This window comes from Tyto alba, unplaced genomic scaffold (assembly GCF_018691265.1).
Source record: "Tyto alba isolate M040663 unplaced genomic scaffold, T.alba_DEE_v4.0 Super-Scaffold_22, whole genome shotgun sequence".
Lineage (NCBI taxonomy): Eukaryota > Metazoa > Chordata > Aves > Strigiformes > Tytonidae > Tyto > Tyto alba.
The window spans coordinates 23337305-23598886 of NW_024881296.1; the positions used below are offsets into that span (position 1 = coordinate 23337305).

Below are 261582 nucleotides of genomic sequence, written 5' to 3' on the forward strand. Positions count from 1 at the left end.
TATCCAAGATAAATAGTAAACAGTAATTTTGCGTCATGGAGCTTTGTAAAGCTGTGCAACTGATTTATTTCCAAAAGAGGTATTGTAGTGGTATGTCTTTGTTGCTTTCTCAGTGGAGGTTTCCACTGAACAAAACTCAAGAGGCTATGAAAGACTTCCATTAAGCCTAAATTGAACAATATTCCAGTAGAGCACATACTTAATAAAAGTAGCTTTATGGATGTAAAATCAGTTGTCAGCAAGACTATATTCTCACTTGAAGTCTTTTCCCCATAACACTTTAATTTTTGAAGTGCATACGATACTTCATTTTAAAAGATATTTACTACTATTATCTGCTTTATTTGAACAAGACTGTATGGCAAAATATTTCAGTTGTTATTCTCATGTGTGTTAGGCAAACTGGGCTAGAATAAATTATTATTATGTGAGTTCATAAATGATTTGGAAACCATGAGCAGAGAGTAGTTCTCAATGATACACCATTAAGTGCACAAGTGTTTTCCGTTGTTCTGGTGCTATTTGGTATACTGACAGCTTGGATGAACAGTTAGAAAGTACGCTTAATAAATTCATAGAGTAGAACAAGCTTGTTGGAAGCAAGACAATCGAAAATGACCATGATAAAGTAGCGGAATAGCCTAGAAAATACCAGCTTTCCAGCAGTTAAATTAGAGCAAAGGCAGAACTGAACATATAGCTTGACATAATCAGCTGCACATAAATACAGATGGGAAACAACTGGCCAAGTAGCATTTCTGCAGAAAAGATCCGGTGTCATGGTGATCCCAAGCTGAACATGCACCAGTGATGCTGTGCTACTGCAAACAAGGCCAGCACTACTGTTGGCTATAGGAGGGGAAGTAATAAAGAATAAAATGTAAATATTTTGCTCTACTCAGCACTGATAAGGCCTCAGTGAAAGAGCTTTACCCACTTGTGGGACTGCAGCTCAGGTAGGATCCAACAAGAGAGCAAACTGGGCTCAAAGATCTAAAACATATGGGCCTTCAAGGAAAAGTTGAAGGGTTGTTTAGTCTAGAGATGAGAGGAGGAAAGGAAGACATGATAGCAGCCTTCATATAGCAGTGCGTGACTCTAAAGAGGAAGGGATTTAGCTGCCGTGTATGCTGTCTGTACAGGAAAGCAATAATAGGCTTAGATCTCAACAAGGATGATTTAATATAAGCATCGGGCAAAAAATATAAGTGGCAAGGAAAAATGGAGCCCTGGAATAGGTTGTTTAGGTGGAATTAATGGAAATTTCAGCCTTGCCGTTAAAAATACATTAGACAAACACCAGCAGGCATGGCACAGGTCAGGGGTGGGTGCAGTGATCTCTCACATTACCTGCTAGCCCTATTCCTTTACTGATTTCTATCTGTGTGATAGTGATAAGAATAATAATTATACATGCAAAGAGTACTTTGGATATGTCCACAAAGTTTCAGACTATGTAACAAAAACCTTAATAACAGTTCTGGAATTTAATGCATGACTTCTGTATTTACATTAGATGGAAGGAATTATACTTTTTCTAATTTTGCCCATATCAGTATTGATTGAAAATTACTAGGGCCTGATGGCTTTGTGAATTGTCTTTGTGAAATAAATAAGTGAATATAGTCAGATACCTGTGGTAGAATACAGAGCACTCAATTCTAGCCATAAGGAAGTTTGGTCTTTAGTCTACTTATAGACCATGGAAAAAAAGATGGATGCTTTTAGAGATTACCAAAGGAGTGGGTGAATCACCCTCCAGAGGTACCTCAGCCTCTCCATCTACCTATTCTGCAGCAAACATATATTGGAGGCATATTCTTGGTCTTTCCTTTTCTCAGTCTGTGATACTAAAAGTTTAGTTTTCTGAGAACCAAAGTGCCTGGACTTCACAGAGGACTATCTGGAAAAACTAAAATTGGCAGGAAATCAGAGTAGACAATCTAGTGGTCTTTTCTGGCCCTCATTTCTGTGAACCCATTCAATGAGTCATTTATGAAGGATTTATAGCTGTTATGATTAATAGTTGTTATCAATACATAATGGACATGACCAATATGTGTTAGAGATAGTTCTACACCAAATCTACATAATCCTTTTACTAATCTGTTGGATTCTTGCTCATTAATTGTTTCTTAATTCTCTAAATTGCTTACACTATATCTTGTGTACAATGTATGTGAGAGACAACACAGCAATTTTAGCTAGAAAATCTGCTATTAAAAAATAATTTTTTACGAAGATAATATTTTAATGATGATTTTAAAGTACTAAGCTACTGGACACTGAAAGGGAAAATTAATAATATTTTTTAAATAACAGTATGTTCAGTCCTGGATAATATTTTAGGAACCATGCAGTATGAGGCACCTTTCTCCCTCATAAGCATCCTGTAGCTAACAGAGAGACTGTAAACTTTATCCCAAATCTGTTATTTATGAAACATTTGCTATTGCCAGGTGAAAAAAAAAAAAAAAAGTCTAATCGATAGGGCTTTTTAAAAATTGGAATTACTCTCCAGCAACCAGTGATGACTAGTTATTGTTCCTTTTGTCAACAGGCAAGATGAAGGAGGTTCTGGCAGCTTACCATGTCCCAGGCTCTGCAGAGTTAAGCGAGAAGTGCGCCCATGTTCTAGCGTGCATCACATCGCATCTTGGGTCTGAAGTGCCAGAAGGATCCCAGCGCTGCAGACTGAGACGGCTCTGAGCACCTCAGTACCCCGTTTCTGACAGAACCCAGGGATGGCAAACTTACATACCAGTATTACCTGTCTGGGGCAGGTTTAATTTTATAAATTAAAACCATAAACTCTATGAGTTTCTAGACCATATTTGTGCTGTTGAGGATGATCTGCTCAGATGAACAGTTTTGCATCCATCGGAGAGACAGGTTCTTCTGCTGGACCAGAAGATGACAGTGGACTGTATATTGTAACTAATACCATTTGTAGCATCTCCTAGTGCAAATAAATGAAGAACAGGTTGCAAGAAAATCCTGTAGGGAAAAAGACATGCTATGTTTTGACCTACAAATTTTAAAAAATGTTTCATTTTTTTAAAGAAAACCACTTTTACATAACACTATGTGTGCAGTCTATGTGCAACGCTTCACTATGGCTATGTATATTCCAGAGATGATGAATTCCTTGTGAGACACCTGAACCTTTTTAGATTTGTGATGAATCCTTAAATTATGAGAGTACCATGAAAAACTAGAAGGGAAAAGTTACAGAGCTTTTATTTGACTAGGTGTCTCCAATTACTTCCTGTTAGTGTCCTGAAAGGAGGAGGAAAGGGCAGGAAGTAGAAATGAAATACAAAACAATACATTGCATTTCTCTTTTGGGATATGCACCTATCTGAATGTGTGTTTGATCTAATAGCCAAGGGGAGAGAGCTAAGTTAGCTGAGCCCTCACATGAAAGGTCTGCATTTTCAGGCAGTATTTACTAATTTTGTCTCTTGAATAGCTATAGAAAAGAAGGAATATGTATATGCCCCACCATATGTGAAAAGGACATACTTGCCATTTCTTTATTTATTTTTGCTCTTTCAAAAATTAAAGTGCCAGTTATTTGGAATGCTATAGTCTGTGGTCTCTTTACATTTGTTTAGTGAGATCCTTTCAGCAAGTTCATTCCCATTACAGTGTAACTGCATGGTGACCACAGCTTTGGGCCTGTATAATAAAGATCTAAATTCAAAATTTTGTTTCTCAGAATTTTCTCTACTTTTATGTTGTATCTGAAAGACTTTGATTGGAATCCTGCTTATTGCTGATCACTTTTTGGAAAAAAAAATTGGCAAAAATGTTAGAGAGGAAGGTATTTGTATGGTTGGACCTTGTTGTCCTTTGTATCATTATTTACAACAGGTTAAAGGGCAGAAGGGTACAAAATGTTAGCAAATCAATAGTGGTGCATAAATTCAATTTGCACTCAAGGCCCCAGGGCAATAAGGAGATCAGGCTTTTCACATCCCAGATTTAAGGCCATAGTAAAGTATTTGGCATCTGGTCTCTATTAATTAGTAATCCTGGAAAGGTATGGAAGGAAAAAGCTGCAGAAAAGCTGAGTCGAAGCTGGCTTTGATTTGATGTGTGTGTGATATATTGTGCTCAACATATGTACATCATAGTTTAAAAGCCAATTAGACTCTTTTTCCTCTCTCTTTATTATTTTATTCTCTGAAGACAAAATTTTATACTATAAAAATCTTCACATAGCAATTAAGTCTGTGTGAGCAAAGACTGCACATTGCATTTCAAAAATTAATGTGGTCCTAACAAGGCTACCCTAGCCATGCTGCATTATAGTCAGGGTTTTGTCTCGCTAACACTATGGCTAACTTATAACAAACATCTGAGTTCATGTCAACAGAACATCCCTGACCTTTGAAATCCCTCAGTCAGGCATCACTGCTACCCTGCATCCTGTGTAGTTGCACATGGATGGCAGAGTGCTGCCCGCTGTGAAGTCCATACCAGCACATTTCAGCACGAGCAGGGTCAGACAACAGCATCTTAGTGCAGTTCCCTGATCAGTTTAAGCTAATCTAAGGTTGTGCTGCTGCTCAAGAGGGGCAGTGCTGGCTTTCCCCTTCCACATCACTCACACCTTCCCACTACCTCCCTCAAAGAGCTGCACACCTGTGGGGCTTCCTCCTCTGACTGAAATACATCTCTGCAACAGTTTTGCTCTTGTGCCGGCTCTGACACCAGGAAGAGGGTGAGAACAAACAACTTTTTATCAGCAGTTTAGTTCTAGTTTGGCTCATGTTGATGGAGGAACCATGCCTTCAGGTCCCTCTAACTGTCAATTAACTAATCTTATTAACTAAACTTTCTACTAAGTGCCTTGCTTTCTTATGGCTAAAAAGTATTCCTTGATTCAGTAACACTGCAAAGAAAATAAAGCACTGGAAATGAGTTAAATCCATACAAAAAAATAATAATACCATGTTTAAAATTACCTGTGCAGTGGCAGTATTTAAGGTACAAGAAAAATACACTGCTGTGAAAGGAATACAGTCTTGCCATTCAAATTACTCTGAAGAACAAAACTTTTTCAGAAAAACAGAAGCGAAAGCTGTGTGCCATAGCAGTACCAGGGCAGTGTAAGTCTCCTGTGCTAGCAAACCTTTAGCTATTAATGAGGTATATGCTCAGTATGTGGCCAGCTGAACCCACCAGAGCTGTAGATGCTTGAGCTTGACCGTGGCACCATTTGAATGTCAGAATGAATTGCCCCAAGAGCAGGGCCTGTTTTAGGGAAATGGCTTTTTGTCTGTGCTGTACTGGGAGCTGCTGGAAACTTGACTGTCCTTTTGGGTGAACTTTTCTGACAAGATGTGTGACGAGTTGCCCATCTGTTGAAAGAGTGATTAAAAAACAAAACACAACAAAATAGGCAAACCTCCCTGCACTCTGGTTAGGGCAGAGGTTGGAGCTTTTTGTTCTTTGGATGAATCCCCCCTTTGAGGAGCCTCCCCGTGCTTTCCCTCGGCATCTGGACAAGCCCTTCTTTGTGAAGGGACATGAATATGGAGAGACCTGCAGTGCACCCGTCTCTTCAGTCAGCTTCAAAGGAAAGTTTCAAAAGTGATTATTTTCTAGCAACTTTAAACATCTGAACTGGGGCAGTGCTGGCTTTACAAACTTAATGACTTAGAGCAATTCAGTATTTGCACAATTAGAACAAATACTTAATGTTTGACTATGTGGCTTAGCAGGCAAGAGTGTTGGTTTTGCTGACTGAATGTAATATGTGAATATGTAGTTCACATTCAAGTAAGATGGTCTTAAGTCATTTCCTTAGCAGACAATAATCCATTCCAAGAATAAGAACATCTGTTCAGGGCCCAGACCTGAAATAAATAGTATGTTTAGAGACAGGTCTTTTGTCCAGTGTTGTTTAGTTATTAGACATCTAAGAAATAGTTGACTCTTCAGGTCACAGCTGGGATTTTGGGGACAAAGTATGAGCCTGTCTGCTGCAGCTGACCACACCAAATCTTACCTGCAGCTGCAGTTCTGTTCTTATTGCCAGTCTGCACTGCTGTGATAGTACAGGCTTTTACAAATACCAGCTTGCTTTAGCTTGACTACAGTTACATTCCATTGTTTTTGAACTGTGTGTGTACATGCTGCTGTTGATTCATCCTATTCATACAAGGGAAACCCCAACAGTTGGCTATCAAATTGTCATTTATTTGTTAGTTATTACTCAAAAAAGCCCAGGTTTTTGAGAAAGAGTGACCATATTTCATAAGCAATTACCTATCTTACTTTTTAAATTCTCTGTTGCAACCTTCATCTAGAAATCTCCAAATACTTGTCAAATACTAAATAAGGGAACCTCACAGAAGTTTCCAGGCAGCATACATTTTATTCTAATGTGTAAGTAGATAAGGCAAATCACTGCTAAGTAACAAGAAGTTGCTGCACTCCAATCAACGATAAATAAAACTAATGATAGCTTTGTAAGGAAGACAGCATCTTAAAAAGTTGTTAGAATGATTTTCCTCACTCCCTGTTTTGTTTGCCTTCTATGCAAAGAGAGCTTCTCTGCTAGCAGCTTCACTTCACCTCAGCTTCTTCAAGACCTCTGTACCTGTCCCCTCTCCATCTTGCAAGAAACAATTAGTCTGTATTACTCCATATGATAACCCTAACTGCCTCCCGGGAATTGCTGTGACGGGTCATCTTCGTACTTTGTGTTGGGTCAGTTCTTGGCCAATTTCAAGACTCTCATCTTCTCTGGCTTGGCTGGCACCTTTCCCTCCTAAGGATAAATGATGTTCTTGAAGTCATGTCTGGTTTTGAATTTAGTCTTTGCTGGTGAAGTCAGAGGGAGAGAGCACACTCCTGGCTATGTTATAAAGAAGGAGAGTTTCTGTGGTGTGTCACTGGGCTGCACAAGACCCTCCATAGGTGGTGATGTGCAGCTGCCCCAGGTGTCGGTTACAAGTTGCAGACTTAATGAAATACTCACAGTAAGTTATTAGTTTATTTCCCAGATGCTGTCACTGTTTTCTTAATCCCCAGGGCAGAGCTGGAAGTTGAAGCCATGGGCAGAATAAACAGCACTCATAAAGGCCAATAATGAACTTGACTGGGAAAACTCTGTTGGTACAAAGAACTTCCCATGTGATTACATTGATTAAAAGAGGAAAGGTAGCCAGGTACTCTCTCACAAACAAACTTACATAATGAACTGTCAAAGTCAGAAAATTGCAAAGCAGCACTGAAAATGGAGAATGTGCTGTTCACATCAGTTCTGCTTTTTACCAAGTCTCCCTATTGCCAGCACAGAGTTTTAAAAGCCTTTCTACCGTTTTGTTACTACCACCAAGTATAAGCAGAAAACAGTCTGATCAACTTTAAAAGAAAAAACAGTGTAAAAATAGTACCACCCTAGAGCTTACAGGAAAACAGGTAGATTCAGTATTAACTCAAACAGCCGAATTAAGTGTTGCTGAGTTGAGAAGCAGGAGGCAGCAGTTGCCGCTGGCTGCGGGAGCCGTGCCCTGCCCACCAGTCCTGCGGGGAGCTGCGGCCAGAGCGGCTGCCAGGCAGAAGGCACTGCCCACCCAGGGCCCCACAAGGCACATTTTGTGGCAGATGAGCTTTGGCAGGAGAGGGAAAGCCTTTCCTAGCTCGTCATTTCTCCTGGGGACAGCACAGACATCGTAGTGATAGCAGGCAATGAATGGGCACTGACCTGAAGCTAGATGTACTGGCGATATGCTGACATTTAAAAAGCGATAAATAATTCTTGTACTGAATTCCCAAGGAGCGTGGTGGATTCACTGTCGGTGGGAATACTTCAGTCAGGCTTCGTAACCACTCAAAGGGTGCCAATATCCCAGTGCAGGCAGAAGTGTTGTGCTTGACATGGGGGCTGTTGCTGGGACGTGCTCTGTGGAGGATCAGAAAGACCTCAGACCTAGTGATCAAAATGACCCTGAACTGCCTGTTATCTAATCCCAGATACCTTTCACAGCTACCGCCCTCATTTTACTCCACTATTCACTTAGTGTGTATGCACTAGAGAGTTCATGCTCCATTTCCATGTGAATCTGGAAGAGTGGAGCTCTAACCAACAGCGGATGTCAGAAAAATAGCAATGTCAGTTGCACTTGTGGTATCCAGCCAAACAAGGATGCTTTCCTTAAAACCCCAAATATATAAGTTCAGACTGAACAACATAAAGCCCGTGACTTTTATTTAGGCACAAGGCTTCCTATTAAATCCAGTTAAACTGGAAAATTAGAAACTAAATATTCAAAACTGTGTTACCTATTGCCTTCAGGAAAATTCTGGAAGCTAGCCAAAACCAGAAGAGTGTTTGTTTGTGTACAAGATGTTTTGTTTTGAAAAATAGCCAAAAATGTATGTGAGATCCAGGTTAGATTATGATCACAGAAAGTGTTGTAAAACATTTCTGTTAGTCTTGCTTTTGCTAAAACATTGAAGTGTCCTGTGTGGTAGAGATTTGGACGGTTTCAGGAATTCTGCTCCCAACAGCCTTATTTATAGCAGATTTCATCAGGTGGATTTAGAACAAACGAGGCCCAGACTAGGATCTGCTGTTTGGTTTATTTTGGTTTTGGTATTAGTGTTCATTAACAAAAGAACTGCAAAACAAGTCATAACATAAAAGTGAGTCCATGTAAGCTGAGGCAGAGACCTTCATGGTTTCCCCCTGGGACAGGCACCCTGGCTGATGCCACACGTACGTCCCCGCTCCCCAGCAGTGGGATTAGTGCTGTTCTGTGGTTTCTCTGATGAAAGCCTTGCCCTGCACAGAATCATGGTGGGTGCTACGTGGCTGATGTGAGGTGCTAAGCACCTTGGCTTTCTTTGGCTTGGGTAAGAACTGAAGCACTTGCAGACCTGGAGGAGCAGAGTCTCTGAAGAAGTCGAGCCACAAGTTGGCAGAGATGGGACCTGTCATTTATGTTTGCTCAAAGATCTCCTTTGCACAGCAGGGGAAGCGAGAACGGCCTCTTGCATAAGTAAAATTATGCCCACAGAGCTTGAACAACTATTGTCATCTGTATCCAGAAGACACACAAAGGAAATAAAACTTCAGGGGTTTTTTTGTTTTTTATGTTTTAGAGTGCATATTCTGTACATCAGCCAGTGCTTTCTTGATGGGCATTCTCACAGCCTCCCTGTGTTTACTACAGTAACAGAGTAAGAGAAAGAGTTGGTAGCATAGCTTTGAAATTTTCATCATTTCTTCACTCAGTATTGCAACTGAACGTCACATAACAGATTTCAAGTACTGTTACAATAAAAAGAGCATGAAATTTACTTAGCTGTTAAGGTAATCTCCAAAGAGAAGGATATTCATTCCTATTCCAGCTCCAATTCTCCAGCAGTTTTACAATCAACTTCAGCAGGGAATACCGGAGCAGTGATTCATTGTTAAGGGCAGTCCATCCCATCCCATCTCCAGGCCAGAACATTAGACTTCACAAGTGTCACAGTTTATAAAATATAGTCAGTGACAGGGCTTCATTTTTTGTCCTGTCATTGTTCTTTTCTGTGTTTGTTTTTAAGATTTTCCAACCCAGAGACAGTGATTTTTTTTTTTTTTCTCTTTATTCATAGACATAAATTCAGGAGCTCCAGGAGCACTAAGCAACATATATTAGCTGCTGAATCAAAGCAGTCTTGGAAAGCATCATATGCCATGGCAGAGGCAATCAACAGGAGAACCTATAGATAGCAAATTAGTTCTGTAATTAATTGCTGTCCAGGTCCTGGGCCCTTCTTGTATGTAATCACCTTATTATCTCTTCCCCTAACAGTACAGAGTAAGTGCCTACACTGTTTGTAGGATATATTTGTGCTAAGAATTACAGACTGAATCCCTGTAATTCAATTCCCTCTTGAAGTCCATGGCAAAACTTGCACAAACTTCTGTGGAACCAAGGCTTGGTTCAGGATGGTAAATATGCATCAGTGCACAGCAGAGACACAAACTGCTATGCAGAAAATTGCAGTTCTCTGCCACATATGGAAGCTCTTGTCTACATCATGATGACATCCCTGTGTAACTGAATTTGCTGTGAGCCAGTGTAGACATAGAAATTCAAGGGAGAAGAGAGTGTCCTGGATGACGAAGATATCCACATCATGTGAGCCTGTTCAGTAACATAGCAGGTTCTTTCCCCAGTTAAGTCAATGGGATTTAATTAGTCCTAAATATTCAAGGCTAGCAACAACTGAACCCAAAAGAAACAAGAAGCAAGCATATAAATACAGAACGGTACAATGCATTTTTCTGAAATAATTGTATTTCTAATCTTTAAAAAACCCCAAAGGAAAATTCAGTTACCATCTTAAATCCAGGGGCACACTAGACCAAACAAGAGCTCTCTTGTCCCTAAGATTCCTGGTTGTTAGTCAAGAACAATGAAAAAGATGTTAGGAACACATGAAGATCAGTTAAAAGATGAAGCCTCTTCAGCAGCAGTAGCACTTCAAATGATAAATGCTGCCATTCGGGTATGGAAAGTCAACATCAAAATTCAGTGACATGTTTACCTGGCTTGGTCCCCTGTAGGTCCTTCCTCCCCTCCTTGCTGTGTTTCTATTTGTGCACAGGAAAGGTAAAACCATGCTCTGAGTCATGGGCATGCAATGAAGTTGCAGTCAATTACCAGTTTTGCTTCATTAAAGCTATAATGAGTGTTGTTGATCCTGGAAACGTTGGTCACTGCTTTGTGGCAAAGCTGCGTACATCCTTTCAGGGCAGTTGGCCACAGCAGAGCCAGCATGAGTGTGTGGCCATCTTTGATCTTCTGATGCACACTCCTAGCAAAACAGCTGCCATGTTCCAGGGTAAATCAAGGAGGAACATCTGAGGTCAGAGCTCCAGCAGCACAGCAAAGAGTTCTGATGTAGACATCTGGGAAGTGTGGGTCATACAACTCTCAGATGCAGATTAATAGGGTCTTGTAATAAAGCTTAACTTCAGTCTTAGGCTTTTCAGATTATTAAACTGTATAAAAAATACAGATTCTTTGTCCTTTCCTTCGCTACCGTGTGTCCAGTTACAGATAATTACAGGCAGCCTAGCTCCTTCATCCGTCATCTTAAAAGCCAGGTTGTTAGGACCCATTCCATATTTATTTCAGAACATCTTTTTAATTATCACACATGCTTTGAGTATGCTTTTGAATGGCAGCTTTATGTTCTTATGGGTGAGGACTGTCACTTGGGTGGGTTTAGGAGCAGTACTCTGCCACGTCTGGCATTTTGCACCCGCAAAATCTTTCCTGGGCAGCTTGTGCCCCCCGGCCAGGGGCCGGGTGGTGGAGGGCATCTTCCTTTCCCAGCCGCAGCACTTGCCACCCTTCCCGCTGCGCCCGTGGGCCCTGGGCAGGTCACCCCAGCGGGCTGGGGGCCGGCGGCACGTCCCGGTGGGCTTGCCAAGAGTTAAAGGGCTGAAGCAGAACCCGGGGGCTGGGTTGTTGCCACCGCAGACTCCAGACGGGAGGGATCTTTGGCAGCGTTCCCCGCGTCTCTGCATGAAGGCGAAGCGAGCCAATTACTGGCTAAATGAAATTATATATTCACTCGAAGTTTAGACAAGACAGAGTAACTGATTGCATTCCTTGGGAGACTTGAATAAAAACACCTCTCAAAGGAGCTCTTACTCAGAAGCAAGGGCTGTCTGCCCAAGTACATTTTCCTTCTGGCCGATGTAAATCTAGTGCATTTCCACACACACACACCCCCTCCCACCCCCCGCCGTGCGCACTGTTAAATCTTTTCATCCTTTCGGAATCAAAGTGACTCCAGACTTGTTTGCTTTCCCTTTACTTATTTCCCTGGCTCGCTTTCCCGTATTTGCAGAGTGGCCCAGGGTGTCCCAGCGCCACTCACGAGTGGGTCGTTTCCCCAGGCGAGCCCCGAGAGCTGCGCTGCCCCGGCCCCTGCCGCAGACGGCCCACGCACGGCGGGGCACCGGGCTGGGGAAACATTCCGGCGACCGCCCGCAGTTTTTCCACGCAGCTACCACGGGAGGGAGCCCTTGGCCAGCCCGGGGCCGGGGTCGGGGCCGCCTCCGCCCGGGTAACCGGGGGCTGCCCGGCAGGGACTGGCGGTCTGAAGCGGTTCTTCTCGGTTACTTGTGTCCGTCCTCGCAGAGATGTGCTTTCCCACTCCAAACTGTTTCAAATAAAAGAGGAAAATACAGTCGGGAGGCGTGGGGCGCGGGGGATGGGGGGTTTCTGACCATTTTTGCACTTCAGAGGGCTGGGGTGGACACAGATGGGTTTACTGCTTTCATGCTCCTGACCCATCACTCCTTTCCCCTGTTATTTGAGGAAGCCTTTCACACAACAACAGGGAGGAAAAAAAAAATGTTGAAGAAATAAACAGAAAAATGTCATTTTGAGTCTGGCCCTGTATTTTACAGCCCATTCTATCATTACTTCCATGGGAAATGATATATTCTCCTGCAATGACCATTATCAGTTTTATTGCAGAAATGTTCTACATTCCTCAGGATTCAGCTGCAGCTGAGCCCATCTGCAGGCTGCCCACCGGAAAGCAAACACCCGCACATGTCTCTGCACACTGAAACTGGGTCTGGGGATTAGCAGCTCACTAAGAGATTATCTTTTATGTCTGGGCGCTGGGGCATTCACAGCACTTGCTACTTGAACCAGCCGCTGTGGCTGGCCATGGGGGAATGGCTCAAAGCAGAAGCCAAGCCAAAAAGCAGGTAAACTAGCCCCCAGCTTTCTGTAGCCATACCTGGGAGCCCTGTCAGATAGCTTCAAGCTCTGTCTTGACTTTAGCAGTCAAACCTGGCATGGGAGCTTGCTGGTGTGAGCAGAACAAGGAAGGTGCTTTCCAGCAGGACACCTTGGCCCAAGCAGAGCTGTGCACCAACACGGCTGCTACTGCTTCTGTTGCCTCTGAGCAGCATGGTCAGCACCGACTTGGCATCGGGCTGTGCAGATGTAGCTTGACCACAGATTCCATTTTGACCAGGGCTCTTCTTATGGCAAGAAAGTGAAATGTAGCTGGCCAGTAAAGAGTTGAAATGACCTTTGGGGTGGTTTGTAAAGGAAGCCTGAGAAGGGATGCGAAGACAAATCCTTCACCCGTCAGCTCTCTGAGATGCCAGAAAATGATGCAGTGGTTGCAGAGCACACGAACACTTATGGAGCACTTGAGCATGAGAAGAGCCACTCCTTGAAATGAGGGCTATGCATGTGTGTAGAGAATTTTTATTGTCTCCTTACTGTCAGTGTGAGGCGTTGGAGGTGAGGAACTGGGAGGGAAGTTACTGTGCACAGCTGTTTGCACTGGAAAAGGGAAAAGCAACTGGCCCAAAAGAGAAATGGCATCTCATCTTCACACAGCCTGAGGACTTTCATGCTTGGAGAAGTAGAAGTCAGTGTGAATATTCAAACTGGGCAGGCTGTAATGTGAGCAGTGAAAGAAAGTGCTGCAGTCAGGCAGAGACAGGAATGTAGGTCCCTGGCATACTGGTTAGCAACTGTCTGTGTTTTCAGGCAAGATTCAATCCAAAGATGGATTGAAATAACAGACCATCCAATTTGATTGTAGCAGGAGATGAGAGACACACAGAAAAGCAGACGAGGCAGTCTATTATAACAGTCAGACTAGAAGGGAATACTGAGACCTCCATCATCAAGTGGGGTGTTTCTTGTCCCACACAGAAAGCCTCCACCTTTGGCACTAAACTTGAAAGACCCAGAAACATCAAGCTGCTGAAGCCAAAGCAGCTAAGCCTAGGTTAAACAGCTAGCAGAAATGCCTAGTTGGAGCAGAGGTGGCAGCCAGGGTAGTAATACTCATTCTCTTGGACAGATTTGTCTTTTCTTCCATTTAATCAGTGGCTCTGTCTGCTTTGCTTTATGTTCCTCGGCAGCTGTAGCACTCACTTTCCACACTGGGGAGCCAGGGACAGGCTGAGGAGCAAGAAATACAGTGGTCTCCTTCGTGCCATAGGAAGAGCAAGACCTGATCTGTCTCATGTTCCTTCCTCTCTGCTCTCTTCAACACACTTCTTCTCTTTCCAGCCTATTGTACCATCTTCTTCTGCCCTGCTCCTGCTCCTCTATTTTATACCTGATCCCTACATTTAAAACACTTTGCATGTAATTTGGCCTTCCCTTCTCTTCAGAAACAGCTTTTCTCAGTCTTCTCATTGGACTCTCTTGGGTCAGCTCCAAGAAGGACTCAGAGGTATGAACTCTTTGGTTGCTTTCCGTGGCTCCTGTACAACAAGATGGCTTTCGCTATACACGTATATTGTGCTCGGTGTAAAAAACTCATCTCTTTCATCAGTGAAAACACAGCCTCTGTGCCTGCCACGCCAGCTCTGTGGCTTTTATTACATGTCATAGCAGAGGGATGGCTGCAAGCAGATAGGCATGAAGGCAGGTTCAATGGATTTTCAGCTGTGAAAACATATCAGTGGTCTCCCTCAGACCCAGGAAGATTTGAGGACAGCCACAGAGCAAGTTCTCTTCACGTGGGTGAAAACCCTCGAGTTGCCTAGAGCTCAGCCTGGCAGTGGGCCCTAGGGGTAGGGGTTTCCTTTTACCTGGTCCACATCTACTTTTGCAGGCCCACCACTTCTCTGAAGCTGGTGGCTCCAGCACGGCAGTGCCTTACCAAGCCCCTCATCGACTTTCTAGAAGGCTTTGTGTCACCAGAAGGTGCCTGCAGCCCCCTTCCAGGCAGAAGGAAAAGATTACATGCGTCATTAACAGGCCATGTTTACACAGAAAAAATAAAACTCCTCAAAGAACGTGACGTATGCACACAGGGAGGCCAGTTGCCTTTTTTAAAACACAGTGACACACTTGAAGGGTGCCAGATTCTGCAGCTCTTACATGGTATGCGGACAGTGAATTTTTTCTTACTATTCAACATTTGCCTGGGTCTGATTTTAATTAAAAACAGATTGAGAAGCTGGGGGGGGGGGAATAAAAAAAGTAACCAGAATTAGGAAATACAAAGCCAAACACAAACTCTCTGATAACTGTCGCTGCTTAGGGTTACAACATATGCAGAAGATGGCAAAACCACTGTCAGTGAATCACCATGGAATGCGTCAATTTGTTTAACTCCTTGGGAGTCGTGACATGACTCATTCCCAACCTGGAGACCAAAGGGAGGTTTTAAAGGGAAAATGTCGGATAAAGCAGCCTCTTTGCAAAAGAACGAGGACAGTTTTAATTCTAGCCTTTGAGATCTGAGTCATTAATGCTCTGCAACATGATTGCAAAACATGTCCATTCCCATTTGGTAATATTGGGTGCTCCTGTTTAATGGCACAAATTGGCTACATGTGGGCTGGACAATGCTGAGCTGGACCTTATTTCTGTCACTAAGTGCTTTCTAATATTTTGATATACTTTTTCATACAGTTTTGAAAACCCAGTTTTGAAATCAGTGTGACTAATTTACAGACAGAGTCCTAAAGCTGCTAGGTGCTGTAAAAAAATATTACCCAAAAGAGAGCATCCTTCTTTTCCAGTGGAGATTTGTCAAGCATCACATCTGATTCACATGGGAAAAGAAATTTTGATCATATGAGTCACCTCAGTCTTTGGATACTTAACAAAAAGTGCGGTGTGATTTGATGCATGACTAATGTGTTTGTGTACTTAAGAGTCTGGGGATGCTAATGGAAGTTACAGAGCCATATCTAGAGAAGAAGACACTTCAGAGTATACCGGTTTATTAACTTTCATCTATACATAATCAGCTGCTGTTTTGTAGTTCTAAAAAATTCCTTAATGCTCTGGACGTTTTAGGACTGCATTTTAAAAGTCCCTTACAGCAGGTCTTTGTTTAAACATCCCACTCATCTACCACTAACCATCTCATTGTATTTTATTTCAGTTCATTTGCAAAGCCTGCGCTCTATCTAATTAACACAAATTTTGTTGCTTGCTGGGAGCTTCCCTCCTCCAACCTGACACTCCCAAATACGTCCAGGAGAAATTACAGCCTCCCTTTGTTAATAGCATTTGTGAAGTGACCTTTATTCTCTCTGGACACCTTCATTATTCACAGGTAGTTACTAAGTAACCCGTACCAACGCTGCAGGCAATGCATCTCTTATTAAGAGTTGGGCTCTCTGTTGCTCAGCATTGGTGTGTGGGACTGAGGGCCCGAACCCTCCCGTACTGCTTCTGCCCTTCCTTTGAAAAGGATGCTTGTGAACCAAACTTCTTGAAACTTTATAATTAACAGGGATTTTCTAATGATAAACTGGGCTTGCAATAGCAAGAAAAAATGTAGTGAAAAGTCCTTACATTCATCATTCTCTTTAACCGTTTGCAAGAAATAACTGAAATATATTTCTCGATTAAGGTTTTTTTATTTTTCCCAAATTAGCATATTATGTATATTTCTACTATTTTTCCTTTCTAATGGAAGAAATTAATAAAAAATTCTTTAGAAAAAGAGGTGAACTTTTTTTTAAACTTCAGGTAAATCTGAAACTGAAGTTTTTAATCATTAAAACAAAATAGTTAGTTGTGTTTTTAATTAATACAACCATGAAAATTAGTATTAAATAATTTCAATCCACCCTAACTGTGGATTTCCGTTGTAAGAATTCATACTAAGAATTGCTCATGTTCAATTTAGTGAAACTTTGTGAATATTTTCATTTACAACAGGTGGCAGGATAAAACACATTGCTATTGAAATTTCTTATTCTTTGAATAAGTGTTTATTGCCACTATTTAAGACTGGTTTTATATACATATTTTTTCATCTCTCTGATGTATATTCTTTTGACTCCTTTCCTTTTCTGCTTTTGGCTGTGTTTTGCACAGGCACTGTCATGATGTTTGAACACCCATCACATTGCTTTGGCACTGCAATGTAATAAGGTACACATGCAGAATGGGACAGAAATTAATTTTGAGCTCTGGGTTCAAGTCCACCTCAGTTGACTTAGGTGACTATCTTTGTCTCATCCTTCTGCTGTTAGCACTGAGCAGAGTTGTCACAGCATGAAGGAGCCAGGAGAACCAAAAATACCTTCTGACTCTCTCTCAGGTCAAATATAGTGTCACCCCAGTCCTGTGCTGAATTTAAAGCAGCCCCAGTAGTGGTGCCAGGCAGTGACTCCAGTACCTAATTCTGCACCTAACAGAGAAATGGTGTAACAGAAAAGGAAAAAGAAACTTTCAGCCAGTCTGCCCCAGGTCTGTAAGACCAGAAAGCTTTTTCAGTGATCCAACCCGAAAGAAAGGAAGAACGAGGGAGGACTCTTTGTCAAGTCTGTGGTGCTATGTCCTTGGCATGCCAAAGTCCCCACCGTTTAGGTGGTCAGCATTAACCCATCAGCAGAAGGATTTGCCAGCCACTGTTACTCAAGCCAGTTAAAAACTTTTGCTTGTGGATCTGTCTGCCTTTAAAAAAGAACAGAGGCCAAATGCATGTAGCAAAGGAGACACTGAGCCCATCACCTTCTGAAAGCACGTGTGCTATGAACACACACCTTGCATCAGCTCACAGCACTGTCTTAGCACTAAACTCTCCTTGGTAACATTGCAAAAAACCTGTTCCTTTCACATTTTATTCGTCATGGCTATTATAATTATTGCTCCACGGAGTAGCACTGGAACACTGCCCTTCCTTTCCCAGAAACAGTACAGATCTGTATGTTGGTGTTGCAACTGCATCAGTCATAAATTGGCTGCTAGGCAGTGTTACAAATGCCAGGTGTATTGTAGTATTTTTCGCCTACAAGGCAGTGCAATTATCAAGCACCAATTTGGGATTATTCTCTTTCCCCATGAGAGATGACATTCGTGCTATTCGGCACTCGTCAGGATTTCGACATGACCTTGGCTTTTGCCGGCAGCCACCCGGTGCCGTGCCTTGCAACGCTGCTGACTCCTGCAGTGGGCAGGGGAGGGCTGACGGTGGCTGCAGGTCCTGCTGGGATCAAGCTCTGTAACAGCGATGTCAAACTGCTGAACCTAATTGAAGGGGAAGACGTGTTGATTTAGAAACAGGGCAGGCAGTGTTGCATTTTCAAGGAGCTCTTAAGCGCCTAGTCCTTCGGGAGCCAGCTGTGGAGCTGTGGTCTGGATGCAGGCCCTGGCACACTGCAGATACTGAATAAGATTAGGTTTACTTCACGCTAATATCTCTTTACCCCTGGTAAAAAGTTCCGGCAGATTTTTATTTCTTGTTTATTTTGTTGCAAATGTCTTTTGGGAAAGCAAATTTATTCATGTATCCATGCTCTGGCTTTGCTTGACATCTTGATGGGTGGTTTTCATTTTCCTTAAGCTGCCCCCACCTACTGTACTGCTTGAAATAAATAGACAAAAATAGGCAGAAGCATGTGCCGAGAAAAGAGGGGAGAGACTGTGGTTGGATTGGTGAGGTGGCAAAGCCTGTCTGAGACAAAGGGAACCTCTTACTGCTGCGCCAGTTCTGCTGGGAAGACGCAATAGCAGTTGATATCGAGAAGCCTTGTGTGCAAATTTGAGCTATCAGCCTACAGACTTTCTGGGAACAGGGTTTTTGTTTTTTCCTGAAGGCAGTCTGGTGTCTGATATCTGCAGCCGGCTGCTGTGACAGTACTCTGTCTTGTTCCTGATTTTAAAATATACCACTTGCCACCCTGTGGATTGGGGGCAGGAGCTGAAGATGCCCACAGCATATCTCGCTATTGGACTGGACAGTCACCCCAGGTGCTCAGGGGACACTTCTGTTTCCGTGAACATTAATTTCTTTGCAGTGGTCAGGACTGCTAGGTAGCAGGTTAGAGGGGAATGCCATTGCGATAGGCCATTTGCAGGATTCCTCTGGGCTGTTTTTCACCTTGGTCAAAAAGAAGGTTGATATTTTGTTAAATGACACAACTGCATTTCACACCAGACATCTGAGTAACTATAGCAGAGTGACACGTGGTGACCAGATTTAATGTCCAGACAGGAGATCATAGTGATGAGCTTTCCGTCTTGCAGAAGAAACCTCACTGGGCTTTCCTGTCACCATAGGCTGACCAGTTGTCACAACAGCTCTTTTCTTCTCAGGCAAAAGTATTTAAGAAAATCTGATGTCCTTACTGTGGACTGATACAGAAGCATGAGTACATCCCTTGTATGTAATCCTAAAGTTTGTCACTGTGTGATGCAGAGCCACCCCATTAGTCACTTTGTGAATCTTGCAAAATTTTGGACTTTTGGTGTATAAGCTATTCATCATACCTCTAAGTCTGTTCTAGCACAGGCAGAGGGTATGTGAGAGGCTAATGGAAAACCAGAGCTTTTAATTGTCAAGGTTTAAAATGCAGAGTCAAAAGGTGCTGTCAATGGTGAAAGACTGCATTTGTGTCATCATGCCAGTATGCTGATCCATCAGTGCTGGAGCATGTGGGATACCTGTGTGACAGCTTTCACAAAGTCATACATCAAGTTATGGGCACATGCAAGTGCCTTTGGAAAAATGGATTTTGAAAAATTCATTTTCCCCTGGCTACACATTCAAATTTGGTGAATGGATCACTGTAGGTAAAAAACACATAAAGAAAATAGGGTGGAGTAGTGTAAAATTGGAAAAAGTACTGCATAGCACAGTCAGGGTGATGGTTTATAGTGCAGCAGGTAGACAAACACCTCTCTCCTATCTCCTCCTTATCCATTCACCATTACAGTGCTGTGGCATGGTAAGAAGCTGGAACAACCTGATAATTTCTAAAATTTTTTCAAAATAATACAACTGTGCTTGTCAATAAAAGCAGCGTTCATTTTTGCTTCCTTCCCCTTTTGACCCAAAGGGAAGTTGCAGAGCATGGATAACTGTGTAGGTCCCAGGGCAGCCCACCCAAGGGGATCTCATTAGCTCCTGTTCAGTAGATATAAACAGCCAAGGCAGAGGACGAGCGTATGAACGTCACACCTGTAAAGTCCATGAAAACAATGCCAGAAGGACCTGAGGTCATTCTGGAGAGTTTGATGTTTACTTGCTTCTAGCTCCTGTTTTAAATGATGTTACTGAGAACATGGATTTAAAGTGTGTTCCAAAACCAAGGGAGACAAGCAGTAAAAAAATTACATATAGCCAGTGCAATGTGAGAAGTCCAGTGACTAAGTAGTGACATTGTCTCACCACCAAACCAAAGCCAGCACCTTGAGCCTTGCTAGCCGCATGTGAAAGGTTTCCCCAGCGGGCCCCTACATGACTATCTGGGCCACCAGTGGTAGCCAGATACAATGCTTTGGCAGTACCAGTTTCTTACGCTTTATGAGCTACAAAAACTGTTCCTCGACAACGAGGGCCTGGAAAGCAGATAGGTGAAGGCAGGCATGTGTTTCTTACAGCGTGTAAAATGTGCCTGTGTAAAGCTTACAGCCTCTATTTGTTCTGCCATGACACTCCGGGAGGTTTGGAATCCCCGGTTTGCATATGCACTTCTGATACCGTGACTCCCAATGCGCATCTGCTCCTGGTATAAATACAGTGAGTATAGAACTGATCATTGTTCTCACACCAAAAACTGCAAGGTCAGTGCCTGCGAATGGGTCCATTTTCTTGCATGTCCTGTAGCAACAGCCAGACTGTCCCAGTGATCCAGACTGATGGAGGAGCATTAATTTGCACTTCCTGAGGATGCAGCCCACCAAATGATAGGAATGTCAGCAACTGCAGAATTTTTATCAATTCAATATATAACAGCAACAGATAATTGTTTCAGATAACACATAACTACAGGCTAAAATAGTTGTATGCTTGGTCTGTTACTGCACCTTATAGACTTTTCCTCATAATTTACATGTGTTGAAAGCTTGAGTTATCAACAACAACAAATGGTCTTCAGACTTTAGATGATAGTATTTGGTAAAGACTATGTATCGGTGAAGGGCTACTAAATTGCAGAATCGTAACAATTTATATCTCTCACCTTCTCTTGACTCTTCTCTACCATTTGCTGATCCCTCACTACTCTTTACATCCTAGTCCTTTCTGTTGTTGCAAATGATCCCTGTCTAAAAATGTACGAAGAAGCAAAGTTAATGTGTTCCTTCATTTGATTGCTACTCTTCTGAATGTGATTTTTCTCTTTCAGTGAGTGGTTCTGTAACGCCAAATGTGCATACACATAACATCCTGATCTCTTTCCTGGTGGTAAGACCCAGAGACCTAAGAGGGATATGGGGCCTTTCATATTTAGGTCACCAGTGTGCAAATAAGTAGGTCAGTAAGGAGTGGAAGTAGGTTATCCAATTGCTATGTGGGGTGAGGGGTGCCAATCCACTTCTCGGGTACATTTCCAGAGCGCAGCAAAATAGCATCCCAACTGACATTGACATTGACTGGCGTGTCCCCCCGGCGATCTTCACAAAAATGCCATGAAATAAATGGACAAGGAAACAAAACTACCCTGTCACATGGGAGAGGGCAGACTCGGGTCTCAGTGCAGGCATATTGGGAGAGGAGCATGCAGCCTGGCTGGTGAAGCTTTTGCTTATCCATCCATTCTGTACCTGACTAATGGACAGAAAGAGGACTTCACCTTCCAGGGCTTTATTCTGACACATTTCATCAGCACTATCACTTGATAATACATACAAGACAAATAGTTTTATCCTATTATGTCAGAACAAATTGCAGCCTGCAGGTCTGATTCTCTGCTCCATTATGCCGGTTTTACAGTGGTACAATTTTACCGAGCACTGATGAACTCTACCAGACTAAAACCAACATGACAGAGTGAAGATGCATGGTCTTCATCTTCCGGAGGGTGGAAAATAAAGCTCCAAGGCCCTGCTGCATTAATAGCAGTGCTCCTAAGTACAGCCTTGATGAAAAGTATAGCCAGATACTACACTTTGAAGCCAGGTCATTTCCACAGCAAGGAATAGTAAGATGCGGTCATGGTATTTGTGCAGTAGTTGTGTTACAGCAAGACCTGGTTTGGCTCTGTCAGGTTTCTGTGGCATCGTCCTGGGAGGCACAGGTTGCGAGGGGGACCAGTGACTTGCTCCCTCAGCGATATTGGGCTGATGGCAATTTAGAGCAATGTACCCCCTCAGCTCTTTGTTTACCTCTCAGCCTCTGATAAAAGCATTTCACAAAGTGTTTGGGAGAAGGTACTTCTGCAGTATCCATTCTATGGTTTCCTTGTAAAGAAACAGCTGCTCAGAGTGAGGGGGAGGGGAAGCAAGAGAATGCAAAGCAGATGCTGTGTGGTGCTTTGTAAGAGAAAAGACTCTTGCAAACTACCACCAGTTGTTTTTTTATTAGGGTCCTCAGAAGCACCTGAGAATAAGCAATGTCTGGATTTGCAAATCTGGTCCCCAATTTGTCCTGGTTTCCTAAGTTCCTCCAGTCTGGCCCCATGCAGCCAGTGAGCTTGAAGAAGGAGGAGGAAATGGTCAGACCATCTTGCACCTGCCTGGCTAATGTAGTTTCTCTGCTCATCTTCCAGTGTGCTATCTCCTCATCCAGGCTGATTTGGATATAAAATCAAATTGAAACAGGAGGGAAGGGAGTGAAGCCATACCTTAATCCAAATAAATCAGACAAATTATGTATGTTCCCTTTGCCTCTCTCTGAGAATAAAGTTTGTGTTTATATTCCAGCTTTTAACTTAATTATTTTTAAGTACAAATGCATGTGACCTGTAAGCCTTTCAATACCTGCGATGAGCCCCAGTTCACCCATAAAGTCTTCTGTGACAGTTTGACAAAAGGAGTGATGGAGCAACGGGGAATGTCAGGTGCCATGTTAAGCAAAGACAAAATAGGAATGACTACAGTGGTCTCAGCTATTTAAAAAAATATGCTGAAAAGAAACTAGAGTGCTTTTAAGTATTTTTTAATAGGTATCTCTTTAGTACTCACCCCTGTAATATCTGATTACTCCATTGCTCTCTCTGCTTTGTCCCGGCCCTATTTTAGGACTGCAGAGCTCTTATAAACATCAGGAGCACTACTATTATCTGCAGTTTCCTGGGTGCAGTGTAACGTGATCCAAGAACATCCTTCCTCCCTACTTCCCATCTCCCTAGATAACAGCGCTCTGCAGAATTCACATCAGTTACTGTTCAGTGCTTCTAAAAACCCTGCTTTTCCATTTGATGGGAGCTGGAGAATGCTGATATGTATAACTAAGTGTGATTCCCTTAGATTTTATGAATTACCTGTTGGCTTTGTTGTGTGCAGTTCTTGCATGGTAGGAAAAAAAAAAAAAAACCTCACCCAAATGTATGATAAGAGAGTAATTGAGCACGGCTGGATGGAAATGGCTTGGTTTTTATCGGGGAAATACTCATTCTCAGAAATCTTAGTTAAGCATGTGTCAGTCCTTTTAACGCTTTTCCATAGGAATAGATACTATATTATATAATATATGTATATAAAATAGATTTGGAGGACACATAGTTGCTATTTAGTTCCAGACAGAAAATTTCAGAGCACTTCAGAGATTTTACAAGATCTGTACACTGCAGATCTTGGTGTCTACTCAGAGCCAGGAAAGCAGACCTTAGGAAAAGACAGTGAGCCAAAATATGGTGCCACATAACCTAACAAGATGCATGTATGTGGCTTTAGCTATAAGTCAGATTACTCTTGCACTTAAGCAGCTAAATTCACCATCACTAATGTATAAAAAGAGCATTGTGTTGACACATTTGCAGGAAAAGTCTAAGTGTGACTGTGAGTAACATTTCATTTATACTTGCATTTCTGTATAGCTCTATCACAGTGCTCCTGCTCTCAGCAGATCTTCCTATGGTTAGTCATCCAATTCAAACTAATTTTCATGGCAAAAGAAGTTTCCTGAGTGCCTGCAGAGAAAGCAATGACTTTTCATGTGCTGTTTGCTGTCGTGACATTTCAGGAGAGCACAAAACATATGGAAAAGAGGCAAAAAAGATATGTTCCACAAAACATATGGAAAAGAGGCAAAAGGGACAGACTGTAAGGAAACAAAACTAGGGGAATATTTTTATTGCAGAGGAAGTTGCCTAGTCAGTGGGTCCTTATTTCTGTACGATACTGTTTATTTTCCAGTTAATTTGGGATATTGGATATTGGATAGAAAGACAATTGTGAAGAAGGCTTCCTAGCAGACAGGATTGGGTTTATGGCCCATTAAGCTGCTGCAGAATAACCATAAAGAGTGCATTAAATCAGTATCTTCAACAACGCTCTGAAAGGCAGAGTTGCATCCTTGCATGTATGTGTTTCACACAATTACACCCTGCCCTTTTGCATTAAAGGCATTTGTGCATGTGATTTCCTTGTACTGAAGAAAGAGTGTACATTAAACATGCACTGAGCCAAGGGAAGGGTGTCAGAATTGCAAGTCAGCACAAGGGAACCTGAGTAGGCAAGGGAGATTTTGAACTTCCAGTAGCCATTTTGAGTCAGAATTATGAAAAAAAAACCCAAAACCAAACCAAACAACTTTGGACACCCCTTTTGCAATTTTACAAGATGAGAGAATGAGCAAGGTATCCGATACACACACAATCATACTTATGTATTCTTCTACAGCCATGCAATAGTTCATTGGAAATCCACAGATTTTTTTTTTTTTTTTTTTAATTGCTGGTACCCTCATAGGTTCTATCAGTATTAAGAATTGACCAAGAATAATGATGCTACTGAACTAGGATGTGCATATCAGAACAACAGAAAAAATCCTAGCTAAGCAAAGAAAACTTTTGATTATGCTTTCATTACAGTCAGTTTTTCTACATCCTTCTGGTGGGCTATTGCTTGGACAAAGAAAGAAACTGATTCCAACCCCCTGAGGTCAGTAATGCTAGATATCAGTTTCTCTTCACACCATTTCTAAGTTAGCACCATCTCTGTCCAATCGTATATTGGCATGATTTTTTAATACCAGTTACGGGGCTAAATTATACATTTGGACCTTCTCTGTTATTGATGTGGCAAAAACCTTTCTCAGAAATCTATTGTGTGGTCACAAATTCCACACAGATCTTGGAGGTCTTTATTTGTAAGTAGTCTGGAGCTTAGATAACACTTTGCAATGTCTTCTTGAGGCTTGGAAAAATCCCAATCAGTCTCAGTAACTGCATTTGTAAAGAAAGGTTGATTGTATTCACCTAGTAGCTTCAAGAGTGTCGTGACAACTGGTTATTCAGTGTTTGCAAAAGGATCTGATAATGAAGTATGCTTCAGGCTGCTTGTATCCTGTGTATAAAGCATTAGATTGTCTTAATACAGAATTAAAAGGCTGACTATCTCCAGGGTCTGTTCCCCATAGATGTAATGCACACCTGTCAAATGCATGCCCAGAAAGCACAATTAGACTCCGTGGATTTTATAACTGCCTCAAAAGCACGTGGTATCCCCACCAGTGAGAAAATGCAAAGGCACTCAGTAGGCAGAAATAGGTAGGGTGTCATATATCTGTTTCCTACTCCTTGGCATCTCCTACAATTTGTGTTTTATCTCCAGAAATACTCAGAGGCTGTGGCTGGGGTCTTCTGGAAACAAAACTCACCAGCCTTTGATGTTCTCAGTTCAGAGACTGTACCCTTGAGGACGCCAGTGCTGACACACTTGGCATTTCAATCACTGCTTCAAGATGTCCCATGTCAAACCAAACTTCAGTCGTGCAGAAAATGTGTTCAAACCAGTTAATTCCCCCTGAAACCATTCAGAACCATGCAGAGAGTGATTATTGGAAAAAAAAAACACAACCCAACACCCAGCATAACTTAATATTTTTATATATCTCTCTCTTAGTATTTGTATATCTTAATATTTATATATTTATATGTGTATGTATGTATTAACAATCCTCTTGAGAACTGAACAGAAGGAAATCCTAACTTTTATAATGAAGTGAGTAATGTACACTCATGTGACAGATAGTTTATTTTCACTTTGTGTGTCTGAGAGAGGGGGGGGAAAAGGCAAAAACTCCAAGGGGCCTAAACTGCTCCTGGGTTTTGAACTCAAGCCAATGTACAATAATTAAGTCTGGTGCTTTTCAAGAGCTTCCAAAGCGCATACAAGATGGGAAATGAAATATGCAGTCACATCTTGACAGGTTTTTTCAACAAATGCAGTTACTAGCTGCAGTGATGAAGTTGTGGTCCATAGCAAGGAGGATTTTGCTGGAATTTTGCAAGGGAATGAGTCTGAAGCAGCTGAAGGAGAAAAGTCATCTATTCTAGTGGATTATTTTCTCGGTCTCTTCTGTACCCTCCCTATAAACTTCTGTCATATTTTCCTAGATTTGCTCCCATTTCTCAAAACAGTATGAGCAGCTCCTTTTTGTGTCCCCATCACCTCCATATTCCTGTATTACTAACAGCTCCCTCAGGCCAGTCCTTCACTATCTCCAGCTCCTCCACAGGTCTTCTACCTTTATTTATCCCAGCAGCTGAGCAGAAAACAGTGTGTTTTGTGGCTTTTTCAGGAACCATACAGAAGTTGCTGTTTAGGCATCCACCTAACGTGGTGCTAATTGGCCAACTGTTTCTTCTAAATCCCTTCAGAGCAAACAAACCAAATGGCAATGACTGCCTTTCCATCGTTAGCAGCATTAATGTGGCCACTTCTCTATCTCCTGAACAGATTAACGCTAAATGTGGGCAACTTTCAGATCCCAAACAAACTACATTTCTTTGAAACTGGTTAAAGTTCAGAAGGTATTGCAGGTAGCAGCGATGATGATGAGGAAAACTGATGGACAGGCAGATAGACAGCAGTTCACATAAGTCTTGTTTCCTTATGAACCAGACAGAGAGAAAATTAGAATGTTAAAACCCCCACCTTATTGCTTGTGCTTTGTTGTTAGCAGATCTGGTTTTTATGCTGCTGTTGCTATGGGTTCATTGTTATTGTGTACTTCAAAATATAATAGTACCAAAGAGGGTTAGTGCCAAGAGATAAGACATAGGTCTGTTGTCACATCAACTTCCATGCAGTCCAAGGGATATGATGCTGTGCTCTAATTAATACTGACTTCAAACCCCTCATTCTCAAATTAACATGTTCAACCAACTTGTGGTTAAGAGAAAGACAAGGAATGTTTTCTGGTCAGCCCTGGGCTGTGAGAAGCACCAACAGGATCCAGTCCTGATAAATCCACAAATTTTTTTACTCAGCATCATCTTGCCACAGCCAATTCTTACTCCCTGTTCCAAAAAGGAACAAAAAAGAGGCCAAATTCTCTCATTCACGCAGTCCAGAATCATCAGTAAAACACACCCCACATAGACTTGTCCTTGCTTTGTCTTCTGTCTCCAGAAACTGTGTATGCTTGTCTTCAGCCTTCCTTTGCTCAGGCCAGACATTGTACTTATCTCCTGTCCCTCTGGGCGTGCTTGCTGCTCACCAAGCCCTGGGTGGAGCAGAGCAGCAGAGACCTGCCTCCTCACTGGGAAGCCCTCAAAGTGGCCTGAAATGCTTGCTCAGCCTTGGGGTAGCTCTGCTGGAATGTCAAAGACATAGTAGCAATGCTCATTTCTACTATGTCAGGAGGACAAGCAAGATGCACATTCACAGCCGTGTCAATCTTTTCAGAAAGGGGAGAAAAACTCTCTTCTCCCAAAGGAAATTATTTCAAATCCTTCTCTCTGAGGAGGGGTATGTTTGCTGTCTGTGAATATGTGAGAAGGAAAACACCAAAAAATAAACTTAATCTAGACTACATTACTTAGTCAAGAAGAAATAAATATGAACTGATAATGAATGCCTGTAACCTGGTTATTCAAAGGTTCTAATTGACAGAGGAATGAGGTAACGAATGATTAGGACAGCCAAGGAGACAAAAACCTGGTAAATTAAGCTCAGTGAACATAAGGGAAAGACAGAAGGCAGTTGCCTACCAAAGGTGTCTGCTGACCTAGCAGTACCTTCCCTCCTAAACTTTTGGGGACTGCTCTCATACCAACCCCTCCTGACTCAAATGCTGAAGGTGCAATTAGCTGGTAAGCATGGGCTGTGAGTCATTCCATGTAAAACTACCCCTTTCATGTGGAGACTGATGTGCAAAAAGGATCACAATGTCACCTAATGCAAGTGGTCAGTGCCATGAAATGTCTTCTCTGCCATGTTCATAAGGCCTTCATTTGTGGTCCCAAGTGTGATCCACTGCTGCTGCTCAGGATGTGCTCTAATTACAGCATTGGCTGCAGCTTCCAGTTCGCCCCTAGTTTCCTACCAAACACTCCTCTTTGAACCTACTGTCAGACCTCGTCTCCCGCCAGCTCCTTTCTCTAGGAAGTCTGTGTGGTGGCGAGGACTCTGTCAAACTTTCCACCAGAATTATCCACATGCCTGCCTCTTCCTCTGAAAAACAAAAAGGAAATAAGCACTCAGATTTCACGGTGATGAAAACCCCTATAAAACCCCTAAGAAGGAAGGGAAACAACTAAAACAGGCATTCTGCCTTTGCCAGCCCTCAAAAGACCTAAAATGACATTTACAGTATGAACCTAAAATGGAGGACCAGGAAAACTGGGTCTCTGCCTTAATTCTGGATCACCTGGTGTAGACCATTGAAAGCCAGATTCATGGATCACACACAACTAGACCCTTGTTCTCATGCTCCATGAGTGTCTGTTTGTCCTGCAAAGCAACAGCACAGACTAGCACAACCCTTTTAATGGCTCTGTTCCTCATCAGGATTTAATTATGAAAAATCTGCCCGCTGCAGAAACTTGTGGTCTGGGATTCAGTGGTACAGGCTTATTATGTAAAAGGATACCAGCCTGCCTCTCAGACACGTAATGCTGACCCTTTTCTCGGCTCAAGCACTCTTCTGGAGCAGCTGCTGGCAAACAGAAGAAATAAGTCACTGCCGGGCAGCTCTGTAAGTCCAAATGCTACAGTACATAGGAAAGAGCAATAGCATAATTTTCCTGTTCCAGGAAGTTCAGTCATATATACTAGGTTAAGCTAGGACACATGTCATATCTAGAAGTCTTTTAATATGTGCAGTCCTCTATCTCTCAACCCACGTCTGGCCTGGGTGGGGTTTTATTTTTTTGACTTTCCTAAGTAACCATTATCTTTTGAGATAGATGAACACAGCCTTCTTACTTCACATGTACAATGGTCAGTTTGCATCACACTTTTCCTACATTTTTCATTTCACATGCTAATAAGGTTCAGAGACAGTTAATGCTTGGATAAGAGGCCTTCAAAGAAATTTGGTGTGTGCGCATCAAGGTTTATCGTGTCAGTTTAGGGCTGCATTCTGGATGACATCTTTGTTCAGGACAACAAGTAGGCACATGTTGTGGTCTATTAAAACCTGGAACCTAATTAGAACACACCCTTTTTTTTTGAGACAGCAGTGAATCAGTGTAAAAACCAAGTCACAACTGCCTGGCTCTGCTATGACTGTGAATGATGGGACAGACAGGAAAGAGGGATGAAAATCATGGAAATGAGTGATAATACCGTACATTTTTATTGTGCCTCAAAGTTCATGCCAAAAATCTGGGCCAAGTGGTGTTGACAGTATAGAAGTGAGACTTTGTTCTAGTCAGTTTACAAAGCCATGTCTCTATGAAGAAAGATATTTTTAAGAAAGTACTGATTATGCATTTTAAACTAATATGTTAAACATGATTTGTCACCTATTGAGGACTCAAAGGAAAACTAATCTGAAAGATTGGTCATATGATTGCTTATATGCTTTCTTTACAGACAATAAATACAGCTCTGAAACTACAAAGCATAAAGTACAAATGCAAAAGTTCCTTTAAACAGCATGCTTGTTTTATAAAGTTAACGTATAAAAAAATATAATTTTACAGTACAATAAATCTGCCCCCTTGTTCTGTTTGGAGTCATGTCTGCTGCTGCCAAGGGCGAAAGGGGAGATTACCATTTTCTTTTTCCTAGCAGTGAGGGGCAAATGAATTCACAGGAGAACTCAATTTATATACGGCCCACTGTAACAACAGGAATCAATAGAAGAAGAAAAGACCAGAATCAGCACAGGAACTAAGTGCTGACACCTAAATGAAGTGATGGAGAGCACAGTCCCTTTTAGGAGCCGTCTTGCAGGTTGGCATGTGCTAATACAATAAGGCAAGAGGAGAGTCTGTAAACACCCTGCCGTGGAAGATAAGATATGTTGTGACTGTGGTATCTTTTGTACCAGTGATGGTATCAGTGTCAGCAGAAGTGTTGGTTAGGAGAGAAGGGTTTTGTCAGCAGTCCTGGCAGTTATGCCACTTCTGACTTGAAAAATGATAATATCCAAACCTAATAAAAGCTTGAGAAAGACATTGATATGGACTCCCACCAGTCATCTCCCCATCAATGTTTTGAGAATGTAAGTATGTGCTAAAACCCAAAGTTTTAGTATCTCAAAGTGAAATTGGTATCTCTAAGTGAAATTAGCATCTCGAAGGAGGTGAGGGCCCCGCCTTTGCCTCCCACACAGGGAGCTTTTAGGTAGAGCTTTTGGAAACTGTGAAATCAGGCTTGGCTTTGTGTTTTCCGGAGGCTTTTTTTTCCTTATCTTCCCCCCTCCCTTGGTGCCTAACAGGGCAAACAGTCTTCACCAGAAGGCTGTTACTCACGTAACGGTCATTTTTGAAAAGAAAATGTTCCTCACTGAGCTTAAGATGAATCGGATTTAATTCAATATAAAACTGCATTGGCTTTACAGGCTTCAGACAAGGGCTTCTGAGGGTGATTTGACATGCAAGAAAAATGCTAGCATCGCAGATTGGCCTTGGAGCGCTGGTTTGTTGAAGACTTTGGCCAGGCAATGTCTTTCTGTGCAGGCAATGGGGGTTTGAGAGGAGGAGGGCCTGCCAGGCGTGGCGAGCCTCTCCCACCCGAGGGGGGGCTGGAGGGAGGGCACATCGGCTTGGGGGCGTCATGCTGGGGGCTCCCTGAGGGTCTCCACACACGCTTCACTCTGCTCTGCTCCCTGACTGCCCTGGCTGGTGCAATGGCTAAGGGACAGAGAAAACACTGTTGTTCTTGCATTGTGTGCATGCATTAACAGCCAGGGGCTCTGAAATAATACAGGACTGGTGGTAAGCTAAGCCACGCACGCAGAAGGGTGAGTGCAGGGGAGGAGGGGTCGTGCTTGGAGGACCTGCGAGGGTCTTCAGATGAAGTTCAGCAGAAATTAGCCTGTGTATTGATTATTTTAAGGGGTACAATGTCATTGCTTTCATTTGCACTGTCAATGCAAAGAAGTGGCTTTGTCCTGCAGAGATATAGTCCCAGATACCTAGTCACATGGAAAATACTCACTGAGAATAATGCCACAGCCATGAGCCTTGTCTGAGGTCAGTCTTGCACGGGGGCATGAACAAAAGGGGTTTAGGGAGCTTGGATCTTTGCTGATAATTTTCTCTTTGAGCTCATCATCTTCTTTCCATTCTAGCTCTTTCTGATATTTTTAAAGTGATAAAGCTGCAGAACAGATCCATATTTTTATATCTTTTTAAAGACAGATAACTTTAATTTTTTACATGTAACATCTTGAATTAAATTGCACTTCAGCTACTTGAACAATATATGACTTTTCTTTTAGTAATTAATAAAAACTACTTTGTGAGTGGGACAGTCTACTTTTTTTCCTCTCACATTGTCCCTACTTGACTTCTTGTAGCTTAGAAGATCTGCTGCTGTTACCCCAGTCCTCTCTGCCCTGCAGCTAGGTCAGCTCCAGTCCCTTTCCACACCTACACTGGAACTGGTGGGTCCTCTGGGGCTCAGATGTGCTATGAATGGCTTTGCCCTTCTGTTGAAAGCTTCTGGCTGGTAAAGCCCAGTCCCACTGGTGTCAATGAGACCAGTGCAGGTTTCAATGTAGGTCTTCCAGACGCTGAGCATGGCTCTTAACGGAACTGTGATCTCAGTTTTAGGTCTTTGTCTGTTTTCCTCTCTATATATTTATGCTGGTATCAAATATTTAATTTTATCTTTCTGCATGTTTTCACAATTTAATTTTGAAAATGCATTTTTCTGAGAAGTTTCAATGCATAAACTCAAAGTATTGTCATGTGTATATTTGTATCTATATAGTATACAGATACAGAGAGTGATAAATAAGTTTTCATAATTTGTTTTTGATGGGAAAAATACAAAAAGGAAGAAGTTTTTACATCAATGAACTGGAAATTACAAAGGAGTTAATATACCATCTCTTCCATACACACCTGTGTTTTGAAGATGCTCCTTTTATTAGGAATTTTTACGATGCTCTGTTAGCTTTGGGTATCTCTTGACACTTAAAAATATTTTGAGTTTGAATATATGTTTTGAGCAAATAATTCTGAAATTACAATTCTGCAGGATTGGTAAAGTTCCTTATCCTTTGTTGTAGTTTTATTAGTGTGACTAATTTTGTTAATGTGTCAGCATCGTCAATAATTCCAAACCAACTTTTTAAAGTATCTTTGTAAATAGAGATGCATAAAGACCAGACAGTAGAGGGGGCAGAGAAGTCAAAACTCTGGTTTGGTATGTATCAGAGATAGACGTTTTTCCCTACGTGTGTTTGTGCGTGTGTGTGCATGCAAAAAGTAGAAGAGAAACATTTTCATATTCTTTCATTCACCTTTACCAATTTACCCTCAGTGAAAACGTGTTCTGTCTTAATTACAGATAAATACTCTTAGAGACTGTGTTTCATTAAATATGTTGAAAGAAAGTATTTGCAGAGGATATATAGCATTTGCCATCTGGTGATTTGCATCATGTATATATTTTTCCAATAACAGAGCCACAAATTGTCTGTGTGCTTCCATATGGTATTGACGAGAAGAGCAGAAGGGATCCCAAATATTTAAGGTGTCCCAGGCTCCAGACTGTCAGAATACCATGAGTTTATGAGTTGAAATTTAGGGAATGGCCAGCTCCAGAGTCTGTACCCCTGGAGCTGGGGAGGTGGGGGTCCCAGAAGCCCCACAGGAACAGGCAGAGGTTGACCAAACGATGGCCAGCCACCATGGCCGAATGGAACATAGACAGCTGCGGGAGGACAGAGAACAAAAGTAAAGCAGATGCCCAGAAGCCAGACGTGCAGGGAGGTCAGGAGAGGACAGATAAAGGATTTCACTACTTAAAAGGGAGAGAGAGAGAGGCACTTGGAGGACAAGCAGGAACACCAACCACTGAGAGAAAATCCACGCAAGCACTGACTCAGTCACACATGCTGCTCCACAGCAAACCAAAGGGAAGAGGATTAAAGTGGTTAAGATCGAAGAAACATCTAACACAATGGTTTCTTGAGAGGGAAACTCAAGAAATACAGGGGGCAAGGGGGCAACTCAATATTCTTACAAAAATACCACTGTACTGTGTATCTTGGGAACCTGGTGTGCACAAGGAACAGCCACAGATGGTGTTTGCTAAAGCCTACTTAGCCAGGACACTGCCGGGTGAAGGCCCATCGGAAGTCCTTTGGTAATCTCACATGAGAATTAAGGTCTGAACAGAAAACTTTGGGTCCACACAGGGAACCAAACTGTCTTAAAAGACCACAGTGTTTCTATCTCTATCTTGATTTTAGCCCATCTCTAACTTTTTTCCTATCGAATTCCCATTTACTTCAATAAATGTTTTGCTTGAGTGAGTCGTGAGGTAAGGACTGGGCCTGAGACTGAAAAACATCATGTTATGTAAGTCTGCAAGAGACATACTATTTCATGATGTTTTCAATGATGTTAATGGTGGTTTTAAGTGTGAATTTACAGTATGTAGCATATGATGGTGATACTAGCTTTAAATATTCGTGACAGCAATGAAGGTTTCTGGTTGACTCACTACTGTGTCTGTTTTGATAATGTAAAGACAATGACTTTGCAAATGAAAAGATTTTCCTCCCTGGAATACACTACAGACTGGATTTTCTACTAATATTAGCTTACTATGAACATAATCTATTACAGCAGAACAAAGGTGTAGGGCTTAGTGGGGCATTAATGCCTCCATCCCCACTTTTGCAGTGCTACCAACACCACAGATACAAGGATTTTTAATGATATTCAGTTTGGTTTTAAATCCGTGGTTCCAGAGGTCATTTGAATATGAGACAATTTCAAGCTTCCATTTCTTTTTAAGAATAAGTAGTTAGCTCTCAGGCCTGTGGAAAACAAATTGGAAACACAAGGCTGGCATGATCCTGAAAAGTTCAGGAGCTAGCTACTGAAGAACAAATAGTTTTTAAGGGCTTCCATATGACTTTTTGTATGACTTTTTCATACGCCATATTAGCAGTACTGCCACTGATTGTTTCCAACAGCTCCCCATGGGTCTGCTCTGCTCCATCCCCTGCTTGGCCCATAGACCTGACACCATGGACACCAGCTGAACGTCTGTCCCTAGAGTCTTTACTGAGGTGTGTTGCATGTAGGCAAAGCGTATGAAGGAGAAAAGCCACCCCCAGGGAGGAGAACGTGATCTGGAACAGGGTGAACACCCCAGTCCCAAATTAAGTGTCCTAACTATGTAACAGAGATCCCTGTCCAAGGAGACATTGGTTAAACCAGAACATGGTGCAGATAGCTCTTTTGCATAACCTTCAGCAGACTCTTTCCAGCCTGTGTTGGAAAGTCCACTCCTTTTTTTCTGAATGATTAGCTTAAAGACAGTGAAAGAGCCTGAGTTTTGAATGATACTTGCCTGATACTTTTTTTTTTTTTTTTCCCCACAGAATAAAAATGCTTACAATTTAATAGTTCTGTAATGTTCCTCTGCTTCCTTCCATCAGTAATGATGACCAAGTATACTCCTAGTTCTCTAGACAGTACATCTTGCTTAAATGGTCTCTGCAAGATCAGTAGGAGAAACCATACCAGTGGGAGATGCCACTCATTTTAGTCTTAAATCTATTTAGTGCTTTATATTTAAAGAGTTCATAGTCACTGTACAGATTTCTTCATTGAAATGTCATAATTGCGATTGGCTAAGCTAGTTTGTCAGGCAGCGGTGCTGTCAGTGTCCCTCACTGACAATACACTCAGGTGTCCCACTATACACAGGTAGTTTTTTCTGACAGAAAGCATTTGTTGGCCAGAGGAGTCTGTGACTCTGATGACTCCATCAGATTATAGACTCCACAGATTATAGACATGAAATTGCAGGCATGAAGACAGCAAAAAACTCCAGATAACATAGTATATTGTCTAAGAAGCTAAGCCTGCCATGAACATATGTCCTCTGCTTCTCACTTCAGCCTCCCGTAGAGATTAACTTCTACTCGGTTTTGCCACCCTGTTGCAATGGACCTCTCTGCAGATGGGGTATAGCCTGCCAGGGGAGGAGACAAAATCTTAAGGGCTGGCTGTGGCATGAACTAGCTGAGGAACAAAGGACCACCACAGCGTTTACCACGCTGCTCTCCATTGCAAAGAACATTTTTTGATCTAGTCTTTTGATGAGAAATGCATTGTTCCTTTACATTCTTGTACTTCTCCTATTATGTATGCTGGGTGAGCAATCTGGAGCGGGGCAAATGCAGTCAGGTCTCGTTGCAGGATTAGAACTCACAGCTGCACAGTAGAGCAGATAAGTATGACTTTTAGTAGTTATTTTTTAAAAACTGCAGATTAGTAAACAAACCCAAATCAAACCAAACAAAAATTGTCAGGGGGGAAAAAACCTGACTATCCCAAAATAAAGCCCTTCTCCCCAGGCTCGCAACGGCTCTGGGCAGAGAATGGCAGAGCTACCAACATAACAAAGGTTAATTATGTAATAGAACACGCAAGTGAACTGTGCTTGTACAGTGCAATGCTAATAAATGCATCAGAAGAATGAAACATAGCAGGCAATTGCAGATAGCGTGTCTGCTCTTAGGACCCGGCTGCGCAGGGGCAGAGAGAAGTCAGCTTTCCCAGGTGCTTTCTCTCCCATTAAACACCTGCGTGGGGAAAAACGCGGGAGGTGGGAGGTTCCTCCTGGGTTCCGTTTCTCCTGCTGCTCTATTAACCGGGCAGGTAACTCGCAGAAAGTTTGTAAATAAACGCAAACTAAACCAGACGAGGCCTTACTCAGGCAAAGGGCGGAGGATGGGGTCGGCAACGCCTGGATCCTGCTCCCTTTGCCCGCCCTTGCCGGGACCCGGCGGGCAGAGGTGAGCGCCCCCGGCCCCTCCCGGGGCGGGCAGAGCTGCCCAACCGCCCGCCCTCCCCACCGCCCCCCGGGGCCCGACCTGCGGGCTGCTCCGCTCCGTTCCGCCCCGGGGTGCGGCCGCTCCGCGGAGCCCGGCCCGGCCCTGCCCGGCCCGGGGGGGCGGGGTCAGACCGCGCTCCGGGCCGCCGCCCCCGCCCCCGCCGGGAGGAGGGACGGACGGACGGACGGACGGACGGAGGGGAGCGCCGCGGTCGGTGCGAGGAGCGAAGTAGGGGCAGAAACTTCGCCGCCGGGAGCAGGGAGCGCCGCGGAGACAAAGTCCTCGGGGCTGCGGCGCTCCGCACCCGCGGCCAGGTAAGGCGGGGGGGCGGCGGGCCGCCGGCCCTCGGCGGGAGCTGCCGTGCGTCTGTCCGCCGGCGGTGAAACCTGTCCGCCGCTGTTCATCACTGCGGCCGGGAGCGGACGGCTCCGCGGCCGCGGGACGGGGTCTGGCCGGCGCCCGGCTCCGCGGGCTCCTGGCGCCCGGTCCCGCCGCCGGCGCCCCTCGGGGCTGCGCCGCGTCCTGCCCGGCTCCGCGGGGCGCGGCCGCTCCGGCCCCTGGCGCCGCCGAACAAAGAGGCGCGGGCGCGCACGGCTCCGCGCCCCGCGCAGGGCTGAGCCGGGGAAGCGGAGGGGGGGGGAGAAGCCTGCTCCGGGCCGCCGAGGGAGGCGCAGCTGGGGCGGCCCGCCGGGGCCCGGCTGCCGGCGGGGGGGTGCCCGGCCCCGCTGCCGCGGCCCCTCGGCGGCGGGCGGGAGGCCGGGGCTGCCGCGGAGCCCCCGCGGAGGGTCTGGCCGCTGCCGCGGGCGTATGCGCGGGCCCGGCTCCTGGTGAGGGTTCCCCGGGGATCCCGACTCCGGCGGAGGCGGTGGTTGCAACACGGGGCTCCGCGGTTTGAGAGAGCACGGGTGAGAATTTTAGCGGAATGAAGAGATCTGCCGTCGCTGATGTTTGGTTTAACGCCGACCGGAGGGGTGAGCTTTCACAGCGAGAGGTAGAAAGGGAAATAGTGTAGTGAGCAATGACGGTTTCAGAAGGTCAGGTTTGTGGGAATAGTTTGAAGTCTGGTGAAGATGGCTTGGTGATTTTTGTACCGAGTTTTAATAACGTGGAGTAAATTTTGCCTTTTTATGTGTCCGCAGGGCTCTTGTCATTTCCCAAGAGGGATGCGTGTATGAATCCAGGGGTGCTGTGCCGGGTTCCCTACACATCCATAACTCCCACTGAAATTAATTTAACATTTCGTTTTAACAGTGGGATTAACGATCATTTTCTTCAATCAGCTTTCAGTAAAGCTATACAATAAAATCCCACTGGAACTGTTGGGATCTTTGTGTATGCAAAGAATGTGAAAGGAAACCAGTACTTTGTATGACCTTTTTTTATCTAACTTAACTTACAATAATGTGCTTTTATGTTTTTGGCATGAGTGAAATTTACAATCCTGCAAATACTTCTCTATGTCCAAGGGTTTACTTCTGTGACTGGGCCCTGTGGGAGGCATCAACTGGTGCCTCTGAAGCTGGGGGAAATACAGACATCTTGGCTGGATGCTTTTGCACTAGGATGAGCTGCCGTGGTCCCATTGCACCCTCTGTCTTACGGCAGTTTGTCTGACTCTGTGGAGAGCCACCGTAGTGAAAACCTAACCCAGCCCCAGATTTTTTTTGCAGCTTTGGCTTCCCAGAGTAGAGTCTGGGAGAACTGCTGAGCCCCAGTGCCATGGGGAGAGGGCAGGGAGATGTGGGGAGGGACCACCCTTAGTGCTCCACTGTCAGTGATGGTCAGATGAGTGTGGCTGGGCTGAAACTACAGTGTTGGGATGTGACTGTACTTTGGATGGTTTAAACTGACATAACCTGATGTCTCCCTGGCAGCCCCTGCCTACCTCTGCCTTTTTTCCTCCATACCAGCATGAATGCTTATGCTGCTCTGTGGTGAACTGGATCCAGGCACTGAGCAAAAGCCAGATTTAATTTTGACCTGGATCATTTCCATGATTTGGTTCACTGGGGAGTAAGAGAAGAGGGAAGAGGGTGTGGAGAAGGCAGAGCTGCTTTTTTTTTAAGCTGGCAAAACTTGATATTACTGCCAAAACTGCTTGTGGAGCTGCAGTGTGACTGTAGGTGCTCCCAGCTGCATTTCCCCCCTCGATGGGAGCCTGTCCAGGGATTCTGTATGTAGCCCCGGGGGCCTTCCCTCTCTGGGTAAAAATGAGTCTTTGCAAATAATCCATTAAACGTAATGGAGTAGTTTGTAACAGAAAAATTAAGCAAGCGCCCAAGTGTTTGCATAATTGTTGCTTTGGACAACAGTAAACACTGTGGATAGCACAGCACAGTGTGCAAGCGCTTTATAAAAAGTGTTTGAGTTTGTAAGCTCTTGCTGGCTTTGCTGTTCTTCTCAGTGTGTCTGCCTAGCACTTAGTGCAGAGGGTGGGCTAGAAGTTTTGCAGGCTGTCATGACACTTGTAGTAATAAGTAATTATCACATGGGCTTGTGACAGGAATGGGTGCCGATCCACTGGGTGAAACAAGCTGCCCGTGTTTCTCGGTCCTGGAGCTGGTTGAAAAATAGAAGCTGGTTCCCAGTGTAAGGCAGCAAAGTTCTTGCAGCAGCAGCAGATGGGGAATCTGTCCTTTCCCTTCGTGGTTATACCATCCCAACTCTCGGGTCACTGAAAGCTAATGCTCACAATTGAAAAAAATATCAATGTATTGACTGAATTGCTCCTGTTCTAACACTTGTAACAGTGTGGCCTAAAGACAGGAGGTGGAAATCCATGGCCAGAGATGGAGGATGCTGTGAGACAACCCTGTTCCCCCTGCTTTCAGTGGCAGTGTAGTTGCTCCTTGCAGTCCCTTGAAAAGCTGTCAAAAGATACTCATTTGGTGCTCAGGTCCTGAGGAGCACTCACTGTCTCATGTTACATCCCTACTGTAAGTATTCTGACTGTGTGGAAGTAATAACTGTTACTGCAAGTGCAAATGACAATTAGTTCTTATTACTTGTTACCTACAAAAGAGAGCTAGGCCATTTGTTTGCACGCAGAGCTTGCCGATACTGATTTATGGCGTTTGGGCACTCATCCCCTCGGTGCAGCATGTCATGGGGCTGACTGTGAGTTGGTTGAAGGACTGTTTTTTTGTTTTGTTTTTAATAGCAGATGTGCTTCCAAAACCTGCATTTGTTAGCCAGATCTGAGCTCTTCCATGCTCAGCTGATGGCGTTACCACCAAGCACTGCTGAAGACCTCACTGAGTCCCCTTCAGTGAGATGCCTCCCGAGGGTGGTGTGGGCGCCCTGCCCGCTGCGCTGCCCGCTCGCGTGTGCACCGGCAAATTCAACTCGGACCTTACCTTGACTGTACATAGGCACATTAATAAGGATCCTTCATGCTGCTGTGGAACACCCTTATAGATTGTCAGGGCTGCCGTACAGTTTAGAGCCAAAGGTGAGATTCTGATGCTGCCAAAGTAAAGTGCATTGCCTCTGAAAATGGAAGAATAATAATAACAACAGTATAGTAATAATGGAAAAGTTGCAACTGTTTCTGTATATACTCTCAAATTCTCTGTGGGATTTTTTTTTTTTTTTCTTTCCCCTCTATAAAATAAATGGCAGCGACACGAAGTAATGCACTGGAAAAGTTTGGACAAATGCTACCAATGAGATTATATAATACAATAGTGGAGGAATTTATTAAGAAGCCTGTTCTCAATTCAAAGACGAAAGATTTTCCCTGGTGGATTGTGGATAGTTTATAGTTTCCTCTCCCCTCCCCAAAGTTTATGTGTCATGTTGTGTAACTGCAGAAGTATATGCTTACTCCACTTAGCAAATGGTTTGTGAGGCCTTTAATAGCAGTTGTAAGACTTCTAGTTCGTTGCTTGGGATAGCATAACTGAAAATAGGTTTTACTGTTGGTGGCAGTTAAAACATGAGCACTTTTCTGGGCTTTGTTTCTATTTCTTGTGAACCATGATTAAATGTCAGTGTCTAGATTTAGAAGTGCTTCTACTGTCTGGATATGTTAAGTTAATGGTTTCCTAGGCGATCTCACTGTCTCCTTTCTCTCTTTAGAACTATCTATTTCTTTATTTTAAAATCAATTATTTGGAAAAGTAATAAAGTAAGAGTAATAAATAGGTTGCGTGTGGTTTTGTTTTATCACATTTGCCACTAAATCAAATATGCTGTGATATGCAGCTGGCAAAGCGAATAGGTGATATTGAGAAGCCTTAAAAGTTTTGAGGTCATGGGGAAGATCACAGCAAAGGAAGCAAGTTTGCTTTGCTTCAGATGTAATTCTTATCACTCATCTTTAATTTTTCATTCCTTTCATGGTTTGTCGAGTTTGTTTTTCCTTTCTTTAGTATAAGGTTTCTTATTTCTAGGATGTATGTGCTTATGTCCCAAACAGCAGGGAAGCGTGTTTTTCTGCAAACAGAAGCGATACCATTCCAAGGGATGAAGGATGAGAATAAAACCCTCACCAGGTGCTCACCTGCTGAGTAAACAGTGTCTTCTCTGTTGTGGGCACTTGGTACCTTGCTGTGGGGATGGGGTCAGCCGGTGCCTGGGCACAGCAGCGTGGAATCGCGGGCTGGGTCCCCCCCCCGGCTCACCGGGGAGCTCCTGTTCGATGCTGCGCCCGTGTCAGTGCCCACCGGGGAGCTCCTGTTCGATGCTGCGCCCATGTCGGTGCCGCCTGGTGTGCCTGCAGTCCGCCAAACCGGGCGGTGAGGAAGGAGCGCCGCTGCGACGTGCCAGCGTGCCGACGAGCAGAAGAGAGTCGTGGTTTTTGAAGGAAGGCACCTGAATGCCCCTTGGCTGCCTTGTCGCCTGGTTGTGCTGCGTCGGTTGCTAATGTGGTTTCCTACTTGCTGGCCTGCAGTTTAATGGAGTTCTTCAACCACGCTAACTGATTGTGATAACTTTTGCCTGTCTAGACAGGGCCTTACTGCGTCTGATTAGATCCCAGCCTTGTGGCGTGCATCGCTGCCTGTTTCTTATAAAGGGCAAAAAAAAAAAAAAGTGCATGTTAATAGTGCTTAGTCTGTTTTTTTGTTTTGCAGTGTTAGTATAAAATGTTTATGGATGTTTACTTTTCGCCTGAAGGAAAATAGTTTTAATCAGATGTCTCTAGGATGCAATTTAGAAGTGAACTTCTTATCTCCAGTTAGGAAGGAGAAGACAAATGTTCTCTTTGAGGATATTAATTGGGGCTTCACTGAAGTCAGTTCCAGAAGTTTGTTGCTAACTCAAGTCAGCAACTGTTTGTCCTATGTGTAAAGAAATTAATTTCTCTGAATAAATAATAAAAATTAAAAGCAGGAGAACTGTTATTCCTGCTTATTTTTCTTCCTTACTTCTTTTTGGAAGTGAAATTTTGAAAGTTGAATTTAACTTTGTCACCCTCAATATTTAAGCACTGTAGAGGAAAGGTTGTATAAAGTAGTTTTCTACTGTAATAAAAAAAAAATATTACTGGTACTGCATTTTAGAGAAACCAATCCTTACAAAGATAGGGTTTGAGTTAACTTTGGGGTGGTAGTAGGGTCTGTCTTGTCTTTTTCTTCCATGCCTTCCATAGAAAAAGGGAGATTCAGGTGTTAAATTCTCTTAATTAAAAAAGAAAAAACATCTTGGGAGAAGAAATTAACTTCTTGTTTTGATTTGACAAGTGGATCAGAAGGTAGTACAAATGTGCATGCTTTCCAGTAGCTCTTATTAGTGTTTTAAACTCTGTATCACAGTAACAACTGCTTCTGTTTTCCTTGTACTGTTAGGATGGATTTAGACTTAGAGAAGAAAGGAAACGCATCAAAGAAGTTAGCAGACCCTTCTGGTGTCTCACAGAAATGGGAAGTAAGACTACATTTTTTGGAGCTGGGAAAAGCAGTCACAGCTTGGCTTGTGTGCGGTGCCTGCCCAGAGGAAATTCCTGCTTTATAGCGAGACAGTGGCCAAGGACTAGAGCATATTATTCTAATTAAATCATTTTGATTGCATCATCATCATTTGAAAAGCTCTGTGCATCTTCTCTGAATATAAAAATTAGACTTATAGATGTAGTCTGCAGAGACACTGTGTTACATGCCAAAATGTCTTCTTCAGTTGATGCTGTAAAGTTTCAATTGCTGATTTGTTTTAGTATTAGTCACTTAAAAATCCTCTTAAAAACTATATCTCTTCAGACCTGAGGCACGTTTATGCGCTTTAACCGTATGTGGAATTAGCTTCCTTTTGTGAAGCGCCACAATATTAATAAAATAGTTTTTTAAAGGAAACCCTAAATGCAGCTCTATAGAAATAGGACATCCACCTCTCATTCTAGTTCAAGAAACCAGTTTACTGCAGAAAGACTGAGCCCTGGCTCTGGAGCTGGCATTGGTGTAGCTGTGCTCCTGCTGCAAAACATCCCTTTAGGCGGGTTGGGGCAGATTTTATCTTGACTGCACATGGATGCAACCTGCCCATAGAAACAGAGAGATCACATTTTAACGTGGTAGTGGTACCAATAATTAGTGTATAATTGTCATGATTTCTAATAGAACTATATCACAATTTGTGTGAGATATTTGGCAGTGTTAACTCACTTTAATTAGCTTGTGTGATCATCATATATACAACAGCAGAAAGAAGAGTAACTCGAACTGTTAAGATACCATTGTTTGGAATACAAAGATTGTTAAGCAATTATGAACTTTCAAGCTTTACCAACTGACTGCAAGGCATCTTGTTTGAAAAAAGAAACTGTTAAAATAATTTACTTTTTTTCTTCCTGTGGTTTTAAACCAACAGGAATGTTTTATTTGAACTAAAATATTTCGTATATATATTCCCCTTGATCAGCTCTTGAGGGGGAAAATATTTGCTTAAAGATCTTCAAGTTTTCAGATGAGTTAACATATTGCTTAGTTTCAGGCACTTCAGTCTAAACTAATGAAGCTGAAATCATCAGTGAATACGTGCCTGTGTTGGGTTTGACTTGGTCTGAATGAGCATTCTAAAATCATTCTCATTGTGTTACAAGGGATCTTATTAATTTGATCCTCGTGCATCCCCCATACAAGATGCATGCAGGCTGGTGTTCACCTCCACCCGGTACTCACCAGGAGACATCTTTGGATCCAGTTCGAAGGGATTCCCCTTCCATGAGCTTTCATTTCCTGTTGCCAAACAAATGCAGTGTCTTACTCTGTAGTCCCCTCTAGTTGGTTATTTTATTCAGCTGCCTGGTGGAAAAGTAGGGTATATGGGAAATGCCTGCCTTTGCTTTTTGTTCTCCATGTCATCTCCACATCAGCTTTTGGGGAAAGTGGTAAAAAAGGGAAGGAAACTCCTAGCCTGCTGTATACATACAAGCAAGAGGACATATTGTCATTGGAAGTCTAGTGAGTTTTTCTAACGCTTTGAGTCTCAAAAATGACAGCAGTTAGTTATTTCTGTAGGAGGAGTACAGTTGCTCATTTAACTGCATCACACTTTTTGCTTGCAAGCTTTGAAGTTTCAGTTGGGATAGTACTGGTGCTAAAGCCAGAAACCAGTGGTGAAACAGGTATGTGCTGCTTGTTTGAGATTGATTTTCACTGACAAAGTAAGTCAGTGACACCTGACAACAGTGATTTCAGTGTAGCTGTTCATATAACTGTGGTCCCTGCTTGGCATACTGTACCTATAAAATCCTTCATATATGGAAAAATGTTGAAGGCTGCTAAGTGTTATTATGATCTTTCATTATCAAAAAGCACAAATAGTACCTGAAAAGGTAAGTTGTTATAAATAACTATAAGGTTGTTTTTTTTGGTTTTTCTTTGTGGTGTTTCTGATTTTTTTTCTTTTAATAGTGTAATTACTCATGCTGACTTCTGTATTTTAAACTCCCTGTGTGTCTGGGTTTTCATGACCTCATGTTCTTGTTCTTGCTTTGAATCTTTCCCCCTCCTTTTGTATTTTTTATTTGGTGAGAGTATAATTTTTGTTGCTGAAAAGTAAAAATACTTTGCCCAAACTAAGTGCATTGGGCTCATGAAGTACTGAATTAGGGGACAGTTTTTAAGTTGTATCACAATCCAGTAGTTAACAGCAATAAAGAGAAATACCTGCACAGCACTCACAATACTCTCCTCTCTGTAAGGTTATCTGTTTATATAATGCCGGTAATGCATTGGACATTTGGTAAAAGAAGGTGCTTCTAGCAGGCAGTTTAATCTAGAAATATCCATGAAGGATTATATAAATAGCAGTTGATAATTGGGATTGAACAGGGTTTTAGCATGTCATATCATGACTGCGTTTTTTATTTTTTGTAATTACTCCATAGGCTTCTGGTTTTCTTTGCATCTGTGACTGACTTGTCTCAAGCAGGTCAAGGTCAACACAGTGTTACTAAGATTATTAAGATTCGTCTTCTGACTGGTAAAATGATAAAACTATTATTTTTAAATTTGCAGTTGAATTGACATTTCAGGGACATAAAATGATGTGAACTTTGATTCTTGGCAATCACGATGTAGCTTAATGATGTGTGTTGACACTCCCTTCTTGTTGAGCAGATTTGTTGTGGTTGGCACATTGTTGATAATAGCTCTCAAATTCCTTGCAGTAGTCCCGTCCTACCTTTGCTCTTGTTATGAACAACCAGTTGTTAGGCTGGCAGCAGGCAGGGAAATTGTAGGGTACTGGGCAACTAACTGTTATATCAGCCACTTGAAAGTGTGCAGTAGATATCAGCAAGGCCTAATTAACAGCTACAATTGCACCACTGGGAAGTATCTACATGTACGGAGGAGTCTTGCAGTCTGCTCAGGATTGTCTTGATTATGTTACTGGGCATTGTGGATGCTGGAACCCCAGTAAAAATACTGAGTGTCTGATTACTTCTCCAGAATCAGCCCCTTAATAGCCATCACTAATACTTAAATGCAAGGTGTCTTCCTAAGGATCAGGTCAGAGGAGTTTTGAATTCAGATGATGATATCTGTGTTTTATTTTTTACTTTCTTTCTGTATGGTCCTAATAGAAGTAATAAAAAGGAGAGCTATGCTGCTTTTTCCATTATTGAGAGAGAGTCTTCACCAGAGTATCTGCCTGAGATAAAGTCAGTCCATATCGGTTGCTTTTAAAATGCTGAATGGGGACATCCTTTCATCAGTAGTAAAGACTTTACCTTTTTACCTGCCCTCTAGTATTATGAACAAAACTACTTTTCTTTTTTTTTTTTTTTTTTTTTCCATCTGTGGTACTGACATGAGCCTAAAACAGCAATGAGATGATGAAAGGAGCATCAAACAAAATGGGAAACCTGGGACCAGTGCTCATGTACTACTTTATTTGCTGAGGCATAGCTCATGTATCACTTACTTGCAAAGTGTTTCTTCAGTAATGAAAGGTGAATGTTAGTATTTTCTACCTTTCTAAGGTGCTGAAGTCTGCTTCATTTTGTAAGGTAGTAGAAGGTCCTCAGGAGAAAGTTACCAGATGCACGTATTGTTGTTTAATCTTCCTGTTGAGCTATGCAACAATATTATCATCAGTACTGCCTAATGAAGGAAAAGAATGATTTGAGTGTTACAGTAGCATAATTGATGTTTGACAACTAATGATAACATCCTTAAAGTAGTCCTCTCCTAAGCGTTGTGCTTCTTCATAATGCTACCAAAGCTGGGTCTTTGAGGAATGTTGTCCTTCACCTTTTTTCTCTGTGGGGAGATACCTTCTAGACATCATCTTTCTCCCCTCTATTTCTTTTGGACCCTGAGACCTTCTACATTTGGTCATGGAAAAGACATTTCCCATAGTGGAGAACTACATTAGAAAAACAAATCATCGAACAGTTGCGGTTCTCTTGTTTGACAGTTTATGGAGCAAATGCTGGCTATGCACCATTTAGCATTCTCCAAGACAAAGTACCCACACAGTGCTGCCAATTTCATTAGAGAGCTACACCAGCTACTTTTAAAATTTGGTCCTGTTTACATAGGAATTTCAGTTTTACTACCATACCCATCAAAAGGTTATTGTCTGCACACAGAGAGTCACTGTTTTTAGCAAATCTGCCTATAAATCTAAGTAACCAGTAATTAAATGGAAGTCTGAATACCAGGCAAGGAATAAAATTGAGGGTCTCCCTGTGGATTACAGAGTTATGCTTAGCATGGGCTGGTTTTAAGCACCAATCAGCCAAAAAAATACTGTAATTCATCATTAGGACTTACCTTTCCAAGGAACCAAAAGTTAAATCTCAACAAAAGGCGAGAGATGACTCAAGGAACAAAATGGTCACCACGAAGTGATGATTTCTTTTTCCTCTTAAAGAAAGGTAGCTGGAATTGGTACTGCTTTTCCAGTTCACGACACATGTTGGAATAAAAGCTGGGTGCCTCGGGATGGTCTTGGGAAGAGTATGTCCAAAAGCATTGTTGTTTTCTCAGTTACAGCATCAGCCTCACACTGGTCCTTCAAGTCTGTCTGCTTTCTCCCATCACTCCTATTTCCACAGCCCAAGATCCACAACAGGACCTCAGCAGGTTGAGAAGCAGGGTGCAGAGTTCACATACTATGCACATGAATTATGTGTCCACAGTGTATCAGACTTTGCCAGAATCTGTCTACAGCCAAGACATAATGTATAGCAGCACTTTTTTAATGAGGAACATGCATCTGTTACACGTTTAGCAGAGGATATTTCTGGAGCAGTGTTAAGAAAATATGCTTTGGTTTTACAGTTCTGTACCCCTCTGTCTGTCTGTAGAGATGACATTTTTGTGTCAAAGACCAGACACAAGGGCTTTCAAAGGCTGTAAGTCTTAGAGCTGGATAGAAGCCTGGCAGCTCTACCCACTGTAAACATAGTGTAAGTCTCATTGTCCCCTCTTCTGCTCCCCCACCCAACCCACTAAGCAGACATGTTTGGAGGATTGTGGAAGCATTTCCAAAGAAACACGTGAATAAAAATGCTGTTTTACTTAAGAAGTTTTTCGCAAACATGTGAGTTCCTAATTTTCAGTAGAAAAGCTGTTGTAAAACTGTACTGTAATTCAAAGCTAAAGTCAAGTGTATTGGTTTAGTTAGACTCTCATTTCAACACCTTTCATTGCCTTCAGGTGAAAATCTTCGTTTCTGTGTCAAAACATTGACACTTGAGTTAAAAACTGGCCTGAAATGTTTTTTGTTAGATTGATAATGCAAGTAATAAGTTTGAGCGGACCCAAAACTGAGCTCTAGGCTTGAGGAAAAAGCTGTGAACGTGACGGCAGCTCCCTCTGCTTGTTGCTGTGAAGGCAGCTGGGAATGAACTCTGCCCGTGTTTTGAGCCTGCACAAAGCACTGTGAACATTGCCAGCATGTGCCAAGCCCAAGGTAATGGCACAGAGCTAAAGGTGATGTCCCTGCGGCTCATCAGAGTTTATTAGTTTGGCCCAGAGCCATGCTAAGTGTTCAGAAGGCTTTTGGTTATCTCCGAGTGTGGGCAGGGATTCCTTGTATCTGTTCACAACAAGTTTGAACCTGTTGGCATCATAACCTATAGACATTTCCTGTGAATCTGCATCTTTGATGAAAGTAAACTGGCATCGTTTAGTATCTTGCCTCTTTTTGAATGCCTTTGAGTTTAATTGATTTTTTTTTTTTTTTCCCCCTGCCAAGCTTGCCTCACTGTAGAAATATTAAAAGAGGAAGAAGCAATTAGTTCCTGATTTGGTGGCCATGTAAGTCCAAAAGACCAAAGGATCTTTTCTGGGCTGTGTTTCACCTTCTTCATCAAGCCACATTTTTTGAGCTCTGTACCCATAGGTTCAGCAGAAGCAGCATTTCCATGTGGGAAGGTTAGGAGAGGCAAAGCTTTTGAACCAACGCAATCACTCCTTTCCCCCTATGCAACCAAGGACTCCTTTGTTTCCCTTGATACCTTGGTCTGGCTTGGAAAGAGCTTTTAGGGAAAGATACAATGGTATAAGCGTTTTTTCTGATGTCCATTTCTAGCCATTTTGTGCTTCAGGGCCTGCCTGCTTCAGCTGTTTGGATGGCATGCTGCAGGTTCCTCAAGGAACAGTTACTAGACGATCCAAAGAGAAAGAAATGCCAAGGAGACTTCCTTATCTGTACAGTGGAAAGTTGCATTGAGGGAATGGTGGCTTGGAGCAAGTTACAGACAGAGGCGTTACCTTCACCAGGAGTATTAGTCAAGGACATTTTTTTGAAGCCAAGAATCGGATGATGCAGAATTAACATCTGCTCAGGATTTCCATGGCTCTGTCAGCTGAACAGCTGCAGAGAAGACCCCTAACAGAGTGATGGTACTGAAGGTTATCCCTTGAGGCATCCTACTTGAATGACTTGCACAAAGCAGCCATCTCCATGGTGTCAGGAAGAAAGACTTTTACTTAAGAGTTACCTAGGTCCTTGGTTTAACAGTGTATCTCTGGTTAGGCAGCAGAAGGCATAGTGCTGTACATGGAGAACAGGAGGGAAGATGTGTTCTTCCTAAGAGGTGTTGAGGGTAAATCCCTCTCCTACAGTTGTTCACTTCTCTGCAAATTTCCTCGTGGCATCTCAGCTCCCACCTCTGTAACTCGTCTCCGTGGAGAAGTTAGTGTGTACGTGGGTGGTGGGTGAGTGTTGCCTGCACAGTAAGCAGCAGGAAAAGTCGGGGTGAACTACTGCTGACTGAAATAAAGGTTTGTTTTAAAACAGGGGCAACCTCCTCGCCCAAACCTCCAAAATATGTCATTTAAAATTGTCTTTGGAAGATTAACAAGGGAGCGGTGATTTAAGTGTAGGCACTGTCTTCCTGTCTCCCACGCAGAGTGAGAAGATGAGGAGAAGGTGCGTGGAGAGCTTGTGTCAGCAGTGTTCGTGACTGCCGTGTGGTCTTGGGGGGTAGAAAGGATCTCTGGGAGGTAACGCAGTCATTTACGTGAGCTGGTGGTGTGTCCATGTGAGGAATGGGTCATCCTTGTGCCAGTTGCACGGCGGTGGGAAAGTGCTGTAGGAGTGGAGGTGATGTCTACTGCACCTTGCTGGCTGGGCTAGGAAGGGCACTCTGGCCCTGTCAGCTTTGCTCAGGCTACACCACCTTCCCCTGGTCTTCCCCATCCAGGTGTGTGACTTGGGCTGCTCCCCTTGCCAGAGGAGAGCTGCTTTGTCTATCGGGAGTTGCAGTGATGGCCTGGTTTCTTCTTGGGCTTTGCAAGTGACTTTGGATGATGGATGGGGCAGGGGAGCAGTCCAGCGCTGCGTTGTGTGCCAAATCTGCAAGGTGCCCTTTGCGTAACGCCTCGTGTCCTTTGGTGCTGCTGGGGTGGCTGCTGGCCCAGGACCCTGTCTAGCCCTTAGGCAGCAGGGCTGGTTGCCCTTCATTGGTGCTGCAGGTCACCCTCAAGTATAGAGAGATTTTCTGGCCAGCTCCATCCTCCTGTGGCTTCCCTGCCTCCCAGCCCAGGTGCGCTCATGTGGCAGTGCCTGTCAGGTCTCCTACCCCTCATCCCCACCTGGCACCAGGGTGATTGAGCTCAAGGTGTTTTCTGTTCAACTTCTCTAGCAGCAAAATAGGTCAAAGTGTGTTCAGGATGCTGTTTTCATTATATATCAGAATGCTTACAGTATTTTGCTCTACTAAATATTTTAAGGCTTTTTCACTTTGGCCTGTGTCAGGATAAAAATAAGTACAGGACTATCAGACTTTCCCCGCAGGACAAAAATTCCATTTTCCAACCACCTCTAATTATTTCCATTCTGCTGTCTGGAAAGGATCTGGAGACAATTTAGGAAGCCAATTTACAATTGACTTGGGAAAAAATTACTTACCCTCCTGAGCCTCCTTAGATGTGCAGCCAGTGGCATGTGATCAATAGGAAATCTCGTGTGCAATGATTTTGATGCTCATGAAAGGACCTTGAGACCAAGAAGCTCTACCTGGGTCCTGCTTACTCATATGTGCAATTTTTGTAGCTGTGGTGGACCAATGTGCTCACTTGTTGAAGAGCTTTGTGCCCTGGGGTAAGTGGCGAAGGACCATTAAAAATGTGAAAAGGGTAGCTGTGCTCTGCGAAATGCTTTGTTGTGAGGTGCACAGCATGTGGTTGCCTGCTTCCTTCCCGTGGGAGGTTGAGTGATCTTCTGGGCCCACCAGTGAGATCTCCAGGCAGCAGTGGGGCACGCTCCCAGTTTGTGCGGTCCTGAGAGTGCCTGTGTCTCCAAAAATGAAGGGGGGTACCAGGGAGGCTGTGTGTGGACCTCAGGCACCGAGCTACCGCGGCTCCCAGAGCTTTTTGTCTGGTCCCTGCTCTATGGATGGATCCAGATTTTTCTTCGGCTTTTCTTACATACCAGGGCTGCATACATCATCCTCCATGCCTCTTTAATCCTATTAGGACTGTGTTTATCTGGGGGTTAGGATTTGTCACTAATGAGTGTGTTGAGGTTAGTAATTTTCAATTACACTTTTCTAACTCTCAATTAAAAAGGTGGTTGATTTTTTACATGGAGAATTTAAAAATTCTTATTTTTCATTTAGGCTGGCTGCAAATTGTAAAATTGGGACTCATGGGTGTACAGAATTAACATTCTTAAGAAATACTGTAAAAAGTGTTCTTCATGGTTAACATTTAGAATTTTATTTTAAGATTTTATGTGCTTTATGCTATGCTGGCAAATTGAAAAAATATTGGATCCTTATATGGAGAACCAACAATTTCCCACAGCCCTGCTTTTACAGTGCTGAACGGATTTCATTTTGTGTGTGATTTTTCCCCAGTTGCCAACTGACTACATCATACAATTTTTTTGGCTTATTCTTTCTGTCTTATGACCATCAGCAGATACTTTGAGTAGCATATTATAAAGCCACAGATCCCTTTTGCTGCCTTAGATTTCGCCTGTTACTGCTGGTAATGGAAAAGATTTTATTAATTTTGTGGCGTCAGTAAGCGTTGCAGACAAGGCTTTGAGAGTGCCTTGGTGTGTGACCCCAGCACTCGGCGCTGGTTGCCCTCTGCGTTGGCAAAGGAGGGACGCATCTGACGGTCTCCAGTGTGTTCTTCAAAAGTAGTGCGAGATCGCTCTTGAGGGCGATGAGGGAAAATATTGGTACTCGTAAACAGTTCAAGATGCTCTGCAAATCCTTCAGGATGATCTAAGTGTTGAAGAGATGGAGTTGAATTTGAGGCGTACTGCTGAAGTTGAGATTTAACTGGAAGAAGAAGACGGGACCAGGCACAGGGGGTGGTGGTAGTGGTTGTAGAGACGTGGGATATTCTTGCACAGCAAGCTAGTCTTTTATGGAAACATAGACTGACCACCAGAAATGGAGTTATAGAAATCAGAGAGGTGATAACACTGCTGGTCTGTTGCAATTGTTGTAGGGCTACATCTGCATTATTGCCTTCAGGTCTGGGCACCACAGCAGCAGGAAGGAATGTAAGTTATATAAATTATCAGGCAGTTCACAACAGTCTGAAAATTTATGGTGTTTAGGATATTGTATGTATTTTGGAGAGAGTTTGTAAGAGTAACAAATGATCACATGCTGAAGGCTGATTCAAGTGGAATAAACTAAGATGTGAACATGGGATAGCTTAGCTTAATGGTCATGGGGAGGGGGCTAACATACTAACTGGCATGCGGGAAAGCTATAACCCTTGTGCAGAAGGAACTATTACTTAAGACACTGTGAGGGATTCCGAGTGGTAAAAATTGGAAGTAGTAAGTTTAGTAGCAAGTTTCATCCGAATAAAAGGAAAGGCATCTTCACAGTCAGATCTCGTAAGTAGTAGGACATTTGTTTGGGGAAAGAAGCCCTGTCCCTAGAGGTGTTTAAATTTAGGCTACACAGGACATCAGAATATGTATTGCTGGGAGGCAGCCCTTCACTGTCAGGATGAGGATTGGCTGCAGTATTTGGCCGTCAGAGATGTTGTTATGATGAAATGTTTCCTGGAGTGATACACAGGGGGTTTAGCACCATAAAACATTTGGGGTTTTGTTGGTATAATGCTTGGGGTGAAAATAACTGTGATGAATTGTCACTGTCAAATCTCTGAGCCAGTGTTTGTATTAGAGAACATCCTGCAAGATCGTGCAGGTTATCTGTGTGGAGAGGGTGTCACCCAAGGCCAATACTGATAGATCATTCACTAAACCTTGTATTGTAAATGACAGTGTGTATTGAGGTGTAAGAACAAATGTAAAGGGGGTGGCTTTTATCGCTGCTTTCAAATTTGCCTTTAGTCAATTACTTTTGTGCTCTTGCACTTTATGAATGCTGAATCCCTGTTGTACAGGAGAGGAGATAATAATTGCCATTCACTGAATTCAGACTGAGACAATTATTAATCAGTGGCTACTTCTTACTTGTATAAAACTGGTGTAGAAATTAAGACATTCAGCCTGCCAGCTATGAAGAGTATCAAACAGGTCTAAATCGTCATAAAAAGTGTCCAGATTATGTAAAATACTTAACTTTTAGTACTTCTTTTTCCCCATCACAAGATCATAATAAAAGATTTTTCCAGTCTGAGCTGTGCTTGACCAATAAGCCCATTTAAACATTTTGTTTCTCTTAAAACAATTTATTTTGATTTGGAATAGTTATTTATTTCTTCTGATCCACATACTGACATTGTTTCTATTTCTTGCAGTATTTTGTGTACCACTGGGACTTCTGTGTTATAGGGAAGACAGTCTCACAAATAAAACAAGTTTGGTAAATATTTCAGGTGGCTATGTGGAGCTTACTGGTTTTGGATCTCAGGATGGGAGCTTGACGTTAACTTTTTGTTCACTTGTATTCTCTTTATCCTCTTGAGATAGGAGGTTCTTATTTGTTGCAGTTGTCTTCCCCAGCCAAAGACGTTTTTATGGGGAACTTTTATGTTTTGCTGACAGCTTTTTTCCATTCATCTCTACAGATTTCTTTGTGGAATTGCTGTAGTTGAGGTTGTTTCTTAGTAGAAGCTGAATTCGTAATACATTGTTTGCCATATCGCTCTTAGTATTACAGTATGAAGTATTATTGATAATTTATTCATTATTGTTTTAAGTGTTTTCCATTTATTATAGGTGTCTATATATTATTGTATGTATTATTGATATGTACACATTTATAATACTGACAGGAATACGTAATATAGAAAATCTTGCAGAGAGAAGATAGGAATGATTAAATGGTGTCCTCAGAAGTTCACGGGAAGTTTATGGGGAAGCCATGTCAATGAAGATACAGCAAAAGTTCTTGCTACTGTATCTTATCCTGGTTCCTGCCATGCTTTCTGGGCTGGTTTTGTAGTAGGAGCCGTAATCTGCAAAGCTTTAAGCACTAAACCCTGAAATCTCCAAGTTAGTGGTTTAGCCATGTGAGCTATTTGCTATCACATGGATAATAGACATTTCTTTTTGCATTCCCTGCATAGAAAGCAAGTCAACTGGAAGCAAGTTTGTTCTAAGCCACATCAGAGTTATCCTCTGAATTAAGGCTATAGAACAGGTCCTGTAAGAGTAAATTTGTACAAAAAGGTCAGAATTTTTCTTTGTTAGTTCAGATATAATTTGACAGTTTTAGTTTCATCCCTATTAAATTTACTGTTTTATTTAATCTCAGTGAATTGGAGTGTGGTTAATTTGTATGCATTTTCATATAACACTAAAAACTTCCGTATGGAATTTAGATTAGATAAGGTTTCAGGAAATGAGAATGAGCCTTAGATGTGAATGACTGTAAACATGCTTAAAGAGTCATTCTTTAGGAATTAAATAATGCTTAGAGTTAACTTTTCCGATTCTTTTTCTTTTATAGAACACATCAAACAGTGTAATTTGAGTCTTAAAATCCAGATGCATATCATTGTGATGCTCTGCTGGCCTGTAGTAATTCATGAACTATGCTACTTTACATAGCAAGGCAATAGGTGCTATGCAAAAAAGTCAACAAAACAGAATGTTCGACAGCCAGAAACCTCTGGAGGAGTTTTTTCGTGGGTGAGGATTTTGTGTCCTAGTTGATTTGGAAAAGGAAGTGATGACTTCAACTCTAGGTCACTGCTCTGAAGGCAGGGTGCTAATTCCCTGGAGTTCTTGCTGTGGTAAATAAAGCCTTTTAGTCCGTCATCTTTCAGCAAACGAATGTCAGTGCTCTCTGCCTGTCCACATGGTAACACTGCTCTTTCTCATGCATCTTTTTATGCTTTCAATTATAATAGTGACTTTAGCAGAATGAAGCTATTGGTTGTTCCAGTGAGCCCAGTATATACCTAGTGTTAAGTATGTGACTATTTCCAGTGGTTTAGACAGTAGCAGAATTGTGCCTGGGATTATGTTCATGTTCACTAGCCTGCTTGGTTTAAAGCTCATGTAACAGAAGAATATCAGCTTGTCATCCATTTTAACAATCCCATTTGGTTTTATACATATTTTTCAAAAAGAAACACATTTCACCTTGAATGTTTTGTTGTTCTTGTGGTTGTTTATTGGTTTGTTTTTATTTTTGCAGGCAAGTAAGTATTGTAATTAGGCTAGACCCCTTCTTTGCTTTCCGTTTCCCACAAACGTATTAAACATATTTATCTCCCAAATCTGTTGATCTATTCCATCAAGCTTTTCTGATGCATCCTTTCTTTTTTTGATGGTGGATGCATTTTTTGATATTTTAACAGGTTTATATTATACTTTATATTTACCTTTTTTTGAAATGCAAAAGCGTAGAGGGGGCAAATTTCTGAATTATGAAGCATACTCTTAATGCTTCATAAATGTCAATAAAGACAGATTGTGAAGTGTATGTGACATGATCATGTCAATGAGGCTGGGCTCTTCTGTTTGGTTTCGGGGGTTTTGGTGCACTCGTTAGTGCTTCCTCAGATGGAATTCTGCAAGTTATATCTCAGAAATTAGTCCAAGCTTGTCAAGTAAAAAAGTAATCCCTTCAAAAGTAACTTGCCGATCAAGGTATAGTAGATAGAGTATTTTAATAATTAGAATTGATTAAATGTTGAGATCATCCTGGGAATAAAGGGTCAAAAATAGAATGCAAAAATTTTAAGATGTTTCTGGAAAGTAAGCAGTGAAGTAGCCCAGCAACAGTAGCAGTACTGGATGGGTCACAGATTCAAGCTCCCAGTTCAATCTTTGCAGACCAGACAGTGCTGTCGTTTGACAGATGTGCAGGCTGAGACGCAGAAAGTTAAGTACAAACTAGTCATGGCACTGTCAGCAAACAGAAATTATTTAATTCTACCTTGATTAGCCAAATGCAGGATAAATAGCTGGTAAATGCATATTGATTATTTTCTTAATTTTCAACCCCCTCAGTTCTAGAATTTGTGTGTGTTGGGGCAGTGTCACGGGGAGAGGCTGAAGACTGCGTGGTACATGAAGCTGGTCCTTCGGATAAGACAAAAAGTGTTTTAAAGGAAAAGCGAAAGCGTTTTGACAAGGTGTTTGTTGTTATTAGATGGAGAGAAACCTCTTGGACAAAGCCACTGTCGCCCATCATCCCTGATTGTTGAGTTTCTTAATAGCTGTGACATTGCAGCATGCTGTGCTCTGTCTGCAGACTAGTAACCTGAACTTCATGGTACCTGCAATAGGCAAAGCTGTGAAAGACTAGTATATCTCATGTGCTGATTGCACTTTCCATCGCTGTTGTTTGAGACATTTAATATGTTCTGTTTCTCCTTTCCTGGCCATGTTTGCTCTTTGGCAGTCAAATGTTTGATGCAATAGAAGCCTACATTTATGCTAGCAATGAAGCAGTCTGTGATGACTTCTCAGCACATCATGTTTCATTTTCTTGCCTTGGGAATACTACAAGCTGCCTGAACGTAGATAAACAAGAAAGCCTGGAAATCTGAACACATCATCTGATCTTTCTTTGATGCAAAGAAATTTCTGTGGCTAAAATGATCATATCCAAATTTTTCATGTCTTCTCATAAAGGTTCAAGAAAATGACAAACTTTTTTTCCTACTGTCCCCACCCACATTTTATATGTATACGTGCAGTGTGTGTGGAAACTTCCCCTCTGTGACTCTCCTACAAGACACTGGCTTCTAGAGTACAACTTCTGCAGAGTAGTTCATGGACTTCAGGATTTGTTTATTTATTTATTTTAAAATTAATTATAGTAATCCTTTTGTTTTTTCCTCCCCATTGCCAGTGAGATTTCAGGAAGTCTTCCATCCCCTGATAATCCCATCAGTTTTGGGTGGTTTCCAAAAGAACCCTGAGGTCTTTCTCTGAGTCTCCTCTCCTTTATACGCCGTTGGCCCTTGATACTTCATCCCTTAAAAAAAGGGGAAGAAAAAACCAAAACAAAACAAAACAAACAAACAAAACAAAACAAAAAACCCCAAACAGAGAAGAAACAAATCCATTGGTGTGCCAGCTGGTTCATTGGGCAATTTGTCAGGCCATTAAGATAACACATAATGGTGTTGACACTATTGTGTAAAAAACAGTGAAATGGAGCAAACTGGGAGCTTGGGTCTGTCTTCAAAACAAAGTGGATTTCATTACCCAGTGTGCTTCATCTTTTGCAGATGCTGTAACTTGCTTTGTGGGGAGGACTCATAAAGTAGTTTTTCTCTGCTGTTGCAGCCTGGTGTAGAACTCATTAAAATCAATAGAAATTTTTCCATCAGTCTCTTAGTGAGCGATGCCTGCAATCTTCTTGTAATGTCCAAGTAGCTAAATGCTGTTTATTCTTCTGTTGCTATTACATAGAGATTGTTGGACAATCAGAGCCAAGAGAAAAATGCTGAGCACTAGAAGCAGCAGCAGTCCTGTGCTGATACCTGGGTGTTCCCAGCGTGGGTCAGGCTGGGGGCCGTGCAGGACGAGTGGCCGGTGGTTGTGGCCGGCTGCCAGGCTTCACCCAGCCTTCGGCCCCCTCCTCGCCCTCCCGTGGGCTGCTCTCTGGGCGTGCTGGGTGCGGGGCCAGAAGCAAGTTTGTTAGTCAGGGGCTGGAATGCATGGGATGACCAGGGAGTGGTAAGGTATAAAGGGAATTTAGGAAACAAACAGGGCTGGGACCACTCAGATTTACATTCATTTATGCGCTACTGTGATATACATACCAAGCGTAAATGCACTCTGTGTGTTTAGAAGGGATTAAATGGTTAAATTCAAAAATTCCTTGTGTGCTGAGTATGATCTAGATGGTTTATAGCTGCAAGCGTGCAAAAGGTTTACTTACAAAATTGATTTATAGGTTCATTTATGTTCTTGAATATTGAGAACAGGCAAGGAATTAGCAGTGTTGCATGAGCTGCACCAGCACATTTTTCACCTTATATGGAGAAGTGCCTACCACTTATCAAGCAGGGTCAGATTTGCTGTTATTGTCACATTCCTTAAAGTTGGAAGAACTCACATTTCCCTGAGTAAAGAGTCAACTCATAAGCTTATGGTTTTGTAGTTTGAATGCTGTTTTTTTTTCATCCAGGAATTGCTGAGATGGGCAGTGCTTCTTCGGAAAAATAGAGGCATGCAAATTTTCACTGCTGTGTTGCAGAGTTCATTCCTCAGCTTGGCTAGAGATATTTAGATGCTTGCAAGGGAAAATATGTTTCTGTTTGGAGTCATCTGGAGTTCCTCCTGGCTGGCTTTTCTGGCCCTGAAGAATGCAAGAGGAAGGGAAGGTCTTGAGGAATGAAGGGAAAGACCTGCAAATCATGTGCCCATGGTATTTAAGGGGGGAGACTTCACTGCTTTGTGTTGTCTTTATTCCTGCAAGGGCAGCTGTTGTTTGAAGAAGCCTTTTCATGGATTTGTTTAGATAGTGACTGACAGCTGTTGGCTGTGAAGTCATTGACCTGCTGTGGAAATAGCTACGTCACAAATTCATCGTCTGAGTGTGAGGTTAAATAAGTGGAAAATAAAATATGGAAGTGGATATGAACCTCTTGTTCAGTCACTGATATCTCAGATTAGAGAAGCTGGACAAAAGACTGAAAAAATGCTAGAAAGATTAAGAAGGTGACAATTACAAAATTTTATTTCGTTATAGTGTAAAAGTACAATATAGAAGTGCCAATGAAGGCTACGTTCACTTGAAATACTTGCATTTGGAAGGTGAGAGATCAATATCAGGTCTGACTTAACTAAATCTTTCAGATTAAAAAAATAAATGCTTTATGTCTGAAATATTCATGGGATTGTGGCATTCAGTAGGGCAGTAGATCTCACCTACTGCTGCTTCTTGTTTTTTTGGGTACGTAGACCATTATAAATTTTTAGAGCGTGTGCTCCACCACTCTTGTAACTTGAGTTTGCACTGTGATTGTAGAGATTTTTCTGTGGTACTACTTGAGAAAGAAAATACTTTAAAATGGCGGTGATTAGGTGCAATGATTAGAAAACCTGGACTGAAATTGCTGTTGCTGATTTCACTTTCATGCAGATCCAGAAGAGTTAACTGGAAAATGATACTCGGGTTTTTCTTGCTCCATAAAGGCAATGTTGGCTGTATTTTTTTGTATAATAAGATGTAAGGAAGAATTCATGAGCCTAGGAACGTTTGAAGCCAACAGAAACAAAAGGGTAGTTTATACGGCTAAATACTTTGAAAAACCAAGATTTGAAACATTTAGCCAAGTGGTTGCATTGAGGTATCCTTGCAGTTTTGAGGGGGTAGGGCACAAGATACAGATTTTTATTTTCTATTTGCTTGTTTGTGGTTATCCCATTCTTCCCCTTTTATGGCTCTCCAGAAAAGAACCAGATTTCTTATCATGTATGGATATAAAAGATCTTAAACTACATACATTTATTTTTAGGACTCCACCCTTGGGCTTTGGATTTTGTGAACAGCTATTTCAGTAAATTTACATCTATATGGGGAAACTGGCAAATTGAATACTGTGCAAATCCACGTTTTAAAAAAAGCAATTGCTATTATAGAAGGTAAATGATATCATAAGAAAGCCAAGTAAAAAAGATTGCATTTTTGTTTGCTACTAAGGGAATGATCAGTGCTTCCTGCTGGCTTTTGCACCCTGCAATTGGAGATTCTGGCATGAGAATGGTTTAAATAATGCTAGGTTTTGTGACTGGTTGGCGCTGTATAATACTGGGACTGGGGTGACTTAAATATACAGAGTGTGGGCCAATTCCAAAGTCCTTTCTCAGGCAGAACACCCACTGAAATCACATTTAAGTGTCGTCAGTGAAAGCTTTGCCAAAGAAATCACTATGGATTTGACCCCAAAGTTATTACTACTAAATTTCATATGTAAGCCTTTCATTATTGTGTTTTTTAAGAATGGAATACTCGAATGAATCCTGGAATTCATTATAACTTTAAGTTTTTACCAGAGTATCGGCCTCTTAAACTACATTTCCATTTGAAAAAAGTTTTCCTTCTCTTATTTTTTTTTTTTCTTCTCTTTTTTTCTTGGTGCTCAAAAAGAGGTAGGAAAGATGTTCTGTGGCTCAGGCAAGCAACCTACTGAGGTGCCTAAATGAGGATCTTGGTCTTCCAGCCTCTCAGTGTGCACAGTGGAGGGGTCATATCTGAAGGGGATTTTGCTCAATGTTGTCTTCTAGCTGTGACTCCCCCCACCCCAATAGACCCAGGTGTGGTGTAGGGTGCACTGATTTAGGAATTCAGAGAGATCCGGTTGGTAGATGAAGGACCCGCTGTGATTTGTGATATAAGCTGTATGTAATTTGTTTAACAATTCCTTTTTAGGAGTTAGCGGGTTGATATATTTATTTTTTCTTTCTTTTCTCTGTGGGTGATGGGGATTGTCAATGGAGCCAAGTCCTTTAGTACAGAAAATCCCATGTTGCAGCAGGACACTTATGAGGTCTCCAGTCTCTCTTGTTCTCTTGTACAGTTTGTGTCTCTGGCTTTGGTCCCTTCCCGCAGGCTGCAGGTTTCATGTTGGATCTCGTGAAGTGTTTTGTGAGTTGTGTATGGACAGATTATATGATCCACAGACGCTTTGGACCAGATCTCTGCAATGCCTGGCTGCTTGTGGCAGGACTGGCTGAACCAGGTGGTCTCTTCCTGGCCTTGCATTCCGAGAAGAGGGGTTTTCAGCACAGAAATCTGGATGTTTCATAATTTATATTGCTAAAACTGTAATAATCCTACCTTCTCCTGTTTAAAATACCAAGGAAACAACAGAAGGGGTGGGCCATTACTGTTTTAAAGCTCTTTTAATGCGCCTTTACATTTACAACTGGATTATACAGTATTATATATAAAATATGGTGGATAGAGGTGGTAGGAGCACCTTTAAGCATGCCTCCCATATTCTAACATTATATTTTCACCTGTGTTTAGTTCTTGCCAGCCTTCAGTCATTCACATAAAAAATTTCCAGTGTTTTTTTTCTGCTTTAGGCTAAACCCTTTTGGAAAGGTTTTCAAGAGAAGAAATCAAGCTGTTTTAAAAAGTACATTACAGAAAATTAGAGAGGTTTGTCAACTCTACTTAGCTAGCCACTCCTACAAAGAGTTGTTATACCTTCAGGGAGGAGGGAGTCAGGGTGCTTTTTACAGCCCCACAGATATTAACCCAGATTTACCAACCTGACAGAGTTGGTGAAAATTGTTATCTGCACGTGCTCGCAGGAGCAGGTTAGAGGCTTGCTGATAAAATCTTCGAATACTCCCACTTTATAAAACATGCTTCAAACCCAACAGCCTCTGTCTGTGCCTGGGGTGATGATTATGATGGGTGGTACTGAGCACCCAGCTGGGTTGCTCCGTGGTTCCCGCTGCTTCTGCTTCATCAGAGGAGAAGGGATTTGGAAGCTTAATATTCTTCCAAATTCAGTAAAGCTTTATGCCAAGGCATACTTGAGACAATAAATGAAACGCAGTTGAAATCACTACTACTGTTTTACTAGTCATCATTCATGCAGTTAATTTCTGATGAAGCTGGGAGTAGAATTTGTATTCTGGTCCACATACTGCTATCAGGAGTGCGGAGGATGAGAGGTGTGATGCCTGAAGTCTGGGAACAAATTTGAAAAATAATTTTCTGTCTTCTACCTTTCTGTCTTCCATATTGCAGGGAGGCTCTACTACTGCCAGGTTTTAGGATTTTACTGATAATTCTTTGTTATTTTAAAGTCACAACTCTTGGTATCATGACTTCCATAGAGGGGATGGATATATCTATTTTATTTAAAAATAGCGAGCCATTGAAAATACTACTGGGATGTTTTACGAAGGTTGAACTAAAAGAACAAAATCAAGAATCTAATGCATCTTATCTTTAAGCTGTTGCAGAAATCAGGATAACACAGGTTGATGACTTGAAGCTTATGGCAAGACTAAGGTCAGGTTTGAGTCATTCCGCAGGATGGGAATGAAGCTGCTGCTGCTATGTCAGCATTGATCCAGTCAGAGTCTAAAGGCTTCATGTAGTTTGGGTTGCCTTCTTCCATGTTCCTCATGTTCTTTCACATTTATAATGGCATTGGTAACTCTTGCTTTCATTATCTGAAGTCCTTTTAAAATATTCAGCTTGCTCAGAAGGCACAAAATACTTCTCCTAGTGAGTAGTGCTTTAGATATTTGCTTTCTTAGTTGTAATCCCTGAGAGGCACCAGGAGCTTTTCTGGAAGGGAGAGTTTATATTTGGGCAGGTGAGGTGGAAAGGGAGAGGGAAGCACTTGCCAACCTCTAGTGTTGGCCAAGTTAGTGGGCTGAGAAATAGCTCAGCATTGCAATGAATACGTAATTGTTTTCTAAGTATAAATGACTAGGTTGTTTTTACAATCTTGCTGCTAATCTGTTGTGCTAACCACGATGAAGAATGATGTTTTGTCACCCTTCATATTTACATTCACATTTCACACCCAAAGGCGAATGTTACCATCTATGTCCTAGCAACCTGCAGCAGTCATGATACAGCACTTAGCATTTTCAGCCTATTCAGGCTGTTAGGATATTCTGTAAAGATTGTTTCTTAGCACTAAGCTTGCCCATCTCAAAGTATGCTCCCACCAACAAAAATGCCACTAATTAGAATGGAAATGTTATCACCAGCGCCAGCTTTATGCTCTTAATTTGGAAAAAAACATATGGGTTGTAGAGCGAACTAAAACAATTAAGGAGTTTAAGACACTGTGTTATAAAACCTTAGATAAGACTTAATCAGTGCGGTGAATTACATATTTGTCTGCCTGGCAGCTGGAGTTAATGGTGGGTGAGTTCCCAGGGAGTTTGAGTGCTGAGGTAAGGAGGAGGAACGCCAGTGTTTCCCTTAAATGTTTGTCCTGATGTGCTGAATTTTTCACAAACATATTTAAACAAAAGGACAAAATTATGGCCTATACTTCAGGTTAATATTTTGAAATCAGTTTTCATACCATTTTCATACCATTGCTTTTAATCAGTTATGAATGTCCTGTTGAAAATGCACGATTAAAATACCAGGCTATTTTCTTGTGCATGACATAAGGTACTGAAAGATTATGCAAGATGAATGTGCTAGAAAAGGGAAAATAAAGTTATTGGAAAAATATAAGATGATGCAGTATATTCTGAAGCATTTATTACAGCTTGGTATCTGTAAAATGTAGATATCTAAGTGTTAAATTTGGTGTCTACCACTAAATGTGAGCAATGACCTGTTGATAATGTTGCTAGGTATATGGAAATCTGAGGTTTGCCTTTCTACACGCAACATTTTTCAGCTTTCTTTGTTAGCTTCATGGAAGATTTCACGGAAATAATCTCTAACTTTTTTTCTGAAAAAAAAAAGGTTTTCATTTCTTCTGAAATTTTGATGCTATTTTTTTTTTTTTTTTTTTTTGGCCTGAAAAGTGACATCTTTTGTGGATCTTTCCTGGAGTATCCAGCCTGAACTCTGACAAAGAACATCACCACTGTTGCTTTAAGCTCACAACGTTGCTTTATATAGATATGGCCCGGTTTATGGTGTTGCTTTAAATACACAATAAGGGAGTTCATCTCCATTTCAGAAAAGATTTATGACTGATCTCTGCCTGGCTAGGAATGTTTATTTTCTTAAGTTGCTTCACTGCAAAAATGTTTTGAAATTGAGAGTCCCAAGCTGGTGATGGGGTCTTACTTGTGTTTTCTGCAGATCTAATCCCTTCACCACTAGAAAACTGTGGTTTTGTGATGGACCTCACATAGATCAGGCTCAATTCTGGTATTCCCGTGTCACTTCCCCAGTGGACCACCCTCTATTTTTAAGTCTGTGTCACTGAACTGATCTATGGGTGTTGGCAAGACCGTCAGAAGCCTCAGTAAGGTTTAGTTATCAGTTCCAGACCTTTGCAAAACATAGCTTCAGTTTCTTTTCTCCGTAAGTTTTTGATAACGAACTGACCTTGAAATAAACAATTTTAGAAAAAAACTTTTCCACCAACAGACATAATGTCAGCAGAGAAGGGATTCACAATGGATTGATTCTGGATGTTCTTAAAATGGCATGCTGATGTAGGATCAGCTTTCTCGCTTGACTTCTGCTGAGGCCATGTATTGATTATGTATTAAGTTGACAGAGGCCGATGGAAAAATCCTTTCTAACCACATACCAGGAGTTCTACGTGGCTGTGATGTGTCCTGCGTGGTGTCTTGTGCTTTGAAAGTGAATAAATAATGCCAAGTACAGGAAGAAGCATACACAGGAGAAGAGATGATATGAAGCATGTAATTCAGGATGTGGAAGAGAAAGCTCTGCTCTTCCCTCCCTGCCCTGCCCAGCCTGGCTGTCTGGTCTGCCCCATGTCTGCCTTCCTAATATCACTTTCTAGTGACCAGGAGAAGGATGGAGCTGCTCCTGTACACAGAGCTGAGTCACTAACACTACCTGCCACCTTGCGGGAGACCTTCCTGGAGAAAGGTAGCCAGAGCAGAAAGGGTTATTTGCTTGCTATCACCTGGGGATCTTTCATTCTGTCCTAGACCTGTGGGAAGGAGATGGCCTCCTCCTTGGTCACAGGGCAGTGGGCAAGGAGAAGGTCATGCTGTGGGGATGCTTTCTGTTCACGTGTAGAGACTAGGAGGGGATTTTCATGGAAAGAGAAAAGTTAGCCAGTCCTCCTTGCTGTTCAGAGCATCAGCAGACAGAATTGTGACCCTAAGGGCAGATGAAGCATGAACTTTACCGGATTAAGGGCAGCCTGAGTTGTGAGTGCAAGATACAGTCAAGGATGGCTTACCTGTTTTTCAGGGGTAAAAGATTCATGATCAGGCTGTAGGCCAGCCTGTGGCTGGAGAGATTTTGATCAGAACTTAAAAAAGAGTGAGGAAACCTTTAAATAAGGTTTAAGTCCTTTAAATAAGAACTGTCTTCCTAGGTGGGACCTGAAACCACTTGCTGGTTGGCAGTATACCTGGTTTCAGTTGTGGTATGTACGTAATACTGTGCACATTCCTATCAAGTATCAGTGTCATTCTTCATTGCTTACCCAAGCCAACTAATTCATGACTGCAGTTCTTTGGCAGGACTTTGAAGATGCATGTTGAACCTCCAGCCTTAGCTTGTTTAGTTTGTAAAAACACAATAATTCAAAAAATTATAGATGGCTATGAAATCCAAGGCAAGAAAATGTAAGACTTCCTAAAGAATAAAGTAAAATAAAAAATACCTCAGAAGTTTAACACTGAAAGATTGCTTTCTTGTTGTTGTGTTGTGGTTTTTGCTCTCTCTCTTGAAGTTCAATAAAGAGGAAGACAGTTTAATGCAGAACTAATTAATGCACATTTCTCTGGGGTGGAGTGATCTCTCTTCAGTCACACCTTCTCCAGAGTAACTCAAGTGGATTAATCAGTGATCATCTTTCTAATTAAACTACTGAGTAGAGAGTTAGAGGCTTTAGATGATGTTCATTAGTTTTGTGTAGAACCAGTGAATTAAAGGTAAGTAATGTTAACAAGGTGTTCCTTTTTCTCATAGAATCAGTCAAAGGTTAGGAAAAAGGTCAGCACTTCTATTCATGTGCTGCCTCTGAAATGTAAATCATCAACAAAAATAAAATAATACTTTTAAGTGCTTTCAGAAATATATTTTGAAAATAGCAAGAAAGGTGGGATAAGAAATGCCTTGGGTCATCCCAGACATACATACCTGCTTGGCTCAGTTCTGCATCTGACAGAGCAGTTAGGGTAGATCCTGAAACTCTGCTTGGGAACATGAAATTTTCCAAAACAAACACCCAGGCACAGGGAAGTGAGGTCCAGCTTTCCTTGTGCAGATGGCTTCTGCCTTCTGGGCAGAGCTGCACCCTGTGGCCTAGCCCTGCCTTTGCGGGCAGGCTGGATGGATGCACTCAGTAAATGGTCCCTCCCTGCGGGCCTGGGGCTTTGCTGCCTGGGAGCAGAGCTGGTCCTTGGTGTGTCACCAGGCAGCCTGGACTCACAGGAGTTGTGCTGCTGCTTGTACTGGATATATGTTGAATGTGTGTGTCTAGTACATTGGCACATTTAGGGTTGTTCAATGGGGCTGAAAACATGGTGGAATTTTTTTTTTTTTTTTTTTTTCCCTGTAAGCAGGAGCTTTGTTCCATGGTATTACATCTGATCTGCAGACTATGTCCAAGTTTCTCCAGGGGGAAGGGGTCGGATGGAAATGCAAGAAAACCACATGCAGCAAGCTGATGGCCAGTTGCAGAAAGCTACAATAGGTGCTAAAATGTTCAGTCATTATTGGTTGAACATAGATGTCACAGAAGAAGTTAAAAACTCTCTCCTGTCTGATGACTGAGAAGTCAAGGTCTGGGTGTATACACCGCACGTAACTATCCTGGAGAGCTCTTTGCAGTGCACTTTGTAGAAGGGCACTGTGCTGTCATTTGTTTGGCTATAAGCAGCTAACCCTCCAGCGGAACCACATGAACAAGTGTCACCTCTCTGCTTCCTTTCTGACAGCTTTGGTAGCATCTCATACCTCCCTTTTGACATAGGAGATGTACTACAGCTGAAATGAATGGAGGTGTTTGTAGGGTTGTGTTCCTGAACTGCTCAGCACCTGTTCATTGTACGCAGGCTTTAATCAGGGGCTATAGTTTGTGCTGAAGATGTTTGTCAACCCAGAGAAAACCCCCAACAGTTGGTGTTTGCTCCTTGCTCGTGCAGGTGGCACCTACCCTGAGTTTGTACAGCCCTTACCGGATAGCAATTGAGGAATTGCATCTGTGACTTGACTGTGGCTATTGAACATGTAACATAGTTCACTCTTATTTTACAATAGAGCTGGAAGGACCCATGGTATCTTTATACTAGTGTCTTTACTTCACTGCCATACTGGCTAGCCATTTGCTGGTGTTTATTTTTGTGTACCCTCCTGTTCAGCAGGAAAACGAAAGTGTGAATGACAAACTGAAGTTCTGGTACCATAGCACTTACTGTCTAGTCTATTCTATTAAAACAGTCACAGATATGCCTACCTGCCTGTCCTTAGTTTAATGGCAGAGCCTATGGTGTTGTATTTGCCGTGTTTAGTGCACAAGGTTTTGTCACTGTTAGTATACAGGGGGCTTCAATCTTAGTCTAGGATGTGTGAGGTTTACTATAACAGTACTACTTTTTGGTTTTTTTTACCCTTTTCCTCTTTTTTTGACACATGAAAGATGGATTTTTTTTTTTCCAGATTGATTCCTTCAGAAGTGCTTTGCCCTCAGTAGAAATTTGGTGAGAATCCTTAGTATTAAAAGACTTGTTTTAGGAAAGGGGAAAGACGAGTGTTGTAAGATCATCGGCATAAGATGCCTGTTTTCTCCTAACCTATTATAAAGAGATGCTTGATTGGGTCAACCTCTATATGTGTGCAGCAACGTCCTACCCTTTAGATTTTCTTTATCTTAAGCCTTATCATTCAGGACTGTGTAGATATGGGGAAACGGGTATCACAGAGCCAGCAGAGCATTGCTGGAAAGTTTGGATTCACCATGGCAAACTACCTTCAACATTTGAGGGACTGCTTGCAGGGGAGCATCGTGACCTCCCTGAGAGGTAGCTTGCTGGGAGTGCTGGAAACACTTTGGAAAATCTGGCCTTCTTCCCTGGCCAGGAAGTTTTCTTCAGACAGAGCAAGATATCGTCCTTATAAGTCTCAGAGTAAGACCTGACTGGTAGGGAGATCTTGTATTACTTTGCCATAAATTGGTTCTTTTCTATCAAAAGTAGTACACCATCTGCCGGCTATAAACATTGTGCTCTAATTTCTGCCCCTTCTTGCGCAGATTGAAATGTTTTAGCTGTACATTTACAAATCTGGGATGACTGAGTGTTAGTAGCGTGAGGTCACCACAGCTGTAATTAGCTAACAGCCAGCTGCATTTCCACTATAGTTATAGGCCAGCAAAAATTCAGAGGAGTCAGGTTTGCCCATGAGGACAGAGATTAACTCTACACTGTTGAAATGACATTTATATACTGACATGGGTCTTGCATTTAACAACTTTATAGGTTTCACTCTGTGTTTCTCAAAGCATCAGTAAAGAAGCCTCATCTATGAAGAGCTGGAAATGTGGTTCCAGCAGGAAAGGGAAAATGCCTGAGCATCTCTGCAGTGACCTGGAACATGGGAAGGAAAGAGGCACTTCTCAGTTTAGGGATTTTGCAATCATGCAGGCGAGAGCAAGCTACTGTCCAAGTCTTTTGAGTCTTAGTTGCTGATGTTCGGGAACTGGGTACCATGGTGAAGGAAGTGCTGTGTTTCAGAGGAGTGGATCTATGCTGTGCCATTGTGTAGGAACAGTAAGTATGACAAAAAATACACATCAGTGTGGTAGCAGCGCTATGAACTTTGTGACAGAAGGAATATGTGACACGTGGGTCACGGCGGTGTTATCTGAACACCATCATTGTGACACTCGCAGTGCTTGTCTCTGTGTCTCTTACAGTGATGGTGAGGAAGGTTTTGGTAGTCTGTGCTGTAAATGTTCTGTGTAGATAGATACATACCCTTCCACACCAGCAAAGCAAGTCTCTATTTTGTATTTGGAGCTTTACAAGCGGTTTTATGGTAACAACTAAGAAAAATATTGCTTACACGTTCTTACTCATGTTTCCTCTTGGGTGTAACTTGCAGCCTGATACTGCTCTTTACTTTGCTGGCCCATTGTTAATTTGTCCTTTTTATGAGGTGGTTTTCCAACTTGTATTATTTGCTGTTTTTTCTGCATTTTATTTTAATGGGACATCCTTTGGTTTTGGTGAAGTCAGTTTGGGACTTTGCTCTAATTCCATTGAGTAACCTTTTAAAAAGAAAACTTCCAGTACTTTGTTGCCTTATTTGTATGCTTGACAGCTTTAGATGGAGGAGTAACCCCTAGTTTCTATTCTATGTGTTTACATGTAATGTTGTAGTTGAGAATCTCTTTTGTTGTATACTGACTCCATCACCAGGCTTTTCAGTAAGATCTGCCTTTTGAAGCATGAGTATGATAAAATTCTTGTGCTAGTTTTAATTCTGTGGTATGTCAGTTTAACTGTTGTAGAAATAAGGGTATTTTTATGACAAGGTGCTGTGTGCCATGAAGAAGCTGCTGAAAATCAGCTGTGCCAATTTAAACATCACAGAAAATATTGTAATACAGTCTGACACTTTGCAGCATGAAAACGACAGACTTTGTGGAGTGTGGAGTTCTCCTTGCCAGCTTTTGGGAGCTCAGTTAGATACTATCTTCACTGTATTTGCATGGAACAAGAAGAGCGGCTGTGCCTTCTGTCTTACCATTTTCAGGTGGTGTTGGTCTGCTCCGAAGCAGTGGCTGGCTTTTCAGAGCCTGGCTTGGCTGGTGTAGGAAGACTTACATCGAAGATCTTTGTAGCTGACACACAGCTATTTTGCCAAGGTCCTGGCTGGAATTTGATAGCCTGTCCAGGTCTGGGATGTGAGAAGCTTTAAATAAAAACATATGGGAACAGACCTGAAGGTGGTATTCCATGGATTACAGTCCTGTTGTGGTGCAGACACTGTTCGTGGTTGGTGCCATCACTGTAGAAAAGGCACTCTGATGGTGCTGGCCTGTTTCAAGCCACCTTTCCTGATTGTGTGTTTCCCAGATGGAAACTTGGACAGCTTAACAAAAACTCCTCTTGAATCACGTGTTTGTAATGTCTTGTGTTACCGGTCTCTGACTTCCATTTGTATACAGAAATAAGTTTTTAGCTGCTGCGCCTTAGTGTTGCATGCAGAACGTGTGAGGTATGAATTGAGTGGAGATGTTTGTAGCTGTTTTTTTTTGCATGTGAATGTTGACTTTGCATGGGAAAGGTTAATTATTTAGTTGGCAGTGGGTCAGAATGAAACTAATTTCTAATGTATCTAGGGATACATGTGTTAACAAAACAGTTTTTGTTTTTCAGATTGCCTGGTGCTATGAGAATAGAATTCCAGCAAAAAAGTCTTCAGCTCATGAAGCGGCAAGGACAGTGTTGAGAGTACACCCTACCCACCCTCTGTGCTTTCAGCATAGGATGCAGAGGGAAACAAGGCATGTGGAGAGCAAATGAATTATTCCAGGTTTGTCTGTTTGTATTTTGTCATTTTTTTTAATTTCTGAGTGTATGAATTGGATTATGAAGCAGTTAAAGGCCAAGGTCCAGATACAATCAGATTAAAATCAGCTTTGGTCCCTGGGTCTTAACATTTCATTCATATTGGCTGGGTGCCTTTGAGATTTTAGAGTCAACCAGTAGTGAACACCAGTGCTGAGGGAAACATAGGCTATCTGAATTGTTTCTCTCAAGGCATTCATCCAACTCTTAATGCCTCTGACTTCAAAATAAGTTGTATTTACAAAGCTTCAGTCCAAACAAGCATCCAAATCTGTAAATAGCACAGATGCAGTTTTCTATACTTAACTTAAGGAGGGAGAGGGAGGGGTTTAGGCTTTTCCCTGCCCAGCTATTAAGAGTGTTATGATGTGGTAGATGTCTTTCTGTCAAAGGAGAGGGAATGGATGAGCAATTTCTTGTGTAGACTGCATCATTCCAGAATTATACAGCAAATTACCGGCAAAGAAATGCCCTACTCCTGATGTCTCACTGCCCCCAAAGGACAAAGCAGCATTAAAGTTTAGTTTTGGTGATCATCAGATGTCTTTCTGCTGTAGTCACAAATCTTACGCATGGCATATGAGAGAGAGAGATGCTTTGGTTGAGGGTTTCAAAGACCTGGTGTGACTGAGCTTATGGGAGGGCAGGTTTCCTCCACTCCACTTATTTTTGTCATGTGAAATAGAGGGGCTGTTTTAGAGATTTTTAAAGACTTAATCATGATGTTTTATAAAAAGGTGATGAGAGTGTGTATTCAACATCTCATTACTTTTAATTGTTTCAGACTGTTTGCTGTTATTAATTGAAGAAACCCTACATTGTCGTCAATACTATGCTGTCCACTACACCATGTATGCTACTAGTTAACACAAAATGCAGACGTGTTTGGACTTTTTAGCAGGAATCCACTGTGCAACCCTGACAAATCCACCTTTTAGGAAGTTTAGGCCTATGGGCAATTCTGCACATCACAAAGTCCTAGCAGGGTTGGACCTCAACACATCCAGTTCATCCTCATTCCCCAGGAGTTTGTCCGATGTGATCTTAAACATATCCACTGGCCAGCGCTGCAGTTCCAGAGAGATTTGGTCTTATGCTGTGCTAGGACAGTATTGCTTTTCTTGCCTGACAAAATACTTTGGGGAAAAATTGTGCTGAATCAACAAGGGAATGCTCTAAGTTGCAGGGTTTTTTTCCAACTCACACACACACTAGGTAGGTGGCTCTTAGAGATGGTTGTTATATGATATTTGAACAGTCAAAAAAATAATATATATATATTCGGTTTATTTTGTAACCTCCTTATGTCTTTTAAAGTCAAAATATAATAAAGCATTGCTACATTTTGTAATGATTTTAGAGTTGCCACTTGGAAGGAACTTAGGGCACCAATGCCACAGAAGTAAATATGAACAAGCTCTGCATTTGCTGTTGTTTGGTTAGCAGAGTATTTGGCCCATTCTTTTCTAAAACAGACAGGTTATTTCTAATGCTAGCTTATACATTCAGGATACATTATAAAATGAAAATGCGTTTGCAGGAGTGATCAGTGTTATATTGAACATGATTACAAAAGTCTAGAAGATCTTCTGAATTACAGAGTTTTCTCTCCTCAAAAAGGTAAAGTAGTACAAGCAAACAACCTCAGAATAATCAACTTCTAACTGATTTTGATAAAAGAACAGCTGTGATGCTGTGCCATTGTGATTGATACAACTAGACTTACTGTTCCAGCATGTTGTGCCATGCTCTATTGCCTCAGGTTAAAAGTGTCACTGAGATGTTATGCACTGCAACACTCATAAAAAGTGTCATGCCAGTCAATCTGTTGGGGGCTTGGGTTTTTTTGTTTTGTTTTGTTTGGTCTGTATTGGTAAAAGGAAGTATTGGACCTGATTTTAAAATTTAATGAGACTTAACATTTGTTGGGGCATTGGGTCCCACAACTGTTGGAGCCTGCCTGTGGTTTTTGCCATGTTTCAGTGCTGGGGGATGGGTGCGCTATTTATTGCCTTGCAAGTTCTTCAAGCTTTTACCAACCAGTACATTTTGTTTCATTTTGATGGTGATCACCTGCAGCTTTGCAAAAAGCATTGAAAACCCAGAGTGAGTTTTTCGGCAGCAGAAGGTGAATTTGAGAACCATGTGAAGACATGGAAGAGAAAATTACAGCATACTGATTCCTAATGATAAACATACTAAGAACATCCTAAAATTATAAAGCAGTGTGGTGCATTACAGCATTAATTTGCATTTTGGCTAAGGCGTAGCTGCATTTTTGGACTATCCCTTTAATTCTGCTCTTTTAATTACCTGCTGACTGGTTCCTGGGGTGGAAGCAGCAGGAGCTGGGCCTGCAGCAGGTCCCTGGTGTAGTGGTTTCTATCAGACAGAGCAATGGGATTCCTAGGGTTATTTTGAAACCTGGGGTCTCCTGCTGTAGACCAGCAGACTGACTTGAACAGGAATCTAATTAAAAAGTCCAAGATATTGAATAAAGCTCACAAGTGCCGTCTGTTCAGTTTTACAACCTGAAATTACTTGGTGAATTGCAGTAACAAGTTTGATTGTTCCTGCGTTTATGTTGCAGCTGAATTTTGTTACAGCGACCGGCCTGTACAGGCAGAGTTGTGCAGATTCTGTCAGTGTTAATAACCTCTTGGACTTCAGCAAAGTATGTTCTGGAGGTAAAAGTGGTTTAAAACTTAATCTCACTTGGAAGGCATTGGGATCCTACGGGCCCTGTGCTGGTTTACCAGGCTAGAGTGTGCTTGAAAAGGGGCAGCGTGTGCTGGGCACTAAGAAGGTACCTGGCAGGGTGCGTTTCCTTGGGTTCTGATGGAGTGAGCCCTTCCTGGCTGGCTGGAGTTCCTGCTGGACAGAGACATGGGGGTCGTTCCCCTTTGCAGGGCAGTGGGCTCCGATTCCCCAGGTCCGAGGGCTCCTGGCTCATGCTACCGAAGAACCACCTTGCTGTGCGTTGCATGTAGTCTTCAAAGCATCTCTCTGCCTTTGGGCATCAATCAGAAGACACAAGCACAGACGCCCATGCTACACACCGACTCTTAAGTTGCTCTGGAGAGTGATTTTGTGTGCATGTGTGAGGTGTAGCAAACCTGAGTTAGGAAGAGAGCTGGTTGGCATGAGATATGGACGTGCTGAAGGTGGTAAGAGTGAAGTACCTAATTGGTATGTGTTCATGCTGGATCTTCAATGGTGGTATAGCCTGAGGAAGACGGACACCTGATTTTTCAGAAGAGCCTCTTTTGAAGCAAAACTGATGTATAATTGAGATAAGTAGGTCACCGTGTGCTTACTTTAATAGCTGTTTAATTATGGCCCAGCATTGCTGGCATATGCACTAAGACTGTGGACTCAGATGTTCGATTAAGATATGATCATAACTCCATCTGTAGACTCTTGCAGCAAATTTTTCCTAAATTGAAGTAATTAAAAACAAGGCTTGGTTCTTTATCTCCCTTCCAAGTGAAAGTCTTACTCATGTGGTTGATTGGATGAGAAAATGCCAAACAAAAGTTTGTAGACCCAGGGGGAAAAAAGCCCAACAAATTTGTGATAGAATGATCAAGAAGCTAATCAAACGTGAGAATACACACCAGTATTCACTTAAAACGTGGAACAGAGCAATCTTAAAAACTCTTTCTATAATATAATATTGGTACCAACAGTGTACATCCAAACTTAATGCAAAACAAGGTAGGGACATGGCAAAAAGAAGCTTTGTGGCTATTTGGACCCCTGTGACTAATGTTCAGGCATAGTATACAAGAGGAAAAGTGCAAAAAAGGCTGAGGAAGCAGTAAAAAATGCTGGTCTACTGAGGGAAGCCTTGTGGCCCGCTGTTTTAGCCCTGTATTCAGGAAACAATTTCTTTTTGACAGGCAACAGTGGATAAACTCAGCTTTACTGAGTTACTGATTTCCTAAAAAAAAATCAATCTGATGAAAAAAGTATGCATTTTCTGCAGTGTAACCCTAGAAGGAATATATATGGCCCTAAAGACTTCAAGTTGAGATAACATTCCTGTCTCCAAAGCTGGTTAGCTGTAGTTACTGCCTACCCTTATTTTCTAATTGTACATTGATTTCCCTGTTGCCTTGGTGTTCCCTGTTACGACCTCATCCTCCACTGATCCACAGCTTGGCTGCACCAGCAGCAAGAATCATCAGCCTTACCAAAGATGACACCAAAAAGTTAAGGAAGCCTGATAAAGTTTAATGTTGCAACCCTCCAGCCACAGGGCAGCTCTCCCTCTTACATATACCCACTTGGATGCTTCTATAAGCTGGCACTGCTGGCAAGATGCTGGGATGAAAGGGGCAAAATGGTGCAATTCCCCCGTGGAGCTGTTGGGCTGTGCTGTGGGGAGGGGGATGCAACTTCCCAGGGGAGCATGGGGTGCTGACCTGCGGCCCTGCTGGGATAAATACCTGTGTACCCACTCCTGCTCTGCAGCCAGCCAGAGGTAGTTCATCTGTTGTGCTGGAAGCTCATCATCCTTCTCTGTAACGTGAGGTGGCAGGGGGTTGCTATGTGTGGGTAACACAGCTGCTAAGCAGTGAGCATCACCCCAAGTTTTTCCTGATCTGTCTGTCCAGGTCTTGAGCAGAAGCAGTGGCGCTTTGTGTGTGAGCATAGGAGCAGGAGGAATATTTGTGTTTATACTTCTTTGAGAGGCATTTTAACTGAGCTCACTGTCAGTCAGGGTAGATCTTTGTTCCCCCATCTGAGCCTTACCACTGTCAGCAACAGTCTACGGACATGTATTCTCCTGCTGAGGATGAGTTCTCATTTCTGCTCCCTCTTTCCACTGTCCTGTGAAACCTTACAGTGTGATGTACTGATACATTGTCTTCTATCCTGATATGTCAGAGACATCTTTTCTTCTTTTTTTTTTTTTCTTTTTTTTTTTCTTCTTAAAATTATGTATGTCAAATGTTCCTTACAGTCTTCAGCTGAATTTGCATATGGAGCTAATCTCTTGAAAACCATGTTACATTTTCACGTTGGACAATGACGTCTTTCAAAATAATTAACTGTGTAATACAGGATAATGTTAAATAGGGTAGCAAAATGGTCTTGGAAATAGAAGAGCTAGAAAAGAAAATGGTTAGTGGATATTGAGTATCCTCACTTCAAAACAGAGTCAATGTTTCTTTTCACATGCTTGTGCCTTATACAACCTTTGATGTCTTATAGAAGTATCGTGGACAATATTAAAAAGAAATCTGTGGGGGGATTTTTTTCTCTCTAAAAGACAACATTTAAGAAAATGTTGTCTCTTGATATTTGCTGTTAGTCCTGTCCAAATGTTGAATACATTTGTGTGACCTGAAATTTTAAGCACTGTTCTGTCGGGCCTGTTGTTGGCATTTAAAAAATAGTTATTGATGGAACTGAACAAAAGAGGTGTGCTAAATTTGAGATTTTTAGAAACATAATTAAAAATAAGTTGTTTGTTTGGTTTTTCTTTTTTTTTTTTTTTTTTTGTAGAAAAAGAAAACATAATGTGTAATAGTTCAGTAGTCCTGGAGTTCAGTGCACTTCCCTGGAGAAACACTGATCTGGTAGAAATTCCCACAATGCTGCAGTATTTAGTTTTCAGGTGTCTGGACCAGTAAATGTGACGTTAGCTCAGTCGTTAAAGTCTGGAGTGAAAGCTCTGCTTTTCCTATACTGGTCCAGTTGCTGTGTAGGTTGACCCAGGAGTCAGTAGTTTGTTTATGAGTAACAGCTGCTGTTAGAGTCCAGTATCTTATGGAAGACATTTGGCCTTTAGGTATATTTCTCCCTTTGGACCTACTAAGTCATTTGATTTCCAGAAATGTTCTTCCTTTGAAGTCTCTGCAGAGGTAACAACATAATTGCAAAACTCCCTTTCATTTGGGACAGGAGCGGAACTTGAATGGGAACCAAATGGTGCCACCCACTTTCCTGCATTGCTGATAAGGGATCTTGCACACTGCTCACTGAGGAGCTTCCCTCTAACCTTAAAAAAACAAAACTAACACCCCCACTCACCCCTCACCCCCCACCCAATTTTAGGAAGTGCAACACTCTGGATTGAGTCACTGCAAAACTGAGTTTTCACATCATGCATCTTTTCCCGTACTATCAAAATGTGACTGGTGTAAGAGCTGCTGTGTTGTGCTTTGCTGGGCGTGAAACAGTGAAAAGGGTAGGGCATGGTCCAAATCTGTATCACATGGACCAATAAATCAACCACCGAAGCACTGACCCTTCAGCTTGTTGGCATATCAGAAGGAGAGGCAGAAATTGCGTGGAAGATCGAAGGCATCAGAAGTGGTGATTAAAGCAATCTTATTTATTGTTTTAGTTTTATGTTTCAAAGCCTTTTCTTCACCCTTTTCTGCTTTATGAGTTGGCACAAGGGGTGAAATTCTGTCGCTATTGAAGTTAGTGGGACTTTTGCCATCAGCTTTAATGGGACCAGGATTTCACCCATGATGTTTTAAGATGGTTTGAGTGTTTATACAGCGTGTGTGTATTTTATGATTCCTTGGTTTGTAGGTAATAGTGAAAGTGTTAAGTATCTTTTTCAGTTACCTGAAGAAAATTATAGTTATTTTTACAGTGGGAAGTTTCACCTAGTTACAGAAAATTTTATACTGGTCTTCTCAAAACTTCCTTTTTTTTATGTCTACAGGAAAGGATGTTTTTACTGTCAGACTAACTTTCACTTAAGACGAAAATTAACAGTACCTTTTGACTTTTAAGGTATACAATAGTAAAACTAGTCTTATATTTCTTTGCTGCTTAGCTGATATGCTGTAGGTATTTCACCAGCTGTGTGACCTCAATGTACTTAATGGTAGATTGCACATGAAATCTTTCGAGGAAAGGACTTCTGTCTCGGGGGGGAAAAAATGTGTCATAGGATGACATGGATGTTGTCCTGATTGCTGTCTTGAAACAGCCCTGCTAATTCTTTTAGTGGGTAAAGGAAAAAAAAATGCAAGAAATAATTACATTTAAAATGTGTGTCAGTGTAATCTGCTTGTGTAGACCTCTGTGTATTCAAATTCATATAGAATATTTCTGCTCTTTTTTCCTAGAAAATAATAGTATCAAGATGTCTCGTACTGATTCTTCACCTAGGACACTGATGTCAGATGCATTTTTTTAAATATACTGCATACATATCTGCAGATGTGGTTTTCATGCATTTTAATTTCCATTAAAAGGCTGTATGAAGGGTGGGTAGGAATAGTAGAATATTGAGCAATAATGAGATGGTAAGCTGAGATGTTTCTTCATTTTCTGACTATTTTTAAATGGCGAAATTTACTTAGATGAAAAGCAGTTCTCTATACAGTGCATTCAGTTAAGCCCTCATGAGCTAAGTCCTAGCATTCCTTAATAGAATCCATATTAAAATGTTACTGAGTTCATCTGGCTTCCAGGACATGGTCTTCTGTTGTACATTGGCAATGCTGACTGAAACATGGTTATTTCTTTGCATCTGTTGATATCTTGCTGTAACCTGAATTAAGTGCTCTTGAGGGTAGGGACTGAATTTTTACTGTCTGTTACCTGACGCAATAGGAGCTTTTGGGAAGGGATGCTTTTGAGCATTAGAGCAGAATAACACATGCTAATGGGATGGTATCTAAATGGAGCTGGGGTTTGTTCATAGAATCATAGAATGATAAAATGGTTTGGGTCAGAAGGGACCTTTAAAAGTCAACTAGTCCGATCCCCCCTGCAATGAGTAGGGATATCTTCACCTAGATCAGGTTGCTCAGAGTCCTGTCCAGCCTGACCTTGAATGTTGCTGGGGAGGGGGCATCTACCACCTCCCAGAGCAACCTGTGCCAGTGTTTCACCACCTTCTTCATACGAAATGTCTTCCTTATATCTAGTCTGAATCTACCATCTTATAGTTTAAAACCGTTGCCCCTTGTCCTGTTGCTACAGGCCCTACTAAAATGTCTGTTTTCATCTTTCTTATAAGCCCCCTTTCATGAGGGAAACAGACAAGAAGATGAGAAAGTTCTGGCATGAGGCTTATTGCAACTTTTTTCCATGTGGCCTTCTTTTCCCCAGTCATTACTTGAGCATTCACCACACATTAATCTTCAGCTTTCTTGTTTTCGCAGCCACTGCAGGTCCCTTCCATCTGTCCAAAACCACCATAGATAAACCATGACAGTACTGAACAGTTAATAACCAGTAAACCTTATTTCCAGGTGTCAAATGACTAGCTATTCCCTAGCTTGTTGCCTTGTTCATCATCATCTCCTCCCAGGGTCCAGAAACCATGCTGGGAGAGGGAAGCCTTTTTGGTGCTTGTTCATTCCTTGCATCAGCAGCATCTGGGTTGTTTCAGGAGCTCAGCAGATTGCTGTGCTAGAGCTTAGGAAATGATTGTAAGATGTCTGTGATGGTTTATTTCCTGTGTGTCATTTCCTGTGATATTTTTACAGAATAGCTGTTTCTGTTACACAGACATAAATCACCTGGGCTATAATGCTGCCACAGAAAACGGAGCAGTACATTACACATGTACGCACGCAATGAGACCTTGATGCTGTCCACTAATGCTATTAAATATACTTAATATAGCTGTAGATTTCTGGAAAATCAAGAGTGAATTCCTGGGGGAGTAACTAAATAACAAATTTTTGAATATTTGTGTCTCATTTTATGATAAGTTTAAATGTATTTCTGTCTTCTGAAATGCTTTTGGAACAAGTCGAATTTTTAGCTAATGTACATATCCTCTAGCTTTTACAGGCTGTAATTTCTTAACTGTTGTCTTTGTTCTCCCCAGAATATTTTTCATTTCTTCTTAAAATAATGTGAATTTAGATCAAAGTATTAGCAAATAGCACAGGATTGGCTGTATACCCAGAATCTCAAAATCAGTATTTATTCAGACTATATATAGCCAATTGATTAAAGTGGTTTCAGGTTTTGTGCAAGTCAAGAATCTATTTATGTGTGTTGGAATAAAAGCCATAGTGTTGAACAAAGTTTTGATTATTCACAGAAGTTGGAAATGAAAAGATATTTGATTTCCAAGGCTTTTGTAGAATCAGTAAATGAAGATTTATAGTAAAATCCAAGAGATGAAGGGTGGGTTTCTTAAATTCTTTGGACTCCATGGAGAAAATCACAGAGAATTAAGTTGACATTTGACATTTTTTAAAAATTAATATATTGCAAGTACAGAAGTGATCACTGTGATCACCTAGTTTGATTTTCTGAATAACGCAGATTGGGTGATTGAAATTCTTTTCTTTCTAAAGAAACATTAGTTCATATATTTTTGTTTTTTAAAAAAGAGAATAGGCTGCAATTCTAGATAGACTGCTTCACGATTACTGTATTTCTGTAATTTCCCCCAAACATTTCTTTGCTTTTGCTGCTGCTGGTCACTTCTGGAGGCTGGTTTTCATAAGTGGACCTGTGAGCCTGAGCCACTGTGTCGCCTTCCAGGTTCTTGCAGAATGTGATGAAATAAGCAGTCTCTGGTGCTTTACTAGCTGCTTCTTTTCTGCAGGTGTTTTGACGGACAACACACGTGAAATCCTTTCCTGCTGAATCAAGTGTGCAGCCTATAGGAAAAGATGCAGCAATAGAGCTTGGGGTAGCTGAGCCCCATCCCATTCCTTGGCCATCATTCTGTCTGGAGAAGCCCTCTTGTTCGTGTGCCCATTTCTCTTCTCCCTGTCTTTCCCTCTCTTCCCTGCCCTCCAACAGGAATAGAAATACCACTTCAGCCCAGCACTTCTGGATTTGTAAATGAAAAGCCCCATTCGTTATGATAATATTCCCTGTGTAATTGTTTGAACATGCTTTGCCAGGAAGTAGCAGGTGGCATTCATCAGTGAACAGCCTGATTTTTTAACTAGTTACGATAGAGGAAAATTGTAATAGTTTCCCTAGACAAAGTGTTGGCATCACTGAACACTGTGGGGATTTTACCATCAATGAGATCTGGGTCAGCATTCATCCACTGCTGGTTTTTGATTTCTCCCCCTGCCCATGGCAATTTGGAGGAAGATTTGCCTCCCTGGGACAGAGGTGGCAATCTGCTTGTAGTGCTGAGCATTGCCTCCTGCAACAAATGGTTATGGTTATTGGCAGTCCTGGTCAGAACCATGTCGCTAGTTAAAATATTGTGAAATTTTAAAACCGAGGTTTTATAAGTGAAAGGATTTGGAAACCTTAGCTAGAGAGTCACTGCTTCTGTCTAGACTGCGGAAAGAAAGGAGCAACTGTTACACTGTGAAGTGGCAGCTTAATTTTTGGCTAAAAAGTAACAAAATATGTCATACAGAAAACTGACTTTGTCATGAAGATCAGTTTTCATTAGAAAAAAACCCCAAAAAGTGCAGAACTGTACTGTCAGTTAGTGGATATTTTTTTCCAAACACTTCTGCAAGAAGCGTATGGAAAACTTATACTATGATTTTTCCCAAAATGTAGTCTAAATCTGAAAGGGCTATTTTAAAGCAAATTCAGTATTAAAAAGTTTCAAAGCCATTAGTTGTAAGCTGCATGTTATTTATTTGGAAATAATTGCTTTTGCCTATTTTCTGTAAAAAATGGATCCAACCTGCTGACACTTGGAACAACCATTTTTTGTTTCATTTTGGGCACAGTCAGTTACTAGAGGCTTTTAGCACCATTGTAAGGGATAATATGTCATTTCCCTCCCACGTTGCCTTTTTTTTTTTTTTTTTTTGCTAATTTGTCTGTATATGTAACCTTCCTAAAGTAGCTTGGTCTTAGATGAATTTATACTTAAAAAGCTTTCACTGACATCTATACAAAGGTTTCCTTACTGAAAATCAGGCTGATTTATTTCTCATCTGTTCTTGATGAGGCTGGCCAACAGCTAAGCCCAAATCTCTTTATAGCAGCCTTTTATATACTGAAAGAATATTTTGCTTTCCATTTGTTGGTCTCTTTTCTGAAGAGGTTTGTCCTTTCTTTTTCATTTCTTCATATTCCCTGTGTCTGTCTTTTAAGTAACTGAACAAAGTAGTTCTCTAAATGTTCCAACAAAATTGGTGAAAGACGGTATTATTATCTTTGATCATTTTAATAAGTATTTTATTTTTCTTTAAAAAATGTCTCATTGTTTTGTGCCTATACCTTTTTAGTTGTAGTGTCATTGCTCCTTCCTTCATGCGCACCTGAAAAAAAAAAAAATCTACTAAAAGAAAAAAAGCCCAACAACACCAAAATGATGATTTGCATGAGCAGAAGAAATGTAAATTAACTTCCATTTATTTAAGGAAGTTGTGTGAGCTGCTCTCAAAGCTCATCGCCTTTTTTTTCTGACTTGTTTTCATTGTGATGCTTTATTCTGACTTATTTGTCAGGCATGCTTTTCAGCCAAATGGAAAAATGTGGACTTTGTTTTGGTTCTCAGTTGCACCAGTGTGAAAGATACAGGATGGAGCTGTTGTTTTGCTGGTAAAGATCCAAGAACGTGTCACACGTTCAGAGGAGTTTATCGGCTAAATTCAGCTACGTAATGTGCAAATACATAGTTGGAATAATGCTAGCTAAAGAAAGGAAGATGGTAGATGGGTATAATTACAGAATGTTATGATGTGTTTATCTGTTTAATTGGATGATGGGGCTTGCATTTCTGTACCTGACCTCTACAAATTGTATCTTCCTCCTTACGCTTTTGAAAAGGAGTGCTGGGCTCTCAGACCTTGTGCTGCTGTAGAGTTCCTACATGAAAATGCATTCAGATGTTTTCGATAACAGAGCATTGGGAGACAGACAGGGTGTGTGTGGTACTAGGCACAGCAGGGAACAGCAGTCTTCCGAGGTGGGGTTCCTTTTGGCAGCTGCAGCTGGTGCTGGGGTCTGCCCGGGTCACCAGATAGCGACTGGGAGCAGTTGGAGCAGCTTCAGGAAAGGGGGTCTCCCCTGTGATGCTGGCACCCTCCGGAGAGCCCACTGGTGGGGCTGAGTCGGTGGGAAGATAACCCTCCCTGGAAGGTGGGGTGCCAAGATACATGAGGAGTTTTCTTTTGGGTAAGCCATTCTTAATGCCCTTAGAAAAGGGCCTGATGGTGGTTCAAGTCTCTGAAGTGGCCGGGGAAGGTCCGGGTGCGAGCGGTGCGGGCAGGGCTGGGCAGGCAGCACCTCGCTCCACCCGCCCGTACGCCGCGTTTGCATGGTGGTTTGCATCACCTCTGGAGTGCCTCTGCTCCTCTCGGCTGGTGGGTAGGACGCGTTTGTGCTTGTCTTCTCTCTTTTCAGGGCAACAAAAAACTAGCAGCTCGGGTGTCACGGTGCATTTAGCTTGGGAGGCTTTCCAGAGGGAGGGAGGCAGCTAGCTACAAATAACTTTATGTTGCAGGGGAAAACTGATCTTGATTTACTGTCTGATTTCAGAGCATCAGTGCACTCTCTGTGTAATAAAGTTTATATTCACTGCTTCATTTTGTTTTCTTCACCACGATGTTACGGTAGAGAAAAAGATACCTGTTCAAAGATTATTCAAAGCTAGTTTTGATGCCACAGAATAGATAGAATAAAGAAATATATCAGAAGTTGATGCTTCTGCAAGTTGGGGTGGGCAGAGGAAATCCAAGGATGTGAGTGGGAGAAGCCCACATAAACCTGCAGGATGACAGCATGGCCGTCTGGCTGCCTTGCAGGCACCGGCTTAGGCATCCCCACTTGTGCCCCTAGGAGAGATTTGTAGCAGGCAGCTGTAGCAGAGAATGTTACCCATATCCTAAAGGCCAGGTCACAGCAGCCGAATGACGCAGTGAGATAAGGGTGTGGGGTGAACAAGGCGGCTGCAGTGGATGGGGCCGTGTGGCAGCAGAGCTCAGCCCCGCTCGCTGCCCACATTCCTGGGCAGCCGGCTTCAAACCAGCGCCCGCAGCAGAAAGCTGCTTCAGGTGAACCAAGCGGGCATGACCCAACCTGCCACGTCACCTCGCGCGGATAGATGGATAGGTTTTGGGGGGGGACTTGTTCTCAGGCTGCAGCTGGAGCGGAAAGCGGGGAGTGGAGAAGCAGACAGGGTGGCTGGCAGGGACAGGAGGGAGCAGCCTTGTGTCGAAGAAGTGGTGGGACATTTTTGCAGGAGAGCAAGTGGGGATGGAGAATAGTTGCTCAGCAGATTAAATTTGTGCCACTGATGTGAGAGTAGGGAAAGGCGGGAAGAGGAGGTGACGGGAAAGAATAGCTAGAAAAAGAATCCAAGAAACACAGGAAAGAAAATCAATACATGATGTAGTTTGTGTTTTATAATTACGTGGTGAGCAAAAAAGGCAACTATGAGATTAGACTCTGAATGAGAGAGAAAGCTTTCATGTAATTTGGATGACTCGACAGCATTCCATCGTTGCTCAGGTGGCAATGTACCTGAATTGTTACACCAGGCTATGTCCGTGAGGATTCTTCTAGCTGTAGAAATTGTTTGAATTTTAAATTAGGCTTTTCCTTAGAGAGAGGTGGTTTTCGTGTAGTAATGCTCATATGTGCAGATGTTTCTTATCTTGTTGGAAAAGGAAGTAGGAGCGTTATTTCAAGACAGACAGGATAACGTTATCTGGTGCTCTCATTTTTTCAATTACTGCAAGATGTGCAACTTGTCACAAAAGAGAAAAGGCTTATTTCCAGGAAAAGTAGCAGTTGGAAGTGTCAATGAGTATGTTATTGGGGGAAAAAAAAAGCCCTGAAACAACCTTGTAGAGTAGTTTGTATCTTGTATTTTCATAGCAAGAGAGGAGACATGCATATGTTCTGGCTGCAACATTACTCAGAAGAGAACAGCTAGTACAAGCACCCAGCTGTCTCTGGCACTTACTTAAAAGAGGATGAATTAGTCTCTGAAATGCCTGGATCTTTCCACTACCTGCAGCAGGAACTTGGATTACTGGTTAGTTTACCAAGTTAGCTGAGATCAGAGATGAATCCTGCTCCCCTCTTCCGTGGCTGTTGGAGATGCTGGGTGCAGGCAAGTGGTTCAGCGGGTGTCCGGGCGGTGCTGTCGTGAGGTTTGGGCAGCATGGCAGGGCTGCGTGCCATCTCTGAGTAGGAGCAAACACTGGCTCTCATGTACCGTTTGGTTGCTGTGCAGATGGAGTCAAAATGGCATTTCAGGCTGACTTCTCCACGTTTTTTTATGGCTTGTAGTGGTTTCGGGAAGCGCTGCAGTAGTGATGCTGGGCTTCTTGGATGGTGCTGTTTCCGTCACTTCGGGAGCTATTGTTCTGATGTGTGAAATGCTGCAGAGCATTTGTCTGACACAGGGACAGCACGCAAACGTTTGTGCTAAGACATACTGCCTTTTTTTTGTTGTTTAATTTTAATTTCTTATTTTCTTATGACACTTGCTTTGTGGTCTACCACTCTGTACTTCTTACATGGCTTAACCAGTAAGGTTTAATCAAAACCTTTTTTTTTTTTTTTTTTTTTCTTTATGTAAGAAAAGTTTGAAAATTTCCAAGGTGTTGTTTTCCAACAAGTTGTTTTTAACAGAACACAGCAGCTTGTTGACATGTGATCAGCAAACGTAAGCTTGCACAAAGTGGTGAGAACTCAATGATTAGAAACTGGTCCAGGAGGTTCATACATTTGCAGTGGATTCAGAAGACCTTTTCCAGATGCAGAAAACTCATCTAGTATTACTATGCACTGCCTTCCTGCAAGTTATTCTCAGAGTAATACAATTATCAGCATTCACAGTGATAGCAAAAACCTTCCACCAGCATTCCTGTGAAGTTGTGAATCACACTTCTGTTGATATACCTCTTGATAGACTGTATGAACAGTGGTAGTTAGAGATATTTATGATGAATTGTAATATGAATGTGAACACAGTGTGAATTATAATATGAATTTTCTTTCATCTGTAGAATATGTTATGTCTGTTGAGCTAACGCTCATAAAGATGGGGTTGCCTGCTGTAGTTACAAAGAAATGGTCTTGTCCAGTTATGTGGCTGGCCTTGTTAGACCTTCTTGTTAATCACACAGTCTTAACAACCCATTCCAGATAGATTAAGTAATACTTTTTTCAGTTTGCCATTGGAGAAGCTAAATGTAATCAAAGGTGCAAACCACTGGTACTGAATCTGGTACTTGAAGCTGGGAGCTGCTTCCTGCATAGGCAGTCTTTTGAGCAAGTCTTTATTGTTTCGTGTGTGTTTTCCATTTTTGTAACTGCAGTTTCTCAAATCATGGTTCATCAAAGTGAAATTAATCTAAAACCAGAATTAAGGTAGTTGTTGTAGGACACTGTAAGGCCTGATACTTTCTCATTCACTTGTAGAGAAGTGGCTGTATTGGAGGGAGGTCTCTGCTGCCTATTGTGGCTATGTACTTGATCGGGCGTGGATGTTTCTTCGGAATTATTTTGAAACTTTTGCTTTTAGGCCCAGCTTGGGGAGGTCTGCACCACAGCAACAGCTTCTGCTTTCCTTTCCGAAAGCTGGCTCTTGGGTTTGGGTCTCTGTATAAAAGTGGTCACGGCCATACCTGCTGCTCAGCTGGTGGCCAGCCTTGGCTCTGAGGTTGCTGCCCACATGTGGCTTGCTTGTGTAGTCGCCTGTGCCCAAGGTTGGCCTGGGCCGGCTCCTGTACATTTGGAGCTGTGCTCCTCCTGCTCTGAGGTGGCTCAGAGTTAAACTGCGGAGGAACAGAGAGGAGGAGGGATGGGGAATGACATGAAACATATTTAGAGACATCTAAGTTTTGATGAAAATTGGAATCCAACATTTGTATGTACTCAGTTAAGGGGGAGGAGGAAAAAGTACGATTTTATGCTTACTTGTGATGATGGCATCATGGACTCACACGTCGCCAGAAGTGAACACGTAACAGGATGAGAGCGAGTGCATGGTCCCTGCGAGCGCTTTGCTGGCTGCAGGGCTCAGTGCCACCAAGGTCTCGAGGTGCAGCCGACCGTCTGCTTCTACCCTTCCCTGATGGATCCTGGGGTCAGGCTGACATACTCTTCTCTCTTCTCTTACTCTGTCTCCCCTGGCTGCTCCTCAGTCCTTCCTCTCAGGTATGTCAGCAAAGGTTTTTGTTTTAAGTGAGTGCTTTTGTTTGCAGGCAAGGAGCAAGGAGGTACCACTGCCTTGTCTGTGTACCTACCCAAAAGTCAGCTCTGGGCAGCATGGTGTTCTACCCCCACTTAAGGGGCAAAACTCTGAGTCATGTCGAATTGTCTGTTCTTAATACCCATCGATTAGAAAATGGCAATACCGTCATTGCTCAGCACAGGGCTGGATGGGCAGGCTGCATCCCACTCTGGCTGGGGAAAATGGCAATTTCCACCCCCCCTGCCCCAGCACAGAACGTGCTGTTTTCTTGCACGTACTATTTGCACTTCACAAATATTTCTTCTACTCCACACCATGAAAAACAATGATGTTTTGTTTTTATGCTTTCTCCTCTTTTGGTCCAATGTTTGTGTTTAAGACTTGATTAGTTAAAGCACTCAGGAAAATTAACTGAAATAGAGCCTTCTTTTTTCAATAGCAAAACAAAACATGAGGTGGCTTGAGTGTTTATCTTGCTCGCAAATGAAGGCTCAGATAATGTTCTGCATATTGTTATTGTTTTCTTTCCTTTTAGTGCCTCTTTTGGTGCATCAAATGTCTTAATATGCAGCAGGCATCATCAAAAGCTAGCCTGACAAGCAGCCTGAAATGCTTAATGGCTTTTTAGTAGATCAGTTGAGTAATTCCAGCAGATTGCAGATTGCCCTTAGACACTAGTTGTATGTATTTAAGAATTGTCTCTCCTCTCCGTCTCACCTGGCAGCTGGAAACATGTTTTGCCTCTGGCTGACTCTGCAATCTGGCTGTTTAAAGGAAGACATCTGACACTGGTAACGTTACCTCCATTATCATTGCTATTCATTGACTTCCAATAGTGCTAGTTGTTATCTTCTTACAGCATTTTTTGGTGGGTAACATTACCCGTCAGCCCAAACTGCCTTAGAGCAAGGTGCCCCAGTTGCTTCCCCCCCTGCCCCTGAGACGGGGAGCAGGTGTCCCTGCAGGGGGGAGGCATGAGGGGTTTTTATCCTTGCAAGGACTGCATTAGGGCTTCAAAGCAAAGGCCGTGTAGCCTTGTGCCTGCGTGCTCCCCTTCAGGCTTCCTGGGCTTTTTTCAGCCCACTTTGCAATCCTCATTTTTTTATTTTAAAGGGGCAAAGCAATCTGGAAATTGTTCTGGCTCTAAATGTGATCATAGGTCTCGGTTGCCTGCAAAATGTATGTTGCCCTTTTCCCTCCCTTTTTTTCTTGTCAATGTCAGAAATGGCATTTTTGTGCTACCAATTTATTTCAGTCGGTGGAAAAACTGAGATTTCTAGCTTTTGTTCATTTACAGAATTCAGCAGAACAGGGATTTTGGTGATGCTGGTCATGAAAATACTGAACCAAGCTGTGCGTTTACCGAACAAACATCTGCAGAGGTTTCTGCACTTGGTCCCTGTTGCAGACTGGGTAGCGGTGTCATCATGAATTATATATAAATATCCTCAGGATGGAGATTTGATTTGGGGGCCTGCTGAGACCTGCTGCCTCGGGCCCCTGCCAGCCACTGGGGCAGCGGCTGGCAGCACTGGTGTGTCCGTGAGTGAAGTACCCATGTCTTCTGCTGCCGTGGTCGCAGGGCTTCATTCCTGGGATGAACCCTGAGAAAGGGCAAACCACCCAGGGCTGGTCAGGTCAGACCCTGAAAAACTCAGGGGGCAGGCTGGGCTGTAAAATCTAGTTAATAAATACTCTGTTTTACTGGCAGAACGATGCGGAAGACATTTAAAAGTCTTCTTTATTTGCCATCCCAATTGTACTACAAGTCAGTGTCACCTGTTTTTTTATTTTCTTCCCTTTCATCCTCATATTATTCCTGCAGACAAAGAGGAAATAATTCTGACAATCATTTATCGAAGGTAGCTAATAAAACAATGGAAGGATGTAGGCTGAGGCATAAATGGGATATTGTGACAGATGTAAATGATTATTAACCAGCTGATGTTTCCGCAAAGTCTTCTAATCACAAACACAGCATGGAGTGAATCTGGGTGTATTAATAGCAAAGGTTTTATGGAAAAATATGAGTGCGGGCTTTTTCTTTAACATCCTATTTCCTGCTTTAATTGATAGAGTGTGAAGCTTTCATACAAATAATTTGGAAAAGATTATTTTGCGGCTCTGACATTAAGTACATGGTACAGGCCAGGAAAAACATGTTGCGGAAGGATTTCTTGAAAAGGACTCCTACAGTGATGCTTTTTTAGAGCTGTGACTAGCTACAAATGCTGAACTCAGTGATATGATAAAGCCAAGTGGCTGTGGTAGAGGAATATCTATTTGTGTCTATGCAACCTATGTTTTAATGTGACTTTGCAAGAAAGAGGAAGATATTATCAGAGAGAGATGATTATACTGCAAAATGTGTGGGCTACGCTTCCAGTTTTTCCCTGGCTTTCTATCAAATGTCCTCTTATTTAGTTTTAGTCTCATGTTGTCCTGTGTTATGTTTTGGGAAATATATTGCTACGTTTGTACAGTAATCACTGGGTTAGAGTTTAAATACTTTAAATGTGCACCTTTCTTTCTGAGGCTCTGGTACAGCTTTGCCCTGTCACTCTCCTTTTCTGAATTTCTGAGGGGGGAATAACAAGGTTAAACAGCAGTTACCCACACAGAGTGATGAAAGCTCTATTTAACACCTTATACCACAGCTCTGCAAATATTGAGTCCTGATACCATTTGCAAGCGTAAACAGTTTGCCTTATAGCAGCTGGTATTTTTGATGTGTAGAGCGGTTGCTTGCAGTGGGGATAAAACGGGTTAGAAAATGTTGAGGAACCATTATACTGCTATAATATATTAAAAAGACAAGATGAGTGCCAGTGCATGTGTTGTTTTAATAACAATTTGTATTCTGACAGTATCAGCCAGTATATTTCAGACATTTTGTGACAGGAAGGGCCTCATCTTAAAATTTGAAAATAAGGGAAAATAGCATAACTTTAATCAAAAGATATGGATGGGAACTAATTTCTCCACCAGTCACCTCCAGCACTCCACATATGTGGTATAAAGTGTAAAAAGCCGAAGGGGACCTGCAGTATTGAACTCACAGTGGTTCCTCTCACTGCAGTGCATGCTTTCTGCAGGAATGCCAACGGATCCTCAGCAAAGCACAGCACTTACTGTGCATGGTCTATCCTAGCTTTGGAGCCTGTTTTCTGGTGGCTAATTAAAAAAACCCCTTTACTATTCTTGATCTTAATTGTTCTCTATTTTTTTCTTTTTTTTTTTTTCCTTCTTTCCCCCCTAAGGATGTCGCTCTGCTAAAGAAATCTGTTTAAATTAAGCAGCCTGTGCCCAATGAAATCATTCAGTTATTGGTGGTTTTTGGTCTTTACTTTGAATAAACAGAGCCTTCCTGACGGCAGGGCAGTTCCTCAGGAATTCCTTTATGGTGAATTAGGCAGGGCAGTGATGAATAACTGGGGGCAAAGGACAGTCTGAGCAGCGAATCAAATTGATTACCTAAGTCCTCAGCTAACTTTTTTAGGGCAATTTTCAATGGGCCCAGTATTCTCTAAGGCATAGGTGGAGCCTAATCTCACCGCAGGGGCCTGCTCTTGTTGATGCTTTCTGCCGTGCTATCTGCCATACCCGCGCACAGCTGTACGAGGGCTGGAGCTGTGTAAGGAATTAAAGGTTTCCTAGAAAGACCAGGAGCCAGCGTCTTTGCACAGTCGTGCTTGTGGACCCCTAGTGCGTGCATGGGGTGGTGATAGGACGTTGCTGTGGCGCACCGGCTAGCCCCGCGTCACCGGCTGTCTGCCTCTTCACCCTCCGCTCCCCCGGGAGCGAGCCTGCGGGGCAGCCGGTCCCGCTGCTGGTTTGCCGTGGTGGCCGTGCCTCATGGCTGTCCCTCTTGGCACGTCCGAGGCGGCTCCAGCAGGCACAGGCTTTGCCGCACAGCCGTTCCCCATCCAGGTGCTCGAGGGGTCCAGCCTGCCCGTGCCCCTGCTCACTCTCGCACCCCAGCGCAGAGCGTGCACCTACCAGAGAAACACAGCAACGTGATTTCACCATCCTTCTGGGCTTTGGGGAGAGGTTAAAGCTTTTCTCAAGGAGCCTAGAAAGACCCTTTGCCAAAATTTTCTGTCTACATCAAACTTGTGATCTGCCATATCTTGTTATTGGAGAGAACAAAGCATCATGGCATGGACTGTTTTTAAGTGCACTTGATTTGGTAGCAGCCTAACATGCTCCCTGCCATCTTGAGAGACTTGTCATTACCAGCAATCCTTTCTTTTATTTTTTTCTTCTTTAACTAATTTTGGCTACTGAGGCTATCACTAACAGCAGAGCATTCAAGCCAGTCTGTAGGAGTATGGAGCATGATCCCCTCATTGTATACTGTACAAAATAAACATTCTGTCTGATCGCTGTCTTGAAATGCTAAGGTGAATCAGAGGTTGTTTATTACATATATTGTTTTTCTTCCACTGTCTTTCCATCTCTTCTGAACAGTTTTCTCAAGATTCATTTAAAATATGACCCATTGTTACCCATCTGGTTAGGTTTGAAGAGAACCCTGGATTTAATATTGAGTGCTGCTTCCTGGTGAACATGTTAAGGATGTGATCGAAGATAGAGTGAGGAAATAGGATGTGGGACTCGGGATGAGAGCAGGAGGGAGTAATGATTTCAGACGTTTGTGTTTGTACTGCCAGCTCACTGTGCTGATAAGAAGCTACTTTAGCACCATCTGGCATTTTCAGAGTTAGGTTGATGGTGAAGAAGAATGCTGCTTCTCATGGAAACTATACAGATTTACTGTGAAATAAGCTTTGACATGAATTTAGGAGCATCCTCACTGCACTGTTGCTTTCCAAAGAGCATGGACTTGGGTGGGTAAGTCTTAGTTCCTGAGCTCCTACAGCAGAGCAGCACTGGAAGTGGCAGTGGTCAGGCTGGGGAGGTTTCCAGGCTGTGCTGTAGCAGCCCCTAGGCGCACTTAGACCTTGCCTTTTCTCTGAAAGAAGAAAATCTGAAGAGTGCCAAGCTTTGAGGGTAACTTTAGCTCACAAGCTTTTATCAAATCTGCACCTCAGTTGCCTATACAGCACAGAAATTCAGTGCCTCCTGAGGAATCATTTTGATCTCTGATTTCTTTTTTTCCTTTTTTATTTTAAATGGAGTGTTTCAGGGGGGAAATAGGAGTAGCAGCAGATGGAAGATACACAGGGCAGCAGTTGAAGTTTCTTGGTTCCTAAGCTCACTGGTGGCAGACTGGCATGCACCGTTTAGATTTACTCTTCATTTCCAGCTTCTTGCAAGCAATTGCTACTTTCAGTGGCAAGTCTCAGGATACCAGCAAATTCTTGAAAGAGTAATCTTTTTTCTTGGAGGAAAGAGGAAGGGGAAGCGTAATGGGAAGCTATATTTCATTATCTTGGATATACAGAATGAAAGTGAGTTCTGACACTGGCTTCTCCCTGCTTCTGGGATTAACTTCTCATGCTTTGTAAAATTCTGGAGCAATATGCTTTCCTCCAGTAAATATTTAACTAGCAGCATCTTCATCTGAATTAAACAAGGAACTACCCTGCTATAGATGACACATACTTATCTTGAGACTGGTGCTTCTTGTTCGTTCAAATTGAGCAGAAATGGTAGATGATATGTGGAGAGATGGTAAAGAGGGAAAGGCTGGGTAGGAAACTAAGTTCATAGACTGTCCAGATCCATTTTTTTTTTTCTTGTAATGACCTTATGCTGAAAGTCAGTCTGATGTAGATTCACAGGTTGACTGGTACAGAGGTCACACATGGAAGAGTTTGTCACGTACTAAATTTTGCGTTTGGTTTCTTTACTTCTTAGTGCCATTTGTTGGAGAAGCTTATAGAAGGAGCATGGGAAGCTTGGCTGAGCTCTGGCCAAGGAATTGCAGCTGCTCTCCTAATTACAGAAGGAGAAAATGATATACAGGCCTGTGGGGATCTGTCAGACACAGATTTATTAAGCAGGATGGAGAGGGACTTAAAGCTATCACCTCCTTTCAGTCGCCCCCTCCCCATACAGTGCACGTGCACTGAGTTTCATGATACTTTTGCAGCCATGTGAAAGTCATCATCTGGAGCACTCTTATCATCTCCCTTCCCCCTGGTTCCTGCCCAGTTTGCAGCTCCTCCAAGTTCCAGTTAATGGCTGCATAATGCAGGAAATAACATGTAAAATAATTTTATCTATATCAAAATAAGGGATTCTGCAGTTTAGAACTGCTAAGTGATAATCCGACCACCTTTGCTCTCTCCTATGCCTCCTCAGACATCAGTGAGGAAAAAACCATCAAGATTGCCATTGATGAAAACAAGAGAAGAACCCACATGTGCTGGCTGCTGTAGCATCAGCTAGTTGGAATAGTTAAAAATAATAAAAGAAACATTTTTCAAAAGTGACATTTGTTGATTTTTACTGGTTTCTGCAAATCTTGGGTCCCCGATTTCTTGGGACATTGCGTGGAGAGGATGGGGAAGAGACACCAGCTCATATTGGGAGTCTCTGCTCTCTTCTCTTTAAGGACTTCCCTCGTGACTTTTAATTACAGGGAAAAAAAGGGGGGAACACCTTACAAGGAAAATGGGCAAAAACCTGCTTGTCATTCATATGTAAAGTTCCAGGCTTTAGCTAATGTCCCTTGGACTTCTTGCTGCCTTTGCCCCCCTCTTTGCCTCCAGCCCAAACCTCTCATAGGGACAGCAGCAGACATTTGCAGTGAGGGCACAAGTTTTATACCATTTTTCACATATTCTCAGGAGTCTGGGGATACAGTTTGTCCCAAGCTAATTGTAAGAAAATTCATAGCTGGCAGTGAGATTGTGTCTCTGCAGTATGTGACCTCATGCTAATTTTGGTTTACCTGGTATTTCACCTTTAGGAATGCAAAAGAAAACTCATCGAAAAAGAAGTGTTTTTTAAAGGGAGTAAGCATCAGTTAAGCCTCAAGCACTAGTTCAGGATACAGGACCTTAGTAGGATAAAGATGTGTTAAAAGTTAAACTTGTGCTTAAAGTGCTTTTCTGAGGTTTTTCACAAATGGAAACCTGAGTGTTCCAGTTGTGTACTGTGGCTGCAGTATTCTGGAGTGTATGAGCCACCCTAACATATGTTTTTCAAAGCTGGGAGAACTATTGCATATTATGTCATTCTTCACTTCATGACACTGTTGATGCAAACCAGGACAGGAAGCTGGGTGGGATCACAATATATCACTTATTTCATTTCTTTTTTTTTTTTTTTTTCTGTATCTTCTCCTTGTTCTCTGAAAGGAAAAAAGAATTATAGCAGAAAAGAAATAAAAGACTTTGAAATCTAAGTGAATAAATGATTCCCTTTTGAAAGAAACTGCACATTTTCTCTAGTCTTCCATACAACGTAATTCTTAAAGACAAGAAAAAAAAATTCAGAAATTAAAAGTAGTGTTAAAAATTGTTTTGTAGCCACTGTTTCCTTTTTGACCTTCCTGCTTGACTGTGATTACAGGAGAAGCTGATCAAGAGATCTCAAGAGTTGCAGCTTCCTGGGATTGTCTGTCAGAGGAATGAAGAGCAAAAGAATAACTTTCCGTCATGAAGTATGTGCCAGTATATTTTAAAGTGTCCTTAAAAGACTTTCCTTTGGACATAATCTAGTGGATTCAAGGACCCAAGAGGCCAGACCAACAAACAGATATCAGTCCTTAAGCTATTTTTTTTTTTTAAATGAAAGTCAGCAGTTGATCTTAGTAACATTTCCTGTGTAAAATACTGGCATGCCTTTTGGTGCCGATTTGCTATTGGGGTTGTTTACATTAGGAAGCAGAGTGACCTAAGGAATTAAGCATTTCTTTGAGGAAGCATTGTTCCTTTATGGTGAATATATAAAGTACCCCCTTCAGCAAGCAGCTGGAATCCAACAGCAGGAGGCAGTAGGATTGATCTTCTGCTTTTTCTTAATGTCCCAGTCCTCTTTTCAACTATCACTTTACTGAGACAGCACTGTCTTGATTTATCTCAGAGCCAGCACAAAAGCATTTCCCTTGATGACCTTGAATTTCATCGGCCTCCTCCATCTGCTGGTTTGATGTTTTGGGCTAGGTGTGTTCGTCTTCCCAGCAAATGCAGAGCCCAGCTGCTGAGTGGCCTTGCTTACAGTCTCTATTTGCAGTCCTTGCAGCTCAAATGCTTTACTCTAAAAGGTGTACATGGATCAAGAGCAGCTATTATGTTCAGCAATTTTGGTCAATTTTTACTTAGGATAAGAATATTTTATTTCTTTAGATTCCAGTGCGATCACTGTCATGTAAATGCTGGTGTACATGCTTCACTGTAAGTGAAATTGGTGCCTAGGGTATCAAGATGGAGCCCTTTAATGTTCTTTTCTCTGCTGCTGAGGTATCTCATCTGTAGTTGAGTGGTTAGCTGCATACTGAAAATGTTTATTTTCATCTAGAAAGTGACTCATGCCCAGTTAAATTGCAAGTAGCAGCGCCACAAATTCATCACTTCCCTGACTGTATGAATGGGTGTAAAGAGACTGTACCCAGCCCTTGGGGGGGTTGTGCATGACCTTTCTTCCTCTTTTCAAAACTGAGTTTATTCTGTTCTGTAAAAATGACAACACTAAATGTTAGTCATCTTTTCAGGTGGATATAAGATGCCTCAAAGTTAAATGCTATTGCATCTAATGCCGTCTGAGGGGAACAGTCTTGGAAAAGGAGGGTTTTGGGTTTGCCTCCTCATGCAGTGCGTGTGTGAAGAGGCCCCGGAGCGAGTGCAGCTATTGTATGAGCACGAAGCAGTAAATGGCATTTCGTCTGATTCTTATTACGCAATCATATTACCTTCATGTGTGGCCTGGGAAGGGAAGTGGGAAAGGAGGGCAGAGCAAACAAACCCACTTGCCTCCCTGGTGGTAAACCAGAGTTTTAAATGTGACCTGATTTGGGGTAGGAGAAAACCAGACCAGTGTCTGGTGTCTCTGACTGCATGCTTTTGCCATGTTCAAATCCTGTACGTGGAAACGGGGCTTCATCAGCGTGGGAGGGTTTGGAGTGACTTGTGTTGCCATGCTAAGAGTCACCTATGTATGGTAGTAGTGAGCAGCAACTGTATTAGATTTATTTTGTACTGGGTACTAGTTGTCTTCCTAGAGCTGGGTTAGTTCTTCTTTGTTATTTGCCATGAAGAATTCTATTTTGCTGCTGAGAAGCTGTCGTCATGCTTACCCTTTTGCATATCAGTAAGTCACACTACACTGAATCATTCTTATTTAAATGTTTGTATGATTGTACCTAATTTTAGCAAATTCTTTATTTGTCACTCTCATGTGAACATTCACACATGATGTTTTCATGGTTTGTCAATCTTTTAGCTTTGTCAAGTTCTATTTTTTGGAAATTTGAGCTATATTTAAAATGGATAAACAATGTACTTTAGTTTGTTGACCTGAGCATCTTAAATATGGTGGCTACAAGAGGAGAATGGACAAATTTTATCAAAACATGCAGTTATTTAACTGAACTAATGAAAGTTAGTTCAGAAGACCCATGGAAAGTGCGGCTCTGCTGCTTTCATTCCCAGCCCCTTCCATGCTAGCTCAGCATACTGCTGCCAGTGGGGAGAGAAGCTAGAAATCAGCAGACCCTTAATGTTCCTGTACCCTTATCCATAGGCACTGGAGATGTCCTGGCCTCCAGACCCCCTTATGAAAAGAGTAAATGATGGTAAGTGTGGATACTGCTAAATGATACCTGGATGACATGCGATGTTCACCACTGAGGGATTTATTGTGGAAGAAAAGGAGCAAGCAGGACAGCGATGAGTATTTGAGGACAGAGTTGATGAAAAAGATTAAAATTTGCCAGGTGGAATATGATTTTTAAAGTAAGTTAAAAGGAGGCACACTAAAATACATGGTCTGAACACCAGTGTGGGATTTAATTTTTTTTTTTAACCCGATCTTGGCAAAATCAATTGTCTTAAGCGCTCCAGACTCCCCCATGAACTCTACAGATGTTCAGTGAAAACCTGATGAACACTGAGCAGTCTGTGAACTTAGTCCAGGTCTTGACAACAGTTTTATGGACTGATTAATGACCTGTGTTTACCATAGGTGTGGGTTTGCTCTTCTGTCTGCTGGTGGTGTAACTAAAACTTCCACAGATGTGGCTTTTGCAAAAAAACCCACCACACAACCCAGGGATGCACTCTCTTAAGGCACAGCTTCAGATGAGAAAGCAAAATGGAGAACTTCCCTCCCAAAAGATGAAGTAGCATAATGACTTGTAGCTCTTAAAAGCTACTTATCTTGAATGCTTAAAGCAGGGAAAAGCAGAGTAGATGCCACCCATTGAACTAGCAGAGGAAGGAGAGCTGTGCTAGTTATTTTAACTCTTGGTTAGGCAAATAGGATTAGCTATGGTGGATTAAAATGATCAGATCTGAATTTTACTTTAATATAAGTAGGATCCCAGACCATACGTCTTTGGGGAATCCCATCTGGTTTCAGGCATTGTTAGTGGGAAAATGAGACAGTTTTGATACTTTTGTCATCTGTTGTGGGTTTTTTTGGGGCGAGGGGAGAGTTGCCACAGTTTCAATTTGTTCAGTTCATGGAGTTCCTGCTGGATTAATATTCTGTAAGTGAAATGTTTTGGTTTTATTTTCCCATTTGTCAGCTTTACACTGTGTCTTCTAAAGGGACAGAGACAGCTTGAAAACTGAATACTAAAGCAAAAAAAAAAAAAAAAAAAAAAAAAAAAAAAAACAAAAAAACCAAACCCAAAACCTTAAAGTCCATCATTTCACATAGTCTTCACTGTCTTCAGAAAAATCTGGCATGAACACATTTTTAGACAGAAATAGATCCTCCTTGCCCCCCATTCCCTAAGTGACTTACATAAGTCACACAGGTCTTCCACACGCTCTTGAAACTCAGGTTTCTCAGTTCCCCTATGTTCCAGGGTGCTCACAGGTTCAACCTTCAGCTAATGATACAGAGGAAGCAGAGAAACAAATTAAACTATATGAAATAGATTAATTAAAAAGAGTGAAACAGCCTGGTTGTCCTTTTCTCCAGCATTTTTTTTGCTTTCTTTCAGAATAATTGCAGTGATTTGATTGGAATTATTCCTGATCTGAAGGTGCCAGTCAGGCACCATTATGATGGTCTTCATCTGTCATGCTGTCGTGTAGGTGTTACCAACCAAATTGCTTTAAAATGCCACAAAAGAGTCTTTTAAAATTATTTGAAAGAAAAAACTAATATCCATTTAAAAGAAAAAAAAAATCTTACATATGGCCTTATGGTTTAGTCAGTCAAACATAAATCTATGAGGTTTTACCCTTAGTTTTGCTGAGAAGGGGTTCATCCTTTTGCTATCTTAGCCCCCTGTTCTGCTATCAACCTGGAGCCTGCGGAATAAAGTTACTGTTTCATCTGTCACCTCATTTGGATCCTAAAGAGCTACATCACCTCATAGAGTGCAAAATAACAATAGAAATCAGAAAAAAATAATACTGTGCAAGACTTGTATTATAAGGGAAAGTGAAAGAAACGGGTGCTTCTAGTCCCCAAGGAGGAGAAAGGAAAAAGCAGTACAATGGCTGAGCGGTACAAGCCAAGCACAGGAAGAATGTTGATGTTTATGGGCTTCCTAGGAGTAGCTACATAAAGCTTGGTGTAGTATGAGAAATACAGTAGTACAGAAAGAAAGTAGAAATCAATAGTTCTAAATATAAATTTGTACATAGCAGAAGAGCCACACAATGCTTTTCTTAAGGGAAATTGTATTTCCTGGTTAGTAAATGGTACTTTTGGGGTCATCAGAAGTTCTGTTTTCCAGATTAACAACAAGATATGGGTTTCTTAGTCCATGTTGTACACTTGCCAGAAATGCCATCCTCTGACTCTGTGCTCTGAACTTGGATATTTATTTAACCTAGCTTCCAGTATTTTGAAAGGACTACTCTCTCTGCTGATCATATTTGAGACAAGCTTGATTATAACTGTTTCTTATTTTCTCAACCAGTAAGAATAAATGACAGAAGGCAAGACCAGATCTGCTGTTTCCACTCTGTTCTTGAACAAAAAGTGATTTGAACAGGGAACATCTCTCAAGAACCTTGGAACATCTTGTTTATTCATTTATTCTGGTACAAAGGAGGAAAGTGCTACATGCTGAGTTGATGGGTCAAATTTGATGCCCGGCCTGTACTTGCAGAATAAGACAATCTTCTGTAGAGACTGATTTGAAGGGAGCTGGATGTTCTTCAGGGGGATGAAGTTTGACTTGTAATCATGTCTTTAGAAAATGCACATGCATCCATTTGTGTTTCTGTAATTTCTTGTATTTTAAGAGTCAAGGAGATAAAGACATTTTGCCTGTTACTGTCACATAACGTGCTACATGCAAACAGATCAACTGCTTGCTTTCACCATCTGTAATGACCATGTGTCCACCACAGAAACTTGTAGAAAATATGCATGAAAAAAGGCACCAAATATTGGTGAGCCAATGAGCTACATTTACTAGCTTCGGTTTGTAATGATGCTGGGCTTCTCTCCATGCCAAGGCAGAGGAGCTTTGGCCTCGCAGGGAGCTTGGCACAGCTGCTAGCCAGAAATCTCTAGTCAGACTCCTGCAGTGGGGCTGGCCGGCATCTCCGTTTTCCCATCAGACTGTGGCTAGCAATTGGTGATAGGCATTTGGCTTGAGGGATTCTCGGCTTCTGCTGCCAAAGAAGTGTGAAGATGAGTTTCTGTTTCTGCTCTTGACTAAACATCTGAGAAACTGGCAGCCATAGGTGTGGAGCTTTGACAAATTTCTGGTCCTCTTCCTTTGCTTGCATGTTTCTGTCAGTACTTTCTGAATCCTACCTTTGCTGCAGTAACAGTTTTCTTAAGCAATAGTAGCAAAAAAAAAAAAAAAAAAAAAAAAAAAAAAAAAAAAAAAACCAAACAAACAAAAAACAAACAAACAAACAAAAAAAAACAACAACAAAAAAAACCCAAACAAACACCAAAAGCCCAACCCCATACACACCAAACAAGCAGTCCTCCTGTTCTTCTGTCTCTAAACTCTGATGAGGCCGTGCCTGGAATACTGTGTCGCATTTTTGGCTCCCCAGTACAAAAGGGAGAGAGATGTACTGGAGAGAGCCTGATGAAGTGCCACAAGAATGATGAAGGGACTGGAGCACCTCTCCCATGAGGAAGGGCTGAGAGAGCTGGGCCTGTATAGGCTGGAGAAGAGAAGACTCAGGGGGATCTCATCAATGTGTATAAATACCAGAAGGGCAGGTACAAAGATGACAGAGTTGGGCTCTTTTCAGTGCTGTCCAGTGAAAGCACCAGAGGCAGTGGGCACAAACTGAAACACAGGAGGTCCCCTCTGAATGTCAGGAAACTGTGAGGTATGACCCTTGGTTAGTTGACCGTTCTCGTTTACTAGTAATGGAATTGCTCATAGTTTAAATCATTTATGTCCGTGTATAATGACAAAGTAACTAGGAACAAACTCAAAAGCTGGCAATCTCTGCAAGGGTCACTGCTGAGTTTTTACTTTGTTTCATGTTGAAGCCTTAGCTTTGTTGCTGTAAACTATGTAACTGGCGTTAATCTGGTTTGTTAAAAGCAATGTACTGTTGCCACACTGTTGGTGTAGTTTTACTCAGTTCTTCAGATGCTGGTGGGTTTAACAGATGTCCCCCACTAGAAAGGACTTGCTGCCTGTCAGGAATGTTAACTGTCACTGTCAGTTTATCTTAACCTTGCAAATACAGAGCACCACACTGAAAATGAGGTGTTCTGCATGTGTTTCTGTGTGTGTATGTGTTCATTTATCAATTCCATAGTTATCAACCGTAGTAGTTTGTTATTGAAAAACAGTGAGTCACCAGAACTTGTTGCAGATTATTACATGGACTTTGTTTTTTCCAAAATTTCATATTTCAAGAAAAGCATTTTATTAAACACAAGATTTTTGAAAAGTTTCAAGCACATCTAGTTACTAAAAGTAGTGATTTGTCCAAATTAAAATATTACGCTGGAACCACTTTGAAAATGCAGAGCTGAAATGCAAACTAGACTGTGGATTTTATTTATTCCAGACACAATTAAGTGAAGCCTTGAGATCCAGACATTCCTGGTTTTTGAATATTGTTCAAAATCTAGGTCCAGACATGAATCTTGCATTGGAAGGTTGACCAGTTTATATACCAGTGGGGGATATTTAACAAGGTTTGATTGGACCTGGAAGGTAATGACTGCCTAATATTTTTGATGAATAGAGAGGAGTTACGGATTTCCTGGGGACGGCCCTGAGGTCATCTTGCATTTCACAAATACAGCCTGAAAAAATAGGTTGCATACTGTCTCATACACTGCAAAACTAATGCCAGCATTGATAAACTCAGTATGTAGTGAGTGTGCTGGGTGAGCAGAGTGTTCCTTTTCTGTGTTTAGCCCAGTTAAACAAGATGATAGTTTGCTTTATGTAAAGGTAACCTTGTCTTAATTTTAGTATTTTATTTTTTTGTTACTTTATTGTTTCAAATTTGCAGAAAAATAAGGATGTAATAATGTGAATTTAAGTTGAGACAAGGGGTATGTTTTAATATGTTGGCTCAGTGTACCTTGCCAGCCCAGCATAAAGTCAACGAACACAGTACCTAAAGTTAGGTTTATTTTTAAGGACCATACTGAAATGAAAAGCAGATCTGTGTGACTTCATCCTCTGGGTACTTTCACTGCTTTTGGCCTGATCCAAAGCCCACAGAAGTCAGTGGGAACCTTTCTATTATCTGCAGTTGGCTTGGACCAGGCTCTATCTTAGTAATGCCATTATGTCAGCAATAATATTTCAGGAAGCTGAAAGGCAGCTTGATAAAGTGGGAGAGAGCAGGCAGGACTCCGAAATTGCTGCTTCAGAGTAGACTGTTCACATTGTTTAGAAAGTGTAGAGCACTTAGGAAAAACAGATCTGCTTCTGCAAATTGCTTAGGGATACTGAAGTCAAAGAGCATCCAAACATTGCTTTGTGAGTTGCCTTTACTGCAAATAGAGTTAATGTTTCATTTTATATGGAAAAATGCTATAGAATTCCCCTCTGGGCCTCATGGAAAAAGTGAACCAGCAGGAACATTAATTGTAACCCCCTTCTCAGATGCCAGGAAAGAGGAAAGAGTCCTTGAGGCTGCCATATCCTACAAAGATATCCTGTTGAGGTCAAGAACACTTTTTTTCTTTCCTGATCTGAGTTTTCTACCTCAGGCAAGGAGAAAGGAACTCAAATTAGTTGAGAGAAAATAGGAAACAGAAAATGCCGATGCTCCGCTTGTTAAGTCACATGAAACTGGGATACATGTGGGGAAAGGCTTGTGCCTTTCCTGCAGTCTTCATGGTTGCAAGGAAGAGCCCCTTGCCCCTGTGCCCGGGAGATGGATGGAAGCAGGGTGACCGTGCTTGGCCAGCTCTGCTCCGGGGGGCGTGCAGCACACTGGAGGGGCTGCAAGTGGGGCTGGGCTGGGACTAGGGTATGCAGAATTTCACAATGACCCAGACATTATGAACATCTGCACATTGGGGTATTAAGGATTACATCCTTAAGTGGCTTAGCTTTGAAGGCAGTGAGTATGGGCAAAGAGGACCTCAGAAACCCCTGGTCTCTGATTCCCTTTTGTCCCTGAGCTGGGAATTAAGCCTGGCTCTGCTGCCCTCCGTGCAGCTCAGACTGGAAGTGGGAAAGGATGCCCTGTACACAGCAAGGGGAGGAGGAAATCCCTGGCCACATGACTTTGTGCAGATGGTTTTAGGCTTCTTGCATAATCCTACACTTTTGTTTCTTGGGAGGGACCCCACCTCTCCTTTGCCTGAGTGTAAGCATGTGTAGGAGGCTCAGTGGGGGAATCTTGTTGATTTAATTATTCCTTACATGTTGTTTGCCTGCGTATGGGACAATTGAGCCCGTAATAATCAATCTTGCATGCTCTCAAACAGGAAAATGTGTGATCTAAGATGCATGCTGAAATGTGGTTATTGGAAATGAATTTTATGGCTGAATAGTCCAGCATCATGTTGTCTCTTTGCTTTTTTGGGTTTTTAGTTATTCATTCACAATGTCATGCCGGCAAAATATTTTATGTCTTTCCATTTAGCTCACTGACTTAATCTTCTGCTTCTGGAAATGTTTATATGCAGATGACAAAATATAGATTTTTCTATGTAAACTGGTGGCTTGCTTTTTGTTCATGTTAATTGCAAGGCTTATCTCTAGCATCTTTTTAAAGAATGGGAAAGGAATTTCCCAAGATCCTATTATATGCAATAAGGTAATTTATTTTTTGCTATTTCTTATCCGCATTGTGGTTGCTTAGGAACATTAATAAAATTAATTTTGAAGTTTTCTCCTTCCATTTGTCCTTCCATCAAACTGGCTATTCCATGTAGTTTTTGTGTTCCATATGGTAATCTGCTAAATATTTACATGTCTCCCTTACGGCCTTTGAATGAGTTTGTAAATCTCTTTCTTCTCACACATTTCTGTGTCTTGGTAACAGAGGTCTATCGCAGGTATTCGTAATTACTACACTAATATTCCTTACAAAGTTCACATGAGGAACTCTGTTCAGGTGTTACAGTTTTGAAGGGATTCCAAATTTTAGAGGTCTCCTGATGCTGTGAAGAAAATAAGACAGTCCTGTTGATTGTAAGACTGTTGCATTTTTTCCCATGTTCAGAAAGGCTAGGATTACATGAGATAATTACCGCTGCAGAGCGTGTTTGATTACTGTTAAGATATGTGACTGAGAAATAATCCATCATAAGTAAAGCTGCTGTTATTCTGCTTACTTGCTAGTAGCATTCCCCTTAATTTCTGTAGATACTAGAAGTAGGAATATCCTTGAATGATCTGGCTCTTTAAGTATGAGTGTAATTTGTCTGTAACCTCTCATGCTGCTATGTTTGTTTATATCTGCCATCTATCATATGGCAGATGAGAAGAAAAATCAATGGATAGCTATTTTGCCTCCCCCTCCCCATAACTTCCCATATGTTGAGATGCTTACTGTTGCTCACTTAGTGTTCAGGCTTGAAGCAGTGTGTTTCAATTTTTTTTTAATATAATTTACTTGTTTACTTGGTTTGGTAGGTGCAGTGCTTATCAGCAACATATGTCCTCTTTGTTTAAAGTGAGGTTGAGATGATATACTGTGGTGTATATCCCTGCGGAAGCTGGGGCCCACAATCTTTCATTGTACAGTGAGGATAATAGAAGCCTCTTGCCTACTTAACTCATGTGATTAAAATGGGACACATTGTGATGTTCTCCTCAATTAGCATGATCGGCTCCCAGGGAGCAAGGGAACCCTGGCTGCGGTGGCTTGCATTTTCCTCTCTAATGAGTAGAAAGAGTCTTTTGAGAATTGCTAAATAATTCAGACCTTTAGGAACCTGTCAACTTAAACAATGCCCCCTCTGACCAGAAAAATGCTTGTGAGCAGTTGGATACCCTGGCAGATGTTGAACTTGTTCTTATTGTTCACTCTGCTTCAGGCAAATAGCTTTGCAGCCACTTACAGGATTTGTGTGTCGCTCTGTTCAGGCGGTGTGTGCGGGTGTAATCAACACATGTTAGCCAGACTTATTCTAGCTTTTATACCCCAGTATTTCTTTTAGTTAATTTAATGATACCGTAATAAGCTGCTAATGCTGCCATTTACTACTTTTAGTAGGTTTGCCAGCCAGCTATAATAAGAAACCACAAAAAAAAGGCAAACAAACAGCACGCCACACCCCCCCAAATGTGACTTCTTTAATATTCCTTCTGTTGTGTTAATTCCTTAGTTTGCATTTTGAAGTGCTTCTCTACAAACAGAAGGATTAGAGGTATTGTCAAGCAGAATTTACTGTATAGTTATATAACCATAGGATCTGAAACTTCAGGGGAAATATTCATGACTTGAAACTTCCTATAAAATCATATGCATAGGCAAGATGACTTTAGTTAAAATTCATTATTCAACAAGATCTATTTTATATGATTTTTGGTGCATGCTATTGAAGCAAACACTGATTTGACACAGTTTTCTTAGAAACTTTGCCATACTTACCCTTCTGTAATGTTTATTTAAGTCTGCAGATTTTTCTAACTTAATTGATGAACCAATGATGAGTATTATAATGAAAAATTATTTCATACATTTGGTTAGAAAACAACCAAACAACCCCTTAAAGCTTCCCACCCCTCAGCAACTGTTTGCACTTTGGTCTTGAATGGGTGATAGAAAATAGTCAGTCTTGCACAAGCAATTAGCTGGTCTGTTGGATCAGTTAATGGAACAAGCTATGGTAGTAATGCAATATGAAATAACATCTGTACTTTATAAATATTTATGTTGTAAGGTCTCCTAGTATTTTCTTGTGACAAATGACTCCACCTTTAAATATTTTTACATGTTTAATAGATGTGCTTTTTTTAATAGCATGCGTGAAGGCTTCTGTTCTCATTTTTTATCCTAATGCATTCAAAAAACCCTTTCCATTCCTATTTTTGTGAGATTTGTCCAAGTTTTAGATTTTTGTTCCTGCAAAGTAACAGTCCTAAATTGAGAGCACTTTTGTACCTATCTGTTGTAGTAAAAGAGCTTTTAATTATAGCCTGGAAGATACAGTTACCTAGTTAACTAAAATTGCCTAGTTAACTAAAGTTTATTGCTCTCCATTGTGTATTGAAAAAGTGTATCACCAAAGTAGGGTGCTTGTCAAAAAAGATGCATCAGTTCTGCTCTAGTGATATAGAAACTAGCAAATAATGCTCAGGAGAGGTTCCCATCTTGATCTTGTGTATCAGTATTTCTCTCCTGCTTTGTTTTCCAAAAATTAAGCTTTTACCATTAGTTCCAATGAAAAGAGACTATTAAAAAGTGTGAGCCTCTGAGGCTGTGCAAGGTGAATGAACTTCTCTGTAGTGGTAGCCACCACCACTCCTGAGGACCACCTTCGTGTCAGAGGTTAACTCTTGTGAGGACCTTGTTGGTCTCAGGTGTTGCAATGGCAACCCTGGCAAAACAACCCCCCGTTTTTATTGCTGAGCACAACGCTGTATCGTGTGGGATATCCCTTTGGTCCATTGGGGTCCGTTGTCCCGGCTGTATCTCCTCCCAGCCTCTTGCCCACCCCAGCCTACTCGCTGGTGGGACATAGTGAGAAATGGAGAAAGCCTTGATGCTGTGCAGGCACTTTTCAGCAATAGCGAAAATATTGGTGTGCTGTCCACACTGTTCTGGTCACAAATCCAAAACACAGCACCACAGAGGCTGCTGTGAAGAAAATTAACTCCAGACCGAGTGCAGGAGTACTGATCGATCATTGCAGGCCAGGCTTCTTGCATCCGGTGTGCTTAGTCATCCAGATTGAGGAGGTGGGTTTGCGGCACAGTTCATGTCTTTTTCTCTCCTAATTGATTTCCCACTTTTCAGTAATGCTTCTGCCATGTGCCTTGCCATCACATAATCATGCTTTATCTTTTTTCATGTAATTGTACTGAAATTAGTAAGATGGTATTAAGAGGCTCTTTGATTCCTCAACTGTTCCCTAGAACTCACTTGAAAATAGATCACAAATAGTTAAGCCCATGTCTACAGCAGTGCTAAAGAATCACACAACATAAAAATAAAGGAAAATTTCATCTTCAAACTTCAGGAGTGGTTTATCGCATGCTGTAAATGTCAGTGGGTTCTCTATGTTTTGGATGCTGGGAAACCCATTTGAGAGGAGCATGAGATGCGTGTGGAGAGTGTCAGCAGCCCCTCTCCTCTGCTGAGCTGGACAAGGGCATGCTGACTTCACGGGGAGGTGGGGATCAGGAGCATGCCTTTAATCTCTTGTGTTGCAGCATTTCACAGGAACAACAGGTGCCTCTGACAGGAAGGTAGTAGCTGCTTAGGGCATTGTAAGCCTCTGTGATAGCTGAGGGCATAAAATTGTGCTCATCTGCATAATTTTTCATCGCTTAACATCTATTCTGATATATAGCCAGAGCTGTTAGAGCTGTGTTGATGCTGTCGTTCAGTAAATGAAATGGCCTGCTGGGGCCTTTGAGCTCTGGTGAGAAGGAACGTGCTAATACATAGGCTCCTGTTTACCCTTTTCCCAAACTCCTCTGAATCTGAATTAAGTAACGAATGACCTCAATTTTTTTTGCCCGTTTCCATCTGACAAACATAGGAAGATGAGTGTGTGAGCACTGGTTTGCAGAAAGGTGAGAAGTTCTCAGAAATTGAATTGGCATCTTTTAGAGGAATTTCATGTGGCTTAAGGTTTTCCTTCCCTGCTGGCTGAGTGGGAAACTGCTGCATTTCTTGTGCAGATCCCATTCAAGGCCAAAGCTATCAAGGATGGACCTTGAGTACATTTTAATGAGAATATTTCTGTAGCAGATGTTGCACGATTCAGATGTTTTAGTCATGATATTAACAAAGCTTCAAAACTCATCTCTGGTTATTGTCTTGTTGACAAAAACATGTAATTGTTTTTTAGCAGCTAAGCTGCACTTAGTGTAGCACAACTTCCCAGCTCTCTTGAGAGGTCCATTAGAGGTTTCTGATTTGAGAAACGCAATTTCCTACCTCAGACTTCTTTAATTCCTACACATATTGTGTTTTAGAGAACATGGGAACATGTTTTGAATTTCATGGGAAGTCTCTGTACACATCTGCTAGTCTGTGGTTAAACCATGATCTGCAAGATACCGAAATCCCTCCATGCATGGCCATCCAGTGCCTGTTGGTTGAGCAGTGGCCAAGGGACTGTACGGATGAGGGATTTTCACACAGCTCAGCTGTATTGCTGTCAGGTGAGCCAGGCAGGAGAGGGCAAGAGGCAAAGTAGAGAACCAGCCTTTCAGAATCAGACTGGACTGTATCTAGGAAAAGTTATTTTATAGGGTTGGCATATACTTATAAAAGTGGGCTGACTTTAGGGATGGAGGTTTGTTGTCTTCTTAGCATGAATGATGGGGATATGTGCATTTTCTGTTTTTCTTAGCAGATTTCCATTGCTTAGAAAACAAAACAGTGCTGACAGTGGGATGTCTTAGCACTTCCAAGGTAAAACCTAAACGTTTTTGTAGTGTAAAACATAGGTTAAAATAGCGGTCTTTAATGATGATAGTTCATTTATCTTCATCTATAAAAATAAGTTCTTGGCTTTAAAACATTCTGTATAACACATTTAACATAGAACCTTCATAACATCTTTTTAATCTAGAGTGTTTATGTAGCCAACCTGCTATCCAAGGCACAACTTTTATTATTAATTCCATTACAGACTTCTTTGTGCAAACTACAGTTTGTTTTTACTGCAAAGCAGATGTTAAGAGTCATTAAGCTAGCAGAGACATGCATTAACACAAGCTATGAAGCTTTCTCTTACTGTATTGAAATACCTTTTAATTTTCTGTGACCTAGCAGTTCTCTAGAAAATGAGGATAATGGCATCCCTCTTCTTCCCAGTAGTGTTGTGATGATGCGTTTGTGTAAGACTGTGAGGCATGTAAATACTTCACATAGTAATAAGAGAATAATCTATTGTGTTCAACATGGAACTTGTCTATTCCTTGTTGATCTTCAGAGAATATTTCATTATCAGGTTGTCCCAAGTTGGTAATGGCAAGGCAGTGGGTGAGAAAAGGGGGATGAGGTGGATGTAGGGTGTAATAAAGGGGGAGAAGGTTTTGGGGGTGTAATAAAGAAGGGCCCTCACGCTCTAACCCACAAGCTAGACTGTACCAAAGCTCTGTCAGCCTGTCCTGCCTGCTCCCCAAGGAGCAAGGCAGGAGGAAGCCCCATGGTCAGGGGGAGGCACTCACAGCAGCCCTGAGATGAAGAATGTTAAAGCTCCATGTAAGTCAAGTAGAAGTCCGAAGAGTATGCCTTCAACATGTAATGTTAGTGTGCTAAAAGTAATCAATTAAGTACATTAAAGGTGGAAGCAAAAATAGAAGAACCTGGGGTTTATGAACTGGAGTCTTGAGACCAAACTTAATGAATGTTGGTTGGTTCGTCACAAAAAGTGGGAATGCATTGATGAAACTGGCTGATAAAAAGTGGGAGACATAGTAAATACACAGGTAGATTAAGTATAATGTAGTAAATAGCTGAATGACCCTTAGGACTGGAATGGTAAAACACAGTGAACTTGAAGAAGGAGAAGGTAGAGGCTTAAGTGCTTTGTACTGATAGCAAGAATGCCTGTTGACACTTGGGACTCACCTGAAAATGAAAGAGGAAGGGAATGGACAGCTTTATTACCCATTGCTGGAAGACTGTGAGGCACTAATGTGATTCAGCTAGATCCTAGGTTATGTCAGCCCAGGAATTTTTCATTGAGTTAGGGAAGAATTACTCTTATTGATCAGGGTGCTGGAGAGGCACCTTTGGGAATAATATTTATACTTCTGAACATTCACCTTTAAGAAAGATAAATTCAACAAATAAGTGATGATGAAAGGCTTTTGGGCTGGTTGGAGGCTAACCTCATCTGAAGAACTATTCAGTCATGATTTAGTCAACTAAGAGGTGGACTCGTGGGGAAAATGCAGTACTCTGAGAAGGGAAATGGGACCAGAGATCAACTATTGCTCGTGAGAGAGAACTGGTGCTTTGACTCATGAGCGGTCATTACTTCCATGTTAGTGCCAGGACTTGGATCTGGCCTGTTAGTGAAATAGTTGGACCACAGCAATGCTAAGTGAAGAGAATATAACTGTACTGGGAACAGGAAAAAGAAAATAGTCTGCTTTTCACAGAGAGCAAAGTTGTTACCAGAACAAGCAGATGAGAAGCCCCCAGATGTATATGCATGTGTAGAAGTAGGAGTATGGGCATAAGTCATCTACCACTCTTCTAGGTTTTACAAAAACTAACCTGTGGAAGCCACTTACGGAAAACTTAATTGAGGTCAGTAAATTTCAAAGAAGGATTTGACATTTGCTGTGATGAGGAGAGCATATTCACTGCTAATATTGTCAACCTGTGAAGTTTGAGAGGAAATTCAAGTTGTTGTTTTCTTCTGGAGGAGTTAACTATAACTGGGCTTTGGAGATGAAATAGAATTTTGTTCCAAATTACTCCAAAACTGCTGGGTTCTGGGGTTTCCTCTTGTAATGAGACAGGGTAGTGGACACAGTGAAACAGAGGTCCACTTCTAGGTGTCAATTCCTATGTTACTATGAAAATCGTTATTTAATTTTTTGGACATAAATATCAGTTTGAGGTTTTTGAGGGTTACAAATGATTTCTATTATAGTGTTCATGTGTTTCTTTTCAACTGAATACGTCATCTGCAGTGTAACTTGGCTGTATTTTCATGCTTGGCACTTGAATGTGACCCTGCAATTTTATTAGAATATTTGAATAAATGCCTTGTTTTTTGGCTGAGTTTGTTCACCAACTGTTGCTGCAATCAGTGAAGTGTTGAGCTTTTCTGATAATAAAGCAATTGTTCACGTGCCTAACTACAGATTTAACAGCCTAGCTCTGTATATTGAAACTCGGGGATATCATTTGCATCTAAAGAGACCCATTTTATCTGAGGTTCAGTTATTAAAAAAACAACTAATTCTCTCCATAGGATAGTATAGAACGCCTGACAAAAGAAAGCAGCAAGGAAGAGAGTGCCAGAGTTTCCGACTGTATGCGTGATACCCTTGTGCAGCATCCTTGAATGTGACTGAGAACCACTCTTAAGAGCGGGTTTTCATGACTACAACATTCCCGCTGTGGTTTGGGAAGTTACGTTCTTGCCAGGGTGTCTCTCACACAAGGATGTTAGGAATATCTACTCCCTCCTAGCAAGTTTGAAAAAAAGCCAGAAGCCTGGAGGGAAAAAAAAAAAAAAGGAGAGCCAGGAGCTACCTTCAGGCAAGCAAACCCCTGCTCCGCTCAGCAGCAGCCTTCCGAGCAGCTTTCCTGTGGAAGCAGCTTGGTGACTGAGGAATGTGGGGTCAGACAAGAGCCCAGTCACGGCGTATTCCCCGGCGGCTGCCCGGCATCGTGGCAGGCCGGCCCACGAAATCGTTTCAGGCGGCCTGTGGAAAACCACCCTCTGGTTAAGTCTGCATCATGCTGTTCCACCAATGGAAAAAATTGAACGGGAGGAGGGTGTGTAGCCTGCAGACAAAAATACATCCAGCCTCGCGCAGGATCTGTTTTTAGTTCCTAACGGCTGAGCGTTTTGAAGTGTTAGGCACAGTTTCCTGGCGTGCCCAGGGCAGGGAGAGTCCCTGTGTCTGCGTGTCTGTGTCCCCGTGTGGAGCTGGGGCAGCCGGAGGCTGAAGGCAGTGCCCTGGGGAAGGTAAGCGGGAGCGGCAAGGGGGACTCCAGCCAGGGAGAGAGATGCTGGGGGAGAGCAGTTAGTCCTCTGCTCGCCTGGAGAACTGAAAGAAAAGTAGGGAAAGACTTGGGAAGCCTCTGAAAGCGGAGGGCAGAGGGGGCTGCTGCAGTGCCAGGACTTGCAGCCCCCGCGCTGCCTCTGCTATTGCCAGCTGTGCCCAAGGCGAATGGTTTTCCTCCAGAAAACAGTTCTTGGTGGTCATCTGTCAAACTCAGTTGCCTGAATTGCTAAATAAACCGCCACTAGGATCATTTTACAGCTCTGCTATGACAGAGCTGGATTTCTTTTTTTTAAGGCGAAGTATGAGAGAGTATGTTTGAGAGTGCTACAGTTGCTGCAACATTAAAGTGACTCTCCTAATACGGTCTTATTAATAATCTCTCTGAATCTTTTATTTTTCTGTCTATTCTCACTAATACTTGAAGTAGCTTGCAATAAATAGACAGTGTACTCAAGCAAGGGTTATATGTTTGTGAATTGTTAGAGGAAAAACTTCTAGTCAATACTTCTACTTCTACTGAAATGGGATGGATGGAAAACCAGAGCTTCTGCATCTGGCGGAGGTAGGTCCTGCACAGGTTTTGATCTTTCTACATAGATTTTTAACACTACATAGATTTTTAATACAGAGCTGTACAAAAATTGTGAAAATGCTGAGTTCTGTGGCACAGATAAAAAAAGAAGGAAATGCCCAAGAAATGGAGAAGTGCCTTTTGTCATTGAGGGGGGTGATTAATTGCTTGTGCAATGCAACCAAAGTTTGCTGCTTTGTTTATGCTTGTTGCTGATGTGGTCAGGGGTTAATTTTGTACACTGGTGACTTCATTCTGAAAATCATGTATTTCTTTCCCTTTAGGGTAGATGATTTGATAACATTATACAATGTATAGCAAATTACTAGTTAGAGGCAAAGGATGGGATTTTTTTATTTGATCACCTTTAACAGGAAGACATGACTGAATAGGTCACTCTGTAGCTGTGAAGCTACAAAGCAAGTGTTTTAGTGGGGAAACCTAATCCACAGTGTATTTTTTTATTCTTTTAATGTGTGAGTAATATGCTGGTACTACAGGGGTACAGGAAAGGAAGCCCTAAGCTGTGTTACTGCTGTAGGGTCTTGGCATGCAAAAATAAAGATCTGCTTTTAATTTTCCAAGGGACTGTGTCTTAGGTTTACTTCTGATGTCTAACTCCCAGATCCTCTATCCTCTTCAGGAAGTCCCAGGGTCGAAGGTGGGAAAGCATTTACTTTGGAATCGACACCCTCAGGTGTTTATGAATGTGTAAACTGAGAAGTAGAAAAAGACTATGCCAAATGCAGTGTGGTTTCTGCCTCCTGCTTGTGGAGCGGGCTGTGTAATAGGTGGCAGGCAAGGACTCCTGCAGCCATCCCAGCCCCTGTCCCACAGCCTGAAGCATGCTGTCTCTGCCAGTTGCTAGTGGAAGTTTTTCTCTGGTGCCAAGGGTTAAGACTTGGTTCAATAGACTTGGAAGGTGTTACATCCAAAAAGGGTCTTTGGGGGCAGAATGAGTTAATGTTCCTGCCTGGGATTGCTCATTCTTGCTGCCGTTTGCTTCTCCTTTTGATAGGGTCTACAGGCCCGCTTGGGGTACGGTGTTGTAAACTGTGTCCTAGTCCAAAAATAACCTTTCTCCTACCCTCTGCAAAGCTGATGTTTTGGCACCTACAGTTTTGGATGGGTACTTGTGAGAGAATATCCCTGTATCTGCCTGCTGACTATGGTTGTATTTGATAGCATGAGCTGGTTCCTGCTGAAGCAAACAAGAGAAGAGAGGGGCAAATGTTCCTGGTGGGGATTTAAGAATCACAGTTTGACCAGAAAGCCCCAGTCTCATCTCCTGTTGTTATCAAGAGTAAGGATGGCTGAGGCAGAGACTCTTCAGGAGTTTTTCTAGGAGGTCTGCAGACCTGACCCTGGTCTCTGAAGTGTTGTTACTCCACAGCCCAGGGCGGTCAGAGAGGCTGGAGCCAAGGCTCCCCTGCTTGGAGCATCTTGGCTCCATTCAGGTGCACCTTCCTCCCTGCCTCAGGCCACAGGCCTTGAAATCCCTTGAAAGCACCTTGTTAATTTGCATCAGGACCTGCCAGTATGCTTGCAACCAGAGTAGGTGGAGAAGAAAAGACCTTTCAGATCACTGAGTTTATTTCCCCTTCAAGGGCAGGAAATAGACCCTTTGACATACCGACTCTAACTACTGCAGCTACTGCATTAAGCCAAGATGTTAGCTGGCATTCCTTTTTTTTTTTTTTTTTTTTTTTAACAAGCTTAATGGCTTTTATTTAAATGGATGTGCACTTTAGCCATTGTGTATAAATTCAATAACATTTACAAATGGTGAAATTTGTTTTTCCTGCCAAAGAAAAATAAGTCCCTAGGGATTTAGATTGTGTCGGCACTGGTGTAATATGATAAGGATCTTCAGGCTTGACTCAACCTTCCATATTGCTCTAACTTAAAAGCTATAAAGCATAGTTTAATCAAGATGCCAATGTCTTGGACCCAGAAGAATGAGTTGAGTAAAAGAAGTAATCATGTCCCAGGTACGGGATGTTTAATTCTGATGCGATATATCTGTGATGCAGTGTAGACCTGTTGGGATTGTTATTTTAAGAGAAGCAACCAGAGAAAGAGATTAGCCCTTTCTTACTTAAATTGTGAAATTAGAAGTCTGTATGCAATGGAGCTATGATTCACAGCATGAAAAGAAGTGTCTGGGGTCATAATGACTACTTAATGTTTAATGGAAAAAACAATTGGTTTTAATTTGATCTGTGAGCTACCAAACAGTTCCTAATACAGGAGGCTATAACTCTAAGGAGACTAATGAGTGAGTGAGGAATTCTGGCTTCATAATGTATTTTTAAGGCAAAATGGTCCTATTTTTTTTAAAGAAAGGCATACTTGTGGTGTTTTGGTTATTCATTCTTTAAATACAGTGGGATATAATACGAAGTATCCTGCCAAGAATACCATGGTATAATTATTATAGTATATTTTTATAATAGGAATGTGATTGAGATTGCAGGAATAAGAAATCTGCTTCTGATTTGTGGAATCACATGACCAAAGTGTGTAGTTCTAAAAAATACTGTAAATTGTTTCCAGTAAGAAACTCCACATTTAATCCAGCTACAGCATTGTGCTAACCTGCCTCCCTCATTAATTTCATATATCTGTTCATACACAGTGGTGAAGGAGGGGGAGAACATTCTAGCATTCTATATTACTTTCATATTTAAAAACAGAGTAAAAGTTAATTAAAACTTCAAACCTGTATTTCTGTATCCCTGTAAGAATTCACAAAGCACATTGATTCTTTGCAAAACTTATGAACACGTTAGTATCTGATAGTTGACGTTTCTAAGACTTTATAAGCCAGTTAAAATGGACAGTGTTTTAACCGTTAGGTGAATGAGAATGTAAAAGTAGTTTGAAAGAAAAAATAGGAATTTCTCTGTCAATTAAAAAAAAAAAAAAAATCACAAAAGAAGCTTTTCTGGATGTAAAAGACCACTAACGTGGTTGCTGTACATCAAAACCTGCAACATTTCTAGCTAGATCTGCTGTTAAAAGAAAACAAGTTGGCCATTTCATATGAATGAGGGGGCTTTCTGTTTCCTTTTTTATTGCTCTGAAATACTTTCAGCTTCTCCATTATCCCAGCTCCACTAATCCTGACGACAGCCTCCTGCAGTGCACTTGGGAGCCGCGCACTTGGGGCAGCCGCCCATGGCACGGCCCCTTTTCCCCTCTCCGCAGCTCAGAGCCCTCGCCTGCCCGCGGGGGAGCACGGTTTTCATTCTCAGCAGAAAGCCTACATGATGCCCTCCTCTTGCTTCGTTACTAGAGAGTAGTTGATGGGGTGTACTCTGCCCTTTGCATATAAAGGCCCTTTGTGCTTCTATCACTGCAAAGAGAGTTGAACCTCTGCCTTTCTTTGGCAGACGTTTGTACCCACGCAGATGGCTGTGAGGGACTGTGCAGGTACTCGAGGACTGGTCCTATGCCCTCTTAAAAGGTACCTCACTGGTGCAGGTAACAATTCCCCTGTTGGTGGAGAAAGTCTTAAGAGGTTGTGACACATGGTTGCTGCATAAGCTACAAGTAGGAATAAAATGCTCGGTTATTTTATTTCTTTTTCTGAATAATTTTTTTGTCCTTTCTTCAAGGGAAGGCCTTCTGAAAAAGTTTAAACTGTGTCCTGGCATGTCCTTGTAAAGAAATGAAAAGGTGCAGGCTCTGATTTTTTAGGTGTGTTTCTAGCTCTTACTCCAGCTCTTCTTTCAAGAGCCTTTTTATTCTTAAAAGACAGGAGGTTTTAAATTTAAGCTCTTCTGCTATGCATAAAGTGTTATTGTTCCAGGTAACTGAAGGCTCTCATGAGTTCCTGAATTTCTTAATGAGTCCTCTCTCAGTGGTGCTAATTTGATGGGATGATGTTATCCTCATCTGGACCAATCCATATTGTTCTTTTGTTGTTGTTTTTGCCATTTTTGCATCGATACCATGTTTAGTGAAGTGAGAATCAAGTTCTCTGTACCTCATCGGTAGATTTTCAGGGAAGCTCCAGCAAGGTTTAGATGGTTTGTTGATCACTTAGTATATATTTACCAGTGAAGGTTTGTTGTTCACCAGCCGTCTAGAGAATTAAAAGCATCAAAATACATCAGAGAGATAGCTTTGGTGCAAATGTTTCCGTCTCATGAGGGTAACTTCTCAATCCAGGCTAAAGCTTAACATTGCTACGGCTGACATTAGTTGAGCTCTTACAACAAACAACCCCGGGTGGTGAGATTGTCAGTCCCGGTCAGGGAAATCTGCTGAACCTCTGTAGGAAGATGCTACCACAATCTCTTCCCCTTTTGTAACTGGTATATGGCCACCATCCGATGCTGTCTTTGTTTGTGGAGCATTCAGTCTCCTTACAGCTCTGTGCTTGCCTCCTGTCAGTCTGGAGCTTGCTGTTTTCTGACTTGTAGTTTTAAAGTTTCAGCCTGCTCAGTGTGACTGTACTGGAAGCAGATGGCTGGCAGTAGCTAAATCATGTTTGGTGTCTGTTCCTTCTATGGCAGATGAGACCAGCACAGGAACTTGTGTCTCTTTACTCAGATCTCCCACTAATTCAAAATACAATAATTCCTTGTTGTATCTTAAAAGCAAACCTAGTATTGGGATATTGTTGTATGGTTCAGTTTTGCTTGCAATATGGTTAGTGAGTCAAGCTTTGTAAACCTTTATTTTTAGAGATTAAGACTGGGGAGGAAAGCACCCGTGCAATTGCAGAGCACCGCTTGTACATGCTCTCACCTTAATCTTAAGAAAGGCATTTTCCCCTCTAGCATTTACAAAGCAGTCTAGTTGCGGTGGTGTCAATGAGCGAATATAGGTGGCAGGCGTTTCTCCAGAATGGCTCCTGAGCTTATGTATTTGGTTTTTGGAGCCAAAAAAGTCTAGGGGAGCTTTATGTTGAGAAGCCCCAAGGTGGGGAAATACGTTTTTAGCTCTGGGGTTATGATTTGTGTTAATTATTGGGTGTGGTGGGGATGGTGGGGTTCCCAGATTAGTATGTTTGCTTAGCTGTGTTTTTTGAATGTGTCAAGGGGAACCAGGGTGAAGATTAAAAACTTCTTTTTTAGGGAATGTGGGTATAATTGAAAGCAAATAAACTCTTAATAGTCGTCTTCAGGCTCAGTGAGCTGCTTTGTAAATATACTGATTGTAGTTGCAGAAAATATTCATAGAAACTGGTTTTGCTCACAAGAAGTATTCAGCCCTCCGCATAAGAAGAGAGAAAAGTGTTTTGTCTTCTGTGGTGGTAGGTTGCTGTGAGAAATATAAGGGAAGCTGAGCTCTGTCCCCTGCACTGTAATTTCCAGTGCTTCCACAGTTCAAATAATGTAAAATGTGTGAGTGTTTGGAGCGAGTGCAGCCAGAGCTTGACCACAACAGCCTGCCTGCCCCAGTGTCGCGCTGCCTTTGGGCACAAGCCAACTCCCCCCACCCCCCCCCCACCATTGTAACGAGCAGAAAGAAAGTCACCCCACACAAGTGTGAGACAAGAGAAAGGCATCGCAGCTGATTTTCAGGGTAATGGTCTTCGTGCAGACTCGCAGATGCCCAGATTGGTTATCGCAGCGTGCACAAATGTTTAGCCTACCGTAGCATTCTGGACGGCTGGGGTGCTGAGAAAAATCCCTCAGGGCTATTACTATGGGATTTATTGACTGTTCTGTTGTACTGCTGACTGATTCCTGCACAGACTGAGACACTGTTTTGTAGACATCTTTCCCTGAGATAAATTTATTCGTTCATCCACTATGTGACCTGTGTATTGGATCAGACATGTACAATGGACCCTGTAGCAGCAGCTCAAGCCTTGACGAATTGAATGTCTATCTTCTGAGGTTCATGACAGCAGCTTGCTCGCTACCCACTCTGTTAAAAGGATTACCTAACTATTGCACAATCACTATGGAGACCAGATGGTCTTTTTGCCTGTTTCTTTAGACAAATTGGGTTCAGTGTTCCCTTATGAATAGATATAAGCCTTTCAAAGCCCCCTTGTTGAATGTACTTTCTGCTCCCAGATGAAGAATTCTGAGTGTAAACTCATTGCTTGTTTGTGGTCTGTGTCTCCTGGATCGAGTAAGGCAGTTTTGCTGGGGGTTTGCAATTTTTTCAGCAATTTAGAGATTAGGAAGTTTGTGTGTTGTCTTCTGTTTGCCTTGAATCAAAATTCTTTTGTTCAATCCATGTTGCATATGACATTTTTGAAACTGTTTACATAAATGGGTGCAATTAGCAGCATTGGCAGATGAAACCTGCAAGGCAAGGGTGTCCTAAATAACAACCTTCCAAATTGTTAGAGAGAATAAGCAAGTTAAAGAGACTTTATTTTTCTTTTTTTTTTTTTTTTCAAGCATAAGATGAAATTTCTGTGGCTTATCTGTTTTATCAAATATCTTTGTGTTAGCAGCCATGAATTTGTGTTTCTAGGTCTGTAGCATCTCTAGCATGATCCAAAAGGATATATCTCTTCTAAGTCATTTATTTGCTAACGTTTTTCTAGGCTTGCTGTTAAGACTGGTTTTAGTTCTAGTTTGCAACCTTTACTTTTGTTTTTAGTAAGGTTAGCAAAATACCTAGGTTACTAGTGAATTCCTTTATCTATCCTCAAGGTTCTTACACAGTAAATAGCTACAAAACAAGTCAAAAAGAGCAAAACTCTGCGAGTTCAAATCAGGTAGCTACTCAATTGAAAATTATGACCAGTAGCCACTGAATTTATGCAGAAAATATTACTTTTGGGGGTAGCGTATTAAGAATGGCTTCTAGCTAAAACATATGTTCCAAAACTGAGCCTAAGATCTTTTATAGCTTAATTTCTGCCGTGTGTTTCAATCTCAACTGTTGGAGTGTTCTGTGAAATTCAGCTCCTGTCCTTTTTGTTTTAAGTTGTGGCCTTTGTGTGCCAAGTGAAGAGCCAATACGTTCAGATGGTCAGGAAGAACTTGCATCTTGTTACCTTTGGGTGTGTGCAGTGCTTGGTGCTGCCTTTTTCTTGTTTTACTAGCAGATTAACTTAAAACCAGAACAAACCTAAAGAAGAGAGGTTACAGAGTTGTTGGTGGAGTGAATTACATGGTGGCCTTTTGCTGCAAGGGTCATAGTTGGAATCCAGGCACAGGGAAGGATAAACAGATGCTGTGAGACATTGCTCTGATCAGTTTGGTCCACATTGTAATAGAGCACTGCACAATCCTGCCATCTGTAGTTGGTCTTCCAAAAAGAAACCTGGAGGGGGCTCAAAATTTGCCCTAATTTGTCAGTGAGAGGAAAAAAGTACAGAATTAGAAAATAAAACACTTACCCAAACAGTGACTTAATTTTATTAATTCAATGTCAGTTGTTAAAATACATTGATAAAAATGTGTGTCTAATGTCCAGGAATCCCCTTAACCAGACCTTCTCCATTTGTAACTTCGGTCAGATATTTTTTTGGTATTCATTTTGCTTACAGCTGGAGTAAGTTCTATTCAACTGAGAACCCTTTTTTGTCTGGTGTTTTCTAGGAAGGCTGCGTGCAACTCCATCCTGGTTTTGGCAAGTGTAGTGGCTGGCCACGAAGACAATACAGAGCATGCTAACTGCTAACCGTGCCCGTGTTTGAGAGTGATCCGACAGGTCTGCTCTGCATTTTATACTGTGCTTTTCATCTAAAAGTGCTAAGGGCTAGAAGTATGGATGTTAAAATACATACAAACTCTAGAAGATAAGATTATTGCTTTCACAGTGGCTTATTTTGGCAAAATTTTAATGACTCTGCAGTGTATTCTCCTAAGAGTGATAGTCTGAGATCCAACATGCCAAAAAGCACAGTGCTGATGGAAAAAAATGCTTTGATGTTGTTTCTGTAAATTACAAACAGTGAATATTCACTCCAAGTAACAAAAAGAACAAATTGATCCTTTTTACTTTGGGGTACACTTTATGTAGGTCCAAAATCTTCAGTCATCTCACTAGGGCAATTTGACTGCTCCAGTGTGTGCTATTCACTGTGAATTCAGTAAAAAGCTGAAGAGCATTTTACTAGTTACAGCAGTTTACTGAAGTGAACTATCAAACTGTGCCATGCAGAATGAACATAATACAGTTTTGTGCTGTGATGGAGGATAAGGCTATTTGCTAATCAAGTTATTTTTTACCTTTTTTTTTTTTTTTTTTTTTTTTTTTGGCATGGGGTATTTTCCTTTCTCCTGTATTGACTCCATTTAAACACAGAGTTGGGGTTTGCTGAACAGTTTATTGAGGCAACACTTGGTTGCACAGAAACCAGTCAAGCTGAAACTGCAGCGGGCTTGTCTCCTGGCAGAAGGGATTTCTCTGAAAGTACAGTTCACTTTACATCTGAGTTATGATTATTTTGCTGTCTCCCTTTCATTATACCATTGTTCTTGGGAGCCAGAGATTTAGTAAGTTATAAGAAAAGGATGTTGCCAAGGGTGTGGGTGGAGAAAGGTGTTGACATGATTTCAATGGAGCTAGATTCCAGCTTTATAACAGGGGGGTAATGAAGCATACAGAGAATAGGCTTTCCTAGCCTGCCCATAAAATAAGTTCAGTAATGAATTTAATGTTGTAAATGGCTATTTAATGGCTTTTTTGAAACCATTGTTTCATACAATTTTTTAAAAAGGCATTTTCCTGTGTAGAGGATAAAAATGGTCTGTTACTTTTCTCTCTGTCTTCTAGCGATTGTTTCTAATGAAATTCTTCTTAATTTAGTGGAAAATGGGGAATTCAGAAAGCCAGTACAGTCTTCAGGGATCAAAAAATCATGCTGCTGCTACAGCTGGTGCCAAGCAGAAGCCTTGCTCTCTGAAAATTCACAGCATTCATGCTAAAGATGAAAAATCTTGCTCTATGCATGGATGGGGACATACCAGTAGCAGCTCAACCTACAAATCGAGGTCCCTTGCCAGAAGTTGCCTTTCGCACTTCAAGAGTAGTCAGCCTTATTCATCTAGACTCGGTGAGACTGTGGTGAAGGTCTCTAAAAGCAATGCCCATGCCAAACACAGGAAAAACGCCTCAGGGGACTACTGCCAAGGAAATAACACGGTGTTTTTGCCTGAGAACGGTTTCCACTATATTGGCCTTCAAGCTGCAAGTAATCATGCTGCCTCTCGAGAATGCAATGGACACATTTTAAATTGCTACGGAAAGAATGAGAGTCTGGCATCAACTTCCCCATCAGAGGACAGGAGGAGTCCGAAAGTTCTCATTAAAACACTGGGGAAGCTGGATGGTTGCTTGAGGGTTGAGTTCCACAACAGCAGCAACAGCAAAGTACCAACCGAGGAGTCTAGTGGACCGGTCCAGTTGCTGAGGTATTCGCCTGCCTTGGAATCTAAGCCAAATAACCTGCTCGATGTCAGGAGGAACTCCAGTGCAGACTGTTCTTCAAGCCATCGTCTGTCACCTACTGATTCAAGGCTTCGATCTAGTAAAGGAAGCTCCCTCAGCTCTGAGTCTTCTTGGTATGACTCTCTATGGGGAAATGCTGGGGATGTCAATGAGTTGGACGGTCCGTATTTGACCAGGAGTACTCCAGATACAAGCATTCATGCCAGTTTCCCAGCAAGTGACAACAAGAAGTCTTTCAACCAAAGCTCATCTCTTTCCTCACTCAGAGATCTCTATAAGGATACAAATTTGGAAAGCACTCCTCCACCTGGGATCAGGTTGTCTGATGAGTACATTGACACTCGTGGTAGCCTAAGCAACCGAGTCTCGTTTGCCTCAGACATTGATGTTCCCTCCCGGGTAGAGCAGGGAAGTCCTGCACATTATTCCTCCTATACACTCCCATGCAGAAAGTCCAAGCCCCTCAGTGAGGATGCATCCAAGAAGGATACATTAAAAAACCGAATGCGACGCATCAGTGACTGGACGGGAAGTCTCTCAAGGAAGAAAAGGAAGCTGCAGGTATGTACAAACGCCACCCTAAGTGCCTGAAAGTTTGTTTGTAGATTCCTCTTATAAATGCAGTGACTGTATCATGTTTGTCTTTCTCACAGGATAATTACTTGCTAATCTCATTTAGTAATTCGTGGAATTCTGACTATTGTTGCATCCCTGGAGATGTCTGAAATGTCAACAGCAAAAAAAGATATACGTTTGTGTATGCAAGTTTTCCTTCCCTGTTTTGTCACCTTCTTAGCTAACTCGAATCTCTGCAGCCTAATTTCTCAGTGAATTAGCTTTTGAAATAATTGCATTACTTTAAAAGTGATTTGGAGTTTTTAAGCCTTCTCTTTATTTCAACTATGAAAATATAACCTAGATATCATATATATGCTATGAATCAGCATACATTATCTAAAGAATGTGGAAGGAGCAGTAGAAGGATGTTATAAATATCTTCACAGGTATTCCCTATTTTTATTACTGGCTTCACCACGCAGTTTGGTTTCACTGTCAGTCCCTCTCTAGCAAGGCGAGCAACTGTAGAGTATCGACCAGAGCTGTTGATTCTGCCTCCACCTGCTCTGAAGGCATTACATGGAGTGCCCTTCTCCTTCCTGCGTGTCAGCTTAGTTTGCCAGATGGAAAAATTTGTGTTGCCATCTGGCTTGCCAGGAGATGGTGATGTGAAGGAAGAGATGGGAGGATGGCAAGAGGAGGGGAAAGGATATTTCTTTAGAAGAATTTAAAGCTAATGCCATTAATAGGAATTTAGGATGCCTGTGGTCAGGAATGAAATTCTCATCTCTAGCTGTAGGCCCCAGAATTGGCTCTTTAAATGCCAGACTGTGCCTGGACTTCTGCACATGAATTCACAAGCTGAGATGGAGGGCAGAGACTGGTTTTGGTTTGGATTTTTTTTTTTTGGTGTTCCTCATACAGGAACAGTCACTGTGCTTCTCTAAATGAAGGGTCTGCTCCTTTTTAGTATCTTGAGTGTGCTGGCCATTTCAGAAGTGAGCAGAGTGAAGAGAGCACATATTTCTGCAACTTAGGCAGCAGATAAGCAGTAAATCATAACACGTGCTTTATGTGGCATGTAGAGCAAATGTTGTCTCCCGTGTTGGGAATTCAGACAGGTATTGTGCTTAGCAGGCATCTGTCATTGCAATCTAAAACTCTGATGGACCCTTAGGCTCAGAAATGAGGTCAGTGAAAGGTTTGCCAGTGTAAATCCTAGGTAAGGGCTACAGAACTGGGAAAATGAAAATGAAAGCCATTTATTTGGATCACTTCTTTTGTGAGTTGGTCCTCATGTTTTTTATCAGATGCTGTCTTTTCACCTTCTTACTCAGCTGTGAAAGAGAAGGCAGAAAAACTGGAATCAATGTAGAACCTCAGTGCCTTGTGCCAGGATTCTTCACCGGTTTCAACATCCATGGCTGTTCTGGATTTTACAGCCAGGCTTTACATATGATCTCTGCATCCCAGACCTTTGCTATGTATTACTTAGTTATGACATTTTCAGATTGGTATTTGTGGTGCACAATTCATAGCTGTTTTGAATTCACTGTGCAGTGAACTGACTTCAGATACAGCAAGGAAATTTGGCTGGAGAGATTGCATCAAACTTGAATCTGATTCTGGTAGAAGGAAATCAGCCCCAGCTCCAAAAATGGTGATTTCTTAGAAAAAAAGGCATAGGAAATAATTAGTCATTGATTTTTATCAGACAAGTATCCAGAAACAGGAAGGCTAAGAAGGATAACGAATGCTTTATGATTTTGCCTTCCTCGTGGGGCTTGGTCAGCTCCTTTCCGCCTTGTGTGCTTTGAGTAATTTGCCGTCCTTTCTGGGGGTTGCCTTGTTGTAGTTTGGTAACGAATTATACACTTGCTGGGTTCTTTGGCTTAAAAATGCAGAAGTACCATGTGTGGTTATGATCGGTCAGATAGTTAGTCCTTGTTTGTAGGACTGTTCATCACAGCAGTTATAGCCTCTGTGCTTTGCTCTGAACAACGTGTCCCTTCCTCAGTACATTACTAATAGCTGATTGTGAGTCACTGGGCTGAACGTAGGTGAAAGCTGGGATATTTCCCAATAAGTAGGCCTAAGTGCTGGTGCTGGCTGTGTGGATAGGTCCCTCCGGCTGCCTGAGCAGAAACAAGTCAGCCAAGCCTCCTGCTTCATGGAGATGCAGGACCAGGGGCAAAGTCTTGGGATATTGAGGCTAGTCCCTTGCCACTAGAAAGGCAGTGGAGTTTAACACCCTTCATGAACAAATTGCAGCTTAAAATCAGGTGGGCTTTTCCCCATCTTGAAAGTTGTTTCCAAACTCTCTTACTCTGATGTTTACTAATTTGCAGAGCAAATGTAATCCCGGCTAGTTTGTTCTGATGCCAGTATCACCCACTACTTGAGTTATCCCTCCCTATTATTTAATCTGTTATGATTTATTTAAAGGGAGAAATGGTATCTTTTCTTGGTCTGCATTTTTAGAGCTATGCAGATTTTCTTTGGTCTTCTGTTTTAAGATAGGAAGTCTGTTTCCTTTTCATTCCGGCACCCTTCCTCTGCACCTGTTTTAAATCATCCATAAACAGATTTGGATATGGGATATTCCAGAGAAGCCCTCAGCTGTGCCCTGAATAGTGACTTGGATGTTTCCTTATGTCTGACTTGATCTGATACTTGATCTGATATATCCTGGAATTGAATTTGCCTTTCTAATACTGGTCTCACATCAAGACTTGCAGTAATTCTGTGCCATGACCCAGCTTCTGTTGCACAAGGGTGTCCTAATGTGTTCCCTTGATGCACCACTGCTTCTTTGCTGCATGGCATGTCCTCATTTAGTTTAATCCTTGCTGAAATGAAACTGGGGAGATGCTGTATCATAGTACACTATGTATGAGCAGCAAAGTATATGTGATGGATGTGAGACCTGTGGAAAGAATTTAGCCAGGCTTGTTGCAGTCAGACACTGCTGGAGGTGGTGGTGTAAACTCAATGTGCAACTATATAACATGGAGAAAATGAGCAAATGCTGTGTAAAGTGCACATCCAGCCACCAGAAACAGCTGCTTCAGATAGGTTCTTCAATGAAGTGAATAGGTTCTTTAATGCAAATTATTTCAGAAATTTCCCGACTTTGAGCCAGAGACATGAAGTGTGATATAAAAACAATTTAAGAGAAAAGTACATTGAAACAACCTCTTTATTTGGCTTGAAAACTGGCATTAGATTCTACTTTCAGCTTGTGTCTTAATGAATTTAGCAGGCTGCATTGTTTCCTGCACTGTTCTTTACAACTAATTATTACATGCATTATTTTGTCTAACTGGTATCTTAGCCACTTTATCTTTTGCAGTATCTGTAACTATTCCAGGTTATATATCAGACATTGAGACTGCTTGAATGCAGCTGATCAGAAACAATGGTAGTTTTCTATCATCACTAGATACAACAGAGTGAAAACGAGCAGAAAGTCGCCTGGCAGGGAAACCACGACCAGCAGCAATTTGGGTCAGACCTTTTCAGTGGTGACCAGATACTGCTACAGCGATGGCCTCCCTGAGGACCAGCAGAAACTCTGTGACTCTGCCAATTCTGTTCTTTAAAAAAATTAAAATACAAGTGATGTTGTCATGGTGAAGTGTATATATTTATTTTGGATCCTGTGTCCATTTACTCTGCTCTGGTACTTTCTAATTTCTGTGCTTTCCGTGTGCGTGGAGAAAACATAGGATGTGGTTAGTGGCTGTTCCATGGACAGGTTGTATCCCACTCTTTTCATTAATGTTTGGTGTTCCAGTAGTGACCCTTCACAGCAGACACATTCCTATATATGCATCTCATGTTGTTTTTCTTACTAGTGCTTTGGGACTCAAAGAAATACATATTCATAATAGACTGTATGTTAATGCTTTCTAGAGGACACTGACAGTTCCTGGAGAATAATTGAACAATTAAAATACAGGATTTTGGCATACACATATAGTGACAGTAATTAAAAGGAAGGTGGAAAAAGGTTCCAGTATCCCACCAAACTGTAGATGTCCAGCACAGTTGTATGCTCATGTTGTATGGTCTCTTTGTGGGCATAAACACGTTACACATGTGATTATTTTCCTCCCCTGCTATGTCCCCTGAGATTTCACTCCCTTTACGGTATAAAAAGCAAAACTGTTGATGTTTAGGGAGTCACTCTCAGAGAACGCTGATTAATACTCTGAAATAAGATTTGAGGAAGGTGCTCCGTAACCAGAATTGGATCCTTGTCACAAGACACAGTGATCTGAAAAGCCAGACTTTAACTTCAGCATACCATAAGAGAATGTGGATTTCAGTTCAAGTTGGCTTTTGCAAGTCCACGACCAGCAGTGTCCTGCTGCTTGAGAAGTGGCTTGTCTAGCGAAGCTTGGGAGGGCGTGCAGTCCCACTGTTGCTCTTGGCTGCATGCTGGACGTCCTGATGCTATCAAAACACGGCACAGCGTTTCCGCTGCAGTTTTGAAGAGCATCAAGTAGGAAGCAAAGGAACAAAAAAGTAGTTGCTTTCAAAGCTGCTGGTGAGAGCAGCTCACAGGAGACCAAGGTTTATTTACTTTATTCATGTACAGAAGTCTATGAGCAAATAAATGCTTTTAGAGAGGCAGTCTAAACTTGAAAGTATAATAGCTTTATTATTACTGAAGATAATAGCTTCACTTCTTGAATTGTTGATAGCCATCTTTTCTCTTCCCTCACACTTTTATTGAAAAAGGCAGCAGGTTTTTTGTGCTGTATGTTCTTAAACTTTTGTTGCTTTCAAATAGCATCAGCAACGCTTGAGTTGGGAAGACAATAAATGGTTTCTTATGGTGGATGATGTGGTTCTTGACAGTGAAGTTAGCCCTAGGAGCTTTGTCTTGGGTAGTACAAAAATCCTTGTCCGTCACTGGAGCCTGGGAGAATTGGGAGCAGTCAGCACATTACGGGGAAAGGCTGAAGAAAGAAAAGGCCTAATCTGCCAACAAGGCCCCATGTCGGCAAGCAGTGACAGGAAATGGGCCTATGTTATGATCCATATCACAAGGCACAGCTGAAATCATACGATCAAGCCTGAGTATTTAAAATAAAACTGACCAGTCCTCTCAATACTAGGGATGAAGTTGCACAATGCAATTAAGAGAAAGTCAAGCTCCCGAGGGGTTTCCAGCAAGTCAGAAAATACACAGATCTGCAGCCTGGAAGTAGATTTGTGCAAGTCAGCAAGCACATCTGTCTTTTTTTAAATTACATCTTCTGATACATCAGATTTTTGTCAATTGTTCAATACTAACAAGATTAAAATATTCTCAACTCTTGACCCTTTTTATGTTGGTTAAGCACAGTTTATATGACAAATAGAAAGCAAAGGTAAAATCAGTTTAGCTCTGCTGAAGCTAAATGTAGCTGCCTCTCGTAGATAGGGTGTCACCAAAGTATTGAAAGCCCTGAAATAATAAACTTGTGACTCTGTTCCTGCTTGTACTCATAAAGACGTGTAAGTGGTGGTGCCTTTCAGCCGGAGGATGTGGTTGTCTCCTGGAGTCCCTCAGGCCTCAGCCAGGAGAAGCCCCAGTAGTTACTAGTGAATTTGGAGATCACTTGCAGGTGTCTGAGTTACCAAAGCTTACAGGCTTAATGGTTAGGGTTTAATGGGGCTCTGCTGAGAAAACCATGAATGGTGGCACTGACCTACTGAGGCAAAGCTTACACTGGAAAGAGGTGGCCCTTAATGAAGGAACTGGCCATGGCTAAACATGAAACAAATTTACATGTCAAATGAGGTGTGTCTTTTCATCGTAGCTCTGGTGACTGATCACTGACAAATTCCTTTTCTGCACAGGAGCCAAAGTGTAAAGATGGGAGCGAATACTTTGACAGCAGAATGGACAACTTTGCCATGGACATGCTGGCACCATCTCAGCTCTCTGCTTTGCTGTGGTCACCTGGTTCCAGCCACGTCCTTTCTCAGAGAAGCGAGTCCACCAATGCGGTCAGTAGTGATGCCCTGAGGCAGAACATTTATGAAAACTTCATGCGAGAGCTGGAGATGAGCAGGACAAACTTGGAGAACACTGAGACCTCATCAGAAACGGAGGACTCCAGCGGCGAGTCCCTCAGCTCCTTGGAGCAACTGGACTTGTTGTATGAGAAAGAGCAAGGAGTGGTGCGCAAGGCAGGGTGGCTGTTTTTCAAACCCCTGGTGACCCTGCAGAAGGAGAAGAAGCTGGAGCTGGTCACACGGCGGAAATGGAAGCAGTACTGGGTCACACTCAAAGGTAAACCACCGCATTGTTCCTTCAACGTGGCAGCAGCAGTTGTTTCCATTGTGTCTCAGCAACTTTTTGTGCATGCTGGTTTCTGCTAGCAGGTTTAGAGGGATCAGAAATACATGCCTAACTTTACATGGTCTACCCACACGCTTAAAGTGGAGTATGTGCCTAAGCAACCCACTGAATTGAGGGGGTGCTCATGTCTTTACTATTGCTTGTGCAGCCTTGTGTTTCATACCATAGTGGTAATTTGTTTGTTTGACTTCCCAGTTTCTGTACTCATGCAGAATTGGGGGTTTAGAAGATGCTTGTGGATGTTTGGAGGTCAAACATCTGAGGCTTAGCTGCCGTGGACCGCTCCCAGGGCTCACCAGTCTTCCTCCTTTCCCTGGATGGTCTTTCACCTTGCCTGCTCTTCCCAGTACCAACTCCTGCTCATGCTTTTGGCATGTCCACCTTCCCATCTTCTCCTGCTGTGACACAGCCCTGTGAGAAGGCAATCCACTGGAGAGGGGCTGCTGCTGGTGGGCTGTGGTGTGATTGCTGTGCTCAGCGCTACACTCGTGGTGCACATTGGTGGCTCAGAGCAATCTAGTGGGTAGGTGTGTGGCAAGAAGTGCATGGTGTCAGGAAGTGTGAGAAGGAAAATAACACCTGTTGTGGGGAGGAAGAGGAATTTAACGGGTGAGTTCATAGATTTTATTTTTTTTTTTTTAATTGTATCCAAAGGATTTGCCTTTCCCTAAATATAATGCTAAGTTAATGAATAAGGAAATGATCAAACTTAATAATTTCCTAGCATATCTGGGGCTGGAGGGGAGAAAATAACTTTCCACAGGTTGCCCTTTTCAAAATTCTGCATGGGTGTAGACCTGAAGAAAAATGAACAGCAAACAGCAAGAGCTGGGAATGTTCTCCTTGATAGTGCTGATTTAAAAGAAACAAATTCACAAGAATGTAGCAATACTGACTAATAATTCAGAGACCTGTTATCAAGGGATCAAAATGTAGGCAGTCTTAACAGTTTAAATCACTTATCCTGATCATTGTATAGCATGATTCAAACTCACAAGCAGTGTATACAAAGGGAAAAACAATATCTGAATTCTACCCTCTTATTGTATGTGTTTACATTATGCCTCTTCTACAATTCAATATGAGTTTGATCTGCCTCTTCTAAAATTCAAGTAGTTTCCGAACAATCCTATCAAAACTCTAAACTGAAGTACATTATATATTAATTAGTAGTTTGTGCATTTCTGGGATAATGAAGCTCTGGGAAGGAATTTAGGTGCTTCATGTTTGGTTCTTTGCTATTAAATTGCCTTATTGGTGACCTTGAAAAAGTAATGTCCCTTCTTGCTACCTGAATTTTCCCAGCTATAAAAAAGGACTAATAAAATTATTTGTAAAAAGCTTTATTAACTTCTAACATTATAAGAAGTATTAAACACAATGCTTTTTACTTTGGGTGGGTGGTATGGCTGCATTCATGGTGCAGAATCTCTTCCGCTTTGTTAACTGTTTTAAATATACATTCCTCATTTCCTTGATCTCATACCTTTATTGTCTGTGGAGACTTCTGATGCCAAAATAAACTCGCCTGTCTGGATATCAAGGCGTAGTTCTGTTTTCATAATATGCTATATCAAGATCAAGGTGCTTGCTTTGGTTCTCCTTATAGAGAGTTTTAAATAAATCTGTATTTAATTTGTTCTTGAAGTTTAAATAGCCAAGATATTTAAAAATATGACTTAAAATAGCCACATATGCAAATGGAGAACAGCATGTTTCTTTGCACTCTATTGAGATGTGTTTAATTATAAATATGCAGAAGGCTTATAACCATCTGGTTACCTGCCAGACTTCAAAGTATACATGTCCTGAGGCCTCTGCTCCACTTTCAGGGCCACCAAGACCTGAGCTTGAATAGTGACCCTTTAACAAGAGGAGTCCTCTTTTCCATCTGTCCTGTCTAATTAGTTTATTTTAACAAGGGAAATTGCTTTTCCCTTGCCCTCCCCCTTCAGTTAAAGTTTTGATTAAAATACTTGGACAATAATCAGTCCTGGTGGGTCTGTCAGAGTTTATGAAACTAGCTGTTTCCAGGGATCACTTGGCTTGACCTGAAGATGTACCTGGGGTGCCATATACCTGAACACACATGCGTGCCCTTCAAAATTTTTGATTTATGTACGTATAAACTGTCAGGATAAAAAAAGACCTATCTTTAGTTACTTTTTTGATAACACATATGAGAAATATGGGATTTTAAAGTAGAACTTAATTTACACTTTCCTGAAATGCAGAAGTGTAAGTGGTTGTACAGTCCTGCTGCTGAGTACAAGAGGGGACTTGGTTTTGTTGGTTTAGTTTGCCCTGTTATGTTGAACTGATGACAGAAGTGCCATACCTGATATACAAACTATACCCTTCTTTTTGAACTGCAGAGATCTCCAAGTGTTTCTGTGTCATAAAGAAGATTAGCTGAGGGCTGCTGAGGGGAAAGGATAGGACCAACTCTATAGCATTTGCTCTTACCCTAAATATTCTGCCAGACACCCTGGAATAGGAAAACAGTAATAGGTAAAGGTGTACTTAAGTAGTATAGAGGCACTTCTATTTATTGGATTCCTTCCTTTGAAAACTTTTCAGTTATCTGTTGATTTGGTCAGTAACCTCTGATATAGATTTCTCTTTTTCTTGTAACTGTTGTATATTCATTGGCATTGGAGAATGTGATGAAATCCATCTGATGGTTCTCACTTTTTATACACTTTAGATTTGGGCTGTATGAGGACCATTGTATTCTACCTTATAACTTCTCACAGCAAATGTGTCCCATAAACTCTAGTAGGCCCAGATTTCCCCTTTATCAGACAGAAACCTTGATTTTGGTTCTGATTTCAGATTTGGCTTTTGAGGAAGCTCCCCTTAAATTTACATGACTTATGTGTCTGGGATTTTTAGCACAGCATTCAGTGTAAATTTTAGAGAATTACTAAAATAAAGGTTGAACTCTGTTTCTACTTGTCTATTTTAAAAGTATCCACAGAGGAAACATTTCTGTTTTGCAGGTTTTGCTGTGTGTCCTTGATACGCACTTCCTAGGCATATTTGCATGTGCATACGTACAGACACTGTGTCACACAGAGAAACACCAACAGCCTGAAAGCAAGTCAACACAAAAATCTCAGTTTTGCTGCTGCCCTGTGTCGTGATGCCTCTTTGATGTGAAGGAAGAACTACAACAAAAAGTGGGCTAGAGACATGATAATGCTGTAGCCCTAGCAAACTCAATTCTTGTATAGGCAGAATTTCAGGTCCTTTACTGAATATGTATAGGGTTTACAGCAGTAATATATTCATAGATTACTAGGCCCTAAGGGACCACTGTGATCATTTAGTTTGACTTGCTTAGTAATGCAGCCATAGGTCTTCTCTAAATTAATTTCTGAATGGATTTGGGCATATCTTTTGGAGAAGGCTTGCCTTGCTGGAGAATCCACCATCAGCCTCAAGTTATTCTAACTGCTTAGGTTATCCTCAGTTTTCAAAATGTATTTATAGCATCTGGTCTTAGTTCTTCCAGGTTAAGCATTCAGACATAGTATAGTACTAAATTATCTTCCAAATTAAGAAGAAGAAGAAAAAAGTTATTAAACTGCCATTTCTCAGGGGTGAAAGTGAGGTCTGTTTACTTATTTTCTCTGGATGCACAACTAGCCTAAGAAATTATTTAGAAGTCTAGTTTATAACTAGATTATTTTATTAATGCAGTTCAGTCTCTGACCCCTTGAACAGGCAAATCGGTGCATCTCAGAGGACAGTGGATTGTAACATGGGGCAGGAATGAAAGGCTGGTGGGGATGGAGGGCACAGGCCCTTCTTGAGCCAGCTTTATTGCCAAAGGCAACATGACAATGTAGTCATGCTGCTGGGGACTGTGATCAAGTCTCCTCTGCTGTCCTTCAGAAGTAATTCCTCTTCTTACACTCAGGATTGTCATTGTCAAGTTTGTTTTCTGGATGCAAGTTCCATACCTTAGATGTTATACTATCTAGAAGACTGAATGTGCTCAAGCTCAGCCCCTTTAAACTGTTTTAAATTACTCAGAATTGTATTTTTCTGCAATTTCCAGGTACATTGAAGAAAATCAGGTTTAAATTTGAGAAATTTATTCACTAAGTCTGTTTGAAGACAAAAGTTTCTGCAAATCTTTTCAACAGATACAAAGATTTCTTAGGTAGCTGTGATGAGGGTGTTGGTTCAATTTAATAAAGAAACACAAAAGCTGATTTAACTAAGCAGGAATTAATATTTTCTACATGCTTTAACATGTTAATAGGCCGAGTTTATCCACAGAATCACAGAATGGTTTGGGTTGGAAGAGACCTTTAAAGATACATAGTCCAACCCCCCTGCCATGGGCAGGGACATCTTTCATTAGATCAGGTTACTCAAACCCTACCCAATCTGACCTTGAACACCTCCATATTGAGGTATCCTGTTTTATTTTTTAAGCCTATGGATGTTTGTTGTGTCCCTATTAGATGTCTGTTCCAACTTTTCATTTGCAAATTCATTGTTAACTTTTACTTATTTTCCAGTTTAGAAGATCTTCCTTTTTTCTCTATTTCAGAAGAGGGAGAGAACTGATACTGTCTGTCACTGATGGGTGTCTTAATTCACAAAAGCATTAATATAAGAGAATTGAAATGGGAGATTTGGAACTTACTTTCTCCTTATGGTTTTGTGTTCCTCTGAATTGCAAAGGTTGTACTCTGCTGTTTTACGAGACTTATGGAAGGAACTCAATGGAGCAGAGCAGTTTGCCTCGATATGCCCTGTTTGCAGAAGACAGTATAGTTCAGTCTGTTCCAGAACATCCCAAGAAAGAAAACGTGTTCTGTCTCAGCAATTCTTTTGGAGATGTCTACCTATTTCAGGTAACATTATGCATATGTAACTTTGTGGTTGTTTTCATTTTAGGATGAGTTTGTGAGTATGGACATGCATCTCTGTGATTGTATATACCATGCACACACATGCATCATGCTTGTGCCTTTGACTTAAAAATAATAATGTAATTATGCTATTAAACCATGCTATTATAATATTGATTTAAGTACATGATATGATTTCAGGTATATGATATTACACCAGTAGGCTCAGACAGTTATGGTTCAGAAATAGAAAGAACAAAGATCATACATCTGCAAGACTCTTTTGGTACTTCGTTGTTACAAGCTTCTAGAAAATCAGCTTTATTAATAAATTGTTTCACATCTATTAGGATTTCATCCTTACAGAATGCTGTGCTCAACCCTGGATGTGCTGGCCTCAAAGACAGTTTGTTTAAGGTGTTCAAAAAAAGAAGGCTAAAAATAATCCAAAGATCTTGGCTGCTTAACTGCACCACTAGAAATGTTAATAAAGAACAGTATTGTATGGAACTACCTGCATAGAAACATGTTGATTCATAGGCACACATGTAAATATCTCCAGAGATGCTTTGTGCAGATGTATTTTCTTTACCTTGCTGTCCTTTCTTCACTGACTTGGCAAACTTGGCATTAACTTGGCACACAGTTCTCCTCAGGCCTTACATGTAAAATCTTCTCTGTTGCCATGTTACGTGCAGAAGAGGAGGTTTATCTTTGAAACCTGGTGGGTTTTACCTTAATTAATTGGCGGGATGACAGATGCCAGTCACATCTTTCCCACAGCTTGTGGGGCTCAGTTGTGTTCCTGGAGCTCTCAGACCTTGCAGGTCCAAGAAGCAGAAGCTGAAGTTTGGAGGCAAGTCATGATGGAATGCCGGAAAAGCTCACACTTCCTTTATTTGCATAGTTTTAAAGACAAAAGCTTATTTCACTTGTTTTAAGATAAAGTGCCTAAGATCACAGTGAACCCATCAAGCACTTCATGTCCTAGAGCTGCTGATTTGTAATTTTTTTTTTTCCCCTCTTGTATACTCATAATGTTGCTCTGTTGATTTGTTTCACAGGCAACAAGCCAGACGGATCTGGAAAACTGGGTTACTGCTATACATTCAGCCTGTGCTTCACTTTTTGCGAAGAAGCTTGGGAAAGAGGACACCGTTAGGCTGCTGAAAAATCAAACGAAGAGTCTCTTTCAGAAGATTGACATGGATGGCAAGATGAAAAAGATGGCAGAGTTGCAGCTCTCAATTGTTAGCGATCCAAAAAACAGGAAGGCCATAGAGAATCAGGTACTGGAAAAAATATTTTTATGGGAGCATATTTATCATTATTTCTTGCTTTGGGCTCTGACTGTCAGTGCTTTCTAGACCTGAGAGTAATTGTCCTGGGGATAGCTGGCATGGTACTTGTAGTTATTGCCAGGTTTCTACAGCAGTTCAAAGCAGCACGGGAGGTAGGCCCCCTCAAAGCTGCAAATCAGGGTGATCTGTTTTATGAGCATAACGCTATTTCTTTTCTCTTCTGGAAAAATGTAATTAATTTTCACTGTTTTATGATATACTTAGCTGTTAATATCTAGCTGTTACATGGCATACTGCAGAATATAAAGCATGTTTTGTGAGTAGTTTATTATTTAATTGCAGTAGAGATTTAAGAATAGGTACTTAGCAATACTGTTCTGCGTCTTAAGTCAGGATGTGAAGAGTACTTTATCTAAGTAAAATTGGAGGAAGGACTGAGGCAGACAAAAGCATATGCTTCACTTGAAATTTAGACATGACTAGAAGTCTGGGATCCACTAAGCTTCTTAAAAAGCCCCTTAGGAGTCTAAATGGGAACAAGAAGTCAAGACTGGAGCTTTCCATCTTAAGTGGAAAAGCACTGCCATAAGTAACATTGGCAGCCACTGGAGCATTATACCAGTATCAACTCAAAGAAAAGGGGGACACTTAGTCACTAGCATCACTTCTTGTAACACTTTCTGGTTGCGTGCTGGGAATTTTTTATCTCAGTGTAAGCCCAAGGCCTATCACTGTTTCGCTTGGGAGAGCTAACATAGTGAAGGCAAGGTTTTTACCCAGGGCTGGAGCAGACAAAATGTTTGCATTCAAACTTGTGTCTAGGCTAATTTTGTTTTGTTGCAGCAAGAGATGAGCAGAGTCATCAATTGCCTCCCCGCTGCAAATCTGAGTATGGCTTCTGAATGCCTGATGTGTTATTCTGATCATGTTTTCATATTACAGTGGTAGGAATTCCTGAAGTTTGGCTGAAACAGCAGCTTAGTGCTGAGGAAGATTCACTACTAAGTTTTGTTTTTAAAACAAAACCCAGAACAACTGCCCCAAAATTTAATGTTCATTGTGTGTATGTACCTTGGGATTTTAGCCAAGTCATGCCTAAGTACAAAAGATCAGGGCAGACTGATGAGCAGCTAGAACTGTTCCTCAGTGAAAATGGTCATCTTGCTGTCTGTATGGTGGTGCATAGACATCAAGCTTTACTCTTTTCGCACTTCTAGCACGTGAACCAGGAATCACTCCCGTGATACTTTATGGAAGTACATCTTGAGGTATTGACATCTTGCCCATGTCCCCAGTTTTGCAGGCAGCGACTGGCAGAAGATGCTTTAATTAGACATGTTTAGTGTTTAGGCAAAGACTTCACTACCCAGAGCCTCTTGTGTACTAAACTTACCTAGTAGTTTAGCCTAATAGGTCTGTGGACTGAGGTCACCATATCTTTTATTTCATTAGGCCATTAACAGAAGACATGTGATAATTTAAATTTGTTGACTGGTATTTGAAAGCCCATCCCTACCTGCCTTTCCAGTCAGAGTAGCTATTGCTCTGTCATTACTTTAGGCTGCACATTATGGCCTCTTGAGTAGCAGCTGAAGTTTATTTCCTTTGATCCAATACATCATAATTATGTTTCTTTGGTTAGTGGAACGCTTTTAGTTTCGGGAATTCAATGCTTATAGTATTTAAGATTGTTACTATACTGGTTTGAACTTGACAAAGGGCAGACTGGCTGGTACTGACTTCACTGTCAAGCTCTTGTACCCCATTTCAGTCTGAAGCTATATGAGCAGAGTTCAAAAAGTATGCAGGTTTGTGTAGGAATTTGTGGTGCAGATGTTTGTAAGCCCTTTGAGTGCTCAGATGTTCATAATTTATTTCTAGGTCATGTTATTTCATGGTCCATAGCCTAGTGAGGTGAATGGAGGAGGAAAAACATTAAGTATCCTTTTATTAAAGTAGGTTTTGAGACCTATATACAGATTTCTAGAGATATTAGTTATTGTAATATGTGTTGCACTGAGGAAAAATCATTGCGTATATTAACCTAATTTACCCCTCCTGCCATTAGATGCTAACGCTAGTAGTTTATTTAGTAAGATGAAGAGTATTAATGATGCTCTCTTAATATCAGTTAATTAGATGTTCTGTCCTTGAACAACTGCCTTTGTTTTCCAGCTCAGTCCGTGGAATAAGTTGGCTGTGTTCTGTTAGAACTAAAATCAATCACTAGGGCTACAGAAGATTTATTCCTGTTAATCTTCTGTCTATGAATGTCTTAAAACGTAGAATGGGGGGCAAACCAGTGAGACAAAGAGTGAGATGGATCATGTGCAAACATCCACTAGTTAGCAAACAATAAATTTATAATGAGCCTTTTCTCCGGTCTTGATACCTTTGATCTCTATAAAATCTCTCCTTACAATTGCTGAAGGTTTGTTGGCAAAGGCACTTCAGAGAAAAGTCAATAGATAACAGGGTTTCCTAGTCTTTTGATTTGATATCTCAGACATTGGCTTTTTCAAAGGAAAAAAAAAATCTTGATGTAATTAGTAACCAAGAATTCTTAATATCTTTAGTAAGCTAGCAGTTTTGAAAAAACATTATTCCTGAGGGAAAAGTTTGCATGTGTGTTGCTCAGTTATTTAGTAACTGTGGTTGTCTAGTTGTCTTTTTCCCACTTTGAATAACAAGAGGAATATAAATTCTCGATTGGGTTTTGTGTAAAGTTTCTGGTGTTTTCAATCATGTGGCAGTTATGATTCCTCCATGCTAAAGTATATTGTATTGCCAGTACTGGAGTTTATAAGCATGCCCTACATCCTGTGCTGGAAAACTTCCCTGGTGATGTATTTTGGGAAGTCAATGGAAATAGTGTGATTAACTTCAAACGGACCATGGTAGTTTTTTTATGTAGAAAGATGAGGCACAGTCTTAATTTGTTTCCACTGGGGAATTATGTTGGAAACTGTGAGTTCTATATCATTTCTCCTTTTCCTTCCTATTCCTTAGAAAAACAGCCACCCAACCTCAGCTTTCTATTTTCTTTCTCAGCTGTATTGATTTAAAACCAGTACTTCTCTGCTGAGGACGTAGTAATTCATGGGGCTTTACAAGCAGCAAAATCTTTTCTTATTTCACCGTTACCATCACTTGAAAGGCAGTTGCAGTAAGGAAATGCAGACTTCTAAAATTACTATGGGTATTGTAATGTACACACATGTTTCTTTTTGGTGTCCAGCAAATGGACTGGAAAAGCTCATCTGATACTATCTTTTAAATTTGGTGTATTTGAAGACTAGAAATTGATAAAGCTAGTGCTAGACAGAAGAAGCACAAACAAAAAAATTACAAAGAAAATGTTGGTTTTCTAGAGAAATGATTGTTTTAGAGATTTGATGCTATCTGAATGGATTGAGAAGTGTCTTCAGCTTTGTGGCCTAGATCAGGGATTCTCTCTATCTGGGTTTACTGGTTCAATAATAGTCTTAATAACTGTTTAAGAGAAGATGACAGCCCTTCATATAGCTATTGGTATCATTGGGCAGTTTAGAAGAGATCAGCGAAGCATCTGTGAGAGTACATACAGCAGCCAGTCCCAGTAGGCCACTGGCAGCATGGCTGGAAATCCCAAGTCTGCACATACTACTTACAGCCACGTGCATTTATATTACTATATACACTAAATATGTTGTGGGTGGTGGTATTCCCCCAGGGTGTAACTTCTCCCCTAAAATGAAGAGAATTAGGATGAAAGGTAGCAAGTTTGAAAATCCCCTGGCACAGAGATGAATTTCAAAGCCCGTATTTAAAAAAAAAAAATTCTAGTTTTCTTAGCTGTTTAACCTGCTAGAGAAATCACAGTGTTTGCTGTGAGCATGGAGCACTGTCTCACTGCTACTGAAGTTAGTGAAAGGGATTATTAGCATTTATTCAGAGCTCTTTTAACAAAATATTGCACATCAAGTCCAAACTGTGGCTGTCTGTGCCTGTACAACTGGTTTTAATGGGATGGAAAAACTACCTCACAGTAAGGACACTGCAGCTCTGGGTGTACTTCTTTATGTACTTCATACATAAATCTATTCTGTTGTCTCACTTTAGAACAATAATATGAATAATAGTTGATTGGAAACATTCTGGGTTTTTCTCTGCAAATACTAATATGTTGGTATAATCGTGTTTTCCAAGCTATTCAGAGATTTCTGATGTGATTCATATTTTCTGTGCACATGATACTTAATTTACTTATCAGATGGATTTGAACATGGGTATTTACTTGCAGGCACTGAAATGATGAGGCGTTAATGAGAAGAACAGGCACATGCTTGGAGATATTTTTTATGGAGGTCTTCATATGTGTCCTCCAACTAAAAGTGGTTTATCTCTTGCCATAAAAAAATAAGGGGATCAGTAAGGTGATGGCCTATTTACTCTCATACTGCTTAAATCGATTAGTACCCATTCTTCCCTTCCCGGTAGTGGTGTTTGGCTTTTTGCACAGAGCATAACTTCATTACTTTTTTTTGGTTTAAAACGTACCTGCCTCTTTCTCTTTTCTGTCAAATTTATAGGAAGATGATTGGAATAGTTTTGAGAATTTATTCTTCAGGCTCTCCAAATTTCATGTCTTAATTTTCTATAAAGCATCTGATGAAATATTTTCTGATATTCAGATGAAAACTCACAATAATGACACTCAAAGAGAATTTTTTCAGGGAACTTTGCTAACACTTGCCAGTTTTTCCGCATACAAATTCATCTTGAACTGTAATACACAGTTTCTCTTCTTTCTTCCATACCCTCCTAAACTAAAAAACATTATCTAAACTTGTAAGAACAGATCTTCAGTTTGGGTGGTCTTTGAACTGGCTAGAGTAGAGCTCCACTTTCTGAGACGTTCAGTATTATTTCTTTTCAGGTGTCACTCTTCAGTGTAGGATGGTCCCTCCCTACATCATTAGCAAAATCCTTCTCTTTAATAATAGTGGACTGTCAATAAGAAATGAGGTGAGCAGGCATCCAGAAATTTAGGAAAGGTCATCTCCGTTCTCCTCACCAATGTAATTATTATGTTGCTGATGGGTGAATTTCCATCTTTGTTTCACAAAGATTTAGTGTAAAATAATAAAAAAGGAATAAACTATTACTAAATGTGGAGTTACACAACATTATCTCATACGATGAAGCTGATGGGGGAGTGTGTGCAGAAGGGGCTGATTTTCTGGATTTTGGGGAGGGCCAACTGGATAATAAGATTCAGTGGCTTTCTTAATTACATCCCTAGCTATAGACATACATGTGATACAGCCAATTTCAATCAGACTATTGACAAGAATGTAAACTGGGTACACGTGGGTGCACTTTTATGCTATCACTGGTATTTGGAATAAGGTTCCCTCTGTCTGTTTTGATTAGAAATTATGAAAATTCTGTCCTTCCAAAACAAGCAGAAAAATGGCATTAATTGTAAAAAAAAGCTGTTGTCTTGTTATTTCAGGAAGTTTTCTTAACCATTTTTAAGTAACTAGGCAGAATGAAGAATAAAGGATATTGCTGATTGCACATCATTGTTGTTGTACTCTATTATGTTCAGTTTTTTATTTTTTTGAGCTGAAAGTTATGACAGTATATCTGTAGTGTCCTTTAAAGTGATGGAATTTCTGGAAGAGCGATGTTTTTGCTTCTTCAAGTTCTCTTTAGGAAGTAATGACAATAAAAATCTTTTCCTTGTCCCCAGAAACCAAGTGACTCATTTATCCAGCTGGGTACAATATGAATTGTGTCTGAGAAACAGGGACTGGAATGCAAAGAGTTTGGTGTTATTTGTAATGTGGTTGGAAAGCTGTTCATATAAAACAGCAGCAGAAGTTTCTTTTAAATCCATGGAGTTCCCTACATCAGCTTGCAGAGACACTTTCCATCTGGGAAGAAGATGTTACATAGGGGAAAATTCTGAATTTTTTACTGCTATAGATAGTGAATTGTGTCAGCAAGGAGCTCATGTTTCTATATGGTATAAGAACTATTACTAAGTCCAATCAGTTTTAAAGGCTTAAGCACTGGGAGAAGGCCCTTATCCATGTGCATCTCTTCTTTTGTGCTGCCTTAAATAAGTGCCAGGTGGAACACTGGCATTTTGTTATCAGGTGAATTGTCCAGGAAGTTTCCTCCATCCTTCCTCTAGGTCCTTAAAGTATTGCTAACTCGAGTTGACACAGTGTCATTTCTGTCACTGCTTTCCACCATTCACATACTGGTTTGCGCTTTATTATGGTGAGCTCTTCTTACTTTGTACAGGACAGGTATTTGAAAAGGAGGCAGTCCTTCCCCAGCCCCCAAAAAGATGCTGTTTGCACTGAGCCACGCAGCCGGTGCTGCCAGCGCTGGGACTGACGGGGCCATCCCTTTCACAGCCTGCAAGCCTTAAGCATGTTTGAGTGGGGGTGGAGGTGCCACTGGAAGTGTCACCTGCAGAAACAACTGTATAGCATGTATGAACTGTGGATCCCCATGTCACCTGTTGGAAACCACTGGTCTGTATTTTCTGGTCTGAGTGTATTTACTTTAGAGTTTACCTAAAGAAAACCTAGCAGAGTTATTGAATTAAGAGAGACCTGCTTTCAAGCATCTTTCTTTAGCTCATCTGTTTGTGTGATTTAAAATGTGATTAATTTACAATTGTTTCTTAGTGTCTGAATACCTTTTTCAGTAACCTGGAGGAGAACTGGATATTTGTGTTCTGAAAATGATCATTACTGCTAAAGTACTTCCAAAAATACCATGCTGACGTTTCTTCGTATGCTAACTCTTAAAAACTCATTCACAAACTATGTCTCTGATGCAAAAGCTCTTCTCCCCGCTTAGCACTCCCCACATAATTACGGTCTTGTCCCTGCACCAGGCTTCCTTGCATGAGTTCTCCTGGTGGCCCAGGCTAAATAATTCATGGCCCTAATTCTTATAGGCTCCCCACATTTTACTCCTTTTTGTTTCTCTGCCACAGCCTTCTTTTTCTGTCTACATTACAGGGATCCTGCTAGGCTGAATATGTTTGAGTGTCCCCTCCTTGGCTTTCTCCCAGGCTCTGTCATGCTGCCACTAAACCCAGAAATTCTTGCCTAACATTTGCCTGTACTGAGAATGACATCTTCCCTTTCCTCTAGGAAAAGCCTTTAATGCTTTTCCTAGAAATTCATGTGGAGGTTTTGGAACAGTGACTGGGAGAGAGGATGGGTTTGGATGCCCCAGGTGCTGTAGCTGGTGGTGCAGGCAAGGCAACAGGGGAGCGGGTCACGCAGGAAGCATTTCATGTGTGCTCGCTTGTTTTGGTGAGCCTCACGTCGGGCCATATCTCTTATCACTTTGCCGACTTGCTTTGTGCCGCTGTTAGCCTTTGTCACACATTCCCGCTCTCGTGGCTGTCTGGTGCCTCTGTGTTTTCCTGTTTGCTTTCAGGCAGATTTCGAAAGGGCCGTTTTGTCAGTGCATGATGAAGTTAAGTCCTTGAGCTGTCTTTCGGGCAGTCCTCCCATGTGGGGCAGAGATTTGCCTCACACAATAGCAGAATAAAGATTGCAGCAGCTTGTCTTCAGGCTGTAAATTAACTTCATGGACCAGGTCATGCTGCGCTTTGAAGTTGTTGCTTTTTTATTTGTGTGCTTCCCCCATTTAGTTTTCAAGAATATAAATCTTTAGGAAGAATTATCAGAGTTTAAAAGGCTTAGACAAATAACAGCTGTTATTGGTTCGTGGTCTCCAATTGGTTCCAGACTTCCCTGGTTTTGATAAGACTATAAGACAATCCCAGAAATTCCCTGCCTACAGCTTTTGCTAATACCATTAAATGTAACATCATGATTACCAATGCTTTTGGAGCTGATTAGCTAGCATCCTGTGTGACTGATAAACACTGTAATTTAATTATTTCTTCAGAATGTCCTCATGTTGTACCCCACTCCCCCTTCTCATATTATCTTTATTTTAAAATACAATTTAGTACAAATATTTAATGGGGATCTTGAAGAAGGCCTCAGAAAAACAAGGATGCTGGTGCTCAGCTTGTGCTCAGTGGGGAAAGGATGCTCCACTTCAGCATTGACCAGAACAAGCCTTGCTCTGGTCCTGAGCTGTTCAAAGTTGGCCTGGTTCTGTACCCATGGAGGTGTCATCCCAAAGGGAAAGGCTTCACCTGAGCTTCTAGCTTTTGGTTTTGTGAAAAGCTGAGAACCATGTTTCCATTCTAATTGGGTGTCAACACAGACAAAGAGCTCATCACAGAACCTCCTGTTGGAGTCATCCCATGCATAAAGTACTGGCAAGCAGAAAAATCCTCTGTGAGAAGTGTCTGAGAACACAAAGAAAGCAAAATAAAAGGCAATGATCAAATAAACAAAAGAAAAAAAAATTATTCTTTCTGGGGTGCAAAGGATGCATGTTTTGAATGTCTGTGGTGAGAGATTAGATGAGGCATCTTTGTTATGTGTATGTCTGTGTCCTTTTTTTCTGGGCTTCTGGGAATTGTTCTCATGATAAGCTTCTGTAAATTCTATCTTTGCTTTTAATAGTCATACTGTGAAAGATCTTTTTTTAGTGTATTTTACTTCATAATTTCACATTCACAGATGTACAAAATAGTATATTGTCTTCCCTTTCTTCACCTTACTTGCCAAATAAGATTACCTCTTACTTCCAAAAGTATAGCCATAACTGATGCCAATGTGTGTGAGCACATGTGTAAGGAAGCCAGAGTAGGTAAGGTCTCTATCAGTTGTGCAAGCCTTAGCACCATTTTGTTAACAGAGCCTTGTTTGCCCTTTCATTGCTCACTTCTTCATTGTTGAAAGTAAGAGGCAGGACACTTGTTTAATTCTTGTGATATTTGGTAGCCTTGTAGGGAAACTGAACTGATTTTTCTTCTAGCTGAGCCTACAGGTCACACCTTACCTGAGATTTTTATTATATTTATCAGCTTGTTTTCTAAGTCACAAAGGTGCTTGTTCCAACCTTGGCTAATCTCAGTGTAAGGTGATAATGTCCTGTGCGCACAGGATCTGGCAGGGCGTGCCAGTGGAAGGTATGAAGTCAATGCACGTTAGAGAAAACATGATGAACTTTCTCTGCAGCTCTAAACCACCTGTTGAACAACCAACATGCAGTGATTGGAGCTGACATTGGAAGATTGGCATTATCAGGGGATTTTGACTGTCTTCAGTACATGAACTTAGTGTGCATTAACCTAATGGACCTGCCTTTCTGCATTAGCATGTGTGAATGTGTCTGCTCTATTAAACCCAGCTGCCTTTTTATTTGTACTGTTTATCGGTATTAATGTGTATTGTACACTGTGTGACAGATTTTAGCTGCAACTACCAATCTGTAAATTGCGGAAATGAAAAGCAAAATTTGACTTTTGCAGTGCATAAGAATACGTGTTTTTGTAGATGGGCATGTATCTACACAAATACTTAACATAAAATCTGTCACCTGAGCCTTGATTCAGGACTTTGTCTAGTAAATATCTGAGTCTCTTCATTTTTCTAATTTTACATTGAAACTGGATTAAGATGTCTGTCACATATGCATGTACCTGTGTTAGATATGTTTAAAAATTGCATAAATGATATATATATATACATTATTGCTTTTGATCCAGTGGTTTGTATTGGGCACATGTAGATTATTTTTACAGTTTGCCTGAGCATAAGTATGTCTAAACCTCTTAGTCAGAAAAAGAACCTCACATGCTTGTGTTGCCACTATTGTTTCCTGTCTACAGATAGAGAGACCAGAAGACAACAGTAAAGAATGAGCAGGACTCATCAGTGTAGCTACTTCACTTTGCACAGTGTATTAACATAGCTATGCTGTTTTGCTTTCACCCAGCCAGCTATACAATCTAAGCTCATAAAAATGAAGGAAACAAAACTGCTCTCCAAAAAGGAGAGAGAGAAGTGGGGTGGGGGAAAAAAAAAAGTCTTTGTGAACCACAGGGTTATGTTTTTATGTAACTGCTTTTGTGGCTATCAAACTACCCGAAGTTCATGGTATGTTCATCTTGTCAGTATGCATTTAAGACCACCAGCTTTGTTTTATTTCAAGCCATCTTTTGGGTTGATGTAACACAATATGACTGAATGTGTTTTGGCAGGGAATAACTAATCTAATCCATACACTACCAGATGAAAGTAATTTACTATGAGTTTGGGGAAGAGCTCAGATTTTCAGTGCAGCCCACAAAGACATTCATCCCCTTTTAATTGCCCCTTTTTATATCTAAACAGATCCAGCAATGGGAACAGAATCTGGAAAAATTTAACATGGACCTTTTCCGAATGCGATGTTACCTAGCCAGTTTGCAAGGTGGGGAGCTCCCAAACCCAAAGAGCCTTTTGGCTGCTGCCAGTCGTCCTTCAAAATTGGCACTGGGACGGCTTGGCATTTTCTCCGTCTCATCCTTCCATGCACTGGTAAGTCCAAATGCACTTTTCATGTGTGCGGTACACAAAGCCATCGTTAATATTGTACTTAGATGTGGAATTGCGCTGGGATAATACATGGCTCCACCCACATGCATTGTTCAAACAGCCCTGTTCTTTCCTTACCCTTTCTGCCCATTCCTTGACTGCAAATAAATTTTATTTTAGAGACAGACATTGAAAACATGAGGATATAACCATGATTTTTTTGGCCTCTGAGGACTCCAGAACTGGGTACTTCTGACCTATACCTAAAAAAAGAAACAAACCAAAATACTCTTCATATGTAAATGAGTTTTTGTGTGATTTCACCTCCACTGAGTTAAGAGTTTTAAGTGTGTAGGAGCTAAGTCACTTAGAGTGAAAAGAGCCCAACACAGAAATTTCCAAAAGTGGTTCGAGTCCCTCTGGGCTGAGCTGACCTTTTTTGGAGGTCTTTGGTGGCTCCATTTTTCGGAAATAGTTTGATGCCTTCCTGAAGAGGAAGTATTTTTAGAATAGGCTAGAACCAGAGAAAATCCAAAATTGTAAGTCACTTTTTAAGAACTGTGGGCTGTGTTTGCAAAGAATCATGAGGGAGATCCTTAGCTGCTGTAAGCTGTTGTCACCCTGTTGGCTTCAAGACAAGTACGACAGTAGCAGGTTCGCCTCTGCTTTTTAACCTTGGCAAGGCTGTGAGGCTGATCTTGGCAGAGAGAGGGGTGGAACCACATTTGCTGCATGACAAGTCAGTCTAAATAGTAGTCCTGGATGTCCCATCAGGGAATGTGTTTCTCTCCGCCACTGTTTTTATCTGTGTGGTTTGCGTTGTTGTTTGTTAATAAATCAGTGCCATAGCACATTTACCTCCTATGTTTGGCAATTTGGAGTCTTTCTTCCTCCAGCAATTTCATATCTGAATGATAGGTTATCATTCTTCTTCAGAGCCTTTTCATTAACTTCTTTTGTTGTACAGAGCAATATTTTCTCAGTTTTTCCCTTCTTATGACCTTCTAATTTTTCCTTGTGACAAAACAATTACACTATCATGCCATTGGAATACCAAAACAAGCATCACCTCTGAAAGTTTAAAACATTGTCCTTGCACCTTGGCATATTACATTGAGGTCAACTGAAGTAACTCTCATTTGATGCCTCAAGTCAAAATAACTGTCAATATTTTACTCTTATGAAAGTGATATAGGAAGGCCTGTCTCTGTGTTTAAATAGATCTGCTCCAGGGATGAAGCTGCTCTCAGGAAACGTACCCTATCTCTGTCACAAAGGGTCCGAAATAAGAAGGGTTTATTTTCTTCGCTGAAAGGACTGGACACATTGGCAAGAAAAGGAAAAGAAAAGCGACCTTCCATAACTCAGGTAGATATTACTTGCTGGGGGTAGCATAGAATGGCTTGTTTCTGCTGGGGATCGTCCTGTGAGGTGCTGTTGGTGCATGGGGTAGGAGACGTCTCCATCAAACCTGTGTTCACAGTTCAGTAGACACAGCAGACTTGCAATGACAGAATCACTTATGAAGTGTATATATCTAATTATGGGTTTCTTTGTGATAACTAAGATTGGTGAATGAGGGGTTTTGACCCAGTAGGTTGGTTTATTATCAGCAGCACAAGATCATCAGGTTTGAATTTGTAACAAACCTTGTCTTCTGGCGCATTGCAAACTGTTTGGAAGTAGGGTTTCTTTGTATGCACAGTCCTTAACAGAGTGTGTCCTGGCTCAGGACTGGGACTCTGAAGTACTACCGCAATTAAATACAGAGTAACACAGGTGAGACGTCACAGGAAAAAGAGGAGAGGCTCCTGCAAAGACAGCCGCCTTTGGCATGGCACCTCAAAGCAACACGTGCCTCTTGGGAGTGTGTTTTAGCCAACAGGAGAAGACTGCTGTCGTGCAGGAGGCCAGCTGTAGGCATAGACAGCTGACTAATAAAGCCGTGCCAGTTTACACCAGGTGAAGGCTTGGCACAGGTTTGGTGTGCTGGGGCAGGCTGTGCCCAGGGAGCGGGGCTGCGCTGAGGCGTGCCCCCGCAGTAGGGCTGCATTGCTGATGAAACTACAGCAGCTCACAGGGTCTTTCTCTCTTTGTGAAACTGATGGCCCACACACGCATTTCGTGTAAACCCCACACTTCAGGAGTCTATTTTCTCAAGGAAAACACAGTTAAATGTGAAACAGAAGTTTGCTGCCTTCTTCCTGAAAAAAGGTAAATAACAGCAGCGACACTTCCTTGATGGTGAGGCAGAAGGCACAGAGGTGCACCCGCACTCAGAACATTACTGTTTTCACTTGCCTTTGCCATGTCTGCTGTTTCTCCTGCAAAACAATATTTTGTGCACTGTTCATTAGGTGTCCTTGTTCCTGTTCCCTGGCCCTTGTATTTTGATTTTATTAGTCAAAAATCTATGATCAACACTTGAAAATTTACTGTTCTTGTATGTCTGGTAATCTGCTTGTGGAATATTTAAACGAGGCTGGCTGTATGCATACTGCAGTCGTCCCAGAGCCCATGCAAAAGATTTAGTGTTGCAAAATAACATATCAGGATTTTCTGGTCTAGTGGTTTGTATTTTTAATGGGTAAATATTTATCTATGCATTACACTGGGATGGAACTTCTTGGGGTGACTGTTACACATTTTAGCATATCCACTGAGTTGTGTTTACATGGTGAAACTGAATACGAATAAAACTCAAGTCTGTCTTATGAAAGAGGGAACTGAAGGAGAAATTTTCTCTGGGTTACCCTTTTCACATAATTTCCCCTGTGTTAGCCAGCAGGTAAGGCTGGTATGTGAGTCCTCTACCTCTATTTCTTTATTAATAAAGAGGCCTGAGGGAAGGGATTTTATGCCTCTTAGCTCTGTTCCCAGCAGAGCTGATACCTCACACTGTTTTAACTGGGTAATATGTCCTCCTATATGCTTTATAGCCTGTGAAGGGGATTCTGCGGAGCTCAGGGACGGGGAATCTTATTTCTGTGGCAAGGAGAGAAGGCTCCTGCTGCCCTCCCAGCACTTTTCCGAGAATGGAGGAGGGAGTCCTGGTGCAGGCGGAGGTGCCCCCAGCATGTCCTCACCCTCCTTATTGCAAACCTTGCAATCAACTGAAATGCAGTCATTTTCATCCACGAGCTGAGGTTCTTGATTGTATTTATTTTTTAAATTAAACATTCTACAATAAAATTAGGGAAATGTAAATACTGAGTGTTGCATATGAATAACACTGGGCTATGACTCATACCCATAAAAGTGAGGAATTTTTAAGGGCATGGCTTGAAAACTGACCCATGAACCTAGAAGGTGGCTGAAAAGGGAGACACATCCTTTCTCAGTCTTGTGTGTATGCACATAATTGTATATCAAAATCAGAACAGGCCTCAGGCTGCCTTTCTTGTCATTTCTTTCAGCCCACTGGGAAACTGGGTTAAGCAAAGAAATAGAGCTCACTTCGCTGCTCATTGTGCTGTGATGTCTGTGTCGAGCAATAGGTTAAAAATGTCTATCTTTCTTGGGTTTGATTAAAGTTCATTTGACTGGAGCTGGTATGTTTTAATCTGCCGTACCATAGCTTCAAAATTAGATGGTATATTCTTGAACATTGCTGTGTCAGAGAAGTTTTTAATGTTATCTTAAGTTTAATTTTCTGGTATTAATAAAAAAAAGGTTCAGAGTTTCTGTGCTTTCATAAACATTAATGAAGTGGCTCAGCCTTTTACAAATCAGTTAATAAAACTGCACTGTAGCAGATGGGGGATGTCTAGGCTCACATTATCCTCAGTTTCTTAAATGCTTATCTACTTTCTTGTGTCAAAATGATAAACCATTTTGAGAAATCATAAACAGTAAAATACTTTATGTCTGTGGGTGAGACAAGGAAGAGGAAGTTCAGAAGTGGTGCCCTTTATTTGCATTGGCAGAAACTTGATTTTGTATGAAATTTTAAGAGAAAGTTTGTTGTTGTCTCAGATTATCCAAAAGGCTTTTGCTAGTACAAAAAAAAAAAAAAATTAGAAAAGAAAAACCTAAACAAAAAAAGCTCAAATGTAAGTTTGATATTATCCCGATTTGTTGACTGCAGAAGGAGTTAAAAAAATGCTATTTATATTTTCAGTTTGGGAGGGTAATGTTATTACCTGCAAATCTCAACATCCTGTATAAACTGTATAAATCTATCCATGTGTTTATACAACCCTTATTGCCAAAATAACTGATTGTATCCATAGTCATTTATTGGATTTTTAAAAATTTCATTAATAAGCCTAACACCTTTGTGAGATACTAGTAGTGAAGCTCTTTGAAAGGGGAATGTAGGTCTCTGTTTATGCTTTGATCACTTCCAAAGCAGACACAATAGTCAGCTATTTTCATCGCTTAATAGTGTGGGGTTTGGGTCAAGTATGCCTTTAAAGCTAAGCTAAAATTTTCTGTTGATAGTGTCAAGCTAACTGGTTGGTTAGAAGAGATGAAAAATTATAGGGTAAGAAGTTTTAGAAAACAGCAACAATGATTTGAAATAGTTCATTTAAATAATGAGCTTTGTAGCTGTACCTAACAGTATCCTGAAGGGTGAAACTGTAACTTCCAGCATAGTGCATGATTTGAATGTAAATGGTTTTAATCTTATTGATAAACAGTAGATAGGAAAAAGCAAGGGCATGAATTCTTTTGCACATATTTGAATGTAAGTGCACATGGAGCCTGAGCGAGGAAACTTGCTTTTAAATATCTTTATTGAGGGAGATTTGTATTTCTTTGATACTTCTAGTCAGAATAAAATGATAAAAAGTACAAAAAGATCCCTGGGGTTTAGCATGTTGATATATATTTATTGATTCAGTTTTCGTATTTATTTTTTCAAAGAATTTACCTAACATAGGTAACAAATTACAGGTTTTATTTGTTTAACCTATTTATTTATCTGTAATATTTTTAATAGATTTTTGATTCAACTGGAGGACATGGATTTGCTGGTGTCCAGAATTCAGCCAACTCTGCAGAGGTAAGAAATGCCTCTCCTCATACTGCACCATCTTGTTTTTAAATTCCTGAATATATTTCACTAAGTCTATGATGAGGCTGGTTCACAAACCCCACAGAGGTTCATAAAATGAAGTTAGTGTTAGATGGCAGGAATATAATTCTGCTAATGAAACCACTTTAACGTAAATTTCTGAACATGCATGGTAGCCTTTTTAAAAAAAGTAATAATTAAAAAAATATCCCTAGAAGCTTCTTCACATAACTAACCGTTATAGTGTGTACACTGTCTGAGAGAGATTTGGAACCAAGCTTGTTTGAAAGCATCCTTCACAGTATGGCTAAACACAAGGTGTATTTTTCCCCTTTGCCTACTCCAACAGAACCTGTGTATTTTGAGTATAAAGGCAAGTAAGGTCTAATTAAGAGCCTGTGGAGCATACCAGCAGAGAAGTGAGAGTTAATATATAGCTGGAGATTGCCCAAGTAAAGGAAGGGGAAGCAGCATCCCCCCAACAGCGTTACCCAGTAAATAGCTGTGGTTGATGAGGAGTGCTGTTGCTTGTCCCTACCTGCTGTGAGTCACGGTCCCTCTCAGCTCCCTGAGGATAACGTCACTGTCCCCTGGTCTGGAAGCAAAGCAGGACGCTCCAAAATACACAGCGGCATACGTGTAGGATCACTGAGTGTTGTCTGTGTACTGCGATGCTGACATAGACAGAATCCTTCTCCCTCACTGGGCTTGTGCAGGCTCCAAATAAAAAATTTAGATTAAGTTTTAGGCACAGGGTTTCTGGGCTTTTTTTTCTGTATGGCATATCTGGATTTCTTTAATGGCAACATTTGCCAGGCTCAAAGGGGGTATTTGCCTTCCCATCTCTAGCCCCCATCCCTTTTCCTCCTTTGTTTCCTGAACCAGATATTCCCTCCAATGCAGATTAAAACTTGAAAGAAGACTTTAAAAGGTCATACGACAGTACTGTTCCCTTTCAGATGAGTTTGTGTACCATGTATTAGACAAAAAGTCAAAATCTGTATTTAAAAGGAAATACTGCTCTTGAAAATGATCAGCTATAATAAAGAGCTGTAATGAATCTTGTGAGGAATATTTGGACATAATTTCTCATAGGTTTTTATGTTGCTTTTTTGTATCATTATGTGCTACATAGTTTATTTTCTCATCAAGTTCATTCATTTAATAGGTAGGTAAGAAAGAAATATATAATTATGCAGAAGTTATAACACTGAGACGTCTCCCACTGACAGCAGCTAATACTATAATGCTGTGCTGCGTCCTGAAAATATCTTCACATTTTGTCTGTTCTTTGAAGAAGTATATTGAAACACCTGAATTCCCTTAATTACTTGACCACTTGCTTGTTATTTCCTGGGGTGGGTAAATATTTAAACCAAATCACTCCTCTCTTTTCACAATAAATTACAAATATGAAGGATTTCTGGGTGAAATGATTTCCTATAGAGAACACTTACAAATTCCACCAGAATGCACCATTGGGTGTGGTGTGAGACGGCATCCATTTCCCACCTCAGAGACAACAAACACACTTTGTCCCTATCCGATCCGGTTAAAACATGGAAAGGCTTGGTCCCTCCTAAAACTGAGAAGCGGCAAAATCTCCTGGGTGCACCCTCTGAAGGTTTCTCCCGAAGGGCTGTGATGACAGCCCCGCGGTTTAGCGCCAACCCCCTCGGGGTTGGGAGGCCGACGGTGCTGCCTTGTGCAGGGGGGGCTGCGGTGGGTCTCCTGTCCTCTGGCTTATCAAGAGCGTTTGCTCTTCCTGAACCCTTCTGAGGAGGCAGAAAGAGGTTTTGAAGGTGCCAGAGAGCCAGCAGAATGAAGTCCTTTCCCGTTGGTGCCATGTCAGGGAAGGGACTAGGTCTCGCTTCTTGACCCAGCTCTGGAAGAAAGCAGCCTTTTCCAAATTCAGACCGGGGCTCACAGCCCTGCTCCCCAGGTAGAGAGGACTGGCAGGGGGGCAGTGTCACTGCAGATTTTAAGCTAGGCTTTTACAAAGTTTAGCAAGATTGGGTTTTGAGACAAAAAAAATACGCAATTTAGGTACTGAAGCAGAGGTCTGGAGCACAACCTTATTTCTAGAAAAATATTATTATTGTTATTGTTGTTATAATTATTATTATCTAAAACCTTTTTTAAAATGGGAATTAAATATAGTGTGGGCATTTTTAAAATCTTGACATTTTGATGAGTCATACAACAACGCAGAAATGATTCATCATAACTCTGAAAACCGTTACTTTGGCATCATCCCGGTTTCACTGGTTGGTTTCAAACGAAAAACAGAAACAGCATCAAAACTTTTATAAAATGCTACCTGAGGAGTTCAGCAAATGACTAATACTGAAGTCTGCCAGGGAAGCTGTATTTTCCCTGAAAAGGATGCTAAAACCAGAGGCAAACAGTGGGAGGAAATTATGAAGCAACCTATTGGTGCTGCAGCAGCCCTGTGGCACAATGTGTGACAGTCTGCAAATCCTGGCGCCTATTTCTGGAAAATTGGATAGGTTGTTATAATTTTATGTGGCAATGAATGAATGAACTATTGTAGAATTAGTCACTGCAGGCATAACAGGGAAAAAAAAAAAATCCCTTTTCATGTCAGATTTTCTGAGATGGAAAATATGGGTGAAGCAACAGTACCTTGACTGCAGTTAAGGAACATAGTCATGTTTAATAACAGAGGCGAGTTTATCTCAAGGCGTATGCTTGATCACCAGCATACGTGGCAAGGAAAGGGAAGTATCTCACATTGGCTGCAGAACTTTCTGTCCTGTCTTAAAAGCTTCAGGAAAAAAAGTGGCCTTAAACTCATTTCTCATCACCTTAATCCTCTATGTTTTGGGGTTTGTTTTTTCATCTCTGGCAACAGTGAGATTTATTTCAGTTGCACAAATTTGAAGAATTACTGTTGCAGTGCAGTAAACCACTGTGGTAGTTACAAACCTCTGAGCTGCTGGGAGCATGTCACTGGCCGAGGCAACATAGCTTCGGTTTTCCATGGAGGAAGCAGCCGGAGAATTCGCTCTGATTCATTCCTGCTAAATTCTTGCAGCCTGTCTGCTTTGCCCTTTCTCCTTTTGGTTATTTACACCATGGAAGGAGGTCAGAATTTATTCCCAGGCACTTGATTTAGTGCTGAGAGGACCATGCTTTTCTGGGTATTATCTTCTTCAACAGCACCAGTGTTATGAACAGTCTGGAACCACAGCCACCAAGGTGAAACTTCACCTGGTGTAGATTTCCTCACCCCATTAATAGGATTCATGTTATGTATAGCAGTTGCTGGAATTTAGTAAGAGATCCATGGACCTGTGTTAATTGAAATTTTATTTTCAGCTAGGCAAAAGGGACAGTTGAGCAAGAGATACAAGATTGTGAATGGCATTAGTTTATTAACATTATTCCACCAAAACCAGCATTACTCTGGCATCACATTATTACTGTGCCATACTCTGGGTCAGCTGCAACCTGAATTTCTGCATTGTTTGGTAATTATCTGGATAGGATTGCTTATTACATAATTTTCACAGCCATGGTTGTTATTTGGAAGAACAAAATAATACTGGTCTCTCTGTTGCCACTAGTAGATCATTGTCAATAACTTTTCTGCCTTCATCAGGGGAAGCAGTCCCTGGGCAGTGATTTTACTGCAGCTTTTAATTGCAGTGCACCCCTGGGCTTGCACCCCTGCAGAGCCAGGAGGAAGAATTGCATAATTATGTAGGCAACCAAACTCCCTGACACAAACAAACAAAAATACAAAGAAGAAGCATTAGGGAGGTAGGCACTCCAGCTCAGGATATCTTAAGATATGTCTTGGGTGGCCATTCTGCCACTTTACGAGGTTATTATCCCTTTCTGTAGTCTGTAAGGAGAATTGAGGGACCCTATCTGTGTAAACTTAAATGCCTTGATGTGGGTATTTCAGTGACGTGCTGAATAGACAGACCCAAATACATAGGTGAAACTCCAAATTCTGAACAGCTCTCTGTGTTTTTCTTCTCCTTGTGTGTATTCCTTTTGAAACATGTAGCCTGAAGTGCAGTACAGGAGAAAGCGTGAAACTGAAGGGTGAGAAAGCACAGGGAATTTATTCAGGGTGGATGTTGTTATTTGGTCAAATAGAATGGCTTTGAAATGAGGATGAATGTGAAGCAAAATGGCAACAGGCAAATATGCTGTGCTACCTGTGAAACGATATGTTCTCAAACTGTAAATAGAATAGAAACACTTTATTCCTGCCTCAGTCCTTTACTATGTTATGGCAGGCCTTGCTCCACAGTGCTCTCTGCTGGAAGTTTGCTATATTATAATTTTCTGTTAAAATTACAGTAATTCCGTTTTTTTTTTTTTTTTTTTTTTTTTTTTTTTTTCATTTTTTAATTAGGTAAAATTGTAGAGGTCAGTTCTTCGTAAGATTTTATTCCCACTGCAATATAATATCAGGTAGCTACATATTTTCACTTTGAGTTAAATCAACAAGTAATATGAGATAAAAGCATAAAAGCCCGTAATGGGATCTCAGAGGAAGTGCAATCCATTGTCAAGACACTCAAGTCTTTGATGGTGAATGAGAGCAGATAACTGAACCTTGTCGCTGTCTTGCCATGGGGAAATACATGGTACTATGTCTAAATACATATCCACTGCAAACTGCTGATGTAATTGTTGTTTTGGGGTGTTTTGCATCATCCACATATGTTGTATGTTTCTCCCTTGTTTCCAGCAGCAAGTTGATGACTTTCTGAATGTCTACTGCTCAGTGCCAGAGACCATCCAGAAGGAGAGTGCTTGGGAAACACAGACGTATGTTCACTTCTGTGATGGCCAAGGAGTGGCACTGACCCTCAAGCCAGAGCACAGGGTGGAAGATGTTTTGTCTTTGGCATGCAAGGTACTAATTTTTTGTGTACGATTGCACCTTGTTAATAGCTGTGGACCTGAGAAGGAATGTAATATATTAGAGGATACCTAAAAAGAGAGCGTAATACCAGCATCTCCCTGTATCTATTAAGGTACATTGCTCCGTTTCCTTTAGTTGTGTTATTTGTGTATTGTAGCCAAGGTAGCCCGGTTGTGGAAAGGCTTTCAAGAAGCATTGCTTGAGACAGCTCCCAGTGAATACTTCAAGAGTGGTGATGATTTGCTGGGTAGTTAGCCCCTGAGAAATCTCAGCACGTGTCCACTCTGCGTTGTCACTGCAGTGAATCCAGTTCTTCTGTATAAAATTAATCACAGAGAATAATGAGGAGTGGTTGAGTTAATGTCAGGAGATTAAGATATTTAAGACTGCTGTCACAAAGGCTATCATATGTGTTTGCTTCTTAAAGGACTAGTTTAAGCTTTTAATTAAATACAGCTCTACTTGTGAATTTCAAAGAGTGTGTTCCCTTCTGAAAGTTAGTGCCAGCAATTTGAGAGGGATTGCTATAAATCTTGGGACAGAAAACTGAGTCACAGGTTGAAGGTGGAGTAGAAATACCCATTTTAACTCCAGACAAAAGACCAGCACCTCTAGAACATCTCAATGTACCTAGCACCTTTGTCTCCACATGTGTCAGTGCTTGAATTTAGCTCTAACTTAATGATTCAAGTCACTGAAATTAAGCAAACAAGCTTTTTGGAAAATCTAACTTTTTACTCCCAAGTTCTTCTTTCTGACAGCTGGTAAATATAGTTTATTTACTTCACAAGTAAATGAGAAAACCATGAAATAAAGGAGTCCTGCTCTGTACAAAACAGCTGTAGCTTTTGGCATAGGCTAGTGTGAACTTCCAAGTGAGCTCATTCAACTGGCTTGAAGCTAATGAATTTTGAGGCTTCTAATGGAGTAAAGGACACAATTTAATGTCTCTTTGCACCTGGTAATGTTGTAAAACAACAACAAAAAATTATTAATTTATACAGGTTTTTAAAAATCCAGGGTGAACTATGATTTTTAAATCAAAATAAGCACACTGAGTTAGCTGAGTCACATGTATCTCCATGGCATCACTGAGAAGAAATTATCTATCTGTTGCTTTTGCTGATGGAGACTGAATCCTGGAGAAACAGTTTAATGCCTGGCTTTGCTTTTTAAAAATTCACTGTTCCTCGTCAGGCTAAAAGGATCGTCTGAGACGTTATTTGACCACCAGATGGCACGATAGAGCTGAAACATTTGGAAGTGGTCACAGTGACATATAAGACCCCTGAAAGAGGAAATAAAATTTATAAACGTTACATTAAGTTGAAAAGATAATTCCTTACCTCTCTTACTCTATCATTCAAAAATATTTGTAATTGTAAAACTGACTTTTAATTTTCATCGTCTGTATCGCATGAAAATTTAATTTTAAATTATTTTATTTTATTCTTAATTTTTTTTCTGTTTTATTTTCTTCTTTCTACTATGTGTGTAAAGCTTTTCATAAGCATTCTCTAATGCTGAATACTTTCTGCTCATCTAGCCTGGTTCTTTTTCTTCTTACATTTTCATTCTGCTCTGGTGAGTGTAAGGAATCTTTCTTCTTAACAGAACATGTTTGAATGTTATGTGAATAAGGATAAAGTTTAAAGGGTTGGGTTTTTTTCCCCTTCATTCATGCTTTATGCGTTTTATACTTTTCTAATTTCTGTTTTCCATCTGAGGCTTTTGGATAACATGTATAGAAAAAAATGTGCTGTTGAATACAATTGTTCAGGATGCAGAACACATGCAGCTCATAAACTGTTACACATAATAAAATGTTAAGGTAATTACTAGTTACTCAGCAGATTTAGATTTTGTAAGCTGCAGAGATGCATTAAAGAGGTTAAATAACGCTCAGGGATGCAGTCATTCCTCCTTTTTTAGAAACGTTGCTTCCTTCTGTTTTAGAAAAGTTGCCCTATTAATATGCTAAAATGAAATGTTTTGTGCAGTGGTCTCACCAGCATCCTGATTTTTAGAGAGACTCCCATCAGTGGCTTGACACTCTCAGGCTAATATCCTTTGGGAATATTCCTATTTCCCTTTGACTTCCTGTTGAGACAGGATTTTTGCTTTGACCTCACGTGGTGAAACTCTGATCACAGGTGAAACTCAGCAATAAAAATAAAATGCAGTAAAGGCAAACCCTTAGGGATCCTGCTTCCTATCCCATCCCCTCTCCTAACAGCCCATACATGCATACACATTTTCTACATCAGAAGATAAAGTTGCTGAGCAGAACTGAGTCATTAAAAGTAGTCACAGAAAAAGATGGTTGTGAGTGTAAGTTCAAAAGAACAGAAAATGGTTGTGATATCTTTGGAAACATATAACAGTGCTCAGTTAATCTAATAGCCAAGACATACTGCTTATGAAAGGACTTGAAGCCTTATCTTCTAAGCAATTCAGCTAGTTTTGTTTATACCACAAAAATAGTTAGAAAATGACTTGTTGAGGATTGCTTTTGCATGATTTCTAAAAAGTTTTTTGTGCGTGTGTCACTGTTTTGTCTTTTGTATGTCTGGGATTCTGGAACTAAATAAAAACTCCAAACCCTATTCTCTTTATTCCTTAGATGAAACAGCTGGAACCAAGACACTATGGCCTACAACTCAGAAGACTCATTGATGAAAATACTGAGTATTGTGCTCCTGAACCATACGAATACATAGTAGACCAGGAAAGTGTGACTCCATTTAGATAAAGCTCCATGATGTCTGTAGCTACAGTTGCATTATCACCTATGAATATGTGTGATTTAGATCTAAAATAGTTTAAAAGCAGTTCTTGGATTGCATTCTGCCATCCTCATTTGCACAGTCCATGCCTATGCAGACATTTGGGTGGCTAGGCCCTGCAAACACTCTCTTCAAGAACCATTTGAAGATTTAAGTGGGGCTTCTGGTACAAAAGCCAAGTGTCAGTCTCTACTCCAGGCAGCTGGGTTTTCTATCTTTAGCTTATTCTGCATTTAGTCCCACTGATACTGGTGACGTCTACACAGTAACACATTTCTCAGTGTAAAGACAGCAAGTTTTGGCTCTTTATTGATGCAAAGAATATTGTGCTCACTTCTCATGCTGTACCTTTGGATATTTTGATGCTTCCAATTTCATAATTTGATGACTTCTCTTATTGCTTTATTCCAACAGGTATATGATGAAATAGAAATTTGTCCACTAAACGTTTATCATGTTCATCTGACAAAGACTGAAAACATAAGTGATTTTGGTAAGCTCTCAGGAATTTTTCTTTTATTCTTCTCATTGCTTACTTTCCTTCTTCAGGAGAATTTTCTGTCTCTGAGAGCAGATAGAGCCATCCTTGATGGCTCAAAGTCTGAGTCTGCAGAGGACTCGAGACAGTACAACAAAGACCCATACTGGTTGGTTTACACTGGCAAGCTCATTTTGTATGTTTGGGAAGGGTCCACTTTATAATTCTGCTGCGCTGGCCAAATAAGTCATGCATGGAATTGTCAGAAGACAAATGTCCTTTTCCAGGATCGATACAATCTGTCTCAGTCAGACCATGGTCAAGGTCTGCTCTTTTGTTTTGTGCTAGTGGGACCCTCTGTTGGTACAGTATCAACAGTGTCCTTTGGTACAAATTCTGACAGGCTTGTTATCCTTGGGAGGCGGTTATGCCTAGGAATAATTATATAGCTTGCAAAGATACCTTTGTAATGCAGCTCTGTGCTGTTCTTTAGCTGCAAGTCTGCTGGTATAAATTGTTCCTTTTTGGGCTGTCTCACTCACTGATCTATATGGATTTGCTGCTTTAAACTTTGGGTTTCCAGTTTTTGGATCTGTTTAATACACCTCTATGTCTGATGGACACACTGCAGAACTCTTACCGTAATGATGAGCTGTCTTATTGAAATGTCGTATGAGGCTGAGGTAGAAAATACTTTTTTGAAATGTAATTTGTTTTTCTTACAGCACAGCATGACATTTACTGGAAGTTGAAAAGTTCTATTAACTTTAATAAGCCTTACAATGACTGAGAGACAATGTGATCATTTGTCTGTGCTCTATGGGTGTGTTCTCACAAGAAGTATCCTCCCTCTGATTGTGTAGAGTCTACTAAATGCACAAATTAAAAGGGTAATGTTTCCAATAAATTTTATTTGACTTAAACCTCTTTTACTTCAGGCTTTGCTGTCACAGCACAAGTTGATGAAAATCAGCATCTCACCCGTATATTTGTAAGTGATGTTCTCCCTGATGGACTGGCATACAAGGAAGGTATTGTATCATATTTATATTTAATACTGTACTTCATTATCTTTTTAAAGTCCTAAAACATGAAGGAGCTTTAATATTGCTGTCTGATATGTCTCTTGGCTTCTACTATTCATAGTTTTCTTTCCTGAAGACCATGGAAAGTATGTGATATTAGGAAAGATAATATACATGGAGTGACTGAATTATCCTTTGAATGTAGAGGGTCAAGTTTTTTGTTCGCCTTTGAAGACAAAGTCTGTGTTCAGCCATCCAACCAAGTGCTTTTGCACAGAGGAATAGGTTGGAGAAAGAATTCATCTCACACTGGAGAACCTCATGGTCTTGGTCAGTCTCCAAGACCCATCAGTTGTACTTTTGTGGGCAGTGAAAAGTAGGCTCCCTCCTCAAAATAGTTTTCTGCATACATTTCTATGAGTGCATTCTCTACTGCGCTGCTCAGAAACCATGCTTCTCTTCATCAGCACAGCAGGATCACGTGCATTCTGCTCTCTGAACAGCAGAAAAGCAAACTCAGAAAAATGGAGATAGTTTCATTTGCTACCTTAGAACAGTGACCATTTGACTCTTGCTGACCTTGAAAGGCAGCAGTTGCCGCTGTTTAGATTTATAAAAAAGCTGATAAAGACTCCATCCGCTGTTGTTTCAGTTTTGCATGAATGATTTGATCTGCGTGACTAGTGCCCTGTTCTTCCCAGATAATGAAATATGTGTTATGATGCTGTATACTGATGGTATCTGAGTCATGAGAGTCTGATCTTTTTGATAGTTGTGCTGCCCTTCCACCCACCCAATTCTGTAGTATCTTTAGAAAGAAACAACTCGATTGCTGTAGTATGTGTAACACCTACCAAAGTAAACATGAGGTCGATCTGCATAATTATAGCACAAATAAAGCTCCCATTGATTCTAATGGGCTTGTGGTACGGTTAGGCTATTTGAATTAAAACCACAGAAATAAAAGGTGTATTAGCAAAAGGTTTGGTTTGTGACCCTTTATGTTTTATATTTCCCCCCCTTTTTTTTTCTTCTTCTTTCCTTTCCCATGTTCCCAGGGCTCAGGGTAGGTAATGAAATCCTGAACATAAATGGAGAGACTGTGTCCAATCTTGACCTCAGGCAGATGGAGGAGTTGTTTTCAGAGAGAAGTGTAATGCTCACTCTGAGAATGAGCCATTATGGCACCCAGCAACCCTTATGTGCATCCTGGTCAGATGGTGACGTACCCAGGGAACCAAAGAATTTGTTGCCCCCTCCAAACCAGTCACAGCTCCTGGAAGAGTTTCTAGATAACTTCAAAAAGAACACAGCAAATGGTAAGACGTTGGCAGTCCTCTTTCACCTCCCTTCCAATATCATGCTTTTTAAAACTCAGTTATGTTTAAAATTCTGTGCTTGCCTGAGTGTGAAACCCAAGTACAAATTGTTTAAGTTCCATTTATGCTCCATATCTGTCTGTTATTTTATCACTTTTTAGAAAGTAGAAATGAAACAGAATATGATAATTTCTGCACGGAAATTACACTGTTTTAATCTGTTTGGCTGCACCATCCAGTATTACCAAGTGCTCTCTTAACTCTTCTGTGTCATCTCGGGTACCTCCAATACATCCATTTCCCAGGCATAGATGATTGGAATGAAGTGATGGTTTTCAGAGGCAGAAGTATTGTTTTGTGTTTACCATGCTTTACATATGGTAAAGTACTATGTACATTAAGGATACCTTAAATGCAATAATCATCATCAACTCAGAAAGGAGTCATTTAGCTCTGCTCCCACCCATCCCATTGGATACAGCTGCTGTGTAGAATAAAGCATATGAAAACAGCTTTCGTAGGGTTTCCTTAGCTACTACCTGCTCATACTTCTTAATCTGTGTAATACCACTGTATTAAGCATCAAATGGAGGACGTACCCTAACAGCGATGTGTGAGGGTGAGATCCTGATGGGTTTCCATATGAGGAGCACCAGGCAGGGAAGGTGCCAAAAGCCTGCATGGTAAGGACTGCTCCTAGATTACACCATGGCCCCCCAGCCCCAAGGAAGGTGCTGATGCTTACTGCTAGGTTGCCTTTTCAGCTGGAAATAGGAGGTGGCACGTGGAGGGGTACTGCCATGTTGTGTGGAGGAGAGACGTGGTCACTCTTCCCTTCTTCTAACTGGTCCTACTTTACATGAGAAAGACATCTTGTGATACCAGAATACTTGTAAAGGCCTGTCTGAAATAGAAAGTACGTGGGGATTTGCTCCCCTTCCTTCCCACGCCTTGACTATTTTTCAAACAGGATGGAAGCAAATATAAGTCTAGTTTCTTGAGTGTAAAAGGTGCAGTTTCTTTTCTGCGCCTCTGGGGGATGCTAGTAAAATTCTGCAGGAAAGCTAGTGGGGGTGCACTGCTGTGCAAGGAGAGCAGCAAGAGTACAAAAAGGGATCGCTGATTTTTATATATAATTATGATGGCAAGTGTTTTCTGATTGGAATTTTTTTCATAATTAAAAATGGGAGAAGAAAAAGAATCGCATAGGAGAAGTTGCTAGAGTGGATTTAATTATAAAGCAATTTTATTAGGTCATCTTTTGAAATTAAAAGAAATCTGAATACAAGATTTGTGATACAGTAAGTAACATCTCTCTCAGGGGCCTTACTTCAATTTAAAATGCCATTAAATTGACTAGTGGCACATAAAAGTTAGTGCCATAAAACAAAAATTATGATAGAGCTAATTAATTACATAATTATACCAGGGCTATCATTCAGCCTGTTGGCTTGATATCATAGGCCAGCATTACCTGGAGTATTCAGTATAATAAATGTATGTGTCCATTCACTAGATTCCTCATTCCTCTGGGATAAATTTGCAACCTGTGCAAATATTCCATTATAATAGGAAATTACTGGAGTATGTATTATACTCTAAGCACTAGTGGATAAAGGGACATAGTATATTTACTTTTCTGCTTAAAAGCAGCTATGGAAGATTTATTTTATTCTGAAAGGGAACAAATAGTTCTAAATTAAGCTTCATGAGAAAGACTTTCATGTTTATTGAATTCAGTGCTTAGTGTGTGATCACCTGATCAAATTCAAATGGAAGCAGAAGAAAGTGGCATTACTTTGAATTAATAGATAATCAAAGGATTTAACTGTTCTATGTCCTGTTCCCCACTCAGGAATTGAGTAAGATTTCAGATAAGAATAGGGAGTATTTAATGATCTGAGCAGGGATTTGGAGGCCAGAGGCTCTTACATTCACATCTGGTGTTTAATACTGTTTTGTCTCTTTTGATTGAGTAAAGTGAGTTTTCAAAAATAAGTTCTGACATTTTCATGTCCATGTTAAGCCTGATCTTCCAAGGCAGCGCCTCTGAAAGTCAGTTAGTACCAGAGGAGGGGGACTTCTTTCAGAAATCAAGTACAATTTGGTTGAAGATACATACCTGGAGTTAAAAACCGTAATGTTTTTAAAAATCAAGTAACTCTATTTATCTTTCTAGAGTACTATGAGGATTAATGAGCTAAAATTAACAGTGCTTGGAAAATGAAAATTTTCAGCACTGAGTCACACGGTAATACCCTGCCTGGTGTTTGATGACAACCACCAGGAGAAAGCAAAACAGAATTTACTTTAAATCACTGGCTTCGTGTAACTTGGGTGGTAATAGTTGGTCCACATCTGATGAATGCCTTTTCCTACATATTCTGCCATGTTGAGGATACCCAATTATACCTTGTGGCAAACTTTGGCAGCCTATACTGTACAGAAGGGAAGTGATTGACTTTCTCCAAAGCCACTAACTCTGCCACTCCTAAAAAATCATTCCCAGGGAATTTTCTGTGAGAGTGATTCATTTTCTCCAAGAGGTTGCTATACCCTTGTAGCTGTATTTTGGACCTACTGTGGTCATATCATTTGATCTCCCACGTGGCAACGCTATGTGCTAACTGCTTAGCTGCTTGGCTAGTAATAAGCTTATCCTGGAAAAGAAATGAGATGAAATACTTTTAAAAAATGCACTCATAAATGTGGAAAACCAAATAAAAGAGCAACTAAATTTTCTTCAAGCTCCAGTGCTGAGGAAATTAAACAAATATTTGTGTAGAATTAAAATATGAGGGAATTGGGCTGGAATTCTTACAACTGTGGAGGAAAAAAATGCCTCATTTTAAGATGGCATAGATATTTGAGGAATAAACAACAGAGAAGGCATGAGAATTGAAAACTGTATATTTAGGGCAACCCTGTGTGGGTTAATGGTGTATCTATAGAGTGCTGAAGCAGGAGGTAGAAGTATTAGTAGGTGTGAAAACTCGTTGCAGTATGTGAGTTGCTGTCAGAGTTGGGCAATTCTTTTTTTTCCCCAGCAAGTGGGTTTTTGCCAAAGAAGCTGTCATTTCTGGTTAGCTGACGCTGTTGAAATCAACACTAATTTGTAAATAGGTCTTTGTGATCAAAAGGAAGGAAAAAAAAAAAAAAAAAGAAAAGAAAGAAGTGGGGGATTGCAGTTTTGGATATGCTTTAAGTTTCCACGAAGAAACACTTTCATCTCAGAGCTAGACAATTAAATGGAAAGAAACCATTAAAAAAAAAAAAAAAAAAAAAGAAATAAAGATGGACATACTGTTCCTTTGTTCCCCATTATACTCCTCATCTTTGGGGTAGGACACTTACCTAATGTGCTGGGTCTGGGTTTCTGTCTGGCCCATCTTTCTGGAGGTATGGCCCCAGGAGGAGTGAAGAAGCCTTGGGTGCTGCTGACAAGGGGGAGGCTTGCTCCTCCTCCTCCTCCTCCCCCTCCTCTTCCCCTGTGCTGCCTTAGCCCTCCCTTCCAGTCCCACAGCCTTCCTCCTGCCCCTGTGCTGGCCGCGGCACTTGCTGGAGCCCTTGATGAAGCTAATTAAGGAGAAGACTTCCATTCCTGCCCTGCCCCTGCAAACACAGTGAGTTGAACCGCTGGGTGCAGAGGTCTGACGAGGGCTGGAGCCAGGTAAGCAGGAGGAGGAAGAGGAGGAGCGGTGAGCAGGCAGGTGCTGGGGGAGAGCTGCTTGCAAGGAGAGTTGCTGTCAGAGGCGGCAAGCTCTCTTTCAGCTGACCTTCCCACAGAGCACCTCTCTAGCCATTTTGGAGCATGGGTTTTGCCCGCCGCTTTCCCACCTCTCATGCTGATCCCCGAGCAGCAGCATAGTCTGGGACGTGCCGGTTTGAGTCGCTCCTGATGAAGTTGTTTCACGTTGTATAAAGCATGGCTGGAGTCAGAGAGTCAGGCATCATGTTGTTTGGCAAGTAGCTGGGATGTGTGCTGGCGAGGAGCAATGACATTTCAGCTCCTGATCTGCTAAACACTGAGATATTTTCAGAAAATGTAACTGCCTCAGGAGGGGGATCAGTGGTTTGAACCCTCATGTGGGAAGTGGCTCTTCTATTTACCAAGACATGAGCCACTTCTGATTTTAATCTCAGTAAGCATGCACAGAAGCAAAGCACATCAATTGGCCACAAGCTTAATTTTGCTATGACTAAATTCTTCTTAAAAAAGAAGGTTGTAATAATAATTGGTTTGGATTCAGTTGGAAGGTACTTTCCATTTCAAGTACGCTTCTCTAGGTGGTTTAGATGCTTCTGTAAAGTGTAATTGCAACTCACAGCTTCTCCAGAAAGCATTGCTCCATTTAGCTTTGTCAGATATCGCTGAGTTGAGGGAGGAAAAGGGAGACAGAGGCTGGCTCTGCAGCCGGCTGGCTGTATGCATGTCGCTGCGCATGCCTCTCCAGGTAGTGCTCCCTGCACCCTCTTCCAGCCCCAACCCAGCCTGAATATCAGAAGGACCTGTGCGTCCCTCTTAAGAAAAGAGATAAACTCAGAGGGACGTGAAACTAAGGTGGTCTGTAGTCTCTAGCAGCTGGGGGCTGGGCCTGGAGCACTGGCTCAGACCACTCTGCTTGTTGCTGTTTGCCCATAGTTTTTAAGCATTTCATGTCTTTTAACGTAACGTCCAAAGCATTTTGTAAACAAAAGTGAAACTAAAGCTTAACTGAAAAACATTTCTAAAATAACTTCTACCTTTAGTTCTTTCCAAATCATGTCCTGTTTGTTTGCTTAGTTGGTGTTTCAACATTTAAATTCTCTTCGTCGTGCTGTAGGGCGTGGCCTTCGTTGCCCTGCATGTGTGAAGAATCAAAGAAATTTATTTTTATCCTTTCACAGAAAACCCTTTTTTGCTCAGAAGAGGTGAATATTGCTTCATAGCTTCCCGAGTCCAGAGGACACCCATAGTCCTGTTAGATGTAGGCCCTGGTCTGTGTTAGTTGTGCAGGTCTGCATGCATCTCTCCCTCTTGCCTGGTGGATTTAATACAAGATATCCGGTGGTTTTGCATGCTGTGAGGCAACACACTAGAAAAGCAGTGCCTCTTTTTAACGTAGACATGTAGTTGTCTACACAGCATGACTGCTTATCTGCCTGAAGATAGATGACTCTGCTGGGGCTTCTTTTTTTTCTCATTACCCAATTTACTTCAGCAGGAAGCCACATAGATGTGATAGGATATGCCGTGGCTGTTCATCAAAGCAAGCTCAGAGGTGAGACGTGTATTTACAGTAGTCTTGGACAACTGTGGTAGGTTGGCTCCTGCTCCAGCTGTTTGTGTGCCGTTAACTCAAGTGTCTTTGTCCTGTGCTCTTGGGAGTCACCAGGAAATGACTAGGTCTGGCCTGTGACTATACCTGGGTCTGTAGCAGTGTAGGGATTAATTCAAAGAAAGCGTTTGCCTCTTCAGAAGCTGGATCCATGGGAGCACTTGTTGCCTACTGCATGTTTTGCAATACAGTGTTTCCCAAGAGTGGCGGTTTAATAAGCTCTTGCTGGCACTTGACAAACTGTCCTGTTGGCTTCCTGCTAGATGTGTATGCTGCAAATTAAAAGATTGTTTATTCTGTAAAATGGGACAGCCTTAAATGCTCTTCATTGTGCTTTTCTACTGAAAAAGTGGTCTGTTCTGCATTGCTAAATGCTGCTATGATTTAATTCCTGTGAAGTCAGTGGGCCAAATTGTTTTTTTACTGGTGTAAACTCCATTAAACCCTGTGGAACTGTACCTTCTGGCTCAGTGACAATATGCAGGCATAAATCATGACATTGCCTATCCTTCTGATTTCTGTAGAGTGACAATATGGGCAACGAGGAGATTCATTAATGATGATAAAGTCAGAGACACCCACATATAGACCAGTGCTTTAGGCATAATTTAAAACACATCAAACAGCAGATGCTCTGTGTTTCACAGAGGTAAGGTAGGTTGAGTAATTATAAAAACTGTCTAAGCTAGCCACAAATTCTTGCTAAACTATTAAGTAACTTATTTTTTTTCCCTTATTCCTTTCTGGTTTCATTACTTCTGTGCCTATAAATCTGAGATGGAAAAGAAAATGTACCACTAAGGTGGTAGACTTGATGCCTGGGCAGGGCCAGCTCCATTTGGTTTCCAGTTCTCCTTGGTGCAAATGACCTCTGAGAATGGCCAAAGCCATCCCATGTGAGCAATCCCACAGCAGCAGCAGAAACCAGGAGAGGAGCCACTGACAGCAGCCCTGCATGTTCAGCAGCCCCAGCCTGGAAGACCTAATGGCATCAGGGGGCTGCAGCCTTTGCTGACACTTGTAGAGGATGGTGGCCACCCAACATGGGCTCTGCTGTGTTTTCCTCCTCTCTAACGCAGCCACACATCTCCAGTTGTTGAACTGGAATAGAAGTGATGTGCTAGCTACGGCTAACACTGGCCTCCAGTGAGACTGTATCTAAGAAGGCATTTGTTATGCACTTAGGAAACAAATGTATTTAGATAACAATTTGAGAAGCCGGTATGAAGTGTTAAGCATAAAACTGAAAAGCCTGAAGAGTTGTCTGACTGGCAGATACTTGGACAGAGAAAATTAAGAGAGTTAAATAACCCTCTAAAAACATACCATTGACGTGCAGGGGCAAATCAGGCGTTGTTACAGACAGCTATCTCCTATTATGTTGCTAGTTTGTATCTCCTATTGATTACTGAATTAGCAAATGAGTCAAATTACTTTGCTTCAGATTGAACAGTTAACCAACAAAGAAATTCCCAGGGGATCTAAAGGACTCTGCTCCAGCTTCAAAATGGATGTTTCTGCAGATATTTAGAAAATAAGAAAAGAGAGCATAAAGCAGCCTACAGAAAGTCACACTTGCAGAAGTAGGTGGCTGACTGGAGCTAAGCCACTGTTCAGCATGTGGCCCAACATCTCTTAAGCAAGCTGTATGATACAAGAATATTTGCATGAGCATACTGGCTTTTTCTAAACATGAAAATGTACAGTGTTTAAAGAAGAAACATTACTTTCCTCCACGAAGGATGAGAACAAAGGAAAGAGACATGTCCTCCTTGAGCATTTCAGAGCCTGGCCACAAGTATGAGTTTTAATTTGTCTAGGCAGTATCAGATCTGCAAAAAGAAGCAGCCTGGTTGCATTTGTCCTTCAGGAAGCATGTAGAGCAGCTTCTGATGTTTCATAGTTTGTTCCCTGAAGCCAAAATGTGGATGAGAATGACCATGAAGGGAACCTTCTTGTCTGGCATGTGACTACTGTAACGATATGTCTTGTTTGGTAACAGTCTTGTTAGTGACAGGCATCTAATAATTCTGTGTTTAGGAACCCTATCTGGGAAGACTGATGTTACAACAACTGTATGCTAACTTTCTTTCTAGATGTAACGTCTTGAATTAATTCCTGAATGAAGTTTCTAGCTGCACCAGAATCACTTGTTACAGCCTTGAAGCTAAACTGAGAACATACCTTCCAGCCAGTCCCAAAACAGGTTACGAAATTCTATGACAGCAAGTCATAAAAGCCAAAATACCTTGCAGAGATTAAATAATTTCTGAATTATTAAAATCCAGTGCATTTTATTGGTTTTTCTTTAGCATGTTTAGTTTTAGTTTTCTAGAAACCAAAGTTACTTGTATTAGTAGACTTAAGTCATGTTAATTTAGCAATGAGAATTTGAGCTGGTTGGTATCTGAAGTTAGGTCAAAGGCTTACAGAAGAACTTGAAAATTTCCTGGACAAAAAGAGGAAGAGGTTTTGAATTGGTAAAAAATTCATTATTTTGCTATCTTTCTAACTGTTGAGTAAAACAGCATGAAAGCTGTAAACCACTGTACAGTTAATAACCACAGTTACCGCCCGCAAATTGTTTTGAATTTACTCCAGCATTGGAGTGTGAATGCTTAAGTAGTAATACTTGCCTGTGAGTACCAGCGGTGGGGAAACTGTCCTGGGTTTGAGTGAGTGGTGGGTTTTTTTGGTAGCAGGGGAGGGGGGACTGTAGGGGTGGCCCCCTGAACTGGCATTGTGCAATAGTTAAAAGCTTACATAAATTACTGAGTTAAGCTAACATGAACACTCCAATAATTCTGGAAATCTTTACTGGGGATTAATAAGAATCTGCACTTAGGGTCTGTGGTACTTCAGTCATTTGCCCAGATTCATAGAGAACCCCAATATAGATGAGAGGTGAATCAAGTTGCTTTGACTTTCAGCTTGAAGTGGTGGAGGATATGATGTATTTCCATGGATGTGTCTCATATGTGGCTGCAACCTACCTGCCTTCTCTTAGATCTGTTTCTTTAGTGCAGAAGCTACCTGGAGACAGCTTTTGGTCTAGAAATGAAATGCGGCTGTAAAAACTTCTCATGAATAAGCTCAGTGTGTAGCAGCTATTTTTCCTATATCAAGGCTTTTACTGGTAGGACATAAGAGTGCAAAAAAAAAATATTTATTTATTTGTTTATTTATTTGCTGTTGTGACATACAGAGGAAATAGATCAACAGCTTGAGGTAAAGTAGGACCTTCCAGTGCAGTTTTCCCAGGTGGAAATTAGCTCTCCACATGTCACTTGAGCTGGGCCATTCTTGTGTTATGGAGTTTGAATTTTTTTCAGCTGACTTACCACCAAATTTATAATCCTCCTTGGGCCAAAGAGGGTTTAGAGGATAAAACCTGCTTTTGTATTAAGGCCTTAAAGAACTATATGCCTCCAAACACCTCCTGATGTTTCCAGAACTGAGCCTTCATGGTGGAAAAACCCTGGATCAACTCCAGTGTCCTCTTGTAAAAAATCTTTACTAAACCTACCTAGCTTTATCCCTATACCTCATCTTCTAGAACCTCACTTTTACTAATAGTTTCTCCAGAGCAGATGGCCATTGTGGGACGGTTAATGAATCTTCCATGGGAGTTTGTGTTCTCCTCCCAGAAATGTCTTGCTTTTCTCCTTCCTGACCACAGTTAATGTGCTCTTTGCAACCTAGACAGAAATTTAAAGGGCTGCAGAGATTGCATGGGCTCTGTCCTGGATGCCAGATGATGGGTGCCCCTTCCATACTGATCCCAGGGGATAACATGAGCCAAAGAACAGGAAGATCTGATCCTCACATAAGCAAGACATAGAGTTATTAATAACTGAACTAGTGAACCCAGAACCTCTCATATCTCTCTGGTGAAATTTGGATGCATTCTTTAACAGAGATTGTGAGTCTGTCTCTTGAAAGCCATTCAATAAATTCCTTTGGATCAACTGTTACTTTTTGAAAGATATTTCTTGAAGTCTTTCAGAAAGGGAAAGGATACAGAAGAAAATGCTTACGTACGTATTTTTTAACTTCAAAACTACTTACAAAAGAGTAAATATACTGTTGTTGAAAACCTGAAATATATTTAGTTGTATTGAACCAAAAGAAACAACCACATGCGTGTTACCTGCCAGGCTGAACCATTTAACTGGAGTTATGAGTACTAGTCTCCAAGGGAGCATTTTTAGAGTTCACCACACCAGTATTTCTCTTCTCCAGGCAATGCTGGAATGCCTCACCTACCACTCCCTGTTTTTCAGTAAGTCTGAAGGCATTAAGACCACCAAGGCTTTGTACCTTTCTGAGAGTTGGCTCAGACTTTAGTATTATTTGCACCAGGGATTTTGGAAATATTTGTTATCTTCTCTTGGAAGCTTATTTTTCTCTTGATAGTTACATTGGCTAGAAGAACATGGGAACTGCAAACGTATCATAATTAACTGATCAGTCTTGAGAATTCACACAACAATGAAAAATGCAGCTTTTCATACACCTGGCTTAACTTTATTACCCGAATGTAATATCTCATTTCCAGCTAAACCATGCAGCCGTGTTATGGAAAATCTCCATAATGGGACGAGGGAGAATATCTTACATGCTGAAGATTGGCTGTGTTGTGTTTTATTGGCAGTTTCTAGAACATTTGGGAATTAATGAAAATATTGAATATGTTCTTTCCTAGTGGATGGACTGGACCTCCTATAATTCCTTATAATTACAGATCCTACTTTTTTCAAGCTAAGATTCATATGAATGTTCTTAGAAATAAGTTGATGCCCACTTTACTGCTGTTTTGCAACATCTGTCTGAAATCACTGGACAATACCAGTGTTTAAAAATTATGTCAGTTGCTCTGATCTGAGATTGGGGTATCTGTCTTTCACAGACTAGACAAAGCCTGTCATAATTGCTCAAAGATCTGTGTGTGTGTTGCCATATCTGAAGCATCTAACTAGTGCGGATTAAGAACTGCTGCAGAGAGGACAAGAAACGAGAGCCCCATTTCCCTCTCAAGTGCCAGAGAACTACAAACATGAGAAAGATCAGTCTGTAGCACAGTAACCACTGGAGTTAATCATGAACATCTGAGCTGGAATCAGCAAGCAACTGGGGTATAGGACAACTGTTGGGCCTTCTTCAGCAATGTGCACTTGTGATATAAGCGTTCTCTTAGTCATACACACTCTTTGGCAGGATCTTTACACACCAGCACGAATGAAACTATAAGTATTTAATGTACTTTACAGAACAGACAGAGGCTTCTGGCCATCTATTTGCCTGTGCAGTCGTATTTAGGCATCTGTGTAATAATTTGTGCTATGTTGGCGACAGAGGAATCTAGGATGGGAAGGAATTTCCAGGCTCAGTGAGTCGAGTCCTCTGATAGTCAGTGCTTTCAACAACCTTATTGATACATTTATCATATTCCATTTTAAAATAGGATAGACTGTTTGCATTATTTGCTCCCAGATAAGCCCATTCCAGAAATTTCTTCATGTGATGGTTGAAAGCCAGTCTTCTGATTGCCAGCATAGACATATTCCTCGCCAATGATATAACTGATCAGTATCTGATGGCCTTGACCATTGCTTAAGTAGATCTAGCTCACAGCTACGTGTTGTTAAACCCTTCTCCATACTTCCACAATTTTCTTCCTTTTATATTTCCAACTAATGGTTCACAGTTTATAGAAGGAATTGTTCTTACTGGTCCCTGAAACGTAGTTCTGTTTGATTTCATTCTGGGACTGTAGCTCCATCTTCAAGGTCATCTAGCATCTCCAGTCATGCTCTTAATGCTTTGTATTACCTTTGAATGATTAGAGTACTTACTATTGTACTTTCTTTGCTGAGACAAATAATGAAAATATCAAGTAAAATTGGTCCCCAGACCCACCTTGGACATAATCTACCATTAGCACTTCCCAGGCCTAGGAGTTTATTCAGACCAATCTATTGTCATCTTATCTGCTAGCCAGTTCTGCCTTGTTTTATTTTCTATCATTTTAATTTTAGCTAATAATTTCCCTTGGGATATTATAAGGTTTATTTTTTTCTTTTTTTTTTTTTTTTAAAAAAAACCTAAGTTTCCAGAAGGTTGGATGTATCCTATGTTCTTTGTGTTTAAAAACATCTTTTATCGAAGGCAGATGTCAGGTTAATTTGACACAGTCTGTTTACCCATACTGTATATAATTTTCCATTTATCTCCACATCTTTAATTTTTCTTTCCTTTAATTGATTGTGAAAGCCTAAGGTTACTACATAGGTCACAAATCTGTAGTTTCCTACATTAGATTGCCCCAACATTCTCATTCTTTCTTTAAACATAGCTATTGTTGCTGACCAACTGCATAGCATCATCCTCTTTTCCCCATCATCAGTTGAATCATTTATTAAAATCCGAACTCTTGAGTTTCAATTTCATATGCCGGGTTTTAAATGTGGAGGGCTAAAAAACGTTTAATCCTCTCCTGAGTTGCATGTGTGCAACTGGGTTTGCATCCACCTCAGACATGGTCATTTTCTAGTCATTAACTGCTATCCTGCCTCACTCCTCCCTGTTGCGAACAGACAGATTTTGGCCTGGATCAGTCATGTCCTATGGGACTAGCTTTACCATGAGCTTTAGAGTCTGAATCTATTTGCTGTAGTGAATGTTTGGTGATATGGTAAATGGATCAGGTGGAGTTGGGGATACCAGGAAAATCTCACAGCTACTAGCTGTTAATCATTTTACCTTAGCTGAGACAGACCCAGGTTCAGTTTCTTCTCCTGAATCTGGCAGAACGGGAGACTTCATCTTTATCTCCTACATCACAGATAAATATCCTGGTGTCATGCTACTTCTTTTTGCTCTGTGGTGTCTCTTTCTTAGCATTTTGGCAAAAATAAAATAGCATAATGTAAAAGGACATGGTTTCATTCTGGTACAAAACAAACCATTTTTGCAGTCTCAGATATGTGGCAGAATGGAAACCCAATTTTCCATATTGGTGTAGTCACTATCATTTTACTGAAGCCAGGACTGCCTGTGCCTGTCAGAGTGCTTCTTTACTTGCTGAGGATAGTTATCAAGTGATGCACAGAACTGCTGCTCCTACTAGATCTGAAAATTATGCCCTGCAGTGGACTTCATTTGTTTTGGAGTGAGAGACTGAGTACATTTAATTTTGCTGTGTTCTCTTCTTGTGTAGAGCTAGAAGGAATTTTTTGTTCAATTTATCGTCAGTAGAGTGGCAGGTGGAAACACACCCTGTTGCTGTAGTTTGAAAAAGGGGGTGGTTACACCACCTACAGAGTACTTAACATTTGATAACACTTGACATGCTTGTGATGATTATTTGGCATTTTTTGAAATTGGTGAGAAAAATCTAAACCAGAACAAGTTCTGAAGTATTATGGAAAAAAGTATTATAAAAGAAACAGGAACCTCAGTTCCTACTTTTTCCTCGTGGTAATTTTGCCCTTGCAGTGAGTGGCTAAATTGGTAAGAGCAGTGCTGACTAGAAAGTGATTAAGGCTTCTTCTTCAATTAAATGGAAAAAAAGAGATAAGTGACATTTGCATTTGTTTATGGCTTCTTTATGGTAAATGAATTGCCGGATGGTCGTTGTTGATGTTTTCCAGTTGATTTCCTTTGGTTTCTTGGCTGGGATTGCAGCACAGATTATTGTTGTCCCACACATCTACTAGAGGATGTATTTCCATTGTACCTCACCACTCACAAACATGTGAATAACTTCCACATTGACCACTTGTATGTGTATCACCACAGCGATGTGGGAAGAGACATTCCTGTAGGTGTACAAAGCTCTTGGATATGCTGTATGTGTTTGCTTTTCTCACTGACTGTCCCATCTGTGCCTACTTTTAATTGAATAATGAGTAGTGAGGGGCATGACTTAGGAAGTAAGCTTTCTTTCAGTTTTTAGTGGTTACATTATAATTTCTTTTGAATGATTGTGAGTCACATATCTGCCTGGCACCAAGCCACAACACTGCAGGAGTAATGGCGTTCTTCTTTGGTGATGCTGTTGGTAGCTGAAGGTGCTGGGCAGGTTCTTAGTACTTGGACATTCATTGCTAGAAACCAAGCAAAAAGTTTGGTATACATTTCCTATGATGTAGTTGAGGTTTTTCACATATTGGTATTTTCCCCCTTGCTTTCCTGAGAATTTCATCATTTATCCGAGATTGCTTCCCTTCTTGTTTGCAACAAGCTGACTGTATTGGGTTTGCATGGCAAGGTTTCTGTAGTGGGGGAGATGCAGGGGTGGCTTCTGTGTGAAGCTGCTGGAAGCTTCCCCCATGTCTGACAGAGCCAATGAAGCTGGCTCCAACATGGACCCACTGCCGGCCAAGGCTGAGCCCGTCAGTGACGGTGGTAGCACCTCTGCGATAACATAGTTAAGAACGGGCAAAAATCGTGCATGATTGCAGCAGAAGACAGGAGTGAGAATATGTGAGTGAAACAACTCTGCAGACACCAAGATCAATGAAGAAGGAGGGGCAGGAGGTGCTCCAGGCACCTGAGCAGAGATTCCCCAGCAGCCTGTGGTGAAGACCATGGTGAGGCAGGTTGTCCCCCTGCAGCCCATGGACATCCACAGTAGAGCAGATCTCCATCTGCAGCCTGTGGAGGACTTTACACTGGATCAGGTGGATGCCCCGAAAGGAAGCTGTGACCTTGTGGTAAGACCATGCTGGAGCAGGCTCCTGACAGGACCTGTGGACCCGTGGAGAGAGGAGCCCATGCTGGAGCAGGTTTGCTGGCAGAACTTGCGACCTCGTGTGGGACCCACACTGGAGCAGTCTGCTCCTGAAGGAGTGCAGCCCATGGAAGGGATCCACGCTGGAGCAGTTCATGAAGAACTGCAGCCCTGTGGGTAGGACTCACGTGGGAGAAGTTCATGGAGGACTGTCTGCTGTGGGAGGGACCCCACTCTGGAGCAGGGGAAGAGTGTGAGGAGTCCTCCCCCCGAGGAGGAAGGAGCAGCAGAGACAACATGTGATGAACTGACCGCAACCCCCATTCCCTGTGCCCCTGTGCTGCTGGTGGGGAGGAGGTAGAGAAATTGGGAGTAAAGTTAAGCCCAGGAAGAAGGGAGGGGTGGGGGGGAAGGTGTTTTTAAGATTTTGTTTATTTCTCATTATCATACTCCAATTTGATTGGTGATAAATTAAACTAATTTCCCCAGGCTGAGTGTGTTTTGCCTATGATGGTAATTGGTGAGTGATCTCTCCCTGTCTTTATGTCGACCCATGAGCCTTTCGTTATATTTTCTTTCCACTGTCCAGCTGAGGAGGGGAGTGAAAGAGTGGCTTTGGTGGACAGCTGGCATCCAGTCAGGGTCAACCCCTTACAGTGACTTTATGTTTTATTCTCTGGAGACACTCCTATTTGCTAGATCAGAAGCAGCTATCTGCTCAAGAGGTTCCTGTCCTTCCCAGATGGAAGCGTTGCATGTTTCAACTCACCATGCATGTGTATGTGTGTGTGTAAACAGGACAGAGCTGTGCTGCGGTAGAGAAAAATTGTGTTAAAAGATTTAAACCAAATTTTGTTTAACCCAATATTGTTGGTCCCTTTTTTCTTCCAGACAGGTTTATCACAAATATGTCAATAGAATAAATCAAATGTACTGCTGTAATGGAGCTGTATAGGCAGACTTAGTCATGGTATACTCACCATTACTATGTTGGAAAGTCTCTCAAGCAGTGTTTCTGGCAAAGTAGTCCATGTTTTCTTTAGCTAGTCCGTAAATGTAATTGTAATAAGGTAACATTAGAGATAGTATTTTAAAAATAGCATTAATTAAAAAAATAAATTGCCAGGAAATCCTGATTTGACCTGTCATTTGGATGATTTTTAGGAACGTAGATCTCCTTGAATACTTTTCTGTGCTCATTCCCAGAAAAGATCCAGAATGTTATATACGGGAATGATTTTGTACTCGCACAGCTGTAACATTTCTCTTAATTTTGTGCATACTTTCTACAGTTTTATTGCTAGTTTTGCCTGAAAGGATAGTGGTTACCCAGGCTGTAAAATAGCAGTTTTACATTACTACTTTTGAACATCTTTGTTAATATGAATCCCATTGTAGAGCTAAATCCAAATCTGAATATTCAAAGAAAATACATTTAGTATGGTTTAGCTCGTTACTCCCCTTCCACTTAGTACTAGAAGTAGAGAGAATTTCAATATTAAACTCGGTGTTGTGTTTATGTTCTTAGGCTTTGCATTTGAAATTACCTGTTCTCTAAGGTAATACTTATTTTCTTTGCCCCTTGATTTGTTTTTTTTTTTTTTTTTTTTTTTTTTAGCTTTGCAGCTGATGTTGATGCTTCTGTGCTCTTTGGGAATAGTTTGATGGTTTGTAGGAGCAGATCCAAAGGAAGTATGCTTCCACAGTAAAAGAAGGAAAAGGAGACAGGATATGGATGTTAAACTGATCAGCAAGCCTTATGTCCTTCCTTCCTCCCTTCCTTCCTCCCTCCCTTCCTCCCTTCCTCCCTTCCTTCCTTCCTTCCTTCCTTCCTTCCTTCCTCCCTCCCTCCCTCCCTCCCTGCAGTAGGATGTCCTTTTTCACCTTGGATCCTCTCTGTGTAACTTTTTTAGTTTTTACTATTTAAAATAACATTTACTGTTGCTTACCCTCACTACCATCAGCAACACATTCTGGCAAAAAATGGGCAAGACTATTTAGACCTGCTTCTGACAGTCCTATAGGCTACAAAGGAAAAACAAAGATGAGGGTGAAGGGAGGAAAAGATAGATCATCTGGACAAAGTGATATAATATTCTGTTTGACTACTTTGGGTGTTATTATCCTGATTTCTTCTGTTCATGTTGTCTGCTGATTGTTTTACCTTATTTTCCTCTTCCTATATTTATGCTTTCTCTTCATTGCTTGCGTAGGTTATTTTTACTTCCTGTTTTATAAAGGACAAATAAGTTTAAGGTCACTTTGTAAAATCAGGGGAAGGACACAGTTTTTATTCTCATTAGATAGCTACCTGAGAATCAAACTCTAGATCCTTCATGCCACTGCAAAATCTATCTCAGGTGTATGTTGTTTGGTGATACGGGAAGTAATGAGAAGTGCATTAAAACCCAGAAGGCAAGTGAAAAGAGCATGACTGGGAAACAATGGGAAATAATACCCTTTGCATCGCTTCACCCCTGAGAAAATGTTATTTAAAAGTCCATTCAAGTTTTAGGGGTTGACTTACCTTTTGTATACCCAGAAGTTGACAGTGGTGGAAGTCAATAGGCGTTCATGTATACTGATATACAGAAGAGAGACTCAAAATTGCTTTAGAAGTCCAGAGGGCAGGAGAAAATTATTTCAGCTTGGGATAGAAAGAGGGGTAAAAGCAGTGAAATAAATAGACAAGGCAGACTCCTTGCTCAGTTTTTAAAGAAGATGGGTGGCTGTTCGGTGGAGTTGTGTAAAATACGTTTTTGTTCTGCAAAGGTGGTAACTGTTGGGGTCTTGCATGTTATGTAGGCTATGAGATATCAGGAGCCACAACTGACTCAGGAGGAAAAGGTAAAAAAGCCTGAGGGGAGAAAAGTAATGGGACCATGGTTCTGTGAGGAGGAGGAAATGACAGTGTAGTCAAGTCTTTGGCATCTGGATGGAAAGTGTCAGCCCCCATGCTAAGCTTGTCATATACACCTTAATGACACATGATAAAACAAAATATCAAGATGACATTGCACTGAGTTATTGGCATCTTTCTCTGGCTTTCCTGTGGAGTCTGCTGCCGTGTTTTGTCTTCTAGGAAGGCTCCTCACAGATGGTAAGGTGCTTTTTTGTGCCTAGAATTCCATTTCCCTCCCTGCTTCAGCCCATGTTTGTCAATTCTTGCTGAGAGGATCTGGTCCTGCTCTATAGGGACAGGACAACAGCAACACCCAGGCGGAGGGATACTGTTGTCCTTCACAATGTCATTATTGCTAGCTCTCATGATTTGACTGCAAGATGTGTGATTTTGTTTTAATTACTACCTCACTTATTGGAGTCAGTGATTCCATGAGAATCTCAGCTTTCACTTAAAAATAAATCTCCCGCATTTGTAGGTGTTGAGAAAGAGTTTGAAAATGTGGTAATGTGGTGTGAATTATATCCTAGAGGCTTAAAGGCTAGGAAACAAAGCAGCAAATTAAAAAAAACCCACCTTTATTACTGTTTATCATCTGAGGTTGCTAAAAATAGTCGGGGGTTTTTGTGGCTGCTTTATGATTTTCAGCTATTCAGATTGATAATACTACAGATCAAAAATCACTTCCTCACTTCTAAGAGTTTTAATTAAAATTTCCACATATATATCTCTGAAGATTTTAAGCAGCCACTTGAGGACATGTAAAGAGAAACCCCATAATTTTTATATGAATGTTGAGCATTGTTGGGTAGATCTTTAATTTATACATAAATGTTATTGAAAGGTACAGTCATCAATAAGGAGAGTCAGGGCAGTGCCTCCTCTGTTTTTTACCAACTACTATGTACATAGACTCCAAACACAGTAAAATTGGAAAACTGTTGGTAACAGGAAAGGATTTTGTCCGTATTATGAACTGTGATGTTTGTTCCAAGGCAAAATTCTCTTTTTTTCTTAAATCTTTAAGGGATTCAGGACTAAGTCGTATCAAACAATAGTGTGCTCATCCAAGGAGAACTGAGTACATTTAATCATCCTCACTGGTTGTCTCAGCACAGAGTGTGCTGATTACAGATAATGCTACCTTCAAAAGCACACTGTTAGCAAGAGTGTTAGGTTTATTTTAGTTGATCAAATATGTGTGTTACTTCAGACTGAGATGGTCTTAGATGTCTAGCTGCTGTTTAGAAAGCAGAATTTCCAGGCATAGTTGCTCCTTGCTTTGACCTCTTGTGTTATTTTCTGGGGGGTGGGGAGGATTGCAAATTCTGTATTCCTCCTCTCCCTCCTTATAGTAATTCTACTAGACACTGAAAGTATTTGCAGATAAAAGCAAATTCTTTTCCTGTTCTTGTCCTATAACCCTCTAATTTATGTATTTATTTCTTTCAAATGCAGATTTTAGTAATGTGCCTGATGTCACATCCAGCTTGAAAAGGAGCAGTACTGATGGCACCCTGGACCAAGCGCCACACAGGGAGAAGACTGATCCACCTTTCAGGGTAAGAACACTGACATAACAATCCTAGAACCAAAACGTAGTGTTGTAGTGTTAACACTCTGCATTTTGTGGGGAAGAATTTAAGGTATGGCACTACTTTGGAAATTTTTTAATGCATATCAGCTGTACTTAATGTTTTACTATCTTGAGGCCACACTGTCAGGTCAGCATCTAGGGCACATCTGCTTCATCTACAAAAGCGGTGTGATGGGGGCAAATGGCAAACAAGTGGAAGCTTGTCAAATTCATCTTCCTGTGTTGTTTGAATGCAGTTCTGCAGAGAACAGTAAAGCTGTTACAGCTTTTGAACAGATTCAGTTTGGTTCATGTTTTCTTTTTGCTGATACTTCTAGGGCTTGTTGTTAAGATTGCAGTGACCATAGCAACACTTGCAAGACTTGCTTAACATCACTAGTTTTAGACTGGACTGCAGACTTGGAGAGGTACAGTGTTTGAGAGCCAGTGATTTGGAGAACTTTTATGTGTCTGCAGTTACTGTTCGACTTCAGCTGGAGTAATGGACACTTAGACCTTCTCTCAGTCAGGACTCTGGAGTCTGAGGCAGGGACCCCCAGAATTAGTATTCTCTTTCAAATGCATTGCTCCTTGAAGACACTGGGTTTTGGTCCATTTTGCTCTAAGTCAGTCAAATTGCAGCCCGTGTTCAACTCAGTTGCATACTGTTTTGAACCCCGCAACTGCTAGCATGGGTAGTGTTTTTATGTTGGTGGCCGTGATTTTACCAGGCATTGCCATTCTGACAACAAATGTTTTTGTTACTTCTGTTGATGAATTGGTTGTATCTCCAAGCAAATTTGTACTAATGCTTGTGTTACACTCTTGCATAACAGAAATCACAGCATCATAGAATGGTTTGTGTTGGAAGGGACCTCGAAGATCATCAAGTTCCAACCCCCCTGCCACGGGCAGGGACACCTTCCACCAGACCAGGTTGCTCCAAGCCCCATCCAACCTGGCCTTGAACCCTTCCAGGGAGGGGGCAGCCACAGCTGCTCTGGGCACCCTGTGCCAGTGCCTCACCACCCTCACAGTGAAGAATTTCTTCCTCACATCTCATCTAAATCTATCCTCTTTCAGTTTGTAACCATTAACCCTTGTCCTATCACTACACTCCCTGGCAGAGAGTCCCTCTCCATCTTTCCTGTAGGTCTCCTTTAAGTACTGGAAGGCCACTATAAAGTCTCCCCAAAGCCTTGTCTTCTCCAGGCTGAACAACCCCGACTCTCCCAGCCTGTCCTCATAAGGGAGGTGGTCCAGCCCCCTGATCATCTTTGTAGCCTTCTCTGGACCTGCTCAAGCAGGCCCATGTCTTTCTTATGTTGAGTGCAGCACTCCAGGTGAGGTTTCACGAGAGCAGAGCAGAGGGGGAGAATCACCTCCCTTGACTTGCTGGCTACACTTCTCTTGATGCAGACCAGGGTATAGTTGGCTTTCTGGTCTGCTAGCCTCATATTCAGTTTTTCATCCATCAATACCCCCAGGTCCTTCTCTGCAGGGCTGCTTTCAATCCACTCTTTCCCCAGCCTGTATTTGTGCTTGGGATTGCCCCGACCCATGTGCAAGACGTTGCACTTGGCCTTGTTGAACTTCATGAGGTTTGCACAGGGACATCTCTCAAGCTTGTCAAGGTCCCTCAGGATGGCATCCCTTCCGTCCAGTGTGACAGCTGCACCTCACAGCTCAGTGTTTTTGGCAAACTTGCTGTGAGTGCACCTGATCCCACTGTCCATGTCACTGACAAAGATTTTAAACAGTGCCTGTCCCAGTACTGACCCCTGAGGAATGCCACCTGTTAGCGGTCTCTACTTGGACATTGAGCCATTGACCGCAACTCTTTGCCTGTGACCATCCAGCCAATTCTTTATCCACTGAGTGGTCCATCTGTCATATCCATGTCTCTCTAATTTAGAGACAAGGATGTCATGTAGGACAGTGTCAAAACAGTGAAGTTAGAGTTTTTATGGTTCTGGAATATCTTACTGTCTTGTATCAGGTTGTATGACAAACTGTTAGAGAGAAGTCAGAACGTAAAAACTCGTAAGACCAGAACAGGGAAGATATATTGTGCCTCCGGCCATACCAACTGAGAGGAGCTGATTTTGTCTAAATTTTGGAATTACTTTGTAATCTACTTCAGTCTAATATAGGTGAGTTTATGCAGTTTCCTTAGAGAGTAAGGAGAAGCCCCGTGATTGTGGGTCTTCAGCCCATCTCCTGTTGCACAAGGGGTTCCCGCAGAGACAATCTATATCCTGTGTAACATATTGCTTATGCTCCCAAAAAGTCTTTGCAACCAGACAAGAGTAAACTGGATTTTTCTCCCCTGGGTCACATTGTTCCTTGGGAAGGGGTTATGTGGATTTCTCTACTGTCCTGTTTTATGGCTTCCGCAGTGTTGTAGGGGCAGGGATCTTTGCAGGAGCACAGCAGAGGTGACCCCAAGGCTTAGAGGCATCAGCGGCTGGCTGCACCAGCAGGCTGGTGCTTGGCTGAGTTCCCCTGTGTGCCTTGGGGTGCCCTGCTTACCTGGGGTACACACTGCCCGCCATGCACTATGCAAACAGACTGAGTTCCCATCCTGCTGGAGGGGAGGAGATCCTGGGGCATCAGCTTTAGCAGAAAAACAAAGCCAGCCATGATTGTCTGTGTCAAATATACCAGATGAGAGGAAAATTATGGAGGGTTCAGGAGGATTTAAATGCACAGAGAGCAATTCATGTACGCTAGTTGTTGTTCTGAACATTCTCAATTTGCTCCAATGCTCTAAATTACGTGCTGCAATTAAAGCTCAAAAAAGAGGGGAAAACAGACAGATCTCCTCCCTGCTTTCTCTCCAGCCTCAAATCTGTCACGTCTAGCAGTATTAATGGCTTGTGCACAATTTTCTGAAGTAACTGCCCATGCCATATTGCAGTTCACTTCTTGGCTTGGCATGCAGGTCTGCTAGTGTAATTTTAAAAATTATCTGAAGCTGTCCTAGTTTTGTAGGTACAAGAGGGGGGGAATGGCTTGGCAATCAGAGGCAGTCTGACTTGAACTGCAGCTGTAAACGAGTCTGACAGCTCTACAGTTTCTGTAAAGGGTTTGTAATTGATTGCTATCTTTCTGTTGGAGGGTGCCTATTAGTGTCAGAGCTTTTTGTCTGACCTTTTTGAATTCCCCAGTATATGTAGAATTAAAAAAAAAACAAACCTCACAGTAAATTTAGGTAGTCTATATTGTATGTGCTTTTGTGATAGGGTATAAAAGGAATTAAAATGATTTCTGTTTTTATAGCTGTGATTTGGGACTGCTCGCCGGATGAACAATAGCTATTGCTAATAAAAGCTAGTTTGAGGAAATTGTGTAGCCTCAAATAGCATAGCATCTGAATTTGGGTTTGTTTTTTCTTTCTCCTTTGCCTTCTGTTTCCTGCATGTGCTAACTTGACCCACGCCTGTGGGAGAGCAGTAGCGCAGACACCTCAGCATTAGGCGAAATCGCAGGAGTATGGGGGAGAGGAGATCTGTAAGCACAGCTCTGTGGAGAAGACGTTGGTGGCGCTAAGGTTCTGAGCACAGCCTGGAACAACAGGCAGTTTGGGATTATTTCAGGGGAGAGAAAGCTAGAGATGCTCACTTCCCAGTTAACAGCAACTGTAGATGTAATTACTTGGCTCTGAGGGAGCAGACTCCTTTGAAGTTTGGTTGACTTTTGTCCCGTAACATGTAAGTAAATAAAAGTTAGTCTTAAAGCTTTGGATTTCATTGTTGCATGTCTGATTTCTAGATTTTGTGTTTCTTATTTGGAGCATTTTTATTTATTTTTCACTATTATTTTCTTTATCACATACCAAGCTAAGGTTAAGCATCATCTTAACTGAAAGTACAGGAAGGCATTTCAGAAGTGCCTTGTAATCTCAAATGAATAAGTCTTTTGTTGTTTGTGTACTACATTCAAACATGTGTTCATTCATTCATTTTTTGTAGTCTGAGAAATGAATGAATTTAAAATAGTTGTATGTTTGTCTTTCATCTGAGAGCTAACAAATGAATTAGAAGGACAATAGAGGATTGTTTCATTCCAGAAACGGAACCTGTTCCTTAAGTTATAAAATATTATTAAAAACACATGGGCATCAAGAACCATCCATTCCAGATGCTCATTAGTTTTGTCATCTCTGTATTCTCCGGGATGCCCCATTTATACCTTTAATAACTTTAACTTTTTTTTCTATTTTATTTAACATGGATAGATGTTATACTTCTAACACATTCTGCTGCAGTACATTTTCAAACTGTGTGAAAATACTGTTTATGTGGCAGTGACATGTTGTCCTTGCAATTGTTGGTTCTGGAGTATGTAGGCGTACTGTTGACAGAAGAATAGAGGACCTCAGAAAATCTGGGAATTGAGTATGCCTGTCAGTGCAATTAGGTTTAGTTATGTTTAATCATTCTGAGAACTAATTGTCTGTGCTCCTGGTGCTCAATTAAATCCCAGTATGTTGACAGTTGCCAAGCATCAAGCTCTCTATACATCAAAGTAGCACAAAGCTTGAATAAGTAGAAAAACGCAACTTTTCCTTTAGCTACTTGTGATTTCTTATTGCAGACTGTATTGGTTAGAAATGTTTTCTCTAGCCCATGGTTTCTTTTAAGATGAAGTTTAGTAGTCTGTTACTAACTTGCTTATCTTTACTTTGAATTTTCAGTATATTAAAAATATCCTTTTATGAAAGACGAACGTAGCTAAAAGGTGAAATTTTTCAATATAAGTACCTACTATTACAAGTCTCTTGTAAGACTGCTGTGATCTGACTTTTGATTGCTGTGAATCTTTTGAGTATCATCAGAGATATGTATTTCCAAAATCATATTAAATTTTAACAGATGGAAAGAAGGAACTTCATATAAATGCATGTGTGAGAGGGGGGAGATGTATTTTCACTTTAAAAATTTTACAGATCATAAGAAAAAAACCTTAAACTGTGCAAATATTTCACATAACTTCATTATATTCTCAGCTGTATCTTGGAGTTCTTTAAGGATCTTGAGAAAACCAGTATAAATAGCTAGTGTGATGCTTTGTAATCACAGTAAAAATAGTTGATGAGTGCAGAATGGTTTTATGCTGGCATCTTCAAAAATTAACATTGCAGATGTAGAAACGGAAGCTACTATGATGAGAAACTTTGAATGCTAACAAGAATTTGCTTTCTAAAGAATGACCAACTGGTTTGATTTTGTAATGCTTTTGAAGTGGTGATATATTTCTTTAAAAAAATGAAGTAAAATTGATTCTGGGAATAAGTTGGGTATAGAGACTTAGAGAAATAGCCTTTGCTTTGCTGTTGACTCTTAAAATAGTCCACCTATTCTCAGAACAGCTTATTGATCATACATCAATATGTGTGTATGAGGACAAGTCTATCCCCATCACCTCTTAATAAAAAATAAATAAAAATTACTACACGCTGTGGAGGGAGAAAATTAACATTTTTTCTTAGGAATGCCATTCTCAATGCAGTGAACAGAAATTATGCTTAAAAATCCCTGAAGACCTTTCCCTATGATGGACTACTTTAGATTAGCCCAACTCACTCCTCTGCTCCTCTCTGACAACCGTGTTCACTTTCCCTCCATCTGGTGAGGAAACTAAGAACTTGTGACAAGTCTGGCCAGTAGAGCGCATGGCACCTTTAGGAAACATAAATCTGCATCTCCAGCAGGATGGAACATTTTCATCAAATGCTTTCAGATTTTTATAGGGATGAGGGCCCTACCTGAAATGTCCATATTTATAGATACAGGGGGGAAAAAAGAAAGTAGAAAAAATATGTATTTGTGCATTTCAGAAGTCTGCTTTTGGATGCTCAAGTTTCCTATGTAATGTCAAATCATCCTTCTGGTGCTTTTGAAGGTTGTGTATTCTATTTATTGTGATGCCAGTTTTGGACAGTTCTTCATTTGCCAGAGAGGAGCTGTTGCAAGTGCAGTGAGAAGCAGATGTTTCCATGAACTCTGCACATCTGGGGCCATGGTGAGAAATCTGGTTTTTGGACCATGGTGAGAAATCCCTGAACACGGTCCTGCTTCTTGTGCTTGAGGAGCCAACATGCGTATGTGCCTAACTTGGATAACTGTGGAGGTTTTTCTTCCAACCCATCTAAAGTGTATGTGCAGTTGAGCAGCTGGTTTGCATGTTGGATGCTGCCTGAGCGGTGTGAACGTGGAGACTGAGACTGGGTCAGAAAGCAAACCCATCTTCTGCATCATCCAGCTACCACAGCAAGCTTCCCAAAACCGTGCTTTCAGCAGATGCAAAATACATGTGTCACAATTTCAAAAAGGAAATCCTTGTGTTACCTATTATCTGATTTCACACAGCTATTTCTGTAATGAAAATCAGTAAGTGTTGTAACAAGTTTTCTGCATTTGTGGTTTTGGCCTCTTGTATATACACCATAGCCATGTACTGGAGAGATGGTTTTCCTAAGTTGAAGAAATTCATATTTTGTCTTCCAACTGTCTAAAACTGATTTTGAAACCCCTTCATTAGAAGTAGCATTAAAGCCATCAACTCCTTATGCAGATAGAGTAATTTAAGGGTAAAAATCTTGAAGTACAATATACATTCAGGTCTAGGTTCAAACCTGAATGAAAGAATGTGTATCCTGTTGCTAGTCTGTCTGAATGCTCAACAGTTAAAGAAAAAAGTATGGTTTGATATTGGGTAGAGGAAGGGAGCAACTGCAACCACTGCCATGGAATAGTAGAGGTGAAAGCAGTTAGTAATCATTACTGATATAGTCCAATCCCAGCAGAAAATTAGTATAATTGTTCAGGGTTTGTGAATTATTTGAATGGTATTTCACCTTCCAGAAGAAAGCATGTGGTTGCTAGAAATGATCTATTCCTCTGATTTGTTACATAGAAAACATTGCAGAAGCATGTAATCTGTAGCACATGTGCTATGGGATAGTTCAGGGCACCATTTTTCACAGCACACTCAACAGCCTTCTCTTGGCGCTGTCAGTAAATGTAATCCTATATATTCAGTTGTGGTGGTTCATTTATTTATTTTGATTTTGGTGATTCACTATCAGAGATGAGGTAGGGATCATCAGTCTGAATGTATATATGTAAGCAGTGGATGATTGTCTTTTAGTGGGTAATGTCAAGAAATGTTTATTCTTCCTCCCCAAAGATAAATGGCTTCCTAATATGACTTTTTTGGTGAGAAAGTTAAGGATTTACCAAAATACACTGACTTGGGAGAGAGATTGCAATGATATTGTGCATAAAACATAAAAGTTGACAAGCACAAATCATATTTTCATTAAATTTAGGATGATGTGGCAGTGTATGTATGTTAACATGTGTGTGGTAGATTTCAGAGCCGTATTTTTCTCTGTTTGGTGTAAGTGGCATCCTTTCTTGGGAGTCAGTTAGTGACCCCTACCCCCAAAACATCCCCAAAGAAACATTGACATTGAAATAAAACTGTGGGAAATCTAAAAGAAAAAAAAAAAAAAAAAAAAAAAACAAACCAAAAAACGTGGGTAGAGTATTTCTGTTAAACAAAGACTGTAAAGATCAAAAATCTTGGAAGGCAAATGCTGTTACTAATCAAGTAAGCATCAACTGTTGAGCTACGTTGAAAGAAAGCCAAGCAGAAATGACCAGAAGCTCAACAGAGGTCCCTCTGGGAAAAGTAAAATAAGAGGAAGAAAAAACTACTGGTATGCCCATATGGCCCCAAACCTATTTCTTGCGTGAAGGCAATTCCAGTTAAATGATGTTCGTGGTGATAGCTTCTCATTAGCTCTATTTTGCATTGCCCAGGCAGTTCCCACTTGCACAGCATGTCATTAATTGCAGGAGAGCTGCCTGCCTGAAGGTTTACTCAGCATCCATAGGACATTAAGGATCTCTCCTTTATTTTAATTGTGAGAACTTCTCTTTAGCAATTGATGAGGTCCAAAAGCTTGGGGAGTAGCCTGCAATTAACATACATTTTTTTTTTTTTCTATTTTTTTGTAGGAAGGGGATTAACAATGTAGTACTCTTGAAATCATGTATGCTCCTCTGCAATCCAAGTATCATTTCCTTGCAGATGTGAGATGCATTTAGGGAGTCTAAGAGCTGACATGGGAAAATAGCACCTTCTTCAGCAGCGGTTTTCCTTGATTCAGTTGTGCCTGGAGGGGACACTTGTGCATCAAAAGCGTGACAGAAGCCTGTGGAGAGCTCTGCTAATTATTGTGCTTCCCTTGCAGACAGCCCAGCCTGTGGTGAGCCCAACCAGAGTTGCTGGCTGCAGCAGTATGGAGCTGTGGCCGGACCCCTGCTGTCATCAGGTGCCTTTTGAGAAGGGTATCAGTGATATGAATGAAACTGTAGCCTGCTTGAAGTCTGTAAGAGTTTTGCTAATTAATTTAGGTTTCAGTATTTTATTCTGTCCCTCAGAGAAGGCACCAAAACTGATGGAATATGGTTTACAGAAGGCTTGCTGTAAACCAACCAGTGAGAGCTTGCTGCTGACCCCAGTCCTGTATTTCACTTTGTTGCATTGATCCTGCAGTTCTTTAAATGCAGCAGAGCCACCCTATGGATGGCCCAAAATTCAAATACAACAGTTGCCCATCTTGGCTAACAGAGTGAGCAGCCTTGAAATCATAAAGCGTGAAAGGTGCTGTAGCTGTATCTAGAGTGAACCTGTAACCAGACATGAGGTTAAGCTGTAGATGGAGACCTGCATGCATAGGTACTGGTAGGGACACACAGGAACAGCAAGAAAGAAGACTCTGCATTTCTTGCATGCAGAGATGTGAACTTGTGTTCCTCTGTTTTGTGCTATTACATTGAGTCACTGAGGTTTGGAGGGGGGAGGTGGTATTTATTGTTTTTCCTCTGACTGAAGGAAACATCCTCTCAAAAGTACTGTGACAGTTGTCAGTGTAAAATGTGCAGATGGTTTTGATTGGAAGAAAAAATTGTGTTGATGCTTGTAAATGAAAGACGACAGTGGGAGATGATTTACAGTGCAGCTTTTCTTATAGACTTCTGGGAAAAATCCATGAGGCTTACCTGCAGGTGAAAAGAGAAGCCTATGACAACAGTCCTGGTTCATTGCAACAGGTTATGGTGAGCAGTGTCTCTGGAGACGCTTGTGACTTCGCAGATGAAGGACAGGGAGCTGCCTGGGAGTCCACCACTGTGGGCCTCCAAAGGCAACCCTTGTCACCTGCAGTGCAGGATATTAGGGCAGCATTTCTGTTTGCAGTGAAAGGCAGAGATATCTAATCACACTTCTGACAGACCCAGGGAACTGAGTAACCTCTCTGCCAGCCATAGATTGCTGTTTTTTTTTAAGACTGAGATGCTGTTCAGTTACGGTGCTGACAATAACATACAGCTTTTTTCTTTGCGATGCAGAGGCATTTAAGCACAATTTTAGCATATGCTCTGAGGTATTTGATGTGCCTAGCAGTTACCCATAGGGCACAAAGTCACTTTAAAGTCACACAAAGTTGCAGTACAGCATTTTGGACAGATACTGCATTCTGGATGCCATCATACATTTCAATGAAGCTTTGATTCCTATTTTGTGCTGTCAAGTAGATGTAAGGCTGAAAGTAGACCTGAAATGCCAACACTGAAAAAACCTGCTACCTTCAGCAGATTGCAGAATCAGAGATAACAAAGAGATACCTGAAAGGAAGGAAGAGGGAGGAGAATTAAAGAAAGTAAGGGTTCAGTTGAGTCAGATATACAGGGAAGTTCCAACAGATTTTCATGTTTTGTTCCTTGTTGCCCATAGCACTGTGTGCCTCTGTCTCTACTTGTTAACATACTGTGGGCAGACATAGACCTTCAGTCAAATGGTGATTAATTGCTTCTGAGATAGCAGAATCTTTCTGTAGTGCCTAAGCAAAACCCTGCTGAAACCAGGGGAGAGGTTGGTATGGAGTTCAGAGGGTCTGTATTTGTTTTTACAGGGGGGTTATTGCATCTTTTAATATTTGAAGCGCAATATGCCTGCTAGAAACAAGAAAAGATAAGGGCTGCCCTCACTGCCTCCAAAGAAGTCACAGTGAAGAAATATATTGTGAAAGATTAATGCAACTGAAAAGATAATGTCTCAGTGGTTGCCATAGTTTCTAATTCAGCACTTAAGGAAAGTTTTTGCATTCAGCACAAAACACTTTGGGTAAGAAAGTTACAAACAATATTTAAGATGCTTGAAATTAAAAATTAAACAAGAATTAATTTTAAATATTTGGAATGTTAACTAGTTTTTTTAGCACTGGAATTAAAGCAAAAGTGTTCACTGTGGTCAATTATACTTTGAAAATACATTTTGAAGGCATTTAAAAACCATGTTATTAATATAACAAGTGCGATAGAAAAATATTTAGAAAAATCATCCACCCACACTTATAAAAAGTAAAAAAAGGAGTCCCTCTAGATCACTGCAGAGATCTGGAGACCAGATGAATTAAGCCTGAATTTACAATGCTTGGAGACCACTAACATCACAGAACTCCTCTTAGTCCAGAATATATATATAAGTACATATTGTATATTAGTATATATCTGTGTATGTATATATGTATGTATCTAACTATCATGCATCATACATACTCATCTCAAAAATACATGTTATGTATACAAATTATGCTTCTGCTTCACCAGTGGTCCATACTGATTTTACAAAGTAGCCCACGAGTGTTCAGAATTGTTCCAGAGGCAAGCTGCTGTTTTCTTTCATTCAAAGTATATACCCACAGAGCAAAAGTAACCTTTTACTTTCATGCATTAAGGGCAAAAGCAGGATGGGAAAACAAACTCGATGCAGATAAGTGCACCTAGACATATCAGGACAATAGAGGGAAGCCTGGTGCCACTAAAATGGAAAGATGAAAAACAGATGTCTGTAAAGGGAATGTGTGTTACTCAAAGCACACAGGAACAAACAACAAGGCTATGTCATTTTTCCAGTCATCTTAAAAATATTTCAAGGTGATTTTACATGTAAATTTTACATAGAAGACATGTTCTTGAAAAGAGCTTGAGTGTTTGTTGTGTAGTTCTAGAGAAGAAGAAAGACTAAAGAAAATGCTTTAATTCATTTGGTTTATTTTAGTTTGTGTTTTTCACTTTTTCTGATTTATCTAAGTCCCTCAATAGGAGTCAGAAAGATTACTAAAATATAGTTGTTTTTTTTCTAATAAATACACATTTTTTAAAAAGCTGTTAATTGGTAACATCTTTTAGCTGACATATGGCTAGCTAATAACTCAGGCTTAATTAGCAAGTCTGGGGAAGAATAACTTCCTAATATGGAATTTAAAAGGCCTGTCATTGTTTTTCATCAAGATTGATGATACTGCTTGGACATGAAATTTAGCAGCCTTTTTTTTGACCGGTCCCAGCAGATAAACTGTGCTTTAACACGTATGTATTACAGAAAGAGAGCTTTAAATTGCATGACTCATGTTGATAGAAAATGAAGAAACAGTACCTTTCCAGAAAGTATAGTTATATTCTTAATAAATGTGGATCTGGTGACCCAACCTGTGTTATTTTTAAAATGTCATATGCAGTACTGTAAACCTTTAATTTTCAGACTAGTGATTTTTTTTTTTTTTTTTATTTCAGACTTGCTCTGTAGATCCCTAGGGTCTGTGGGCTAGTGCAGAGGCAACCACGCTACACAGTAGTCCATATAATTGGATTTTTAAACCAGGCTGTGTGTCCATTGAAAAATGAGATGCTAGGGAGCCAGCGAAAGCTCTCTCACTCCTTCAAGACCATTCCCTCAGTTTTCTGTTATATAGTTTTCTCACCCAGTGAATCAGATATCTGTCTCCAAAAGAATGTCCATCAGCTGATCAGGAGGTTCCTACCACTGTGCTGCATGCTGTGAGCCTTATCAGCAGCATGTTGTTTCAGGGCTCCAGCTTGGTTGTTCCTTTGATAGGCAGCTGCTCGGCAACTGAGCTGCATGGTTTGGCAAATGCTGAGCTGTCAAGTTGCGCTGATGATTTGGAAAGAGATGGGAGTAAGTTTAATTGCAGTAATTAAAGGAGAAGGCTGCATTATTCCCTTGTATGAAGGTGAATATCCTTGAAACCTCTGAAGCAACACACTCATAGCCAAGGATATAGATACCCAGGCTTGGTGTATCATTTGGGTTCAAGAAAAGAGTTTGCTAGAGGGCAATAGGCAGAGGGTGGCAAGGGCAGTGTTCAGTGAAGCCATATAGCTCAACTTCATTGCACTCCAACAGTGCTGAGATAGAGGGAACATAGGAGTTACTGTGTTTTATTACGCCACTGGTATAGTTCTCCTTGTATTAATTAGTTGCTTGTCAGTCTTGTAACTCTTCAGATCAGTGGTGTCATGTCCTATAATGTTTTATTTAAAGCTACATTGTTTTTAGAATAATCTATTTGTAGACCTGGTTGGTCTTGTGTAAATATATCAACATGGAGACTTACTTTCAAGCCTGAATTTATTACTGAGCACAGTTTAAATTTATTTTTATTGATGTAATTGTAACTAAAAAAGTTCAAACAAAGGACAAGCACAGTGATGTAAAGAAATCTTCCAGAGAGCTGCCTGTTTGTTTTTCATTTTATCGTCGTAAGAGTATTCGTATGCCACACCATTTAGCAGAGTGTAACCTTGACAGAGCATCAGTACCATTGATAATTCATGTTGACCTTCAGGGCAGTCAGCACCTCTAGATATTTTTAGGTATTTGGCTAATTTTCTCAAAGCACCTGATGTTTGTGCAGTAAATTTCACAGGCACAGAGGCAGGTACATTTCCGAGGAGATAAAACCCATCTTTCCTTGCCATAACTGCACTTTGTCCTGCATTCACTACATCAAGATATTTATAAAAACTCCTGATCTGGTACATTTTCCCTGCATTTGTAGTAATAAAGGGAGACATGGCAGGTCGGTTTGCGTTCTCGTATGCTGCTTAGCCCCGTTACGCTGGGATGTTGACAGCATCTCTGATTTTCGTTAATCAGCACAAAAGAGAAACTTGTGCAGCTGAGCTCAGAGAGAAGGTGTGTTCGTGGGGGATCGCAGCGTCCGTGGTTTCCTTCTGAGGGGCCTTTTCCTTTGGCAAAGTTTGAATTCACAAGCCACAATGCCCGCCTTCAGGAGGAGTAAAACCAGAGCTAAGAGTTTAGCGTTGGCTCGCAAAACCCAGCAGCAGGCAGCAGCAGCTTACAGCTCCCTGCACAGGATGTTTTCTGTGGTGAGTTCTGTGCAGTGTGGGTTAAGCTGGGGAGGGGGATGCTGCTTGATTTGGCTGAGGTAGGTGATGGGACAGCACAAGCGTGCTGGGCTGTCTGTGCTTGATGAATAGCGATCATCCCAGCATTAATAATCAAATAATGGATGCTGGTAACATGTAGTCAGTGGGTGAGCTTATACAAGTACGCTGCATGGGAAAAGGTTTGGGCTCTTTGAAGTCTGGGGGAGGGAAGGGTGGGTTGGTTGCCTGCGTTGTTTGCTGCTGGGCTCAAGCAAATGGTTATTTCTTGCATCTATCAGAGAAAGGACTAAGTCATGGTCCAGATTTTAACAAGGATGGTTTTAACAAGATCAGGACAACTTGGAAAAAAACTGAAGCATGAGTGTTTTAATTATTTGTCTGTTTTTTCATAAATAATTTAGGATTGTGAAAACAGTAAAAAAATAAGAGTTACAATCAAGGTGCTGCTGGGGGAATATGAGAAGGCTGTAAATATATTACACAGGTAGTAGAGAAATAAAAGAGCCTTCTGCATTAAAAATTGACAACACCGGGGAAGGAAAGAATGACAGTATTTTCACCAGATCAGGTTTTAAGAAAATTTGCATTGTGTGCTTTAATATTATGTGACAAGAGTCTCCTTTTTGTGACCTGGGGTGTCAGGGTACCTCTCTTTGTTTTCCTGATGATCTCCTCTTCACGTTTTGTATGGTCAGGATTTAACATTCTGTGATAGAAATTACTTCTGTTTTGCCTTTGACTTTGGTATGCATTGGGCCAGATGGCTTTGGAGACTGATTTTAGAGAAGCTGAGAACAGCATCTATAATTTCAGTGGGAGCTGCTGGTCCTTGGGACCTGGTCAATGCAGGCTCTTGGGCCCAGATCCCTGCTGAGTGACTTGGTTTTATAACTACCATTTCAGTCAACTGCCTAGGTCACCAGCAGTTCCTCCTCTGTACCCAAGGAGAAAGATGGGCATCTCTCTCTGCGTAGCAAGTGAGAGGGAAGATTTGCCACCATGCAATTCATGTTAATAGCTCAGGCACCACATCAGGTGAGTTGTGTCTTAGCTATTTTACACAGATGTATGTTCAGCCCTCTTTCAGGCCTTGACCTGCACTGTCAGGAAGGAGTTACTGGGTCATCAACCCTTTCTCTTACTGTACTTGTGATTTCTAAATTGGTGACACCCACTTGTGTTACCAGAACAAGCTGACTTTGTTAATGTAAATCTCCCTGAAATTGGGAAGTTCTGACTCAAAGACAAAACTTCATCATTAATTCCTCCCCTGTTGTCTTGTCTGATGGTTTTTGGTAGGGCAGCTTTTCATAATGCAGCATAGAGGGTTTGCTTTTCCCTCCTTAAAGCATAACTCTAACTACACTTGGCTTACTGCTGCAAAGGATCTGAATGAACACTTTAAAAAAAATACCTTTCCTTTAGCAATGTTTTAAACAATTTAATTAAAAGAAGTGCAAGAGACACAGCAAAACAAAATGGACCCCCTAAAATTTCTGCAGTGTCAGCCAGGAACAGTTTCATGTTCTGAGTGGCCTTGAAGTTGGGGAAAAAAAGAAGGACCAGAAGACAAGTGATGACTGAGGCTACTACTTTGTTTTAGCTTCTGTTGCCCAAAGCTGAGTAGCAGTCTTGCCCAGATACCTACGATGAAAATCCCACAAGGCTTTTTTCAGTAAAACTTTGCTGACATTTTTCAGCCTTAATAAAGTTTAGAGGAGTGCATGTACTGTATTGATATGTAACATAAGGCAGTTATTTTCAGTGGTCTTTAAGGAAGCTGAGGCCTACAACTTTTTAGACTTTTGTATTGCTGTTACAAAGTGCTTCCCAGTCTGAGTATGACAGAGAAGTCTGTAGAGTGATAGTCCTACAAAAATACGACAGCTGTTAGGGCTTTGTCCTGTAGAGAAGCATCTTCTAACACAAAGGAAAAGTGATGGACATCTCCAAAAGCTTTCCTTTTTCGCAGAGTGAGGGATGTAAAGAGGTCTCTGGCCAGTTGCTCATTTCTCAAAATCCCATGTAATCTTATTTCTTCTGCTGACTCATGCATTCAGTCTTCCTGGAAATACATACATCAGGCAGAGCTGAGCTGTTAGCTGTTTTTAGAGGGTACAAGACTAATCTATTTCTGCAGGATGTTTTCTGAGCATGCTTCCTCTTTAGGTAATGAAATCAAAGGTTTGGTCATCACCCTGTAGATGTGGTCAGTGTCCTGCACAAGGGCACAGAAATCTGAAAACTCATCCAAGGGGCATACATGGTGTTAGCCCCCCCACCTCTTTGCCAGAAGTCTTTCTTAAGCTGTAGAGTTTTCTAAGCCTACTCAAAATATTCCTTTCCATCACTTTTTCAAACAAACCCTGACCAACTGACAGCGTACATGAGGTGTATAAATGAGGGTAAAATAAACAGCAATGAGCAGAGACACTGTAACGCTAGTTGACCTTGTGCAGCATTTATACTCCATCAGTATAATTCAGTAGAAAGTCACAGGGTAGCCATGAAATTGTTGTGCTAATGCTTAACAACTGCTGATTAATGTCTTCTGCTCTTTCACCGATTAATTTTATGGAGATTTTTAACTCCGGCGGGGATAGCACCAGCCTCAAATGGTGATACGCTTGTCTGCAAGGAGCAAAGAAAATCTGTAAGATGTTCCTTGTAAGCATCCTTTTTGTTCTATTTAGAGGAATAATCTCTACTATTCCATATCAGGAGTACTATTGAAAATGGGATGTGCTTCATGTCCATCTGATCAAGCTGAACACCACTGCGGTGGTTGACTGCTATGGGTCAAGCTGACAATTATGTGGACTGGAACTTTCCATTGTAAGGTTACTGTGAGCAATCCACATTCACAGGGAATACACCCTGCAAAAGGATGTGGAACCTAAGTGTGGGTTGCAAATATGCAGGGATGAAAAAGTTTCTCAAGGCTGCTTCTACACATCCTTCTGTTTTCTTAGAGGCCAAGAGAGTATGGGGCAGGAGGCCGCTTCCCCTGATTGCTAGGTCTGTAGAAGGATTTATACAGCTTTGTTGGAAACTCTGTGAAAATGGCCAATGAAACAGTATGGTATTGCTTAACTTCATTCTCCCTGGAATGCAAGTATTTGTTTTTTCTATTAACCCTGCATAAGCTCCAGTTGTCTCTCCCAACTCTAGCACTGTTAGTCTAAGTTTTTGGAGTTTTAACCTTATCTGTCTGCTGTTTAGTGCCAAAAGTAAGTTAAAGCTGCTTGCAGTCTCCTATACATGTTGCTCACAGTGGCGTACATAAGCTCAAGTGGTAGATTTTAGAGAAAGTTTGTTGCTTCCCCTGTACGTTCTCCTCAGCTTTTTCTCTGCACTAAACCTCGCAGCCATGTCCACAGTTAGTCATCTGGGCATTTCTTGTCATGAATTTAAATGTTTTTATCCTGATGAGCTGCACATGATAAAGGTTAGCATAAATTATTTTTTTACCATTTTCTAAGTACACAGTCTTGGCCTTGTGCAAATAAAATAAGCTGTGTGCTTGAAGAGTTTATCAGATGTATCAGACAGTTAAATCTGCCTGTGTTTGCCATTGCAGTGTTATTGTCAGAGCAAATTCAGGGTTAATTCCCACCTTAATTCAAGATTATGGTGGGTGTATGTAGTATCAACTTGGGGCTCCTATTGAGACATCTTGAGTTAAGGGCACTGGACTGCCAAACTCTGCTTTGACATCCATAATACCCATGTGGCTTTGAAATCCCAGCTGCAATCAGTAACAGGGCAGAGGCTGGGCCTCTTCTGCCCACACATAAAAGAGATCTTCTTGGGGGTTGTCACTAAAGTCTTTCTAGAAAAAATCTGTTCTAAATAGAAAATATAATAATCAGCAGGACATTGTTTAGTGTGGGAGCCAGAAAGTAGCATCCAGAACAATGTGGAAAAAAGGTAGAGATCCCAACTTGGGTGGTAAGGGAGTATTTTGGGAAGAAAAGTGAAGCAAGAATAGTTTTTATTCCTCTCTACTTATTTGTTCTTATGAAGTTTATAATGAAACTTGTTCGAGAACCTAAGGTACAATTTGTGGTTTCACTGGCATAAATAGCTTCCTGCATCTTCTATGATCCTTGCAATGTGTAAGAGTGAATGTGAAATACTTCTGTCCTGTGATCAAGTACCATTTCATCCTTGCTTTGACCCAAATGTAAATACCACAGTGGGTATAAAGAGAGAGACTGAGGTCTGGATATTGCACAGTCTGGCATCCTCCCATAAAAGGACGGACAGAGAGCAGCAAGACTACAGGAAAGGACAACAGCCTATGAGCGTCACTGCAGGACAAGGGCAATATTTTTAATGCCAGACTTGCAAACACGAGGTGCTTATATGTGCAGGGACATAGTAAAGTTTATAAAAATCACTGCTTGTTGGCAGTATGGCTGAGAGGTAATACTGTGCCTTGGGCTTAAGCCAGTTATGCAGAACAATTTCTGACACCAAAATTATATGTTTAGGTGGTCAAATAGTATTTATGTTCAGGACTGTCATCTATTTCTATATGCTTTCTTACCCAGTGGTTCTTGGTGGCAAATGCAGCCAGCTCTGGCCCCAGAACTGAATTGGACAACACAGCTCATTCTCCAATGTCTGCCGGCCCTATGTGTGAAGATGGTTGAGGAGGAATAGAGGACTTCTAACTCTTCCTTGTAAAACTGCCTGATGATGATGTTTGACTTGCTTTCAATAGGCTGTCTCATATCTGTGATCTAGTGTCCTTGATCAGGCATCAGGTTGATGTAAATCAAGCTGCCCACGCGCACCTTGAGCTGTAAAGTGCGTAACATCTGAGTCATTCTGATACAAATACAAAACTTTCTGACATCAGAAACAAACCAAAACTCAAGTACTTTGGCATTCAGCTATTTAGAAGTTGCTTTAAAATACACCCTCCCCCTACCCCCCCCCCCCCCCCATTTCCTAAATTAGATTGTGATTTATTTCTAAAACAATGATTAATTTTAGTGGCACAAAGTAACTGTGATTTTAAAATGTATTCCATCAGTGTGCATCTATAATTCCCACAAACATCATTCAATTTACTTTGCATTTTTTCCTATCCTAATAGATGTTGTAAATATACAGTGTATCTAAATTTCATAGTCCTGCAAGCTGTCATTATACAGGATTGTGGAAGATGGTTGCACATATTAGTGAGGAAAGTAACTTCATTTTTTTTAGACTGGTGGCATTGTTCAAAACTGTGAGCTGTGAAGCTACAGAGTAATATAGACTACATGGAAAATATTTGACATTTTAACATTTATTCCTGTCATATAGGGGATGTACCTGTGTTTTGTCACATTAATGGCTGAGATTTAATATTGCTAGTACATTTAACCTCCACCTTACAGAAGGCTTTGCACAGCGCAGTTCATTTTCAGAATAACTTTTGCATTTGCTCATTTGATGACCTACTATGCTTCTGAACTAAGCTGCACAGATAATCAGTGGTGAATCAGGACATCCAAAAAGGACCACTTGAAACAGTGTGTGGAATAAATTAGTACAGATTAAGATAGTTATGAAATGCACTCATGTCCTGATTTCTTCACTGAAACAAGAGTTCCACTTGAAAGAAGGCAGCATTCATGTAGTCCTCATTTGAATGCACTCACTAAGTAGAAGATAATATATGGCTCAGCATATGCAGCTGTCTGTTATGTTAGAGAGTGTCTGAAAAACAGAAGCACTGCAGAAGAATTGTTTCATGTAGTGTGAAGAGGTGGATACCATTAGCTGTTAAGGTAGAATTGGGTGATGATAGTGATAATCTATCTTTCAGGAAAATGTCATAGAAGAAAGAGAACAGTGAAATAATTTTCGAATTAAGCATTAAAGATGATTGCCTGCAAAATTTGCTCTTGGATATTAGTGATGGTCGTGCAAGAGCAAACTACACAACCATTTCACAGTATCAGAAGAATCTCTTTCTCTTCCATCTTTGCCTTATAAGACTAACTGTTGTTGTTCCATCTCCAATTCCTATCTTGCTTGAAAATTTTCTGGACTTTTTTGTGTTTATTGTTCTTCTAAAGAATGTTATAGATTTAGGTTTCCATTTGCTGTTTTTGAAAGCAAAAAATCTTGATATGTAGTTGTCTCCTTGGAGAGAAAGCATCTAAACATCTTGACAACCCAAGGCATTGGAATCTGAACCCTCAGCTCAAAGTCTCATTGTTTGAAAAACACATACAACATAATGTAGGTAGCAGATAACAAATAAAAGTTATTCTGGATCCTTAAAAGATCTTTATCTACTAATTCTTTCTATTTTGATGCAGTGATTGTTGAAAAATATGAGAGATGGAAAACAGTGTGATGGTAGTGTTGTAAGAACCAAGGTATATGATATATCTGAGTGCTCTCTCATCTTTTGCATCCAATGAGCTTGTATCTGAAGACTGAAAATAATTTACACTGGAAAATCACTAGAAAATTTCATTTCATTTTACTGCTGTGATCTGGGTCTGGTATAAATTGAAGTGGTTCAAAGCTCTCAGGATACATATTTGACAAAAATCAATGGCACACTCCCAAAGTTGGAACAAGAGTAAAATTTGATGAATTTAAAAATAATTGCAGTACAGCTTGTATTCTAAAACATCAGCGCTTATCTCTTTCTTCTCACTTAAGAGTGCAGAACAGATCAGTGCATTGTGCCGAAACTTCCAAGAAGTCCAGGCAAGTATGGAAGGACAGAAGGACAATCAGGATCCACCTCCACGGCCACTGGCTCGCCACCTTTCTGATGCAGACAGATTGAGGAAAGTCATCCAAGAACTTATGGACACTGAGAAGTCTTACGTCAAGGTAGAAAAAAAAAAAAAAAAAAAAATCTGGCTAGCTACAGCCTTGTTTTTGAGGCTGACCATGATTTGTAGATGGTCTTAACACCAGCCCTCTACAAGGGCTATAACCTAAAAGTCTGTTTGTTTAATTTGTTCCTGTTGTTTTCAAGAGGCTTGCTCCTGTAATAGAAGCTGTAGGATTTGATCTAGTAGCTTTAGTTCTAGTCAATTTGTATTTATATTGGAGAGTGGTAATTTGCGGGGAGTAGATACCTGCAATATGTTAACACAGGGGTTTTCCAGGGGATGTTTCCATAGTTTCCAAGATGAAGATAAATCCGGTAGAGGAACAGAATAGAGTCTCCTACAAATTAGAAAAAAAGTTTAAATGTGGAAAATAGTGCATAATGATTTATGAATCAGCAAAGCTAAAAGGCACAGCTCCAGTTGGTTGTAGCATCACACACATGTTATTTCTCCTCTGACTGATAAGTTCACAATTTGTTAGATGTATGTCTCTTCTTTTTATAAATCCCAAATTCATGTGATTGGATGCCAAAAGAAACATGGAAACACTGCTTTCATTGACCTTCAGCAAGAAGGAATCACCTACTTTACTGGATCTCAAAACACATATTAGAGATAGTGGTACTTGCTGCAATAATGTATATGGTAAAGAAGAGAAAATGCTTGCAGTCTGTTGTTAGTATGTCTACCAGTGCACTAATACAGCCATATTCTGTAAAGCTTGACAAAGCTTTACAGAACATGGACCCCCATGTGTGTCCAGCTGATGTTTGGCCTAGAGGAATCACTTGAACAGAGGCATGACCATGGAGGTCACTGACATGTGAAATTGTCCACTAGGCCAAATCCTGGCAGGTTACACATACTCACTATGGCATTCTCTGGGAGATGTTTGTTATTCCTTCTGCATAAGAATTTCTGCTGTGTCTCTTCTTCTCAGGGTTGGAGAGCCCTGCAGTGGGCCCCAGCCCTGCCATCATGCTTTAGTGGGGGATAGTAAGTCTTCAAAAGTGGCTCCAATTCTTTGAAGAAGTGACTGAAAAAGCCCCTAATCATGTCCCCTCCAACAACATAACTGAGCACATTAATACCTAATAGGATTTTAAATTGTTACGTGTCCTTCTGAATATTACTACTGACATTTAAATGAGTAGCTATTTATATGGTTTATCTAACATGCATGATTGAAGCATTTGATGCTGTTCACTTACATGGACTCTTTAGAAAGCCATCATCTGTAACATTTTCTCCTCATGCTATACTAAAATATAATTTGTTATAATCAAGCTGTAAATCCTTAAAGATGAAACAAAAACATTACACTGAAATCAATTTGCGTCTCATTTAACAATCACTTTAGTGCTAACAACACACAGGTGATTTTGTTACAGAAAATAAATCGTATCTCTAGCTCATTCCTGAAAATCACCCCTATTCTGCAGTTATCATGCACAGAACAATTTCAAACTGCCAGATAAAGAGTGAATGAGTTCTCTTTCTTGCAGGACTTGAGCTGCCTCTTCGAGCTCTACTTGGAGCCCCTTCAGAATGAAACTTTCCTTACCCAGGATGAGGTGAGGGAATAACTGAAAGATGTGCTTTTCATTCTTTGATGGGTTAAGACCTTGGCATTTGGGTTTTTCATTGCTGAGCGCACAACAGAAAAAGCAAACCTCGAACATAACAATAGGAGTTACATCAGTCAGTGCCTTTCTGTCTGGTGCGTCACTTCTTTTTTTAAATGCTAATTGTTCTTCTGACTTAACTCCTAATACATCTCTGCTTTTTGTAAGGGTTTTTTTATAAAACCCATTTGAAAAGTATTAACGAAGACGTTATTGTACTTTGCAACCTCTTTGTGTGTCACTTCTCCTTAGTGGACTGTTTTCGCAAGACCACTCTTAGGTGCATGGAGTGCTGTATTTCAATAGCCTGATGTTTTTTACAGATGGAATCCTTGTTTGGCAGTCTGCCAGAAATGCTGGATTTCCAGAAGGTGTTTCTGGAGACCCTTGAAGATGGAATATCTTCTTCCTCAGATTTTAATACACTGGAAACACCATCCCAGTTCCGGGTAAATATTTCATCATTTAATACTTTGTAGTGTGCCTGAAAATGTTTGTGAAAATCTAGCTTTAAAAACTCTTAAGTTTCATAGGGCTGTTTTTTTGCCTGAAGCTTTTCTTTGGGTTACAGACATCTATCCAGCAGTGAAAGATAAGTGCTGTTTTTCATGGTTTTACCACCTTCTTTCCCACGGCAGAAGATGCAACATGGAAGATGCAGAGTAGACTCTGAGTATACTATAAACTGGCAGCGCTTATGATGCAGAACTCCTTTGCAGAAAGGTTGTCACTGGGCTGAATTCTGCCCTGCCCTCCCTGCTGTGCCCAGTTCACCGGGCTACAGACTGGGAGCTTTTTCTGTTAAATGCCACATGAGTTAGTTGTGTTGTGAGGTCCAAGACGAGGGCCTACAAGGTGTAAATGTGTCCTCACTGTGCTGTCTCTCTCACGGTGGCACCACTCAGTACCTGCCCTGCCTGTAAGAAGCAGATTCCCTGGAGATGGAGTCACTGTCACAGGACCAGGCAAAACTGCTGGCAGGTCTCCTAGATGCTTGTGGCCTTTTGTGGAGCAAATACTGATTAAAAAGAGGGGAGAGGGCTGCTCTCTTCCACCTCCTTCTTCTCCTCCTCCCCCTCCTCCTCCCTCATTACTCCTCTTTCTTTGCTTTGGGAAGCATTTTTCTAAAAACATCTCCCTCCGTGATTCAGTCCCTCCCACATCTTCACAACCTCCCCTTCATCCAAGAGCATCAGAGGTGCCCTGTAATTACCACCTGCCTGAAAGAAGGAAAACAGTTGGAAAGCAATCCTCTCTGTTTGTTTTACAGTTCTTCTGGCTTTGGCACTTTTGTGCCTTGCTTCCTATTCCTCATGTTTTTTCCCAGCACAAGATACCCTGTTACATGTCTGATTTTTGTTCCTGTGCTGCCTGAAAGATACAGTAAGACAGAGCATCTGCAGTGGTGTTATCTGCACAAAGAGAATGGAGAAAATTTAGGCTTTGCTTAAATAGGCTGAACTCTATGCCCAGAGAAATACAGAAACATTCTGGAGCTACTACAAATAGTATATTCATTATTTTTGATTTTTTTATATACATATATATATATGAAATGCCTATAATTTTATATATAGAAAATATCCTACATTTTTATATATATATATATAAAATTTGCTATCTTTGTATACATATTGTAAATAATCACAACATTGAACCTCTGTGTTATGTGCCTGAACATTTATTTAGGATTCTAGTAATGAATTAATGTTTTGATTGTATTGATTTCAGAAATTGCTGTTTTCCCTTGGAGGCTCCTTCCTGTATTATGCTGACCACTTTAAACTGTACAGTGGCTTCTGCGCAAACCACATCAAAGTTCAGAAAGTTCTTGAGAGAGGTAATTTATTGTCTTCATTATTGTAATTCATATTGTAATTCAATTTGCATTAATTTAAACTGCACTAAACTGCTGTAACAAACCTCATCAACTTGCAGAGAATACTGGTAAAAAGCAAAGGCTAATTGGGTATCTTTCAATAGGCATAGCTAAGATTTGTGGTTCTGATGTAGAATGGTATAGAACTGAAGACGCAGAATTCCTTTTGTAACATCCAGGTAGTAGCATTAGTATCTACAGAAACATCTTCCACAAGTTTGTGCTGTCTGCAGATCCAGTTCATACTCCAAACAGAAGCAACAAATGGCTGAATAAGTTAGGAATCACTTCCTCTGCTATCACTTTATTAATTTGATGCAGAAGAAGCCTGCAGTACAGTGGAAAAATTACATGGAGGAGTAACGTTACCTTGATGTAACTGCTCTCTTAGCCCTTATGTATGTTATTTAATGCAGGAAATGATTATGAAATAAAATGTGTAAATTACTTGCTAAACCATCTATTGAAAAGAGTGAGGCTTTTGGTGCTGGTTACAAGTTGCAGTTCTGTGCTTTCAAAATAGTGTAGCTTCGGTGACTTCCATGTTCAATTGACCAACGCTTTTACTTACATCTAGCCAAAACGGATAGTGCCTTTAAGGCCTTTTTGGACGCTCGAAATCCCACAAAGCAACACTCTTCTACGCTGGAGTCGTATCTCATAAAGCCTGTTCAAAGAGTGCTGAAATATCCTCTGCTTTTAAAAGAGCTGGTGTCTCTGACAGATAATGAGAGTGAGGAGCACTATCATTTGACAGGTAACTTCTTCCTTTCTTCTACAGGAATGAATATGAGTTAAGCTTTATTTCCAGCCCTTTCTGAAGATACAGGTAGCCATTTTGGTAGATGTCACAGAATTCATCAAAACCTAGAATTTCCTCTCCTTAAAAATAATGAGTAGGTTTTTTGTGCTTTTAGCAAAAAGTCCTATGTCCAAGTCTCTTTGGGAAGTAGGTATGCCCAGGATTTGCCATGAAAAATAGTTACTGGGGTCTTTCTCCTCAATTTTTTTTCACCCCCCCCCCCCACCCCACTTGGGAAACACTGACCAAAGCTCCATCTTGTGGTGGTTATTCAGTTCTTGAAATGTGTCAAAATTTATCAATGCTACAGAAGGAAATTTTAGTTGTTTGAGGTTTGGCTGTGACTCTTGCTTGTGTAGACGAGCTCTGTGTCAACGCTTTGCAGTCTTCCCACATAAAAAGCCTTGTCTGTCTAATATATATATTAGAGTTGATTGCTTTTCTAGGCTCACATGCTTTGGACTTCACCCTGGCAAATTTCAGTTTAAGTCTGTCAGTACCTGGTAGATGAAAGTCTAGAGATCTATTTTATGGATTGATTGTCATTTTAACAAAACAGATTCAGGCAAAATACAGTGTCAGCAAAAAGTCATGAGGCTGTTACTGACTTAAAAGGGAGCTTCTAACACGGTTCCCTTGCCCTTACAACCAAGCTGGGGGTGACTTACTTGCAGGTCAGGATGGATGCCAAACTTCTAAAAGGTTGCACCATTAAGAGCTGGCAGGAATGGAGAAACTAAGTGCCCTTCTCCAACTCCTTTCTGAATTAACACAAAAGTCAAATGAAATCTAGTGTCATTCTTGCTTAGAAGGCAAAATGTAAGCAAAACCTGGCCACCAGTACTTAATTTCATGGATACAATCCATGACGAACTTGTACAACATAGCACTGTATTTCTTTGTCTAGTCTGTGGTGAGCCAAATGCAATTTGTTTCTATTAAAGCTCATCAGATGACTTACCCTAGTATGGGTGTAGATTACTCTAGAGATCCTAGTGGTCCTAGATATACAAGATGTAAAATCTAACCGTGTTTACTATCATGTTGATAGGAATATTCATATATTTGGGGGCTCTTCACTGGAATAGTTACTGCAGCCTTTTCAGGCACTTAAGACACCAGACGAGCATTACATAGCTGTCTATGAAATTTTTAAACCTTATAGAAGCGCTGAAGGCAATGGAAAAAGTAGCAAGTCACATCAATGAGATGCAGAAGATCTATGAAGACTACGGCACTGTATTTGACCAACTGGTTGCAGATCAGAGTGGAACAGAGAAAGAGGTAAGAGAAAGAACATGTTTATTCACTCCTGAAGCATTATCCCGCTTGCCACTGGGTGTTTTATCTCTTCCTAAGGTAGTTTTTGGAACTTACTTGTGCTGGGCTTCCTCCATTCTCCTTTAATATTTTGACTTCTGTTACATATCTGCCTGTCAAGTTTCTTTTTGTCAGTAGGTTACAGTAAAATTTTCAGACAGTTGCCAGAGCTGCCTTCTGGACTGACAGGTATTGTAAAGAGGAGTAGACAATTCTCGGTAGGAAAAATCCTCCTCTTCTCAAATGTTGCAGAGATTTTCCATGCCCCGAGGCATTTTGATTTTATGCTATAGAGTTCTTAAGTTCTTAAGATATTTTTTCACCCGTATAAATGAAAATGGCAATTTGAAGGCTTTCACATTAAGGTCTGCTATTCTCATTCTCTACACTTCCAGCTCTGAGGCATCCACTGGTATTTGTCAGAGCAAAAACCATTAGGTGAAACAAACTGTGTGCGCATATCTCTCAGAACTGGGGTAGCAAGGTCTCTACTTAGCTATTTACATCAAATGATTACTACGCAGATCAAATCCGTAAAGGTGAAGTTCAGATGGGTGAGATACCAGCTTAGTTGTTTTATTTTCTCCTAGTAGAAGCCTGATCACCACTGTGGGCTACCTGATTTTCCCATCTTTTATGGGGAAACAAAACTTGACAGCCTGGGAGATTCTTCACAGTGTTATGTTGTGTCCCACAAAAGAAAGAAGTCTCAGAGAACAAGACCTTCATTAATTCTGCCATTGGCAGTGTCATTAATACTAATTACTTTATAGAAATTAAAGATACTTACAGCTAATAAATCAGCCAGTTCACAACTGGCTATATGTAAGTGACAGATGATCAGACCAACTTAATACTCTTCGAAGTTATTAATAATAAGAACTTCTCTCCAGCTTCCATAACTTAGGGGCTATTGCTTTTTATAGCTGTTACCTATTTTAAAAGGGGTTACTCACACTTTTGCTGCTGTAGTGTGTATCTCTCTGCCTTTCTATCTGTACATAGGGTAAATACAGAAAACATAGATCCTAGAAGTTATTGATCTGTACTCGTTAATGATTTACATATGTGGATCGCAGCCCTGATGTGTACATTTATACTATCTAGTTATATTATCCACTGTTATAATTTAATACAGGTGACAGAGCTTTCAATGGGAGAACTTCTGATGCATTCTACAGTTTCCTGGCTGAATCCCTTCCCATCGCTGGGCAAAGCAAGAAAAGACCTTGAACTTACAGTGTTTGGTAAGTATCTTCCCTAATGACTCTCTGCTCTTTCCAATCTAAAGATTACCACATTAAAACTCCTCACAAGATGAAAGCCACCATCTCCTTTCCCTGGAGCCATGTGATATCTAGGGTAGACTTATATCTGAAAAAATACGTAGTCGTATTTCCTAATATGAGAAAAGTTTCCATTTGTTTGTTTGCTGTTGCTGCTTGCTCTGTCCGCCAGCCTCAGCTGCCTATAGGTAAACTATGGAAATCAGTGATTTTCAAAAGGCAATATTCTCTTTAGAACAATCCGCTAAACCAAGCTTTCAAAGGAGGCTGGTAGGAAAATCATGATTTATTCTACTCTTGTGAATTCAAGCTAATTTTTGCTTTACAGCTACTGCATCAAAATCCCCATCCAGAGTATTTTAACCTGAAAAATGGAAGTGTTAGCATACAAACAAGAGTTTTATTTACTAGTATATATATGATTAATCATTTAATGATTACCTAGGTAATTAAATCTTCCAGTGAAGCATCTTGGGTAATTGTCCATTTCTTTAAAACAATATTTCTTTAAGATGTCATTGGATAAGTACGTGCAGAACCACTCCAGGTTGACAAGTTTCTCTTTCTCGGGGTTCTCGTGCACTCCTTCCCTGGGAAGCATGACAGGTTAGGGGGGGGGGATGCTTCTAAGAGAAGAACAAAGAGGAACAACCTGCCAGGTTCCTTGGATGAGCTTCTCGGTGATCCATGCATGCCAGACACTTCCCAGCAGGACACATATCAATGAAAGGAGTCTGGCCTGATGCTTAGCTCAGACTGCTCATCTGCCACTTGGGAAACTGAATTGTATTCTCACTTCAGACCCTATGTGGGCAGCTTAGAAAATGCACCTAATATGTGGAACTGCAGGCAACTGCCAAGCTCAGGGGTTAATGCAGTGCTTGCGATGGCCACATCCCAGCTTCACGTCAGGATGAGACTCAACTGCATACCAGTGCCCCTCTCTCCTACTCTGCTAGAAGGAAACACGGATGCAGGAGCAAGGACAGAGCTATGCTGCCCTAGAGTCCCATCTGGGATTCAGAACTGCTCTGTAGAGCCATCCCCTGGTTCACCTGCAGCTTCAATGCCCCGTGTTTCTATTCCTTCTTACAGATGAGAGAGGACATGTCCCTGTCTCCCTGGAGGCTGAAAGATTAGGTAACTCCAGTCGGATGTTGTGGAAGCCAGAGAATTCCTGCAGGTGGAACAGTAGGAATTAAGATATTTGAGTTTCCAGCTAAACAAGTGCTGAACTGCGGGAAGAACAGACTTAGCGTCCTTTTTCACAGCACACTCTTGCTATAGGCCCTTCACCTACACCGATTACAAAAAGCAAATCTGAACCTTTACACGTAACCTACATCTGCTGTATTTATTTATGTGAAGACTTACATGAGACAGGTTGCTGGTAGTTTCAGAATAAACGTACAGAATGGCTTCATCCTAAACATTCAGAACAAAATATGGGGAAAAAATACTGCCATTGCATGAATAAGCGTAGAATGAAAAACCCAGTTGTCATCTTGATACAGGGCAGGTGCTTTTCAAATCAGTTTGCTTATCTCATCTTTCACATTCCCATGAAAACAATAATCAGCTTCTCCAAGATAATATTTTCATTGAATATTACACCTGTAATTAACAGTTTTCCTTCTTCTTTTGTAGTTTTTAAGAGGGCTGTAATACTGGTGTATAAGGAGAACTACAAACTGAAAAAGAAAATGGTAAGTGTGGTATTAGTGGAGGTGGTGGGTGTTTACACACAGGATCCTACTGCAGCATGAGATGGACCATACCGGTGAAGGGGGAGTGACTGCAGTGGAATACCAGCTTCCCTCGCTGGGCTGGAATTCCAGCTATCACAGCTCAAACAAGTGCTCAGTATCTGTGTAGCAGTTAATGGTTTTTGTTATTTAGTAAGCAGAGGCATCTTCTCTGTGTGAACCCCAATGCTAGTTCTGTCAGGTGGAATATGAAACGTTGCCATGTAGGAATCATTAATTCTTGCAGATGGTGTTTACGATGGCCTACCTTAACACAGCATGTAGGTTAAAGACCTGTTGACAGACCCTTGATCACCCTGGAAGGAAAGGAGAAGGGGCATTCTAAACATAACTTCCTCTGGTCCCATTATACAAAACCTGAATGCTGATGTCAAGTAGCAAGTTGTACATCTGGAGTACCAGTGGTGAAGGACTGCACCATGCTTAATACAACAGATGGAGGAGCTATATATTAGCAGCAGCATATACACGATTAATGTATTCTGCTAATCAACAGTCTATGGGTTTCTTCATGGGAAGCTTGTTCCCTAGTAGTACTTATATGCAAAGTATTATTTTTATCCATTAAGAACAAGTGCTTTTAAAAGTTGAAGCAATTACAAATTCCAAAGGTTGTGTCTATCACCATTTCAACTACATTTACAGACACATATTAGCATACTGAAGGGAGACTAATGAATTTAGTTTCTCTTCAGACGCAGGTCTTTTCAGAGTAACACAAAAAAACCCACTTTTTTTATTTTTATTTCTTAGAAATATCCTTGTTTTTTGTCTTTCTGCAGCCCACTAATGTTCGTGCTGCACATAATTACGGTGACTTGGATCCATTTAAATTTCGTTGGCTGATTCCTTTATCTGCTCTTCAGGTTCGACTGGGGAACACAGCAGGTAATTCCCTCGCAGTGAATACTTTAGGATTGAACGTTCTTCTGGGATTCTGTAATACTGTTTCTTCCGTATGTCTTTCCAGAGCCTCTGGAAACAGGCAGGTGTAGAGAAAATAATACCTACTGTTGCCTCTACACTCAGGGGGTACAGGCTTGATACATTAACGGACTTTCTTCATTTGATATGTTGGCTTCTTCTGTGACTTCAGGTAGTTGCAACATGGTGTGAAGGAATGACAGAATAGAAATCCCCAATGAAAAGATACCATGAACAGGAAGGTGATTCAACATGGTTGGCGTCCTGGTGATGCCCTTACGCTGTGTGTGCACCAACCCTGGTGTTTTTCCAAATGTGGGAAAGCTGACTGTGTAATTTGTGGTAGTAGAGGGCTGTGGTTTTATTTTCCCTTTGGGTTGATCTTTACGATCCTATTCAGGTTTGTATATTCTGTGAAGTGTCACTAGGTGTTTAGAGCAAATAAAGGCTTTGTGCACCTGGGAGAAGGCCTTTTAAGGCTGGGAGGCAGTGAGAAGCAAGAAGAATGGGGAAAGCAACTCTCCAAGAGAGAAGTCTTCAAAGGCAGCACTAGGCTGCTGCAACCAGAGAGTTCAGGGGACCTTCCTTTGGGTTCCATCTCGGGTGACATCTGTGGATCTACCCATGGCTATGCTAACAGTGCCTTCAGGAGTGGAGGGAGCTTTACAGTGGTCTTTCTAATGCTGAAGATTTTGTGAGGTATATACAAAAATAACGTTTCCTTCTATGCACAGGAACAGAGAACAGCTCTATCTGGGAACTGATTCACACAAAGTCAGAACTAGAAGGCAGGCCAGAAACAATTTTTCAGTTGTGCAGCAGGTAAGCTTTCCATGGAGGTTGTATTTGACAAATCAGATTAATGGAATTAAAAAAATAAAAACTTTCCCCTGCGTGACCTTTGCATCAGCACTTCTAGTGCAGTTCTCACTCTATGAATCCAGGCACTATGCCAGTGTTTAACTGCATAAAGTATAATAATAACACATAAAGATGTTAGCTGCAAAACCACTACTAAAGCAAGCTACTGAAGAAAAATCACTGCATTAAAGCACATCAGCAGAAAGAAGGCAGGCAGATTTAATCCCGATAATGTCTAACTTTAGAGGGGAAAGTTAGGTTATCTGTTTTCTTAAACTTTCTTAAACAGTGACTGTGAGAACAAGACTAACATTGTCAAGGTGATCCGCTCTATTTTGCGTGAGAACTTCAGACGTCACATAAAATGTGAACTACCACTGGAGAAAACATGTAAAGATCGGCTTGTCCCACTCAAGAACCGTGTACCTGCAACAGCCAAACTGGGTAAGAAACATGTCAAAGTCAAAAAATGAAGTCTGGACTCCAGCACTGGCAGGTTTGCAACTATTACCAGGACTGTAGTGTGTCACATGCCAGACCCACAAATCCCGTTTTGTTTTTGTTCTGGGGAGGTGGTAGAGTTTCTCCACAACTCAGTGCATGACAAGGGCTAGAGGAGATATGCAAGCTTCCCATCCCACCCCCCCCCAGTGATGTGTCATTAGCTCTCAAGGGAAGACATAATAAGACCCAAATTAATTTTGCCGGGAAGAAACAGGCTCCCTTTGGCATGCAGTATTAGTGTTTTTTTCCTCTGGGTTCCCTCCAGTAACTCAGCCCTAATAACATTTAACACGGAAACAATTGGCAAAAGGCAGGGGTCTTGCTTCTTTCAATGCACTAAATCTGCATCCCAGCAGATACCCTAATTAAGTACAAGCTTCAGACATTTTAGTTAAATGAGTAGTATTTCTCCATCTGATCAGTTGCCTGTAAAATCCCCTTAACATCACGGGACCTGGGACAGTTCAACTTTTGCCCACAAGCTGGCCTTCCAGTGCTTGAGGTGCCTGAATCAGTCTGGATTTCCTGCAGATGTGTGTAAATCATTAGTACAATTTTTGGAGGATGTTGTATATATTACATATGAAGGCAAGCATATAGCCCTGGGGTAGGTGGCATGAAAACTCTGACATGGGATTGCACTGTCCGTACCAGAATGCTGGCACATCTGACCTGGGATGATTGTCAAATGAGACTACGTACACTGTAATTATAAGTGGGCTATTGCGACAAACAGTATAACCAGCTGATGTTTTGCTGAAAAAATAAACCCGTCTTTTTCCTCTGCACAGCTTCCACGAGGTCCTTGAAGCTACTGAAGAGCTCATCCAGTAGTGAGTGGAACGGTGACTCGGGGAAGGGCACCTTCCAGGACTCCGATGAGTGCAGCCTGAGCAGCAGTACGCAGAGCAGCAGCTGCCACACCACCGAGAGCATACAGGAGCCCAAAAATTCATCTCCCGATAAACACGTACAGAGCTGTGCCTCTGACTTCTCCAACGTTCTTGTCAAAGAATCTGATATTCTCAGTGATGATGATGATGATGACTATCAGAGCCTGAAGAAGGGCAGCCCTACGAAAGACATTGAAATACAGTTCCAGCGGCTGAAGATTTCCGAGGAACCGAGTACTGACTCTGAACGGGATCAGGCTCCTGAAAATGAGGAAGGAGATAGCTTCGAGACAGACCATCCAAAGCTGGTGCGTGGCCATTTCTGCCCAGTGAAGAGAAAAGTAAACAGCACAAAGCGTAACAGAGGAACTCTAATGGCAATGCAAGAATGTCACCAGTCCCTTGACAGTCGCTCTGATGCTGCAAACCTGGATCTGAACTCTATTTTAGAGAGAGAATTTAGCGTACAGAGTTTAACATCTGTAGTTAATGAGGACTGTTTTTATGAAGCTGTGGAGAGGCATGGAAAATCCTAGCTTTCTAAGCACTATATTTAAAATATGCATTTGAAGTCCACATAAAATTCAACAAACTTATTTTGCTTTAAAACTAGTAAATTCATGGAAGCTGCAGGAAAACTACTATCTGATTTTGTGCACTAATACATTTTTTCCACAAAAACAGCTGTAAAGGATTCTTAAGTTATTTTAATTTATTGTGGAACAAAAATACATTAAGTTGGCCAAGGTCTGTAAATTAGTTCATCCCTTTCAAGCAGTTATTAAGAGGATGTAGTGTTATTGGGGAGGGGAATGATGGCCTTGTTAGTATTTTAAGTAATGTGGAACAGGTGCTAGTGAGTAGCATTGCAAAATGAATTTTTCAATACCTTGGGCATTTTATTTCTTTGGTTTTCATTTTTGCTTTATTTAAAGCAGAATTAAGTTATTTTAATGTGTTTTAGTGCACAATAGTGCAGAAATTTCATTTTTGTAAGTTTCAAGATGCTGTTTATACTTTATACATATGTGTAAATATAAAAACAAAGCTTGGCCTGTAATCTTTTATGTCATTGTATTTTTTATTTTCTCTACCAGCCTGTACAGTAAAAGACAAATAAGTATTAGCCCTGTTTTCTTTTTATCATGCTGCTTTTCTCTAGTTGGAGCTTTAAATCCCAAATTCTTTGCGTTTGCATAAATGAGAGTATTAGCAGACCTTGAGGCAATCTGTGCACTTTATCCTCCTTTAAGCCAGTCACCCGAGTATATTTATACTAGAGTTCTGGCTTTTGTTTTTTAAATTACTCTGCACAGTAGGATGTTCCAGGATAAAAAGAGCACAAAAACCCAGACACCGTCTTACATGCTGAAGTATGAAAAACATTTTTTCTTACGTTTCAATAATGCACTTTCAGTCATACAAAACAATTATTTCAGAAATATCCCAACTTAATTACATATCTCACACCATACCTTGTTCTTGGTATGTGTTCTAGCCATTCCTGTGAAGTAAAGAGAACCTCCAGAGACCTTGTAACTGGACTGTCTTTTCACTTTTGTCTTCAGCTGAATGGTATGAATAAATAAAATGGGAAATCCCTCTCTCTCCACCACTTTCTCAAAAGTAGTTCTTCCATACCTGTACAGATGGAGGAATATATAAACCTCTTACTGAATCAACACCTCTAGATCAAGGAGTTAAAACTAATAAAAAAAAATCGGTCTGCTGCAATTACAGCTGATTTTCCTGTTCAGACTGTTCAGGCTGACTGGTATTTTTAAGTAAGTTCCCCATCTTCTTCTTTAGCCTTAGTTCTTCTCTGTAATTGTACACAAAAAGGCTTGGGTCTTCATCACACATTTTCCTGTATGTATTGCACAGATTTCTAAACTGTGACATGGAGAGCTGAAAAGGACGCAGAGTTGGATCAACATTTGCTGTCATCATCAGCTGTTCTGTTCTTTTCAAACGTCCACTTTCAGGAAACAAGGTCCTAAAAGGTGTGGGAAGAAGGCAAATTCAAACAATTCAGCCAGACAATTCAGTTTCCCTACTGAATAACAGGATCCTCTTGGGAATTCACGTAATACAGGTTTACTATTAAGTATATCAATAGTTTAGCTCTGGCACTCTTAATATAGCTCATTATCTAAGCAAATGGAAACATACATATTTACTCTGTGGCCAGATGCATTAGCACCTCCCAAGTTCCCTAAATTTTAATGAGACCTAAAAACGCTGTGCATCTAATACAGTAGCACCCCCACAGCCTCAGCTGTGTTTTGCAGGAGTCAGAAGGCTTTGTATAAGCAAGTGATAGTTGGCTCTTGGTGGGCAGACAGAATACAAAGTTAAGAAAAGGTTTAAAATAACAAGAGGAGGGAACTTCTGGGAACAACATGGTTTAAAGTATGTGTTACTTCAGGCTTTGGTCAAAAATGTCCCCATTAGTTCAGCATCTAGGTCAGGAAAGTTAAAATGGATCCTTAACCTTGAATCCATATTTTTATATCCCTCCTTAAGTTATTCTCTCCTTTGATTTGGTAGTTAGAAGATGTACCTGGAGCCAAAAATGTTTAATCACCTTCTATATACAGACTGTGAACCACCTTATAAATGTCCATGAACAGCAACTGAAACTACAATATTTTTCTTCATGGACCTAATAGCTTAATCTTATATGCCATGTCTTTCAGCTCTCAGAATTTACAAACAAATGTAAACTGATTCTATTACCTTGTTTTTATATAATAGACCAAAATTTGCTATTTTTTTTCAGATCACCTAAAGAATAAGAGGATTTTATTTCTCAGCCTCACACTGGGGCTAAAGTATGATAAGCTGCTAGGGGATATGTGACTTCCAAAAGTTCAGGATTCCCCCTCCTTGTCTCAAAAGAATGTAGAGGATTTGTTAAGCAATTTGAGATTAGACAACAGTTGAGGCTTTTTTTAAACTTTGGCAAAAATATTCTGCATATATGCTGACTACACACGCCTTCTGCTTACATTGTCAACTGAAACCATTCTGTCACACAAAAAACCCACTACCACCCTGTAAATCAAATACAAATCAATCTAGAGTTCGGATACCTCTTTTTCTAACCACCTCCAAATGCATACTCAAACTTTAACACAGTTTAGATCTGATGTCTGCATACCAGCCATCAATGGCATTCACTGCCTCAAAGAAAAAAAACAAAGCAAAACTAGAGGCAAAATTCTATGTTCACCTTTAAAACAGTGACATAAAAGGTTTGTAGGTCAGTAAAGCAGCATTCACCATCACTCCAGACTGCATCAGGGCCAAAACAATGCCCAGCAAAATTCAGCTAGCCCAAGCTGCAGCAGCATGCCTCTAGTCCTAACAGAAGCTCTGTCACACACTCTACACTGCTGAATGCTGGGTTTTTCCCATACCGGGTCAGACCCGTGGCTATGCTGGAGTTTTAACAGGATCCCTGGCAAACAGACTGCAGGTTTCTCACAGAACCTGGTAAATTCCCTCAGTAAGACATGGGGATTTTTAAAGAGTCAGTAAGAACTCCATACAAGGGCAAGCACAGAAACAAGAATTTGACCTTTTGACATTATAACCCCAAATAAGTAAAATTTCCCACAGATGACGTCCTCCCTTCCTCCCACTGCCATCTTTGGTTCTGAATTTTGATACTTTAATTTTTTTAACTCAACCAACAAATGCTGCAGCTTTTGTGGTTGGTGGGTTTTTTTTGTTTCTGTGACATACAAACTGTTGTCAAGATCACCAATTTATCCCAGTAATTTTAACAACTTCAACCGCACTAACAAAAATGCACAGTAATTATTGTATAATTACAGCAGAAAGAGATTCATCTCATACTTTAGTCTCCAGAAATCATTCTGAAATGGAAAGATTTGATGAACACAAATTCTGACTTGATGATAACAAATTTAAAATGGGAGGAATAAAATCAAATGCATAGCTACAACTGTATCTCAGCTGATTTAGTAGCTGACATATTTACAAAAACATAATCTGAGATTTTTTCATTAAAGATCCTTACGCAATTCCACGGAAGCAGTATTTTCTTCTAAACTGAAAAACACTTTGAACCACTTTTTCTACTAGCTTGAATGGCTGCTCTATCTTTGGTTGAACCAATGGAGTGAAATGCACCACAGCCACATCCACCTATACGGAAGAGAAAGATAAATTTGAGTAGATATATTCCTCTGAGACACATTATTTCAAAGTTAACCAGCTAGACATCAGGAAACAGGCAGAACATAGGAAGACATTATTGTGACAGGTAACATAGCTGTGCAGTGACTAATGTCATAGTATTTGAATATAAGGATTTAGCTTAACTTTCAAGGCCCTACAGATTTTTAGTCTTAGTTGTCCATATTTCCAATTAGCTCATATTCCATTAGCACTTAGTACTTTTTTCCCCATGGCACTTCCTCCATCTAGAACAACTTCCATGTAATCTGAAAGTAATTAGCACTTCTTTCTTCAGATCCCTCCACAAGACAATTCTGACATGATACACAAATTAAACAATATTTGATATACAGGCTGAAGGGCAGCTGGAGAAAATTGGTATTATAATTAGAAATCAAACCCATTCCCTATATGTTTTCTGTTGCTCTAGGGCTTTTCTAAAATCTAAGACAAGGAATTACTTTTCAACATACTAAGATTTAAAAATCCTAGTCTATTTAAAGGAATGGTAGGTAGAAATTAGTTTGCATTCAGTTTATGTGACCATACAACTCTGTATTTACACTGTATCACAGTTCATCCAAATCATATTTGAATGACTCTACAGAGGTTTTTTTTCAAACTTCTTTTATTTTATAGTTCTAAAATCAGCTTGGTTCACAGAAAGGTCACTTTCCCTGTGTCTGAAAACAGAATGAAATAATATCCTCCCTTCAATGTATACATCTATACATATAAAACCCACAAAATATGTCATATAATTATAGAGATACTGTATTGTACAGAAATGCCCTAAATTCAGACTCCCATATTAAAAAATACAGGCTGGACTAAAACTCCAGTTCTGCACAACATCGAATAAAACAGCCTTCCAAACTAGATATTAACACCAATAAAAATGAAAAATTTCTCTGGAAAAGCAAAATGAAGATTTGTGCAATTTATAAAAGTACTGATACTGAATCACTACAGAACTTTTAAGTGCCAGACTTTTAAAAATATTCAGTCTCTTACTAAAAAAGTCTGCTAATACGATGGACAATCATCCATGTTTTTAAAAAGTCTGAAAGTCAATATTGGCATTCATAGAACAGATTCTACATGACATTAAACTGAAGATGTGCTAGTGCTGACTGAAATAAAAGATACACTCAGGCCAAAGAACAGCTTCTGTTCTAAGCACACTCCCAGTGTACCAATTGTTTGAGAAAACACATAGCAAGAGAGTAAGTACTTCAAAAAAAGAGAGGTTTTTTTCTACTGCTTTAACCAAAACTGCTCTACATTTATGGGGTCTTTCAAAATTAATTAAATTGCAGTAACCTCTGATGTGGTCACATTCTTCTGGCACAAAGGTGCCATCCATCCATGTTGTACTTTCAGTGACAACAGCTCGGCTGACAAGTACAGCTATCTAGCACAACTGCTACAGCAGCAGAGGTACTGTATTTTCTTTCAACAGAAATGATGGAATTCAAACAACTTAAATTCTTCATGTAGACAGAACTTACAAAGCTGAATGAAAATATGGGCTAGAGAAAGAAAATGCTGATTAACACTGCTAGTGAGAAAAAAACACAGCAAGTTTCCAGTATTAGCACTGCTGATCTCAAGTATATGTTAGAGACAGTGTTTTTTCTCTACTTTTCCACCTTTTCTGGAAGGTAGATTTAAGAATAAGAGAGAAAAAATACTTAAATTACTAAAATGTAAAGACAAAAGAACTTATTTAAAAATGAGGTGAGAAAGGAAACTTGACATATGGAATCTTCAGTGAAATGTGCATAAAAGTATTTTCAAAAGTAGTTTCTGAATTTCTTAACTGTTGACAGCTTCTACCTTTCCCACAGGTTGCTGCTACATGTCAGGAAGACCACAGGAATGCAGCAAAAACTTGTGTTTACACTGCCAGAAAAGTTTATCTTTTTGAACAGGGCAAATACATACTTCACACAACCAACCAGCTCCTTGTACGGAAATACTAAGGCTTATTTACACATGCATACGTTTATCTACATTTTTGTCTAGAAATAAAACAAGGTATTTCTCTCAAAAATTAGGGATAAGAAAACCACCAGAGAAAATTTGGCATCTCCTAGTCACCTCAATTTTGCAGAACTGCTTGTAAGATACAAGGGCTCTTTGGGAGTTGGAGCTGCATCTTTAACAAAAACTTCTGAAGGAAAAGAAAAAGCACAATGTACATGCAGTGTACAGTTTAAGAGAAAAATAGCTCCATCTGCAATCTCAAGGCCAGTGGGCAATAATTTCTGCTTCTGGAACAAAACACAGCACTTCTCAGCATTTGTTCCATTATAGACACTGTTTTCTTTGGACCCCAGGAAAGCTGCCTGGTTACTATAGCAACAGATACAGGGGAAAGCTTTTCACTTGTAATTGGCCACTCCTATAAAATTATACATGCTATTTTTCCCTAACCTTTTTGATATGCATAAAATAGAGAGTAGAATTATGAAAGCCTCTAGAGTGCACATGAGCACTTAAAATATACAAGTTACTTTGCTGATAATTTTATTAGTAACACTTTTGTTTTTCACCCCAAGTATGTTAGAAATATTTACAAAATAATACTCTATTCATACAAAATAATGAATATGAAAATTATCCAACTGATATATCCTGAACTGTCAATACTACAGCAACTATTCACCCCTTGCTGTTTTATTGTATCTGTACAATTAAGGTGTATGTTCTGGTAGGGTAGGAGGAACACATGACAGTACAATTTAATTCAGAGAAGACTGCTGCCTTGCTGATGAAATCAACACTTTAAATCAGAATAAGCTTAAATGAGACAATTTTTACTATTTGTTGACAATAAAGGTCCCGTGATGGGCAATACATGTATCCTGCAAAACAGCTGTATTAAAAGCAAACCCACATACCCTTTCTCAAGCTGTAATTTACTCATAGGAAACTGAAATCTAAGCAGAACATATATCAACTTAATTAAAACAGACTGCTTGAGATCCTACTACGATAGTTCTAAGCCAGCACTTTCACCAACCAGGTGTTCAGTACCAGCATTTTATCTGTTACTGTACTGCAGACAAATGTTAGGTCTAACACTAGATACGTGTATCTTGTAGCAATCTTGTTCCACTATGAGGGTTTCATTTTGGTTCACTTCCAGCAGAAAATAACTGTGCCACTGCACTAATAGCAATAATCTAATTCTTGTGTAAGAACAGCTTTCCAATAACCTAACTCCATTCGCACCAGGCTCACCAACAGGATTACAGAAAATCACAAGTCAGGTGCAAAACCTATATAGGCATAGCATCGCTGCAAACAGCGAGACTTTTCCCCTAACTTCTTGATTTCACACACCAACTTCTCAAGGCCACTTCTCCAACGTGTTGCAGTTACCATATAAGCCTTATTAGTAGCATTCCTTCATTCATGTATTCAAACTCATACAAAGGTAACAAGTTATAGGACGACCTATAGAAGGCTAAGGCTATCAAAAAGAGATAAGCAAAAGCTGCAGTTGAATAGAAATGTCCTGCTGTTCCAATTACAAATTAAAATAAATTGCATAGTTCTTTCATAGGAAATTTAAACTCTTAATAAGATTATCTGTGATGGGAAAAAACCCAACAACGGACAAAAACCAAAACCCTCTGGCTCTGGCTCTCAGTTCAACTTAAACGAAACTTACCCTTCCCCCTCGCCCTCACCCCCTCCCCTCCAAATTCCATAAATCCATGGAGTTTCTGGATTCTCAAGATTTTACTCCTTTTAATCACTGTTCACAGTTTTTGTCATAGAACCTGGAAATCATTATGTATTTAGGACTAAGGACCTCCATGTGTTTTTCTCCATAATCTCTTCGCTTTCCGTTACTGAGTGTTTGTCAAACAAAACTCATTAAACAAAGTACTCCTTTATTCTCGGGTAGATGGAACTAAGAGAGCGAACAAACAGCAGTAATGCACTTGCTGCAGAGAAGAGAAAAAAAAAAAACAACATTCCAAGAAATTTTGTTAATACATGCCAATGAAGTTTTATATGAGAAGGGATAGTTCCATTCAAGAGAGACCATTTTTCCAGGACATCTGCAGTGAAGAAAACATCTCAGATCTCACGTCCAGCAGTAAGTGCTACCCAAACAGGAATGAAACACAACTGTATTTTTTATTACACTTGCAGTGCTTATACTTGCATTTATTATGCCTTTAATTTGGTTCATCCCATAAAATGTAATGTATGACTAGCATTTGCAGTGGTTTGCATTTATGTTTGCATGTTTGTATATGCTGAAATTTTAAAAAGGAAGCAATGAAAAAGTCTAACTCGAGATCCTATTTAGCTGTTCCAGAATATGCTTCTGAATGAGTTTTGAGCTATCCAGACATGTCAGTTCCTTCTGCAAAAGGAAGTAAAGCCATCTTTCCAATGGGCCTGATACAGCAAATTATATCTATAAGCCAGAGCAACTCTTCAGAGTCTGAACAAACGGAAGGGGATTGGAAATACACAGGTCTTTGAAATAAGATCTTTAAAAATGAGTAGCTGTTAATATTCTCACTTTAACCATAAGCATTTTGTATATATATATTTATATATATATATATATGATGGACAGAGTTAGCACATGCTCGAACAATAACCTGAACTAAGTTCAATAATAAATTAGAGGATTATTTGTTATATAATGTAACTAAAGATTGACAGAATACACATTGATCAAAATCTTGTTGTCTTACGCATAATGAATTGAAGTAAGAGTACAATGCTACACATATTTTGTGTTCCACTTATTTCAACTTTATTCCCTATTGTTATGGCTTTTCCAAAAAGTTATAATGCTAAATACTGATTTTAATAATATTGTTCATATTTAGATAGAATGTCTTAGAAAGCATAATCCAGACTGAGGACCGCCCCTTCTCTGTCACTCTGATAAAATACAAAACCTGCCAATTATACAGTCCCACTCAAAAGGCAGGACACCGATTTTAATCCTTGTCACAGAGGTTTCAAACCGTTGTTTTTCACCCACTATCCCAACAGTCTAGCTGATGCAACAGCAACAGTTGTGTCTTCCCAGGTGCACAGTTACTGTACTGCCTAAAATGTTCTCCTTGGTCAAATAAAATTTGACTCTTTATGTAAGAATAGCAGAGAGGCTTTTTAAAGAATTCATTAAACTGCTGCTTCATGGCAAATTTGCAAATTATTCCAGACAGGTGACTGACTGATAAAAAGAAAATGCACTTACACAACTGAGCTGTTCCATATCACTGTTAAAAACTGTGTTTCATTTTATAGACAAAAGCAGATCATTATCACAGATCACTTTCACTCTCGTGACTTGCTCAGTACTGCTGCTTGAAGTCAAAGACTGAGAATCATTGACTGAAAATAAAATTATTTAGAAAAGTCATGTGACTTAATTGTGAAAATACTGCAAAAAATAAATCTTATTCTCCCTCAAATTCAGGAAACTTCACAGGTTATTAAACAAAAAAAGTAAATACTTAAATAACTGAAATAAAGGGTTACCTTTACAAAAGAGAATATTAACAATGTTCATTGTTATAAAATAGTCAGCAGGAGCTGACTATAGCCATCAACACACTTAAAGAATATACCAGAAGAGTACAATATATGTTCTACCACAGTATTTTCCCATAATGACTTCTAATCTGAAAATTTCTAATGTTCCATTTACAATGTATATTTGTCTAGTAAGCCTGCAATCTATATACCATTACCAAAAATAACCCCAGTAAAATAAAAGTTTTTCTTGATGGCTTGCAATCATGTATGAAAGGACAGCATCTCCTTCCTACAAGCAGTTCTAAAACACTGTCCATTTGCCATCATTTATGTTCAAGTACCTTGTGTACAGCTGCTCAGCTGCTCTCATCTGCTGCAGGGTCATGTTCAGATATTCATTCAGATAGCTCTAATTTCAAATGCAAGGGGTTTTTTGTTTGCTGATTTCTTTTTCTTTCCCACTCGCACTTCTCCCCCCTCTCCCTTCCTCCCTATTACACAGAGGGCTACAGCCTTGGCTACGAAGCTACCAACCAGTTACTTTCATTTACAAAAGAGAAACAGGCAGACAAAAGGTGACAGCAGACAATCATCATGGCATCAGCAAGTCTGCAGTTCTTTGCTTTCATTCTGGCTTTGTTTGGTGTTTTTGGAGATATCACAGCCACCCTGCTACCAAACTGGAAGGTAAATGCAGATGTTGGTTCAAATATTATAACAGCTATCACACAGATGCAAGGACTTTGGATGGACTGCACATGGTACAGCACCGGGATGTTTAGCTGTACCCTGAAATACTCCGTTCTCTCTCTCCCTGTCTACATCCAGGCTGCACGGACCACCATGGTACTGTCTTGTATCCTATCAGCCTTTGGGATCTGCATCACCACAGTTGGAATGAAATGCACAAAGTTGGGAGGGGACACTGACAGCAAAAGTCACGCTTGTTTTGCTGGAGGAGTCTGCTTCATTCTTGCAGGAATCTTTGGATTAGTACCAACATCCTGGTACACGAGAGAAATTATTTCAAATTTTCTGGACCAGACCATTCCAGAGAGCAGTAAACATGAACCAGGAGGAGCAGTTTACACAGGATTCATTTCAGCAGGGTTTCTGCTTATCGCAGGTGTGATTTTCTGCACTTCCTGTCTTAAAAAGCAGCAAGGAGCATGGATTTACCCTCCAAAGCAGCACCACTTCCCATCCACCGAGCAGGAGAGCAACGCTGGTTACAACCTGAAGGACTATGTGTAAATACAGTTACTTCTATCCATTGAAGCTTTTTTTGTGCTAAGTGTAGTTTGATTATTTCAAAGAACATATAACGTAGCACTTAAGTTTTCTTACATCTGGGTTGTGGTTATGTTTAAGCAAGGTATTTCATTTATAGCATCATCCACAAAAAGAATGGAGTAGGAAACAATGCTTAGGTCTGCTACAGGAATACTTTTTAAACTGATTTTTCAAACCATTCTTTTTGACTTTCCATGTAACATTTACTGAAGAAAAATGAACTATTTTAAAACATAACTGACAGTACAACTAATGTACTGATGGCTTGTTACAGCAAAAATGCTTTAAAACTAACTGCTTTCTATTTAGCAAATCAGGGTATCAATAACATATAATGCTTTATAGTATATTTTACATTTTTATCTTTATTTTAAATAAGATGCAAGGAAAAAAACCCCAACCACTCTTTGTCCAAGAAGCCCAATTCAATGGTTTTTAAATAGCAGAAACATATGCCTTTCATTTTCAGTTCAAAATTGCCTTGGTAACTACATTTCTTAAAAAAAAAAAAACAAAAAACAAAAAACAAACAAACAACAAAAAAAAAAACCTACAACATAAAAACAGCAAAAAGAAAACCCCACACAAAACCCAAACCAACCAACCAAAAAAAAAAAAAAAAAACCACAACAAAACCCCCTACCCCCAAACCTTAGCTACATTGTAAATTCTGCAGATCAGGATGAAGAATCAGCAATACCATTCAGATCTTGCCAAAAAAGGCTTTCCTGCCCCAAACTGCCACCTGCTGAGGGTTTCATTTATTATTGTTAAAGAAACGTCTACTTAGCATTCACCTATTGCTACTAATCTATCACTACACAATGAATGTTATATCTGAGGAGCAATAGGACAACAAAAATGTATCCATGACTATGAAAACACCTGCAAACTGTAACACACAGGATACAAACTAAATTATTTATATTCAAGAAAAATCTGGAAGTGTTCTGCCTTACACTTGCTCAACGTAGCACTGAACAGCTCAAATAATAGAGCTACCATTTACTGTCTTCTACATTTCTGGCCTTCTAAAATAACTTTGTAAATCCTTTTAATTATTCCTGTAGGGTCTGTTTCAGGCCCACTCCCATGTATTCTATGACTGTAAAATTCAATATACAGGGTTGAAAAGAGACAGCTTGTTTATTTAAATTTATTTTCTTAAGTCTCTTATTTTGATTAATAATCTTAGATCCTTTAACCTTTCTATCACAGACTTTGTTTTATATTGGTCATTGGCTGAGTATATTCTACCTAAATGGTTCCCTAAACGAGAATCAAATTGATGGTAATTTGCTAGCGTTGGTAAGGGAATGAAAAGCAGTATGATAAAGGCACTTAAATTTAGCAATATGGTAATGCTGGATGAGTCTTTCAACAAAACCAACTGCTATTTATTTTGCGTATTTATATACAACTTTCATTCCCCATATTATTATCCAAAAATTCACTAAAACATTATATGTATAGTTTGTTGGAAAATATGATCTTTTGTTATAGCATTTGACAAAGTGGAATATTTTATGTATCTGATATGTAAATAGTCTTTAATAGACATAAAATGGAATTATGTCTTGCTTGTATTACTAGTGTTACATAGTCATTTTGAATTTCCTATTCATCAAGAAGCATGTTTTGTACTATTCCTAATGGTAGTAGCAGCAGTTACTCAGTATTAAAGAGACTTAACTATGACCAAAAAGACGAATTTTCTTTGCTTAGACACAACCTTGTGCAGCACCATTCCATTCCATAAACCAAGAGTCTTTTATGTCTCAACACTTTTGTTGAATTAATTAATTGTTGAATTAATACTAATTCACTGAGCAAAATGAACTAAACAACTCATTCCCAAAAACGTGCATCTCTATCTTTAGTAAGGGGTTTGACATGACACTAAGCTGTGATCATTGCTATGCATGTGAATTAAAACTAACACTTGGAAAATAAGAACCAAAGGTGTTTTTAGAGGAGGGCATAAGAAAAAGGTAATACTTGCATACTATGAGCAAAATGAAGTATTCATCGGTTACATAAGTGGCAAATTTTTCTTCCTAAAACTTTATACAGGAGTACCTGAACTTCTTTATACACCTATGAAACAAAAATCAAGCACTGAGCCACTTCAGTCACAATATGCTGCAAGAGCTTTCCAAGAAAACAAAGATTCTATCAGAAGTAGTAATATCTAAACACACAAATCAGTCTGTAGCTAAAAGCTAGAAGACCAATCTACAACACAAGTTTGAGGGAAACAATGAAAACAGGTGCCAGGTCTCTTGGAAAAATTCATACCCCCTGCTTCTGGAATATAAGTGATATTTGTTTTAACTCAAAGAAACATATTAGATAAAAATATGCTTGCCTTTAGTGGTACCACCTTTTTTATTCAACAGACCACCAACTGACTGTAGGATTTGCTCATACTAAGACATTTATCACAACTCTATGAGTTACTTCCCTCTCAGTCAACTATGGCCTTTTCAGTACAGAAAAATGGGAATATTGGTTACAGCTTCCCAAGTCTGTGACACAGTCTGCACAAGTCTTTTGACTACACTAGCTCTACTATGCCCTCAAATTGTATCCACCATTGAGAAACAACCACCACAAAATTGGAATTTTGGCCTTAATGAACACTGTTCACACATTTAACAGTGAGGTGACATCCTGAAATTATTTTTCATTCAGCTAAGAGGTGGGAAAAAAAAAACAAAAACAAACCACCCCAAAACACAAAGTGAAAAATAAGATGGTCATTTTTCTTCATAATAGACTGCTGTCACAACTAATAATTTGTTTGAATAGTTACTTGCTCAAAAAATACTAATGGGATTTTAAATCACCATCAGAATATGTCCAGATAGAGGCCTTTAAGTTCACTGTGATAAAAGAGAGAATGACCATACAAAGGTTCACAGGAGATGAGTCTGAAGAGTAAAAAGACCAAGAGAAAGACTGTGATAAGGGGGAAAGGCGATGTACTCATGAGCTGAACCAACCAATTCAAGAGGTATTTTCAGAAGCTGCATGTTCATTTCTGAAACAGAACGTTAGATTTCCATGGGCATTCAGGGCAAACAGATCACACTTAGGGTCAGGTACACATTTAAAACAAACAAAAAAAAGGACAAAAAAACCCAATACATTCTTGTCCAAAACGCAGTTTAATTTATTAATTCTTGATTCTTGTAATCATAATGGCTATTAATAAAAATCGGTGGCAGTAGATAAGAGGACAGCAAAGAGACTGTTCTCCACTCACTCAAGAGCAGACAGGAAGGAGAAAAGATTGTTACTTTTTTAAACAAGCAGTGGGATGTAGGTGACAAAGTGTTATAGCGAATAGGAGGGAGTTAAATATGCTAAAAATGAGTAGGGTGAAACGTAAAGATTATAGACATAGTAAAATTAGAGATCTTTGACAAAGATGACAAATGAAAAGCTTTTATTTATCAGGGTCTTTCAAAAGACCCATCAAATTTTCTAGGCACAATTCCCAAACTATTTATAAATGCAAACTGTAAAACTGCAGGCTTTCCAAAGATGCTACAATCCTAGCAGACTATCCTGCCATTAAATCCTAATCTCCCTCTCCAGAAACATCCAAAGAAGTATGCTGATCTTGCGGATAGGCTTGAAGGTCAAAGCCAAGTTCTGAGGGACCAAAAAAACCCCACCTCCCTGAAACAAGCACGCTTCGTTTACACGAATATCACATCACTTCGTATTATGGAGATGTTGAACTACAGCACCCAACTCTGTTCCTTACTCAAAATCAGATATATTGCTTGACTGACAGATTAACAAAAAACCCAAAGAAATACATCAAAACTTACCTCTGGCACTGGAACAAAGGCTTCACCTGGAATTACGAAACAGTTTTCAACAGTGCAGAGATGCTGAGCCATGATGGACAGCCTGCTACGTTGCTTACCTCCTGGATTAGCTGTAAGCCTCTATTGAAGAATCAAAACATGTAAATCAGTGAAACTGAATTGACCAAGGGGTCAGTTATATTAAAGCTTGATTTTCAGTATAATCAAAGACAAATTTTAAAACAAACAAACAAACAAAACAACAAAACAAAACAATTGTTAGGAACTTATATGAAAGTTTATGCCCAGTTTAAATAGAATTTTATTCTCTGGTGTAGCAGCATTTCACTAAGATACCATGCTAATTTCCAACTTCAGTCCTGCAGTCAAATGCACATGAAAAGTAGCTCCTTGAATATCTGCAGTAGTTAATGAATGTCAAAAGTATTTTGTATGGGCACAAGAGAAAACTATTCTGACTGCAGGATTCAAAACAAGCACAACACCAGCTGAGAGTATTCTCACATCTTCTCCTTCCATTGTTGCTGTATCAACTATTATTATTTTTTCTCCTTCAAGAAGAAACAAATCTCCATAAACTCAAAATCAAATAGAAACCAAAATTTCTTCATGACTAAACTGGTCTACGCTTACAAGATATGCAAGGAATCTGGACCTAGTTTACATAAATTTAGAATATCTAACAGCAAAAGCATTTAATACTTAAAATTCAATTTAGTAATTCTCTGATTTTTCCAAGAAATTTCTTAAAAATATAACCAAAAAAGTAGCCTAGACAGAGGTTTTCTATACTTTCATGATCTTGCAAGAAACTTGTGTGTTTTGCTAGCACTAAGAAGATTTAAACATAAAAAACACCCAGTAAAACAAGTCTCAAATGGAAAAAGACATTGCACTAACTATGCAGAAATAGAATTTTGAAGATTCTTGTTCTTACTTAGCACTACCTTAATAAAAACTAAAAGATGAAAACCAATGTGCGTATCTGGTAACACCTCTACAGCACGCAGCTTCAGATGAAAAGCCTACTCATGAAATACTGCCACACTTATTAAAACTATCCCTGAAAAATAAAATTAAAATTATTGCTGAAGTTTTTAATTTTTTTAAAACAACTCTCCTAAAAGGCAGTTAGGTATCAGCATAGGACATATAAAATACTTTTTAATGACTTTTCAGAAAAAAAGCTTAGCAATTCTTTTTGCCTACATCAGCTTTTAAAACTACCTTCATTATTCAGAAGAAACCTATTAAAAATAAATAAATCTATCTGCCATCATTATTATTCTCTGAAAAAAAAAAAAAAACAAAACAAAAGCAAAACAGGCTGCCAAGTCTGACAATGCAATCAGATATGCACTTCCTTAGCCTCTGCAATGGAAATGAAACAGACCTAATGACTACGCTTGTAGTCCTTTCAATGCCAATTCAAACAAGCCAGCATTTACTTCCCACAAGAACAATCTAACAAGTCTCAGACAGTTAGTTCCTGCTTTTCAACCACAGAAGGGATAACTTAACATCCACCTCTGGGCAGTAACATCTTAAACCACTTCAACCACATCAGCAGGAACATACTTGCGTATGGCACTGCGCAAGGAACGCAAAAATGCTGATAATATACTCATAGAATAGAATTATAGAATAGTTTGGGCTGGAAGGGACCTTCACAGGTCACCTAGTCCAACATCTCCTGTAATGAGCAGGGACCTTCACCTAGATCAGCTTTCTCAGAGCCAAATCCAACTTGACTCTCCATGTTTCCAGGGGAGGGGCATCTTCTACTATCTCTCTGGGCAACTTGTTCCAGTGTTTCAACACCCTCACTGTAAAAATTTCTTCCTTACATCTAGTATGAATCTGCCCTCTTTTAGTTTAAAAATACTATCCCTCATCCTATGGCAACAGGCCCTGCTAAAATGTTTGTTCCCGTGCTTCTGTAACCTAACCTATTTTTGTAGGCTTTTTCTTTCAGTTCTCAAAATTTTCTTTGCTCCTACTTTAAAAATATGTATAGCACCTGAAACTAATTGTGCTGGTTTTGGCTGGGATAGAGTTAATTTTCTTCACAGTAGCTAGTATAGGGCTATGTTTTGGATTTGTGCTGCAAACAGTGTCAATAACACAAGGATGGTCTCCTTACTGCTGAGCAGTGCTTACACAGAGCCAAGGCCTTTCCTGCTTCCCAACCCACCAGCAAGTGGGCTGGGGATGCACCAAAAGTTGGAAGGGGACACAGCTGGTACAGCTGACCCCAACTGACCAAACAGATATCCCATACCATATGACATCATGCTCAGTATATAAAGCTGGGGGAAGAGGACAGAAAAGGGGGGATGTTTGGAGCAATGGCGTTTGCCTTCCCAAGTCACCATTATGCACAATGGAGCCCGGCTGTCCTGGGGATGGCTGAGCACCCGCCTGCCCACGCGGAGTGGTGAATGAATTCCCAGTTTTGCTTTACCCATTAAACTGTCTTTATCTCAGCCCACAAGTTTTCCCACTTTTACTGTTCCAATTCTCTCCCCCATCCACTGGAGTGATTGAGTGGCTAGGCAGGGCTTAGTTACCACCTGGGGTGAAACCCCAACAGTCCTTTTTGGCACCCAGCGCCGAGCTTGGAAGGTCTGAGATAATGACAGATTTATTTGGAATGTGCTAGATCAAATTTATAGATGTTATTGCTGTTTTGATTTTAATTGATGGGCTCCTTTGCTTGTCAGGGAGCTTGCCTGCCTCACTGTATGTTGGAGTCTAGGGCTCTGATAGTGGCTGCTTTTTGCTTTCATTACTTGCTGTACTGCTTATCTTCCTCTGCTGTGCCTGGGAACATTTTGATAACAGCAATGGCGATGAGCTGGGCTGGAAAATGGCCAGAGCACTGCTGCTGTTTGTGTTGCCATACTGGACAGGCTGGAACTCCAGTGCGATCTTGAATTGAAGGGACTGTGACCTGTGAATGAGTCCATGTGGGAGCAGGACACCCTGAGGCATCTGTGGCCGTGGTTATATCTGTGCCACAGCACGTATACCTCTGAAGGGATTGTGGCTGAAGGATAAGTCTACACTGGAGAAGGTACACCTCAAACCATCTGTAGCTGTGGGTAAGTCCATGCTGCAGCAGGTACATCTTGAAGTGTAAGTGGCTGTGAATGAGGTCGTGCTGAAGCACCTCAAAGCACGTGGCCACGACAGAGCAGGTACACCCCTGGAGGGACTGCCGCCGTGGGCAAGGACATGTTTGAACAGATTTACTTCTGAAGGGACTGTGGCTGTGGGTAAGGCCATGCTGGAGCAGGTATAACCCTGAAGGCATCATGGACCCTGGAGAAGGCTACGCTGGAGCAGGTGCATCTCAAAGTGACTGTGGCTGGAAATGAGTCTGTGCCACAGTGGGTACACCCCTGGAGAGACCATGGCTCACAGGTGAGACTCCTCTTGGAGCAGGTACACCCCTAAGGGACCACAGTCTGTCCATAAATCCAAGCCAGAGCAAGGGCAAGGAGAAGAGTTCACTGCAGTGTTAACCCAAATGGTCTGGTGCAAATGGACTGGGAGAGGGGGGAGATTTTAATGGAAATAACTTTAAATTCTTGTAACATGGGATTTGAGTTACATATTAGGGGAATTACTCTAGCAGGAACCCCTTGTTGCTAGCCTGGCAAGGAGCAAGAGGAAGAGTTCATTGCAATGTTAAACCCTATAACCTGGCCCAAAGGGACCAAGGGTGGAGATTGTAATGGATAAACTTTTAAATTGTTGTAATCCATGATTAGAGTTGCATGTTATAGGAATTACTACAGCAGGAACCACCTGAATCAATGGAGGACAAGCCTTACAAGAAGCAGTGCGAGTGCAGCAGTGACCTGACCTGAGCTGGCACTGGTACCCTGTAACTCCACGCAACACACCACCTCTCCTGTCCTGAGTGACCACCACAACAGATGGAGTCCAAAGTCATGGACTAAATGAACTAAGTGAACATTTTGTGGACATTTTACAAGGGTAGTCCACAAACTAAGGGAATGATATATGTGTGATGTATCAAAGGATGGGAAGGGGGGTGGTGGTGAATGAGGATGTATCAGATAATACTTTGAGATGTACCTGTTTAGCTGCCAGCTGGGGTTAAACCACAACTCCGCACTAAATAAACTATGCTGGAGTTCAGCTAACTAGGTAACATTCTTACATCTGCTATTGAAGTTTCAGAAAGGCATGAAGCAAAACAAAGATTCTGGAGCCTAACCTGGAATACAATCAAGGTGGTACTTGACATCTCTTCTAATGCTGCTCACTATCAACCACTCTCAATAACTACCTCAGGAACAGCTATTTGTTTTGTTCTTCAGTGAGCTATACCATACAACTGTGCTTTTCATAAATGTGTATTAAAACCCCAGTATCAATTAATCTGTAAAATGTGTCACAGGAATTAACCTACATGAAGAATTAGACTGGTAACGCTGACCACATAAAGGAATATTAAACACATTTCAGTACACAAGCCACTTTCTGCAAAACAACTTTTTTCTTAGAACATCAGTATTTATATTTAACTTCTATCAGTTATGAAAAAACATAATGGTAATTTTTATTCCGTTTGCTGCCCCAAAATCTGAAATATTTTCCACTTTATTAGCACCTTTTGCCTAGTGTTCTAAATAGACAGCAGTGTGAGATACAAAATGATTAAGTATTCTGCTCTTCTAACAGGCCTGTCTTCTAGATCTCCAACAGTTTAGCACCCCACCTCCCTGCCTGCAGATCATGTTGGCAGCGCAGTTCAGGCAAACTACTCTGCCCAGTTTGACTCAAAATTAGACACTGACAAAGATTTTGCATTTAAACTGAAATATGACTCATTTTAATGGAAGTGGGCCAGGAGGTACCCAGCCTAGGTAGCAGATTTGAGGTGAAGCACTGAGGAATTTAGAGCAAGGTAAAAATTCTTAGCCACAGTGTAACAATTTCACAAACTGAAACTACAGAGAGACAAAATTACCTGGTCAACCCTTAAAAGTGCCATTTTTAGTACTGTAGATATGGCCTTATCCTCCTTAACAGGCCTCAGAATTCAGTATATAACATAACTGCTGGTTCTCATCAACAGTTTTAATCAATGTAATCAAATCATATCAGAACAGAGCGGTCTGTTGTCATAGGTCTATACTGATGTAACTCATGCCAACACAGCTGTGCTATAAGGAAACAGAAAAGCAGGAAACTACCACCAGCAAGAAAAGTAAAGGTATTTTCTACCAGCTATACAAGCACAAATGAGCTTGACCACAAATAACATAGCATGATGCTTTATTTTCTTACTGTTAGCATCAAGTTATCCTGATTACAAAGCACATGGCTCCATTCCACGGCAGCATCTTACCCTTCTGCTGAGTTTATGGCATATACACTGAGACTTTCTTTGATATTTAGGCTCTCAGCTTAGAAACATCCAGTAAGGACATAAAACTTCTGAGTATAAAACATTTTCCTTTCAAGAATATAAATCCACAGATACATAAAGTACCAGTAGCAACATATTTATTGTCTGCATTACAGTATTCTCTACTTCCCGGTACTGAATATGCCTGTATATGCCAAATTACAATGGTCAATTTAAGCAACTTCAAAGGGCCAGAAAAAAACCCACAGCTTTTGATCATCATCCTTTTTCCTAATCATAAAACAGAATAGTCTCTCTCAAACAAGTTTTTCATGATGTCAAAACAATGATGGAAACACAAACAAGAAACTAGGAACAATTTTGCCTTCAGTGGAGGATCTGTGTCTAAATAGATGTAAGAACAAGGAGATCCCAGAATGTAAACTGAACAACAATTAACACTGATTCACTGCATGACCTTGAACAACATATTTGATTTCCTAGTGTTACTAACTTCTCAGCATTCTAAGTACAAGGAACTTAAGAATGCATGGTATTTTGCATCTCATTTAGCTACGCTGGGTGCAGAAGCACTATAATCTGCATGTCACCAATGGCATATGCAGCTGGTTACAGCTATATAAAGTACAGACTGCATTTATGCTCTCACTCAGTGCTAGGTCATTTTTTTCACCGCTGTCACAAAACTTTGCATCTTACCCATCACCACTTTGCATTTTACATCATAGTTCATTAGCCATATTTTGCAACAAGGTTTAATCTTAAATGACATGAAGTCCTTCTGGAAAACAGATCTGGATTTTTTTAATGCCTGAAACCACGTGAGCTCAGAACTGAATAAAGAAGTCTAGCTTATTTCATAACAAATGTTTGTCCCTGGTGTTCTCTAGAGCCACCTTCTGGAAATACTTCAGTACTTGTTTCAAATCTTTATTGCAAGACTAATGACAGCAAAATATGGTTTTCTATGACCCCAGAAAACAACAGCAGACATGCCACTTGCATATATATTTGTTACTAATTAACATACCAAAAAAACCACAGCAAAATTTTCCTATTAGAATTTTTACTTTGAAAGATTAAAATTAAAACACTACACACATTTAGGTTGCACACAGAAAACCAGATATTTACAAACACTGGAGTAATTAGATGGAAATTCAGTTTTCATACTGATGTGCAACTCCTTTTTCTTTTTTTATTTTAAAAGCGCAAGTGAGATGCTGGTAAGAAGCCATACCACTTTCATAAATGTAAAGCAAAAAGTCTTCCAGCCTCTATGTTATATGTTTTATGTAATGGCAACAGAAATAAACTGTTAAGTCTGAAAGCATTGTGGAATAAATCAACCTAATATCAACAGATCTCGAATTAATGCTACTACATAGCAGATCAGTTTGGCCTTCTTTGAGAATCTAACTGTTGAGACAAAGTAAAATCTCAATTTGCTCTTGGACTTGCTGTGACTGAAATGATGCCTTATTACACACACAAGGCAGGCAGCAATCCATTAATAATTCTGATATCAAGTCTCATTCAAAAATGCCAGAGTCAGTTTCCACAGTCTTGACAAACACTCCCTGTGTTTTAAATATTTAATCACAACTGGAAATAATGCTAACTTCCCATTTTTCCTTACTTCAAGGAAGGTATCTTTTTTAAAAAAATACTTTTCATTAAGAGGGGAAAGGAAATAACTGAGTTTAGTTCCTGAGATGATTAAAAGGTAAGGAAAAACAGTCTGAGGAAATGGTACATGAATGACTGAGAAGATATTTAAAATGAGAAGAGTGCTGTAGAATCTATTTATGTCAAAGAAATCAGACTTCAGAAAAGAACAGATTAAGTACCTTAAGGAAATATATCCCTCCACAAGAAATAAAAAAATAAATTAATGTGCTGTGAGAGGATTAGAGCATATGATTAACTCAACATTAAAATTCATAATTTACAGCCACACAAACTAAAAATTGAACCAACTCTTTCCTCTCTTTTTAAAGCCAACTAAGATTGGGTTTGTACTTTTAAACAAGAAGTTCCATGGAAACAAATTTTTGTTCAATTTACCACCTGTAAAATTTTGGGAAAACACTTCCATCTTACCTCTGCAACTTCCTTCTGAAAGGTCAACGTCATCTGCGTCCTGCCATAAATAAAAGGTCCATCCTTTTTGGAAACATTTTCAAGCCATTTAATGATTAGAGGAGTTGAAACACTGAAGGGCAGATTCCCAATGATATGTATATCTGGTGGCTCTGTTAACATTTGACAGAAGAAAAAAAACTGTCAAAAAGTTTTGGATAAGATTTTGCCATGAAAGAACACATAAGAAAAAGATATGTGCATATCAACCTAGACTTAAAATATGAAAACAATTTTTATCATGCCACACCAAAATTATGCCTTTCCATTTATACTTGTCTTACACTGACAAAACTGTGTTACTATTCTCAGTAATTAGATGGAAAAAAGTGGTTAGGTTTGGTTCTAATTTACATTTGAATACGTCAGTAGCTTTCAGTTGATTTTCTGCTGATCAGTAATTTCAGCTGAGCTACTCCAGAATAGCAAAACCGTAACAGCAAAACTACAACAGTGTTTCCACAATTTTAAATTGTGAATATTAGGTAGAGAGTAAATAGACACACTCACTCTTCTGTCCAACACGTTCCTCCCAGGGGCATTTTACTGACTCTTCACAACCCCCCAAAACAATCACCTAGATCAAACTGCACAGAACTCTCCTTCTGCATAGTCCTCTGAAATCAGAAGGTCTTAGAATAAGAACATGCCTTAGCCAGTGATACATATTGTTCAATTATGGATCATATCAGTATGTATGTGCTGTACAACACATAGCAGGCATTTCATCAGCTGGGATCCTTATGTCTAACCAGGAGTGCAACAGAAGCAAAAGCAAAGTGTGTTGTTTCTTAGATATTGTGGCATTTCATAACATGAATAAGAGATGACATAAAATTCAAGTTAGTTATCTGGCACACTTATACACTTTCTAGGCTGTGGTATTTCTAGCATACTTGTGATATTACACATATATCAGAGATGGCCAAGTATCTTTCTGAAACCCACCAGTCTTTCAGCTTTTCATATGACAATAATACAGAAAAAGTGTACCTTACCTCTAATTAGTTAGCTCCAAAGACAATAATGCCTTATAGGTATGTTGAAGAAAGGTAACTATTTAAAAACTGCACTACACCTTGACACATACATTTGCTCGTTATTTTGTTTTGTGAAGCACTTGCCTTTTCCAGTGAGACAAATACGGCATGGAATTTTTCAAGGTGAACATAATATGGCATGATCTTTTATGTCCTAAGTCAGAAAGCAGTTTACTGTTCTTCAGGCACTGCAGACAGTGATTATAACTTAAATTAGGACATTTGGAAAGGGGACTGAGAGGTCATCTCTGATTTATCTAATAATATTACATGTTTTAAAAGAGAGGTGAAAGAGTCCTATAAGAACCTCAGATTTGAAAAAAAAAAAAAAAACAAAACAAAAAACAACCAACCAAATAAAAAATCTCTGATTGGATTCTACTTTTGCCAAAGATACCCAGCTGAAACCAAAGCAATAAGAAAACTAAATTTTTGAGGACAAATTTCCTAAAAGTTCAAAGCAAGTTACAGAAATGTCTTCAGTAGAAAAGCAGCAGTGGTGGCTTCTGGCTTCTTCAAAAAGTGGAAGCTGGGAAGAAAGTATACCATTTGATTTGCTTTTATATTTTCCAAGAATCATTATTGTACAGTCAAGACACTCTGAGGTTTGTAACTGCAAAGCTCCTCACTGTTGACTAAGGTGAATGTCACACACATTCTACTTTTCTGTCTTAGAAGAGGAATATGATTCTCTGTTTCCTTCTAGAAAGAAAGTCAGCTTGTTTTTCTCTTACTTTCAAACTGTACCAGAAGGAAGTAACATTTGCACTGAGTGAACTCTATCACAACTATATCACCACGTTTAAGACTAACTCAGAAGCCTTAAAAATTAAGTAAACCAAATCCAAATACTAACCTTCCTCCCAGTTCTTTCTTAAGTGCCCTGGAAAAGCCTTCTCCATCTTATATGTCAGGATATCTCCATGAACAATGCGCACTTTTCCTGGAGCTGCTTCAGATAACATCTGTTTGTAAGCAAGCAAGCAGAACTCACAGTGAGTGTTAACCCAACTGATTTCCAGTTTCAGCCACAGCAGGAATCAAATCATTGCTATATATTTATCTTCCATATACAAAAAAGCACAATAAAAGTTAAGACTGAGCACACTATTAGTAAGTATGTATTTTCAAAAAGCAAACACTAATGAAAAAAATTTAATGTGTGATTCTGTAAATGCTTGCTATTCATAGCTGTAGAATTCTTAAGAGGGATTTTAAACTTGAAAAGACTGCAAAGAGTCTCTTCAAGAAGGACAATTAATAAGCCCCAGGCCACTAACAGGACCCCACCTGATTTAAGAATAATGCAAGCAGCAGGTTTTGAAACATTTTTAGATCCATTACCTATGGAAACAAGCCTTATGTTGTTTATTCTGTCTCCCCCCCAGTAGGGTCTATTACCCAATTTTAGCTGTATGTAATACAAGGCTGCAGAAATATTCAGTCATTTTTAATTTTACATAAAAAAGGGGAAAAGATTCTCTTAATACCCCCTGTAGTAGTCTGAACTTACACCATTAAAAACTACAGAGTTCCCCAAAATAAGGGAATAAGTACCTAGCAATAGAGAAAAATCTCAAAAAAAAAAAAAAGTATCTTTTTAGGCATAATAAAATCCACTCTGTTGTGAACTTCTCATTCCAAATTCCACAGTTTAGCTAGTATTTAATAAAGGCTGAAATGCAAACTCAGAACTGGCTGTAGTTTCATGACCAATTCTGTTATTTCTGGTGTCAGTTTACACAATCAAAATTAGTTACATTTTTTAGTGTTGTAGTGATCTTTTCTCTTAGAGCATGAAACTGTGCACAAACAGCACAATTCAAAAGCAAAGGCAATTTTTACAAAGATAACACTTGGGGATATTTATTATTCCTAAGTCAGAATAATGAAAAATGCCTTAAAGAACAATTTTGCTTTTGCACAGAAACCCAAATCCATAAAGAGTTTAGTGGCTTAACCGCTGAAATAAACTGTTCACCACTATTAGTTCCATCTTTCATCTAAATCACGTTTATATGCTCAGGCGCACAAATATCATTCAGAGGTCTCTGAGCCAAAGGAAAGTGATGCTTTCTCATACTATTCACAAAATGCTTGCATTAATTTTTTTTAAGGTTTTTTTAAGTTTTGGTTTTTTGGGTTTTTTTTTTGTTTTTTTTTTTACCATCAAGACAGCTAAATTTTGTGTGGCATACTAAAAAAAAAGGCTTAGCTAAAAACTAAATGTTCCTACAAGTTAAGTGCAGTTATTTCCAAATAGAAAAAATAAATCTAACCTCAACTCCAAACCACTTAATGGATTTTTTAGCATTATGCAAGCAATTATATGACATACAAATTCACTAATCTGCCATGATTTGTCGAATTTTTCTTTGAAGCTGTTATAAATGCAGTAACAGGATGAAAGATAAATCAATAAAGTTAGAAAATAGCATAAGAGGAAGCAGACAGCTGCCTACATAATAATGGATTAACATATATTGTTTTTTAAATAATGGTTTTCATGTCAAAAGGAGTTTGAGGTTTTTTGAGTATCACACAACATAAACAACGGCTGCATTTAATTTGTGAGCAGAAAATTACACTTGTATATTTCTAATTTGAAATAAAGACTCAGAAACCCACTGAAACTTTCTCCATTTTATGGCTAATGTGTGCAGCTAACAGTTTCAGGAGCTCCTGCACAAGTGCACAAGCTAAAGTGATTCTCAATCATACAGATCATCTCATTCTTCACATATAAGCAAAAGGGCATGAAGAAAACATAAAGGCCATAGTTTAAAAAATTAAATGGCGGTCCTGGAAGAATTCTATATTCAATCCACTCTCTGGCTGAAAGCACCCTTTCTCTCCTCATAAATCTTTCCAGCCTAACAACTATTAGGGCATATGGAGGTTGTGATCCTTTAAGAGTGAGACAGAACTGACAGACTCTCAGCTTGTGTAAACTTTTACTTTGTACACATACGTTCTTCACCATATTTCAGTTTTGCAGTAAAGAGGATCCCAACTTCAGTTTTGTGATAGAGACACAGCCTGAAAGCAGTTAATGAAAAATGCTGTATGCTTTACATCAGTGATTTCGTAAGTATCTAATAAGTAATAGTCTCCAATTGTTATTTTAATCTCTGACATTTTCTGTTATTCAAATCTCAACCCTTTTACGAGCATTTGGTTTTAACAGAGCTTTTAATGAAAAAAACAGGTATTACAACCCACATTATCACAAAAGAAAGATTAATTCTGTTATGTATCATCATATTTGGAGGGAAAAAGAAATTACCAAATTTAACACTAATAGATGCAACATATATCTTCTTCATTCACGTCCACTGTTACTGAGTTATAGAATCTTTATACTCAATAACCTCATTCACATATTTATTTCTAATGCGGGGAGGTCACCAATTAATGACTAATGTTAATTCACTTAAATAGTAAAGATAATTACATTGCAAAATCTCATTATAGACTCTGAAAAGTATACTTCTATTCAGAGAAATCAGCTATAGTGGCTGCTTTTTAGAAGATCGGAAAAATTGTCTGTACTTAAAAAACTGTGTTAACTAAAGCAAGTATCATTTAATCTCAAATTCCTGCAATTCCAAACCAGTCCTTAAAATCTAAAACAAAATACAGATTAGCCCCCACTTGATAAAAGTGAAAACATGAAGTTTTCATATTTTGTAAGGTAAAGATGGTATACTATAAATTATCAATGGCCAAAACTACAGTTACACACATATTCAGGCTAATGGATACAAACAGTTTCATTCATATCTTAAACTAGTTTTGTCCTACAAAGAGATGGTAGCAGTTCTCAAGTGAACAGAAGAGACAGTGCAATATAAGGAAAGCCCTCTGAATTACTGTAATATGAGATTGTAAAGGCACAAGAAAATAGTCAGATATGAAGAGCTTTTGGACTCTGTTTTTCTTGCTAGATTTATGCAGCCAAACTCCATAAACGTGGTAACTTAATAGCAGCACAAGTAGATGACATTTGAAAAATGCCACAGTAACTTGTGAACTTATAACAACTTTCAAAGTAGGGAACAAAAGTTTAAGAGTGTTTTTTTCCTAAAAATGTAAAATAAATGCTTGCTTTATTCTTCTGTACCTGGATGCTAAACCACATTGAATTGTATTAACTGGACATATACTTTCACAATTTTATAAACTTTAAAGCACAATTATTAGGATTAAAATTAAAAATAAAACCAAAGGACATTATGTTCAGCCCTCAAACTACTATTTCACCTGCATGGTGAAATGTACCCAGAACAAACCAGACAGGCCTCAGCATTAATTCAGTTGCAGGATCAGATCCTGATATCAGGCCTATGAGAATGCAGGTGCGATTAATTGCTATACTATGTATTTTTATCTTCAAGCAAATGACATCTTTGATTTAAGCCAAAGAAGCAAACCTATTTTCAGTGCCAAGATCTCAAAAAGACACTTGGAACCTTTCTATGTTCTTAAAATGTTCACATTCAATGTTGTGGATACATTCATACAAATTATTCTCCAGTTGGTACCTTCAATCCTGGAATAAATCGAGTATCTTTTTCAATTAAAAGGAGTTGTTCAACACCAGCACTGAGAATGGATCTGGTAATTCCTCCTGGTCCAGGGCCCACTTCACAAACATGGGCATTTTTCAGCTCACCAGCTTGTCTCACAATCTTGTCTGCAAGACACAAAGAACAGACTAAGACTTTATTCTTGAGAAGATCCAGCTCACTAAGATAAACTCATTGTTTACTGTTAAAGCACAAGCTTGCTTATCCCAGAACAGACACAAACTGTGACACATCCCAGTTAAATGATTGCATGCCTGCTAGACTGCACAAAATTCAAATTTGTTTCATACAAGAATATGCTCAACTATATTATAAAAACTATTTTCAGTTTAATGTCTTTGATATACACTGTTGCTCATTGCAGAATCAAATAAAAAGAGAGTATTACTTCTCATCTGTAAATCTATTGTCCTGCAAGTAAGCACTTTGTGTTCAATGTCCTAAAGCCTCACTACTTATCTTATAAAGGTATTTCACTACAGTAACCCTGTTTCAAGGAAATTTAAGAAGTAAAAAAAGATACAGTGAAGCTCTACCAAGATTACAATATATACAGAGCAATTTTATGAGGGAGGAGTTGGTGTAAAGTAAGAGTTGAAATACAGGCAACTGATAGTTACAGAAAGCGAGGCAGTTGAAAGGTGAGGAAAGAATACCTGTGCATAAGTGGAAGGATACAATATTAGAAGGTATTATAGCAAGGAAATAAAACAGATTAAGGATTAAAAATGTAGCTAATGAAACAAGGGGATCCTTGGGAAACATGGAGAGAAGATGCTGAGAGAAATTATGCTGCTCGCTCCATAACTTCTTAAGTATGCAATAAAAACAAGAAATATCCCAAGACTTATCTACTTGTAAGGTTTTACTAAAAGCATGTAGACATTTTTGCTCCAGGGTAAGAGTACAGAGGTTCAGGAAGTGGACCTGAGTTTCATGTTCATATCCTAAATCCTTATCAACCTGAAGCTTTAAATGTAATCAAATCAACTACATGCAGCTGCACTACATTTATGACTGCAAAACCCAGTCACCACTAGGACAGTAAAGAACCCCACCACTGACTGAACAGTGCCAGCTTTGTCACCCACTGCTCACATGAAACTGGAGGAAACTGAATTGTCATAACAATGTAACTGGTTCAAAAAAGCTACAACATTTCTGATAAACTGAGACAAATGACCTTTATAACCACAGTATACAGTAAGTTAAACTGCACACTGAGTTACAGTACTTTCTATGACACATAATAATCTGAAAGAAATACTAATTTTTTAATCAAATTTATAAACTACAATAATACCCGAACAGTAAAAGTACTCCTAAGGCATAGATTTTTACATTTCAATCAATAACCCATATTTTACATAGGAATATAGTTTCTACCTAAAAATTACTCTGTAATTTATAAAGACAGACATTTTCTAGGAATTTACAAGTAAAATCAATTTGTCTAAGCTAAAACTATTTTTAAAGATTTACCATTGAGCTGCCATTAGTTTGACAGATGTCATCAGGTAAACACCAACACGTTAGCTAGCTAGAATCTGTATCCTAAAGAAAACCAGCATACATGTTTTATAGTAGCTAGAAAGATTAGAATGAAACATTTAACCTGTCAATCGCAAATCCAGTAGAAAGTTCTGGGAAAGTTGTTTCCGTGCCTTAAGGCGGAAGAGTTTAATAATCTCTCCAATAGTTGGCAGAGGAGGCAGACTGAAAGCTGCCACCTTTCCTGGAGCAGCCATTAGACAAAACTCTCGTTCCTTCCTCCTAGAGAAACGTTGAAAGGATGATTCTAGTACACACAACATATTCTGATATACATAATGCTAAAAATGCTACTAAGTTTACAAACCAAGTCATGATTTACAAACCATTATGCAAGTTCTAAGTCTCTGCTCAGCAGATATTTGTGGGACTGGGACAAATCTGGTTTTATAGCTTTGACAAAACATCGAATATAACAAAACTCCCTCCCAACTGCTCAATGTCACCTTTAAAGAAGAACCATTAAGCATAATCTGCTTGAATTTATGTGAGTCCAGGAAGACAGAAAATATTCAAGTGTGCGGGAAGAACAGTTTTAATTCCTGAATCACCTGCTTTTCTAAACAATGGTAACGACAGGCATCCCAAGTGTAAACAGTGACATTAGCTAATATAAAACAAACAAACAAAACAAAACAAAAACCAAAAAACCCTCTTCACTGTTAGCACGACAAGACAAAACGTCCCGCCGAGGCCAGCGGGCAGGCCTCGGTGCCGAGCTCACGGGGAGCGGCGTCACCGCCGGCGCCCGCTCCCACCCGGGCTGCCCGGACACCCCCCGCGCCCCCCCACCCCCACCCCGCAGGGTGCGGAGCCCACCGCTCCGCCCGTCGCGCCTGACGGCCCTCCGCTCCGCTCCGCCCCGCCCAGCCCGGCCACAGCGCGCATGCTCCCCATGACGGCGCCCGGCTGCGCAGGCGCGGTGTCCGCCAGCGCGGCTGGGGAAGCGCAGAGGAGGCGCGGAATGGAGCGTGGCGTGGCGTGGCGTGGCGTGGCGTGGCGTGGCGTGGCGCGGTTCCTCCGTGCGGCCGCACGCGCTTTTTCTCCCTCCGCTTTTGCGAAAAAGAAGCCCCGCAGCCGCGGCGCGGCTCCTTACGGTGTGCGGAGGGAGTCGCCCCGGAACAGGAAGTGCCTCGCCTCTGCCCTGCCGGCGGCTCCTTCAAGGCGCATGCGCCAGTCCCGCGCCCTGACGGGCTCTGGGTCCCGGCGGGGCGGGGCGTCACGTCGCGTCGCTGCGGTGGGGGCGCGCATGCGGGCCCTGGGCCGCGGGGCGTGCGGCTTGGGGCGGCGGCGGAGGCCGGGCCGCGCACACGGGGCGAACCCTTCAGGGGGTTTCGGTCGGGTGCTGCTCCGGCGGCGGCTGGGGGGCGTTCCTGCTGCCGCCTCACCGGGGGCGCTGCTGGCAGGGGTCGGCCGCAGGGGCGGGCCTGGCGCGGCAGCCACTCGGTATGCGTCACCTTGGCAAAGATAGTTATAGGCAATAAAAACCCCCCCACAACCCTGTTGTCATTAATCATTGTGGATAAATGTGTAGTTTGCCCATTTATGTGGTGACTTGGTTTGTCTGACGGCCTTTCAAATACGTAGAGCTGTTACCGACAAGGTGTGGCAACGGGCAGGTGGGTGTCGATGGGAGGTTTTGAAAAGACACAGAATTTTAATGGGAATGCAGGTTCACAGACTTGCAGATCAGTCTGGAATCAAACTGGACTTACATATTTAAAATGGAGGCTTGGTTTGGGGTTTTTTTTGGTTTTTTTTTTTTTTGTTTGTTTGTTTGTTTTTGTTTTTTTGTTGTTGTTTTTGGTTGGTTGGTTGGTTTTCTATTTAAGCCAATTGCTAGGACATTTTTCAGTAAGTCTGGATACTGCACAAATGCTTGGCTTTGGTCATTCCTGTGTGTTGAGATTATTTTTAGACTGATCTGAACCTGTAGTTCATTTCCTCTGAAAATATGAGTGTGTCCGTGCTTGCGTATATAAGTTATTCCAGTGGGAGCCATACAACACACACATTTTGATCTGACTGTGAAATTATCAGTGAAGAAACAAATATTACAATAACGTTCTTATGAGTTATGTAAATTGAACAGTTGCATGTTGCAACAGAATATTAGCTGCAGTATACCAACATGCAAGTGCATGTGTTCATATGTGTGTGCACACATATTTATATCTGTGTATATATACCTAAAATATTGTACAGTTTTGCTCATCCTAAAAGTCACTGGTAGCATCAGAAGCCATTGTGGCAGAGTATTTCTGCAAAATCTTCTGTCATAGTGGATTAAGGAAGTTCCTTTCTCCACAACACTTTTGAACAACTGTTGGATTTTAGGGTTCTTTTTCCATTTTGCCTTTATAATTCCATGCTTGCTGATTATTATGACAGTGCAAGTGAATGCTAAGATGTTTTCAGAAATCTAAACAGTTACTAAAAAGCCTCAGATAATCAAGGATATTGTTAGGTAGATAAATGAAAATGAAGACCTGAAAGGATTTGTAAAAAGCAATTCCTCACTCAGGATAAATAATGGGTATAATTCTAAATAGCTTTGTGCATTAGATGTAGCCTCTGACATCAATAGCCTGTTCCAGTTAAATAACAGCAGATGCTACAAAGTATTTTAGTGTTCTCCTGTGGAGAATTAAGTGGAAGAAGGTTGATACACAGTATCTGCATCAATATCTCTTTACAGATGTAGGTTCAGTTGTGTTCTGAAATCAATCAAATGTATCACAGTTGAAACCTATGCATGTCAGATAAATAATACGTGTGTGAATATTAGTGGAGTCAACAGGAAAGAAAATATAATGTGAAGGGGCAACACTTAAAGAAAAATTATAATGGATCTAATTATACAGTCATTAAAAACAGGAAACTCTGCAATTGGTGTAAGCAAGAAAAGGAGCTGGCCTAGGGTTTATTGTTTACATACAGTGGAATATTGGAATAAAATGTTGTGATCCTAATCTTACCTGAAACGCTGGAGTTCTGAGTTTGCGAGGTATAAAGTATTTGTCTTTATATTATTTGAATTTAAAGTCATTGTAAATGAAATATAAAATGTAAGCTCCACCTGTTGGTGAAAATGTGGGATTTCAAATAGCATTTGTTACTTTGCCTAATTCCAGAAAGACTTCACAAGAAAATAATGGTGACTTTTCTACTTAAAATCTGAAGAAATTTGAAGGAATATGGACTGGGTCTTAGGAGGAGCAAGTGTAAAAATAGCATGGGATGAGTCAGCTTTGTGACCAGCTGAGGCATCCAGGCTATGTTAACCTTAAAGCAAAGAAGTTGCCAGTTTAAATATTTTCCTCAGTATACAAAAAATGTTACATCAGAACATTATTTTAATAATGCATTTAATACTTGATTGTCACTATGGCTGAGCTTTTTCATCTCGCAACCTCAAGTCTACTCAATCTTTGTATACAAATATTTTCTGTCCTGGTTAAATTACAAGCTCACTCTTGCTTAGGTGCACATATAGAAGTTTCCAAGTATTTCATGTGGCCATAACTCTTTCTGTAATAATAACAAGATACAGTAGATTTATACTTAAGTACTTAAATATAGCAATCTGTGCTAATAGGTCTATGTGTAGAAAAATCACTTGCTAAAATATTTCCCGTTTATAGTTGAAATGTTTTCCAGGCTCCTGAAGTTGTTATAGGGGTAGTAGTGTATGGGTTGGAGTGTCAAGGTGACCCCTAAAACTCATGAAGGGAAAGTGGATGACTTAAGCCTTAACTCATCACATCATCAGGTCATTTCTAGAAGATGTCTACAACTAAGTCTCATGTATTCTGCAAGAGGAAAAGTGATCCTTCCCAGCTTTCATCTCCTTATCCCAGCCCTGTTATTCCTGTGCAAGTTATGTAGGACCTGCAGGAAGAGCACTTCTTTCCTACAGTCCTAACAAAGCTCACAGAATAAACGTGAGAAAAAGAAACTGAAAGGAATTTTTCCATTCCTGTCAGTGCCTCACACCCACCCTGTGACTCTCCAGCCTCTTCATGGAAAACGCTTTCTCCCTTGTTGTGCTGAATTTGTCACTGGGAGACGTTTCTGATTACATGCCTCAAAGTCTGAAAGAAGAAGAATAAGCTGCTGCAAGATCTTCCTCATTACTCTAGCTATAGTGTCACATCTTAAGCACTGCCATTGTTAAGAAGGTGATCTTCTAATGGCCTGCACACAGGATGTGAAAGGTTTGTTTTCCAGAGTTCACTGTCCAGAGGAAAACCTTGAGGAGTCATTGTGGTGCCACGGACAAGGCAGAGACCCAAGTGGGGAGATAAAGATTTTGTTCCTAGCTGTCCCAGTGATCTCCTGTGTGATCGTTGGGAGATGCTGTGCATTCCTCTGTACATTCGCTGCCTTATAGCTGCCTTACCTGCTTTGAATGTAAGGTCTTTGGTGAGAGGATTGACTTTCTGTTATTTGTGTAACAACAAAGGGTTGTGAGCACCATGGTCAGGACAGTCCTTAAGTATGTAGAAAGTGGCTGGAATATGGAGAGCACTAGCATAAATAGTAATAATAAAACTTTAATGATCCCTCAAGGTAGACTTTAGGCAACTACATTTTGATGCTGGAGCTCAGCCCAAGGGTCTATTAAAGAAGTTTTTAATCTATTCTCTTTCCTTCCTCTAAGGTGAGGGCAGTTGACAAAAAAAAAAAAAAAAAAAAACAAAACAAAAAAAAAAAAAAACACCACCAAAATAGTACAGAATTTTGGAATGCTGGTGAAATACTTTGACACTGTCAGGAATCCACCGTATGACTTGACTTCATTATTCAGTTGTGTCTTGACCTTAGAGACAGAGCCTGCTGATTTTGAAACCAGTGTAACATTCAGCTCATCTTCTACAGATCACATAGATGCCAGGGAAAGATAAACTGGGCACCTGAAGCAGGTCAGATACAGATCTTGGGATCAGTTGTGCAGACACCTTTATGGGATCAACTGGAGTTCTTTTTTTGTCTGCAGCTTCAGTTCAGGTTCACCTGCCAGCATTGTAAAGGTTGAAACCAAAGTTGTGGCCGTAATTATGAAAAAGCAAGTGCACCAATGGAAAGTTTCCTTAGAAATTGTGAAGTTTCAGTGACAATTTCAGTTTTAAATTTTATAGACTTGCTGAGTTCTTTCATAGATACTAATTATTTACTGGTTCTGTGTTCAGGTTGTTACAACTTTAAAATAACCCCCTCTAAAATTAAGCACAGTATGAGTGACCTAAAAAGATTGTGTTGTTTGGGATTCTTGTTACTAGTTAAAGCATCATGCTGTAGAAGCCAAAGTTCACACCATGTTCTTATAATGCCACACTCCATTCAAATTCTGAGACAGAAAAATCTATTTGACAAATATTTTACATCAAGTTAAGGTAGATAAGATGACAAGTTGTAAACGGCCAGATTACATTGAAACATTCGAAGGAAATGTAACACCCAAAAGAGGTTAGATAGATACAGAAAATCTTTTCTACCCTGCTGATATTTTCATACCACAAGGCCTCTATTCTTCAGCTTGTTCTCAAAGACACTTTTTTTTCTATTGTTTGTTAAAATAAAATGTTTATTATTTCTATTGTATTATTTCTATGATCTCATAAAGATCCTACATAGCTTTTAGGAAGCCATTGCACCAGGCACTGTACAAACAACACAGTGACTGTTCTCCCTCAGGGAAACTTCTGTGACCAGATAAAATGCTGAAGAAAATAAATTAGCAAATGGGAAAAAGTTTGGGTAAGATAAAAGTGGAGAGATGTACATTTGCATAGTCACAGTAATTTTAGAAGCCACAGGCTGCAAAAAAGTGCAAAACTCTCATGAAACATTTTCTATAATAACTTTGTAGAGAATCTGTAAGATGGTTTCTTGCTCTTTGATGGTGGATGCAATGCATTTTAGAATACCCTTTTTGAACTAAGTATTCTGCTTAGTGCAATGGTTATATTCAATATGAAATAAAATGGAATATTACTACATCCATTTATTTCCCTCGAGCAAAAAAATCCAGTTATGGGAAAGTGTTCCTACTTTTGTCAGTCTACCACTGTGTATTAATCGGGCCACATTGTGATCAAGAACAGTATTTTCCTTGTTACCACTTCAGTAATGTTGTGTAGCAAAAACTAAACACTTAAGGAACAAAGACTTCCCGTTAACAGAAAATCTGGCAGAAATTTCTGTCCAGACTGCTGGGTTCTTTCCTAACATAACTCAGGAAGTGCAAAGATCCATGGCTTTCAGTATTGTCGCAGCAGATGTCTAAAAATCATTATATTTATTTTAAAACATTAGAATTTCTTCTAATGCTTGATTCTTCAGATGTGCCTTTTGATTTGTGAGCCATTTAATCTACTCGGATCACATTGTCAAGCTCTAGCTGTAGCTATCCACACTAGAAAGTTTATTTTTAGTTGACAATTTTGATTTCCACTTGATTGTACCATTCTAGGTGTTGGGGTGTTTAGAAGGGATATCAGTTATTGCAAAATTTGGGGTAAAGTGTTACGAATGCCAGGATTTAGGAGAATCGAGACTACTCTCATATTACCTGCTGGCTTCTGTCAAAATAGGGATTTTCACACTGCATGTAGGACCCAAAACCACAAGCCCAGACTGAGCACTGTAAGCTGTGGCACCATTATCACCCATTTCTGACTGTGAATTTTACAGCATTTTGAAACTTTTGTATTTTAGTGAGCTTGGTCTTGTTCACACAATGCTCAAGTCTCCATCTTGGAGAATGTTCCCATGAGGGTAATAGTTGTTTTCATCTTAATTAGCTGCTCTGGCAGACTGTTCTCAAAATTGATGTTCTGGTTTTAAGTATCCCCAACTTAAAGAAAAAAAATGACAGCTCCCACAAAGAATTTAATTAAGAGTACAACTGAATATCAACTGAAACCCAGACTTTTGTACTCTGGTTGTGTATCATGAAAAATGAATACCAAATTACCAGAACCTTTGAGAAGCACATGAAATGTGTACTGCCACACAGGTAAGTGTTCATCGCCACACCATGTCACCATCTATGCCTCCTTTGCAACAATCTGATTTACGGTCTTGCAAAACCCAGCCACGGACCGGGAGCAGCACAGAGCCGGTACGTTCCCTGTGAGGGGAGATCACAAAGCAGGCTCCATCCCTGGGTTTTTGTTTCCTGCTGCTGCATTTTCTGCAGGACACTTAAAATACATATGTTTACCTCATCTGCACTTACTGGACAATATGTTAGAGTTAGATGAGGTCCTTGAACTCCTCTTTCTTCTGTGCCCATGTCAGGCAAGTCGTTTGCTGCCTGGTCTCTCAGAAATAAGTGGCACCTTTTATAGATGCCTTATACCTGTGGTGGGTTATTTATGCTCTCAGAAAAAGTGATATTCAAAAAGTACAGAGAGGAAACGTTTTAGTTTCAGTTCTCTAGCTTCTGTCAAGTACAGAGGTGGGAGAGGTGTCTGTGAATTTGAGCATTGGAGGATTTCTGTATTCAGAATACTGGAGGGGGATTTGTAAAATGCAGAAGGCAGAAACTTCAGGGCATGATCATTGGACCAAGCTCTCTGGCCACTGGGTGCCACTCTTGTTCCACGGCGGGTGAACTGCACAGTCTATAGCCAGGAACAAAAAGTTTACTGACTCCACTGTATGTTCTTATGTCGAGTCAGGCTGCCAGAATACGAATGCCATATAGTCCGCCTAGCAGAAATAAAAAGCAGAAGGTCAACGATAGACACCTACAGTAAACAAGAAGGGAAGATGTAGCAAGAAAAATCCAAGCTGCAAAACCTGAAGGTTCAGGTTTACTGAATATACCATGTAAAAGGGTAGGTTGTTAATCATAGCTGGTCCATTTTTTGGGAGCTCCTCAGCAGGCTAGGTCAGAATTTGTATTTTGATAAGAAAAGGGTAAGAAGAATGATTCAAAAATGTATTTTAAAAATAAAGCATTTCATTAACTTTGATTTTAAGTCATCTTTTTGCATCTATGGCAGCTGGTACAATAAAACATAATGCCTCTTTTGGAACCTTGACCTATTTATATCATTAGGGTATTGTAGCTACCACAGCATTCTGACCATGCATTTCTGAGGTGGCAACCAACCACCACTGCTGTAATGATGAGTATGGGAGAGTAAAGCTAACTGGAATGATTTCTCTGTCTAGACTAAGGGAGGTGCTAAACTGAAATTAAAAATCATCAGCAAGAAATTGCTCCCCTAATCGACAGTGTGAGTTTTTTCTAATTATATTGTGCTAATGTTTCACCTGGCATAAATTGTTACAGTTCCGTTAGAGTTGTGGAGACTGTGCTGGTTTTGAACAGGCGGGAATAGTTTTTAATTCTTTTATGTCTTGTTAGTTTGATTTGGTTTTAAACCAAAATATTCTAACATCTTTGAAAATACAACAGTGATCTGCTCACTTACAGATATATTCTGTCATACTGTGATCTGAAACTGGAGGTAGAGTGGGGATAGACTGATGCCTTTTTGGCTCTTCACTTGTGAAACTCTTGTTTGAAGTTAATTTGGAGTCACAGCTCCACTCAGACTGCTAATGAATGTGTCTGTTTAGCCCTGTGTATTAAATAGACACTATTCAGTGTTGTATTCAAAGCTTAGAATTGATTTTTTTTATTGTAGTTACACCCAGAGGCCCCCGACAGAACTCCAGCATGTCAGAAATTGTACTAACACAGCAGAAGATATGACCTCTGTCAGGAAAACCTTGCCATGTGAGTCCAAAAGAATAGGGAAAAGTGGATACTGAAAGATTAAGAGAATAAGGAGGCACTGAGTTAGTACTGGTCAGCATGACAAGCTGTGGTCTCAGCAAGGCAGCATTTTTCCTATAGCATCACAAAAGAAGGATCTGAAGGGTACAATAAGGGAACTTTGCAGATGTTTGCAGGGAGGGCAGAGGGGAAAAAACATCAAGGTGCTTCTTTGAAACATGGGTTTCTCTCATGAACCAGCTGACCTCTCAACAATGAGTAAGTTTCCAGGAAGCAGACTCAGTAATCTTTGTATAGGGGGAAGTGAATGTGAGGGTTTGGGGTTATATTTTGCAATATGCAAAAAAAAAGGTGAAGCAGTGGAAGATGTAAAGAGAAGGGGGATCTGGCCAAAGCGAGAGGTAGATAGGTAAGTGATGAAGGATGGGTATGACATGTGGGACAAGGAAGCATTTATGAAAGCCAGAGAGAAGGTGGTTTCAGCATACATGGTATGAAGAGTTGAGAATTGAATGAGAATTTTAACTCCATGAGTGAAAAAGTATTTTACAGATATTGTGCAGAAACATCTGCAAGACGAAGGTTGGGAATGAGGCCCAGTTAGAGGTCCAATGTGATAATGATAATCTGATTATATGAATAGATGGGAGCACAGTGGTAATATTGTTGACAGTGATCAGAAAAAGTACTGCCAGGAATATGCAGGAAGAACATTTTAAGGCAGTTTTTGTCCAGATCATGCCATGCCAGGCCTCATTCTTGGCACACAGGTACACACTGGAAGCTTTAGCTCTTGCTGCTTCCTCATAGCTCATGCTAAGAGTGAAGGAAGAAGGTCAAGATCAGAAAGCACTTGTGAAAGAGTCACTGATAGCAGGAAGAATTTAGAAAAGTATTCGAAGGATAGGAGGAGTCTACTAGGACTGAAACTGTAAATGAGAAGGATACGAAAGCTTGGATCTGGCTATGAGCTAGAAGGACAGCTGAGTGTTAAAGAAGGAGATCTAACCAAGACTCTGAAGGCTTGTTGCTCTAAGTACATCAGAAACTTTGTTTCTGTGTTAAATAAAAGGCCTTAAAACAGGAATTAAAATCAGCAGGAATCCAAGGTATGGCTTCACGTGGGTAAGTAGCTCTCTGACTTGTAGAGTCACACTAGTGAACAAGAGATCATAAGAAGAGTGGAAATAGGTCATTGGGGGACTTTGGGGTGAAGATAAGTGACTTATATTTGATGTGAGAGAAATGGAGACTTCCTTTGATTAAACCCACAGTAACTAGGCTGCATAGGGTCTAAATACCTTATTAGATATTACTAAAACCTGCAGTCAATTATGTGACACTGCTGGAGAAAAAGACCATAGAGACTTGAGGAGCTCTCTATGCAAGGACTTCGTTCGCAAGGTGGTGTATCAAGATATATGTCTGAATATCCATATTATCAAAGTACCTCATCCGCAAGTTACCAAACCATTCCATCTAGCCCTAGCAGCAGGATGTGGAACAAGTACAGCTGATGTAGGGACTAGAGAGGCAGTTAATGTAACTCTTGGTTTTCAGGAGTAACAGAGCTTGCCAATACCCATTCATTAACTCAATTGTTTTTTCAGTGGCTATTCCCCAAGTCTCTTGCATCTCATCAGTTCAAAACATCAGATTGGGTCAAATTCAGCTGCTTCATTTTTTAGTACCCTTCTAGGAATCAATGTGAAATGCAGATACTACAAGCTAAAACAATTGGGACTTTTCAAAGATGCTTAAATGAACTATTTTCTGCAACTATTTCTTGATTGTCTTTGACAACCACCTCACAAAGTGTTTTCTTACACTGAGGCAGTGATTCCACATTCTTAGAAAGGTGCTCATCTGACCTGTTATAAACACATCTGACAACTTCTTAACCTGCCATGTATCTTCGTTTTTGAGATCTATGATAGGTTTTCTCTGAAGAGTCATTTAGGTCCTCTGCTAAGACACATATTTGAATTGTTAAGGTTAGTTTGGACAGTGCAATCTTGAATTTAACACATTTTTCCTGCTTTCCAAAATTGCAGGAAACTATCATGGCCATGTTTCCCTACTAAACAAATGACATTTTCAGCTTCCCCCCTCACCTTGGTATCTCAAATGAGACATGACAATTACTGACAATTTGGTGTTGTTTTTCATCAGAAAGCAAAATCTGATCAGATTTTTGGTAACACTCAACACTGAATTACATTACTATTGTGTATATTATGGCATATGGGTTTTTGGCAAAGTATCCAACTCTGTGCAACTGCTTCAGATTGAGTATATATCAGATCACATTTTTACTTCTGGTCCCTGTTTTTTTTGTTGTTTTTTTTTTTTTTTTTTTTTTTTTTTTTTCCTGCAGGTACAATATTCCCTGGTGCTACCTTATGTATAATAATGGAAAGGTAGAAAATTCCATAGATGACGCTGAGACTTGTTCAGTTGAAATATAGCAATGTCTTTAAGGAATCACAGAATTGTTTAGGTTGGAAGGGAGCTTTTGAGGTAGTATAGTCCTGCATTTCAGTTTGTGCACATTTCCTCTTGTCCTGTCACTAGGAACCACTGAGATGGGTCTGGATCTCTTTTCTTAATGTTTTCCCATCAGATACTTATAAATACTGATAAGGTTTCCCTTAGCCTTCTCTTCTCCATTCTCTCTCAGCCTGTCCTCTCATGAAAGATGCTCTGGCCTCATCATTGTTTTTATGGCCCTTTGTTGGACTCAATCCAGTAAGTCTGTATCTTTCTTATACTGGGTAGCTGTCGTGGCTTGAGCCTGGTCAGCAGCCAAACATCACACAGCCACTCACTCCTCCCTTCTCTTCCAGCAATGAGAAGGGATAAACGAGCCAGGCTTGGGATTCAAGATAGGACCGGGAGGGGCAGATCACCCATTATGGTCACGGGCAAAAGGCAGACTCGCTAAGGGAAGAAAAAAAGAAGATAGATTTATTACTAACACTTAACAGAATAGGACAGTGAGAAGCATTGCCACATCTTGAGAACACCTTCCTCCCACCCCTCCCATCTTCCCAGGCTCAGATCTGTTCCTGATATCTCTACCTCCTCCCCCCAGCGGTGCAGGGGCCGGGAATGGGGGGTGCAGTCAGTGCTGCTGCTTCTTCCCTCTTTGGTGGGGGGAGCTTCTGGAGCTTGTTCCCCCTGCTCCATCATGGTCCCCTTCTCACATGAGACAGTCTTCCACAAACTGTCTCTGACATGAGTCCCTCCCATGAGCTGCAGTGTTTCCTTACACTGCTCCGTCGTAGGACACCAACTTTCTCCAACTGGAGTCCCTCCCACAGCTGCAGCCCTTCCCAAGCTGCTCCGGTGTGGGACACCCCCGCATACTGCAACCCTCCCAGTGCTGAACTACAACAGCGGGGTCTACCTTTTCCCACAAGACCCTGGCCTTCTTTGGGCACAGCACCTTGATCAACCATGTGAAAAACACAGGCCATAAATCAATGTCTGCTCCACAGTAGATCTCCATGAGTGGCAGGGGGGGCCACCCTGCCATCTCACCACAGGATACAGGGGGGTCTCTGCTCCGGCACACCTCCCCCCTCCTTTCTTCCTCCGTTCCTCCACTGACCTTGGTGTTCACGCAGCTGCAGCAACTCCTCCTCACAAGTCCGACTCCTCCTCACCATGTCCTTTCTTAAATACGTTATCACAGAGGTGTAGCCGATTGGCTCAGTTTCCAAACAGAAGTGGAGCTGACTTGGAGCTGGGGGCGCTTTGAGAAGCTTCTCACGGGGGGCCACCCCTATATCCCCTTCCCCTGCTCCCAAAAAACCTCACCATTCACTCAGACCCAGGACAGTAGCCCAGCACCGGACCCAGCAATCCAGATGTGTCTCACCAGCACTGAGTAGAGGTGAAAGTTCACATCCTTCGACCTGCCCTTCTAATGCAGTCTGAGATGCTGTTGCTATTGAATGATCTTGTCTTACAGTGAATCAAGATCTGGTGTTGGGAAGCCCTGATCCCTTCATTCTGTGCTATTCTGGTCAGGACATCTTCCTATGGTACTGGGAAACCTATATAGGATAAACTGGCATCTCACTTGCCAGTCATTTGTAGAGTGAACTGAACAATCTGGTCACCTCTCTTGGAATTTTGCCTGCCCCAAAAACACAGGTTGTTTTCAAGTCAACCTACAGAGACTATTTTTAATGGACACACCGTTATCATCCAGTGATCCACCATTCTGAACATGATTTTCACTGTTTTGAAGTGATAAGAGGAAAGGATGGTTTCTTCTAGGCAGTTACACAAGTGTACAGAACTTGATTAATGATCCATAACAGAAATCAGTCTCCTCTGTCCCAGTTTCAAGCCTAAACCTTTATGCAGCAGGGTCACAGCTGTTTGCCATCATCACCTTGCTTGACTTCAATATTGGTGTTTCTTTGGCAACATTGTGGGGACCACAGCTGCATCCCCTAAACATACCTTGGGCCTGTTACTCAACTTTGGGAGTTCTGAGCTGTCTGCTACCTATGTACTTCCCATTACAGTTCTAGAAGCTCTCCAGCAACCTTTGAGATACAGCTGCAGGCACTTAACATGAGGGAACTATAGAATTAGGTTTGTGACCTGTTGAAAGTGAAATAAATTAAGGACCTCCCCTTTCTGCTAATGTGCTCACCTCTCCTAAATCAATTCTGTTATCTACCATAATTCCCAGTGTATGTGGGCAGAGAAAACTAGACCCAGCTCAGAAGGGGAAGCAACCTAGAAGTTAAAGAGGAGTTGACGAACTTAAGAGCTCAAGACCTTAGGCTTGTGACTCTTGGTTGTCTAAAGCCCGAGTCAAAATTCCTATCAGTTTTCTGCATGTTACATAATTTCCTCAGGACTAGACACATTGCTAGAAGAAAAACCTTTCTTTGCATGGTGCCAGATAGAAAGCTATTGCAGAATCAGTGATTCATCAGGGAAACGTGCTTCTGGGTGAGCTCCACAAACTCCTGAGCTGCACTGATGTTGTCCTGGATACGAGTCTGAAAAGAACATTTCCTGCCTAAATCATCATCAGTAGACATCTTCACTCACATTGCTACAGTCAGGGATGGCAGTTCTATGCCCTGTGTCATGCACCATGCCAGTCACACAAAGACAGTTCATACATGCCCAGGGCATTTATGGGCCTCACAGATCACTCTGAAACATCTATAGAGGAGCTTCTGCCATATTAGCATTTCCTCTCCTTGTGTGCCACTATCTTGTGTGACATATCTGAGCCCAGTCCAAGAGCTAGAAAAATAATTGTTGCTAGGCCTCCATATGCTTTACAGCCTCTGGCAGCTCCTGCTGCCCTACCACCCATTCTGCCACTGACTGTGGCCTCATTGTCCATATTTGCTCCACCGTGGGACTGCTCTTCCTATCTTCTGACTATGACAAAGGATTGCCAAAGCTATGTCGGTTTGACTCGCACAAGCTGGCTTAGTTTGCATAAATCACAACAAATCTATACACCAAGCAGAAGATGACACCAATCCTCCTTCCAGCATGAGGAAGCCTTCCCCCTGTTCCTGGTTGAAGGCAAACCCATGCTTCACTAAACAATGGTCTCTACAAATGATGTGCCCCCTGTTATGCTTCCTATGCCCTTCCCTTTTCCTTAGCTTCTTCCTAATTACAATGTGCTGTTTCCCAACTCAGCAAAGGGCCTCATACATCTGACACAGGTTAGTACTGAAAATACTAATCTATATATGTCACATATTTATGTCACATAGATGCTTACATTGTATTGAAAGTCAATGTGATTTAGTCTCCTAACTCAATTCCTTTTGAAATGTTACCTTTGATAATCCCATGTATTTGATGAAAAATCCAGTTGTAAATATAATTTTGATTTGGTTGATAACCTAGACAAGTAAATGTTATGATTTTCAGCAGCTGTAGCCTCATTTAGAGACATTAGCAGATGTGGTTTTATAGCCATATACATCTGATCATCCTCTCCCAGCCTAAACACACATTGAAATCTCATTCTTGTCTATTTCAGAAAGCGGAGTATCCAAACAAGAGCAGTTACGAATGCAAATAAACTGGAATGGCTTGAAAGCACTGTCATGAACAATGTCCCAAGTTAAAGTAGTTTTGCAAAATGTGGAAGTAACTGGCAAATATTCTAGATTCATAACCTTTTGTAAGAATGATCTGTGCTGTTTCCCACTCCTAAGGTAAAGGGATCTGCTCAGTCTATCCTTCATTTTAATTTTCACATTCTTCCAGACATCTGCACAATCAAATTGTTGTGGTTAAAAAAGTTGCATAGTTCATTCTGTCAGCATCATCATTGTGCTTTGATACTAGGATATGCAACTCCTTTACTGAAGCAGCTAATTAAGACTGAGCTGACAAAGATACCTTTTCTAGAGCTTCCAAATAGAGCTGTGCAAGGAGTAACCCTTTGCAGATAATTAAAGGATGCTTTTTGCAGAAAGCTTTTTTGAAATATAAATTTGTTCTATATTTAAATATCTTAGGTCATCTTTATTTTTTAGGAGATTTTCACTTTAATTGTTCATTTTTTCCCTTCCTGTAGCACAATTTAATCATGTGCTCCATCCTTTTAAAGTGACTGGGTGGAATTTTAAGTGGCAGCATACTAAAAAAGTAATTCAGCTGTGGAGCTGCTATCATTCTGATGGTTTGGGTTCAACCCTACATGAGAGCATTAATTAGCTTCAGTTCATGAAGCAAGCTCTCATTGACTGAATTTCTAGATTGATATTGTCTTTTAGAGTAGTTTTCATTCCTCTGCTTAACCGTATGTCCCAGAGCTTTGTGGTGTTGGCAGCTAGTGGAGTTAACTTACACAGTAAGGTATGAATTACTTTTTTTCCCCCTCACATTTATTTTATTGACAGGGAATTTTGAAAATTCATAGACCTATTTTCTCCAATAAGCTTTGGATATTTGTACACTAGTTAACAGCAATCAAAGGAAATAGTATAAAGTCATCATAATAAAATACCTTCTGTTCTATTCCTCCCATCATAACTGCAAACATTCATAAGTGTTTTCTGATTACTTCTGCAGGAGGTGAAGTGTACTAAATCCTTTCTCCCTTAGCATTAATTTGATAGAAAATATTAGTGAATTGAATGAGAAGGAATGAATCTGCTCTTGTAAATAGTATTATTGCAGATACAGCTTTAATGTACCTTTAAGCAGGGCAATAACAAAATACCATTAGTCTGGATTACCATGGAGCCAATAACAGAGGTGATAAAGAGTCAGGATGAAGACTTCCTATCTGGTTCTCTTAGAATTTATTTTAAGCTGTTAATGGAAGATAGACATAAGAAATAGCTGGGTCCACCTTTTCAATCTTGGAAAATTCTCTAAGCACAAGCAAGGTGGCAGAAATCAGAAAGCAAACAAATGCAGTGTAGCCTCAAATGATCATAAAGGGGATAAGTGCATCCCAGGAAACTGAAACAGAATGTTGTTTATTTACCTGTTGTTTATTATTTATTATTGTATATTCTTTACATGAAATATTTAAAGAGGAGCTTTAATATGCTTGAAAATTTTCTGATTTGTCCTACATGAAAATGAAATCTTGGCTTTCCTGACAGCGCATTGCTGTGCTATGTGGTGTTTAGCTGGATCCTGTTACTATGTGAGGCAACGAGCATTCTCCCGTGCTCTTTGCTCAAAGTAGGATCAGGCTTGAATCCAGCATCAAAATCTGTACTCAGATACTCGGATAACATCACTTAATAGAAAACTCCAAACCTTGTTTCTTTTCTTATACATTTTTTTGTTTTGCTTTAAACTGCCTATTTTATCTCAGAAATCACTCACTGTATGCCAGAGGACCTACTTTTGATGTAAACACTTGATATCATACATATAATTCTAAGAGTGAGCAAACATGTATCGTGCTGGTCCTGAGAATCAAAATACTTGCCTTTCAAACCATGCTGCCTAATAACAATATTAAACATTGCCACTAAAAAGAAAATAATTCAATTCAGTTTTATTTTAATTCAGAAAGCTCATAGATATTCTTAAGGGCCATGTCAAATATATGTAATACAGTTTATAGGAGAGGAAGATTGCTGTAGCAGTTAAAGCAATAGTCTTGGTCCTAAAAGGCTGTTGTTTAATCCTTGTTCTCCTATTCCTTTGAGAGCTTGAGGCAAACCAGTTAGCATTTCTATGTCTTAGTTCCTCGTCTAAAATTGGAAATAATAAATTTTCTACCTGACAAGGATATTATGAGAAAACATACATTCAAAGAAATTTGAACCCCAAAGGGACCACTACACCTTTACCCTTGATGCTTAAGTAGCAACAGCCAATAATTTGAACCCAGTTACTGAGCTGTACCAATAACTTCCACTTAACTAAGACTAACTTGTGTCTGGCTAGCATGGATCTTCCCAGAGTAGCACCCAGGCTTGACTGGATGACAGCAAGAGATACAGGTTTTATTATTTCCAATGGGGCTTTCCAGTAGCTAATCACCTCCTCCATTAAAAGCGAGTGCCTTATTTTGTATTTGAAATGGTTCTTGTTATGCTTTAATATGCTAGATTAAAGAGCCTGCTAGTGCCTAGATTTTCTCCACATGAAGATACTTGTATGCTATTATAGAGTCATCTCTTAATCTAATTTTTGATATGTTAAGTTGATTGAGCCCTTTAATTGCAAGGTATTTTCTGAAGTCCTTGAATATGTTTGTGGCTCTTTTCTCTACCCTAATTTCTTAACATCCTAAGATGTACAACAGAACAATTTGCAATATACCAGTATTAGTCTCATCCCTCCTGTGTACAAAGGAATAATTATCTCTTTTGCTGCATTATTTTACTGAGTGTGTGTGATGAGATATTTGTCTAGTAAAGCCTCAATTTCTTCCTCAGCGTCACTAATTTGCAAGGTCCATCAGTATGCTCAGAGTTTGGCATGCCTCCCATGCTCTGAGATGTGCACCTTCTCAGTTGCCTGTGTTCAGACAGTTTTGTTTGAGTGACTGCTCTGTGACATTGCCCACTTGTTAAAGCTTTTGAAGTATTCAGACCTTTTTTTTTTTGGTGATACGGGCTATACAACAGCTTAGAGTAAGATTATCCACCTTATAGCTTGGTTGAAGTTAGTTGACAATTTAAGCAATATTTGCTGAGGAGTAGAGGGGCAGAAAAGGGAACCATTAGACACACAGACACACATCATAATTGCATGAATCTATTTTCTTTAGGGAAACACATTACAACCAGTTGTTATGGCAAATGCAAATATATGAATTGAGATTGATCTTGGCTCCCCAGAAAAGGGGACAACAATTTCATACCCCTATATAAGACAAGATTTGTTTGGAGAGCAAAGCCAAAGAGATTCCCAGTTTCTTCACTAACCCTGTGAGCAAAGTCTCTTCTAATTTAGGAAAAACTTCCCTGTGAAGGCATTTGATGTCTCACTTGAACAAATCTCTCAAGATATGGACTGAGCCTTGAGCATGTGTCTAACCCCCTTGAAACAAAATACCCATCTTATATGCTTTCAACTAAGCATAAGCACAAATACTCTGCTGAACTGGAGCCTGGTTTAGTAACATTAATAATATAATATATATGGATATAATTGCCTCCATCCCCCAAAAGGTGTCTCCTCACAGGCTTCTTTATTGATGGCTATCTACATGTATAGCAATAAGACAATCATCATGTAGTAAAGCACTGGCTATTTCGTTATAAACAGGTCAGACAATTTGAAGTGAATTATTTTTTTTCCTTTAAAGTTCAGCGTTCAATATTTTCAATATATCATTCTGCACTGAGATTGACTAACTGAGCCAAATTGTACTGTCCTCATTTTGGCAAAACTCCAGTTAATTTCTTTGTCTGGATTCCAAAGGTCTGGTTCTGCAGAATGCCAAGCAGATACAGTTTCTTTTGGTTTAGCTAAAAGCTCTTTCAGCTGAGCGCCTCCCAGCATCAGACCATTTTAAATGTGTTTTCAAGCTCCTTGTCACAGAAGGCAAAGGCAGGGACTGGGAGGATGAAGAACCACCTACTGCAGGAGAAGATCAGGTTCATGACCATCTAGGGAACCTGAAGTTGCACAAGTCTATGGGACCTGATGGGATGCATCCATGGGTCCTGAGGGAACTGGTGGATGAAGTGGCTAAGCCACTATCCATCATATTTGAGAAGTCATGCCTATCTATTGAAGTTCCCGCCAACTGGAAAAGAGGAAACATAGCCCACATTTTTAAAAAGGGAAAAAGCAGAGGACCCGGGGAAGTGTAGGCCAGTCAGTCTCACCTTTGTGCCTGGAAAGATCATGGAGTGGATCATCCTGGAAACTATGCTGGGGCTCATGGAAGATAAGGAGGTGATCTGTGACAGCCAACATGGCTTCGCTAAGGGCAAACTATGCCTGACAAATTTGGTGGCCTTCTACGACGGGGTTACAGTGTTGGTGGATAAGGGAAGAGCAACAGATATCATCTACCTGAACTTGTGCAAAGCATTTGATACCATCCCATATGACATCCTTGTCTCTAAATTGGAGAAACATGGATTTGACAGATGGTCCACTGGGTGAATAAGGAACAGGCTTGAAGTCCAAATGGAGACCAGTGATGAGTGGTGCTCCTCAGGGGTCAGTACAGGGACCAGTGCTGTTTAACATCTTTCTTGGTGATATGAACAGTGGGATTGAGTACACTTTCTTCAAGTTTCTCAATCACACCAAGCTGTGTGGTGCAGCTGACATGCTGGAGGGAAGAGATGCCATCCGGAGGGACCTGGACAGGCTTGAGAGGTGGGCCCATGCAAACCTCATGAAGTTCAACAAAGCCAAGTGTAAGGTCCTGCACATGGGTTGGGGCAATCCCAAGCACAAATACAGGCTGGGCAATGAGTGGATTGAGATCAGCCCTGCAGAGAAGGATTTGGGGGTATTAGTGGATGGAAAACTGACTATGAGTCAGCAGTGTGCACTCACAGCTCAGAAAGCCAATGGTATCCTGGGCTGCATCAAGAGGAGCATGGCCAGCAGGTCAAGGGAGGTGATTCTTCCCAACTACTCCACTCTTGTGTGACCCCACCTGCAGTGCTGTGTTCAGTTATGAAGCTTTCAATGTAAGAAAGACATGGACCTGCTTGAGCGGGTCCAGAGGAGGCCACAAAGATGATCAGGGAGCTGGATCATCTCTCCTATGAGGACAGGCTGAGAGAGTTGGGGTTGTTCAGACTGGAGAAGAGAAGGCTCTGGGGAGGTCTTACAGCAGCCTTCCAGTACTTAAAGAGGGCCTACAGGAGAGATAGGGAGGGACTCTTCATCAGGGAATGTAGTGATAGGATGAGGGGTAACAGTTTTAAACTGAAAGAGGGCAGATTTAGATTAGATGTAAGGAAGATGTTCTCTGCTGTGAGGGTGGTGATGCACTGGAACAGGTTGCCCATGTGGCTGCCCCCTCCTTGAAGTGTTCAAGGCCAGGTTGAATGGGGCTTTGAACAACCTGGTCTAGTGGAAGGTGTCCCTGCACATGGCAGAGGGGCTGAACTAGATGATTTGTAAGGTCCCTTCCAAACCAAACCATTATATGATTCTATGATCCTTTATGAATGCACAATGTTATAGAAGGATGATGTACTTACTATAAGAGGCATAGCCAGAGATTGCAATTATCTTTGATGTCTCTTACTATAGATTCATCTTTGTAATGATGACCACAGCTTCCGTTAAATAATAAAATAGTTGATGTACATTCCTGTCAGAGAAATTGTACCTGGGCGTGTTTGTATTGCACAAGGTCCAGTTCAGTCAAATCTAACTGTTCTCTATGTGATTTATATTTGAAGTAAGTTCTGTGTTGACCAGTATCACAGCGTACATTTGTTTGTTTCATCCTCAAACCTTTGATATTACATTCAAAGTTGTCCAACTGTGCCTCTTAACTATCTTCCTCTTACCAGCATGGTAAGGAAACTAAAAAAGAGTGATCTTAAATGGCTAACTCTGCATTGGTATGCGTTCTGCATAGCCCTCTGAAATTCCTTAGCAGCACACAAACTCAGAAAATTGCATGGATATTTTACTAATATTAATGAGCAAATGGTGGGTGTTCTTCAATCTAAACATTTTTACCTAAATGTAATGTAATTGTATATCAATGTATAATTAATGAGCGTTATGCATTGCAGGTTGATTAGGTGCCTGTGACCTTTTGAATTCAAAGTTTGTCTTTAATTTTTTTTAACCTTGATCAGTTCCTGGAGACATGAGAATAAATGCATTGTGCTTGTTGCAGTAAGAGGGAATTGTGGACATCAGCTTCTGTGATCTCTAAAGCAGATAGTTTTCTGCAAATTTCCTGTGTGCATTCACACCACAACTACTGTGTGTTAATTTGGGCTTGTGCATGCTTCCTTATCTTTGCTGACAAAGCCCCACTTAGTTCAGTTTTTTGACAGTAATGATTTCTGTGAGGGTTTTTGCAGCCTTGGACAGCAGTAGGAGGAAAGATACAGCTTTTGTGCAGAGAACCCCTGTCTCAAGCAAGGTCACAGGTCTTTGTGTGGGACACAAGATTCAGTGTGCAAGGCAGCGATGCTAGGGAACTGTCCGCAGTAGGCTGGAGACCAGGATTTCTGTCTCAGAGGACAGGCTCATATCTGCACTGTCTCCTGCTTATTTGTGTATATACACAGAATAAAATGTTCACATCTGTGTGTTGTTGGCCAAAAAAAAAAAAAAAGATAAAAGCTCTCCCCAAATTCACATTTTTTGCTTAATAGAAGCGGTAAGACCACTGAAAACCAGGCCTTTTCTTAAAGTGCATAAGTGCAATCTTATCTGTGTACCTTAAGGTGAGCGTGACTGTAAATTGTCTTTAATATTCAGATTTAATGTACCAGAGAAATGGTCTGTAGACAAGAATCAAGACAATCCAGTAGTTTAATAGCTGAATAATGCAGATCAGCCTTCAGGACCCAACCTTGAGCCTGACATCAGTCTTCTGTGCATGAGCTTCAAAGGAAACCATATTTAGTCCTCTAGGACAGTAAAAAGATTGTTTGAAGTTAGTAAAGCACATGTGTAAGTATTGGCAGGCTCAGGGCTTTTATCCTCAATGAATACAAATCTCTTACCATGTTAGAAGTCATTATTGTTTAGAAATAATAGTTGCAAATATTTGAAGCAGATAGCCTTTGAAATATGCTGGTTTGAGCGGTTCATTATACTATACAACTTTTGTTTATTTCTATGTATTCTGAAAGGATATTAATATATCTTTTAATGAGTTTAAGCCTTTTTGTCCTCTCTTCTTTTTGAAAGGAGAAAAAGTGTGTTTCCATGTCAACTAACACATTTGTTCACATACATTAAGACCATTGTGTAATTGAGTTTTTTTTCACTGTAAGATGTGATTTGTTGAAGGTCAAGAAGACTCCTGTTCAATAGTCTTAACTTGGTTAGAGTTTTAAAATGCAAATCGTCAGTCCACTCTCATTTGAACATGTTCAGTAACATGTAAGTAGACATTCCTGGAAAATTATTCTTTT

The 261582-nt window shown here is 40.6% G+C and overlaps 4 protein-coding genes across 18 annotated transcripts in view; 3 read left to right on the plus strand and 1 right to left on the minus strand.

Annotated features, from left to right (window-relative positions):
• SCAF8 (SR-related CTD associated factor 8) overlaps positions 1 to 3708 on the plus strand; it is a 101389-nt gene extending 97681 nt beyond the window's left edge. The window contains exon 21 of the mRNA XM_033011583.2: positions 2561 to 3708. The gene's annotated coding sequence lies outside the window, so the exon portion shown is untranslated. The remainder of the gene's footprint in view (positions 1 to 2560) is intronic.
• Positions 3709 to 36327: 32619 nt separating this feature from the next.
• Positions 36328 to 211272, plus strand: TIAM2 (TIAM Rac1 associated GEF 2). 10 transcript variants are annotated; one of them, XM_042795773.1, is made up of 30 exons: positions 36328 to 36449; positions 69436 to 69592; positions 93194 to 93284; positions 118182 to 118293; positions 119362 to 120597; positions 126448 to 126883; positions 131654 to 131826; positions 132888 to 133112; positions 143405 to 143590; positions 144809 to 144955; positions 148533 to 148595; positions 153340 to 153507; positions 156140 to 156244; positions 156717 to 156795; positions 157719 to 157811; positions 158864 to 159124; positions 177537 to 177640; positions 185921 to 186001; positions 197619 to 197795; positions 199306 to 199374; positions 199749 to 199874; positions 201157 to 201265; positions 201882 to 202061; positions 203272 to 203390; positions 204565 to 204673; positions 206360 to 206418; positions 207261 to 207366; positions 208137 to 208224; positions 208553 to 208707; positions 209559 to 211272. In XM_042795773.1, the coding sequence occupies exons 5-30, from the start codon at positions 119401 to 119403 to the stop codon at positions 210194 to 210196; spliced, it is 5253 nt and encodes a 1750-aa protein (XP_042651707.1). In that variant the 5' UTR covers positions 36328 to 36449; positions 69436 to 69592; positions 93194 to 93284; positions 118182 to 118293; positions 119362 to 119400; the 3' UTR covers positions 210197 to 211272. The 10 variants fall into 10 exon arrangements, with proteins under 10 accessions (XP_042651707.1, XP_042651705.1, XP_042651708.1 ...); XM_042795771.1 differs by having other exon boundaries at positions 119395 to 120597; XM_042795774.1 differs by having other exon boundaries at positions 119395 to 120597; positions 153343 to 153507.
• Positions 210721 to 240764, minus strand: TFB1M (transcription factor B1, mitochondrial). 6 transcript variants are annotated; one of them, XM_042795777.1, is made up of 8 exons: positions 240356 to 240764; positions 239324 to 239481; positions 237664 to 237815; positions 233976 to 234084; positions 232041 to 232192; positions 224531 to 224650; positions 213709 to 213836; positions 210721 to 211656 (listed from the first exon to the last, which is right to left on the minus strand). In XM_042795777.1, exons 1-8 carry the CDS (start codon positions 240508 to 240510, stop codon positions 211395 to 211397), a joined length of 1236 nt encoding a protein of 411 aa, XP_042651711.1. In that variant the 5' UTR covers positions 240511 to 240764; the 3' UTR covers positions 210721 to 211394. The 6 variants fall into 6 exon arrangements, with proteins under 6 accessions (XP_042651711.1, XP_042651714.1, XP_042651715.1 ...); XM_042795780.1 differs by lacking the exon at positions 240356 to 240764 and adding an exon at positions 240278 to 240351; XM_042795781.1 differs by lacking the exon at positions 240356 to 240764 and adding an exon at positions 240079 to 240220.
• Positions 219399 to 221006, plus strand: CLDN20 (claudin 20). Its single transcript, XM_009962285.3, has one exon. It carries the CDS (start codon positions 219990 to 219992, stop codon positions 220647 to 220649), a length of 660 nt encoding a protein of 219 aa, XP_009960587.1. The 5' UTR covers positions 219399 to 219989; the 3' UTR covers positions 220650 to 221006.
• Positions 240765 to 261582: the final 20818 nt, after the last annotated feature.

Bases quoted from the DNA above. Each gene is read 5' to 3' on its own strand.
- TFB1M (XM_042795777.1), bottom strand. From the start codon at position 240,510: ATGCGCGCCCCCACCGCAGCGACGCGACGTGACGCCCCGCCCCGCCGG. The intron at 239,482-240,355 runs GTAAGGAGCCGC...ACGTTTCTCTAG, and splicing joins GGCGACTCCCTCCGCACACC to GAGGAAGGAACGAGAGTTTT. The intron at 234,085-237,663 runs GTACCAACTGGA...GCTTACAAACAG, and splicing joins GATTTATTCCAGGATTGAAG to ATGTTATCTGAAGCAGCTCC.
- TIAM2 (XM_042795773.1), top strand. From the start codon at position 119,401: ATGGGGAATTCAGAAAGCCAGTACAGTCTTCAGGGATCAAAAAATCAT. The intron at 120,598-126,447 runs GTATGTACAAAC...TTTTCTGCACAG, and splicing joins GGAAGAAAAGGAAGCTGCAG to GAGCCAAAGTGTAAAGATGG. The intron at 202,062-203,271 runs GTAACTTCTTCC...TAAACCTTATAG, and splicing joins GGAGCACTATCATTTGACAG to AAGCGCTGAAGGCAATGGAA.
- CLDN20 (XM_009962285.3), top strand. From the start codon at position 219,990: ATGGCATCAGCAAGTCTGCAGTTCTTTGCTTTCATTCTGGCTTTGTTT.